This window comes from Oryctolagus cuniculus, chromosome 3 (genome assembly GCF_964237555.1).
Source record: "Oryctolagus cuniculus chromosome 3, mOryCun1.1, whole genome shotgun sequence".
In the NCBI taxonomy this organism is placed as follows: domain Eukaryota; kingdom Metazoa; phylum Chordata; class Mammalia; order Lagomorpha; family Leporidae; genus Oryctolagus; species Oryctolagus cuniculus.
In genome coordinates, this window is record NC_091434.1 from 121,857,025 (window position 1) to 122,142,786 (window position 285,762).

The 285,762-nt window shown below is 42.3% G+C and overlaps 3 protein-coding genes, 4 long non-coding RNA genes and 2 pseudogenes across 15 annotated transcripts; 4 read left to right on the forward strand and 5 right to left on the reverse strand.

The window, feature by feature from the left end:
- Positions 1 to 1,824: 1,824 nt before the first annotated feature.
- On the forward strand, positions 1,825 to 2,468 carry LOC100342544 (coiled-coil-helix-coiled-coil-helix domain-containing protein 2). The gene is given in 2 exon segments (XM_002713302.5): positions 1,825 to 2,056; positions 2,059 to 2,468. Coding segments are annotated over 2 exon segments (459 nt in total). The 5' UTR covers positions 1,825 to 1,986; the 3' UTR covers positions 2,448 to 2,468.
- A 20,229-nt stretch (positions 2,469 to 22,697) lies between these two features.
- On the reverse strand, positions 22,698 to 111,915 carry LOC103348734 (uncharacterized). Of its 4 annotated transcripts, none has more exons than XR_011387338.1 (4): positions 111,582 to 111,915; positions 111,223 to 111,285; positions 108,216 to 108,378; positions 22,698 to 47,435 (listed from the first exon to the last, which is right to left on the reverse strand). It is a non-coding gene; the product is annotated as an uncharacterized lncRNA (long non-coding RNA). The 4 variants fall into 4 exon arrangements; XR_007920706.2 differs by lacking the exon at positions 22,698 to 47,435 and adding an exon at positions 83,254 to 83,658 and having other exon boundaries at positions 111,582 to 111,914; XR_517022.4 differs by lacking the exon at positions 22,698 to 47,435 and adding an exon at positions 96,791 to 103,773.
- On the reverse strand, positions 87,216 to 92,539 carry LOC138849186 (uncharacterized). Its single transcript, XR_011387618.1, has 2 exons — positions 88,710 to 92,539; positions 87,216 to 88,165 (listed from the first exon to the last, which is right to left on the reverse strand). It is a non-coding gene; the product is annotated as an uncharacterized lncRNA (long non-coding RNA).
- A 76-nt stretch (positions 111,916 to 111,991) lies between the features above and the next one.
- On the forward strand, positions 111,992 to 135,510 carry LOC138849017 (uncharacterized). Its single transcript, XR_011387340.1, has 3 exons — positions 111,992 to 112,139; positions 114,947 to 115,010; positions 135,384 to 135,510. It is a non-coding gene; the product is annotated as an uncharacterized lncRNA (long non-coding RNA).
- On the reverse strand, positions 116,643 to 129,406 carry LOC103348819 (coiled-coil domain-containing protein 71L-like; annotated as a pseudogene).
- A 1,808-nt stretch (positions 135,511 to 137,318) lies between the features above and the next one.
- Positions 137,319 to 202,808, forward strand: LOC138848879 (uncharacterized). The gene is made up of 5 exons (XM_070069886.1): positions 137,319 to 137,363; positions 139,280 to 139,649; positions 139,756 to 141,138; positions 165,303 to 165,526; positions 198,184 to 202,808. The coding sequence occupies exons 1-3, from the start codon at positions 137,319 to 137,321 to the stop codon at positions 140,643 to 140,645; spliced, it is 1,305 nt and encodes a 434-aa protein (XP_069925987.1). The 3' UTR covers positions 140,646 to 141,138; positions 165,303 to 165,526; positions 198,184 to 202,808.
- Positions 202,809 to 205,646: 2,838 nt separating this feature from the next.
- LOC100356443 (serine/threonine-protein kinase MARK2) lies at positions 205,647 to 220,896 on the reverse strand. 6 transcript variants are annotated; one of them, XM_070071053.1, is made up of 5 exons: positions 215,782 to 220,896; positions 215,330 to 215,545; positions 213,416 to 215,099; positions 212,992 to 213,182; positions 210,075 to 212,750 (listed from the first exon to the last, which is right to left on the reverse strand). In XM_070071053.1, the coding sequence occupies exon 1, from the start codon at positions 219,232 to 219,234 to the stop codon at positions 217,378 to 217,380; it is 1,857 nt and encodes a 618-aa protein (XP_069927154.1). In that variant the 5' UTR covers positions 219,235 to 220,896; the 3' UTR covers positions 210,075 to 212,750; positions 212,992 to 213,182; positions 213,416 to 215,099; positions 215,330 to 215,545; positions 215,782 to 217,377. The 6 variants fall into 6 exon arrangements, with proteins under 6 accessions (XP_069927155.1, XP_069927157.1, XP_069927154.1 ...); XM_070071055.1 differs by having other exon boundaries at positions 210,077 to 212,232; positions 212,674 to 213,182; XM_070071052.1 differs by having other exon boundaries at positions 210,078 to 212,304; positions 212,556 to 213,182.
- Positions 220,897 to 239,425: 18,529 nt separating this feature from the next.
- LOC138849018 (uncharacterized) lies at positions 239,426 to 261,987 on the reverse strand. Its single transcript, XR_011387341.1, has 2 exons — positions 260,557 to 261,987; positions 239,426 to 247,934 (listed from the first exon to the last, which is right to left on the reverse strand). It is a non-coding gene; the product is annotated as an uncharacterized lncRNA (long non-coding RNA).
- Positions 261,988 to 277,285: 15,298 nt separating this feature from the next.
- Positions 277,286 to 278,193, forward strand: LOC100345416 (coiled-coil-helix-coiled-coil-helix domain-containing protein 2 pseudogene; annotated as a pseudogene).
- Positions 278,194 to 285,762: the final 7,569 nt, after the last annotated feature.

A 285,762-nucleotide genomic window follows, 5' to 3' on the forward strand; every position in this document is an offset into this window, starting at 1 on the left:
GACTCCGACCTCCTTGAAAAATATATTTCAAAATGTTCAAACTTTAAAATTTTCAGAAGTTGAAAAAGACATTTTACAGGGTTTTCTGTTAAAAAGAAAACCTTGCTTCTCCAAATAGAAGACTAGTGACATTATATAGATATCACTGAATAGCCTATATATACTTTTTTTTTTTTTTGACAGGTAGAGTTAGACAGTGGGAGAGAGAAAGTTCTTCCTTCCATTGGTTCACTCCTCAAATGGCCGCTACGGCTGAAACTATGCCGATCTGAAGCCAAGAGCCAGGTGCTTCTTCCTGGCCTCCCATGCGGGTGCAGGTGCCCAAGCACTTGGGCCATCCTCCACTGCCTTCCCGGGCCACAGCAGATAACTGGACTGGAAGAGGAGCAACAGGGACTAGAACCTGGCACCTTTATGGAACGCCGGCCCCACAGTCGGAGGATTAGCCAAGTGAGCCACAGCGCCAGCCCCGCCTATATATACTTTATAAATGATTATATTTTTAGAATTTTTTTCTGCCATCCAACTATTTTGGCTTCACCTTATGCCTAGTAGAAAATTGAGAGGTAGAAATACATTTCATGTAGCATATCTTACTTATAAAGAACTCAAGGGCTGGGCAGGCTGAGCTGAGGCTGCGTGGGAGGCCTCGGGCGCGTCTCCTTTTGTGGCCTTCGGCTGGCCGGGAGCGGACGCCCCTGTGGAGCTGCCCGGGCCTGGGCGCGAAGTTTCACCAGTGCCAGTGAAGACGCTGAACCAGCAGTCTTCATTTCCAGTGCACAGATGTGGACGGTTACCCAGAGAGGTGAACTGATTGCTCACCCTCACACGGTAGCTCATTCTTGGTTGAGGCCGCTCCTTCACGGTTTCTACGACTGTAGTGAGACAAAAAGGGTGATGAACAACCAAGACCTTGCTTCACACCAGATTGGCAGCTAAACAAGGACCTCTTCTGACCAGTGGCATTCGTATGCTCTAAAAAGGTCAGCAGAGGTCACGGGTCCTCCAGGATGTCAGGCTCAGCTCCTGGGTTCTGCAGCGGAGGTTGGTGCTTCCAGCCAGTCATCCAGTGGGCACAGGCGGTTCTGCCCTCCCACCCCTTTAATGAGAATACTTTCCTTCCCCTTCAAACACTGGGTTTTCACATTTTGATAACTTCTGCCCACCTTCACTCCTATCAATCAGACTTTATGTAACAGCTCTGCATGGGGCTCCCAAAAATGAATCTGACCTTGAAAACAGCTCTAAGTGGAACAGGCTCAGAGTGAAAGCAGATATCAAACACTGTGTGTCACATTCTGGTAAAAACTAGGCTTTCATAAGTCACACATGACCCAGGTATAGCTGGGGCCAAGCCAAAGCATTAGATGGAAGAGGTTTAACATATAAGGAGAAATCTACCTTATGAAATGAGTATCCTACAGTATCCCAGAAGAGTAGATCCAATTCTACGTAAATCCCTCTTAAATTATACCAAGCTCTTTGTGATCGCAGTAATTGAACCTATCGAGTAGGATTGGAGCTAGGAGAATTCTCATCATTAACTCAATAAGGTTTGAAACTCGGGCACTTGAAAATGTGTAGGATTATTCTCTAGTTTAATTTGGAACTGGAACTCTTTCCACCCCTCACCCCAGCCCTCTATGCAGTCCTATTTAAGATGCATATTAATGAGAGTTGCATATCATGTGATGGACTTATTAATTTGGCGCCATTATCATTCCACCCATGTGCATTTGCTTTTTCTGTGCTGTGTTCACAAGTAGTGTCTGGTTCCTTCCGTCAACGCCTGGTTCTATAGGTGACACTCTGTCCTGAACACTAGGTGGCAGCAAACTGCTGATATAACCAATCAGTCAAGGGACAAAAATGTTCTAAGGCACTCAGGCACACTCAATAGAGAGATGGTACAAAGATTGTGTGGATAAAACCCAATAGGATGAAGAGTTTCGTCCTTGGAGACGCCGGAGTAGCTTGGCCGTGAAGATGCCGCGTGGAAGCCGCAGCCGTACCTCCCGCATGGCCCCTCCGGCCAGCCGGGCTCCTCAGATGAGAGCCGCCCGAGGCCAGCGCCAGTAGCTCAGCCGCCAGCAGCAGCCCCACCATCTGCAGTCGGCTCACCCGCCGCGGCACCCCGACAGCCAGGCCTCATGGCCCAGATGGCCACCACTGCAGCTGGCGTGGCCGTGGGCTCTGCTGTTGGGCACACGCTGGGCCACGCCATCACTGGGGGCTTCAGTGGAGGAAGCAGTGCTGAGCCCTCGAGGCCGGACATCACTTACCAGGAGCCCCAGGGAGCCCAGTTAGCACAGCAGCAGCAGTTTGGCCCTTGCTCCTACGAGATAAAGCAGTTTCTGGAGTGTGCCCAGAACCAGAGTGACGTTAAGCTCTGTGAGGGTTTCAATGAAGTCCTGAGACAGTGCAGAATTGCAAACGGGTTAGTCTAATCAAGAAGCTCGGGATGAAGCGGAAAATGGGGTCTCATGACCAAGTTACTTTGGCATACAGATGTAATCGGTAGTGTAAAGCCGCCTGGTCAGCCTGTCATCTGCTTTGAAGAGCTTCCTTAGTCCAGAAAGGCCATCTTTGCTGTGTGGAAATTCATTGAGATGATACTGAATTTGGGGCTGGACAGATGTTTGGTCTCCTTGAACAAGCTGTTGTAATGTTATTGTTTATGAGTAGAATAAAGTGATTTTCTTCCAAAAAAAAAACACAAAAACCAATAGGATGAAAGAACTCAATTGTAAAGGTTTGGTGGCATAATTATATCTGTTGTAGCTCCCCCAACTTTTTGGAAGCCCCTTAAGACTAAATCGACTTACCTAAAACTCCACAGAGCAGCGTTAGACACATAATAGGCCCCAACACTTTGCCTGATGAAGATCACAACTACTTTCATTACTTTCCAGGAGTTGAAAATAGACTTTCAGGTATCATAACTTCCCCCAGTCATCACGGAAGGTTATCTTTATGTCTATGTTGTCAACCTACTCTTTCTTATTTGGGATATGCTTATAATTGTTTTAAGTGGAAATACTTAAAGGAAGATCATTAAAAACCAACATGTTTACTAAAAAAAAAAAACCAAAAAACCAAAAAAACAAAACAAAACAAAAAAACCTCCAGATACTTTTAATGGAGTGATTAGGTTATCTTTATGCTACTTACATAGATATCTTACAGCTCCTTTTTAAGCAGCATAATTTAAATAGGTATATTATTGATAAGTAAACATGTTTAGATTGAATAATTTCTCAAGGGCCATCCAATCATACTTTAGACTTAACTCCTTGATATAGTTCTAATGTCTGAATGGAAAACGAAGGATTGGGTCTCAATTAATTCCCATTAATTACAAAACACCCTTTGTGTTACTAATGTAGAACCTGGTTGTCGCCGTACACCTCTTCCAATTGGTCATCCTATGATGCATAATATTGGCCAGTTCCTTCCAAGTGGGCTTCCTGTAGTTACTGCACAGTCTTCAAACAGGTACATTTAGAAACTATGCTTACAGTTCACCAGGTATGATCAGACCATTGGTTAACATTGGGGGGTACGTAGCTTTTTAATTGATATCTACTTTCTAGGACATTTGCTTTTTAATTAAAAATCAAAGAACCTGGGAAAGAAAGCTAGCATAACAAAGTGGTTGGAAGAGAATGCACACAGAAAATGTTTATTATTGGTAGCAGGAGGCATTTTATACAAGAAGTTCCTTAAAATTTTTCTTTGTTTTCTTCTTTGTTTTTATGTTGATATTGGCTATATTTGATGATTTCTGATTTTTTACAGATCAAGTAGAACTGTGGTTTAGATTTCACGATTTATATAGATGATTTTATAAACTATTATGTTTCTGAAACTATGCAATTCAGGGTGTTTGGAATTTATATTGAAACATTGGACTACATGTGGGCTTGCTTGCCTAACTTGCACTGGTTTCAAAATTTTTTTAAAATGAAATACTCTTACCTTAAATATACTTTTCCAGTGATTAATATTTCCTCCCTCACTCTGTACCCCCTTGTCCCTGTCTCTTTCAATCTCCTCTCTCTCACTCATGGGTAAGTGTTTAGAAATGTCAATTTCCTTTTAATAAACTTGACCTTTTATTTCCTTTTTTGCATTGTGCCTTCATCTTTATTTATTTCAACATATTTTCCTATTAGATTATAACCCACAAATCACAATTTACACTATGCTATCTATTTTGACCACTGAGATATCTATGAATCCTACAGAAGAAAGTTGCTTCTAGGAAACCTGACTCTAAATAACTAATCTTCTCCATAATACATGAATTTTGTTAAATTCAGTCTGAAGAGAAGATATTTATGGTCTTTTTCCTTCGAGTAGGTAGTTCGTCTTAATTAGTGGACTCTTAACTTTTTACTTATTGTACATAAGTATAATGAAAGAAGGAAAGAACCAAAAAATCAGTAACATATAGGGTATTTGTCCCAATATTATGAAACTTGAGTTTTCCTAACCTTCATTTTGATGTATGAGTGGCAATAATAGTATGAGAGTACTTCAAAAAGTTTATGAAAACAGAATTAAAATCCAATTTTATTTTGGTGTGAAAACTTTTAAGGGACCAGCGCTGTGGCATAGTAGGTTGGGCTCCCATCTTCAGCGCCAGCTTGCCATATGGCCACTAGAGTCACGGCTGCTCCACTTCCAATCCAGCTCCCTGCTGATACCCTGGGAAGGCAGTGAAGGATGGCCCAAGAGCTTGGACACCTGCACCTGCATGGAAAACTCAGAAGAAGCTCCTGGCTCCTGGCTCCTGGCTTCGGATTGGTCCAGCTCAGGGCTCTGTGGCCATTTGGGTAGTGAACCAGCAGATGGAGGACCTCTCTCTCTGTCTCTCCCTCTCTCTCTGTAAATCTGCCTCCCAAATAAATAAATCTTTTTAGAAAAAGAGAGAAAAAACTTTTGAAAGCCATGCATATGAGAGGACTTCACAAAGTTTATGAAAAGGTATATTATGGAGAAATTGTTCATGGCTTCAAATTTTTTGTAACAAAGTAAATTTGTGTTTCAACATTTTAAAAATTTGTTTTTTGCTTATTTGAAAGGCTGAGACACACACACACACACACACACACACACACACATCTTCCACCTATTGTTTCACTCCCCAAATGTCTACAACAGCCTGTGCTGGGTCAGGCCATAACCAAGAGGCCAGAAGCTCAATCCGAGTCCTTCATATGAGTGTCAGGAACCCAAGTACTTGAACCATCACCTGTTGCCTTCCAGCTGTGCACTGGCATGAATCTGAAATTAGAAGTGGAGCCAAGACGCGTACCTAGACACTCTCTGATATGGGATGCAGGTATCCTTGGTGGCATCTTAAGTGTTGCAAATGTCTGCCCCCCAAATTTATCTTTTAATTCCATTTTACCATCATGACATTAGGAAATACTGGAATAATTATTTCAGGGTCCAGTGACTATATTTACTTCATTTTAAATTTCATAATTGAATTTCTCTCAGTTGCATAGTTTTTTTGGCTAACATTCTAATGTGACAATTATGGCTTTAGTAGCTTCTCAAATCTCATCTGTTTCTCTGTTGCCTATTAATGATATTTAGAATCATACTGTCATTTAGATTCACTGGTGATCCTAAAAATATCCAGTCTATATCCCTTTTTTAACAGCTGATTTTTTTAAATATTTTAATGAGATTCTGTGAGATTAGCTGACTTTTCTACTTGCACATACCTAGTTAAGTCAACCAAAGTTAGAGAATACATGTGTTTTATTTAATCTCCCTCTGCCAATTTCTCACTGAACTTTGATGCTTCTAGATCGTCAGTGGTATTTGAAATCATTTTTTGTACCAAAATTGAATCTTTTTAAAAAAGATTTATTTATTTATTTGAAAGTCAGAGTTACACAGAGAGAGAAGGAGAGGCAGAGAGAGAGAGAGAGAGAGAGAGAGAGAAGACTTCCATCTAATGGTTCACTCCCCAGTTGGACACAATGGCCAGAGCTGTGCCAATCTGGAGCCAGCAGCCAGGAGCTTCTCCTGGGTCTCCCACATGGGCGCAAGGGGCCAAGGACTTGGACCATCTTGTACTGCTTTTCCAGGCCATAGCAGAGAGCTGGATCAGAAGTGGAGCAGACGAGTCTTGAACCAGCGCCCATATTGGATACCGGCACTTCAGGCCAGGACATTAACCTGCTGTGCCACAGCACCAGCATAGTCTTTTTTTTTAACTTTTTTTTTTTTATAGAAAGCTTCTTTTGTATTGATGACCATGTTTCCGTGTTTCTGTGTGTAACACGTCTTTAAGCATCATTTGCAGGGCTGGATGAGTGGTGACAAATTCTTTCAATTTCTGTTTGTTATTAAAGGTCTTTATTTCACCTTCATTCACAAATGAGAGCTGTGGGGAGCAAACCGGACTAGACTGAGTTACTGGAATTAAGACTTATTCTATGCATCTGCTCTCCCACAATGTGGCGTTGGGAGAGAAGTAAACAGCTTCCGCACAGCTGCCTCCAGTTCAACTAATAAACTGTAGGACTTGCTATTGATTGGAGGAGAGCAGCGTACTCGGCGTGTGGGCAGCCGAGTTAGGATTGGCGGAGGAGGACTATAAAGGAGGAGAGAGACGGCATGCACCAGGAACATCTAGGGGGAACATCTAAGGGGAACACCTGTGCAGCCCCCCAGAGAGCCGGCCGGCGGTGTGCCGCTCCCCTGCGGAAGTGGGGAATGTGGCCAGGGGGAACTGCCCTTCCACGGAGGTGGAAGGGATAGTAGCCAACCCGGGAAGAACCAGCAGCAAACCCGGGGAAGGCCGAGCAGACGAAAGAACAGCGCAGGGTCCTGTGTCATTCCTCCACGAAGAGGGGGAGCGACATAATGGTGCCGAAACCCGGGAAGAACCAGCAGCAAACCCGGGGAGGGCCGAGCAGACGAAAGAACAGCGCAGGGTTCAGTGTCGTTCCTCCACGAAGAGGGGGAGCGACAGAGAGCTTTGCAGGGTATAATATTCTGGGATGACAGTTTTTTTATCTTAAGATTTGGGCTATATCTTGCCATTCTCTGCTAGCCTGCAGAGTTTCTGATGAGAAATCAGCTGTGAGTCTAACTGGAGATCCTCTGAAAGTAATCTGGCATTTCTCTCTTGCACATTTTAGAATCTGATCTTTATATTTCACTGTGGTGAGTTTGATTACAATGTGTCTTGGCCAGGATCTTTTCTGGTCATGTGTATTGGGAGTTCTGTGTGCTTCCTGTACTTGGGCATCTCTGTCTTTCTCCAAAGCCAGGAAGTTTTCTGCTAGTATTTCACTAAAAAGGCCTTCTAATCTTTTCTTTCTCTCCATGCCTTCAAGAATTCCTAGAACTTGAATGTTGGGTTTTTTTTTTTTATAGTATCATGTAGATTCCCAACAGTGTTTTTTAGATTTCTAATTTCCTCTTCTTCTCTTTGGTTTGACTCTATACTTTCCTGTGCTCTGTCTTCTAAGTCCAATATTCTCTCTTCTGCCTCACTGATTCTGTTTTTATGGTTCTCAACTGCATTTTTTATTTATTCTATTGAATTCTTCATTTCATTTTGAGTTCTCTTCAATATCTCAAAATTTGAGTCTTTTTATGATAAGTTAATTGTTTTAATATTTTGTGGCTTTATGAAACCAAGTCAGTAAAAAGTATTGCTGAATTTCTTACTAAATCTTTGGACTTTGAACAAAGTTTATAAAATAGAATGTAAAATAATTAAGGCAAGTTAAGGATAGTTGCACAGAGCAACAGAAGTTATATTTTTAAAATGCAGAGTGAAAGTGATGTAATATTCCTTGAATCCATGTTTGTCTGATATAAGAAATCACTTGCAGCCTTCTGAACCTGGATTCCTAGGCCCTACCCCTGGTGATTGCAGTTTATAAGGTCTTGTGTAGTGCTCTGGAAATATCTTTTCAGAACATCACAAGATCTCACAAAAACTCAGAGTAACAATCATAGTTTCTAACTCTGTCATATTGAAAATAATGACATGCTCCCAGCACAAAAATATACAGAAGAAAAAAGAGTAATATATTATTTTAACACTAGATGGAAGCCCAAATAGGCAAATGGTATCTACTTTTCAAAGCTATTTCTTGTTTTAAGCTTAATTTATCCAAAAAATAACAAAGAAAGACAAAAAAAATTAGAGTAAAATAATTTTAGGTTTTTCAGAACTCTGCATTAGATTCTCACGGGTTTCATCTCTTAACCAAAATGAGCATTTCATAAAAATTCCATTTTCAAACAGGTCATCAAAGAAAGAGGTACCTTTCTCTGAAGGGAGGAGAGAACTTCCACTTTGTCTATGACCTTGTCTAAATAAGATCGAAGTCAGCGAACTCAAAAGGCTTCCATAGCCTTGGCAACTCATGACAAGAGCCTAGGGTGATTACTGATGCCATAAACAAGAGTGTCAATTTGTTAAGTCAACAACAGGAGTCACTGTGCACTTACTCCTCATGTAGGATCTCTGTCCTTAATGTGCTGTACATTGTGAGTTAATGCTATAACTAGTACTCAAACAGTATTTTTCACTTTGTGTTTCTGTGTGGGTGCAAACTGTTGAAATCTTTACTGAATATATACTAAACTGATCTTCTGTATATAAAGAGAATTGAAAATGAATCTTGATGTGAATGGAAGGGGAGAGGGAGAGGGAGTGGGAGTGGGAGATGGGAGTGTTGTGGGTGGGAGGGAAGTTATGGGGGGGGAAGCCATTGTAATCCATAAGCTGTACTTTGGAAATTTATATTCATTAAATAAAAAAAGAAAAAAATTCCATTTTCCTTTACAAGTTAGCTGAGAAGAGATCATGTCAAAATACATCTCTTTTGCTAAATGATTAAAGGTAATTCTGAAATGAATTCCTTCTGCCATATCTGCTTAGCTCACATTTAGATATTTTTGTACTTTCTTTCAAGAATTGTTTGTTGCAACTAATATTTGAAATTGAACTCAGTGATCCTTACAAGATAATTTTTAAGAGTACACAGTTGAATGGAAGGGGAGAGGGAGTGGGAAAGGGGAGGGTTGTGGGTGGGAGGGACGGTATGGGGGGGGGGAAGCCATTGTAACCCATGAGTCGTACTTTGGAAATTTATATTCATTAAATAAAAGATAAAAAAAAAGAAAAAAGAGTACACAGTTGTTTTTGTAGAAGATCTGGATTTAGGAAATCTTTAGCTTGTTTGTTTTAATGCTTGCTTATTAGCATAACATTTGCATACTTTTAAAACAGGGATTTAGGGTGGTGTAGTGGGTAAAACCTCCTCCTGCGATGCTGGCACCCGTGTATGGGTACCAGTTTGAGTCCCGGCTTCTCCACTTCTAATCCAGTTCCCTGTTGTGGCCTGGGATAGCAGTAGAAGATGGCCCAAGTCCTTGAGCTCCTGCACCCACATGGGAGACTCAGAGGAAGCTCCTGGCTCCTGACTTCAGATCGGCTCAGCTCTGGCTTTTGCAGCCAGTTGGGGAGTGATCCAGTGGATAGAAGACCTCTCTCTCTCTCTCTCTCTCACTGTAACTCTGATTTTCGAAATAAATAAATAAACCTTTTTTTTTAAAAAAATGGGGATTTAGGAAACTTCCCTAATTTTGAAATCCTAAAAAGTTGTATTGTGTCAGAAACAAGCCAGTGACCTCACTTGGGTCTTCCTTTGCTTTCAGTTAGTTCTCAGAAAGCTTTATTCTTCAACTTTTGGATAATATAGTGAAATCTTTCTTCAACCATTGTGTTACATGATTTATGATTGCTGAAGCCTGTATCCGCAAAAGCAACTAGGGGATAATAAGCAAGCTCTATTCTCTCTGCCCAGAAAGGAGAAATCTGGTTCCTTCAGGTGCCAAGGAGAGAGAAGTGTTCATGAGGATCATGCACTACAATTATTAATGTGAGAAAGTAGGTTATTATCTTGAAACCACTTCAAACTCATAGCAAAAATGCAAGCAAAACACAGATACCTTACTTTTCCAGAACTATTTGAGGGTAAATTTTTGGCATGATACCCTATCGACTTCCTCCTATTTTAGAGTGAATTTCCTACAATGACAATCTCCTACATAAATAAAATGTCATTGTTATGACCTTATCATGTCATCAAGTTTTAGGAAATATATGATTTAGTGTTCACAAGCCATTGTATTTATAAGCCTGTAGTCTAGTTAATGACTTTTGTCAAGGCAATAGAAAAATACTTTGAAAATTGCCCCGCATGCTAAAAATAAGGCTGAAAATTGTAGTCATTTCAGTCAGTTCCTATTTAGTATCTATAGACGTGTGAGCCAGTTCATATACTTTTTATGTTCTTCAATGATTGGACAATTTGATATTACCACTTTAAAGCTAAAATCAAATGAATTAATTTTTTAAAAAAATATTTATTTATTTGAGAGGCGGAGTCAGAGAGAGGGAGAGACAGAGAGAGATCTTCCATCCACTGGTTCACTCTCCAAATGGCTGCAATGGAGCTGGGCTGATCCGAAGACAGGAGCCAGGAGCTTCTTCCAGGTCCCCCATAAGGGTGCAGGAGCCCAAGCACTTAGGCCATCTTCTACTGCTTTCCTAGGCAATTGCAGAGAGCTGGATCAGAGGTGGAGCAGTCAAGGGCTCGAACTAGCACCCATGTGGGATGCCAGGGTTGCAGGCGGAGGCCTAACCTACTATGCCACAGTGCTGGCCCCAGAATGAACTAATTTTTAGAAGCATAGCATACATTTGAGTTTTGTAGTGATTTCTAAAATATCCTTAGGAAATGAATCTTTAATGACAACATTTCTCTACATTTTTTAAATGAAAATGATCCTTCTTTGAGCATAAAAAGAATCAATGACTGTAGATACTGACCATTTTTTCCTGTAGCTATACAGTTATTTTGCATTAAAGAATAAAAGAACATTAAAAACACACAGTAGACATATTCAATTACTTCACGATTTGCAATTAACCAAGTTCTCACCAAGACTTGGTGCTTTTTTTTTAAGATTCATTTTTTATTTATTTGAAAGACATAGTTACAGAGAGAGGTAGAGACACACAGAGAGAAAGAGAGGTCTTCCATCTGCTAGTTCACTCCCCAGATGGCTGCAATGGCCAGAGCTGAGCCGATCCGAAGCCAGGAGCCAGGAGTTTCTTCTGTGTCTGGGTCTCTCAGATGGGTGGCAGGGGCCCAAGCGCTTGGGCCATCTTCCGCTGCTTTCCCAGGTACATTAGCAGGGAGCTGGATGAGAAGTGGAGCAGCTGGCACTTGAACTGGCACCCCTATGGGATGCCGGTCCCACAGGTGGTGGCTTTACCTGCTATATCACAATGCCAGCCCTAGAGGGGAGTATTCTTCACAGAGATATTGCAGTTGGTCCACAATCAGCTTAACAGCGAATGGTCCCATATTTCATCAAAACTAGGAGGCCATTAACCTTAGGTCACACCTGTTTTATGTGCTACTGTAGAAGAAAAAAAAGACTCTGACATTTATGTAACCACAGCTGTGTGCTCGATAGCACCGTAGCTTCCATGGCTCAAATCCCCACCCGATACACACGCAGCCATTACTGGATCTTCTCCCTTCCGGATGAAGATGTGGTCATCCTGTGTTACTCACCCAGGTTCACCGAGCTGGCGGGGAGCCAATCCAGGTGAGAGGTCAGGTCTTCCTGGTCCCACTCGGCCACTTCTGTGCACAAGGGAGAGAAAAAGGAGCAGGACCCCAGGAAGGCTGCTGTGATTGACAGCTGGGATGCTGGGAGGGAGAACGGCAGTGATCAGGGCTCCAGCTCAGTGCCTCTGCCTGTGCCCCACTGTCGGCTTAATTTGATTGTGTTTCTTGGGGCCTGTGCTGTGGCACAGTACACTAAACCACCTGTGGTGCCGGCGTTCCATATGTGCGCCAGTTGGAGTCCCGGCTGCTCCTCTTCCAATCTACCTTTCTGCTGTGGCCTGGGAAAGCAGTAGAAGATGACACAAATCTTGGGCCCCTGCACCCTCATGGGAGATCCAGAAGCAGCTCCTGGCTCCTGGCTTCAGATTGGCACAGCTCCAGCTGTTGTGGCCATTTGGGGAGTGAACCAGTGAATGGAAGGACCTCTCTCTCTCTCTCTCTCTCTCTCTCTCTCTCTACCTGTCCCGCTCTCTGTCTGTAACTATGCCTCTCAAATAAATAAACAAATAAATCTTTTTTTAAGTGTGTTTCTTCCCAGGACCTGGCTGTCCTGGAAATGCCCCCATTTCACCCCTGCCCTACCCTCTCCTTCTCTAAGTTTGCACCCTGGAGTGGAGCCTGGGCCCTGCACACTGCACAGGAAAGTCCCCTGCCCCAGGGCACCGTGCAGGTGTTCTCTCCAACCCCCAGAAGCAGGGCCTCACACCCCATTGCATGTGGGCCCCGGAGTCTGAAGCTAGGGCCTTCACAGATGGGTCGGGTCTAATCAGGGAAAGCAGGTAAGAGGGAGGATGCACACACACAGAAAAGCCCAGGGCACAAGGCCATGGAAAGCCGGGGTTCCCAGGGAGCAGCGGGGGGTAGCTCCTGCCTCCTGGTGATTAGTGGTAGATTCCTGCTTTGGAATCATAAGGGCACTAAGACACCCCCTTTCCCCTTAAGTTTCCTAAAATTGACTGGAGCAGTGTTTCTGGCAAACAGCTGCTTCCTATGAAGACAAAGCCTCCTCTGGAGTATAGGGGGTGCAAAGCCCTTGTAGAGGAACAAGGCAGATCCACAGCGTGGGGGGCAGGTGGTAGCAATAGGGAGGGAAGTCAGCATAGGCTGAGGTGGCCAGGGGAGGCTGCCTGGAGGAGGTGGCAAGCAGACGAGATGGATGCAAAACAGGAAGGATGTCTCAGATGGAGAGGGAATGAGGCAAGCGCAGATATGCAGTAGGGGAGGGGAGGGCTTAGACTTGAGCCAGTGGGAGCCAGCACTGTGGCGTAGCGAGTGAGGCTGCCACCTGCAGTGCCGGCATCCCATATGGGCGCCGGTTCAAGTCCTGACTGCTCCACTTCTGATCCAGTTCTCTGCTATAGACTAGGAAAGCAGCACAAGATGGCCCATGTCCTTGAGCCCCTGCACCTGTGTGGGAGACTCGGAAGAAGCTCCTGGCTCCTAGCTTCAGATCTGCACAGTTCCGGCCATTGTGGCCATTTGGGAATCAGTGGATGGGGGACCTCTCTCTCTCTCTCTCTTTCTCTCTCTGTCTGTGCCAGTCTGTGGTTCTGCCTTTCAAATAAATTTTAAGAAAAGGAGAGGAGAGGAGGGGAGGGGAGGGGAGGGGAGGGGAGGGGAGGGGAGAGGAGAGGAGAGGAGAGGAGAGGAGAGGAGAGGAGAGGAGAGGGAATTGTGCCAGTGGGAAATGGGGAGCGCCTGGGTACCCCCCAGCACGCCACTCCCTCCGGGCAGAGCACAGGCGGTGACTTCCGTGTCAAGTCCACAGAGTCCACACATGGATCTGCAGCTGCACGGCGGACTCTGCCCGATGTTCTCGGGTTCACCGGAGCACAAGCAGGAGCCTGGGCACTACTGCGCACCCAAGGGATCAGCCGCCCTGAGGAGGTGGGGACGGCTCCTCTGCAGCCGCCGGGGTGGTGTCGGTGGCCTGCTCTGGGGCCAACAGCAGGGGAGACCCCGGCGTTCCCGAGTCTGGGTCTCGCCTGGAGGCGGCTGCGTGTCGCGCACTTGCGACAGGTTTCCAGCAGGGGGCGCCGCACGGGTCATAGGTGCAGCCTCACGTGCTAGGGCGCGGGTCCGCCTGGTCTGTGGGATTACCTTTGCCTGACAGGAGTCTCCAGGGCTCAAGGGGCGGAGGGGGAGAGGAGGGGTGTGTGTGGGCATCCGCGGTGCCAGGTGCGAATGAGAACCCAGGCCGAGGACTTGGAGATACACATGTGGGCAAAGCCGCAGGCAGCGAGCTGCGGGGTGGAGGTGGGATATCGAGCTACCGTGTATTTAAGTGTACATGTGGCTTCCCAACTGGGTTATTTACAGTTCCCTGAGCCTCATTTTCCACATTTGTCAAATGGGGTCAGTAATAGCATCCCTCTCAGGTGGCAGTTGTGAGGGTTAAATGTTGTATTAACGACTGGCGCCGTGGCTCATTTGGTTAATCCTCTGCCTGTGGCGCCGGCACCGCGGGTTCTAGTCCCGGTTGCTCCTCTTCCAGTCCAGCTCTCTGTTGTGGCCCAGGAGCGCAGTGGAGGATGGTCCAAGTGCTTGAGCCCTGCACCCACATGGGAGGCCGAGAGGAAGCACCTGGCTCCTGGCTCCTGGCTTCGGATCGGTGCAGCACCGGCCACTGTAGTGGCCATTTGGGGAGTGAACCAACAGAAGGAAGACCTTTCTCTCTGTCTCTCTCTTTCACTGTCTATAACTCTACCTGTCAAATGAAATAAATAAATAAAAACTACTGGCTCCTAGCTTTGACCTGGCCCCTCCCTCTTTAAAAAAATGTTGTATTAAACTGTTGAAATCTTTACTTAATATATACTAAATTGATCTTCTGTATATAAAGATAATGGAAAATGAATCTTGATGTGAATGGAATGGGAGAGGGAGCAGGAAATGGGAGGGTTGTGGGTGGGAGGGAAGTTATGGGGGTGGGGAAAGCCACTGTAATCCAAAAGCTGTACTTTGGAAATTTATATTTATTAAATAAAAGTTTTTTAAAATGTCATATCAAACATACACACACACGCATACCCTAAGTATTTTCTGGGTCTAGTTAGCCTAGTGGTTAAGACACTTATGTCCCGGGGCTGGGGCGCAGTGGGTTGAGCATGCGCCTGTGGGGCCAGCATCCCATATGAGCACTGGTTCAAATCTCAGCTGCTCAACTTCTGATCCAGCTCTCTGCTATGGCTTAGGAAAGCAGTAGAAGATGGCCCAGGTTCTTGGGCCCCTGCACCCGCAAAGGAGACCAGGAAGAAGCACCTGGCTCCTGGTTTCAGATCAGTGCAGCTCCAGCCATTGAGGCCATCTGGGGAGTGAACCAGCGGATGGAAGACCTCTCTCTCTCCCTCTCTCTCTCTTCCTCTCTCTCTCTCTGCCTCTCCTCTCTCTGTGTAACTCTGACTTTCAAATAAATAAATAAATCTTAAAAAAAAAAAAAAAACTTTAAGGCAGGCGTTTGGTGCTCCCCTCAGCCTCTGGCGAGCACAGATCTGAATTCTGTCCCTGGAGCTTGCCTTCCTAGGATGGCAGATAAATAGCCTTCTACAATAGACAGCATTCGAAGACTGGTTTCTGGGGCTGGCACTGTGGTGCTGCAGGGTGGGTCCACGCCTTGGCTGTCAGCATCCCATATAGCCATATGGTTCCAGCCCGTACTCTTCCATGTCCCATCCAGCTCCCTGCTAATGTGCCTGGGAAGGCAGCAGGAGATGGCCAGAACACCTGGACCCCTGGCACCCATGTGGGAGACCCGGGTGGAGTTCCAGGCTCCTGGCTTTAGCCTGGCCCAGTCCAGACCATCGTGGCCATTTGGAGAGTGAACCAGCAGAGGGGAGATTTCTCTCTTTCTCTCTGTCTCTGTAACTGCTTTTCAAATACTACTACTGCTAGTAAAAAGGTTTCTTTGGCTCAGCATAAAGATTTTGAGATGCAGCCACGTTGCTGTGTATATATCAGTAGTTTATCAATACTGCTGAGCAGGTATGGTTATGTGGATGGACCGCAGTTTGTCACCCACGCACCAGTTCTTGACTATTCTTAAGTAAAGCAGTGGGAGCACTCCTGTACAGGTCTTTGTGTAGGCATATGTTTTCATTTCTCTTGGGTGAATATCAGGAAACTAAATTGCTGAGTCATATGGTGAATATGTGTTTACTTTTATAAAAAGAAAAAAAAAAAGAAGCCAAACTATTTTCCAGAGTGGCTGGAATTGCTTCTTGGCCTTTTGGCTAAGATCAAGTGCAGAGTGGCTGGACCACTTTGCATTCCCCCCAAATAAATTTGCATTTGTTTGTTTGTTTGTTTATTTGAAAGGCAGAACGACACAAAGAGAGGGAGAGGCAGAGAGGCAGAGAGGGAAAAGAGGGATCTTGCATCTGCTGGCTCACTCCTCAAATGGCCACAAGCCAAGATCCAGGAGCTCCATCCTGCTCCCCTACCATACCCACGCCAACCTGTGCCCCAACCATGGGTGGCAGGGGCCCAGGTACTTGAGCCATCATCTGCTGCCTTCCCAGGCACGTTAGCAGGGAGCTGGATCAGAAGTGAGCAACACGGGATGCTGGTGTTGTCAGCAGAGGCATAACCCCCTGTGCCATAACACTGGCCCCTGCTTAAGGGTTCAAGTTGCTTTGCGTCCACCAACTTTTGGTGTTGTCATTTATTTTTATGTTTAGCCATTTTAGTAGGTATGTAGCTTTAATTTTCATCTCCCTCATCACTAATGATGCCAAGCCTCTTTTTGTGTGCTAATATGGCATTCATGAATCTTCTTTGGTGGAGTGTCTGTTTAACTTTTTTTAATTCAAGTTTTTAAAATTTACTGAGTTTTGAGGCTTTCTATATATATTTTCTGGTTACAAACCCTTTGTCAGACAAATAATTTGCAAATTTTTTTCTCCCAGTCTACAGTTTATCCTTAAACAGTTTCTTTTGGTGAGCAAATGCTTTATGCTTCAATGAAGTCCAATTGGCAACATTTTCTTTTACAGTTTATGTTTCTGTGTCCTGTCAAACCTCTGCCTACTCCAAGGTCATCACAAGGAATCTTTTCTTGTGTTTTCTTATGGATGCTTTATGGTTTTAGCTCCTAAATTGAGATCTTTGCCTCATCTTGAATTTATTGATGTTGTATATGGTGTGAGGTAGGAGTCAAGATTCACTGAAGAAAACCATGCAGGTGTCAAGCTGTCCCAGCACTTCACTTTCCCCCTCTGACGGGCCTTGGTACTTGGTGGAAAATTAATTGACTGTGTCTGCATGAAACTAACCGGGGAGCTTTTTGGTTCTGGTAACCTCGGCAGGTCCTTATGCCAATATGATCGTCTTTTCATCTCTAGCTGTAATCAGGAGACTCAAGTAAGTCGTGAAATAGGCCTCCAACTTTGTTCTGCTTGTGCAAAATTCTTGGGGTTATTCTACATCCCTTCCACATCTATATACATTTTAAAATCAGACTAACCATCTCTACAAAAAAAAAAAAAAAACTTGCTGAGATGCTGATTAGGACTGAGTGGAGTCCTGTTAATTTGGGGAGCAGAGACACACTGAGCCTTCCCCACCATACCAGGGTCTGGCTCTCCATCTATTTAGGTGTCTTTGTTCACTGCTCCCAACCATGTTTGGTAGTTTTCAGTGCAGAGGTCTTGAACATGTTTTGATAACATTTTCCCTACTTCTTTTATATTTTAAATGACTTTACAAATCTTTTAAAGATTTGAGTTTATAATCATGTGCTACTAACATATAGAAATACAACGGACTTCTTTTTTTTAAGGGTTTATTTATTTATTTGAAAAGCAGAGATATATAGAGAGGAGAGAGAGAGCTTCTATCTGCTGGCTCACTCTCCACATGGCCACAATGGCCAGTGCTTGGCCAGGCCAAAGGCAAGAGCCAGGAGCTTTTCCTGGGTCTGCCATACAGGTACAGGGGCCCAAACACATGGGCCATCTTCCACTGCCTTCCCAAGTGCATTAGCAGAGAGCTGGATCAGAAGAGGAACAGCCGGGACACTAACCAGCACTCATAAGGGATGCCGGCACCACAGCTGGAGGCTCAGCCTTCTCCGCCACAGTGCTGGCCCTGAGACATTATTTATTGATTTTGCAAATGTGCTAGGATGATCAAGCATCCCAGTTTGTCTTGAACTGTCCCATTTTTAGCACCAAAGGTCCGACGTCTGTTAAACTCCTCAGTTTGAGACAAATCTTGGTTTTCAGTGGTGGCTACAGAAGGTTAGAGGAACGGTACCAAGCCTATAAGGCAGTCCCTAAAATAGGGGCTGAAAGCAAGTCTGGTTTCGGTGCCAAATGGACAGAGCATCTTCCTCAGTCTGTTACTGATGATGGTGACCTTGACTTGCCATAATAGTGGGTCATCTATTCTGCCATCCCATCCTAGTGATGTGGCTTAAATGTATTGTAGTCTTTAGCATGAACACCCACTCTACCTATAATGTAGCAGGTGTGCCTCGCTTTGAGAGCACTAGTTTAATTTGAATATGGTGAATGAATACTGGGGCTATTTTTTAAAATGATTTATTTATTTGGAAGGCAGAGCAACAGAGAAACAGAGGTCTTCCATCACTGGTTCACTCCTCAAATAGGTGCCACTGCCAGTTCTGGGCCAGACTGAAACCAGGAGCCAGAAATTCTATCCTAGTCTCCTCCATGGGTAGCAGGAACCCAAGTCCTTCATTGCCTTCTGAGGCACACTCACAGGAAGCTGAGTTGGAAGCAGAGCAGGTAAGACTTGAACCAGCACTTGAACTTGTATTTGGATATTGGATGTAGGCACTGCAAACCATGACTTCACCTGCTGCACCACAACGCTGGCCTCGGGCCCCCCCTTTTTTTTAACAGTCCAGAAGATGAAAATGAGAACAATTACAGTCTCAATGCCAGCATGATCCAGACCTCGTGGTCATGTAGAAGGTTAAACAACTGTGCAATTGTGATGACAGCTGCAATAACACAAACGGCTGGGTTAGGGAAGTAAAGAATCAAAATAACACACACATGTATGCAGGGAAGTATGGATCGGGCATGCTGGCAGAAGCACCCGTACAGACTGAGTCTCATGGGTCCCCAGGGGGACAGGCAAGCACCTCTAGGTGAGTCAAAGGGCCTTTTTGTCTCCCCAGAAGGCATCACAAATTCTCAGTTGCAAAGAGTAGCCACTGACTTAGCTTGGGCATACCCCACACGTGAACTTGCACCATTGTGCCCATTTCTTCTTCCATTGATTGTTCTGTGAACGTGAGCTGTGGCTGACATGTCTGTGGGCGAACAAAAGGAGACATTCTGATGACAGCTGTGTAGGTTCACAAGGTGGAGCCAGCAGCCAGGCTTTCCCACCCCAACCCATAGAAAGTGCTGCGTCAGATCACGTTCCCCTGCCTCTGATGTCCTGTGAAACGTGGCCTTTCGGATTCTCAATTCCTATGAAAATTTTAAAGAAGCTTCAGGAAACACACACACACACACACAAACAAAATAATGACGATGATGTCTTGTCCAAATATAGATGAGACTTTGCTCGGCCATCTGCATATTCGGTGGAGTGTGCAAAGGAAATTTTTTGCAAATTCCATCCAGTTTGTGAACTCCTTCTCAAAGAAAATGAAGAGATGCTAATGGCTGAATACCCTGCACACCTTGTACCCAACGCTGCTCAAGGGGATATGATTACTTCCCTGTGACACAGAGGCTTGGAGAATTAAAACTTCAATAAAAAAATTTCTTATTTGTTTGAAAAGCAGAGTGACAGAGAGAGAGCGCGCGCGCGCACTTCTATCCACTGAGTGACTTCCCAAATGACTGCAATAGCCAGGGCTGAGTCATGCAGAAGCCAGGAACCCAGAACTCCACCCGGGTCTCCCATGTGGGTGCAGGGCACAAGGACTTGGGCACAAGGACTCTTCTGCTGCTTTCCCAGGTGCATTAGCAGGGAGCTGGATTGGGAGTGGAGCAGCCGGGACTGGAACTGGGCTCCAATGTGGGATGTTACTGTTGCAAGGGACGAGCCACAATGCCTGCCCCAGAACTAAAGCTTTTGGTCACTTTTCCATTTCCTCAAAACCCACAAAAGCACTCAATGAGATTTCTGATATTCCAGAAACGGAAGAGAAGACTTCCTTTACACAAAGGCCTACAAGGTGGCTGCCCATGTTGCCACTGGGGAAAGTTAGCTTGCCAATAAATCATATTTTCAACGTGTGAGACACAAATGTCCTCTATTAGAGAAAGGTGTTGAGAATGAAAATGGAGGAAAGAGGCCCAAATCTGCCATGGTTTGAATGCTTGGCCCTGGAATTTGTGGGGCCGGGGTTGTGGCACAGCAGGCTAGGCGGCTGCATGTGACCCTGCCTGTGATGCTGGCTTCCCATATGAGTGAGGATTCAAGTCCCTGATGCTTCATTCCTTTTTTTTTTTAAAGATTTATTTATTTATTTGAATGCAGAGTTACAGAGACAAAGAGAAAGCAAGATCTTCCATCCGCTGGTTCATTCCTCCATTGGCCGCAATGGCTAGAGCTGTACCAATTTGAATCCAGGAGCCAGGAGCTTCTTTGAGGTTTCCCACATGGATGCAGAGCCCCAAGGACTTGGGCCATCTTCTACTGCTTTCCCAGGCCATAGCAGAGAGGTGGATTGGAAGTGGAGCCGCTGGGACTCGAACCGGCATGCATATGGGATGCTGGCACTGGAGGCGGCGGCTTTACCTGCTATACCACAGCACTGGCCCCGATGCTCCATTTCTGATCCAGCCCCTGCTAATGAGCCTGGGAAAGTGGTAGAAGATGCCCCAAGTGCTCGGGACTGCTGCATCCACATGGGAGAGCTGGAAGAAGTTTCCGGCTCTTGGCTTCAACCTGGCCCAGCCCCAGCCATTATGGCCATTTGGGGAGTGAACCAGTGGATGGAAGATCTCCCTGAAACTCTTCCTTTCCAATCAATCAATCTTAAAAAAAAAAAAAAAAAAAAGAATTCATGTGCTGGAAACTTAAACACCAAAGTCATATGTTAATGACATTTGGAAACAGAACTTTGAGGAGGTCAAGAGGTCATGGGGGCTGTGCTCTCCTGGGTGGGTTAACAGTTACAGAGGCAGCAGGAGCTTTGCTGCAAAACCAAGCTCTCTAGCACTCTCGCTCAGTCCCAGTGCTGACTCCCTGAGGCATGTTAAGGCATGTTAAGATGCAGCTAGACCCCTGTTCGAGACCCAGCTGCTCCACTTCCCATCCAGCTCTCTGCTATGGCCTCGGAAAGCAGTAGAAGATGGCCCAAGTCCTTGGGACCCTGCACCCTTGTGGGAGACCTGGAAGAAGCTCCTGGCTGCTGGCTTTGGATTGGCTCAACTCCGGCCATTGCAGCCATTTGGGGAGTGAATCTCTCTCTCTCTCTCTCTTTCTCTCTCTCTCTATCTCTGCTTCTGTAACTCTGCCTTTCAAAAAAAAAAAAAAAATAGACCTGGTACCGCAGCTCACTTGGCTAATCCTTAGCCTGCGGCACCGGCACCCCAGGTTGGGGAGCCAGATTCTGTCCCGGTTGCTCCTCTTCCAGTCCAGCTCTCTGCTGTGGCCCAGGAGTGCAGTGGAGGATGGCCCAAGTGCTTGGGCCCTGCACCCGCATGGGAGACCAGGAAAGGCACCTGGCTCCTGGCTTCAGATCAGCTCAACTCTGGCCATTGCGGCCATTTGGGGAGCAAACCAGCGATGGAAGACCTCTCTCTCTCTCTCTCTCTCTCTCTCTCTCTTCTCCCTTTCTCTCCACTTCTGTAACTGCCCTTCAAAATAATAAATAAATTTTTAAAAAGTTTTACCTTTGAGCACTTTTAGTTTGATCATTACATTCGAAATTTCCCAAAGGCTGCAGACAGTGACTTAGAGTAAAAATATCCTCCTTTATCAAGTGTCATTGTGATTTTTATCAAATTTAATTTTTTTAAAAAAATTTGTTATTTGAAAGAGTTACAGAGAGAGAGAGAGAGAGAGGAGAGAGAGAGAGAGACATCTTCCATCCACTGATTCACTCCTCAGACGGCCAAAACGGCAGGGACTGGGCCAGGCCGAAGCCAGGAGCTTCTTTCGGGTCTTCCACATGGGTGCAGGGGCCCAAGCACTTGAGCCATCTTCTGCTGCTTTCCCAAGTGCATTAGCAGGGAGCTGGGCCAGAAGTGGAGCAGCTGGGACTCCAAGTGGCACCCATACGGGATGCCAGAGCTTTCTGCTACACTACAACACCAGTCCCATCATTGTGACTTCTTTAAAGTAAATACCAGTAATATCTGTTCAATTAGTCCTACTATATTTACAGTCTCCTTTCAAAAGTCTTACATTTATGGACCTTTTTAAAAACTTTATTTATTGGAAAAGCAGAGACACAAAGAGAGGAACAGACGGGGAGGGGGAGAGAGAGAAAGAGAGCGAGTCAGTGAGAGCGCCCGGGGCCCAGGGCTCTCCCATCCCCTAGACCACTCCCCAGTTTCCTGCAACAGCCCAGGATGGGCCAGGCTGAGGCCAGGAGCCAGGAACTCCATCTGGGTCTCCCATGTGGGTGGCAGGAACTCAAATACTTGGGCCATCACCTGCTGCCTCCCAGGGTGCACATTAGCTGGGTCCCAACTATCCCAAGTGACAGCTTATCCCGCTGCACCTAACTAGATTTTTCTTCTGTTAATACAGGTACTCAGAACATATATGATTTCAACTAAACTTTCATATTTCCACATTAAAATAATAAAAGGGGCAGGCATTTGGTAGGGCAAGGCGCCAGCACCTTACATCAGAGCACCTGGGTTCTCAGTCAGCTCCTGTTCCTGACTTGAGCTTCCTGCTAATGTGGACCCTGGGAGGCAGCAGGTGATGGCTCCAGTGATGGGGCTGTGCTAAGTTCCCTCCTGCGGTGCTGGCATTTGGGGCATGACTCAGCCAATGGGAGCTCTCTCTGTCTCTCACATAAAACAAACAAACAAACAAACTTTAAAGTAACAAAAACACGTGTGCAGGAATTTTTCACATATTGTATTTTCCCCCTATCTGGTATGGCTGTGTCCTGGGTTGGATCTTCCAAGCTGACCACACTGTGATACAAGTCCTACTTCTTCCAGAACCTTCTCTTCGCCCAGGGGCTTTGGCAGAGCCAGGGAGGACCCTGTCGCTGCCCTCCAACAGGCGCAGTCCGGGGATGAAGACGGACCGGAAACGAGCAGGGAGCGAAGTTCAAGGTGTCCCTGGGACAGGCCAGGGAGAGGCCCTCCTGGAAGGCTTCCTGAAGGAGGTGGCCAAGCAGCAGCGGGAGGTGGGGGCTGGAGTTTGGGGACTGGAGTGTGTGGGGAAGAGCCGAGCCCAGCTCCTGGCCTGCCCCAAGCCGGTGCCTGGTCCTCGATGGTGTCCGCGCGTCACCCGCCAGGGGTGCGGGGAGGAAGAGCCAGTCGGGGGATCCTGGCCGTCTGGGTGGCCGGGGGCAGCACGGCTTCCGGGCCCGTCCCCCCGGGCCCCGGCCCTGTAGCGAGGCCTCGGTGTTTCCCGGCGCCGCGGAGGGCCACGATCCGCCAGGATCCGCCAGGGCCGCCCCGCCGCCCCGCCCCTGCGGCCGCCGGCGCCCCGCCGCTCTCCGGCCGCCGCGTCTGCTGGCAGCGCGCCCCGCGCTGAGTCAGCGGGTGAGTCAGCGCCCCCTGACCGCGCCGCGGCGGGGCGCGGCCGGCAGTGGCAGGGGGTGCGGGGAGAAACCTGCGAGCCCGCCGCCCGCGCACAGTTCTGCGGAAGCTTCCGGCCCCCGGAGCAGGGCCCTCACCTGCAGCCTGGGTCCGTCCTCACGGAGCGCTTACGCCGCGGCGCGCAAGGCCGTCTTTTCCCAACTTTTAAAAATCTTGAACAGACCCCAGCCCTCAGAAAAACGTACATTTTACATCACATCCAAGTTCCACCAAGCCATGTACATCCCTGTCAGGTGTTGCCATCTAACACTGTCCTGTTTGGATTTTTTTTTTTTAATCGTGAAACGTTGAACTGATTTTTATGACCTACTAATAGGTTGTAACCTGCGGCTTGAGAAGCCCGGGTTTGAGGTCTGCAGCCATAGGTCTTTCCTCCTTTTAAATACTTAGCCCACCGGTAAGGAAGCCCCAGGAGCCATAAACACCTGTGAGTTGTTTATCCCGGATGTGCACTGCAGCCAGGTAACTGATTCCTTGCAGAGGGAGGGGACAAGGGGATGGGAGTGCTAGGTGGGAAGATAGAAATTAACCTCTGTGTGTGCAAGCAGCCTTAGGAAAACACAGCCCCTGCAGCCTGGGAAGCAGCCCATTGTTTTACACTACAAAGTCCTGCGCACAGGCCCCAGTGACTTTATAGATGGTCCCAGGCTCCCTCCCCTCCGCCAGGAGAAGCACCCAAAGGTGCCTCTTTGCCAGGTGCCTAGCAGGCTGCCCAGTGTGATAACGCTGGCTAACAAAACCTTGGGAAGAATTGCACTCCCCAGGGGAAGGGGAAATGGCAGGAAGACCTGGACCCCATTGCATTAGAAGCCCCAGTCTGAGTACAAGCTGGGCTCTCAGTGCTTACAATGCCAGCATCCCATATTGGAGCGTCAGTTTGAGTCTGGCTGCTTTGCTTCTCATCCAGCTGTCTGCTAATGCACCTGGGAAAGCAGCAATGGTGGAGCCAATGCTTGGGACTCTGCCACGAAAATGGGAGACCCAGATGGAGTTCCAGGCTCCTGACTTTGACCTGGCCCAGTCCCAGGCATTGTGGCCATTTGGGGAGTGAACCAGTGGTAGAAGATGGATCTCTCTCTCCCCCCTTCAAATAAAATAAATCTTAAAAAATATATAACAAAAATACATATTGTTATAACAAAACAAAATATAACATGACACATATTCGATTTAAAATTTCAGGGCGAGGGGCCGGAGCTGCAACGTAGCTGGTGGGGCCGCTACCTTGCAGTGCCGGCATCCCATATGGATGCTGGTTCCAGTCCCGGCTGCTCTACTTCTGATCCAGCTCTCTGCTATAGCCTGGGAAAGCAGCAGAAGATGGCCCAAGTCTTTGGGGCCCTGCACCCACATGGGAGACCCGGAAGAAGCTCCTGGCTCCGGCTTTGGATTGGCACAGCTTCAGCCATTGTGGCCAATTGGGGAGTGAACCAGCAGATGGAAGACTCTCTTTCCCCCTCTCTGCTGCTCCTTCTCTCTGTGTAACTCTGACTTTCAAGTAAATAAACAAACCTTAAAATTTTTTTTCAGGGGCTGGTGGTGTGGCACAGCGGGTTAAGCCCCCACCTGCAATGTCCTTCCAGTCCTGCCCCATCCATTTCTGATCCAGCTTCCTGCTATTGCACCTGGGAAGGCAGTAGATGATGGTCCAAATGCTTGGGCCTCATATGGGAGAACTGGATGGGGTTCTACGCTCCTGGCTTCAGCCTGGCGCAGTCTTGACTGTTGTGGCCATTTGGGGAGTGAACCAGCAGATGGGAGATCTCTGTCCCCTCTTCTATAACTCTGCCTTTACAAATTAAAAAAAAAAAATAAATGAAAACCTCACAACACTGTATTCTCTCTTGTTACGTGTGACCCAAGCTGTCTTCTATTCCATGCAGGTCACTTGCCTTTCACAACCTGCTAATGAAGGGATCAGGACTGCCAGTCTGAAAAGCACCCCTCCAGGTCGACCTCCTACTGTGCAAATGGGAAAACCCAGGCCCTAAGAAGAGGAGAGAGTGCCCTTATGCTGCAGGTTTTCAGGAAGTTTGTGATACATTTCTACAGCTTTTGGGAACAATGTGTCTGAATAATAAGCATTGCATTTTAAAACCATCAAGAGCTAGAGGAAGCTAGCTTGGGCGGGGGGTGTTAAACCAGAGATTTCCTAGTCTTATTTAGTAGCCCCGAATGTCCTATATTGGAGGCCTGCAGCTCTGGGAAATAGAACCATTGTCTTGTCCTTCACCTGTGCACTCCCTCCAGATAACCTCAGGCAGTGGTAGGTAGAGCAGGCACTGGAGCTGAAGATGGGACAGCTTTGCCTTAAAGGTACAGAGAGTCGGGCAGTCTCATCACGGGGAGACAGGTGTACAAGAGTAGTTGCAAAAGTCTGTGGAAAATGAAATTTGAAGTTTATTTTGGTTCAAAACAATTTGAAACACATGCAGCTTTTTTATAATTCACATTTTGCATGAATTTCTGAAGATTCCTCATATGCATGAATTTCAATTTTTTTTTTTGCACCAAGTACTCTTTTAATTCCGTATTCCATGAACTTATGCAAAAACCTCCTTAAACAGCCACACTCTGGTGAGAAGATTGCAACAACGGAGATGTGCACAGGGAAGGTGGGAGGTACTGGAGGTAGAAGGGAGGTTGTGTGACATTAGAAAAGTCACCTTCCTGGGGTCAGTGCTGTGGTGTAGCGGGTTAAGCTGTGGCTGGCAATGCAGGCATCCCATATGGGCTCCAGTTTGAGTCCTGGATGCTCCACTTTGATCTAGCTTCTTGCTAATGCACCTTGGAAAGCAGAGGAAGATGGCCCAAGTGCTTGGGCCCCTGCACCCCCATGGGAGACTTGGATGGAGTTCCAGGCTCCTGACTTTGAGCTGGCCCAGCCCCTGCCATTGGGCCACTGGGGAAGTGAACCAGCGGATGGAAGATCTCTCTTCTCTGTGTCTCTCTCCCTCCTCCCCACCCCATAACTCTGCCTTTCAAATAAGTAAATATTCTTAAAAAAAAAAGTCACCTTCCAGAGCCTCAGTTTCCTCCCCTGTGAAATGGGTGTGGTGAGACCTGCCTCCTTGAGTTGTAGCTGAAGGAAGCCCCCGGCACTGCTGGAGGAGAAGCGAGGCCCAAGCCAGCCTGGGGAGGCCAGGAGGCACTCGAAGCTGAGCCTGGGAGAGCTGAGGATGGCCGTGAACTCCAGGGAGGAGAGGCGCTGACTCACAATATGCAGCCCCAGTCTCAGAGTCAGCCACCCAGAAAAGAACTTTGCCTTCCGGTTGTGTCTGATGCTCTCCGAATTTTTTCCCTTATTTTCTTTAAATTTTGCTTTCTTTTTAAAAAGCTTTGGTTTGTTTTGATTTGAAAGCAGAGGGACCAACAGATACAGAGATAAAAGAATCTTTTGATCTGCTGGTTCGCTCCCCAAATGCCTGCCAACAGTTGGGTCTGGGCTAGGCTGAAGCCATGAGCCTGGAACTCAGTCCGGGTCTCCCATGTGGGTGGCAGGGACCCCAGTACTTGAGCCATTACCACTGCTTGCCCAGTTGTATGTTAGCAGAAAGCTGGAATTGAGAGCAAAGCTGGTACTTGAACTCAGACACCCCAAGTGGTCACTGTGCTAAACACCTGCTCCCCTTCCATTTTTAAAGCCTTCTGACTCTGGGGTCTACAAGGATGTAGGGAGCACGGAGCCTCCTGTGTGCTGCTGGTGGTCACAAGTGTTACCCGTCTCTCACTGTTCACCTGTCTGACCCCTCAGGCCTCCATCGGGGTCCTGGGAGCAAGGGGCCTTTCTTCTTCAGAGGCTCAGCGACCCAGGGCAAGGTCACACAGAAGTCTCTGCAGACTCCAGCATTCTCCGCAGTCCAGTCTGCAGCCAGAGACACCGAGGAGGTGGCCGGGCAGACGCTGGGGGAGGCTGCAGGGAGCTCTGCCCTCAGATTTACCTGAATTGCCCTGGTTGTCTGAAGGCGTCAGGGGTGGAGGGGGGTGATGGCACTGCTGCCTCTCGGGACGCGGGCTCTACATCCTGCTGGGTTTCAGGCAGACTGGCCCATGCTGCAGAACCAATGTCAACCCCGTGTCTTGACTTGTGGGCACCAGCTGCAGGAGAAGCTTCATGAAGCTGGCTTGAGGGGTTCCATGGGCCCTAGGATGAATGCGACTCGTGCTTTTCTGGTTTCTGCTGATGTGAGCCCCTCGATGGTGGCAGAGAGGGCTGAGGTCCCGCAGAGCAAGGCTGAGAGGGGCTGAGAGGGCTTGGTGTGAAGGAAGCCAATGGTTTCAAGGGAGGCAAGGCTGCTCGGAGGGGCTGCTGGTGTTGGTGGCACAGGGAGTGGTACTACGGGGCACTGGGCAATCAGGGAGGGACCTGGGGCCCAGGAAGGGAGGGAGGGCCTGCCAAATGGGCTTTGAGGTTCCTGCTGGCTGCTCCCCTAGGTGTCCCTCCCCCAACCCCGGGCCTGGTGACAGTTATCTAGCCGCTCTGTTCTGCCTCTTTATCCTCAGATGTAAACTCAGAAAAATAATTCTGCTGAGCTGCTTCTCAGGATACGTGTGAAAAGTAACTAATAAAATATGGTGCATTAAATAGGGTGGGGAGAGGTATATGAAAGAGGCAGAGAAAGAAGGAAAAAGGGGAACAGGAAGAAATGATCACAATGTAAACAGAGAAAGGGAAGGAACAGAGACTCCTCACTTTGCTGTGAAGGCGCGGAGTGGGAAGTGGGGAGTGGACCATTAGGCCCTCGGGGGATGCTGCAGTGGCGACCACCAGGGGACCCCAGCCAAACAGCCAAGATCCAAAAATCCCTCATTGAGATGGGAGTTGGGGTGTAGATGCTTAAGTCCCTGCTTGGGACATCTGTGTCCCCTATCAGAGTAGGGGAGAGCCTGTTGGAGTCCTGGTTACTCTGTTTCTGAGCCAGCTTCCTGCTAATGCATCCTGGGAAGCAGCCAGCGATGGGGCAAGTGCTCACGCCCCTGCCACTCACATGGGAGACCCAGATGGAATTTCTGGTTCCTGGCTTCAACTTGGCTCAGCCCGTGCTGTTGCAGGGATTTGGGGAGTGAGTGAACCAGCAGATGGAATATCTCTCGTGTGTGCTTTCTGTCTTGTAAGTAAATTAAAAATAACTAGTTTTTTTTTTAAAAATTAAAATATCTTATTTTTAAGATTTATTTTATTATTTATATGAAAGTCAGAGTTAGACAGAGAGAGGAGAGGCAGAGAGATAGAGAGAGAGGTCTTCCATTCGCTGGTTCACTCCCCAATTAGCCGCAATGCCCGGAGCTGCACCAATCTGAAGCCAGGAGCCAGGAGCTTCCTCCAATTCTCCTATGCAGGTGCAGGGGTCCAAGGACTTGGGCCATCTTCTACTGCTTTCCCAGGCCATAGCAGAGAACTGGATTGTAAGTGGAGCAGCTGGGACTTGAACTGGTGCCAATATGGGGTGCTGGCACTTCAGGTGGTAGCTTTACCTACTACACCACAGCGCCTGTCCCAAAATGTCTTCTCATTCTTAACAGTGGGCTGTTTTAAAAACTTTCTTAAAAAAATTGTACAGGCTTAGTATGCACCAACCTGAGGAACTCAAATGATTGTAGGAGCTTTAGGTCTTTTCCAAAATAGAAGTTCTCCTTCAATGCTAGTCATAAAATTTGCTGACCTTGTATCATGAAAGTGAGCAATGGCAGGTTGACCAGGGTGCATGAACTGTGAAAGACAGGCATTCTGAGGCAAGCGTGAGTTTCTCTTCTTAGGTTCACATTAGCATTGTATTCATGCAGTCTCTTCTCATTCTGCCTGAAACACAACACAGTCTGCTACTGTTGCATTCATCAGTAGCTAAAATATTGTCTATTACATGAACATCATTCTTGTAAAATATTTAGAATAAAGTTAAAAATTTTCAATTCACAGTCCAGCTAATCAGAACCGTGTTTGCAAGTATAAAGGAAAATAAGTGAAACTACTCATTCTGTGTTAAATGAAAAAAGGAGGATTTGAAATTGCATATGCTGGAGCCAGCACTGTGGCACAGCAGGTTAAACCACCACGTGCAGCACTGACATTTCATGTGGGCAGTGGTTCGATTCCTGGCTGCTCCACTTGAGATCCAACTCCCTGCTGATGTGCCTAGGAAAGCAGCAGAAGATGTCCCAATTGCTTGGGCCCCTGCACCCATGTGGGAGACTTAGAAGAAGTTCCTGGCTCCTAGATTCTGCCTGGCCCCAGTTGTTGTGGGGGCCAGTTGTGGGGAGTGATCCAGCAGTTGGAAGACCTTCCTTCCTCTTTCGGTCTCTCCTCTCTCTGTAACTCTGCCTTTCAAATAGATGAAAAATACATCTTTTTTTTTTTTTTAAATTACACATATAGAATAGATCACAAATATCAAGCATCTCTTAAAATTTTTGAAGGTTCTTCAAAAGCTCATGGAAAATGAATATTATAAAAAAACTAGGCCGGTGCCGCGGCTCACTAGGCTAATCCTCCGCCTTGTGGCGCTGGCACACCGGGTTCTAGTCCCGGTCGGGGTGCCAGATTCTGTCCTGGTTGCCCCTCTTCCAGGCCAGGGAATGCAGTGGAGGATGGCCCAAGTGTTTGGGCCCTGCACCCCATGGGAGACCAGGATAAGTACCTGGCTCCTGCCATCAGATCAGCGTGGTGCGCCGGCTGCAGCGGCCATTGGAGGGTGAACCAACGGCAAAGGAAGACCTTTCTCTCTTTCTCTCTCACTGTCCACGTCCACTTTGCCTGTGCAAAAACAAACAAACAAACAAACAAACAAAAACCAAAAACTATGCATGGATTTCAAGTTTTGGCACCAAAAAACTTTTAATTCCATTTCCTATGAACTTATTTATTTTGATTGGAAAAGCATAGAGACAGAGAGATGGAAGAAATGTTTTTTCATGTACTGGTTCACTCCCTGAAAGCTCCCAGCAGCTGGGGGCTAGGTCAGACTTAAACAAGAAACTTGGAACTCAAACTGGGTCTCCCATGTGAATGGCAGGAACCCAACCACTTGAGCCAGCCTTGCTGCCTCCCAGCAGCAAGGCTAGGCTCAGGACAATTGACAATCTTTACATGGCTCTAGAACATGGTGAGCTCAAAATAGTCTGCTTCCATGGCGTCACGTCTCCCCCAAGAGGGAGTGTCTCAACATGCCCAGGCAGAAGAAGCAAAACTTTCTATGATCTAAACTTGGAAGCCCCAGAACATCACTTAAGTCACTAAATCAGGTCCAGATTGAAGAGGTGAGGGATAGGTACTGTCCTCTGTCTTGATGGAATGAAGCATGCTTGCCCATGGAGGGAAGTAACCGATGGTGGTCCTCTACTGTTGTGTTTACCATCATGACTGTGCCACAGTCATTCTGACCAGCCACTGATGCCAAGCAGTCCATCACTAAATGACTACTTCCCAAAAGAAAAGAAGTCTTTAAAGTACTGCAATATGTAGCAGCTGTGATCCACAATTTTTCATATCTGGGTATCTCCAGGTGTTTTTTTAATGACTGAACTAAACTGTTCCAGCCAAGAGTCTAAGACCTATATGACCTGGATTTTCCTTAGTGCTGTTTTTCACCCCAGTGATGGTTTTGGCCATTTGTCAAAATTTTGTGAGATATTTTAGGTAAACACACACACGGGAAAGCAAAGTATATTCTGTGTTAGAAGGTAATAGCAAATCTTGAGTCAAGAGTGATACAAGTCACCATTGGGGCCTTTTTCCCCCCCTGTGAAGGGGGTAAAGATGATACCTAACTCAGGGATTGATCATAAACAGGAATAATAGCTATCATTAAAGATCCCACAGGCATCAAAAAGACAATAAAAATGTTATGAACAACTATGTGCCAATAAACCTGACAAGTGGGATGTAATGGAAAGTCTGAAAAATACAGCATACCAAAGCAATACAAAACCAAAAAGAAAAGCCCAATAGTCTCATTTCTATTAAAGAAACTGAGTTTGTTTTAAAAAACTTCTCCATAAAAGTAATCCAAACCCAGAGGATTTTTTGCTGGTGAAATCTAACAAATGGAGGAAAATGAGATAATCCATTATTCAAACTATCAACCCTTTAAATAAAGAAGGGCACTGACAGAATAGGTTAAAAGGGGGGTAGGGGATTAGAAGTGCTTATGAACAAACTCTGAACAGATTCTATTTAAATCCCACGTTTGAGTGAGTGTTCAGCCTAGTAGTTAAGGTGCCTGTGTCCCAAGTCAGAGTACCCGGGTTTGAGTCCCAGCTTCAGGTCCTGACTCCAGCATCCTGCTAATGCAGACCCTAGGAGGCAGCAGCATTGGGTCAAGTAGTTGGGTCTCTACCACCTATGCGGGAGACCTGGACTGAGTTCTTGGCACCTGGTCTAACTCCAGCCAAAGGGGAGTGAAGCACCAGATGATACTGCTAACTCTGCCTCTCAAAAATGTTTTTAAAAAATTATTTACTTGAAAGGCAGAGTTACAGAGATGGAGAGGCAGAGAGAGAGAGAGAGAGAGAGAGAGAGAGAGAATCTTCCATCCATTGGTTCACTCCCTAAATGGCTGTAATGGCTAGAGCTGGGCCAGGTGGAAGCCAGGAGCCAGGAGCTTTTTCCAGGTCTCCCATGTAGGTGAAAGGACCCAAGGAATTGGGCTATCTTTCACTGCTTTCCCAGGAACATTAGCAAGGAGCTGCTAGTAGAGCAGCCAGGACTTGAACAGTGCCCACCTGGGATGCCAACACTGCAGGAGGTGGCTTAATCTGCTATGCAATAGCACCAGCACCTTCCAAATATTTTTAAAAGGTTTTGTTGCTAGTATTATTCTTCAGAAATACATTTCTGTGGTAATATTCAATGATGTGCTTCTACTTACAAAGACCAGATTATATTACCAAAGCAAATGAGAAACCAGATGCCTCCTATATTATACAATATTATTTTTCCTTTACATTTTATCATTTCCAAATTAAGGAAACCAAACAGGTAGACAAGAAGTCGATGTGTTGAAGGGTGTTCCAGACCCCCAAAGCATAGAGTTTTGGCAAAACAAACATCTCTTTAATAGATTATTTAATGTTCCAAAGAGAAACATACATTTTTATTGTGACTTTCTGAGGATTATTTGAATAGTCTCAATAGCAACCTTTGCTTATTCCTCCTCACTATCTCAAAAACACTTTATCATATTTTAATACCACACAACTGAATCGACTGACTTCCTTTTTATCTGTTTTTCAGGTGCAGTCTAATCTTATGCCAGTGAATTCATTTGCACTTAGGCTAACCAAAGTTTCAAGCTCAAAACAAAATTCACTTCACATTTATGATATTCCAATCCATTGTGCCTAAACACCACACATTTTTATTAATGGAATATCTGACCCATGCACTGAGCAAACTAGAGATTAGGCACCTCTGTAATTGGCTCCTGCTCCATTGCTCCTGATTTTGAATTATGTTTCAGTAATCAAAAGGCAGGAATGGAACTCACGGAATTATTTTTTTAAAGATTTACTTATTTTAAAGTCCAAGTTACACACAGAGAATAGGAGAGGCAGAAAGAGAGAGAAAGAGAGAGAGAGAGAGAGAGAGAGAGAGAGAGAGAGAGGTCTTCCATCTGCTGGTTCACTCCCCCAGATGGCTGCAATGGCTGGAGCTGCGCTGATCCAAAGCCAGGAGCCAGGAGATTCTTCGGGTTCTCTCACATGGGTGCAGGGGCCCAAGCACTTGGGCCATCTTCTACTGCTTTCCCAGGCCATAGCAGAGAGCTGGATTGGAAGTGGAACAGCCAGGACTTGAACTGGCACTCATATGAGATGCCAGCACTGGAGGTGGCGGCTTTACTAGCTGCGCCACAGTGCTGGCCCCACAATTATTTTATAATGATCTCAAAACATACATACTTAAACCAAAATTTATTTTTACATTCTGTATAGTAATTTGAATGCTAAAACTTATTTTCCATAAAATTAACAAACAGTATTTCTCTAATATTCATAAGGGTTCTGTATATAATGTATCTAACCTGCTTTTGGATATGGCCCAACTCTTCTTTCAGTCTTTGTTCTACTCCTGATCAATAAAAATTACATAATTGAACTGGCATTTCTGAATTCAAAATTAGAATAGTAGCTTTCCCGTTTCTGTATGTTTCAAGGATTTTAGAGAATAAAATATGTAAAGAGCTCTATGCTTCTCTAAAGAATGGCATGAGACAAAATGTAAAGTAGTATTGCCCTGAGAAATTGTGTTTAAATTGCAGGGGAGTTACTTATCTGTTTCCCAATCTAACAGAAGTTAGGAGGTCTCTTTCCAGAATAATATCCATAAACACAGAATTTTTGATTAAATTTTAGGGGGTCCAATGACCTTTCTGGAGGCCTCCTATGGTCTAGACCCCCAAGCTATAAATCCTGGTCTGGAGGGACACCACTTTACCTTTACTAGGTCCTTTTTATAACAGGCCAGGAGAGATCTCAGTAGCATTGTTTACACTATAATTGAAGTTAATATTTTAACAGTCCGCCTGAATAATGGAGCAATAATATACTCAAAAAGCTGCAAATTGGTTAATTTATTTGCTGTCTCAGTGTGGAGCTAGAATTAGACCCAGCAAAATAGTTCCTGAAATATGGGTTAATAGGTGCTATTCACTTGAATAATATTTATGGCACTCTGACTTTGTACTAGGAATTGTTTGCTTGCTTGAGTACCTGTACACTCACACACACACACACACTCACAAAACCTCCCCAAAAACATCCATCATTCCAATACAATTATATCATGTAAGTGGTTATATATTGTATTTATATTATTTTGACTGAGAAATGCAATTATGTACTAAGATACAATGGTTTCACCTTTCCTGTACATTTTGTGTCAATATTTGTCAGGTTTCTTTGCATAGTTTTCTGTGTACTTATTATTTCAACATGAAATTTATTTTTTTCAACAAATTTATTTATATTTCAACATGAATTTATATGTGTGAGTTTTCTCTTAAGATCTTCAATATATTGGTTATTTTTATTTTTTATTAATTTCATTGTCTTAAAGAACTCTATTCCTGACTTAGACTGGTGGCTCTCAAGGCCAGTAGTCCAAATATTATTCAAGGTCCTCCCTTCACCATCACCTTGTGATTCTTTTGATTCTTTCTTTCTTGATTTGAATGATTTTGTTCCTATTTATATCTCTAGATAAATTCTATGATAAACACTCAACCAGAAATTCATCCCAGAAGATAAACCATTCTTTTTTTAAAAGATTTATTTATTTTTAAAGTCAGAGTTACAGAGAGGACAGCCAGATAGAGATCTTCCATCAGCTGGTTTACTCCTCTGATGTCCATAATGGCCAGCACTGGGCCAGGCCAAAGCCAGAAGCCAAGAACTTCATCAAGGTTTCCCACATGGGTGGCAGGAGCCCAAGTACTTGAGCCATGTTTTGCTGCTTTTCCCAGGCCATTAGCAGGGAGATGGATTGGAAGTGGAGCAGCCAGAACATGAACTGGTGCCCATATGGGATGCTGGCATTACAGGCAGCTGCTTGACCTGCTATGCCACACGGCTGTTTCCACGCTTGGTTTTCTTTTATTTTACTGGAGCAGGTATGTTTTTGTTTTTGATTTTTGTATATTCTTTAAAAAGAATCCAGAGGAAGCAATATTTTGAGAACTTGGTATATAGAGTTCTACAATGGAAACATTTCTCACTTGGAATTTTAAATAATTCATCTCTTGCCTTCCTTCTTCTAGTGTAGGCATTAAGAAGTTGGAAGCCATTCTATTCAAGACCCCTTATGTGTGATTTTTTCCCCTTTGTGATGAAAGTATGTAAGATTTTTTATGTATCTCACATTCTGATTTTTGAAAATAACATGTCAGGACTGGCGCTGTGGTGTCGTGGGTAAAGCCACTGCCTGTAGTGCCAGCATCCCATATGGGAACCAGTTCGAATCATGACTGCTTCACTTCCAATCCAGCTCTCTGCTATGGTCTGGGAAAGCAGTGGATGGCCCAAGTGCTTGAGCCCCTGTATCCATGTGGGAGACCCGGAGGAAGAGCCTGTCTCTTGGCTTCAGATAGGTGAAACTCCAGCCATTGAGGCCATTTGGAGAGTGAACCAGCAGACGGAAGACTCACTCTCTCTCTCTCTACCACTCCTCTCTCTCTGTGTAACTCTGACTTTCAAATAAATAGACCTTTAAAAAAATAACATGTCTGGGTGAGTACATATTTTCACTAACTGTTTTTTGGCACAAATGGGTTATTCTATTTGAAAACAAATTGAATTCTAGACAATTTTATTACATTATTTCTTTTACTTTTTAAAAACACTTTTGTTTAATAAATATAAATTTTGAAAGTACAACTTTTGGATTATAGTGGCTTTTCCCCCCATAACCTCCCTCCCACCTGCAACCATCCCATCTCCCACTCCCTCTCCCATCCCATTCTTTATCAAGATTCATTTTCAATTATCTTTATATAAAGAAGATCAACTTGGTATATACTAAGTAAAGATTTCAACAGTTTGCATCCACACAGATACACAAAGTATAAAGTACTGTTTGAGTAATAGTTTTACTGTTAATTTGCATAGTACAACACATTAAGGCAGAGATCCTACATGGGGAGCAAGTATACAGTGAATCCCATTGTTTATTTAACAATTGACACTATTATTTATGATGTCAGTAATGACCCGAGGCTCTTGTCATGAGCTGCCAGGGCTATGGAAGCCTCTTGAGTTCACAAACTCTGACCTTATTTAGACAAGGCCCTAGTCAAAGTGGATGTTCTCTCCTAACTACAGAGAAAGGTACCTCCTTCTTTGATGGCTCGTTCTTTCTGCTGGGATCTCACTCACAGAGATGTTTCATTTGGGTCATTTTTTTTTTTTTTTTGCCACAGTGTCTTGGCTTTCAATGCATGAGAGGCTCTCATGGTATTTTTAGCCAGATCTGAATGACTTACGGGCTGATTCTGAGTCTGCTGTGTATCATGCTTCCCATGTTGGATCCTTCCCTCCTTTTTAATTCTATCAGTTCTTATTAGCAGACACCAGACTTATTTATGTGATCCCTTTGACACTTAATCCTATCATTGTGATCAATTATGAACTGAAACTGATCACTTTGAATAGTAAGATGGCATTGGTACATGCCACCTTAATGGGATTGATTTGGAATCCCCTGGCACATTTCTAGCTCTACCATTAGAGGTAACTCCAAGTGAGCATGTGCCAAACTGTACATCTCCTCCCTATCTTATTCCCACTTTTGTATTTAACGGGGATCACTTTTCAGTTAATTTTAAATGCCTAAGAATAATTGTGTGTTAGTTACAGGGTTCAACCAGAGGTATTAAGTAGAATAAAAATTATTAAAGGAATAAAATGGTAAGTTGTCTCTCAACAGTCAGGACAAGGACTGATCAAGTAATTGTTTCTCATAGTGTCCATTTCACTACTACAGGTTTCCTTTTAGGTGCTCAGTTAGTTGTCAAAGATCAGGGAGAACATATGGTATTTATCCCTTTGGGACTGGCTTATTTCACTCACCATGATGTTTTCTAAATTCCTCCATTTGGTGCAAATGACCGGATTTCATTTTTTTTACTGCAGTATAGTATTCTATAGACTACATATCTCATAATTTCTTTATCCAGTCTTTTGTTGATAGGTATTTACATTGATTCCATGTCTTAGCAATTGTGAAATGAGCAGCAATAAACATTGAGGTGCAGACAGCTCTTTTATTTGCCAATTTAATTTCCTTTGGGTAAATTCCAAGGAGTGGGATGGCTGGCTCATGTGGTAGGGCTATATTCAGGTTTCTGAGGAATCTCTAGTTTAGAGTCTTCCATAGTGGCTTTACCAGTTTGCATTCCTACCAACAGTGGCTTAGTGTGCCCTTTTCCCATATCATTGCCAGTTTCTGTTATTAGTTGATTTCTGTATGTAAGCCATTCTAACAGGTGAGGTGAAACCTCATTGTGGTTTTGATTTGCATTTCCCTGATGGCTAGTGATCCTGAACATTTTTTCACATGTCTGTTGGCCGTTTGGATTTTTCCTCTTTTGAAATATGTCCATTAAGGTCCTTGGCCCATATCTTAAGTGGGTTGTTTGTATTGTGGTTGTGGAGTTTCTTGATCTCTTTGTAGATTCTGGTTATTGATCCTTTATCAGTTGCATAATTTGCAAATATTTTTCCCATTCTGTTGGTTGCCTCTTCACTTTCCTGTTTCTTTTGTAGTACAGAAACTTCTCAGTTTGATGTAATCACAATTGTTAATTCTGGCTTTGACTACCTATGCCTCTGGGGTCTTTTCCAAGAAATATTTCCTTGTGCCTATATCTTGCAGGGTTTCTCCGATGTTCTCTAATAATTTGATGGTTTCGGGTTGTAGATTTAAATCTTCAATCCATGTTGTGTAGATTTTTGTGTAAGGTGTAAGGTAGGGGTCTTGCTTCATGCTTCTGCATGTGGAAATCCAGTTTTCCCAGTACCATTTGTTGAATAGACTGTCCTTGCTCCAGGAATTGGTTTTAGATCCTTGATCAAATATAAGTTGGCTCTCGATGTTTGGATTGATTTCTGGTGTTTCTATTCTGTTCCAATGGTCTATCCATCTTTTTCTGTAGCATTACCATGCTGTTTTGATTATAAATGCCCTGTAATATGTCTTGAAATCTGGTATTGTGATGCCTCAATTTTTGATTGTGTTGTACTGTATTGCTTTAGCTATTTGAGGTCTCCTGTGCCGCCATATGAATTTCAGCATAATTTTTTCCAGATCTGAGAAGAATGTCTTTGGTATTTAGAAGGTATTGCATTGAATCTATAAATTGCTTTTGGGAGAATGGACATTTTGATGATATTCATTCTTCCAATCCATGAGCATAGATTTTTCCATTAAAAAAATTTTTTTTTGACAGGCAGAGTGGACAGTGAGAGAGACAGAGAGAAAGGTCTTCCTTTGCCATTGGTTCACCCTCCAATGGCCACCACGGCTGGCATGCTGTGGCCGGTGCACCGCACTGATCTTAAGGCAGGATCCAGGTGCTTCTCCTGGTCTCCCATGGGGTGCAGGGCCCAAGCACTTGGGCCATCCTCCACTGCACACCTGGGCCACAGCACAGAGCTGGCCTAGAAGAGGGGCAACCGGGGCAGAATCCGGCGCCCCGGCTGGGACTAGAACCCGGTGTGCTGGCACCGCAAGGCGGAGGATTAGCCTATTGAGCCACAGAACCGGCCTGATTTTTCGATTTTTTGGTATCTTCTTCTATTTCTTTCCTTTAGGTTTGGTAATTCTCATCATAGAGATCTTTAACATCCTTGGTTAAATTTATTCCAAGGCATTTGATTGTTTGTAGGTATTGTGAATGGGATTGATCTTAGAAGTACTTTATCACCCATGACATTGTTGGCTATACAAAAGCTGTTGATTTTTGTGCATTGATTTATATCTTGCTACTTTGCCAAACTCTTCTATGAGTTCCAGTAGTCTCTTAGTAGAGTTCTTTGGATTCCCTAAATAAAGAATCATATCATCTACAAAGAGGGATAGTTTGACTTCTTCCATCCCAATTTGTATCCCTTTAATTTCTTTTTCTTGCCTAACAGCTCTGGCTAAAATTTCCAGTACCATATTGAACAGCAATGGTGAGAATGGGCATCCCTGTCTGGTACCAGATCTCAGTGGAAATATTTCCAAATTTTCCCCAGTCAATATGATGCTGGCCATGGTTTTTCATCAATTGCCTTAATTGTATTGAGGAATGTTCCTTCTATACCCAGTTTGCTTAGAGTTTTCATCATGAAAGGATGTTGTATTTTATCAAATGCTTTCTCTGCATCTATTGAGATAATCATATGGTTTTTCTTCTGCAGTTTGTTAATGTGGTGTATCACATTGATTGATTTGTGAACATTGAACCATCCCTGCATACCAGGGATAAATCCCACTTATTCTGGGTGGATGATCTTTCTGATGTGTTGTTGCATTCTATTGGCCAGAATTTTGTTGAGAATTTTTGCAGCTATGTTCATCAGGGAAATTGGTTTGTAATTCTTTTTCTCTGCTGCATCTTTATCTCATTTAGGAATTAAGGTGATGCTGGTTTCATAGAAAGAATTTGGGAGGATTCCCTCTCTTTCAATTGTTTTGTATAGTTTGAGAAGTATTGGAGTTAGTTCTTTAAATGTCTGTTAGAATTCAGCAGTGAATGCATGCGGTCCTGGGCTTTTCTTTGTTGGGAGGGCCTTTATTACTGATTTAATTTCTGACTTGGTTATGGGTCTGTTTAGGTTTTCTATGTCTTCATGGTTCAATTTAGGTAGGTTTTATGTGTCCAGGAATCTATCCATATCTGATAGATTTCCCAGTTTGCTGGCATACAACTCTTTGTAGTAACTAATGATGATTTTTTTTTATTTCTTTGGTGTATGTTATTACATTCACTTTTTTATCTCTGATTTATTGATTTGCATCTTCTCTCTCCTTTTTTTAATTAGTTGGGCCAATGGTGTGCCAATTTTATTTTTTCAAAAAAACCAGCTATTTTGCTGATCTTTTGTAATTTTTTTGGATTCGATTGTGTTGATTTCTTCTCTAATTTTAATTATTTTTCTTCTCCTACTAGTTTTGAGTTTGGTTTGCTGTAGTTTTTCTAGATCCTTGAGATGATTTGATAGCTCATTTTTGGGTGCCTTTCCAATTTCTTGATGTAGGCATCTATTGCTACAAACTTTCCTCTTAACAATGCTTTTGCTGTATCCCATAAGTTTTGATATGTTGTGCTGTTACCTTCATTTGCTTTCAGAAAGTTTTTGATTTATATTCTGATTTCTTCTATATCCCACCGTTCATTTGGGAGCATGTTGTTTAGTCTCCATGTGTTTGCATATGCTCTAGGGATTCCTGAGTTGCTAATTTCCAGCTTCATTCCCAAATGGTAGATTTTTAATAGTACTTTACAAACTAATATTAAAATATGCTAAGAAATAAAAGGGCCTAGAACAAGCAAAATAAGTTGAAGGACTCATACTGTGAGTTATGGGCATCTCTAAATTATGTACAAGACTGTGATATTTATATAAGAATGGATACGTAGATTAATGGAATAAAGTTTCCCAAACACATATAACTATAGTTAATTACCTTTTCTTTTAAAGAAAATTCACAAATACAGTCAAATAGACTTCAAAGCAAATCCCTTTCAACAAATGTTCTAGTAATGAATAGATATATTATGGAAAAAATAAATATGGAGTGTATTTCATTCCATTCATAAGCAGAAATTCGAGATGCAATGTGACCATGAAGTGATATATTTGTATCCTAGGGAAAAGTAAAACTCATACAGAAAGCAAAAGGCATTAAGCATAAAAGAAAACACTGAGAAACTAAACAAATCTAATCTAATTAAAGTCAGAATCTTCTACCTGATGAAAATATATCATTAAGAAACTAATATGCAAATCTTACAGAAGGAGAATTTCTGCACTGGATATACCTGACAAGAGATTCATATCCCAAAAATGTGTTTTTTAAAAACACAATTTAAAATTGAGAAAATATCTTGGACAGATACTTGATAGAAAGTGGCCAATACATAAATGCAAAATTGCATCAATATTCACCAGGGAGACACAAATTTAAACAAAAGGAAATACCATTTTCTATTCATTAAAGTTAGCAAATCTAAAAATATTAGCCATACTAAATGTAGTGATGTATACTGATTAACTAGAATCCTCATATATTTTCTTATATTGCTGATCGATTTTTTTAATTTTTAATTTTTTAATTTTAATTTTATTTTTTGACAGGCAGAGTTAGACAGTGAGAGAGAGAGAGGGAGAGACAGAGAGGAAGGTCTTCCTTTTCCGTTGGTTCATCTCCCAAGTGTCCACTACGGCCGGCATGTTGCGGCCGGCGCCCTGCACTGCTCTGAAGCCAGGAGCCAGGTGCTTCCCTCTGTTGATCAATTTTAAAAAGCGTATAATAGCTTAGAAAACTGCTTCGCAGCTCCTTATAAAGTTAAATAAACACCTGTTCCATGATTTCAAACTTCTACTTTAATGTATTTAATAAAAAGTAATATAGAAATATGTCAGGATCAGGAGTTTGGCAAAGTGGTTAAGTCAGCACTTGGGACACCTACATCACTTATAGGAGTGCCTGGCTAGAGTCCCAGATATTTGGTTTAACTACAGCTTCCTGCTGGTGCACACTCAGCAGATGATGGCTCAAAGACATAATCCTCTGCCACCCATGAGGAAGGCTCAGGAATTTCTGGACTTCTAGCTTTACTGTTGCCCATTCTTGCCTATTGCAGGAATGTGGAAGGTGAACCAGCAGATGGAGATATTTTCCTTTCCTTTCTGTTTCTTTTTCCTTCCCTTTCCCCTTCCCACCCCATCCCACTCTTCCCCTCCCCTCCTCTTCTCTCTCTCTTTCCTCTCACCTCTCTCTTCCCTTTTCTCTTTTGTCTCCCTCTCTCTGTGTCTTTCAAATAAAATATGCATTTACATTTTAAAAAGGTGTCACACTGAAAGCCTGTTATATAAATAACTCTGAAGACTTCTTCACCATACCAGAATACTAAAGCAAGCCATTTCATGAGAAACAAATTTTGTTAGTTTTCTAGAGTGACATGATGCTTACAATAAAAAATTGAGTAACACATGCTCATGGACTAATTTCAAAAGCATTGCAATTTCAAAAGTCAAACACAACATGTACATATTATATGATTCAACTATTATGAATATCATGAACAGGTAAACTGGAAATCCTACTAGTATTTGCCTTTAGAATTAAGGGTTGGTATCTAACAAGGTTTTTTTTTTTATTTTTTTTAACTTTTATTTAATGAATATAAATTTCCAAAGTATGGCTTATGGATTACAATGGCTTCCCCCCCATAACGTCCCTCCCACCCGCAACCCTCCCCTTTCCCACTCCCTCTCCCTTCCATTCACATCAAGATTCATTTTCGATTCTCTTTATATACAGAAGATCAGTTTAGCATACATTAAGTAAAGATTTCAACAGTTTGCTCCCACACAGAAACATAAAGTGAAAAATAATAGATTTTAAATGACGATGAAATCAGATCAGTCCTATTGTCATGTTTAATCCCAGTGAGAGTCAAGTTGGGAATTGATAATTTCTTCTTCTTCTTCTTCTTCTTCTTCTTTTTTTTTTTTAACAGAAGATCAGTTTAGTATACATTAAGTAAAGATTTCAACAGTTTGCACCCCCATAGAAACACAAAGTGAAATATACTGTTTGAGTACTCGTTATAGCATTAAATCTCAATGTACAGCACATTAAGGACAGAGATCCTACATGAGGAGTAAGTGCACAGTGACTCCTGTTGTTGACTTTACAAATTGACACTCCTGTTTATGGCATCAGTAATCTCCCTATGCTCCAGTCATGAGTTTCCAAGGCTATGGAAGCCCTCTGAGTTCTCCGACTCTTATCTTGTGTGTGCAAGCAGCCTTAGGAAAACACAGCACCTGCAGCATTATTATTCCAATTTCAGAAGTGAAAAAAACTATAGGATGGGAAGGATAGCCAATTTTCAGGAGTCATACAAAGCTGGGGTTTATATCACAGGAATTTGAGACCAACAACATGGCCTGAAACTTAAGCTACCACAACATCGTGTAATGGAGTACTGGTTTGAGCACCAGCTACTCTGCTTCCAATCAAGCCTCCTTCTAAAGTGCACAGGAAGGCAGTTGTAGATGGCCCAAGCCACATAAATGGGAGACCAAGATGGAGTTCCTAGCTCCTGGCTTCAGCCTGGCTCAGACCTCTTTGTTCCAGCCATCTGGGGAAAAGATTCAACAGATAGAAGGGTTCCCTCTCTCTTACTCTGCCTTTCCAATAAATAAATAAATAAATAAATGTATTTTTAAAATCATAGAAATTTGTTTGCAAAGTCCAATTTGACACAAACATAGCACAATCATCCTCATCTTTTACTGAGTAGCCTTTGACAATGAACTTCGATACTGTAAAAATCACTTCTTTTAAATGTGTACAAAAACTTGATAATACAACATTCATGATCAGAACCAATTATCACTTCCTAGTTATTGCCCTAACTCAAATTTCATTACTATCTATTCACAAAGAATTTAAAGGGGTATTTCTAATTAAGGCCCACAAAAGTGTCATTTCCCATCTTATTTTCAATGACATCTCATTTGAAAATTACTGTTTTTCCCCTCACTGTTCCTGACTGTAAATGTTGTCTTCTGATATTCTCTATTTCTGTGAAACTCCGTATTATGTATCTTATTATGTAAGACAGAAATATGGCTACAATTGAACTGTCTTAAGTATTACTGAGCTCCGGCTTCACATATAGACTTTAGTTTTCCCCATGGAAACATCAGTAAATGAAGTAAACCAGGAGTCTCTTCCAATGGAGCTATGTTAGTGGAGATGAGAGAAAATGACCATGAAACCAAACCAAACCAAATAGTGACAAAGATATACTCCAAATAAAATTACATCTTGTCACTATGGAAGAATCATTGAAAAGAGACAAGGAGTCAGGAAAACTAGTTGCTCCTGATACTGATGCTGCAAAATGCCTGTGCTAAAAGGGACATAATTATCCTTCCCCTTCTAGCAGCACTAGGTGTTCTTATGGGGGTGGGGACAGGAGTAGCTAGCCTGGCATATGGTACTACCCAGATACAGCAACTGGCAAACACTTTGAATACGGAGCTACAAAATGTTGCAGCCTTGCAGCCTCCATGATAAAACTACAAGACCAGATTGACGTCTTGGCTGATGTGGCCCTTCAAAACAGATAGTCATTAGACCTCTTACCAGCAGAAAAAGGGGGAACATGCGTATTTCTGGGGGAACATTCCTGCTTTTTTACTAACAAATCTGGAGTGGTTAGAAACATGGCACAACAACTTAAGGAACGTATTGCCAAATGACAACAGGAGTGCCAGGGTCAACAAGGATGGGATCTATTATCCTCTTTTCTCCCTTGGCTACTCCCAACCCTGGGACCCATAATAACTATAGGGATAATCGTAATGATCATTCCTTGTGCTCTCATGCTCATAAAAGATCGAATCCAGGAAGCCACCAGAGTAGCAGTCAACCAGATGCTTCTCCATCCATACATTCCTGTCCCTGTGGAGCCCCAAGAAACTCCCAGCGGGCCCCTGAAGATGACATCCCCAATCAGCAGGAAGTAGCCAGAGAGACTCATCATCACCCCCTTTTCTATCATCAAAAGTTTGGGATTGGCAGGAGAGAAGGATCCCACTTCCGGGAATGGAGAGTCCCTACCCGCACTTCCAGGAACGAAAAGTCCTTGCCAAGGTCCCCATGGGTGCCTAAAGGTCAACCAGTGAGGATCAGACCTGCCTCAACATTTAACCCCCATACCCTGTATCTACATAAGGAGCCCTTTCAACCTCTGACACGCGACTTCCCTAGAGAGGCAGTGGAGGATGGACCAAGTGCTTAGGCCCCTGCCACCCACATGGGAGACCCAAATCAAGTTCCTGACTTCCAGCTCTGGCCTGAACAAGCCCCAACTGTTGCTGCCACTGGGAAGTGAACCAGTAGATGGAAGATTTTTAAAAATCCTTTTTTTTTTTAAAATGAGGAGAGCTTTGGTAGGGCAGGATTTTTTAAAGGTTTTCATTTCATGCCTTAAATTTCTGTTCTAAGATGCAAATCACACCTTCAGCAGAACTCTGAGACTCACTCCAGGAAAATAGTGGAAATGTGTCATCTAGATTCAGCCCAACAAACTCTGTTAGACCAGATCATATGTTCAAAAAGGGGAACAATATATCCTAGTGACAAAACAGAAATATTCCTAAACTCTTTTTTTAAGATTTATTTATTTATTTATTTGAAAGAGTTACAGAGAGAGATCTTCCATCTGCTAGCTCACACCCCAGATGGCTGCAGTGGCCAAGGCTGGGCCAGGCCAAAGCCAGGAGCCAGGATCCAGGATCCAGGATACAGGAGCTTCTTCTGGGTCTCTCACGTGGGTACAGTGGTCCAAGAACTTGGGCCATATTTCACTGCTTTCCCAGGCCATTAACAGGGAGCTGGATTAGAAGTGAAGCCGGGACTCGAAATGGCTCCCATATGGGGTACTGGCACCATAGGCCATGGTTTAACCCACTGCAACACAGCACTGGCCGCTGGACTCCCTCTTAAGTATGGATGGACTCAGGCTTTAAACAGACTCCAAAAGTCACCCATTCTGTTTCTATAATGCAAAAATAGACTATATGGTTGCCAGTATATAATATTTCTATAAACAATGAGAAATGGGCAGTAATAGAGCCTCCACAGTGACTCCACTCACCCCCAGAATAACATCTTGAATTCTCTTATGGCTAGAAGAAAATATCACAGGTCCTCTCATGCCTTGGCAGCTTTGTGTGTCAGCTTGACTTTCAAGGGTAAACTAGTTTCATGGCTTGAATCTGTTAGCCCCAGGATGGAATCACTGCATGCAAACATGTATTTTTGTGTTAGGCAACAAGTGTAACCATCCCTGTGCTACCAGCAGATTGGCAACATCAACAAGGAATTTGTGCTGGACGATGAAAACACTCTCCTTTTTTGTCACTTGAACAGTTCATTCCTTCCCTTAACAGAAGATAATGAAAAAAAGGCAAATAAGAAAGGTACCCAGGGCAAGCACGTCCTATCCAAGGGGATGTGACCGTATTAAGAACACATCAGCCCCTTGAGTGATTCAGAACCACTTTCTAAGCAGACACAGTTCACAGATGCAAATGTAAAACCTCTTTTCCAATGGCTGCAAGCTGCATATCAACAATATGAAAATGCAAGTACTCTGTCTAAAAGGAGTGCTGATGGCTCAGCAGGAGCTATCACTGCTCCTGGAAAGTGGATTACAGGTGTGCCTCATCATCGGTGCCAAAATAGAAAGGGAGTGCACTGGGCAGCATTCTTAACCTCTGCATATTCACACCTCCGACATCTATATGCCCAGAACATTTCCCCAAAGTAAGTATCCGTCACTCCTAGGCATGGCTGACATTGTTGATGTTAGTCAAATGACTAACTCACTCCCCACCCCCATCCACAACTGCAGATTCAAGAAGAATTTCATTTTGCTTTTGATTTGAATGAAAAAAACAAACTCCTCTTTCAGTAGCCAGAACACTGGTCCCCTTTGGGTCTCAAGAGTCATCATTAAAACTGACACTAATTGGTGTTACTGCTGCCAGCAGTGACAGGCAGGCTCTCCAGAGGAAGCACCATTCTCCCTGGGAGTGCATGCAGCTCAGCTCGCTTAGGGATGGGGAAATTCAGGGACACCCCCCCCCCCACACTGAGCCTGCCCTTGTCCCTCACACTGGATGAAGACAAAGCCCTGACAGGACTTCTGATTCAGCACTTCCTCCAAACACTGTTTACTGTCTTTGCCTCCGTGTGCATCACTTCCCTTCCTGAGCTGAACTGATAGGTGGGAATTCAAAGGCAATGAAAGCTTGGTTCAGATCAATGATCCATGCCTGGCAGGTGCTGAGAGGCCCATGGCAGCACTCAGAGTTGCATTCGGGCTTCATGACAGGTGCTCAAGACCGTGATGCTAATGAGCACGTACAACAGAAGGCATTTTCCAGCCCAAAGAAATACTGCACTCCTGAGTGATAGGAATCTTCCTGAGTTCCATTGATGCTCGCTCCTGGAGTACACAAGAGAACTCAAGCTGTTGCTAATCCTGTTTATTCACATACTTACTGCCTGCTTCTGAAATAACACTCTGCTTTTCTCTACTGTGGTTCTCACATTCTCTATCTAGTGACCGCTGTTGAATTGGAAATAGTGCATCAAAACCTTTGCAGGTACATTTAAGGGAATGTATGCAAACTGACGGGGCTTTTACCGCACCTACTCACAGGAAGAGCAGATTTCTTTTCTTCTAAGCACACACTCAATACAATTTCTCCACAAATTCACGTGTAAAGACAGCCACTAAGTGAAATGAAGATAGAAAAATAGTTGTTAAGGGAATGCTCATGGACAAAACAGATTTTTAAAGGAAAGGAGAATAATTTTTTCTTTCAGACCTATTGTCATGTTTAATCCCAGTGAGAGTCAAGTTGGGAATTGCTAATTTCTTCTTCTTTTTTTTTTTTAACAGAAGATCAGTTTAGTATACATTAAGTAAAGATTTCAACAGTTTGCACCCCCATAGAAACACAAAGTGAAATATACTGTTTGAGTACTCGTTGTAGCATTAAGCCTCAATGTACAGCACATTAAGGACAGAGATCCTACATGAGGAGTAAGTGCACAGTGACTCCTGTTGTTGACTTTACAAATTGACACTCCTGTTTATGGCATCAGTAATCTCCCTATGCACCAGTCATGAGTTTCCAAGGCTATGGAAGCCCCTTGAGTTCTGAAAGGAGAATAATTTTGAAATCAAGTATTGAGTGGCAGTGAAGACAGAGGTGCATGAAAAGATTCATAATAAATGCATGAATATAAAACAGTGCCTTGAAAAGAAAGATGTAGTGTGTATCTGTATGTACGCAGTTTCTGCTGTTTTTGTTTGGTTTGAACCATCCTAGATTCCTAGAATAGCATAGATTCAGGGGCCATTCCATTGTATACATCCCACTGCCTCCATTTGTAAAACAGTGATGGAGAGGAATGGCATGCTGCCAACAATACTGGATTTTATCAACTTTCCTGTTTGTAATGGGTTCTGAGAAAGTGGAGGAAATGTCCTTATTAGCAAAATCTTCTCATTTAATGGGAGGAAAATAAACAAAGTAAGTTCCATTTCTCCAAAAATATCAGCTAACTAATCAAATCTAAAAGAATATCTTGCTTTCTGATAATTGTCAAGTGTAGGACCATTCTAAATTCAGAGGTGGAGAAATATATTTCTTGGACTAATTCACTTAAAACCTGTGGATGAGGTAAAAGTTGGGCCAACATAGAAGACCACCATTCAAATAAAATAAAACACCAACTGTAACTAGTTTTAAGTTTACTTGAGAGATATTTTCTGCACCTATCATCATAAGGGATGCGAGCAGTATAACTACAAAGACCAGTTCAAGTGAGATGAAAAGAGCAGAAAAAAGTAACATCAGAGACGAGAAAGTTTCACCTTTCTCCCTAATCTGGGATTTATGACACAATTGAAGTTCATGTCTTAGAAACACCAAATAGCAGTGGTATTAATTAGATATAAAATATTGATGTTATCAGAAAATGCCAGAACCATGCCTGAAAAAATCACTACATTACCTGCAAATTGTTGACAACTCAATTTGATGTTAAGGTGTTTTCACCAAACAATGGTTTAATCACTCCATTACAGCCAAAATTGCTATATGAACTGATAAGGCTTATAGCCTCCTATCCTTTTTCCATAGTAGAGGCATATATGTCAACGCATCAGAGGGTGACTCCCAAGAATGTATATCATAAATCCATGCTTAGAAAAACTTTTAGCCTTAGCAGTTTCTGCATTTCTCAGAAACAGCACTCATTTGGAGATTGGGAGTCACAACACTGATATTTTATGTAAGAGTTGAGGTGAATGTGTAAGCCAGTACTGCCACTACTGCACCATCTTCCAGAATGCACAACTTATGGAACTGCCTATAAATGAAACCTTTTTTGAGAATGCCAATAAATGACCACATTAAATCAAAGAAAACTGGCTAACCTAGCAGACTGCTTCTGCTTGGTAAGAATTTGCTTCATATTTAATCATCTGAAAAATCACATAACTTGGTTGCCATTCCTTATTTCTTCATTCACTCACTTATTTGTTCATTTATTAGAATTATGGAAACTAAGGCCCAGAATGGTTAAGAACTTGCCTTAGGCCAAACACATCCTAAGAAACAAAACCAGAATAAAGAGAGATCTTCCGATTCCAAGTCCAGTGCTCGGTCCCCTGCACCACATTCACACAATAGGGCTGTTGTACTTATTGCTACCAATGTTTGGAAAGCCTTTTCCCCAAATCCCAATGTGACTTGCTCTTGTTCACCATTCAGATGTCAAGTCCAAATTCACCTCTTCCTTGATCTCTTCATCAAAAGATGTTTCTCACTCTATCATGAAAAACTCCAGCCCATTACCTGTTTTTATCTTCTTTATGATACACAATACTCTTGCAGATCTGACTATCAGGCACTTTATTTGCAGAGGTAGATTGGATTGTTTACAGATGGAGACTTGTTTTTCCACAATACTCTGAGAGATATGTATTTTCCCAGTCCACTGACTTGAGACTTGATCATGTGACTTGCTTTGGCTGCTAAAATGTGGTTGGTAGTGACAATGAACTTGAAGGGGCATAGAAAACCTCAACAGCTCCTGTATTCCTGACATTCTCACCTGACTATAAGAAGAACTTGTTGAAGGCCATCACTGCCATTGCAACTGACACCCTGAAATGACAAATACATGGCACAGACAAGAACCCATCCACAGCATGAACAGGCTCTCCACAGTCAACCTCATATCTGACAGCAAGAAATAATTGTTGTGGGGCTGGCACTGCGGTGTAGCAGGTAAAGCCGCTGCCTGCAGTACCAGCATTCCATATGGGTGCCAATATGGGTCTCAGCTGTTTCACCTCTGATCCAGCTCTGCTATGGCCTGGGAAATCAGTAGAAGAAGGCCCAAGTGCTTGGGCCCCTGCACCTGCATAGGAGATCCAGAAGAGGCTCCTGGCTCCTGGCTTCGGATCAGCTCAGCTCTGGCCATTGCGGTCATTTGGGGAGTGAACCAATGGATAGAAGACCTCTCTCTCTCTCTCTCTCTCTCTCTCTCTCTCTCTGCCTCTGCTTCTCTGTAACTCTGCCTTTCAAATAAATAAATCTTTAAAAAAAGAGTAATAATTGTCACTGTTTTATGCCTCTGAAAATTTGCAAATTGTTCTTGCAACGGCAAAAGCATAGACCATTTATCAATCTATGAATAATTTACTTATTTGTTTACTTATTTAATGTCTGTCTCTCTAAAATATCAGAGACTATCACCCTCAGTAATGATTTATTAAAACTTATTAGCAGGGACTGGCATTGTGGCACAATGAGCTGAGCTACCGCTAACAATGCCAACATCCCATATGAGTACCTGTTCGAGTCCCAGCTGCTCTGCTTCCTATTCAGCTCTCTGTTAATGTGCCTGAGAAAGCACTGGGGCCTCTGCCACCCACATGGGAGACCTGGATGGAACTCCAGGCTTCTGGCATTGGCCTGGACTAACCCCAGGCTAAGGCCATTGTGGAATGAACCAGCAGATGGAAGGTCAATCTCTCTCTATGTCTCTCTCTCTCCTTTCCAGATAAATAAATCTTTAAAAAATGTACTACCAATGTCCAGTACAATCTAAAACTATAGGAAGTGTTAAACTTATTGGACAACATAAAGCTTTAAGGTGAAATATTAAAATGTGAGGCAATTTGATAAATGTTTCTTTTCATTGATAACAAGAGGGTTTTTATATGCTGTACAATAGGCCAGTTGAAAAGGAAAGTGGCTTAATTATAAAGATGTTAAGCAGCAAAAAAGAGCAGGTTGAATTCTTTTGTTAAGGAGAACAAAGGTTGTGCATGTGCGGAGAGTGTTTCTCAGTCAGAACCACCGGCAGTGGTCTTGGCCCTGGCCTCTCTCTCTACCCTGCAACCCGCCAGCCATACCCTGCTGCATACACTCTTCTCTGCCTTTGCTTCTGGCACACATTCCTCCCTTGCCTGAAATGCCTTTGCCCAGCAACTCTACCTTCTGCAACCATGGCTATTCTTCAGGTGCCACCTTCTGGAAAGTCTTTTCAGTATTCGCCATGTAGAATTAATCTTCCCTTGGAGCTTAGGAAGGCTGTTTGCACCTCTGATACATTTATCACATTCTGCCTTCTATCTGGGCATGAGAGACTCTAATAGGCTATGTGAGGACAGGAATCATGACTTACTCATTGAACACAGCCCTGAGAATATTTTATTTCCAACAAACACTTGTTACTTTGAAGGATGCACTAAAATTTTCAGACATCCATTCCCACCATGGTATACATTAAGACTGGAGAAAAGAGAATAACTCACATTGCTTAACCAAGCTTTCTCACAGTAGGAAATGGGTGGAGAAGTAGAAAGGTAGGTCAAAAACATCCTGTTTCTGGGAAGTTGAACAAGGCATAGAGGGGCTGGGATTTTGCTTTGCTGGCTGTCATCCACAGATAAGATTCAGCCAAGTTGATTTCAGAACTCTTTGTAAGTATGTTTAATTTTACCACTACATAATATTTCTAAAACTTATCACTTTTTTTTACAAAAGGATCAACCTGAGCATTTAGACATTCAAGGTAGGCTGATGCGTGGGTAAAGGAATGAGCATATGCATTACTTGGTGTGATTAGAACATATTACCATGCACAAGCTACCACATGCAGTCCATCATCCAAGCTCCATTCCTGTGGGGAAATCAGTATCCTCTTAAAATTTAGATACCCATGAGATAGTCCATAAAGCAAGTTAAACAACAGTTATTCCTATACTAATTGAATTCATTTAATGAGATTTCTTCTTTCCTGATATCCAGTAATAAATGGTGACCCTGGAGGGAGGGCAGATTTAAAGGTACAGAGTGTAGAGAGGAATCTAACAAGTGAAATCTAACAAGTCAAACTCCCTGTGAGCACAGAGCTGCTAGCATCCCCAGAGAACCCCCAACAGCAGCTATAGGGTGCTAGGAATCTGGGTGGTTGTTGACAAGGAGGGAGCTAAAGATAAAAAGGCAACACATGATAAACACATGGGTGCTAAGGAAACTTCTAAGCCCTTCCTCAAGTGTGCCCTGAGGACCAGCATCATGGCACAGGTTAACCTGATGCTGTCAATATCTAAATTCTACACTGAAGCACCTGTTCACCTCTCATCTTCCCTGCCTCTAATCCAGCTCACTGAGGGAGCAGTGGAAGATGGCCCAAGCTTTTGGGCCTTGCCAACCACGTGGGAGATCCAGATGAAGTTCCTGATTCCTTGCTTCATTCTGGCCCAGCCCTGACTGTTGTGGCCATTTGGGGAGTGAATCAGTGGATGAAAGATCTCTCTCAATCTCTCTCTCTCTGTCTTTCTCTCTCTCTCTCACACACACACACTCTCCCTCTCCCTCTCTTTCTGCCTTTCAAATAAATAAATGAATCCTAAAAAAATAGAAGAGTGCCCTTGTACAATGCCATATGTAAACTGAGTTTCCGTGGTGTCAACCAAATCCTTTGGGCTCAATCATTTAATTATGTTGGAATAGGGGTAGGGGGAACAACACAAATTTTTGAGTGCTTTAGTTCAGTTCAGGTCATAAGAAGGAACTTCCCCCAAGGTAACCCAGAGGCTGTGTTTACATCATGACAAAATAATTAGTAAATATATATTAACAGGCCACCAAAGTGAGTGATGGCCCAGAAGATCAGTTGAATTTGAAATAAAAATTTAGAATGGTTTGGAATCAGCCAAAAAGGCATTAAGATAAACTTCCTTCCTTCACCATGGCAATTCAATCTTTTGAAACACTGCTATGCTGCTGTCTTCAAAGAACTAGCAGTCTAGGAAGGGAGGCAGACATGGAGAAAGAAACCCAGTCAATTATGAAAGGATTGGCTTGGCAAGACACTGAGGCCGTGTCTCTAGCAGAGCACATAGCAAGTGAGCTGTTTAGGGAAATACGAAATAGCAGAGGATTGGGCTGGGCAAATCATGGGGGTGAGAACTACACAGACTTCTCCATCACACTGAGCAGTAAGAAGCTTTTCTCCAAGGTATGGAAATCTACAGAAGGGTTTAAATCAGAGAGTTAAAGGATTATACTCTTGGTGACAGTGTTCATGAATTGATGATTGAGATGGGCATACAGGGATCTGAAATCTAAGTAGGAGGCTACAGCAATAAATAAATGAGGATCCAATGAGGACATAAACTAGAGGATCAGGCAAAATACTACTAGTGTCCTGGTTCTGCCCCCAATTCCAGTTTACTGCCAATGCACACCTGGGGAGGCAGCTCATGATGGCTCAAGTGACTAAGTCCTTGCCATCCTTGTGGGAGACCTGAACTGACTTCCTGCCTCCCAGTTTTAGCCTGACCAAACCCTGGCTGTTGCAGCACTTGGAGAGCAAACCAGCTAACAACAGATTTCGATTTCTCTCCCCTGACCCTTTTCCCTTTCAAATATACAAAATCAGTAAGAATTCCATATTTTTTACAGAAAGCTATTATTAATAGATATAAATTTCACAGGTATAACTTTTTGGATTATAGCAGTTCTCCCCCCCCCCCATACCCACCCTCCCACCCCAAACCACCTCTTATTCCCTTTCCCATCCCATTATTCATTAAGATTCATTTTAAATTATCTTTATATACAGAGCATCAACTCTGCACTATGTAAAGATTTCAACAGTTTGCACCCACACAGACACATAAAGTATAAAGAACTGCTTGAGGACTAGTTTTACGATGAATTCTCACTTGCTCCTCGTGTAGGACCATTATCCTTAAAAATTCAATTTTTTAAAAAAAGATGTTAATAATGGGAAGTGAGATACACAGCAGACCCATAGAATGGCAGATGTACTAAACAGCACTCTGGCCTCAGAATCAGCCCTTAAGGCATGCAGATCCGGCTGAAAAGCCCATGAGAGTATTTCAGGCATGGAAAGCCAAGACACTCTGGGGAAAAAAAAAACCTAAATGAAAGATCTCCGCGAGTGAGATCCCAGTGGAAAGAATGGGTCATCAAAGAAGGAGGTACCTTCCTCTGAAGGGAGGAGAGAACTTCCACTTTGACCATGGCCTTGTCTAAATATGGTCAGAGTCGGCGAACTCAGGAGGTTTCCATAGCCTTGGCAGCTCATGACAAGAGCCTAGGGTGATTACTGAGGCCATAAAGAAGAGTGTCAATTTGTTAAGTCAACAACAGGAGTCACTGTGCACTTACTCCTCATGTAGGATCTCTGTCCTTAGTGTGCTGTACATTGAGATTTAATGCTATAACTAGTACTCAAACAGTATTTTTCACTTTACGTTTCTGTGTGGGAGCAAACTGTTGAAATCTTTACTTAATGTATGCTAAACTGATCTTCTGTATATAAAGAGAATCAAAAATGAATCTTGATGTGAATGGAAGGGGAGAGGGAGTGGGAAAGGGGAGGGTTGCGGGTGGGAGGGACGTTATGGGGGGGAAGCCATTGTAATACATAAGCTATACTTTGGAAATTTATATTCATTAAATAAAAGTTAAAAAAATATGAAAAAGTTTAAAAAAAAGATGTTAATAATGTGCTGGCTCTGGGGGAGGTTCATGGCTCACTGATGTGGGCTGTGTGATCACAGCAAGCACACATACACACCATGTACACCTTCTCTATATTAACTATTTAATGTAAAAAAAAAAATGAAGCCAAGAAGAAAATGGAGTTGCAGGTTACAGGATATCTGTGCGTTGCAAACTGATCATATGTAAAAAAGTAGAAGAATCTAGAATGAGATAGTCCCATGTGGGTATGTGTGTCATGCCCTGGACAAGGACAACCAGTTGAGGGGCAAGGCAGAGACAATAATGCAACCTGAGCTTCTGCTTACCATGTTGGATCTGTGTGGACCCAGGAGGAAGGCCAACCCTCTAGTAGTCCCCACCTAGGGCAACTCCCAGTCTTCTGTCTTATGCAAGTCAGTGAGTGGTGATGTCATTATCAGTAACCAGAATTCCAGGAGAGGAGCTGTTTTGGGGTGGCATTAGGGATAAGGAGGGTGAGTAGAATACTATTTTCAGGTCATGTAGGACATCCACGTGAAGATGCCCACCAGTTGTTACCTGTGATTCTCAAGGTCAGAGGAAAGGTCAAGGCTAGATACAGAGGTCAGCAGCACACATGCCAATTAAAGCAGAGAAGTAGTGGAGGGTAGTGGGTTCATGTCCAAATGAACATCATTGAATGTGGCAAAGGTGAGCACAAGAAAATGATCTTTATGCCTATGGCTCTACCCAGAGCTTTAACATTCCGTAATATTTCATTTCAGCGACATCAGACTACCTTTACCATTTCCTGAAAATTTAAACCTCTTTTCCTACAAACCACCCTTTCCACCCCCTAAAGCCCCTGAAGGCCCATTTCTCATCAACATGAAGGCTTTCAAGTATGTCCCTATCTCTTCTTGAAAAGCAACTGATTGTCTGTCGCCAGCTTATACTTTTCAAGATGGATTCTGTAAAAGGTATTTTATCTTACACATTGCCCCAGTCAACCAAGGATATATTGCCTCATGTCTCAAGATGCATTCAATTCAAAATTGAATGTGTAAGACTCTGACTTTAGTGCTCTGTCCTTTTACTCCCATAGAAAATGGAATTTTTATATAATATGTTGGCATCATTCTTTCCATTCAAATGGCCCAAACGTTTTTTAAAGCATCATTGCTCTATTATATTTTATTAGACAAAAAGAACAAGTCTGAGGTAGGTTTCTGAATAAGTCTGGAGTGCTTGCACTCAAAGTACTCCAGAGGTCACTACAGGTAAGTTTTTACACAAATGCAACTGTTTTATCTGATTAACATAGCTTTTCCTATGATTAGCTACTCTTTACTGTATAGAGTGAGACCAGAATTCAAGTTAAGTGTTGGGAATCCAGACAAAGAATGGGACATTATGCCTCTACTTTAGAAAATCAAGCCAGTAGACTACCAAGAGCAAAATATCCCAAATTATCAATTTCTCAGATGCTAATTAGAGAAGAAAATATGAAAATATGAAGATATTACTATCATCATTAACACTGTATTTTATTCTTACTAAAATATATTACTTCATAATCCAATTTATTCTATTATTGCATCTATTTCTAGCCAAGCTTTTCTTTTTAAAATTCCAAAATGAAGCAGGCTTATCTGACTTATTATTTACAATATTTTAACATACTGATCACTATTCAAGGTAAATACCATATGAAATGAAATATATTATGTGTCCAGGAAGGCTGCGGTTCATAATTCTTGCTCTTTAAAGTCAGTGGGCTCTGGACAGGTTTTCAGGGACAAGCTTGCAGTTAATGTAGATTATGTAGATTCACTCTTAACCATCATTTTATGACCCACAAACTCCAAGATTTCTAGGCCTGAAGTAGGAATCAATTATTTTTATTTACCTGATCGTACTCTGCAAAATGAAAAGTCCATCCAAAAAACTATTTCACATCATTAACTGTTTTTGAAACTAAGAGGATATCTACCTTATTTATTCACCAACAATTGAGCACATATACTACGCCAAGCATTGCATTACATAGGAAGATGCCTATGGAGGGGTAGAGAAGAAAGGGAATCTGAAAGGCAGAGATATTTCCAAAGATGTAAATTATCAGAAGCATATTTTAGTAGAGTTATAACATATGACCTAACATAAACAATCAAAGAAGGTTACACAGAAGAACTCTATCTACAGTTCCATTCAAAATGAATTTGCTGTATATTTTCATAGTTATTATTCTGTGGCTCAAGGACTAGAGCACTTTGTTCGAAATACACAAATCTGTCAAGTACTAGGAGCTTGAGTAGTAATAGAATGGTAGAAAAAGTGCAGGGGTCTTCAAAATTTCATGGAAATATATATTATGAAAATACCATGCATTGATTTAAAAACCATTTTTCATCAAAATAAACTTATCTTTTAAATCCACTGCTCCACCAACTTTGTGAAGTTCTTCACAAAGAAAACAAGAACTTATCTTAAATCATTGCAATTCTTTCCATTTCAATCCACTATTCACCACTCTCCCCACTCCCTTGTCAGGTGCAAAGAGGGTGATCCATCCCAGTCTCCTCCCTGCTGAAACCACATCTACAGGTGTTATTATTGGATTCTCCACAATGCTTCTCTAGGAACTGTTGATCTTAAAAGAGCTTTTATATATACTATATATTTTTGTCTTTTCCAAGAAATCTGTATTCTCCAGCTGTCTCCAGAGAATCTAGCCTTTTAATCCTCAGACGTATTTCCCTTAATTCTTCAAAACAATTTTCTTTCCTCTCCCACACATGTGTGGCAAACACACACGCACGTGCATATACAGAGTTCCATTTATGTATCATCTTTTCCTCTACCCAGTTTTCAAAACAACCTGAATTACAACGTATGACAATGATAGCAAAAAATAAACCAAGAAATATAACCTACAGACACTTAGTTGAATAAAACATATGCAACAGGCTCTATTGGAAGCAATTTTAATAGTATTCATGATGGACTGACCCATTTGTTAAATCTACCTTTAAGCCAGCTTCAGGTTGGCAACCATAATCTGCCAAGAGTCAGACTTTAAAAGGTCATTTTTTTTGGATTTTATATTTGACACACACTGGCTAGAACAAAGCATTAAACCACATTTAGTGACTCATTCATACTGACCTTGGTAAGGAAATAACGGCCACTTTAATCCATGAATAGAAAGTTGATAGGACAGGGAGTCTTTTAGGCCTTATTTCTGCTTAATTATAGGGCATATAAGCTATGTCATTACTTTGTTTTAGAGGACCAAGTTGGTGTGTGCCTCCCAAATCTCACGGTAATTCATTGCTTAGTGAAGATATAAACACACACACACACACACACACACACACACACACACCCCATCTTGGAACCTCCTTGGCTTCGCATTTTTTAACAGACCCTATTTCTTCTACTCAAATCATCTTTGATAAAAATTCTTATCTCAGAGGCAGTGCTGTGGCGTACTGTGTAAAGCCACCTGTGACATCAGCATCCCATGCAGGTGCTGGTTTGAGTCTCAGCTACTCCACTGCCTATCCAGATCTCTGCTAATACACCTGGGAAAACAGCAGAAGATGGCCTAAGTGCTTGGGCCCCTGTACCCACATGAGAGACCCAAAAGCAGTTTTTGGCTCCTGGCTTCAGCCTGGTCCAGCCCTGGCTGCTGTGACCATTTGGGGCGTGAATTAGCGGATGGAAGATCTTTCTCTCTCTGTCTTTCCCTCTCTCTCTGTAATGCTGCCTTTCAAATAAATAAAAATAAATCTTTAAAAAGAAAAGACATTGATCTCTTTTAAGGGTTCAGAGGGAAAAGCAGGGAACCAGACATTGTCAGAAAGCCTGACTCTGGTCTTGTATTAAAATTACTATCTATAGAGCATATGCAATTGTTCACAAGAGCTGTTTGATCTTAGAAAAGTCACATTATCAACTCTCAGTTTGTGTTTCCTTATCCAGACCAGGCTGTTGGAACCATTTGGAGTGAAACTAGGCCACAGAGGATCTTTCTCCTATCCCCCTGTCTTTCAAATAAATAAATCTTTTTTTAAATAAAAATGTGACAATATTATTTTTAAAAGATACAGTTAATGATGCTTTTGAATAAAATGTGAGATACTTTTTAGTTTATTTTTAAATGATTCACTGAGCTAAAACATAAGTAATGAAGGCATTAAACTTCAAAAGTAAAGTAACCTGGGGCTGCCATTGGGGCGTAGCTGGTAAAGGCTCCACTTGCTATGCCTACATCCCATATGGGTGCCCGTTCCAGCTCCCTGCTAGTGGCCTGGGAAAAGCAGTGGAAAATGGCCCAAGTTCCTGGGCCCCTGCACCAGGACCCCTGCACATGGAAGACCAGATGAAGCTCCTGGCTCCTGGCTTCAGTTTGGCCCAGCCCTGGCCATTGTAGACATCTGGGGAGTAAACCAGAAGATGAAAGATCTCTCTCTCTCTCCTTCTCCCTCTCTCCCTCCCTCCGCCCCCTCTCTCTCTCCCTTCATAACTCTTTCAAACAAATAAATGAATCTAAAAAAAAAAGTACTGTAACCTGGAAACTCTAGTGGATAAGAGTGCCAAGGCCAATTTTGACCTGAAGATCATTCCTGAAGTTCTGAGACCTTGACTGTCTACTTGCATGCCTGTTCAAGGAGTAGGAAACATGTGATAAATTCTGGGATGAGTAATGTAGTAAGTGGTTTCTGCTACAACCACTGGGGAAGGGTGAATCTGATATACACCCTATTGCACAAACCCACCCCATCTACTCTCTTTTAGAAGGGAACACATATATTTTTACTGTGGTAACTCAAAACCCTTAGCCATCCCCTAAATCATGTTTGCAATCTGAATTCACAAGGTTTGTGTGATCTGAAAAAAAACTCAAGGGGAAATTTCAATTTATGGTGTCTCAAAGTTTGTAGCAGCCCCGGAGAGCTGGCAGGGTAAATATAAATCTTAATTTGAGGTGTATTGACAAAGAATTAACCAGATAGGAAATTAAATGCAGTACTCATTTACAAATACAAAACTGGCCATGTCACCCCAGTACTTAGAAAATTTCATTGCCCTTTAAAAGTTAAGCTTAGTCAACTTCCTCCCCAGTACACAGAATTGACCCTACTACAAAGCATCATTGTTTCCCAGCATCATATATCTGAGTTCTTAGGGATTTTTTTATAGATGGAAGCAAATTCCTATCTAAAGAGGGAATGCCTACAACAAGGAATCCAACAGCACACCACTGAAATAGAAGACAAGACACACCCTGGGAAAATCAGACAAGGAGGTGATACAGGCTTGACAAAGACTCTGAGGCTGCTGCTGTTAGATGGGATCAGGGATGATGGCAGGCATCCAGGTGATTCCCTGGGACACCTGGAATACCACCAGAGCTTCAAATATTTAAAGGATGAATATTTGGAGCACATCATTCATTAGTCACGCAACCCCTATAAAAGGCAAAGCAAACTGGAACAGGTAGTGCAGAAAACCTCATAAATGCAAGAAATGAAAGCACTAACCCTTACTCAATTTCTCTTCATTGTTGAGTTTTTTTTTTAATTAATTTCCCTTCTCTTTTTCAGTGACCCTCCATCAATACTATGAGTGATGTTTAGTGGTAGTTGTTAACCTGCTTGGTCTATAATATGGGTTACAACTGGAAAGAAATGATTATAAGGAATAACCATCACTCAGAAATTCCATCCATGGATGCAAGAATTGATCACAACTTCAAGCTATCTCCCTTTGGAAAGGGGTGAGTACAGTTTGGGTGAGTTGTAAGTCATGTAAGAGGTAGGAAGATTTTTAAAATTCTATCAGTGTTTCTTAACCTTTTATTATCTCACCCAAGGAGAAAAATTAAGCTCAAATTCTCCCCAATGAGAATTTTGTCTAGAGGGTCAATCTTTGTAGAACTGCAAGCCACTGGAACATTCTATTGGTTTCCTATTCCTGCTATGGAAGAGTAACAGCTTAATGCACAATTTTGACTCTTAGCATTCTGGAGGTCAGAAGTCCAAAAATCAGATTCACTGGGTCTAGTCAAGGCATCATCAGATCTTTTCAGTATATCCCATATTTGCTTGAGTTGACCAGATCTTTCTTTGGCACACATTCAAATGACTCTCATTCAAAATAAGATATTTTAATTTCTGATGCGAACATAACACTTTGGGGGTCTATAATTGAGGGAAATATGAATATCTCCAAAAGTCATTTTATTTTTACTTTGACCCGAAACAAAGGGAAAAAAGTAGGCATTTACCAAATATATATTTAGAACAGCTCTAACATAAGTTTCTGCTATGATGGGAATGTTCTTTATCTCTGCAGCCCAAGAGAACAGTCACTAGCCACCTAGTGAATGCTGAGGAAAAATATACATAATTTTAACTGATTTTAACTGAAGTGGCCACATGGGGCTATTTGGCATCATGCTACAACAGAGAATAATTTTTTTTTGACAGGCAGAGTGGACAGTGAGAGAGAGACAGAGAGAAAGGTCTTCCTTTGCCGTTGGTTCACCCTCCAATGGCCACTGCGGCCAGCCCGCTGTGGCCGGCACACCGTGCTGATCTGATGGCAGGAGCCAGGTACTTATCCTGGTCTCCCATGGGGCGCAGGGCCCAAGTACTTGGGCCATCCTCCACTGTACTCCCTGGCCACAGCAGAGAGCTGGCCCGGGAGAGGGGCAACCGGGACAGAATCTGGTGGCCCCGACCAGGACTAGAACCCGGTGTGCCGGCGCCGCAAAGTGGAGGATTAGCCTAGTGAGCCGTGGCGCCAGCCTAACAGAGAATAATTTGAGTGCTTATATTTTCAAGGTCAGGAACAGTCTTAAGAAATGATTAGATCTTTAACCATGAGTAGCAATTACTCATATTTTTTACAAATACTGTTGAGTGTCATAACTGAGACCATGGTTAATAGGCATCATATTTTGTCTGCCTGTCTAGGTGAAGCCTGTCTTTTCTTCACTACTCAAGGGTTTTAGGCTGACATGTAGGGGTTATGTAAATAAAATCCCTTACTCTCTGGCATCCATTTTGGGATTAGTTATCGAAACTTTCCTAGCAAAAAAGGCAGCGAAAGAGTGAAGCTGAGTTACTTCTTCCTTTGTTCGCTTCCTAGAAGGTCGTAGTTAGCAGTGTCCCTCAACCACAAGCCTCAGCTCTTTCAGAGAGGCTTCTCCGGGTTCTGGTAACTACTTAACTACTCCCACCTATTGCCTCTCCAGGCCTGCTGAGATGGACAGCCACCCTGGGTGCCAGTCCCCAGGTCCTAACTGTGCCATGCCTTTCTGCACATATGCTATCCTTACTTATTACTCAGTTCACTTATTAATCTGTGTATCTCATCTGCTTCACTGATAAAATCATTGAACATTTTCCTTTACTAATGCTTAAAAATAAGGCTTAAGACCATAACCTAGCAAATGAAGATATTTTACTGTAGCATTAAGAGAAGACTCTAATCAAATGCTCTATTAATCATTGCTGGGATATCTATCATTGCACACATACTCACATACCAGAGTTAGGAAGAAATTTAACTCAAAACTAAAAGGGACAGTAGTAGTATTTCTATCATTAAAAGCAGTTATCAAGGGTTCTTCTACAAAAGTAATTATAAATGTGTTGACACAGGTGCTAGATTGCAATTTGGTCTGATTCCTGGGAACTTGGTGTTTTCAAGCACAGGTCCCTTGAAAAGCAGATAAAATATCACTGGATCCCATCAGTGCAGTCTAGATGGGTTACTATTAATCCAAAAGGAAAGTGGAAGAATTTGTCAACCACACACAGTTGGAAACAGTGGGAAAACTTGTTCTGACACTTGGAGCATGTTCCCTCCAAAAGAAACTTTGAGTTTATTACATTCAAGATGCTCCAGCCCAGGTTGAGTAGACCTGGGGACCATGATCCTTCCTTAATCTAAAGATTCAGTCCCCCACTCACCACTCTCATTTCCAAAGAAGCAATTTTGAAGCTAATATCCCAAATGCTTTTAATTTAAGAAGACCACATTGTTGCTAGAGAAAACAAAAGCATGAAGACCTCTTCTGAATCAAAGCCCTCATTTAAATTTCCATTAAGTAATGGGAGCCTATCTAAGATAAATAAGGAATCTCCTAATCATTAGACATTTTGCACTTCAATTCAGGTTCCTGGAGTAACTTTCCATTGCTAACACTGATATATTCCAGACATTCAAACAATGGCATCATCAATAGTTTCCTTTTACACACATCCACAATGTACACTCTTTAACTTTTACTCAATAAATATAAATTTCTAAAGTACAGCTTTTGGATTACACTGGCTTTTTCCTCCCATAACCTCCCTGGCACCTGCAACCATCCCATCTCCCACTCCCTCTCCCATGCCATTCACATCAAGATTCATTTTCAATTATCTTTATATACAGATCAATTTAGTATATACTAGGTAAAGATTTCAACAGTTTGCACCCACACAAAGAAACACAAAGTGTAAATTATTGTTTGAGTACTAGTTATACCATTAATTCAATTGTACAACACATTAAGGACAGAGATCCTGCATGGGGGGTAAGTGCACAGTGACTCCTGTTGTTGATTTAACAAATTGACACTCTTGTTTATGGCATCAGTAATCACCCTAGGCTCTTGTCATGAGTTGCCAAGGCTATGGAAGCCCCCTGAGTTCACCGACTCTGACCATATTTAGACAAGGCCATGGTCAAAGTGGAAGTTCTCTCCTCCCTTCAGAGAAAGGTACCTCCTTTGATGGCCTGTTCTTTCTGCTGGGATCTCACTCACAGACATAAACATTTTAGGTCTTTTTTTTTTTTTGCCAGAGTGTCTTGGTTTTCCATGCCTGAAATACTCTCATGGGCTTTTTAGCCAGATCTGCATGCTGTAAGGGCTGATTTTGAGACTAGAGTGCTGTTTAGGGCATCTGCCATTCTATGAGTCTGCTGTGTATCCCACTTCCAATGTTGGATCGTTCTCTTCTTTTTAATTCTTTCAGTTAGTATTAGCAGACACTAGTCTTGTTTATGTGATCCTTTTGACACTTAATCTTATCATTATGATCAATTATGAACTGAAACTGATCACTTTCACTAGTGAGATGGCATTGGTACATGCCACCTTGATGGGACTGAATTGGAATCCCCTGGCATGTTTCTAACTCTACCGTTTGGGGCAAGTCAGATTGAGCATGTCCCAAATTGTACATCTCCTCCCTCTCTTATTCCCACTCTTATATTTAACGGGTATCACTTTTCAGTTAAATTTATTTATTTATTTTTTGGGAGGTGGTTAAATAATTTTAGTTTATTTGTATTTAAATAAACAGTCTAAACTCAGTGTCCTAAAGATTTATGCACATTTCACATAACAAATACATAAATTTATTCCAAGATCTCAAAAATCTCAACCAAAAGTCTCCAAAGCATCAATTCAATTCCAAAACAACATATAAGTATCAAAGATTCAGAAGTACCAATATTTCATCATCTAATCAAGATTCTGGGTGTAAATCTATTCTGGGACAAAATTTCTTTCCATATTTGGATATGGTAAAACAGAAATCAGATTGTCTCTCTATATAATATTGTGGCATTATATGCATGATAACAATTATATACATTCCCATTCAAAACTGAGAAAATTGAAGGAAGAGAGGGATCACTGGTTACACACAAATTTATAATCCAGTAGGGAAAATTTTATTATGTTGCAAGGCCAGAAAAGAATTCTCTGGTTTGAGGCATATCCTCTTGGCTTGTGGGTTTACACTTGGGTCAGTAGTTCTACTCTCTTTACCAACAGCTTAGCTTCTTTTTTTAACTTTTATTTAATGAATATAAATTTCCAAAGTACAGCTTATGGATTACAATGGCCCCCCCCATAACTTCCCTCCCACCCGCAACCCTTCCCTCTCCTACTCTCTCTCCCCTTCCATTCACATCAAGATTCATTTTCAATTCTCTTTATATACAGAAGATCAATTTAGTATATATTAAGTAAAGATTTCAACAGTTTGCACCCACACAGAAACACAAAGTGAAAAATACTGTTTGAGTACTAGTTATTGCATTAAATCACAATGTACAGCACATTAAGGACAGAGATCCTACATGAGGAGTAAGTGCACAGTGACTCCTGTTGTTGACTTAACAAATTGACACTCTTGTTTATGGCATCAGTAATCTCCCAAGGCTCTTGTCATGAGTTGCTAAGGCTATAGAAACCTTTTGAGTTCACCGACTCTTATCTTATTTAGACAAGGTCATAGTCAAAGTGAAGTTCTCTCCTCCCTTCAGAGAAAGGTACCTCCTTCTTTGATGACCTGTTCTTTCCACTGGGATCCCTCTTGCAGAGATATTTCATTTAGGTCTTTTTTTTTTTTCCCCAGAGTGTCTTGGCTTTCCATGCCTGAAATACTCTCAAGGGCTTTTCAGCCAGATCCGAATGCCTTAAGGGTTGATCTGAGGCCAGAGTGCTGTTTAGGGCATCTGCCATTCTATGAGTCACTTTTCAGTTAAATTTAAACACCTAAGAATAATTGTGTGTTAATTAAAGAGTTCAGAGGGGCAGAGCTGAGATGGTGGAATAGTGAGGGTGTACACTGATAGTCTGGGACAAGATAGTTTAATAAAAATGGAGTTACTGTAGACTCAGGGAAAGGGTCAGGAAAAAAACTGCAAAGGAAACTCTTCTGGATCTAGTGGATTTGACATGCAGGACCTATGGGAGAGCATGGATACCCACAGCTCAGAAGCCCAGCAGAGTCTGCACACCAGCGCTGGAAGGGGAGGTCTGACAAAAACCTCGGTAACCTGAGACATTGGTGAGGAAACAGCAGAAAGAGCCTAGAGGGAACGAGGCTTGAAGCCCCACTGGGGAAAGTTCACCAGGCTGACTGGAGGAGAGGAAAAAATGAATAAATAAGGGGAACCAGCATAGACGCGAGCCTCTCTCTCCACTCACCTTACAAAGCTGAGCAAGACAAAGAGCAGACACCATTTTGGACATAGGTAATGCAGCACCTGCTATCAGCCAAGCAGAAAAACCTGACTCTGGTAGGGAGAAATAACAGGAGGTTAGGACCTAGTGAAGGTGTGGAGCTAATGAACTAAGACTGTGAAAATGTGAGGGGGGGTGAGAGAACTCACTGAGTACACAAACTCGGCAACCTTGTAACCTGGTGGGAGACTGCAGAGAAATTTGAGACCACAGTGAGTGCTGCATAGACCCTTTATGTGGTCCTTAGGGGTAGAGCAGACTAATACCCACAGGGGCCAGATTTCATACATCAACTACCCTCAATTCCACTCAGCTGTGCAGAATTACTTCCATTTTGAGTCAAAAAAAAAAAGAGCGAGTGGGTGAGAGAGAACAACCTGGGTAAGTCACCTTTGGCACACCCTTAACCCTGAAGAACCAAACAGAACTCTCTGGCCACACCCATCACAGACTCTAAGGATCCATCAAAACCAGACAGTCCACTTAATCCAGAGTCATAGTATAATAAGAAAAACCACTACAGCAAAGAAACCAAAGAATATCTCCACAGTGCCAAACAACAAATGCAGAAACCAAGGAAACAAGAACAAGGAAGACACTATGATGCCCCCAAATGAACAAGACACCCCAATTCAAGATTATGAAGATGATTAGATAGAAGAAATGCAAGAAACAGATCTCAAAAAAATGATAAGAACATTAAGAAGTTCTTAAAAACAAATTCTTGAACCACAGAAATCCTTACTGGACAGGATAGAAAATCTCTCTCACAAAAATGAAATATTAAGGAGGAATCAAAATGAAATGAAGCAACTAGTAGAACATGAAACTGTGATAGTGAAGAGAAATCACAATGAAATGAAGAATTCAATAGATCAAATGACAAACACATTGGAGAGCCTTAAAAACAGAATGAGTGAAGCAGAAGAGAGAATATCAGACTTAGAAGACAGAGAACAGGAAAGTATACAGTCAAACCAAAGAAAAGAAGAGGAAACTAGAAATCTAAAAAATATTGTTGGGAATCTATAGGATACTATTAAAAAACCCAACATTTGGGTTCTAGGAGTTCCTGAAGGCATGGGGAGGTAGAAAGGATTAGAAGGCCTGTCAAAAATAAAAAAAATTAAAAAATTTTAAAAAAGAAGGCCTTTTTAGTGAGATACTAGCAGAGAACTTCCCGGGTTTGGAGAAGGACAGAGACATCCTTGTACAGGAAGCTCATAGAACCCCTAATAAACATGACCAGAAGAGATCCTTACCACGACATGTTGTAATTAAACTCACCACAGTGAAACATAAAGAAAAGATCCTAAAATGTGCAAGAGAGAAGCATCAGATTACTCTCAGAGGATCTCCAATCAGACTCACCACTGACTTCTCATCAGAAACCCTACAGGCAAGGAGGGAATGGCAAGATATAGCCCAGGTACTAAGAGAGAAAAACTGCCAGCCCAGAATATTATATCCTGCCAAGCTCTCATTTGTGAATGAAGGTGAAATAAAGACCTTTCATAACAAACAGAAATTGAAAGAATTTTGTCACCTCTCGTCCAGCCCTGCAAAAATGCTTAAAGATGTGCTACACACAACATCAAGAGTGAATGCTGATGTAAGCTGTGAATTTGGGGTGAGGCTGCTGTCGGTGTAGGGTCATCAAGGAAAGCAGAAGTACCTCTCCGGTGAAGGGTGCTGGTTGTGGGGTTCGCCATGCATGGCAGGAGAGGTATTGGAGATTTCTGTAACTCTAGTTACAGAAACACAGAAACACAGTCATCAATATGAAAGAAGGTAAAGGAAGAAAACCTACCAGTAAAAGATCATAGGAAGCTCAAAGCGTATACCTGAAAATATTTTGGGAAAACAGCAGGGCAAACTTACTACTTATCAATAGTCACATTGAACGGCAATGGACTCAACTCTCCAGTTAAAAGGCACAGACTGGCTGAATGGATTAAGGAACAAACCCATCTATTTGCTGCTTACAAGAAACACATCTTTCCAACAAAGATGCATGCAGACTGAAAGTGAAAGGTTGGAAAAAGATATTCCATGCCAACAGAAATGAAGAAAAAAGCAGGTGTTGCCATATTAACATCAGACAGAAACAGATGGATAGACCAATGGAACAGAATAGAAACACCAGAAATCAATCCAAACATAAACAGCCGACTTATATTTGATCAAGGATCTAAAACCAATTCCTGGAGCAAGGACAGTTTATTCAATAAATGGTGCTGGGAAAACTGGATTTCCACGTGCAGGAGCATGAAGCAAGACCCTTACCTTCTACCTTACACAAAAATCCACTCAACATGGATTAAAGACCTAAATCTACGACCCGACATGATCAATTATTAGAGAACATTGGAGAAACCCTGCAAGATATTGGCACCGGCAAAAACTTCTTGGAAAAGACCCTGGAGGCACATGCAGTCAAAGCCAAAATTAACTATTGGGATTACAGCAAACTGAGAAGTTTCTGTACTGCAAAACTAACAGTCAAGAAAGTGAAGAGGCAACCGACAGAATGGGAAAAATATTTGCAAATTATGCTACAGATAAAGGATTAATAACCAGAATCTACAAAGAGATCAAGAAACTCCACAACAACAAAACAAACAACCCATTTAAGATATGGGCCAAGGACCTCAATAGACATTTTTCAAAAGAGGAAATCCAAATGGCCAACAGGCACATGAAAAAATGTTCAAGATCACTAGCAATCAGGGAAATACAAATCAAAACCACAATGAGGTTTCACCTCACCCCAGTTAGAGTGACTCACATACAGAAATCTACCAACAACAGATGCTGGCGAGGATGTGGGGAAAAGGGGACACTAACTCATTGTTGGTGGCAATGCAAACTGGTTGAGCCACTATGGAAGTCAGTCTGGAGATTCCTCAGAAACCTGAATATAACCCTACCATACAACCCAGCCATCCCACTCCTTGGAATTTACCCAATGGAAATTAAATACGCAAACGAAAAAGCTGTCTGCACCTTAATGTTTATTGCAGCTCAATTCACAATAGCTAAGACCTGGAATCAACCCAAATGCCCATCAACAGTAGACTGGATAAAGAAATTATGGGACATGTACTCTATAGAATACTATACAGCAGTCAAAAACAATGAAATCTGGTCATTTGCAACAAAATGGAAGAATCTGGAACATTCATGCTGAGTGAAATAAGCCAGTCCCAAAGGGACTAATATCATATGTCCTCTGTGATCAGTGACAACTGACCGAGCACCAAAAAGGAAACCTGTTAAAATGAAAGGGCACTATGAGAAATGGTGACTTGATCAGCGCTTGCCCTGACTTTTGATGTACAACTTAATACTTTATCCCTTTTAGTATTTTTTTGGTTGTTCTACTTAATACTATTGGATGAGTTCTGCAATTAATACACAGTTATTCTTAAGTGTTGAAACTTAACTGAAAAGTGATCCCTGTTAAATATGAGTGAGAATAAGAGAGGGAGGAGATGTACAATTTGGGACATGCTCAAGCTGACTTGCCCCAAATGGTAGAGTTAGAAACATACCAGGGGATTCCAATTCAATCCCATCAAGGTGGCATGTACCAATGCCATCTCACTAGTCCAAGTGATCAATTTCTGTTCACAATTGATGCTAATGATAGGACTAAGAGTCAAAGGGATCCCATAAACAAGACAAGTGTATGAAAATACTAACCGATAGAATAAAAAAAGGGAGAGAATGATCCAACATGGGACGCAGGACACACAGCAGACTCATAGAATGGCAGATGTCCTAAACAGCACTCTGGCCTCAGAATCAGCCCTTAAGGCATTTGGATCTGGCTGAAAAGCCCGTGAGAGTATTTCAGGCATGGAAAGCCAAGACATTCTTGAAAAAAAAAAAAAAAGACCTAAATGAAATATCTCTGCGAGAGGGATCCCAGTGGAAAGAACAGGTCATCAAAGAAGGAGGTACCTTTCTCTGAAGGGAGGAGAGAACTTCACTTTGACTATGACCTTGTCTAAATAAGATAAGAGTCGGTGAACTCAAAAGGTTTCCATAGCCTTAGCAACTCATGACAAGAGCCTTGGGAGATTACTGATGCCATAAACAAGAGTGTCAATTTGTTAAGTCAACAACAGGAGTCACTGTGCACTTACTCCTCATGTAGGATCTCTGTCCTTAATGTACTGTACATTGTGATTTAATGCAATAACTAGTACTCAAACAGTATTTTTCACTTTGTGTTTCTGTGTGGGTGCAAACTGTTGAAATCTTTACTTAATATATACTAAATTGATCTTCTGTATATAAAGAGAATTGAAAATGAATCTTGATGTGAATGGAAGGGGAGAGAGAGTAGGAGAGGGGAGGGTTGCAGGTGGGAGGGAAGTTATGGGGGGGGAGCCATTGTAATCCATAAGCTGTACTTTGGAAATTTATATTCATTAAATAAATGTTAAAACAAAGAGTTCAACCAGTAGTATTAAGTAGAACAAAAAAAATTCTAAAAGAGATAAAGTATTAAGTTGTTCCTCAACATCAGGTAAAGGGTGATCATGTCATTGTTTCTCATAGTGTCCATTTCACTTCAACACATTTCCTTTTTGGTGCTTGGTTAGTTGTCACCAATCAGGGGAGAACATATGATATTTGTCCCTTTGGGACTGGCTTAATTCACTCAGGATGATGTTTTCCAGATTCCTCCATTTTGTTGCAAATGACAGGATTTCAATTTTTTTTTATTGCTCTATCGTATTCTATAAAGTACATATCCCATAATTTCTATATCCAGTCTACCGTTGATGGGCATTTAGGTTGATTCCAGGTCTTAGCTACACAATGTACATTCTAAAAGCATTATATGTGTATGGAAAGATCTTATTTGTATAATATGTATCAATTATATATACATAAATATTCATTAATTTATAAAAGCTTTAAGGGTTTTAGGAGGGGTGTGTTGTCCAAAATTAATTGCTTGCTATATTGATTAGAATAAGATTAGTTTCAATAACAAATAGACCCCAAAATGTAGACTGCATCAAATTCAATAAGACTATTTCTTGCTGAGCAGGTAATCAGACAAATGAACTGCCCTCCTTGCAGTCATTCAGGAACCCAAAGTGACAGAGGTTTTGCCACCCTCCATATGCAGGGACCAAGGCCATGATGTCACCTTCCTCCCAACCAGCCAAAAGGGGAAAACAAAGCAGAAGGCCACACTTGAGTGATTTTTCAAGACCAGAAATATGTGGTATGGATATCACTTCTACTCACCCTACATGAGCTGGAACTCGTCCACAGAGCTCCATGGAAGTGCAAGATTGGCTAGGGGATGATAGCTGTGTGTTTGTGGAGGGAGGAGATCAGGAACCTGGAAACATCTACCTGTCTACACCACAGTGGCATTGGGCCTTTCTTTCAACCTGCAAAACATACGCTTGGGAAACAAAATGAAGGAGACACTCAAATTGTTGAAACTGGAAAGCCAAAGCACATTGCACTAAAAATAGAAGTGGAAGAGACCCCTCCCCTGTTTTCCCAGAGTGAGACACGCTAGGTTGAAGCCACGGCCTGTCCTAGGGAGAGGAAGGAAGAGAAATGAGTGCCTGGCCTCATTAAGAGCCCTACAGTGCAATGGGAAAGGCACACATTTTTTAAAGAAGAGCCATCGCTTTCTCCATCATAACCCACTAGGATGCAATGGGAATAATTCCTTTATTGTGGTAGTTATTACCCATGCCACCAAGGGCTCTGTTTCATGAATAATCACTTAGAGTGGGTTTTCTTTATCCTGGAGGGGCTAAGCTTCAGAAGTAAGAGAACACTTTGAAATGTTTTGGCAACTTTCATGAGTAGGTATACACTGTGTTTTTGAAAAGTGTCCATAGCTTTTATATCAGATTTTCAGGGGACTTGAAGACCTTTCAAATATTTCTTAAATCACCACCAGAAGAGAGAGTTTTTTTTTTTACATAGCCCTGTCCTGTTTAGGCCTCCTAACCTAAGCCCGTGGTTCCTGGACTGTCATCAAACCCATGAAGCATTATGTTGAGTGGGCAGATTCCAAAACCCTACCCCAGCCCTACTGGTCAACAAGTGAGTCTGTGGGGACGGTATTAAGGCAGAAGGCATTAAGCAGCCTGGGAATGTGCATATTTTTAAAAACACTCCAAGGAGCCCTTGTCCTTACTCCCTGTATTAGTCCATTTTTCACTGCTATAACAGAATACGTGTGGCAAGCTACTTGGATAGAAAATAGCTTATTGCTTTGGAAGCTGGAAGTCTAAATAGCACAGCACTGGTTCTAGCAAGAGGCCCATGGCAAATGATGAGGTGTGTGTAGGAAGAATCATCACATCTTGAAATAGAAAGCCAGAGGTCTGGGCAGGGCCATGTAAAGGGTTTTATAACAACCCTTACAGGAGAACTACTAAGGAGTAACAGGAGAACTATTTAAAGCCCTTCCAAGGGCAGTGTCCTGAATTGACCCAAGAATCTCCCACTGTGCCCCACCTCTTACAGATTCTGCATCCCCTCCTAATCCCAGTACCCTAGAAACCAATTCTCCAGCACACGAACCTTTGGAAGAATAGATAGCATAAAAACTATAGCAACATCCAAACTGTAACACTCCCTGAGCTAACACAGTTACACCACTAGTTAGAGAGGGAAGGTCACTCACTCCCCACTAATATGGGCAGCTATTAGCTGCCCCAAACAGAGAATTTATGTGTTTCCCACAATCAATTCTACCCAGGGGCTGGCTCTGTGGCATGGTGGGTAAAGCCACCACCTGCAGAGCCGGCATCTCATATGGGCGCTGGTTCAAGACCTGGCTGCTCCACTTCCGATCCAGTTCTCTGCTATGTCCTGGGATAGCAGTAGAAAATGGCCTAAGCCCTTGGGCCCCTACACACTCATGCGAGACTTAGAAGAAGCTCCTGGCTCCTGGCTTCGGACTGGCACAGCTGAATCCCCGGAATTTGAGCACAAAGGGAAATGAAATAGAAAAGCTCCCGCCACTGTGACTCAAGTGTGGCCTTGAATCCAAAACCAACTCATCAGTGAGGCCGAGACCTCGTTTTACTCCTGCTCTTGAAGGGGAATTCACTTGTTCTCTGGAATTAAGATGTGTCTCTGTTTCTTGCATTGCAAATAATCCTAATCAGGGCTGGCCTTGTGGTACAGTGGGTTAAACTGTTGCTTGCTATACCCATATCCCATATTGGGGTGCCGAAGATCAAGTCCCACCTGTACTTCTGACCCAGCTTCCAGCTAATGTGCCCGGTAGGGGCAGGTGATGACCCAAATACTTGAGTTCCTGCCATCTATGTGGGAAAACTAGATAAAGTTCCTGGCTCATGGCTTTGGCCTGGACCAGTCCTAATTGTTGCAAGCATTTGGGTAGTGAACCAGCAGATGGAAGATCTCTGCTTGAATAATGAAATCATGTATTTCCCCTACTATCTAATATGCTATTTTGGAAATTCACCAGAATCCAAATTACAGATGGTCCTCGATTTGTACATGAAGAAGTGGAAAACAGGGAGTCAAAAATGCATTTGAGGGCCAGTGCTGTGGCACAGTAGGTTAAGTCTCCTCCTGTGGCGTTGGCAGGCCATATTGGTGCCAGTTCTTGTCCCAGCTCTCCACTTCCAATCTAGCTCCCTGCTGATGGCCTGGGAAAGCAGTGAAAGATGGCCCAGGTGCTTGGGCTCCATGTGGAGAGACACAGAAGAAGTTCTTGGCTCCTGGCTGCAGACTGGCCCAGCTCCAGCCGTTGCAGCCATTAGGGGAATGAACCAGCGGATGGAAGATCCCCTCCCCACTCTCTCTAACTCTGCCTCTCAAATAAGTATTTTTTTTAAATGCACTTGAGGGAGAAGAAAGATAGTAGTTGAGTAATATGCCCCCAACGTCATCTTTTCCACAGAGACAGCAATTTAGACAACCATTCACACACCAAGCCAGGAACCCAGGTGAGAGACCATGGTGCTTTGTTTTAGTATAGTAATAAATTATACCAAGAGAAGCATTGATGGTGGCACAAAGGAAAGAGTTGGCCATACCAAACCTCCTCCAACTCCAAGTAGCACATCATGGAGTGAATCCTCCTGCTTGGAAAAGAGAGGAGGAATTAAGCCTAGACCTTAGACATGAAACCCAGTTATCAGTCCTACCACAGGGTAATCCAATACCATACAAGCCCCCACAGCTCCTGTGCTTAGGCCAGGAGCCATACACATTGCCTCTGGATACCGTATATCCAGGCAGCCTAGGGACTGCCTCCACCATGTCTCCTCCAATCCCAAACAGAGAGCAAAGAGCAAGACTCCAGATGCTGGGGAGCACAGCAGTAAACTGAGCAGAGGACTGTATTTTGGAATCCAATGCTAGGCTTTCAAAACCTAACACTGGAGGGCCAGAGTTGTGCTGTAGTTGGTTAAGCCACTGTCTTTAGTACCAGCATTCCATATGAGCTTTTGTTCATGTCCCAGCTGCCCCATTTCCAATCCAGCTCCCTGGTGATGCCTCTGAGAAAGGAGTGGAAGAAGCCCCAAGTGCTTGGGCCCCTGAGACCCACATGGGAGATCTGCATGGAGTTCCAGGCTCCTAGCTTTAGTCTTGCCCAGCCCTGGCCATTTCAGCTCTTTGGGGAGCAAACCAACAGATGGAAGATCTCTCTCTCTCTCTCTCTCTCTCTCTCTCTCTCTGTGTGTGTGTGTGTGCAATTCTGCCTTTCAAACAAATTTAAAAAATCTTTTTAAAAAGTTAACACTAGGCAGATCCTAACAGGCCCTGTGCCCAGTGCCCACAGACAGAGCCTCTGGACCCACTCCCATACCAGGCGGAGATCCCCTGGCCTCAGTCTATCAGGGTTATATCTTAGCCAGTTCCACCTGTGGCTGGTTGCTGAGGTCTCAGGCTGCAAGTTCACCTCAGTAGCAAGCATTCCTTAGTAGTATGGTCCTTGGTCCTATACCCTTATGCTGCAGTGGTCACACTGGGCTGTGGGTTCCAGGCATGAACTGACATTGTGGGTAGTGGTTTTGCTGGCCATGATACTGCATACCCTATATATGCCCCTACCCTAGGCAGCACAAAATGGATAGAGATTGCCCACTTTGGGGGGAGAAAAAGAAAGGAGATGCCAAGTCAGTACATAGGAGCTTAGGGCTGGCCCTACTACAATGAGGCCCAGATTCAGGCAGAATCTTTCAGTGACTCACCACAGGTTGGTGACTGTGGACAAGGAATCTGGGTCCACCACAGTGTCAGATAGAGGTTGGCAGAGACAGCTTACTCTTTTTAGATACCCCCTACCTCAAGTCATTCTGAATCACACATCAACTGTGGATTTGGAACGAGCCTTTGCTTAGGACACTCTCTAGGACTGAAACAGTGACTTTACACCTGCAGCAAATTCAGGGGGAAACACAGACTGATGGCACAATCTAGAGCTGAATGATATTGGATTCAGATGGTAGAGTAGGGAAGGAGCTTACTGCTCTAGTCTAGGAGAAGAAGAAAGTGGACAGAGTGCAGTCTCAGGGAAGAGCTAGGGAGAAAATGGCAGAGGAAATTCCATGCAAAGTAGAGGGACACAGTGGACCTACATGGAGGGTGCAGACATGCACAAATCAGGACCCCAGCAGCCGAGAGCCTCCACACCAATTTGGAGAATGAGGTGAGACCAGACTGCAGCAGCCCAAGCCACTGACGTTAAAGCTGCAGGAAAAGCCTGGAGGGACTTTGGCTTGGAGCCCTGTGGGGTACAGTGTACCTGCCAAACTAGAGGAGGAAAAAAAGAGGGGGACATGTTTCTCTCTCCTTGATCACCTCACAACCAGCAATCAGCCAAGTGGAGACCCCTGCGTCTGGCAGGGAGAACTGATGGAAGGCTTGGTGTTCGTGACTGTGGTAGGCTTGTGTGCCAGGACTGAAAACACTGAGATTTCAGGGCCTTGAAAACACTGGGACTGTGTGGGAAGGCTCAGGATGTGGCTGGGCCATTGGGCAGTCACTGTGGGAGACTCCACACGTTCAGGGCTCCCTGGTTCTCTGGTGAGGGATACTGCTGGGGAACCTGCTTACATCAGATCTGCACCTTGTGGAAGTATGGATGAATATCACACCCACTGGGCTAGTGCCCAGGCACTTGTGTCTTTTGAGGAGAGTAAATGAGTTGAGGCTACACCAGCAGAGTAGAACAAATCTCCCCCCTGATTAAAAGAAGATTTACCATGCCAAACCTGGGTGTCACCTTAACACTCCCTTCATCCTAGAGCACTGAACAGAGCTCCCTGGCCACATCTACCACATACCTCTAGGTATTCTCTGAAAGTAGACACTCCACTAATCTACACACAGTCCAAAAATAAAAGCCCCCACAGCAATAAAACAAAGAAGAAACCAATGAGTATCTCCACAAATGCTGAATAATAAACACACCAATTCGAGAAACAAGAATAAGGAACACATGACACCCCAAAAGAATACAACATTTCAATACTAAACTGTGAAGATGTAGAGACTGAAGAAATGCCAGAAATGGAATTCAAAAAATTGATCATAGAATTACTTAGATGTAATCAGAAACAAATGCACAAACTAATGAAATCTACACATGACATGAAAGAAAATTTCTCCCACGAAACTGAGATCTTAAAGAGAAAGCAAAATGAAATCTTGGAAATGAAGAGTTCAATAGAACAAATAAAAAACACAGTGGAAAGCCTTAACAACAGAATAGATGAGCAGAAGAAAGAATATCAGACTTAGAAGACAATCACAGGCCAGTGCCGCAGCTCACTAGGCTAATCCTCTGCCTGCGGCGCCAGCACCCCGGGTTCTAGTCCCAGTTGGGGTGCTGGCTCTGTCCCGGTTGCTCTTCTTCCAGTCCAGCCCTCTGCTGTGGCCCAGGAGGGCAGTGGAGGATGGCCCAAGTGCTTGGGCCCTGCACCCGCATGGGAGACCAGGAGGAGGCAACAGTCTCCTGGCTTCGGATCATCGCAGCGCACCGGCCGTAAAGTGGCCATTTGGGGGGTGAACCAACAGAAGGAAGACCTTTCGCTCTGTCTCTCTCTCCCTCACTGTCTAACTGCCTGTCAAAGAAAAAAAAAGACAATCATAGGAAATTATACAGTCAGACAAAAAACAAGAAGAAATTAGAAAACTGAAAAACACTGTTTGAAATGTATAGGATACTATCAAATGACCCAACATATGGGTTCTAGGAATTCCTGAAGGCACGGGAAGAGAGAAAGGATTAGAAGGCCTTTTCAGTGAAATAATAACAGAAACTTCCCTAATTTGAAGAAAGGGACAGTCACACAGGAAGCACATAGAATTCCTAATAGACATGACCAGAAAAGATTTTCATGACACACTGTAATCAAACTCACCACAGTAAAACATTAAGAATCTAAAATGTGCACAAGAGAAACAGCGGATTAATTTCAGAGGGTCTCCAATTAGACTCAAAGCTGACTTCTCATCAGAAACCCTACAGGCTAGGAGAGAACAGAGAGATATATTGAAAATAGCTGTTTTCTTTAAATTTATTTGACAGGTCTTCCTTCAGCTGGTTCACTCCCCCAAATGGCTGCTATGGCCAGAGCTATGCCGATCCGAAGCCAGGAGCTAGGTGCTTCCTCCTGGTCTCCCATGTGGGTGCAGGAGCCCAAACACTTGGGCCATCCTCCACTGCCCTCCCGGGCCACAGCAGAGAGCTGGACTGGAAGAGGAGCAACCAGGACTAGAACCTGCTGCCCATATGGGATGCCGGTGCCGCAGGCGGAGGATTAACCAAGTGAGCCATGGCACCAGTCTCCATAATAGCTGTTTTAAGGAAACTCCATGAGCTTCAAGGAAAGACAGAGGAACAATGCAATACTCTAACAATGAAACATAACAAAACTGAAATTTTTTTAAAACTCAAGCAGAAATACTCGAGATTAAAAACACACTAAGTGAAAATAAAAATGCAACAGAAGAGTGTGGGTGCTGTGGTACATCAGTTTAAGCTACCACCTGGTATTCTTGTATTCCATATTGGTGTGCTCATTTGAATTCCAGCTACTCTGCTTCCAATCCAGCTCCCTGTTATAGTACCTAGAAAAGTAGCAGATAATGGCTCAAGTATTTGAGTGACTGCCACTTATGCAGGAGGTCTGGCTAGAGTTCTTGGTTCTTGGCTTCAAGGTGGCCCAGACCCAGCTGTTGTGGCCATTTGGGGACAGAACCAGCAGATGGAAGATCTCCCTCTCCTCTCTCCTCTCTCCACTCCTCCTCCTCCTCCCCCTCCCCCTCCCCCCTCTTCCTCTGTGTGAGTCACTCTGCTGTTCAAATAAATAATTTTAGAAAAATAAAAGTGCAAAAGAAATCATCAATAGCAGTTTTTTATGCCTTGTTTTGTTTTGTTTTTTTTTTTATTGGAAAGACAGAGTTACAGAGAGAGGAGGAGAGACATAGAAGAGAGATCTTCTACCCGCTGGTTTATTCCTCAAATATCCACAAGGGCTGGGACTGGGCTAGGCTGAAGCAGGAGCCAGGAGCTTCTTCCAGGTCTCCCACATGGGTGCATGGGCCCAAGGACTTGGGCCATCTTCTGCTCTCCCTGACACATTAGCAGAGAGCTGGATTGGAAGTGGAGCAGCCAGGTGTCAAACCAGCACCCATATGGGATGCCAGCATTGCAGGCAGAGGCGTAACCTGCTGTGCCACAGCATTGGCCCCAATAGCAGTTTATATCAAACAGAAAAAGGCAAACTGTTCAAAAACACACCATTGGATGGGGAAAAAAGAGCCAAAAGAAATAAAGAAAATTTATAGAAACTTTAGGACAGTATTAAAATAGTAAACATCCAAGTTATTGGGGCTCAAAAGGGACTTGAGAATGACAGGTTGAGAGCTTATTGAAAGAGCTAATAATGGAAAATGTCCCAAACCTTGAGAAAAATATAACTATCCAGTTTCAGGAAAGTCAGAGGTCAGCAGTCAGATTCCACTCAAACAAGTCTACACCAAGACACATTGTAACCAAGCTCTCTACCTTTAAAGATAAAGATGCAATGTCCAAAGTTTCAAGAGAAAAGCAACAAATAGCACACAAGGATATCCCAATTTACCCACCTACATACACCTCAGAGAAGGTTTACAGACCAAAAAAGAACGGGATGAGTGTCTAACAATATTGAAGGAAAAAAATAAACAGCAACTAAAAATATTATAGCCAGTAAAGTTATCCTTTAGATATAAAGGATGGATTAAGATATACCATTGAAAACATATGAAATCATTTCTCACCAGCAGACTTTTCCTACAAGAAATTCTAGATAGAAATTATCAAACTGAAAAAAAGAGATTCAAATGAGTAAGAAGAAAATATTGGAAAGTAGAAAACTCACTGGTAATAGTAACTATACAGACAAGTTCAGAATGCTCTAATATTGTAAGCATAGTGCATAAACTATTTATATCTTTAGTGTGAGGATTGCAGTCATTTTCAAAACAAGATAATTAAAAAAATAGCTAGCTGCATTAATATGTTAAGATATGGGTAATATAGAAAGATATAAAATGGAACACCAAAATTTTTAACATGCAGAGAGGAATAAAGTGTAAATAGACTCAATTATTAGTCTTTTTTATTTTTCTTGTTTCTTTTTCTATCAATGGTAAGCTGCTAACATTTCAAAAATAATGTGTTATAAACCAAGAGATGTTTTTGTAAGCCTCGTGGTAAACACAAAGCAAAATCTATCATACACAGACAAAAAATAGTAAGAGTCAAAACACACTACCAGAGAAAATCACTTAACCATGAAAGAAGACTGAAAGAGGGAGAAAGAATGGTAAGAAGGACAGAAAATAAAACTGAAAAACAAGTATCAATAGTATATCGTAAGATCTTACTAATAAATTACCTTAAATGCAAGTGCATTATTCTTCAATTAAAAGGCATGGAGTGACTGAATGGATAAAAATGGAACACCCACCTATATGCTTTTTACCACTAAGGACAAATAGAATGAAAGTTAAAAGGTAGAATACCTTATTCCAAGCCATGTGGGAAGCACCAAGAAAGCAGGAGTAGCCACATTTATATAAAATAGAAAAAAGATTTATTGGGAAAGTTGGGTGCAGTGTTGAGGTATAGCAGTTGAACCGCCAAAACCTTTGATGAACCTAGTTGTGAAAGTTTCAGTATCACATCAAAAGTGTTGATTCACCATGATCAATCAAGTGAGATTCATCTCAGGGTTGCAAGGAGGGTTCAACATACACCAACCCATAAATGTGAGATCACATCTGAAGAATGAAGGACAAAAACCAGATGATCACGTCAAGAGATGCAAGAAAAAGCCATCTCAGAGAATCCAGCATCCTTTCCTGACAAAAACTCTGAACAGAGTAGGAATGGAAGGAACTGTCTCAACAAAGAAGAGTAGAGTGGTGGTTCCCAGAGGCTGGAGAGAGTATGAGTAGCAGGGATTGGAAAATGCTGAGTAAGGTATAAGTTACAATAAAACAAGAGAAGGAAATACTAGCATTCTGTTGTACAATAAGGTGACTAGAGACCACAATAATGTATTGTATTGTTTTTGGTTAGAAGAGAGGATTTTGAATATTTTCACCATAAAGCAATGCTAGAGGGACCAAAGCTGTGGCGTAGCAAGTAAAGTTGATGCCTGCAGTGCCAGCATTCCATATGGGTGCTGGTTTGAGTCCCAGCTGCTGCACTTCTGATCTAGCTCTATGCTATGGCCTGGGAAAGCAGAAGATGATGGACTTGGGCCCCTGCACCCACGTGGGAGACCTGGAAAAAGCTCCTGGCTCCTGGCTTCAGATTGGCGCAGCTCTGGCAGTTGCAGTCATCTGGGGAGTGAACCAGCAGATGGAAGAACTCTCTCTCACTCACTCTCTCTCTCTGCCTCTGCCTCTCTGAAAATCTGCCCTTCAAATAAATGAATAAATTTTTAAAAAAAGAAGTTTTAGGAGATACATACTTTTATTTTGCTTGAACAATGCATGATTGTGTTGAGACATTGTACAACACCCCATAAATAAGTGCAATTTTTATTTTTTATATGCCAGTCAAAAATATTAAATAACAATAAAATGTATTTCTTATACCTAACTTGCCATACACCATAACTTAACAATGCATTATATTGCCCAACACTAGCTATTTACCCTCATGATTGTGTGGCTGGCTGGGAGCTGCAGTTCACCCCTGCCTACAATCACAAGAGAATATCTTACCATACATCACTAGCTGGGGGGAAAAATCAAAATTCCAAGATTGGGGACTGGTGCTGCAGCATAGCAGGTAAAGTTGTGGCCTGCAGTGCCAACATCCCATACGGGTACCAATTTGAGTCCTGGATGCTCCACTTCATATCCAGCTCACTGCTAATGGCCTGGGAAAGCAATGGAAGATGGTCCAAGTGCTTTGGCCTCTGCACCCATGTGGGAGATCGAGAAGAAGCTCCTGGCTTCTGGCCAGGCCATTTGGGGAGTGAACCAGCGGATGGAAGATATCTGTGTCTCTCCTTCTCTCTCTCTGTAACTCTACCCCTCAAATAAATAAATTTTTAGAAAAAAATTGAAGTACAGTTTCTGATGAATGCAAATTGTTTGATCACTACTAGTAGAGTAAAAAAATGATAATTTGAACAGCTGTTAAGTCAGGGACATCATTATACTTACATATATTTACATATACACACATATATGTACACATTCTCCTATACAACGTGCAACAAAAGTAAATATTAGGATTACCCAATTCCACAGAATATGGTTTATATTTTATCAATGTTCAAATATGTTTATGCAATTCCAGAGAAATATGGTTAATTTTAAGTATGGTAGGCTATAATTTATTCAAGCTATTGATGTATATGACAGTTAATTTAATAAATCATACATAACCCATGCTCATATGCAGTGCATTTTCTGTTTATAAAGACAAAAAAACAGGGGCCAGCATCATGGCAATGCTGTCATCCCATGTAGCCATCAGTTTGTGTCCCAGCAGCTCTACTTCTAATCCAGCTCTCTGCCAATGGTCTGGGAAAAGCAGCCAAAGATTGACCAAGAACTTGGCCCTGCCATCAATGTGGGAGACCCAGAAGAAGCTCCTAGCTCCTGGCATTGGCCTGGCCCAGTCACCACCATTGTGGTCATTTGGGGAGTGAGCCAATGGATGAAAGATATCTCTGTCTCTGTCTCTCTGTCTCTCCCTGCCCAAACTTTCAAAAAATATTAATCTTTCTCTAAAAAGGCAAAAATGCAAAAATGTGATGAGTGTAAAAGGAATCTGGAAAAGGAAGAATTCAAATGGGCTAAATAAATCAAGAGAGTCTACCTAAAACAGCGGTTCCCAACCTTGGCTATTAATCAGAATTACCTTGGGTTCCATCCATTATCCAGTTACATTCTGATTTACTTGCTCTAAGAGGTAGACTTGGTATTGGGAGTATTTAAATGCTCAAAACAATTCTAATGTGCACACAAATCTGGGAGCCACAGCTATAAGCTGTGAACTGTCTCATCAGACAGGAATGGAATGGAAAAGTTAGAAGAAAAGACATCAGGCAAGAGGAAATGGGACAGCCAAACCAGACACTGTCATTCAAAAAGCCAGGTGATTTGAGGAGGAAATACTATTAGCAAAAACACCAGCCACCTAGCATCTCAGTAAATGATGGCGTTAAATCAGGGAAAGCCCCACAACTCAGTGTACACACAGAAAATATCAACTAGCAGATGACTGCTGTCTCAGAAATCTGTCTCACAACTGAACTCCCACAATGTTGATTCATAAGTAAGAATGCCAAAGAATGCATAGACGATGAGACACACAGCAGCCCAGTGGATCAGATATCATGTGGACATTGGGACAAAGATCCATGGGAAGCCACATAATAATCAGAGGAAGCATAAAGAATCAGAACGAAGACAACTAACCATGTAATTTCAGTGGCTAAGTCAGCAGGAATGGAGAACTAGATGGCTCCATCACCTCTACATCTACACAGTTGATTCATGGGCCAGATACTGATGCATTTTCAGTGCAATTTTTCCCAAGATGATGCTGTTTTTAATCGACAGAAATGAAAGGCCTTGTAACAAAGCTACTTGCTTCATTTCCAGGAGCTCCTGGCTCCTGGCTTCAGATTGGCTCAGCTCCAGCTGTTACGGCCATGTAGGGGGTAAGACACTCTCTCTCACTCTCTCTGCCTTTGCCTCTCTGTAACTCTGCCTTTCAATTACATAAATAAATCTTTAAATAAAATAAAAACCAAAAGTGCAACTTTATTGGGACTGTATTCCTTTAAGATTTATTTATTTATTTGAAAGGCAGAGCAAGGGAGAGGGAGAGGGAGAGGGAGAGGGAGAGGGAGAGGGAGAGGGAGAGGGAGAGGGAGAGGGAGAGGGAGAGGGAGAGGGAGAGGGAGAGGGAGAGGGAGAGGGAGAGGGAGAGGGAGAGGGAGAGGGAGAGGGAGAAGAGTCTATCCACTGGTAAGAGCTGGGTCTGGGCCAAGTGGAAGCCAAGAGTACTCCATCTGGGTTTCCCATATGGGTGTTGGGGGTCCAAGTACTTTGGGCCATCTTCTACAGCTTCCCTGAATGTTTTAGCAGAGAGATGAATTGGAAACAGATTCAAACCAGTGCTCTGATATGGCATTGGAAGACATGGTTTAACCTGCTGCGCCATGGGGAGGGCCTAGGGACTGTACCCTTAATTAGAAGGGAGATTGACTTGCCTTGACTACAGGAATGATGGGACTGTCCACATGCCTGCTCTCCTGCTGACTCTGAAGCCTCAGGAAAATGCCCCCCATGGGAGATCCCTTCTGGGTGAAGGCATGCTTCTCTACTGTAACATAAGCAAAGAGATTTTGTGAAGCAAAAGTGGCAAAGAGAACTTCTACCTCGGATGACTGCCCAGGAAGTCAGTTCTAGGAAACAGTACTTATGAAGGTGATTATTACCTTGAATATGGTTTCCCTTAAAACAATCTTGGAAAGTGTAAGGCTTACTAGATGGCTGCACCCTTGGTGAGCACATCTGACCCTTGCCACCTCTCCTGAGCAGCCCTCCCAGGGGTCTCACTCCCCCTCCTCAGCTGCACGCAGAGCTCCTCTCCTGCCTTCCAGCCCAGCATGTCCAACTCGGGGCATGACAGTCTTATATGCACATGTGTCTGGAAACTCATACTGTGTATGCCCTAATATCAAATCATCCTTGCCTTGAAGTGATATGGGAATAAGTTTCCCTGGTTTTATTTCAAGTCCTTGTGATGTAGACAGGCATACAGGAAAAACTGATTAGGTTTGTGAGCTGGAAGACCATGCCTTCACCACGCCCCTGTGTGACCTCATGCCCCACTCTGACCACACCTGTGTCCACTGGCCAATCAAGTTAATTAACCACTCTCCTTTGAAAGTGGATTAAAAGCCTGGGACATGGTATGCCCAGCCCTTTTTCATTTTCTGGCCTTTTGCCAGCATGGGCCCATGCAGCTCTGAGCCTCTAGGGTGCGTGGCCTTCGGGCCACCAACCTCATGCTTCCTGGCCTGCATGCTCCTCCATGTGGCTGGCTCCTGGTGCTCAGTATGAATCCAGATTTCTCTCTCTTTTAGATAGGGCCCTCACTCTCCTCTGCATTTCTCCCACTGAATAAAAGCTTAAAATGTATCATGCTGCCTCATTCATTTGTGCCGGTATTCAGAATTCTTCTCTGATCATTAGGCAAGAACCCACACAGGCTTATTTATATTGGGAATTTATTAATAAGCACACAGTGATATCATATGGTACCCCAAATTCCAACATCACTTGCCCCAGCATGAGATAAGAATTCAAAGCAGAGTCATGATAAGGAACACAAATGGCAGCCGAATTTACTGAAAGCTAGAGTGTGAATATGTTCATGATTGCAGGCAACCCCATGATGGGGGACACCTGCCATGTGAGGGCCAGAAACATGTGTTAGAAGACAGAGTGTGGGAGAAGGGGAGAGGGGAGCCAGCAGCAAGGGTATGAAGCCAAAAGGGCTACTTCCACATGCCGCAGTTCCCTTTACAGGGTAGGAGATGGTACCCTGATTAAATATTCAAAAGGGGTGGAGTTTAGTGTGCATAAGGTTTTGGGGAGTTCCACGGCACCTCTGCACAGAGTTTAAATTCCACTCATTCATCATGGCATTTCCTCCTTCCCAGCTGTGGATGAGATGCAGGTGCATCTTGAGAAAGTGGGCATACTGGACTGACATGTTAGGGGTAGAGTTACAGTGCAGGGCTGCAGCAACAGAAACAGTGGGGAAAACTCCCAGCTCATTTTTCCCTAGCAAACTCCCTGACTAGTTCTCCCATATCTGAGTGGGTGTTTATCCCAGCAGTTAAAATTTCTATTAAGACGTTCTTGTCCCACATCAATACCCAGCTCCAGCTCCTGACTTTAACTTTCTACTAATACAAATCCTAGGAGGCAGCAGTGATAACCCAAATAACTGGGCTTCTGCCACCCACTTGGGAGAACTGAATTTAGTTCCTGAATCCTGGCTTCAGCCCAGTCCTGTCCCAGCCACTGAGTATCTGAGCAGTGAACTTGCGGATAGGAGATCTCTCTCTCTCTCTCTCTCTCTCTCTCCTCCTCCTCCTCCTCCTCCTCCTCCTCCTCCCCTCCCCTTTTCTTAATAAATAAATTTTTAAAATTACCCCTATCCCAACTCTCCAAATAAGCTACCCCACCTCCTACATTTTATATTTCACACAAAATCTTCTAGAAACCCTGGCTAAAAACTTCAGTTTACTCCAACTTATTCACATTACATTCTCCTTCCCAACTCATAACTGGGTCCTGTTGTCTTCTAAAATGAAGCAATCCCTTCCTCAACATTTCCACCATTGCTTCCTCAGAATCTCTTGCCTGAGTCAACTGCTCTCCATGCCCCAGAGAGAATTCAAGCTCCATAACCCCATAGCATTTGAGCCTTGGTAGATGCAGTGTCTCAGCTTCAAATTTCCTCCCTATTCACGTGGGCAGAATAAATCCTCACATCTTCAAGGCACAGCTCAATTCTTCTTCCCTGTGACTATTCCTTCATATCCTCAAGTATAACCTGTGACTCCTAGAAACCTTTGCTAGTGTCTTACATAATGTAAATGTACGTTGAATGCAAGAATATCCTTGCCTCTCCCACATCCTGATCTCTAAAGAAGATCTGGTTTTCTCTCTGCTTCTTTCATAGCCCTAGCATTCTAAGAAATCACAGACCACTTTGGGAGTTGGAGTGGGGAGGCACCAGACCAAGAAGAGCGAGTTTGAGCAATATTAACACAGAGAATTCCCAAAGGACCTATGAAATGTGAGAAAGAAGATTGGAAATAGAGTGGTGGCATTTTATTTATAACATTTTTCACATTTTAATTATGTTGTGGAACATGCTATTTCTTTTTTTTTTTTTTTTGACAGGCAGAGTGGACAGTGAGAGAGAGAGACAGAGAGAGAAAGGTCTTCCTTTGCCGTTGGTTCACCCTCCAATGGCCGCCGCTGCAGCCGGCGCACCGCGCTGATCCTGGCAGGAGCCAGGAGCCAGGTGCTTTTCCTGGTCTCCCATGGGGTGCAGGGCCCAAGCACCTGGGCCATCCTCCACTGCACTCCCTGGCCATAGCAGAGAGCTGGCCTGGAAGAGGGGCAACCGGGACAGAATCCGGCGCCCCAACCGGGACTAGAACCCGGTGTGCCGGCGCCGCAAGGTGGAGGATTAGCCTATTGAGCCACGGCGCCGGCCGGAACATGCTATTTCTAATCAACACATTAAGGATAGGCTTAAGGACTATGAACAAGAAAGCACTCCCATTCATATAGAAGTTATGCCTTTGTTCATACAGAATTTAATGTATTTACTACCTAAGCTGTGCTAGGCTCTGTATTGAACATATGAGATTTAGACACAAATCTCTCCCTCCTACATGGATGATGAGACTTCTCCCTTGTGCCCTCAAGTCACATGAGAACAACATTTTCTGTATGGCGGAGAGAAGCCACAGGCTAGCACGGTGAGGCAAGCAGGAGTAGTGCATCAGAAACTCTTGCATCTGTCTAGAAAGTTTGAGGAGAAAGCTCAGAGAAAATATGAAGGAGATAGTGGAGACTTGGAGTATAGATGACCTCCACAAAGACAGTCTCCAGGGGCAGGATTAGAATGCTAGTTCAAGTCCTGAAGTTTCCAATCCAGCTCTTGCTAATGCACCTGGGAAGGAAGTAAAAGATGGCTCAATTTCATGGGCCCCTGCCACTCCTACGGAAGACTCAGATGGGGTCCAGGTTTCAGCCTGGACCAGGTCTAGCTGTTGTGGGCATTGGGGCATTAACCACTAGAAGATAGATTGATCTCTCTTTCCTCCTCCACCCTCACCCCATCTCTCCCTCTCTAAGTCACTCTGCATTTCAAACAGATAAGTATTTTTAAAACAAAAAGACAGTCTCTAGGGGAAAGAGAATAGTAAAATCAGCCAATACTGAAAGTATGTTTCCTATATCTAAGCCACTCCCCCCTCCCCTTTTCTAAAGATTTATTTATTTGAAAGTCAGAGTTACAGAAAGAAAGAGGGGGAGAGAAAGAGAGTTATCTTCTACCTGCTGCTTCACTCCCCAGATGGCTGCAACAGCCAGGCTGGGCCAGGCCAAAGTCAGGAGCCAGGAACTTCACCTGGGTCTCACTCTGGGTGGCAGGGGCCAAAACACTTATAAGCCCCTTATAAATACAGGTTGAGTGCCCCTAATCCAAAATGCCCAGGCACTTCCAAACCAGGGATGCTCAAATGCTAAAATCTTTGAAAATATCCCAAAATTTGAAAAAGGCTGGAATGTGAAACAAGCCTGGTGCTAAGCACTTCAGGTGGGGATATTTCTCCCATATGAACTCATCTTCACAGCAATCCAGTGAGGTGGGCACTATCACTATCCCCGCTATGCAACATGTGAGACTAAGGCACAGAGAGCTTCAGCACCTCACTCTAGATCACATGCAACTGGGACTTGAGCCCTGCTGAAATGTCTCCTGCCTGTACCCTTATAGTATCTTCACAATACAGCCTCCCGAGTAGAGGATGGCCACGGGGGAAGCTGGAGAGGAAGACAAATCACTGGAAGAACATTGTGACTGGGAAGCAAGGGAAGGTGAATGGGAAGACTCATGGAAGTAACAGCTCTGAGAATGGAGCAGAGTTCAGAATGTCAAGCCCTGAAAATATCATTAACCAACAGTATGTGCAAACGTACAGAGATACAAAAGATTTCTGAAAGGAAGCCAAATCAAACTCACACATGCTCTAGTAATAACGTTTTATGTTGAAATTATCAAGATTTCTGTCTCCCTGAGTGTCGCTCCCCCTCTTCGTGGAGGAACGACACTAGACCCTGGCTAGGTTTCCTATCTGAGTCACGGATCCATTATGTCGCTCCCCGTCTTCGTGGAGGAACGACACAGGACCCTGCGCTGTTCTTTTGTCTGCTCGGCCCTCCCCGGGTTTGCTGCTGGTTCTTCCCGGGTTGGCTACCATCCCTTCCACCTCCGTGGAAGGGCGGTTCCCCCTGCCGCTTTCCCCACTTCCGCGGGGGAGCGGCACTCCGCCGGCCGGCTCTCTAGGGGGCTGCACAGGTGTTCCTCTTAGATGTTCCTCTTAGATGTTCCTCTTCCACCAATCCCAACTCTGCTACCCACACGCTGAGTACGCTGCTCTCCTCCAATCAGGAGCAGGATCAGCTCCTGGAGATCATCACTCAAGTTGGCAAGAGGCAGCTGCGTAGAAGCTGTTTCCTCCTCTCCCAGCGCCATATTGTGGGAGAGCAGATGCATAGAATAAGTCTTAATTCCAGTAACTTAGTCTAGTCCAAGTTGCTCCCAGTTGCTCCCCACACCTGAGCACATGAATCTAAGGAGGTGAGGCAGTGAGTATGAATTTCCAAACACAAATACATACTATTTTGCACTCTGCTCCTCATCTGTGGAGTTATCAGAAGTTCAGCTTTGCCTCTTCATAGGTAAAGAAGACAAAAAACCAAACATTCAGTCTTCTGGGACTTCTTGTCCAAAGGAGGAAATGCATCTAAGGAGGGCACTTCCCAGCAAGGATTATCCCAGTTTAGGCAGCATGAACCCTCTCCTACCACTGCCAAGAAAATGAACAGCAGAGACAAAGCAAAGGCAGCTTTGAATTCCAGCCTTGGAAAAGCCACATCAGATCAAAACCAAACAAACAGAATTGCTTTAAAGACGTTTGATATGCTCAGGGAGACCTTTGATGCACCATAAACCTTGACTATTCCATGCCTTTTCCAGGAGCCTGCCAATAACTGAGCATCCCTACATGTAATCCCTCAACTCTGAAGAAAATTGCCGAGACAAACTTTAGAAATCCTCTCCTTTTCTCCTGTTCATCTGGGGAAATGTACTAAAATACATGCTCTGAAAACTTAGGAATCCATATCTCATTAGTGCCACTCTTACTTCAATGGCAATATAGCTCCCTCTAGTGGATTCTAGGAGTATTTCCACCCAGGAGAGTCCTGTTCAACTTAAAGCCTTCTGCTTAAATCACTTAGGTTGCATTTTATAACCACAAACAAAAATGCACGATAGCATAGTCTACTGTATCCTTCCACTAACTGAAACACAGCCTAGTAACCCACCTTCACTCCTGTTCTGGAAATGAAGTAAATGTTGGCAAGATGATCATGCTCCAGATTTTTACTGAGCTATTAATGAAGAGCAGGGACACAGGGCACTTGAAAATGCAGAGTGAGTTTTTGCAACCATTCACAGCCTTCAAGGGAAGACTAAATAGCTTGATGAAAAGTCCATTAGTTGCCCTGGTGGGATAGAGAGACCTAGGCAAGAACAACTGCACAGATGGACATCCTCACCTGTGATCAATGGTGCCAGACACCCAGATACTAGATCATTGTCCTGGGGAGAGCATGATGGAGTCCTCTATGCACACAAGGGAAGTCAGCATAGGAAGTAAGCTCCATCCCTCTTCATGGAGATAACACCATCAGATAGAAAACAGCTGGCTTCCTGTGCTTTGACCTTAAAATTTTGCAGCTTCTAGGCCTACTATCTCTTTGTTTGCTTTTTTTTAAAGATTTATTTTATTTATTTGAAAGATAGAGTTACAGAGAGAGGTAGAGACACAGAGAGAGGTCTTTCATCTGCTAGTTCACCCCCCAGATGGCTGCAATGGCCAGAGCTGCACCGATCTGAAACAAGGAGCCCAGGAGCTTCTTCTGGGTCTACCATGTGGGTGCAGGAGCCCAAGGACTTAAGCCATCTTCCACTGCTATCCCAGACCATAGAAGAGAGCTGGATTGCAAGAGGAGCAGCCAGGACTTGAACTGGCACCCATATGGGATCCCGGTGCTTCAGGCCAGGGCTTTATCCAGCAGTGCCACAGCTCTGGCCCCACCAACCATCTCTTTGTTTTCTCTTGATTCAGAAAAGGAAACTGTCATTTCTCCCCCCCAAGATCAACCCATTCACCATTTTTCACAGCTCCATTTTTGCTTTCCTGGCTCTTGTACCTCCACCTGAAATTTTACTCAAGTCTCTTTCAGCGCCTACTCTGACACTTGTGTGAACTAAGTTCACTGGACTTCTCCCATTAACATTAAGCTCCAGGAAGGCAGGGATTTTTGTTTTAGTCACTAATGAATTTCAAACTGAGCTCCAATGCAGTTGTTCCAATACAGATGCCAAGGTCCACTGTGCCTCAGTCTCCTAGCCTCCATTCCCTCAGCTTGAAATGTTGTTGCCCTGCCTTTTTGATAGCAAATCAATCACTTACTCCACTGAATTTAGGGAATAGTGTAGCCAGCCCTACAAGTTTCCAGTCACTGCAGCAACAAAGTCACTTGTTCCTCCAGTAGATAACATCTTGATGTTTGGCCCTGTCTCAAGGGATTTCTTCTCTAGGAACTCCAGACCTTGAGCAAGGTGTAACTACCACCTATGTGGGGTCCCCTGACTGAATGAACCCCACTTGGCCATCTTAAAAGTTCCCTAAAGAGCACGGCACCACTGACTGCTCAAAGGCAGTGCATAAGCATGGCCAACCAATCAGGAACTTGGACACAAGATAAACCTACACTTCTCAGCCCAAACTCCAGAAGAACCTTCACTCAAACTCTTGGACAGCCTTGGAAGTCCAAGAATTAGGCAACAGCTTCTTGGCTCTTTGCTCTGCACTGTACAATAAATACCTCCTTCTTTCTACCACCCCAAGGTCATCAACTGGCTTTCTACCTATTAGCCAAGAGGCCCCAGCTTGAGAGGTTCTATAGCAATTCTCCCACCAGTTTTGGGATGTGCTAATTATCAAATTACCAACAACAGTACCTGTCACACGGTAAATATTCAATAAATCTTTTTCATGTTTGCCTATAAGTATTTTTTTATTTTATTTTATTTTTTTGACAGGCAGAGTTAGACAGTGAGAGAGAGAGAGAGACAGAGAGAAAGGTCTTCCTTCCATTGGTTCACCCCCCAAATGGCCGGCTTGCTGCGCCAATTCAAAGCCAGGAGCCAGGTGCTGCCTCCTGGTTTCCCATGCAGGTGCAGGGCCCTAGCACTTGGGCCATCCTCCACTGCCTTCCTGGGCCATAGTAGAGAGCTGGACTGGAAGAGGAACAACCGGGACAGAACCAGTGCCCCAACTGGGACTAGAATCTGGGGTGCCTGCACCACAGGTGGAGGATTAGCCTATTGAGCCGCAGCACTGGCCAACCTATAAATATTTTTAATGGAAATGTATTTCACATTTCATACAATTCATTCTTCCCAAGCACACAGTTCAGTGGTTTTTAGTACAGTCACAAATTTGAGTGATGGTGGTGTAATCAGCTAGACTTACCAAACAACCCACAAACACTTCTTTCCCTTGAAAGTTGCCATGCAGCTTGTCCACTCTCCCACCCTGGGACCCCTCTTCTCAATGGTCCACAGTCTCCACAATCTTCTGGTTTGGGGCACATGGATGCCAGGCTGTACCCAGCCTGCCAGTAGCAGCCTATTGTAAGGCAGGGGAACCCCTAACAGGCATTCTCCCAAGGAGGAAACCTGTGACAATGATAGTGGAGGAGAAAGGGGGAAGCAGACTACCAGTGACAGTCGAGTAGGGATGCAGAGCATGGTGGAACATTTTATGTGACAGCATACACGCTGGTAGCTAGGAATCCTCCCTAAATACCAAACTCAGAGCACTTTTGTGCTCTTCTTCCTCCCAGATCTTTCTGCAGGCTTGGGCCCTTTTGTCCATGTCCTTACCTGGAAACTGACATCATGACCGCCCCATCTGACATTCTAAGTAGTTTCTCTGTCCACCACTCTCTTCTTTCAAAGGAATGCCTCTCCCTCAGTAGCCTCTTTTCTCTGCTACTCTCACAGCCAAGCCTCTGTCTGCTTCTGGAGCACAGCTTCAGTTCTAGTCTTGGCACTCCAACTCCCCACCTGACCTCTAACACTACCTGTCTCTCCCACAACTCAAACCCAACACTCGCCTTCCATTCTCCCTCTTGCCTTAAGAAAGCAAAGACAAAGTGGGAGTTTCTGGCCAGTGCCGGCAATCTCTTGTGACCATGACAGCACCAGCCTGCATATACAAACAACAGAGAGAAGAACTACTTGACTTAAGGGACTCTTCTCTCAGCTGCCCATGCTTCTTCAGTCACAGGCCTCCTATCTGCAGCCCCATATTTAGTCCCACCCACCCCCTTCACCCCTGTCACCATCAGCCCCTGTTTCCCCCCCAACACCACCACCTGCATGTTCAACATAGCCTTCCTAGGCTGGTGCCCTTCCTGTGGGGAGCAACTGGGAGCAACTCGGACTAGACTAAGTTACTGGAATTAAGACTTATTCTATGCATCTGCTCTCCCACAATGGCACTGGGAGAGGAGGAAACAGCTTCTACACAGCTGCCTCCAGTTCAACCAATAAACTGTAGGACCTGCTCCTGATTGGAGGAGAGCAGCATACTCGGCGTGTGGGTAGCAGAGTTGGGATTGGTGGAAGAGGACTATAAAGGAGGAGAGAGACAACATGCACCAGGAACATCTATCTGAAGGAACACCTGTGCAGCCCCTGAGAGAGCCGGCCGGCGGTGTGCCACTCCCCCGTGGAAGTGGGGAAAGTGGCAGGGGGAACCACCCTTCCACGGAGGTGGAAGGGACGGTAGCCAACCCGGGAAGAACCAGCAGCAAACCCGGGGAGGGCCGAGCAGACAAAAGAACAGCGCAGGGTCCTGTGTCGTTCCTCCACGAAGACGGGGAGCGACATAATGGTGCCGTGACTCGGATATGAAGCCTAGGCAGGGTTTAGTGTCATTCCTCCATGAAGAGGGGGAGCGACACTTCCCTCCTCACCAGTCCACTGCATTCCTCCAGGATGCTGACTGGGCAGTGGGCACTGCCATTCTGCAGCTTCCTATCCTCAGCCTCCCTGGATGGGCATGGCCAATCCCAGACACCCTTCTTTCTGCCTTGCACTCAAACCACCCACCAACTCTGGTGGCAGCTACCTGACTCTCTGCCTAGATTCTTCATACTTTCACATTTGTCTAAAGACTTTGTTAAAATCAGTTTTTGGTTCCCAGCAAAAACTGACAGCAAAGTACAGAGATATTCCCCATACCCATTGTCCCCATATGTGCACAATGTCCCCCACTATCAGCATCCCCCATCAGAGTGTTCCATGTGTTTCAGCTGATAAATCTATCCTACATCATCATCACCCAGAGCTCACAGCTTATATTCCACTCCCAGTCTTCTACATTCTGAGGGTTTGGACCAACTGACCACGACATGTATCTCTTATACTTGTTTTTATTTGTCTCTTTTTTCCTGTTATATTCATACTTTCAAAAAGTCATTAAGTTTTTTTTTGACAGGCAGAGTGGATAGTGAGAGAGAGAGAGAGAGAGAGACAGAGAGAAAGGTCTTCCTTTGCCGTTAGTTCACCCTCCAATGGCCGCCGCAGCCAGTGCGCTGCAGCCGGCACACCGCGCTGATCTGAAGGCAGGAGCCAGGTGCTTCTCCTGGTCTCCCATGGGGTGCAGGGCCCAAGCACTTGGGCCATCCTCCACTGCACTCCCGGGCCATAGCAGAGAGCTGGCCTGGAAGAGGGGCAACCGGGACAGAATCCGACGCCCCGACCAGGACTAGAACCCGGTGTGCCGGTGCCGCTAGGTGGAGGATAGCCTAGTGAGCTGCGGTGCCGGCCCCATTACGTTTTTTAAAATGAGTTGATGAAAAGGAAAAATATTCAATGAATACTAGCATAAGAATGTGGCAATATCATGAAGGTAGTGTGTAAAGCCTGAGTTTTGTGAAACACCAAAACCCACAATTTCTAGGTACACAAGCTATGAATTATGTTAAGAGGCAATTTAACTATAACTCACATCTTTATCTAAATTTGCACTGACCTATGGTTGGCTCACAAGATCGATGCTGCTCTGAGTAATACATTTTCCTTGTTAACCTCTGTGGGAGACAGAAGAGCTCCCTCAGAATCCTAAACTCTGGGGCCTATGAAATAGCTAAGTTATAGGGTAAGGAGAAGTAAACCTACAGAGGGGTTTAAATTTGCTTATCAGATGACCTTAGCTAGGGAGGCTATCCTGGCTTATGGGCCCCAAGTAATTATAGGAAGTGGAAGAGGGAGATAGGAGAGAGTGAGCCAGGGAAATGACATAATGAGAAGGCCTGGGCCTGATGCTGCTGGCTTTGGAAATGAGATCAGGGGTCACAGGCAATGAAGGCAGACACCCTGTGAAAGCTGAAAAAGGCAAAAAAAAAAAAAAAAAAGCTTCCTTGGAGGCTTCAAAAGAATATAATCAGGTGGGCAGTTAGTGTAGTAGCTTAAGTGACGACTTGGGTCACCAGTGGTATCCCATATCAGATTGCCTGGTTCCAGTCCTGGCTACTCCATTTCAGATCCAACTCCTGCTGATGTGTGCTCTGGAGGCAGCAGGTGTTGGCTCAACTACTTGGGTTCTTGACACTCACCTGGGGGACCAAGACTGAGTTCCTGGCTCCTGGCTTCAGCTTAGCCCAGTCCTGGCCTTTTCAGCTATTTGGGGAGTGAAGCAGTGAATATATATATATATATGTGTATATATATATATATACATATATATATATGAGATATATATATCTCATTCCCTCCCTCCTTTCTCTCTCTCGTAAAGCAAAAATAAATAAATTTCCAAAGGAACATGACCCTGCTGACATATTAATTTTAGTCTACTGAGACTCATTTCAGATTTCATACCTCCAGAACTCAAAGAAAATAAATTTATGGCATTCTAAGCCACTGAGTTTGCAGTCATTTCATGCCAGCAGCATCAGGAAACAATACAAACATTTCTCATTATTTAATAGCATTTCTTAATATGGTCATCCTGAGAATTTGAAATGATCCAGTGGTAAATTTTCAATGATGGATGAGAATCAATTTAAAAGAAAAAAAGGTAAAGAATTTTGATATTATTTTATTTTAAATTGCCCAAAAGTATCTGCACAGCTTTAGCTAAGACTGGATAATGTTTCCAAGAACTTGAAGCCTCACATCTTGTTTAAATAGGAAAGTCTGAAATCACATTACAGACTGCTGTACTCAACTGGAAAATCATACAGATTTGTTAATGTTAAATTTCATTCCCTTAGTCAAGCACACAGAGATAAACAACTTAAGGTGCATTTTCATTTGCTATAAAATTCTAAATATATGTGTGAGTTCTCAGTGACAATTTAATGACTGAGAGGTGTGAACCTGAAGTATATCAAATAAAACTATGATATCATTTTACTGCTGGTTTCATAATAGAAATGACCCTACATACTAACATTTTCACCTGAAAAATGAAATCATGGGCCAGCATTGTGGCATAGCAGGCAAAGCCATTGCCTGCAATGCCAGAATCCCATATGGCTGCTGGTTCGAGTCTTGGCTGCTCCATTTCTGATCCAGCTCCCAGCTAATGGCCTGGGAAATCAAGAGAAGATGGCCCAAGTGCTTGAGTCCTGAACCCATGTAAGAGAACTGGAAGAAGCTCCTGGCTCCTGGCTCCAGCCCAGCCCAGTCCTGGCCACTGTAGCCATCTGGGAAGTGAACCAACAGATCTTCCTTCCTTCCTTTCTCTCTTCCTTCCTTCCTTCCTTCCTTCCTCCCTCCCTCCCTCCCTCACTCCCTCCCTCCCTCCTTCCCTCCCTTCCTTCCTTCCTTCCTTTCTCTCTTCCTTCCTTCCTTCCTTTCTCCCTTTCTGTAACTCTTTCAAATAAACAAAATCTTTAAGGACAAATGGCACAAAAATCACTGTGCATACATCACAGCATACAGCTTGCTATTCTCTTTCCGGTGATCATTTTTTCTCCATCTGATGTTTGGAGTAAATAAAAAGCAGATGTGGTTTTCCTTAGGCAAGGCAAAGGAATGAATGAGCTATTCACAACCCTTATCTCAAGACCCCAAAGTAAAGGATACTCCTGGTGAATGGAAAGGTATTTCACTTTGCAGCGCAGTAGGCAGTGTCTCTCAACCTAGCCAAGCACCATTATTCACGAACCCCATCCTAGGGGAACGTGGCTGCCAAGGAGCTACATGGCTTATTATCTTTCCATGTGTGAACTTTTCTAGAACGTGGGACTCCCAAAGGGATTTATACGACTTCCTGACAGCCCCTAAACATACAGTTATCGTAGAAGGTAAAAGAAAACTGGCCATGGAGATTCAGAGTTGATTAACAGCAGTCTTGCTCATCAGTCACTCTCTGGATGCCAATTAAGCGAAGTACTCAGATGTAACACTTTTTTTTTAACTTTTATTTAATGAATGTAAATTTCCAAAGTACGATTTATGGATTACAATGGCTTCTCCCTCCATACTGTCCCTCCCACTCACAACCCTCCCCTTTCCCACTCCCTCTCCCCTTCCATTCACATCAAGATTCATTTTCAATTATCTTAATATACAGAAGATCAGCTTAGTATACATTAAGTAAGGATTTCAATGGTTTGCTCCCACACAGAAACATAAAGTGAAAAATAATAGATGATTTTTTAAAAATGATGATGAAATCAGATCAGGCCTATTGTCATGTTTAATCCCAGTGAGAGTCAAGTTGGGAGTTGATAATTTTTTTTTCTATTTTTTTTTACAGAAGATCAGTTTAGTATGCATTAAGTAAAAATTTCAACAGTTTGCACCCCCACAGAAACACAAAGTGAAATATATTGTTTGAGTACTCGTTATAGCATTAAATCTCAATACACAGCACATTAAGGACAGAGATCCTACATGAGGAGTAAGTGCACAGTGACTCCTGTTGTTGACTTTACCAATTGACACTCCTGTCTATGGCATCAGTAATCTCCCTATGCTCCAGTCATGAGTTTCCAAGGCTATGGAAGCCCTCTGAGTTCTCCGACTCTTATCTTGTTTAGACAAGGTCATAGTCAAAGTGGAGGTTCTCTCCTCCCTTCAGAGAAAGGTACCTCCTTCTTTGAAGACCTGTTCTTTCCACTGGGATCTCACTCACAGAGATCTTTTTGCCAGAGTGTCTTGGCTTTCCATGCCTGAAATACTCTCATGGGCTTTTCAGCCAGATCCGAATGCCTTTAGGGCTGATTCTGAGGCCAGAGTGCTATTTAGGACATCTGCCATTCTATGAGTCTGCTGAGTATCTCACTTCCCATGTTGGATCACTCTCCCCTTTATTTATTCTATCGGTTAGTGTTAGCAGGTACTAGACTTGTTTATGTGCTCCCTTTGACTCTTAGTCCTTTCATTATGATCAATTGTGAACTGAAATTGATCACTTGGAATAGTGAGCTGGCATTGGTACATGCCACCTTGATGGGATTGAATTGGAATCCCCTGGTATGTTTCTAACTCTACCATTTGGGGCAAGTCAGCTTGAGCATGTCCCAAATTATACATCTCTTCCCTCTCTTATTCCCACTCTTATGTTTAACAGGGATCACATTTCAGTTAATTTTCAACACTTAAGAATAACTGTGTGATAATTACAGAATTCAACCAGTCATATTAAGTAGAACAGACAAAAAAAACTACTAAGAGGGATAATGTATTAAGTTGTTCATTAACAGTCAGGGCTATGCTGATCAAGTCACCATTTCTCTTAGTGTCCATTTCACTTCAACAGGTGTCCTTTTTGGTGTTCAGTCAGTTGTCACCGATCAGGGAGAACATATGATATTTGTCCCTTTGGGACTGGCTTATTTCACTCAGCATGATGTGTTCCAGATTCCTCCATTTTGTTGCAAATGACTGGATTTCGTTGTTTCTTACTGTGGTATAGTATTCTAAAGAATACATATCCCATAATTTCTTTATCCAGTCTACCGGTGATGGGCATTTAGGTTGGTTCCAGGTCTTGGCTATTGTGAATTGTGCTGCAATAAACATTAGGGTGCAGACCGCTTTTTTGTTTGCCAGTTTAAACTCCTTTGGGTAAATTCCAAGGAGTGGGATTGCTGGGTCGAACAGTAGGGTTATCTTCAGGTTTCTGAGGAATCTCCAGACTGACTTCCATAGTGGCTTGACCAGTTTGCATTCCCACCAACAGTGGGTTAGTGTCCCTTTTTCCCCACATCCTTGCCAGCATCTGTTGTTGGTAGATTTCTGTATGTGAGCCATTCTTACCGGGGTGAGGTGAAACCTCATTGTGGTTTTGATTTGCATTTCCCTGATTGCTAGCGACCTTGAACATTTTTTCATGTGTCTGTTGGCCATTTGGATTTCCTCTTTTGAAAAATGTCTATTGAGGTCCTTGGCCCATCTCTTAAGTGGGTTGTTGGTTTTGTTGTTGTGGAGTTTCTTGATCTCTTTGTAGATTCTGGTTATTAACCCTTTATCTGTTGCATAGTTTGCAAATATTTTTTCCCATTCTGTTGGTTGTCTCTTCACTCTCCTGTTTCTTTTGCAGTACAGAAACTTCTCAATTTGATGCAATCCCAATAGTTGATTTTGGCTTTGACTGCCTGTGCCTCCCGGGTCTTTTCCAGAAATTCTTTGCCTGTGCCAATATCTTGAAGGGTTTCTCCAATGTTCTCTAATAACTTAATGGTGTCAGGATGTAGATTTAGGTCTTTAATCCACGTTGAGTGGATTTTTGTGTAAGGTGTAAGGTAGGGGTCTTGCTTCATGCTTCTGCATGTGGAAATCCAGTTTTCCCAGCACCATTTATTGAATAGACTGTCCTTGCTTCAGGAATTGGTTTTAGATCCTTGATCAAATATAAGTTGGCTGTAGATGTTTGGGTTGATTTCTGGTGTTTCAATCTGTTCCATTGGTCTATCCATCGGTTTCTGTACCAGTACCATTCTGTTTTGATTACAACTGCCCTGTAGTATGTCCTGAAATCTGGTATTGTGATGCCTCTGGCTTTGTTTTTGTTGTACAAGATTGCTTTAGCTATTCGAGGTCTCTTGTGCCTCCATATGAATTTCAGCATCATTTTTTCTAGATCTGAGAAGAATGTCTTTGGTATCTTGATTGGGATTGCATTGAATCTATAAATTGCTTTTGGGAGAATGGACATTTTGATGATGTTGATTCTTCCAATCCATGAGCATGGAAGATTTTTCCATTTTTTGGTATCCTCTTCTATTTCTTTCTTTAAGATTTTGTAATTCTCATCGTAGAGATCTTTAACGTCCTTGGTTAAGTTTATTCCAAGGTATTTGATTGTTTTTGTAGCTATTGTGAATGGGATTGATCTTAGCAGTTCTTTCTCAGTCATGGAATTGCTTGTGTATACAAAGGCTGTTGATTTTTATGCATTGATTTTATATCCTGCCACTTTGCCAAACTCCTCTATGAGTTCCAATAGTCTCTTAGTAGAGTTCTTTGGATCCTCTAAGTAAAGAATCATATCGTCTGCAAAGAGGGATAGTTTGACTTCTTCCTTCTCAATTTGTATTCCTTTGATTTCTTTTTCTTGTCTGATGGCTCTGGCTAAAACTTTCAGAACTATGTTAAATAGCAGTGGTGAGAGTGGGCATCCCTGTCTGGTGCCAGATTTCAGTGGAAATGCTTCCAACTTTTCCCCATTCAATAGGATGCTGGCTGTGGGTTTTTTATTAATTGCTTTGATTATATTGAGGAATGTTCCTTCTATTCCCAATTTGCTTAGAGTTTTCATCATGAAAGGGTGTTGAATTTTATCAAATGCTTTCTCTGCATCAATTGAGATAATCATATGGTTTTTCTTTTGCAGTCTGTTAATGTGGTGAATCACATTGATTGATTTGCGAATGTTGAACCATCCCTGCATACCAGGGATGAATCCCACTTGGTCTGGGTGGATGATTTTCCTGATGTGTTGTTGTACTCTATTGGCCAGAATTTTATTGAGGATTTTTGCGTCTATGTTCATCAGGGATATTGGTCTGTAATTTTCTTTCAGTGTTGCATCTTTCTCTGGCTTAGGGATTAAGGTGATGCTGGCTTCATAGAAAGAATTTGGGAGGATTCCCTCTTTTTCGATTGTTCTGAATAGTTTGAGAAGAAATGGGATTAGTTATTCTTTAAATGTCTGGTAGAATTCAGCAGTGAATCCATCTGGTCCTGGGCTTTTCTTTGTTGGGAGGGCCTTTATTACTGTTTCAATTTCTGTTTCAGTTATGGGTCTATTTAGGTTTTCTATGTCTTCATGGTTCAATTTTGGTAGATTGCATGTGTCCAGGAATCTATCCATTTCTGATAGATTTTCCTGTTTGCTGGCATACAGGTTCTTGTAGTAATTTCTGATGATTCTTTTTATTTCTATGGTGTCTGTTGTTACGTTTCCTTTTTCATCTCTGATTTTATTGGTTTGGGTCTTTTCTTTTTTTAGTTAGTTGGGCCAATGGGGTGTCAATTTTGTTTATTTTTTCAAAAAACCAGCTTCTCGCTTGGCTGATTTTTTGTAGTGTTTTTTTGGATTCAATCCTGTTAATTTCTTCTCTGGTTTTAATTATTTCTCTTCTTCTACTAGATTTGGGTTTGGTTTGCTGCAGTTTTTCTAGGTCCTTGAGATGCACTGAAAGCTCATTTATTTGGTACCTTTCCAATTTCTTGATATAGGCACCTATTGCTATAAATTTGCCTCTCAATACTGCTTTTGCTGTATCCCATAAGTTTTGATATGTTGTGTTGTTGTCTTCATTTACTTCCAGAAAGTTTTTGATTTCTCTTTTGATTCTTGAATGACCCAGTGTTCATTCAGGAGCATGTTTTCAGTCTCCATGTGTTTGCATACTTTCTGGGGTTTCCTGAGTTGCTAATTTCCAGCTTCATTCCGCTGTGGTCTGAGAAGCTGCATGGTATGATTCTAATTCTTTTAAATTTGCTGAGACTTGCTTTATGGCCTAGTATGTGATCAATCCTAGAGAAGGTTCCATGCACTGCTGAGAAGAATGTGAAGTCTGTAGATGTAGGGTTGAAAGTTCTGTAGATATCTGTTAGATCCATTTGGGCAATAGTGTCAATTAAATCTGCTGTTTCCTTGTTGATCTTCTGTCCGGATGATCTGTCTATTTCTGAGAGTGGAGTATTGAAGTCCCCCAGTACTATTGTATTGGAATCTAAATCTCCCTTTAAGTCCCTTAACATATCTTTTAAATAGACCGGTGCCCTGTAATTAGGTGCATATACATTTATAATAGTTACATCTTCCTGTTGAATTGAACCCTTAATCATTATATAGTGTCCCTCTTTGTCTCTCTTAACAGTTTTTGTATTAAAGTTTATTTTGTCTGATATTAATATGTATACACCTGCTTTTTTTTGGTTTCTGTTGGCATGGAATATCTTTTTCCAACCTTTCACTTTCAGTCTGCATGCCTCTTTGCTAGAGAGATGTGTTTCTTGTAGGCAACAAATAGTTGGGTTGTGTTCTTTGAGCCAGTCAGCCAAACGGTGTCTTTTAACTGCAGAATTCAGACCATTAATGTTCAATGTGACTATTGATACGTAGTGACTTTGCCCTGCCATTTTCCCGGAAATATTTTCTAGTATATGCTTTGAGCTTATCATGCTCTTTTACTGGTAGGTGTTCTTCCTTTCCCTTCTTTATATTGATGGCCGTGTTTCTGTGTTTCTGAGTGTAGCACATCTTTAAGTATTTTTTGCAGGGCTGGACGAGTGGCCACAAAGTCTTTCAATTTCTGTTTGCTATGAAAGGTCTTTATTTCACCTTCATTCACAAATGAGAGCTTGGCAGGATATAATATTCTGGGCTGGCAATTTTTCTCTCTTAGCACCTGTGCTATGTCTCGCCATTCCCTCCTAGCCTGTAGTGTTTCTGATGAGAAGTCTGCTGTGAGTCTGATTGGAGATCCTCTGAGAGTAATCTGACGTTTCTCTCTTGCACATTTTAGGATCTTTTCTTTATGTTTCACTGTGGTAAGTTTAATTACCACGTGTCGTGGTGAGGATCTCTTTTGGTTATGTTTATTGGGGGTTCTATGAGCTTCCTGTACTAGGATGTCTCTGTCCTTGTCCAAACCTGGAAAGTTCTCTGCTAGTATCTCACTAAAAAGGCCTTCTAATCCTTTCTCTCTCTCCATGCCTTCAGGAACTCCTAGAACTCGAATGTTGGTTTTTTTAATAGTATCCTGTAGATTCCCAATAATATTTTTTAGATTTCTAATTTCCTCTTCTTTTCTTTGGTTTGACTCTATGTTTTCCTGTGCTCTATCTTCTAAGTCCGATATTCTCTCTTCTGCTTCACCCATTCTGTTTTTAAGGCTCTCTAATGTGTTTGTCATTTGATCTATTGAGCTCTTCATTTCATTTTGATTTCACTATCACACTTTCCTGTTCTACTAGTTTCTGAGTTTCATTTTGATTCTTCCTTAAAATTTCATTTTCACGAGAGAGATTTTCAATCTTGTCCAATAAGGATTTCTGTAGTTCAAGGATTTGCTTTTGAAAACTTCTAAATGTTCTTATCATAAATTTTTTGAAATCCGTATCTTGCATTTCTTCTATCTCATCATCTTCATAATCTTGGTTTGGGGTGTTTTGTTTATTTGGAGGCATCATAGTGTCATCGTTGATCTTGTTCCCTCGATTTCTGTGTTTGTTACTTGGCATAGTTAATTCTTCTTTCGTCACTGTGCGTTTTTTTTTTTATTTTTTATTTTTTTTATTTTATACTATGTCCGTGTTAAGTGGACTGCCTGCTGTTGGAGGAGCCTTAGAGGCTTGAGATGGGTGCGGCCTGAGAGCTCTGCTTGGTTCTTCCTGGTTAAGGGTGTGCAAAGGTGACACCCTCAGGTTATGCGTGGTAAATCTCTCTCTATTTATTTATTTATTTAATTTATTCAGGGGGTAAGTAACACCGCACGGCACAGCTGTGCAGAATTGATGGTGTTTAGCTTCCAGTCTCTGGCTTCTACCCAGAGTCTGTTTAGGCTCCTCTGGACTCCCACTGGGTTGCCTTGGCTACTGAATTGTAGTGACTCAGTTCCTTAGCTCTCCCCTGTTGATATGTAAATCCAGAGAGCGGGCCTGCTCTTTGTCTCTTGCGAATTCTTAGAGCCTTGCAGCCTTGCAACCTTTGCAAGGTTAGGGGAAAGAGAAACCCCCAAGCTTTTTTTTTTCCTTCTTTCCGGTAGTGAGTTTGCTGCACTTTCCGGCCCCCCTCTAGATTCTGACCCCCGTTTCCCCACCAATGTCTCGGGTTATTGAGCTCACCTCCCCTTCCAGCGCCGATGTGTGGACTCGGAGCCCTGGACGTCCCAACTCTCCCTGCTGTTGTCTGTGTGATATGCACTCCCCTTCCCGCACTGGCGCGCAGACCCTGCGGCTTCTGCGGCACCCGCGGCTCGGTCCGTGGCTCGGCTTCCGCGTGGTGGGCGACCTTGTTCTCCCAGTAGGTCCTCCGATTCACAGCCACTCGATCCAGAAGAGTTTCCTCTGCAATATTTTCCTGGTTGTTTTTTCTGAGGCTACTGTAACTCCCCTTTTATTAAACTAAATTTTCCCAGACTATCAGTGCGCGCCCTCACTATTCCGCCATCTTGGCTCCGCCCAGATGTAACACTTTAACACCAGGAATTAAAATGGGCAAAAAAGTTGAAATTCTGTCATAAAATTCACCATTGTAAGTGAAGTAGCTTTGAAAATGTGCCTTTAAATCTGGCTGAAAAGCCCATGAGAGTATTTTAGGCATGGAAAGCCAAGACACTCTGGCAAAAAAAACCAAAAAACCAAAAACAAACAAACAAACAAAAAAACAAAACAAAACAAAACAAAACACCTAAATGAAAGATCTCTGTGAATGAGATCCCAGTGGAAAAAATGGGCCATCAAAGAAGGAGGTGCCTTTCTCTGAAGGGAGGAGAGAACTTCCACTTTGACTATGACCCTGTCTGAATAAGATCAAAATTGGCAAACTCAAAAGGCTTCCATGTCCTTGGCAACTCATGACAAAAGCCTCAGGTGATCACTGATGCCATAAACAAGAGTGTTAAATTGTTAAGTCAACAACAGGAGTCACTGTGTACTTACTCCTCATGTGGGATCCCTGTCCTTAATGTGTTGTCCAATGTGAAGTAATGCTATAACTAGTACTGAAACAGTATTTTACACTTTGTGTTTCTGTGTGGGTGCAAACTGATGAAATCTTTACTTAATATACACTAAATCAATCTTCTGCATATAAAGATAATTGAAAATGAATCTTGATGTGAATGGAATGGGAGAGGGAGCAGGAGATGGGAGGGGTGTGAGTGGGAGGGAAGTTATGGGGGGAAAAGCCATTGTAATCCATAAACTGTACTTTGGAAACCTATATTTACTAAATAAAAGCTAAAAAAAAGAAAATGTACCTTTTAAAAAAAAGCATATTTATGCCCCCAATTGCTGAGCAAAAATAAAGAGAAAGTTTACTGTGAGACAGCCAAAATGACCTCATCAATCCATTTGGGGAAAAGAGGGTCTTTGCTCTCAAAGGTATGTGAAATCCATCTTCTCCCAGGGTACCACTCAGCAGGATCTAATGAAACACTGCATGCAGAATTCCTTAAAAGTAAACACAGGCAACTCACCACCTTACACCTTCCTCGCTTGTGAAGCCGACTCATGGCACCAACAAGTTCAGAACAGAAGGAAGGGGAAGGGGCTGGATAAAGCTGCCACCTGCAGTGCCAGCATCCCATATGGGCACCAGTTCAAGTCCTGGCTGCTCCAATTCCAATCCAGCTCTCTGCTGTAGCCTGAGAAAGCAGTGAAAGATGGCACAAGTCCTTGGGCCCCTGCACCTACATGGGAGACCTGGAGGAAGTTCCTGGCTTCGGATCAGTGCAGCCATTTCAGCCAACTGGGGAGTGAGCCAGTGGATGGAAGACTCTCTCTCTCTCTCTCTCTGATTCTCCTTCTCTCTCTGTGTAACTCTGACTTTCAAATAAATAAATAAATCTTAAAAAAAAAGAAGGAGGAGGAAGGGGAAAGAATTTAAACTTCTTATGTTAAGTAGTTTGGGCACATGACTTATCCTCTCTGAAATTTTTTTGAGGTCAGAGACAGTGCCCTGACCCCAGCCACACAGCAAAGCTGTGGATATACTGGTAGAAGAGAGAAAGCAGTCCTGTGTGTCTTGCATGAATGCTTTCCATGCGTGTCTTTCTCTTTAGCATCACTGTCATGCACACAGCTGCTGTGCCACGGCTTTTATGACATAATCAGGAGAGAATGGTTATGATGAGAGAGAGTCCCAGGTTCTGAACCTGAAACCCTGAAAATGAAGAGCTCCAGTTCATGCTGATGTCAGGTGATTCTAACACCCACTGTTAAAAATGACCTCAGCCACTCAGGCCACAACATTCTCAGTCCATGCCCTGGGCCCTCTTCAAGCTCCAGATGAAAGCACTCAGCCCCTCTTCCACACTGTCCTTGACATCAAGAGGAGAGTCTCCAAATTTCCATGCTACAGATCAAACACCAGTCTCGCTGCTCACTACGCCAGCTCTCACCACCTATCTGCTTCGAGATGTGGATGCGTGTGCTTCCTTATCTCTAATTTATTCAGCACCTCAAAAAGCTCATCTCCCCAAAGCTCCACCTCGACAGCCTTCATCTCCAGACTCTCTGTACCAGATAGCTGTGTGCCGGCTTTTTGGAACCTCATCTCTGATCCATCCCCAAATCCTGGGACATTTTCAGTGTACTCTCTAGAACCCACAGTAAATTCCCCTGTATCCTTAACATCCCCAACTTGACTTGGCTCTCCCAACAGGGTATGGTTTCCCTTTGGCTCCCCAGACTGTCACACCACTCCTCCTTGTTGCACTTATCTACACACTGGGGTGCTTTCCTTCACTCAGCAAAGAACCAAGCTCCCCCTCACTGTCACTTCTGGCCCTCTACTCACGGTCAGTCTTCATGCCTCCAATATCCACCTGGGTATCCTTTCTAATGCTCTTGAGCTCATCTTCAGTGTCCTCACCTTCCACCTCACCCAGCCACCTTTAATAGCAACCCCGCCTTAAGCTAAGGAGCAAGCATCCTGCTCCCCCACCATCACCTTGTGTCTTTCCAGCTCTTTCCCTGTAATACCCTAATCCCAACCAGGACCTGGCACTTTCCCCACATCCTTCTAATGTATGTTTTACTCTCCCTTCCTAAGTTTAAAATCCACAGACCATTGTCTCCCTTTTATATAAAACCTCAACTCTCTTACCCTCTTATGTGATGCTTCTAACTCGCCAAAATCCTAATCATGGTTAAATGCAACTCTCTACCTGCTCTGTCCTGTCATGCATGATACTGAATGTGACTAGAGAAAAAACAATCTTGCTCTATAAATTGTAATCACCATCTCAAACTTCTCATTCTCCTGAAAGTCCTTTCTCAAGTCTTTCTTCAATTCTCAAATATCCAGAACCTGGAGCTGGTGTTGTGGTGTAGCAGGTTGGGCCACCACCTGCTGCAGGCAATCCATATGGGCACTGGTTCAAGTCCTGGCTGCTCCACTTCTGATCCATTTCCCTGCTAATGTGCCTGGGAGGTCAGCGGAGGATGGCCCAAGTGATTGGGACCCTGCCACCAATGTAATATGACCAGGAAGATGCTCCTGGCTCCTCCCTTTAGCTAGGCCCAGCCCTGACCTTGTGGCCATCTGGGAGGTGAAATGGAAGAAGGAACATTCTCTCTCTCTCTCTCTCTCTCACCACCTTTCAAATAATACATAAACCTTTTTTAAAAAAACCCAGAACCTCATTTTCACTGTTAAGTAATAACTTTTCCCTGTATCTCTAAAGAAAGAATAGTTCTAGAAGCTATTGCCAACAGTTGTACCCACCCAGTCACACATATTCCACCTTTTCCTCTGTTACTACAAGTAAATCCTCCCTGCTTTCATTTAGAGCCAACTCTTCTTCCTGGGCACCGAGTCCCACGCTGGCAAGCACACAGTGCACGGCTGCATGGCTCAGTCCCTGGATCTCTTCTCTACGTTCACTGCCTTAGTGAGCTAGCAATCTATGGGCTGACGACCCCCAACTTCACATTTTGAGGCCAGACCCGTCCCATCAACTCCAATCTCAAGTGCCTAACTGTAGTAGGCATGCTTCTGCTTTAATAAAATATATAACAAACAATTCAAAAACACACTGGCTTATGATAACAAGTAGTCGTTTCCTGTTGAATTTTCCACAGGTTTGCCAAAGCACCTCTGCCTCGGGCTGCAGACTCAGTTCAGATCGGCTCCACAAAGCTCCCTTTCTGGTACCAGCACCTCCTCAAGGGTATGCTCCTCTCCTGGTGAAGCACAGTCTTCAAAGTGACTGTTGTATTTCTGCCATACTGTCTAGGGTCTCAGCCCAGTTGGCACAAAGTCACTTCCACCCACGTTTAATTCTCCAAAGCAATTTACACAGCCATGCCCAGCACCAGGGAGGCAGAAATGCATACTCTACTCAAGAAGCTGAACTGAGCATGAGAGCAGAGGGGAGGAAGAACTGTGAGCAAGTAACAGATTCATTCTCTCTGAGTCTCTATTCAGTGTCTGCAATTAGATGTCAAATAATCACAAAACCTGTCATGAACAAAACTTATTTCCAAACTTGCCTCTCCTGCAGTCTTCCAGATACCTTAAAAAAATCAATTGTTGCAGATGTTTCATAAGGTCAAAGTCATCACTGACCTTCTCTCTAACATACCCGTCCAATCTCTACCTTTAACATTATGCCTGGAAACTGATTCCTTTCCATCGCTTCTGTTTATACCACCAGAGAGTATAATAATAGCCTGCAAGCCAGTCTCCACATTCATTTTTGTAAGATTTATTTATTTATTTGAAAGGCAGAGTGATGGGGGTAGAGATGGATAGATACATACATACAGAAATGCATACATACCTGGCATCCTCTGGTTTAATCTCCAAGTGGCTGCAATGCCCGGTACTGGTGTAGACTGAACCAGGAGGCAGGAACTCCACCTGGGCCCCCCTCCCACATGGGTTGGAGGTGCTGAAGCGCTCGGGTCATCTTCCACTGCCTTCTCGGATGTATTGCTAGGATGCTGAATTGGAAATGGAGTAGACAAGATTCAAATCAGCACTCAGTTATGGGATGCTGGTGGCTTAGCGCATGGTCCACAATGTTGACCGCAGTTTCCATGTTTCTACCCTCAACCCCCTAGTGTGTATTCTCAATATGACAGCCAGAATGATCCTTTTTTATAAATAAATGTTATTTTAATTTTATTTGAAAGGCAAAGAGAAAGAGATAGATCTCCCATCCATTGGTCCACTACCCTAAATGCCCACAACAGCCGTGATTGGGCCAGTCTGAAGCCAGAACCTGGGAACTCAGAGCTGGCACTGTGTAGTAGGTTAAGCCTCCACCTGTGTTCATCAGCATCCCATATAGGCGTCAGTTCATGTGCCAGCTGCTCTTCTGATCTAGCTAATTATGGCCTGCGAAAGCAGTGGAAGATGGCCCAAGTGCTTGAGCCTGTGTACCCACTTGGGAGACCTGGAGGAAGCTCCTGACTCCTGGCTTTGGATCTGTTCAACTTCAGCCTTTGCAGCCATTTGGGGAGTTAACCAGCGGATGGAAGATCGATCTCTCTCTCTCTCTCTCTCTCTCCCTCACTCCCTCCCTCCCTCCTTCCTTCTGTAACTCCCTCTTAAATAAATAAACACATCTTTTAAAAAGAAAAGAAAGAAAGAAAGAAAAGAAACTGAAAACTCAATCTAGACCTCTGACATGAGTGAAGTGGCTCACATACCGGAGATGTCATTTGATGCTTCTGACAGTGTGCCTTAAGAGGAAGCTAGAAATGGAAGTAGGGCTGGGACTCAAACCGAGGTACTATTACATGGGATGTAAGCACCCCAAATGGCATCTTAACTAGTGTGCCACATGCTTACTACAGAATTATCCTTTCACGTTAGATTATCTCACTCTTCTGCCTAATCTATCATCAAATCCCTTTACAACCCTGACCTCATCCTCTACCATCCTCCCTCTCACTCTATTGCTACCACCCCCTACCTGCAAATCTTCAGCACAACCTCCCTTCTCCAGATCCTGTGTATGTGTTCTGACCTCTGCCTAGAATATCCTTCCCCCAGATGTTTGTATGGTTCTTTCCCTTTCCTCATTAGGGATCTTATTCAAGTGTCACCTCTCAGTGAAGACTCCCTGAATGTCAAATTGCATGGTACAATAATAAGTGCTGTGATGAAGGAAACACACACAGCTGTGGGAGCCCAGAAGAGCATCCACCCCGGACTATGAGTCACTATGCAAATCATTGTCTATTAGGAAGGTGACAACGAGGGCAGTGGATCATTATGCCTTGCCATAGGTAACCTGAAATTCATTACAAAGAGGTAGATGACCTCTCCCTGATGCTTTTCTGACCCACTGAAGTTGGACTACACCATGTGGCTTTCTTGGGCCAGTGGATTGTGTGAGGGGCACCTCCGTAAGCAGAGGCTTCAAATGTGCCATAGTGGTTTGGCTTGATCACTTCTCTTTCTATCATCTTCCTTTGAAGAAAGCACACCTAGGATTGCTTTTGATCCCCGAGACTCATGCAGATAAAACCTAAACCCAAACCCAGCCAAGCAGAGAGCATTCTAGCCCAGCTAAGTCATGTACAGTACAATACAGTAGGCTAGATCTGATCTACAAGTCCATTGGAAAAAAATTTGTTGTTGGAAGGCATTAGTAATTTGAAGCTGTTTGTTAGGCAACGTTCTCGCCTTCAGGTTTTTGCTGCAGTAATACTATTCCATCTAGAAATATGTCTCTGTCATTTTCTCAATGTTTTCTTCATGCCCCATAAAGATTTTCATCCTTTCTCTATTACCCAGCTATCACCATCACTCTTGCCTCTTCAGTGATAATTTCTTAAAGCAATAGTCATATTATTCCTCTCTTCTTCCTCATTTCCCAACTTGACTTTAACCCCTCCAACAGCTTTATGTCCTGACATCCTAGAGAACATTTTCTTAAATGACACTAATTCCTATACCAAAGGATGAATAACGATGGACGTGACACAGAGTTAGACACGTAGCAGTCAGGAGAACTGAATCCATCAACAAATGACAAGATTTGGATCACAGCAGAGTAGAAAATGTAAAGAAACCTGAAAAGCACATTTAGCACAATCTATCGGAGTTTCTTTCTAACTCCTCCCCCTTTTAATTTCTATATTAAAATAATTCACCCTATGAATAAGGAGTCAGTCTCAGTTTTCTCAAGAACTACTTTTGTTATTTTACATAATATGATTTAACTTCTCTGGACCCTGACATTTTCATTCATAAATTTAGAAAAGTAAACTGCATAGATTTTGAGCAGGGACTTCTGGAAATTTTTCAGAAATCACATAACCAGTGAACTTCTTATACTTCCATTCAATTTTGATGCAACCCCTTTGGTGTAAGGAAGGGTTTGGCAATCAGAAGATGCTTGACCTGATCAATTATTCTTTGTAATTGATCACATGCAAGATAGCATTCAAAACCAGTGAGGCAGACATTGTTTAGCATCCCCTTCAATGCTTAGAATGTGTGCTTGACTCCTCGGGATTGTGGTCTGAACTCCAGTTTACTGAAATCAAGTTTTGTATCTCCAATGCAGTGTGTCTGTATCATCTAATGAATAGATGCTTTTTTCCTTTCACAATCTTCATCAAAACATTGGATGCTAACAAATATACTTTATATGAATTTACCTTCCCACACCCTCAGAATACCATGAATGCAAGAGCTTTTATGTCAAGCATCAGCTTGGCAGTGGCATATATTAATTTCTTCATATGACCCATAACATGGGAGGGCATAAAGAACTTGAAATCTAGTGTGAGTTAAGGACCTGTGTATTTTAGATAGAAACTTTTTCATACCATATAAACATTTGAAAGAATTGCGGTCATTGGATGCTTTCTTCTGTTCATTATATCCTTATTCTGAAAACAAGATTGGATATTTTCAATTAAATATGATTTTTTATGAAACACATTTGCTTTCTCCATACTAATCTTCAGCTATTTCAATACGAATTCACATACACTCAGTTTCTAAATGTCTAATACCCCTGCTACATAGAAAAACATCAAGCAGTTTCCCAGGGAACACTGCTTCAAAACAATGATCATATAAAAAAGACTCTTCTGAGCAAAAATGTCCATCCCATCCCCCAGCACTAGGAAGCATCAAGCTGGAGCGACTCCTCTCCAAGTGAAGAGAACAAGCCCTCACTTACCCATCACAGAGTACTGGAGAATTTTCTCCCTAAAAGCATAATTATTCTGTCAGGTGGCAGTAATGGAATGGACTGCGGCTGTGACCGTGGAAAGCTTCCAATTCCTCTACAGCTGAAAAGCAGCGGACGGGGCAGTCCAGGCTCCCCTACCTCCCGGGCGGCCAGCTGCCATCTCCGGGAGGCCTCACGACCCACTCACGCCAAAGTCCACAAGCTCAAGGATTTGGAGGACCCGAGCGGAGAAACCAGCGAGGCTCTAACAAAGCGCAGCCGCAAGTTTTTACCCTCAAAGGCCGGGTAAGTCGGGGGCCGTTAGCGACACCACGTCCGTTCTGTGTAACCGTTATCTACCCACCTGTCAATCAGATGACCCCACCCTCAGGAAGTACTTCCCCTTACCCGGGACTTGGGGGCAGTGCCATGTAAATACTTCCGGTTTTGTAAGAAGCTGGCTCCCTCTTCTCGCGGACTCAGAGCAAGCAGGGGCTGGAAGTCTGTCTTTACCTTTCCTGACCCACTTTCCCTGAAGAAAACCCACAAGTGTATTTTCCGCACTTTGTAAGTAAATATTGTAGCATTGCACACGTCAAGCTTGGGCCTGTACTTAGAAATCTCATAAAAGGCAAGCGTCTGGAATAGAAATTTAGGCCCAAGGTAGCCCACAACAAGACCACAATTTTTAGACAGCCGAGTTCTCCACTGATCCCTCTACCCTTCTGCCAAATGCCAGTGGCCCCGTTCCTGCTCTGCACTGCACTTGTTGAGACATGGTCCAGGCTTTCCCACGTTTTCCATGATTTTCCCCAGTGGTATCCTAATTGCCTTGTTCTCTGTGCGCCACCCTCCCCAGCTGTGAACAATTCTCGAGGAGGTTGGAGGCTAGTGTTAGCCATGTAGCCCCAGCTCCAAATACTGCCTGGCCTACAAATGTTTAGGAAGTCTGTGTAGTAAATCTGTGCTTTTCTTTCTGTTAAGAATGGGTAGGGGTGGGTGTGCCGGGGCTGGTGTTGCCGCTTACCGCACTGAGCTGCAGCCTGCAGCACCAGCATCCCTCTGGACGTCTGTTCGAATTCCCGCTGCTCCTCTTCTGATCCAGCTCCCTGTTAATGCACCTGGGAAAGCAGTGGAGGATGGCCTAAGTGCTTGGGCCCCGCCCCCTGCACTCTTGTGGGAGACCTGGAAGAAGCTCCTGGCTTCGTGCTGGCTCAGTCCTAGCTGTTGCAGCCTTCTGGGGAGTGAACCAGCATGGCTTTCAAAATTTTTTTTCTCTCTTTATCTAAAAGGATTTATTTATTTATTTGGGAGGCAGATTGAAAGAGAGAGAGAGGTCCTCCATCTGCTGGTTCACTACCCAAATGGCCACAGAGCCCTGAGCTGGACCAATCTGAAGCCAGGAGCCAGGAGCCAGGAGCTTCTTCTGAGTTTTCCATGCAGGTGCAGGGGTCCAAGCTCTTGGGCCATCCTTCACTGCCTTCCCAGGGTATCAGCAGGGAGCTGGATTGGAAGTGGAGCAGCCGTGACTCTAGTGGCCATATGGCAAGCTGGCACTGAAGATGGGAGCCCAACCTACTATGCCACAGCGCTGGTCCCTTAAAAGTTTTCACACCAAAATAAAATTGGATTTTAATTCTGTTTTCATAAACTTTTTGAAGTACTCTCATACTATTATTGCCACTCATACATCAAAATGAAGGTTAGGAAAACTCAAGTTTCATAATATTGGGACAAATACCCTATATGTTACTGATTTTTTGGTTCTTTCCTTCTTTCATTATAATTATGTACAATAAGTAAAAAGTTAAGAGTCCACTAATTAAGATGAACTACCTACTCAAAGGATAAAGACCATAAATATCTTCTCTTCAGACTGAATTTAACAAAATTCATGTATTATGGAGAAGATTAGTTATTTAGAGTCAGGTTTCCTAGAAGCAACTTTCTTCTGTAGGATTCATAGATATCTCAGTGGTCAAAATAGATAGCATAGTGTAAATTGTGATTTGTGGGTTATAATCTAATAGGAAAATATGTTGAAATAAATAAAGATGAAGGCACAAAGCAAAAAAGGAAATAAAAGGTGAAGTTTATTAAAAACAAAGTGGCATTTTTAAACACTTACCCATGAGTGAGAGAGAGGAGATTGAAAGAGACAGGGACAAGAAGGGGTACAGAGTGAGGGAGGAAATATTAATCACTGGAAAAGTATATTTAAGGTAAGAGTATTTCATTTAAAAAATTTTGAAACCACTGCAAGTTAGGCAAGCAAGCCCACATGTAGTCCAGTGTTTCAATATAAGTTCCAAACACCCTGAATTGCATAGTTTCAGAAACATAATAGTTTATAAAATCATCTATATAAATCATGAAATCTAAACCACAGTTCTACTTGATCTGTAAGAAATCAGAGATCATCAAATATTGCCAATATCAACATAAAAACAAAGAAAAAAAACAAAGAAAAATTTTAAGGAACTTCTTGTATAAAATGCCTCCTGTGTGCATTCTCTTCCAACCACTTTGTTATGCTAGCTTTCTTTCCCAGGTTCTTTGATTTTTAATTAAAAAGTAAATGTCCTAGAAAGTAGATATCAATTAAAAAGCTACGTACCTCCCAATGTTAACCAATGGTCTGATCATACCTGGTAAACTGTAAGCATAGTTTCTAAATGTACCTGTTTGAAGACTGTGCAGTAACTACAGGAAGCCCACTTGGAAGGAACTGGCCAATATTATGCATCATAGGATGACCAATTGAAAGAGGTGTATGGGGACAACCAGGTTCTACATTAGTTATACAAAGGGTGTTTTGTAATTAATGGGAATTAATTGAGACCCAAACCTTCATTTTTCATTCAGACATTAGAACTATATCAAGGAGTTAAGTCTAAAGTATGATTGGATGGCCCTTGAGAAATTATTCAATCTAAACATGTTTACTTATCAATAATACACCTATTTAAATTATGCTGCTTAAAAAGAAGCTTTAAGATATCTATGTAAGTAGCATAAAGATAACCTAATCACTCCATTAAAAGTACCTTGAGTTCTTTATAATTAAGATATGTTACATGAAATGTATTTGTATCTCTCAATTTTCTACTGGGCATAAAGTGAAGCCAAAATAGTTTGATGGAAGTAAAAAAATTCTATAAATATAATCATCTATAAAGTATACATAGGCTATTCAGTCACAACTATATAATGTCACTAGTCTTCTATTTGGAGAAGCAAAGTTTTCTTTTCAACAGAAAACATTGTAAAGTGTCTTTTACAACTTCTGAAAATTTTAAAGTTTGAACATTTGAGATATATTTTTCAAGGAGGTTGGAGTCATGTTTTACTTTTTTATTTCCTTGCATAAACAGCAGATAAATTGTGAAGCAAAAACTGCTTCTGCAATGTCAAAGAACGAGGAAGAGGAGGAGGAAGGTAATACCCATCTATTTTTTTTAAAGATTTATGTATTTATTTGAAAGGAAGAGTTAGAGAGAGGCAGAGTCAGAGAGAGAGAGGGGTCTTCCATCCACTGGTTCACTCCCCAGATGGCTGCAAGGCCAGAACTGAGCCAATCCGAATATAGCTTCTTCTGATTCTCCCAAGGGAGTGGGGGTGCAACGCCCAAGGATTGGGCCATCTTCTACTGCTTTCCCAGGCCATAGCAGAGAATGGGATAGGAAGTGGAGCAGCTGAGACTTGAACCAGTGACCATGTGGGATGCCAGCACTGCAGGCGACAGCTTTACTTGCTATGCCACAGCACTGGCCCCACCCGTCCAATAATATATGCTTTTCTTTGAGTAATTAGTGTTATGGCACATTGTTGAGCTAGCATGATCCATCTTTTTGCCCTTGTCTCACATCACATTGTGACACTATTTTACTTTGAAACCATTCATTTGAGTTGTAGTGGTCAGCATACAAGCTAGCAAAGTATGATGTTCCCAAATTCCTGGCATTTTCAGCTAAAACATAGGGAAGATTTCCTACCTGGGCTTCCTTGACAAGATGAGATGCTCTCTTGAGTCCCATTCTTTTTTTTTTTTTTTTTTTTTTTTTTTTTTTTTTTTTGACAGGCAGAGTGGACAGTGAGAGAGAGAGACAGAGAGAAAGGTCTTCCTTTTGCCGTTGGTTCACTCTCCAATGGCCGCCGCGGCCGGCGCGCTGCGGCCGGCGCACCGCGCTGATCCGATGGCAGGAGCCAGGAGCCAGGTGCTTCTCCTGGTCTCCCATGGGGTGCAGGGCCCAAGGACCTGGGCCATCCTCCACTGCACTCCCTGGCCACAGCAGAGAGCTGGCCTGGAAGAGGGGCAACCGGGACAGAATCCGGTGCCCCGACCGGGACTCGAACCTGGTGTGCCAGTGCTGCTAGGCGGAGGATTAGCCTAGTGAGCCGCGGCGCCGGCCTTGAGTCCCATTCTATGATTCACTAGAATGGTTTCACTTCTTGCTCTTAGGTAATTTGTAAGGTGCAACCAGAGCTTCTGAATGTTTCAGTTGCCTTTTGGCCTGTTATGTCCACTCTGAAAACTGTGACTCACATTCCTAGGCATCAACTAATTTTCCTAGAGGGAAGTTATTTTCTACTCCTTTTAGATAAATCTTTTTTAATATAAAAGTTTTATTTTATTGTTTCAAAAAGCAGAGGAGGTAGGGAGGGGATGAGAAAAGAGATCTTCAACCTGCTGGTTTAGTCCCCAAATGGCTGCAGCAGCCAGGGCTGGGCCAAGCTAAAGGTGGAGCCAGGAGCTTCCTCCTAGTTTCTCAGATGGGTGACAGGGGCCCAAAGTACTTGGGCAATCCACTCCAGGGAGCTAGATTGGAAACTGGTGCTCTAACTAGCACTCTGATATGAGATGATTGCACGGTAAGTGGTGGCTTAACCACAATGCTGACCCCTCAATTGTTCTTATAAAAAATGTCTTTATCTAAAACTACTTTAATTTGCATACCTTCTTCCATTTGGAAATAATTAAGTTCCATGGCTTGCCAGCAGCTCTGCTTATGTATAGTGGCCTGATAAAATACAAGATAGCAGTTACATTTTGGTTTCAGATAAACAAAGAATTACTTAGTATAAATGGGTCCCATTCAATATTTTTTGTGTATGCTCTAAAATTTATTTATAGTTGGTAAGTTAAAAAGGAAAGCACAGCCAGATTGTAACTTTTAACCATACGCACATCAAACTGTCCAGGGAAACACTTCAGCTCCATTATAAACAATTGCTTTCTAATGCACTTAAGATATTAACAATCTATCATAAAAAATTTAAGCACACCAATAAAGTAAATATTAGGCATTTATGTTCATTAAAAACCACCAATTAAAAGAGTGCTGTGGCAACCCATTGAAAACCAACAACGACAACAAAAAACTTTCGAGTTCAAAATTTCTTAAAATTTTTAGATTCAACTATTTTTTGGAGTTTTTTTTTTCTACTCAAGTGTTTCCTGAATAATAGTACTATTATTTGCACATAGTAAATCAATAGGTGTCAGCCACCAGCTTAACATTTGTCCAGTAAAGTACTCAAACTCAAACAAAATAAATACACCCCACTACCGTGACACTTTGCATTATCAACATGAAGCCTGCCCCAACAATCATGTCACTGGTTTTAGTAATGTAAGAATAAGTTGCTGGTTTACAAGGAGGAGAAGGAGGAGTTAAATGATGTGAAGAATCTTATTTGAGGTGCCAGTCACATGAGGCACTCAAGAGTTAAACAATAATTAAAAACACAAGCACAGTGATAAATTTCATCCTAGCTCCCTTCTACTTGCGCCATGATAGAAGAGAGAGAATAAAGGTCTCAGGATTTCTTTAGCAAACTACATCCAAGCTGAGCTACAGACTCACGGGAGAGGACAGGAAATGGATGCCTCACTGCAAAGGCCTCTGTGCCGTTTCTGTTCACATTCTGCTCAGAAGTTCCCATAAAATACTCTTCCTTTCCTGGTAAAATACTGGTCAACTACATCAGATGTTTCTTCACATTTTTGAAGCTGTCACACAGGTCTTGCTAAAACAAACTCAGCAAAAACAAAGATTTCTTCTTATTTAAAAACCAGAAATGGCAAGCTTTTTATACCCAGATGAACCATACTGAATTCACGATGAATAATCAGATCCCAACTGAAATCAAACAGCCCAAATAATCAAAAAATGCACTTATGAGAGCTCAAGCACACAAACTAACAAGGCATAAGTGGAAAGTATGTCGAGGCTCTGAGTTAAAATAAATGCATGGTGTCACTGGTTATGTTTCAGTTGTGTGCTGAGCAAAGTCAACCTCTCAGCTGAGCCTGATTTCAAAATGCTCTGGGAAACTACCTGGACAAACTACATGTTAAAATTACATTCTAATATGGCCACTGGATTTTTAAAATTATTATAAACCTATGTACAATAGTGAAGTGGTACAAACACTTTTTTTGTTCCAGCTGCTAGTTAGCTGTAAAAATTAACAATATGTTTTTGGGAAGAAAGTTCTATGTATCTGAAGTACAACTGGCAATGGAAACTAACAAACCAAAAGTCTAAGCTCTCTATCACACAAATATAATTTAACACTCTCCATTTTCTAAGTAATTATTCACTGTTTATCTACTCATGTGACAGTGTCTGTAGTAATGTGTCAAGTAGCAAGTAAGACTGAGGCTTACTGGGCAACTGGCATAAAGTCTAATATATATTCAGAGATACATTTTTTAAACAAAAGAACACTGAAATAAAGTCACTACACTCCTATTATAGACTATTAAACTACAAGGAAAAAACTGATTTCAGAAAGCTATGCCATGTGAATTCTAGGAACTCAAGAGTCAAAAATGTCCTCCTAAAAAGTTGCCAAACAGAGCTAAACCTTCGCGTTGAGGATTTCACATGCAAATTTCACCCTGGGATAGATCATTCTGCAGCAGAACACTTACATTTGAAATAACAGTGGCACAGGCACACTACTTGACCCTTTAGTATTGCAGTTAAAAGCTGGTTGAGGCACCATTAGCTGAGAACCATTAAGTCTTGCTGCCACCAATGACCAAAGGCACTTGGATAATCAAAAAGTCCACACTGGGCCACATGGTATCCACACTACTGTAACAGCATAAAGAAGGGTCAGTACTCTGTGGGGCTCAGCCTGCTTGATTCTGGTATCTTCAGCTGTCAAAGACCTAACAACTGCAAACACAATTACCAATGGGAAGACAAAAAAGGCAAATCCATAGGACAAAAATGTCAACTTTCACGATGTATATAAAAGCAGTTAGTCTGGGCATTTCTTGTTATCCGACAACAAGGAAACAAAGATTTCTCTTGCCCAAAGTTCACTTCAACCAGTGACTTGATACCAAGAAATGCGCCCCCCCCGCCCCTCCTGTAGATCATTAACAGCTGTGAGACTTATAATGGGTATTCTCTTGATGGTTTTCATCACAATATTTACACATATTCACCCCTCTTATGCAGCTCCCGCTTTAAATTAAGTGTCCCAGAATTATTATTCTTGGATTTATATGTTGGACCAAGACATGAGGTCAAATCACATCCAGTCGGATGCCAGTCAGTCCTGTAACCAGCTCAGGTTCATCAAAATTTATTCACTTTTCTTTATCACAAGCCATGTGGTGTTTCAATTCATTTTTTTTATTCTTCAATTAAAAGAAATTTTAACAAGTCAACTTTTCTTAAACCTTTTAGCATTCTACCATTCTCTTTAGGAGCTCAGTAAGTAAAAACATTAGCTTTCCGTATAAAATCTTAAGAAACACTTTATAAATGTTTACACAGTTGTACTTTGCATCTCTTTGTAATCACTGAGCCCAGGAAATTTAAAGTCACACAAATCCTTGCACTACTCAGAGTCATAAGCTTGAACCTTTTAAGAACATCCTTGGTCAACACTTTGCAAGCCAGTAAAAATTAAATTAACGAATGAGGATTCAGAACACCCTGAGCACAAACTGGTGCAACATCACAAGGCATGTTCCATCCAGAAAGATGGGTGACAACCAAAAAAAAAGGGGGGGGGGGCGATGAAGAGCAAGTAAATTCTAGCTTTAAAAAAAAAAAAGCCACGAAATCAAATTTCTTGGAGGAAAAAAAAAAAAAAAAAAAAAAGAGAGTGACTTCTTCGTAGGACTTCAGACCAGTGAGGTAGAGTCCTTAAGGGAGAAAACGGATCAGCCCCTACAGTCCTGGAGACGTCTCAGTCTGGGGTTAGGAAGCAGAGGGGCCTCCCTGCGGGTCCAGCTGTCGCCCCCTCCGCAGGCCCGGTGCCCCAGGGAGTCCCAGACGGCGGCGACGCGTGCAGGGGGCGCAGGGCAGAGAACACCATCCGGTGACGACTTCTTAGCGTGTAACGCGCATTAGGGACAGGGTCCTGGCCGGATTTCTAAACACTCCACTGCCACCTGTCCACTCGTCCAGACGGAAGCTCCGCGCCGGGGTCCGGGGCCGGCAGGCGGCGCCCTCGGCACCGCTCCTCACGCCCGGGGCACCAGGCAGCGGCGGAGCCTCCCCACGGGTTCCAGGTTCCCTCGCAGGCCTTGGCGCGCCCGGTGCTGCGCCGCCGCCAGGCTTAGGTCGCCCCACACGTGGCCGCCGACGCGGATGGTGGGGAAGGTGGTCAGCGTCGGCGTGGCCGCCCTCCAGATCTCCCCCGGCGTGCGGCCCCCGAAGCAGGGCCCGGGCGCCGCCGCGGGCTTGGCAGGCGAGGTCTCCTCAGCAGCGGCTGCGGCGGCTTCCTCCTCCGGCGGTGGCCGCCCGGGATCCGCGGCGCCTCCTCCTGGCCGCTGCGCGCGGAGCCGGGCGGCACTGGCGGGTCGGGCACCGGGGCCCGGCAGGGAGTAGCCCTGGACATCCTTGCTGCGCAGATGTGCCGGGACAACTGGTGCTTGGGGCTGCAGAGGAAACTCCAGAGCTCCGTGCTGCGGGGCATGGACACCTTGAAGGCGTCGCCCAGCGACAGTTGCGATCGCAAGTACAACCACCCGCGCCTCCAGCGCCACCCTCTTCCCGCCCTCAGGCCGCCACACAGGGCCGGCGCCGCCCCCCTGCAATAACTGTTTTTGCTAAACCCTATCCCTAATGTCTGTATAGACTGGATCGCTGCCTCCTTCAACTCTCACAGACTCTGCTAGTTCTGTTGTTATTGAACACATTTATTTCTCCTTGTGTTGTAGTGCGTGTGAACACCTGCCTCTTCTGTGAGTCTACAATCCCTTCGAAGGACGGACTTCCAAGCTCACACTGTTGCGTACAGTGTCTATCAATGCCATGTGTTTATAGGAAATTCATTCTCATATTTTTCAATTTTTGTGCTCACCATTGCTTTCTGTATTCCACTCCTTTCTTAAAGGTTCAAGTTCCTTCTTCCTGAAGAAAATTCAGTATTTTTTTCAGCATGAGGGTCTTTGAGAAGTAAGTCTTCCCAGTCTTTGAGTATAAATGCCTTTCTTTGACCCGCAGTCCTGAGAGAATTTATCTGGGTGTGAAATTCTAGACTGACAGTTGCTAATCGTTGGATTTTTTTTTTCCCCCTCAGCACCTCACTTCTTTAGCATCTTCTCATATTGATGGTTGTTATCTGTCACAAATCAGCTCCCTGTCCTTCCCTGTATATGTGTGACTGTTTTCCTCTGGTGTCCTTTTGGTTTTTCTGGTTTTATTCCCCCCCCCCCCCGTATTGCCACAGGTACAGCTTGAAGTACCGAAGTGTGGAATTATCTTTATTCTGCTTGGTTAGCTGACCCACACTTGGAGGGACTGGTACTTCCTTCAGTTATTTTCAGTACACTTTCTATTCTCCATTTTGTTCCACAGAAAACCTGTTAGAAAGATGTTAGAATTTCTCAATCTATGACTTTTAACTGCTCCTTCACTTTTCTCTTTAAAAATGTTGCAAAATACACAAGTTCTCCTCCTGTTTTCAAGTCTTCCATCTTTTTCCTTGATTTTCCTAATTTAGAACTTTATTTAAAAAAAATTTTTTTTTGACAGGCAGAGTGGACAAGTAGAGAGAGACAGAGAGAAAGGTCTTCCTTTTCCATTGGTTTACCCCCCCAGTGGCCGCTGTGGCCGTCGTGCTGTGGCCGGTGCACCTCGCTGATCCGAAACCAGGAGCCAGGTGCTTCTCCTGGTCTCCCATGTGGGTGCAGGGCCCAAGGACCTGGGCCATCCTCCACTGCACTCCCGGGCCACAGCAGAGAGCTGGACTGGAAGAGGGGCAACCAGGACAGAATCCGGCACCCCGATTGGGACTAGAACCTGGGGTGCTGGTGCCGCAGGCGGAGGATTAGCCTATTGAGCCACGGTGGCGGCGGCATCTAATTTAGAACTTTTAAAAACTGTTCAAACTCCCTTCAGAATACTTAAGACAGGTTTTCCATGAAATCGTCTCCTACACTGTTGGCAGGAGTGCCGGCAGGAGGAGCGTGTGGTTCCAATTGCTGAGGTGTTCCCAGTTCTTTTGCCTGATCCTTTAGAAATAGCCCAGCTCCCATGTTGCAGTTCCTTGTGTGGCAGCTCTGTGTGTTACAACCTCTCCTCTCCTGTTGGGTCACAGCTTCTCCTCTCTGCCGGGTTGGTCGAGATGCATGGCAGCTCCTCTTCCCTGCTAGGTTCTCTGTTTCATGACCATGGAGTAGGAGGCACATGGACAAGGAAGGCTGAGCAAAACAAAGGAAGTTCATTGAAATAGGCAGAGAGAGCTCCCAGCAAAACAGCAACTATCCCAGAAGTGTGCCAGCCAGGAATGCCTGACTTAGAATTTTTATGTCTCCAAATGAGGAAGTTTGCCCGGTTGGTTAAGGTATATGCTAATGAGGACTTATATGTGAATCAATCAGTGAGTCAGCAGAGCCTGAATGTGATTGGTTTGGCCAGGAACCTATCAGCAGTGGCCTAACTTGGAGTTCATGTCATGGAGGGAAGTTAGAAGTGTGCTCAACCTGGAGTGGGCAGAATGTCCTAAAGATACGTTTGAAGGTTACCTTATATAGGCTTCTCCTGTCTGTCTGGGCTCCTGGGTGGTTATACCATCCATGCTTCTTCCTTTACTTTCCAGGAGTTCCTGGAATCCCAGTCAGCATTGCACGGGGTTTCTGAAGTGACTGGAATTTTTGAGAAAGGTTGTAATATTTGGAATGGAGCAAGTTGTCGGAGCTTCATCATCTCATTTCCCCTTCTTCTACATCCATTCCTTTTTCTCTGTCCTCCACGGACTTCTGACCCAAGGTGCTTTCCTGCTCATTGGTATTGAAAACAGTGACATTGGCCCGTGCTGCGGCTCACTAGGCTAATCATCCACCTGCGGCGTCGGCACACCAGGTTCTAGTCCCGGTTGGGGCACTGGATTCTATCCCGGTTGCTCCTCTTCCAGTCCAGCTCTCTGTTGTGGCCCGGGAGTGCAGTGGAGGATGGCCCAAGTGCTTGGGCCCTGCATCTGCATGGGAGACCAGGAGGAGGCAAAAGGCACCTGGTTCCTGGCTTCGGATTGGCACAGCGCCAGCCATGGCTGCCATTTGGGGCATGAACCAATGGAATGAAGACCTTTCTCTCTGTCTCTCCATCTCTCTCTCACTGTCGAACTCTGCTTGTCAAAAAAAAAAAAAAAAAAAACCCACAAACAAAAACCAAGTGACACTGTCCAGGTTAAGCTGACTCTGCGAGACCTGGTTTCTCAGGTAAAGGGAAAAGCCTGCCCTAAAGAGTTGCATTCGCCCACAGAAGACTGTATTCTGGGATTTAGATAATCTTCTTAGCCGCTCATCATACATACACAGTAGATAATTTTTCCCAGAATAGAATGCTTTTAATTTTCAAGTAGCAACATTTATTTTTCACAAAAGGGAATACTGTGTCACAGTGATCCAAAGAAAGACAATACAAAACATCTCCCAACAATGCAAAAGGTATAGATGTGATGCCAATACCTTCAGTTTTGCCCCAATAACGAAAATAATAGCTGAAGCATTTTCACATGATGACTGCTCTTATAATTTCTTCTTCTAGAACAACTCAGAAAGCTTCATCAAGGATGTGGGTTTTGTTTTTGTTTTTGCTGCCAAGTATCTGCTCAACAATGGCTTGATAGTTTTGCTGTGCGAGGTCTTGCTGATAAATTTCAAAAACCATGTCTGTGCTTGGAGCAAACTGAAGAGGGGCGGCGTCAGAGACCTCTTCATGGCTGTGCATGTCCACCACAGTGCTGTGGCACCTGCCAATCATTTTTGCCAATTTTGTTTAAAAAAACTAAATTTAGCATTCTATATTGGTTCAGACTAGCCTCTTACTTAAAATACTGTCACTGAAAATTCTGTGAAGTTCTTTTCAGCTCTATTAATTTGATTTCAGTAGCATTAACCAAATTGAAATGATTTATTTGTATTCAATTGATGTAACATAGAACCTTAGAGTCCTTGGGGCTGGCATTGTGGTGGAGGAGATGAAGCTGGCACCTGCAACACTGCATCCCATGAATGCGGGTTCAAGTCCCAGCTGCTCCAGTTCCAATCCAGCTCCCTGGTAATGCTCCTGGAAAAGCATCAGGGGATGGGTCAAGTGTTTGGGCCCCTGCCATCTACATGGGAGACTTGGATGGAGTTCCAGGCTCCTGGCTTTGGCCTGACCCAACCCTGGCCATTGCAGCCATTTGAGGGATGAACCAGAGGATGGAAGATCTCTCTCTCTCTCTCTCTCTTTCTCTCTATCTCTATCTCTCTCTCTGTAGCTCTGCCTTTAAAATAAATAAATAAATCTTTTTTTAAAGGAATCTTACACTCCTTACCTGTCAGGAAGTCCGTCTAGCATACTTGCTAGGGCTTTGAAACCCCTTAGTCTCATCTAATGTAAATTCCTAGTTTAGTGTTGATAATGTTGGTGCAAATAGAAGGAAAAATCTGATAACTTAACAAATGATGGTGTGTTAACATTTATGAAGGTGGCTAGGACTACATATGTTTTATTGACTGATATATATTCAAAGACTACCATGATGATCAGGTTTTTAAATGTGTACTTTTAGTAAGTAGTGGGGTTTTTTATTTAAAGATTTTATTTATTTGAGAGGCAGAGTTACAGACAGTGAGAGGGAGAGACAGAAAGGTCTTCCTTCTGGTGGTTCACTCTCCAGATGGCTGCAATGGCCTGAGCTGTGCCAATCCAAAGCCAGGAGCCAGGTGCTTCTTCCTGGTCTTCCATGAGGCTGCAGGGACCCAAGGACTTGGACCATCTTCTACTGTTTCCCAGGCCATAGCAGAGAGCTGGATTGGAAGAGGAGCAGCTGGGACTAGAACCGGTGCCAATATGGGATGCCAGCACCACAGGCACCTACTGCACCATGGCACCGGCCCTAAGTAGTGGGTATTTTGTATATACTATTTCATTTAAACCTCCATAAAACCTTTTAATTTGCGTAGCATTGTGCCCAATAGGAGGAATGAGAAAATTAAGACTCAGGGAGGTAACAATTTTTTTCACTATTGTTGGGAGTGACAAAATAATAACTCTGTTTCATATGGCTCCAAGGTCTGTACTTTAATGATTTTACAATGCGGTGCAGGCAAGTATTGCTGCTGCCTTTAAAAAATAGATGCCTTAGCTCAACCTGGATCCACATGTCCTTGTAAAGGTCCTTGTAAAACAAAATACATTTTTCAACTGTTGGGTGGAGACTTAAGCGTTGGGTGATCTGCTAAAGTGTGTGTCAAAGCCAGAATGGAAGCTAAGTGTACCGTGCTTCCCCAACACTGTGGTCCTTGACAAGCCTCTAAGCTCTCAGAAACTGTACTAAGCATTAAAGGAACAGGGTTGCTCGCCCTGCTGCATCTAGGCACCGGTTTATTCTCGCTTTCACCAAGTGTTCATCTGCCTGCTGTGTTGCCCGACCTGCATTTCTCACCTTCTTCTGGGAAAATACTTTTCTCTCAAGACAAATCCTCTGGTTCTGTGGACCCTGTTGTTTTCTCGAAAGACTCAACACCCTAGGGTGCTGCTGAACGGGTTGGGGTCTCCTGATCATGCTGTCTAATCACAGTATCTCATTCTGTGGCCATGGATTATTAAACTGGGATGACTGAAGCGGGAATCTGTTAACTACTGAAAAAAGGGGGGCTTGCAGAAGTTCATTTGCCCACAGCATCACAAGCTGGAAGTTGTGAGGCTAGGAACTGACAATAAAATAGAATATTGAGACCTTTTTAGTTTTTTTTTTTTTAATGAATTTTCAACTGAATGAAATGTACTGTTAATAAGTAAGGCAAGGAATAACTAATAAAGGTAAAATGTAACTCAGATTACAAAGCAAGTTTAAAAGAAAAACCTAACTATATGTGATATAGTTAGGGCTACTCATTTGCTTTAAAATCTGACAGTGGGGGCCAGCATCATGGCTCACTTGGTTAATCCTCTGCCTGCGGCGCCGGCATCCCATATGGGCGCCGGGTTCTAGTCCCAGTTGCTCCTCCCGTCCAGCTCTCTGCTGTGGCCCAGGAAGGCAGTGGAGGATGGCCCAAATGCTTGGGTCCCTGTACCCGCATGGGAGACCAGGAGGAAGCTTCTGGCTTCAGATCGTTGCAGCACGCTGGCCGCAGCAGCCATTTATTTGGGTGGTTAACCAATGGAAGGAAGACCTTTCTCTCTGTCTCACTTTCTCACTAACTCTGTCAAAAAAAAAAAAATCTGACAGTGACTGATCACCTAGAAGGACAACTCCAAGTCCAGCTTCAGCTATGACTCCCCCCAGGTATCCAATGTCCAGTACTAGCAATGTGGAATGATAGTTTCTTTTATGCATCATGTTGGGTACACAGTCCTCTGCTTCAAATCTCACACAACTAAAATCAAGGTGTCAGCTGGCCTGGGTTTTTATCTGGTTACCCAGGGAAAGGATGTGCTTTCAAGGTCATCTAGGTGTTGTCACAACTGAGTTTCTTGGGGCTGTAGGACTGAAGTCTTTTTTTCCTTGAGGCCAACAGCATTACTTGACAAAATGCTCTCCCTGCACACTCCATCTCAAACATCTCTGACTTCCCGCTGTTGCATTGATACAGGTGTTAAGGACACATGTGATTAGATTGGGCCCACATGGATAATCCAAGGTAATTTCCTTTTCCTAAAATCTGCAGCTTCAATTATAGCCACAGAAGTCCCTTTTGCAGTGTCACATACAGGTCCAAGGATTAGGCAAGGCATTTTTTAGGTGGCCATTATTCTGCCTACCACAGTGACTATTTCACTAGAATTATTTTCTAGCATGTTCCTCACTGAGATGATTTAGATAATTATCTTACACCAACATGATTATATTTATTTTTCATATAGCATCAAGGTTTTTGTTTTAACAATAAAGAGACTGGAAGTTCTTAGACATTATGAACCAGGTCATAAGAGTTCCTAGAATGAGAGATTAACTGTGGATACAGAAGAAGGAAAGATCTAAAATAGATAAGGAAATCAGTAAACCCTTTAAGAGTAATAAAAATGTAAATGATACAGGAGCAATGCAGATGCCTATTTTACCTAGCTACAGAAGAATATAGTGTCAAACATTGACTGTAAAAAAACATTCAAATATAGATATTTTCCTGAAGACATTGTCTATTTATACTCAAGATAATCTATTTTGCAAACTCTTGGTTTCATTTTGTTTTAAATTAAATAAAATTATTTTCCAACATGAAAAGAATCACAAAGGAATTTTAATTTCCCATTTTATCCATCTAGTCATTGGAATAAAATTAACTGAATAACACAGACTTTTAGAGAATCTACTGTTTTAGGTATTATGCTAGACCCTAAAGATACACGTATAGTCCCATTACATTCTGTGCCTGCAGGAAACTGGCAGCCATATAAACAAATAAATTATAATATCGTGCAGTAAGAGCAAAAGGCGAGGTGAGCACAGGTGGAAGGAATAATGTACGCTGTGAAGTAGCACGGAAGATTTTCCTGGTGGAAGGATAGATAAATCTCCATGGGGGTAGGGTGGAAGGAAAGCTAAGCCAGCAGCATGAACTAAAGAAACAAGTGTGAAAAGCACAGGGTACTTGGGGAAGAGCAAGTCTGAGTGGAAGGTGAAGAATGAGGGGCAAGGACCCAGGAGGTCAGCAGGGTCAGAGCCTGTCAGGCCATATTGCTGATTCTATGGGGAGGAAGCAACAGCAAAAGCTTTTTGATCAGGGAAAACACATGAATGACTTGTAATTTCCAAAGATTATGTTGGCTGCACAGAGGAAACTAACCAGGTGGGAGGTTAGCTACAGGCTAGAAAACCAGCCTAAACTACAACAGTGGCAATGACAAAGTAGAGCAAAGACGTGAGAGATTCTGCAGTAAGGCACACTACACAGACTTCACGCGTAATTCAATGTGTGGTGGTGGGGAGGGGAGGGGAAGAAAGGGGAAGGGGAAGCTAAGGAAACATTGAGAGTTACTTGAAAATCTTTGACATCAGAGGAAAATCTGGATAAATTAGGGAATGAAGGAAACCAAGGGGTAATGCTATGATTTGGCCTCTTCTTGCCCAAACTTTGGTTATGCTCCTCTGAGAGTCTTCTTTCCCACTTTGGCCCAGTATTATATGAATGAAATGCATGGTTTGTGTTTCTTAAATAAAAGGTTTCTGGGAAAAAAGTAAAATCAAAGTAAACCTTCCTAAAGTCCAGTTTTTGTGAGAATCCTGCCAAGTCATTTTAGAAAGAATCTCCCACCCTTGATAAGAAAGCACCGGCATATGCTTTCAGCAAGAATTGTTTTGCGTTGGTATATCAAGAATGTCCCACACCACGGATGTCACGTTAGTAGTTTTCTACCTACTGAGCACTTGCTGTGCTGATGGACTGTGAATCCCAGCTTGTCTTTGTCATATTGGATCTGAGGCTGATCGCCATCCCCTGTGGTGGTAGTCTTGCCATCTGTTCCAACACTTCCGAATTGGGTTCCTTTGCCATTTTAACTGGGGTCAGAAGCACTTTTTTCTTTATGGGGAGAAATCTCTCTCTCAAGACCTAGAGTTACTTCCACACTCCTCTAAGGTGTAATTTGGCCATACATCTTTCATTTGGCTGGCTTAGACACTGAGGGGGTTTGCCAGGCATTATGATGTATGCAATTCAGCCACTTGTGCCACAAGACTCTAGCAAGCTGGCTCCCCCAGCCTCAATTTCAAAAAACTTGTACTGACAGTCTAGCACCCACGATGTTTGGAAACTCATACATTTCCCTGCCTTGAGGACTTCACAGAAATCTCACGGGGGTGGGGAGGGCCTGATGTTTTGACACTCAGGAGAAGGTGCTGGATTGGAAGTAGAGCAGCCGGGACTTCAAGTGGCACCCATATGGGATGCAGGCTTCACAGGCAAAGGCTTAACTTAGTACACCACAGTGCTGCCCCTGTAGCGTCATTTCTTATAAAATGTTTTTATTTAAAAAAATGTTAACACACACAGAAAAATTATAAATGTTTATAGACCAGTGTCTGCTAATAATAACTGTTAGAATTAAAAAGGAGAGAATGATTCAACATGGGAAGTGGGATACACATCAGACTCATAGAATGGCAGATGCCCTAAACAACACTCTGGGCTCAGAACCAGTCCTTAAGGCATTCGGATCCAGCTAAAAAGCCCATGACAGTTTCTCAGGGATGGAAAGCCAAGACACTGTGGCAAACAAACAAATGACCTAAATGAAAAATCTCTGTGAGTGAGATCCCAGTTCGTAATCTTTTAACCTTTTGATAATAGCCAGCCTAACACACATAAGGAAGTTTTGATTTACATTTCCTTCATGATTCAATAACATGTTCTTACCATAAGCCATCGTCTGAGGCGAAGATAGCTTTAATCAGCCAATCGTATAATACTTAAGCCTAATTCAGATCTGGCTAAAAATCCCATGAGAGTTTCTCAGTCCTGGAAAACCAAGACACTGTGGCAAAAAAAAAATGACCTAAATGAATTATCTCTGTGAGTGAGATCCCAATGGAAAGAACTGGCCATCAAAGAAAGAGGTACCCTTCTCTGAAGGGAGGAGTGAACTTCAACTTTAATTATGGCTTTGTCTAAATAAGGTCAGAGTTTGTGAATTCAAGAGGCTTCCATAGCCTTGGCAGCTCATGACAAGAGCCTCAGGTGATTACTGACATCATAAATAAGAGTGGAAATTGTTAAATCAACAACAGGAGTCACTGTGTACTTATTCCCCATGTAGGATCTCTATCCTTAATGTGTTTTACTAGCTAAGTAATGGTAAAACTAGTGTTCAAACAGTACTTTACACTTTGTGTATTTGTGTGGGTGCAATCTTTTGAAATCTTTGCTTAGTATACACTAAGTGGATCTTCTGTATATAAAGATAATTAAAAATGAATCTTAATGAAGAATGAGATGGGAGAGGGAGTAGGAGATGGGATGGTTTGTGGGTGGGAGGGTGGTTAGGGGGGAAAAACCCGCTACAATCCAAAAGTTGTACTTTCAAAATTTATATTTATTAAATAAAAGTTTTAAAAAAATAAGTTAGGGGTCATGTTTCATCCTTTGCACACAGAGATTGATTTTCCCAGCAGTTGTTATTGAGACTGTCCTTATCTCATGGGTTGATTTAGCTCCTTTGTCAAAATTAAGTTGGTTGTAGATACATGATTGATTTTTGGAGTTTCTATTCTGTTCCATAGGCCTATACTTCTGCTACTACTGCCCTGTAGTATGTCTTGAAATCTTTAATTTTGATGCCTCTTGCTTTGTTTTTGTTATATAAGATTGGTTTAACTATTCAGGATCTCTTCTGTTTCTGTATGAATTTTAGCATAATTTTTTCTAGATCTGAGAAGAACGTCATTGGTGTTTTGAATGGAATCACATAGAATCTGTAAATTGCTTATGGTAAATATGGACATTTTGATGATATTGATCCTTTGATGAACATGGAAGATTTTTACCATTCAAACTTTTCTCTGTTCATTCTCCATGCTGGCTGTGGGTTGTCATAAATTGAGGAATGTTCCTTTCATACTCAATTTGCTTAACATTTTAATCATGAAAGGATGTTGTACTTTACCAAGTGCTTTCTCTGCATCTATTGAGATGATCATATGGGTTTTGTTCTTCAGTTCATTAATGTGATGTATCACATTTATTGATTTGCAAATTTTGAACTATCCCTACATACAAGGTATAAATAACCACTTGGTCCTAGTGAATGATCTTTATGATATGATGTTGGATTCGATTAGCTAATATTTTGTTGAAGATTTGTACATCTATATTCATCAGAGATATTGGTCTATAGTTCTCTTTCTCTGACATATATTTTCTGGTTTAGGAATTAAGGCGGTGCTCACTTTATAGAAGGAGTTTGGGAAGATTATCTCCCTTTCAGTTGTTTTGAATAGATTGAGATGAATTGGAATTAGTTCCTCTTTAAATATATGGTAGAATTCAGAGTTGAAGTCATCCAGTCCTGGGCTTTTCTTTGTTGGGAGGTTATTTATTGCTGATTCAATATCCATCCTGACTATTGGACTGTTTAAGTTTTCTGTGTCTTCATGACTCAGTTTTGGTAGATTGTGTGTATCTAGGAATCTATCCATTTCTTCTAGGGTTCCCGAGTTATTGGCATACAGCTCTTTGTAGTAATTCCTAATGACTCTTTTTATTTCTGCGGTTTCCATTGTACAATTTACTTTTTTACCTCTTATTTTATTGATTTGGGTCTCCCTCTTTTTTTGGTTAGTTGGGCCAATGGTGTGTCAATTTTGTTTATTTTTTTAATTCCAGCTCTTAATTTTGCTGATATTTTATATTGGTTTTTCATTTCAATTTTGTTTATTTCTTTTCTAATTCTAATGATTTCTTTCCTCCTACTAATTTGTGGTTTGCTTTTGTTTTTCTAGATTCTTGAGATGCATTGATAGCTCATTTATTTGGTTGACTTTCCTGTTTCTTGATGTAGGCACCAATTGCTATCAACTTCCCTCTTAACACTGCTTTTGCTGTATCCCATAAATTTTGATGTTATGTATTGTCATCTTCATTCATTTCCAGAATTTGTTTTTACTTGTCTTATGATTTCTTTGATGATGCAGTGTTCATTCAGGAGCATGTTGTTCAGTCTCCATGTATTTGCATACATTCTAGAAATTCCTGAGTTGTTGATTTCCAACTTCAATATATTGTGGTCAGAGAAGATGCATGGTATGATTGTGATTTTTTGAATTTGCTAAGACTTGCTTTATGTCCTAGCATATGGTCTATCCTAGAGAAAGTTCCATGCACTGAGGAGAAGAATGTTTTCTGCATTTGTGGGATGAAAGGTTCTATCGATAAAAGTTAGGTCCATTTGGTCCATAGTGTAGATTAGCTTTGTTGTTTTTTTGTTGATTTTCTGTCTAGTTGATTCATCCATTAATGAAAGTGTGGTACTGAAGTCACCCATTGCTATTTTATGGGAGTCTATATCTCCCTTTAGGTCCATTAACATTTCTTTAAAATAGCCATGTGCCCTTTAGTTGGGTGCCTATACATTTATTATAGTCACATCTTCCTGTTGAATTGATACATTAATTATTACATAGTATTCTTCTTTGTCACTTTTAACAGTTTTTATGTTAAAGTCTATTTTGTCTATTATTAGAATGACTAAATCAGCCCTTTTTTTCTTTCCATTAGCATGGAATATCTTTTTCTATCCATTCACTTTCATCCTGTCAGTATCTTTGTTGGTGTTTCTTGTAGGCAGCAAATAGATGGGTCTTGTTTTTTATCCATTCAGCCAGTCTGTAAATTTTAACCGGAGAGTTGAGGCCATTTACTTTCGAGGTTATTATTGCTAAGCAATGGCTTGGCCCTGCCATGTTTCCATAAATATCTCTATTGTTTACTTTGGATTTCTTTTGTACCTTTACTGGGAAATTTATGCCTTCACATTCATTCATAATGATGACACTCTTTCTGTCTTAACTGTGTGTAGCACATCCTTAAGCATCTTTTATAAGGCTGGACAAGTGGTGACAAATTCTTTTCATCTCTGCTTGTTATGGGAGGTTGTTATTTCACCTTCTTTCATAAATGAGAGCTTTACAGGATACAGTGTTCTGGATTGACAGGTTTTTTTTCTCTTAAGGCTTGGATATATCTTGCCATTTTCTCCTAGCCTTTAGGGATTCTGATGAGAAGTCTGTTGTGAGTCTAATTGGAGATCCTCTGAAAGTAATCTGGCATTTTTCTTGTGCACATTTTAGAATTTTTTTTCTTTCTGTTTTACTGTGGAAAGTTTGACTACAATTTGTTGTGGTGAAGATCTTTTCTGATCATGTTTATTAGGAGTTCTATGTGCTTCCTGTACTTGGAAGTCCCTATGTTTCTACATATTGGGAAAGTTTTCTTTAATAATTTCACTGAATAGGCTTATAATCCATTCTATCTTTCCATCCCTTCAGGAACTCCTCTAAGACCCATATATTTGATCATTCAATACTATCCCATTAATCTGAACACTGTTTTTAACCAGCTTCGTGTTGGTCCTCTGCCTAGGCAGTTTGAGCAATAGATTCTGTGTTATGTTGGGAGGCTGGAGGCCCCTCCCATTCCTACGTGGGTACCAATTCCCTTTCAATCCCTCTAAATCCTTTTAAAAATAAAGAAAATCCTTCTGAATGAAGAGACACCCAAAGGGTAAGTTAGCCTTGAGAGAGGACTCACAGGCTTCATGAAGAAGAACACCACATGCCAGGCCTTTAATAAAATAAGCTATTCAAAGAACTGTAGATTTCTATATTTCAGTACCTTTAATCTAAAGTGAACATAATAATACTTATATGGTGAAAATTAAATGAGGTGGTATATGTCTAAATGTTTGATCAAAATCAATTAAGCAATGTATCTGTAATTTAGAATATGAGAGAAGACAAATTCAACGTAATCAGATGCCAGACAATAGAAGAATGATCTGGTAGAAATTATACTACTTAGAAGTACGAAAAGGGCAATGGGAGAGAAAGGTATCAGTACATTTAATAAGTATTCAACACATGTAGTAAGATTTGGCAATAGAATGTTTGCATAGAGTGAGGGATACAGGGAAAAGAGAATGATACACATATTTTGACTGGCACAATATACAAAAAAGTGGTAATCAGAAACCCCCTAAAACAATCTCCTATTCCCTTCTCCACATTTTTTTCTGGGCTATGTTCTTCTGGCTCTCTTCGTATTAATTAAATTTAACTTATGTGTTTTCTCATAGAAGCCAATGTTTCTTCCCTTCTATGAGCTCCCACATAACTTGTTTGCCATTCATACAGATTCTTTCCTCCATTTTCTACCCAACTTCATCTCAGCTTCTCTATCATCTTTCTTGGTCTTGCAAATTATCTATCACTTCTTCAGATCTTGTGGGTTCACTATCTCTTCCAGCTATAGCCTCTACTACAGGACACTGGAGAATTTTCATCATTTATGTGATTTACTTATGGTTGCCTTTCTTTCTAAATTATAAACTATGGAAGTGCAGGGGGCATGTACTTGTTAAAATGCTGTCACTACAACATCACTATTGCCTGCACAGTATTTAACAATAACATGTCCTAATGAACATCTGTAGAATGACTGATTACCATGATAAAGTATGCATCTGTTCAGTTAAGACAGCACCATGGAAAGCTAGGTCTATAGTTAATACTAATACCATGCACAGATACAACTAAGATTGCTAAAGGACAAGGTGTATAGTGGAATCTATCTGCCCACAATTTATACAATAAGAAACCTAAAGGGAGAAGAATAAGCAAGGTAAGAAAAAAGGAGAAGCAGAAAAGGTAGAAAGAGACTCAGATTTTTTTTCCTCATGAAAGTCAAAGGAAATGTGTTTTGTGGTTATGTCACTATGGACAGAATCAAGATATATGTGAGTAGATGTTAGATTTCAAGTAGTTAGTGGGAAATAAACTGAAAAAGAGAAAACTGGAGAGTGACTGCAAACAATGCAAGGAGTTGAGTTATTCAGTAAAGGGAAAGGGGATGACCTCTGAAAAGAAGAAAGGCTTTGTAGGGACATTTCATTTGGGGATTTGTTGGTTGCTTTAGTGATTGATGCGATTTGACAGTACTTAAATAAAGGACTGTGTACTTTAGAAAGAAGTGAGACAGTGAAAATAAAGAGGATAGCACTAAAAATAAGCTATCAAGCCATGAATAAAACATGGAAGAACTTTAACTATTACTAAATGAAAGAAGCCATTCTGGAATGGACTCCTATTTATGACTCCAACCATGGGACTTTCTGAAAAAGAAAAAAAGTGCTGTCACAGGGAGAAGATCACTGGTTGATGGGGGGCAGTGTTGGGGGGCAGTGAATAGATGGAGCACAGAGCACTTTCACGTCAGTTCATCTATACTGGATTTTACTATAATGGTGGCTACATATGTCGAAACCCATAAAATGTACAATATCAACAGTGAACCCCAATGCAGACTGTGGACTTTGGGTGATAATGATGGGTCAATATAGGTTCATCAGTTATGACACATGTACCACATAGGTAGGGGATGCTGATATTGTGGGGGTGGTTACTCTTGTATGGAGACATGGACATCTCTGTACATTTTGTTTAATTTTGCTGTTTATATCAAACTGCTATTTAAAATAGGTTATATTTAAAATCTAAAGATGATGAACATATACAATGGAAGACATCATTTTCAGACTCAGGTTACTGAGCGAGCAGGCAAGAGGGGACTGTAAGCGCAGGCTGTTTTTGACAAGAATGAATTCATCTTTCTCTCTATTCTACATTTTTTAGATGCTACAAAGCTTCAAGAGCCAGTGGAGACTGCAGCTTGTGTCCAGGAGGAAAAAGGACCAGCTCTATGCAGGGAAGTTGGCTAGTCAGCCGAGGCTTGGCTGGGGGAGCTCCGTGTGAGGCTGGGGTCCATACCCCAGCATAGCTAGGAGCTCCTGAGGTTTTATCAGACACACCATACTGATGTCTTATCTGTTCCACAATTGTATCTTTATCCAGCACCATATCTGCATCTTATTACAGTGAGAGCTGATCATTTGGCCCCCTTTCTATCCAGAAAATATACCTTATTTGTGTGGTTGGGTTGAGTGGAAATTCACAGTCCTGAAATGCACATTAGCAACTGTCAGGTGATAAATTTAGCAGCTTACCACAAAAAACATTTATTATCTTCCAGTTTCTGGGTCCCAGGAACATTGTCCTCTGGCGCAGTGTCTCGCACATGACTGCAGTGAAGGAGCCAAGTCGGGTTGGAGTCATCTCAGGGGGGTGATCTGCTCCCGGGCTCCTGCATGTGTCTGTGGGACTGAGAGCCTCAGTTCCTCATGTGCTGTTGAGCAAAGCCCTTGCTCAGTTCTTTGCCTCATAAGCCTTTCCATAGGGAGGCTCACAGCATGGCAGCTGCCTTTCCTTTGAGCAAGCCAAAGAGGAAAAACAAGACAGAAGCCAGAGCCTTTGCAACCCAGGATCACGGGTGACATCCATGATTTCTGTCATATTCTGTCCATTAGAAGTGTGTCACTAGATTCAGTCCATCTTCACAAGGAGAAGGTGATATAGGAGCATCAACACCAAGAGGCTGGAAACTTTCTTAGGAGCTGTCATCATAACAACTAGGCTTTTTTGAGAATGTCGGATTAGCTATACTACCCTTTCAAGTGGAAGAGCTTTTGCAATTACTACCTTCACCACACCCTTATCAGAAATCTAATGCATGTTGCCCAGCCATAGAACTTTATCTTGAGAAAAGTGAGGACACCAGTACAAGCCATTCCTGTACACCTGGTAATGCTACTTCAGGAACTTGTTTTTACTTCACCAATCTTCCTTACCTAGAATTCAGCCAACCTTCAACTGAATTTTACTGGAGGAGTCAAAGAAAGCTCTTGCTTAGCACTGGAGTCATAGAATGACATGGCTCAGAGAACTCTGCATCACCTAGCCCAATCTTTCCTTACTTAGCATGGAGAGCCTCTGAGAGGGGAAGTAACTTGCTCATGGGCACCTGGCTCATTACTTGCATAGCAGGTCCATGTTGAGCTTTGGAGAATACCAGGAATTTTCAGACAGGGAAGGCTTGCAGCAAGAATATGGGATAAGAAAATTGGGGTGGGGGCTGGTGCTGTGCCGTAGTGGCACTGTGATGAAGCCTACAGTGCTGGCTTCCCATATGGGCAACCGGTTCGAGTCCTGGCTGCTCCACTTCTGAGTCAGCTCCCTGCTAATGTGCCCGGAGAAAGCAGTGGAAGATGGCCTAAGTCCTTGGGCTCCCACATCCATGTAGGAGACCTGGAAGAAGCTCCTGGCTATTGGCTTCAGATTGGCCCAGATCCACAATTTGGCCATCTGGGAAGTGAACCAGTGGATGGAAGAGCTCTCACTCTCTGTCTCTCCCTCTGTAACTTTGCCTTTCAAATAAATCTTTCTAAAAAAGAAAATTAGGTTGGAAAACTAGGTGAGAGAAGAAACAAGTGGACGTGTAGAGAAAGAGAGGGAGACTTCTGAGGAAAAAAAGAGACATGGTTGCAAAAGAGGAAAGGAGCAAAGCTGAGGCATATTCACTGTGGGTACCACTGGGGGGCTCCATGACTTCCTGACATAGCTGTTTCAATGCACTGGCATTCTGCTGTGGCTGTCAAAACTGGCAAACTTTCCTTGTGCTGTTCCTGCCCAGCAGTGTGGCACAGCACCACGACTGCTGCCTCCAGAGCCATCATGTCCGAGCCTCATCTCTGTTGCCAGCACTGTGACCTCTGTGAAGTACTGAACCTCTCTTGCCTCCTTTTCTGAACCAGGAGCAATAAAAGCACACACCACTTGGGATAGCCATAGATTAAGTGAGATAATCAGTGCAAAGTCCTTATAGCAGCACCAGGCACAAGGAACATTCTATTAACATCAAGCAATGAAGGCAACCGATGTACCTTATTACGCAGTCCTTACCTGGGTTAGAAGATGGAGCGAAGCCTGGGATGTAGGGGCCATGGGGATAGAATAGGCTTAGGGATGGGCAGGGGAGAGCATTTGGGGCCAGGAGGTTGTGGGTATCACTGGCCACGTGCAGCCAAATCAGAATGCCTCGTGCATCGCCAAGCAAATCCAATCATCGGCAGTAGAAAGTCCTTTTGCCCAATCAGGCATCTTTCTAATCCTTTTCCAGCTCATTCTTCTGGCCCCTCCTCCCATGCTGCCTTCAATTCAGCTCGTCCTGCAGCAGCTGTTGGGTTCTCCCTGCAGCTCACCCTCTCCACAGACTAATCCCCAGCTATGCGGGGCTGCAATGCAATTGAAATAATAAGCTGGAAATTAAAATGATACAATAATTTGCTATTACTACAACTACTGTGCAATATCAAATCTTTGATGCTATCACTGTCATTACCACTTTCTCCAGAGTTTTCCCCTCTTCTGGCTTTGTGCTTTCTATTCAAGCATGCACGTGTTTGACAAGCATGTTAACAAACAATTCCTTTTCAAACTAGAATTTGTTGAGTACTGACTATGTCCTTGATGCAGTCTGGTGCTTTAAATTGACCTTGACAATAACCCTGTATGTTGCTATTCTACCTTGAGAGATGGAGAAAACCATACCCAAGGTTCAATCCACGTGCTCATTCCTTCAACACCCCCTGACCCCACCGGAACCAGATGCTGTCCATTCTATTTGGCCTTCAAGGTCCAGGGCTAGGGCCAGAAGACAAAACACAACTGCAAGAAGAGGTTATAATTTAATAAGAGCGTTTAGGAGACTCACACAGGTGGATTCCACGGTGCTGCTTCAGTGCCCAGGGCACAAGTTGCTACATGGAACCCTGGCAAGAACTGAGCAGAAAAGGGTGTCCCTTCCCCACCTCGCAGCTTTGTCCTGTGGCATTCACTGGAAACGAAGATGAACAGAAAACTCCTGCCTCGAATCAGTGGCTGAGGTGGAGGGGCAGCCAGAGGACAGGAGAAGGACATTCAGGGAGACCCCAGTGGGTGGAGGTGGTGTGTGTGTGTGTGGGGGGGGGGTTGTCAGGGCCTTCGAGGATGAATGCCAGCCGCTCCTGCTCCTCCTGAATCCCACCCCAAGCACCCACCTCGAGGCAGAGGGTGAAGCAGTTGTGGACGGTGGTGAGGGGACTACAAAGATTTTCTTGCATTAAACTAGAGAAGGAGGGACAGGAAGCAGGGCTGCAGGGTGCCCAGTGAGAGCCAGGACCTGCACTCAATAGTCAAGTGGGGCAGGAGCTGGCAGGTGAGTGATTGGGGTCGCTGGCGCCAGGAGAATATGAGGCCTCTGATGTCAGGCTAAAGGTATGGAACACTGTGGAGAGGGGGGCTCCGGGGCCCGAACCATGCAGCGTGCATTGTTCACTCAAACTCTGCACGTCTAGAAAAATCTCCATTCTGAATTACATTGCAACACATTCTCCATAACGCTCCTAAAGCTGCAATAAGCAAATGTGACCTGACCCTATTCGCGGGGAACAAGTCAGACCCCTTACCTGCCGCGAAGAGACATTGGCTGAAGGCTCCCCTTGCTGAGGGCGGTCTGCAAAGCACGCGTGCAAAATCAACAACAGAACACCCACTCCAACTCAACTGCGGAAGAGTTTCGCAGAAAGGAAACGTTTGAAGAGAAAAGGGGGAAAACGTCAGAGACTTCCCTCAGAAACCTAAACTCACGAGAGTAGCAAGAACGTCTACAGAGGCTAGATTCTAGGCGCCCCGGTCCCGGAACGCTCCCGCCTCTTCCCCACTCTCACCACCACATCACTCCCTGGAGGAGGAAGGTGGGCGGCTGCGCGCCCGGCCGGTCAGGTGAGGGCCCCCAGTCCCGAGGCGCAGGCGGCTGCAGCCCATTCGCTGGCACCGCCGCCGAGCGGGAGGGGCTGCCCCGGAGGCGCCGGGGAGGAAGGCGAGGCCGGAGACTGAGGACGCGGAGGAGAGGCCGCAGCTCGACGCGGGGCGTGCGCCGGCGCGGGGCCGGCCTCCCTTCGCCGGGGTCGCGGGCGGACGCACGCCGCAGTCCGAGCGTCAGACGCGCGGGCCCGGGCCACCAGCGCAGGGGCGGCCTGGCTGGGCTACCAGAAGCGACAGCTTCCTCCGGCACTGACATTGGCACTCCAGCGTCCTGACCGGCGGTGGGCTCCGGGTCGCTGAGCGGTAGGCGCGGCGCGAGAACGTGAGTGGCTCGGTGCGCGTCTGGCGGTGACACCTGGTCCTGCTCGGGGGCGGCGACGGCAGCGGCAGGAGCAGAAGCGGGCGCGGGGAGCTGCTGGGTTCCCTAGAACAGCGGCCGAGGGATCTGCCGGGCGCTCTCCGCGCTGGCGAAGCTGGTCGCCAAGCCCCTTCTCCCTCACGGGTCTCCGACACACCCGCGGGTGCCGGCTCCAGGAAGGGGACGAGCGCCCGGCCGAGGGCACAGCCGAAAAACAGCGCCGGTGGCGCGGGCGAGCACCCGCTGCCTCCTCCGGTCCGTGGCCAACTTCGGCGTCCGTGCCCACGTCCCACGCGTTCCGGGAAGCTCTACTCGGAGAGCTCCCTGTGGCAGTCGGGTGTGGAGAGGTCGCTGCGGCCCAGCGCAGCGCCTTCCGGGGCAGCGAGCGACCCGGAGGGCGCCAGGTGTGTTGCCCTGGTGCTGGTGGGGCAAGGAGCTCAGGGGCCGGGCTGGGCGCGCGCAGGAGTGTGCGCGTTCCACTCCCCACGGACAGATCTGGGCGTGGGCTTTTTCGGATGTGCGACACCTGCGCGCATCGCCCGGTTCAGGGCGGGGGGAGGCCGACGCCTAGCTCCAGTCTCGCTGCCCTAAAGAGGATTCAGGGAACCAAAAGCCGAACGGGAGAGACACAAGACAGCGGGGTGGGAGCGTGTGCGGGGGGCTTTGTTGGCCTGCAGGGGTGGTCTCTGGGGGTCCCAGCCAGCCGCGCTGTCTTCCGAGGTTTGAGAATTGTCGGGGACGGCGCGCTGGCATGGAGGTTGACTGGAGAGACCCCCGCCTCCCGTCCCTGCCCTGCCCGGGCTCCCCGCGGGGGCCTCTGGCCACAGTTCGCCCAATGATGCTGGTTAGAGCCAGGAGTGACTGCCCAAGCTGGAGCACCCAAGTCGCTGCCAGCGCCATCTGCGCCGGGCGCCGCTCCCAGACCACCGGCGCGCGGCACGGGTGGGGGCCCCGGTGTTCGCTGGCTCAGCCACCCTGGCCCGCATTTGCCAGAGCTCAGAGAGGCCCAGTGTAGTTTTAGGATGAGCCGGGGAGTCCTCCTTTCTTCCGGAGCGGTGGGAAGGTTCCCTGGGACCCAGGGCTGAAGAGCTGGCCCTTTCCTTCCCCAGGTCCCCTCACCGGCCCGTGGCCACCGCTGCATCTTCCACGACCCTGCGCGCTTGTGGGCACGGAGGGAGGCGCCGAGCCGCGGTCACTGTGGCTCACCGCGTCTCCCTCCCGCCCTTTTCCCATCAGCAGCTCCAGCCTGAGACACTACCTGGCAGTGAGTGGTCTTAAGAGGGAGGAGTTTGTTCCTTCCTGGTCCCAGATGGTTAATGCTCAGAAGTGCTGGTATGTTCTCCTTGATCGGTGACAACTAACCCAGCACCAAAAAGGAAACCTGTTAAAGTGAAATGGACATTATGCAAAATGTTGACTTGATCAGTCCTTGCCCTGACTGTTGATGAGCAACTTAATACTTTATCCGTTTTAGTATTTTTTTGTTTGTTCTACTTAATACTATTGGATGAATTCTGTAATTAATACAGTTATTCTTACGTGTTGAAACTTAACTGAAAAGTGATCCTTGTTAAATATAAGATTGGGAATAAAAGAGGGAGGAGATGTACAGTTTGGCACTTGCTCAATCGGACTTACCCCAAATTGTAGAGTCAGAAACATACCAGGGGATTCCAATTCAATCCCATCAAGGTGGCATGTACCAATGCCATCTTACTAGTCCCAGTGATCAATTTCTGTTCATAATTCATCATAATGATAGGACTAAGAGTCAAAGGGGTCACATAAACAAGAGTAGTGTGAAAATACTAACCGATAGAATAAAAAAAGGGAGAGAATGATCCAACATGGGAAGCAAGATACACAGCAGACTCATAGAATGGCAGATGTCCTAAGCAGCACTCTGGCCTCAGAATCAGTCCTTAAGGCATTTCAGATCCGGCTAAAAAGCCCGTGAGAGTATTTCAGGCATGGAAAGCCAAGACACTCTGGCAAACAAACAAACAAACAAACAAAACCTAAATGAAATATCAAATATCTCTGTGAGAGAGATCCCAGTGGAAAGAACAGGTCATCAGAGAAGGAGGTACCTTTCTCTGAAGGGAGGAGAGAACTGCCACTTCTTCCACTTTGACTATGACCTTGTCTAAATATGATCAGAGTTGGCAAACTCAGAAGGTTTCCATAGCCTTGGCAACTCATGACAAGAGCCTCGGGAGATTACTGACGCCATAAACAAAGAGTGTCAATTTGTTAATCAACAACAGGAGTCACTATGCACTTACTCCTCATGTAGGATCTCTGTCCTTAATGTGCTGTACATTGTGATTAAATGCTGTAACTAATACTCAAACAGCATTTTTCACTTTGTGTTTCTGTGTGGGTGCAAACTGATGAAATTTTTACTTAATATATACTAAACTGATCTTCTGTATATAAAGAGAATTGAAAATGAATCTTGATGTGAATGGAAGGGGATAGGAAGCGGGAGAGGGGAGGGTTGCGGTGGGAGGGAAGTTATAGGGGAGAAAAAGTCTCGGGTGATTGCTGATGTCATAAATAAGAGTGCCAATTGTTAAATCAACAACGGGAGTCACGGAGTACAGACTCCCCATGTAGGATCTCTGTCCTTAATGTGTTTTACTATGAAACTTAAAAACAACACTACTAGTCGAACAATGCCCTATACCTTGTGCAGTTGTGTGAGTGCAGCCTGTTGAAATCCTTTCTAAGGTGATCTTCTGTATATGAAGGTGATTGAAAATGAAACTTGATGAAGGGCGGGATGGGAGAGGGAATGGGAGAGGGGAGAGCCGCGGGAGGGAGGGAGGTTGGCGGGGGGGAGCCACAACAATACAAAAGTTGCACTTTGTAAATTCACATTTATTAAATAAAAAAAAGAAGAACTTATGGGGGGGGAAAACCATTGTAATCCATAAGCTGTACTTTGGAAATTTATATTCATTAAATAAAAGTTAAAAAAAACTGGGAAATGAACAGCATAAAATAAATTCCCTCAATGTACATAAAGGTATTTATAAAATGCTGCCATTTTTTAAAGATCTATTTTATTTTTTTGAAAGACAGAGTTAGAGGGGGGTGGGGAGGGAGTTAAGGAGGGAGGGAGAGAGGTCTTCCATCTGTTGAGCCACTTCCCAAATGACCACAAGGGCCAAAGCTGGCCTAGGCTGAAGCCAGGAGCCAGGAACTTCTTCTGGATCTCCCACATAGGTACAGGGACCCAAACACTTGTGCCATCCCCTGCTGCTTTCCCAAGTACATTAAGAGGGAGCTAGATTGGAAGTGGGACAGCTGGAACTTGAAGCGCTGCCCATGTGGGATGGCATGCTGCAGGCAGTGGCTTAACCCTTTGTGCCACGATGCTGGCCCCTATACCTTACTATTTTACTAAACCAAAAATTTTTGAGCTGATAATGTTGGGAAGATGACTCTATAAATAGAGGAAAAATGAGTTAAATAATCACAATAAATTACATGTAATTAATCTTTGGTGGCTATATGAAAATCTATATAAGAAAAACTCAGAAAGGTCTCAAAGACAGTTACAGGTTAACAGTTAAATGACCTCTGATATACAATATCAGAAGAAGAAATTATGTGTTAATATTAAAATATTTCAATTATATTACACTATAATGTAACATCTTAACAACTAAATGGATAAATGATAAGTATATATGCAAGAAGTATGACATTCTATTACTTTTATGTACTATTAAAAGCCTTTATTTTTATTTATTTTTATTTACTTGACAGATAGAATTACACACAGAGAGAGAGACAGAGAGAAAGGTCCTCCTTCCATTGGTTCACTCCCCAAATGTCCGCTATAGCCAGAGCTGCTCCGATCTGAAGCCTGGAGCCAGGTGCTTCTTCTTGGTCTCCCATGCGGGTGCAGGGCCCAAGCCCTTGGACCATCCTCTACTTCTTTCCCAGGCCACAGCAGAGAGCTGGACTGGAAGAGGAGCAATCGGGTCTAAAACCGGTGCCCATTTGGGATTTCGGTACCACAGGCGGAGGCGGAGGATTAACCAAGTGAGCCACAGTGCCGGCTCTATTATCAGCTTTTAAAGAATAATCAGGCAAATACAAAAATCAAGTGTCAATAACATGAAAAATAATTCACATAAAAATAGACTGTAACAACAGAAATACGCAATATTATTGGTAATTGAAAAAAGGAAAATTAAAAGAACTGAAAAATGGCTTTTGTTTTGTCATATGAAGATTTAAGAATTTCATGTTGCAATCAGTAATTTCACTTGTAGCAATTTTCTTTAACAAAATAAACTAGTGTTCAAAAAATAATACAACACTATTTAAAATAGAGGAAATTTCAATACACTTAATACATCCAAGATGAGAATAATAAGGTGGAAAATTGTAGAACAAACCCAGAAAGGAATTCATTTATTAAAAATTGTAATTGTTGGGAGGGGATCAGCATTGTGGTATCATGAGCTAACCTGCTGTCCATATGGCTGGCATCCCATACTGGAGCATGGGTAGAAGATTCCCCCCCCCCCACACCTTTCAAACAAATAAGTGGAAACACATGAACCTGAGTTCCTCATATCCTGTCTGTTCGCTAACATCCCACAGAGCTCATCTGCGAGTCTCCCCCAGGAGCAGTACATCTGCCTTTCTCTGCCATACTAATGATTTTCAGATCAATGGCTGAAGAGGAAGATTCACAATTATAATTTTAAACATTTCTACTTATTTATGTTCTAGCTGTGAAGAATTGCAAAAGCTGACATTTCATTGATAGAGAAAGAATCCACAATTAGGAAAGGAAGGAAACAAGCAAAAACTATTTGGTATTGGATTATAACTTGAGGTATTGGTATGAACTCAATTATATATATGTGTGATTTTCAAAAGATCATGTATATGATGGGTTTCGAAAGTCTATGCATATGATGGAAAAACTGAATGGATTTCAAAATTTTTCCACCAAAATACTTGTATTTTTAATTCATTTTTTGCACATTTTGAAAGACTCGCATGTTTGTATTTGTGTGTGTGCATAAAGTAAAGTAAGGGAGAAAGGGGAAAAGATAGAAATTAGCCCATTGCATTTATGTGGAAGAATTTTTTTTTTTTTTTTTTTTTTTTTAGTAGGAAGCACATTAGGAAAATAGGAAGTAGTATGGTGTCAAGTCAGCAACATTTTTACAAAATTTTATAATCTCAAATTGATTTAAAATTTTAAAAGTTTAATTTGTTGTAATATTTAATATTATTTGTAAGATACTATATATGTGTACCTTAGTTCATTTTCTGTTACCAAATCAAAGTGCCTGAGTAGATAATTTATAAAGAAAAGAGATTTACTTAGTTCATAGTTTGGGAGGTTGAAGATTCAATATTGGGCAGTCTCATTGATGGAATCAGTGCCTGTTCAGGACCTTCTTAACTGGGTCACATCACAGTACCTGTGGGAGCACATGTGGGAAGGAGAGATCACATCAGCAGATACAAAGCCAAATAAAGAATGAGGAGAGGTGGTAATGACCTCCCATTGGGCTCCAGCTCTTAAGAGTCATCCTACCTCTTACTAGCACCACACTAAAGACCAACTCCCCAGCATAAGAACCCTTAGGGCACACACTCAAACTCTCTCCAAATCATAGTGACTTGCAAACACATCCATATGCATATATGTGAGAAGATTATATGTTAAAATGGTGGAAGTTGTTTGCCATGTAATGAACAAAGCTTGGAACAATGATTACAATGATGGATAATAACCAGCAATGCCATATGCATTATTAATAAAAGCTATGTGTTAGTTTTATGAAGATGCTTCCTATTTCCCTTTACCTACGTTGTGGTATAAGTGATTACTGACCAAATCTTAGAGAATTTTCGATACTCATTTGTGGTGGAATGAGGTGAAAAGTTCATGCCAAGATGGCCGCTGTGGTGAAAAGTTCATGCCATGATGGCCACTGACAACAGAAACTGCCTGGCAACAGGCTGTGATTGGATGGCTTCAGAAACCACATGACAACAGAGAAAACCACATGACAACAGAGCCTGACTGACGGCAGGCCGTGATTGGATGGTTTCAGAAACTGCCTGGTAACAAGAGCCTGACTGGCAACAGGCTGTGAATGGTTGGGGCATAGACCGGCCCTTGAATGGATTGGCTGATCTTGACTATATAAGCTGAAATAAATGAGTCTATGGGCTGCTTGCCTCAAGCCTGCTACAAGTTTTTTTTCAATCTTATCTTTTAATAGTCTGAAGTCTAGTAAAAATTGAACTTTTTTCTGTGAATATTCTATTTTAGTTTGGTTTATCCCAAGTAAGGCTGTAGATTAAAAATATTTGATTTCAAAGAACTTGAGAGATCAAGGAAAAATCTCATGAGGGTGGTGAGGAAGGAGAGTTGGAAGGAGTATAGCCAGAAAATGATACATTATCAGTCTGTCTACCACTCTGAATTACTAAACACAACCATGTGAAAATAGGGGAAATGCTATAGAGCCTCAGCCTCAGATGTGCAGATTTCCCCACTTCCATGACAGGCAAGGATGCTGGGATTACTCACACATCCATTCTCAGCAGTCCTTGCTTGAATACTGCTTCCTATGAGACATTAATTTTACTGGCATTTATGGAGGTAAGGGGAAGTAGAGGGAGGTAAGGTCTTGCTAAATATCCCTAGTTCATTCCTTCACATTTCTCTTGAGTATTTGTACAAGTATTACTGCTCTTGTCCCTTTCTTGTACTTTTAAAAGAAATACTGACAATAACAAATAATGTGATAATTATGTTTTATTTTTCAAAATGTTCCATCAGAAATAAAAACTTAATTATTAGGCCTTTAGCCATAACTTATCTACCAAATTATGGCTGGTAACATTTATTTTTTTATTTTTATTTTTTTAAACTTTTATTTAATGAATATAAATTTCCAAAGTACAGAATATGGATTACAATGGCTTCCCCCCCATAACGTCCCTCCCACCCGCAACCCTCCCCTTTCCCACTCCCTCTCCCCTTCCATTCACATCAAGATTCACTTTTGATTCTCTTTATATACAGAAGATTAGTTTAGCATACATTAAGTGAAGATTTCAACAGTTTGCTCCCACACAGAAACAAAAAGTGAAAAATGCTGTTTGAGTACTAGTTATAGCATTAAATCTCAATGTACAGCACACTAAGGACAAAGATCCTACATGAGGAGTAAGTGCACAGTGACTCCTGTTGTTGATTAACAAATTGACACTCTTGTTTATGGCCTCAGTAATCACCCTAGGCTCTTGTCATGAGCTGCCAAGGCTATGGAAGCCCCCTGAGTTCACCGACTCTGATCACATTTAGACAAGGCCATGGTCAAAGTGGAAGTTCTCTCCTCCCTTCAGAGAAAGGTACCTCCTTCTTTGATGACCCATTCTTTCTACTGGGATCTCACTCGTGGAGATCTTTCATTTAGGTTTTTTTTCCCCCCGGAGTGTCTTGGCTTTCCATGCCTGAAATACTCTCATGGGCATTTCAGCTGGATCTGCATGCCTTAAGGGATGATTATGAGGCCAGAGTGCTGTTTAGGACATTTGCCATTCTATTCATCTGCTGTGTATCTCACTTCCCATGTTGGATCATTCTCTCCCTTTTTGATTCTATCAGCTAGTATTTGCAGACACTAGTCTTGTTTATGTGATCCCTTTGACTCTTAGACTTGCCATTGTGGTCTATTGTGACCTGAAATTGATCACTGGGACTAGTGAGATGGCATTGGTACATGCCACCTCGATGGGATTGAATTCGAATCCCCTGGTATGTTTCTAACTCTACCGTTTGAGGTAAGTCAGCTTGAGCATGTCCCGAATTGCACATCTGTTCCCTCTCTTATTCCCACTCTTATATTTAACAGCGATCACTTTTCAGTTAAGTTTCAGCACTTAAGAAGAATTGTGTATTGATTACAGTATTCAACCAAAAGTATTAAGTAGAACAAACAAAAAAATACTAAGAGGGATAACATATTAAGCTACTTATCAACAGTCAGGGTGAGGGCTGATCAAGTCACCGTTTCTCATAGTGTTCATTTCACTTTAACAGGTTTCCTTTTTGGTGCTCAGTTAGTTGTCACCTATCAAGGAGAACAAGTGGTATTTGTCCCTTTGGGATTGGCTTATTTCACTCAACATAATGTTTTCCAAATTCCTAACAGGGATCACTTTTCAGTTAAAATTTAAACACCTAAGCATAATTGTGTGTTAATTACAGAGTTCAACCAATGGTACTAGAACAAAAAAGAAAATACTAAAATGGATAAAGTATTACATTGTACATCAACCGTCAGGACAAGAGCTGATCAAGTCACTGTTTCTCATACTGTTCATTTCACTTTAACAGGTTTCCCCTTTGGTGCTCAGTTAGTTGTCGCCGATCAGGGAGAACATATGATATTTGTCCCTTTGGGACTGGCTTAATTCACTCAGCATGATGTTTTCCAAATTCCTCCATCTTGTTGCAAATGACTGGGTTGCGTTGTTTTTGACTGCTGTATAGTATTCAATAGAGTACATGTCCCATAATTTCTTTATCCAGTCTACTGTTGATGGGCATTTAGGTTGGTTCCAGGTCTTAGCTATTGTGAATTGAGCTGCAATAAACATTAAGGTGCAGACAGCTTTTTTGTTTGCCAATTTAAATTCCTTTGGGTAAATTCCAAGGAGTGGGATGGCTGAGTTGAATGGTTGGGTTATATTCAGGTTTCTGAGGAATCTCCAGACTGACTTCCATAGAGGCTTAACCAGTTTGCATTCCCACCAACAGTGGGTTAGTGTCCCTTTTTCCCCACATCCTCTCCAGCATCTGTTGTTGGTAGAATTCTGAATGTGAGCCACTCTAACCCGGGTGAGGTGGAACCTCATTGTGGTTTTGATTTGCATTTCCCTGATTGCTAGTGATCTTGAACATTTTTTCATGTGTCTGTTGGCCATTTGGATTTCCTCTTTTGAAAAATGTCTATTGAGGTCCTTGGCCCATCTCTTAAGTGGGTTGTTTGTTTTGATCTTGTGGAGTTCCTTGATTTCTTTGTAGATTCTGGTTATCAACCCTTTATCAGTTGCATAGTTTGCAAATATATTTTCCCATTCTGTCGGTTGCCTCTTCACTTTCCTGACTGTTTCTTTTGCAGTACAGAAACTTCTCAATTTGCTGTAATCCCAAATGTTAATGTTGGCTTTGACTGCCTGTGCTTCTGGGGTGTTTTCCAAGAAGTCATTGCCGGTACCTATATCTTGCAGGGTTTTTCCAATGCTCTCTAATAATTTGATGGTGCCAGGTCATAGATTTAAGTCTTTAATCCATGTTGAGTCAATTTTTGTGTAAGGTGAAAGGTAGGGGTCTTGCTTCATGATTCTGCACGTGGAAATCCAATTTTCCTAGCACCATTTATTGAATAGACTGTCCTTACTCCAGGGATTGGTTTTGGATCCTTGATCAAATATGAGTTGGCTGTAGATGTTTGAATTGATTTCTGGTGTTTCAATTCTGTTCCATTGGTCTATCCATCTGTTTCTGTACCAGTACCATGCTGTTTTGATTACAACTGTATGGCTGGTAACATTTAAACAGACGCCATCGTACCGCATAAAAAAGAGGGTGGAAAAGTCAGTAGTAAAATGAGTTTGGAAAGGCAGTACCTCAAAAAGAAAATCTGAATGCTCAACAAAGAAAAAATTAGCAAATTCATTAGAATTCAAGAAAATGCAAATTCAACTGAAAAGCTATTATGTGTCACAATGCCCTATTGATAAGAACTTGGGTTTTTATACACAGTGGTTGTGAGTGAGGATAAGAACATGGAGAGAGCCGGTGCCATGGCTCAATAGGCTAATCCTCCACCTGCAGCGCCGGCACACTGGGTTCTAGTCCCGGTCGGGGTGCCTGATTCTGTGCTGGTTGCCCCTCTTCCAGGCCAGCTCTCTGCTGTGGCCCGGGAGTGCAGTGGAGGATGGCCCAAGTTCTTGGGCCCTGCACCCGCATGGGAGACCAGGAGAAGCACCTGGCTCCTGGCTTCGGGTCAGCGTGGTGCACCAGCTGTAACGGCCATTGGAGAGTAAACCAATGGTAAAGGAAGACCTTTCTCCCTGTCAAAAAGAGCCAAAAAAAAAAAAAAAAAAAACCCAAAAACATAAAGAAAGGCAATTGCACATAAAGACTTAAGGAAAGTAAGTTAAAAAAAAAAACACTTTGGAAAGTAATTTGACTTCTGAATTACTGTTGAAGATGCATACCTAATAACTTAGTAGTTTTACTCCCTACATATATACCCTTGTGAAACTCTTACCACTGTGCAATAAAAAGACACCATTATTTATTACTATTGATTAACCAAGGAAAGAAAATCCATATTGTTCTGTCAATAGATGCAGAAACATCTATTGAAAATAGTCTTTACCCATAATAAGATAAAAGTTTGTTGTGAACTTTAATCAAAAAGATTGTTTCTAAAACTGTTAAAGTGATTGATTAACATCCTCCAGCAAGCATCATACTTGAATACTGAAAGATTGAAAAAATTTTTCTTTTTTTTTTCAAGTTTAATTATTTCTGCTTTATTATTGGTCACCAGCATATTAAAGACTTCTTTTAAAAGGAGTTACAAAGAGACTTTATCACTAAAATATAATCAGGAACCAAGTTGCTCTGAAATTAACTCGAAAGTGACAAATGAGCCCACAATATGATAACTTCACCCTTCAATTAGAGGCAACAAACAAGGTTAAAATTGTTAACATCAAGAAAAAAGTTGTGCAGAAACCCTAATGCCTCCAAAAAAACTGTCAGAATGTGCTTAATATATTCATCCACACATGCTAAAGTTAAAAATCCAAGTTTCACAGTAAAAAGTTCTGTTCGTGTTCCAGTATCTAAATCTGGGAGCATAAAATCGGGCAGATGAAATAAGAAAGTCACTACAATAAAATAAAAAGTCAAAACTTAGTGAAGTTTAAAAAGTGGAGAAATTAATAATTCCACCATACAGTAATTACTCCCAGAAGACAAAAAATACAATCCAGATAACAGAAATCTTTATTATAGTAGTCACTTTTACCCGATCCTAAGGAAATATCTCACGCGAGATGATGGGCTATAAGTCAATTCTCATGTCACACACACAAAAAATGCGCGCACCACTGTCACAAACAGCCATTCGGACGCCTGGGAAACTCGCGAAGTTAGCCAGAGGCGTGGGTTCAAACCCGGCGGCAGGGACGGGGCAGCCAGGGAGGCCGCTGCGTCCGCGCTCCCATGGAACCGGGCGGGACAGAACCCTCCCGGGCCTCTGTGGAACTCTGAAGGAACTTCCCTTTGCACAAAACTTGGAATGAAGAAAGGGAAGCGACAACTGTTCGACCATTTCCAAACTAACCCTGCGAGCCGCCGGGCACGCAACCCCCGCCCCCCCCCCACCCCGGCGAATGGCACATTCCACACGCCGGCCCCCAGGCGGGCGGAGGGCGAGTCCACCGGCCGCGGGGGGAGCGCCAACTTGTCCCAGTGCCCAGAGTCCGAGGGTTAACCCCACGTAGCCCCTTCACCATTCCCGCCGCTCGGGGGAAGGAGAGGGTTACGAAAATATCCCGCGACGTGTACACGGGAGCGAGGGGAACGAGAACTTCACGGGATCTGGGTCGCGCTGTTAACCCGCACCTCGCTGAGCTCCGACAATTCCCCGAGCAAGGACACTGCCAGTCGGGGCGAAAGGGTCAACTCCGGGCTTCCGCCTCCTCGAGCTCCGAGGTGGGAGCGAGGCCGCGGCCCGTCCTGTTTTCGGGGTCCCGTCCCGAACTCCCACTTTGGAGAACAGCGCGGGGCCCGCCCACGCCCGGCCCGAGCCCGGGGGCGGGGCCGGCCCGCCCGCGGCGTGGGGGACCACCTCCGGCCCGCGACCCGGGGCACCCGGCGCCCCCACCCCCGCGCCGGCCTCCGGGGGAAGGGCGAGCCCGCCGCCGCCGCCCCTCCCCGCCGAGCTCCCGGCCGCGAGGGGCCGGCCCGGGAGGTGGGGCCTGCCTGCGGGCGCTGCGTCCACACCCTCCCCCCGGCCGCTGGCGGCTCGGGAACACCCCGCCCGCTCCAGTGCGGAGGGTGGGGGAGGCAGCCGGGCGGACCGGAGCCCGGCAGGGCGGAGGCCGCGCGTGGCACCGGCGAGGGCCGACTCCAGGCTTCTGTCCCCCACTCCACACCAGGCACCCCAGCCCCCTCCAGCCCGCTCCAGGCCTCGGACTCCGCACTGACCTGACAGGCCTAGACAGGTTCGCTGTCCAAACAGGACCGAGTCGAGAAGCCAAAGACCAGGACCCCCCCCCCCCCCAACCCCGCGCGCTCGGCGCCCCCCCCCCCCCAGCTTTGGCCATGGGACCGCTGCCGCCGAGCCCCCAACTGCTGGCTTCTCAAACTCCGCCGCTCCTAGATTCAGGGCCCCTGGATCAGACGAACCCCCCTCTCCCCCGTCTCTTCAAAATGGATCTGAAAAAATTTTTCTTTAAAATCACATTTAAGAGCTACTTAAATAAATGAAGTTGCTACATAAAATTGAATTTAGGTAAATTAATATGTATTTTATAAGGAAAACAAAAACACATTGGTTTAATCTAACAATATGAATTCATAGATAAAATAATATATACAATACAATCATAAAAATTTTATTGAAAAGTGACAAAATACACATTTTCCCAGCATTAATCTATGTATTCCTTCTTGCTCCAATCAAAATCCAATGTGAGGTAACTCCTAAATTTATAAAGTTTGAGAATTTATTATTCAGAAGATAGATTTGCCCTAGAGGAAACTATTGTAAAATTATGATAACAAGTCTAATATTGTTGTATGTACAAGCAAATCAATGAGGCACCATTAAGAGCCTTGACCCAGACCTCCCAGTTTTGCTATTCTTAATGTGAATACACATTTTATCTATAAACCAATTGGTGAAGAATGGGTTGATGAATTAAGGCAGTTGGACAATTAGAGATGCATTTGGAAAAATTAAGTTTGTAGTACCTCTTAATACTGTCTACGAGAGTCAAACAAAGAAAACAGAAAAGTGAAAATGTCAAAAGAATTTTTATTTTTTTTCAGAAGGTGTATGATCTTTTTCGCAAATCAATCAATGTGATACACCACATTAACAGACTGCAGAAGAAAAACCATATGATTATCTCAATAAATGCACAGAAAGCATGTGATAAAATACAACACCCTTTCATGATGAAAACTCTAAGCAAACTGGGTATAGAAGGAACATTCCTCAATATATTCAAAGCAATTTATGAAAAACCCACAGCCAGCATCCTATTGAATGGGGAAAAGTTGGAAGCATTTCCACTGAGATCTGGTACCAGACAGGGATGCCCACTCTCACCACTGCTATTCAATATAGTTCTGGAAGTTTTAGCCAGAGCCATCAGGCAAGAAAAACAAATTAAAGGGATACAAATTGGGAAGGAAGAAGTCAAACTATCCCTCTTTGCAGATGATATGATTCTTTATTTAAACAGAGGACCCAAAGAACTCTACTAAGAGACTATTGGAACTCATAGAAGAGTTTGGCAAAGTAGCAGGATATAAAATCAATGCACAAAAATCAACAGCCTTTGTATACACAGATAATGCCACAGCTGAGAAAGAACTGCCAAGATCAATCCCATTCACAAAAGCTGCAAAAACAATCAAATACCTTGGAATAAACTTAACCAAGGACGTTAAAGAACTCTACGATGAGAATTACAAAATCTTAAAGAAAGAAATAGAAGAGGATACAAACAAATGGAAAAATCTTCCATGCTCATGGATTGGAAGAATCAATATCATCAAAATGTCCGTTCTCCCAAAAGCAATTTTTAGATTCAATGCAATCCCAATCAAGATACCAAAGACATTCTTCACAGATCTAGAAAAAATGATGCAAAATTCATATGGAGACACAAGAGACCTCGAATTGCTAAAGCAATCTTGTACAACAAAAAGAAAGCCGGAGGCATCACAATACCAGATTTCAGGAATGCTACAGGGCAGTTGTAATCAAACAGCATGGTACTGGTACAGAAACAGATGGATAGACCAATGGGAACAGAATAGAAACACCAGAAATCAACCCAAACATGGACAGCCAACTTATATTTGATCAAGGATCTAAAACCAATTCCTGGAGCAAGGATAATCTATTCAATGAATGGTGCTGGGAAAACTGGATCTCCACGTGCAGAAATATGAAGCAAGACCCCTATCTTACACATTTCACAAAAATCCACTCAACATGGATTAAAGACCTAAATCGATGATCCGACAGCATCAAATTATTAGAGATCATTGGAGAAACCCTGGAGAAACCCTGCAAGATATCAGCACCGGCAAAGACTTCTTGGAAAAGACCCTGGAGGCACATGCAGTCAAAGCCAAAATTAACTATTGGGATTACAGCAAATTGAGAAGTTTCTGTACTGCAAAACTAACAGTCAAGAAAGTGAAGAGGCAACCGACAGAATGGGAAAAAATATTTGCAAACTATGCAACAGATAAAGGGTTAATAGCCAGAATCTACAAAGAGATCAAGAAACTCCACAAGATCAAAACAAACAACCCACTTAAGAGATGGGCCAAGGACCTCAATAGACATTTTTTTTTTTTTTTTTTTGACAGGCAGAGTGGACAGTGAGAGAGAGAGACAGAGAGAAAGGTCTTCCTTTGCCGTTGGTTCACCCTCCAATGGCCGCCGCTGCAGCCGGCGCACCGCGCTGATCCTGGCAGGAGCCAGGAGCCAGGTGCTTTTTCCTGGTCTCCCATGGGGTGCAGGGCCCAAGCACCTGGGCCATCCTCCACTGCACTCCCTGGCCATAGCAGAGAGCTGGCCTGGAAGAGGGGCAACCGGGACAGAATCCGGCGCCCCAACCGGGACTAGAACCCGGTGTGCCGGCGCCGCAAGGTGGAGGATTAGCCTATTGAGCCACGGCGCCGGCTCTCAATAGACATTTTTCAAAAGAGGAAATCCAAATGGCCAACAGACACATGAAAAAATGTTCAAGGTCATTAGCAATCAGGGAAATGCAAATCAAAACCACAATGAGGTTCCACCTCACCCGGGTTAGAATGGCTCACATTCAGAATTCTACCAACAACAGATGCTGGAGAGGATGTGGGGAAAAAGGGACACTAACCCACTGTTGGTGGGAATGCAAACTGGTCAAGCCACTATGGAAGTCAGTCTGGAGATTCCTCAGAAACCTGAAGATAACCCTACTGTTCGACCCAGCCATCCCACTCCTTGGAATTTACCCAAAGGAATTTAAATTGGCAAACAAAAAAGCGGTCTGCAGCCTAATGTTTATTGCAGCTCAATTCACAATAGCTAAGACCTGGAACCGACATAAATGCCCATCAACGATAGACTGGATAAAGAAATTATGGGATATGTACTCTTTAGAATACTATACCGCAGTAAGAAACAACGAAATCCAGTCATTTGCAACAAAATGGAGGAATCTGGAACACATCATGCTGAGTGAAATAAGCCAGTCCCAAAGGGACAAATACCATATGTTCTCCCTGATCGGTGACAACTGACTGAACACCAAAAAGGAAACCTCCTGAAGTGAAATTGACACTATGGGAAACGGTGACTTGATCAGCATAGCCCTGACTGTTAATGAACAACTTAATACATTATCCCTCTTAGTAGTTTTTTTGTCTGTTCTACTTAATATGACTGGTTTAATTCTGTAATTAATACACAGTTATTCTTAAGTGTTGAAAATTAACTGAAATGTGATCCCTGTTAAACATAAGAGTGGGAATAAGAGAGGGAAGAGATGTATAATTTGGGACATGCTCAAGCTGACTTGCCCCAAATGGTAGAGTTAGAAAAATACCAGGGGATTCCAATTCAATCCCATCGAGGTGGCATGTACCAATGCCAGCTCACTATTCCAAGTGATCAATTTCAGTTCACAATTGATCATAATGAAAGGACTAAGAGTCAAAGGGAGCACATAAACAAGTCTAGTACCTGCTAACACTAACTGATAGAATAAATAAGGGGGAGAGTGATCCAACATGGGAAGTGAGATACTCAGCAGACTCATAGAAGGGCAGATGTCCTAAATAGCACTCTGGCCTCAGAATCAGCCCTAAAGGCATTCGGATCTGGCTGAAAAGCCCATGAGAGTATTTCAGGCATGGAAAGCCAAGACACTCTGGCAAAAGATCTCTGCGAGTGAGATCCCAGTGGAAAGAACAGGTCTTCAAAGAAGGAGGTACCTTTCTCTGAAGGGAGGAGAAAACCTCCACTTTGACTATGACCTTGTCTAAACAAGATAAGAATCGGAGAACTCAGAGGGCTTCCATAGCCTTGGAAACTCATGACTGGAGCATAGGGAGATTACTGATGCCATAGACAGGAGTGTCAATTGGTAAAGTCAACAACAGGAGTCACTGTGCACTTACCCTTCATGTAGGATCACTGTCCTTAATGTGCTGTGCATTGAGATTTAATGCTATAATGAATACTCAAACAATATATTTCACTTTGTGTTTCTATGGGGGTGCAAACTGTTGAAATCTCTACTTAATGTATACTAAACTGATCCTCTGTAAAAAAAAAAAAAAAGAAAAAAAAGAAATTATCAACTCCCAACTTGACTCTCACTGGGATTAAACATGGCAATAGGTCTGATCTGATTTCATCATCATTTGAAAAAAATCATCTGTTATTTCTCACTTTATGTTTCTGTGTGGGAGCAAACTGTTGAAATCCTTACTTAATGTATACTAAGCTGATCTTCTGTATATTAAGATAATCAAAAATGAATCTTGATGTGAATGGAAGGGGAGAGGGAGTGGGAAAGGGGAGGGTTGTGGGTGGGAGGGACGGTATGGGGGGGAAGCCATTGTAATCCATAAATTGTACTTTGGAAATTTATATTCATTAAATAAAAGTTAAAAAAAAATTAAATGAAAAAAAAAAAAAGACAAGACCCTGGAGGCACATGCAGTCAAAGCCAAAATTAACTATTGGGATTACAGCAAATTGAGAAGTTTCTGTACTGCAAAACTAACAGTCAGGAAAGTGAAGAGGCAACCGACAGAGTGGGAAAAAATATTTGCAAACCATGCGACAGATAAAGGATTAGTAACCGGAATCTATAATGAGATCAAGAAATTCCACAACAAAACAACAACCCACTTGAGAGATGGACCGATGACCTTAGTAGACATTTTTCAAAAGAGGAAATCCAAATGGCCAACAAACACATGAAAAAATGTTCAAGATCACTAGCAATCAGGGAAATGCAAATCAAAACCACAATGAGGTTTCACCTCACCCGGGTTAGAATGGCTCACATTCAGAATTCTACCAACAACAGATGCTGGAGAGGATGTGGGGAAAAAGGGACACTAACCCACTGTTGGTGGGAATGCAAACTGGTTAAGCCTCTATGGAAGTCAGTCTGGAGATTCCTCAGAAACCTGAATATAACCCAACCATACAACCCAGCCATCCCACTCCTTGGAATTTACCCAAAGGAAATGAAATTGGCAAACAAAAAAGCTGTCTGCACCTTAATGTTTATTACAGCTCAATTCACAATAGCTAAGACCTGGAATCAACCCAAATGCCCATCAACAGTAGACTGGATAAAGAAATTATGGGACATGTACTCTATAGAATACTATACAGCAGTCAAAAACAGTAAAACCCGGTCATTTGCAACAAAATGGAGGAATCTGGAAAACATGCTGAATGAAATAAGCCAGTCCCAAAGGGACAAATATCATATGTTCTCCCTGATCAGTGACAACTAACCAACCACAAAAAAGGAAACCTGTTGAAGTGAAAGGGACACTACGAGAAACAGTGAGTTGATCAGCCCTTGTCCTGACTTTTGATTTACAATTTTATACTTTATCCCTTTGAGTATTTTTTTGTTCTACTTAATACTATTGGTTGAACTCTGTAATTAACTCACAATTATTCTGAGGTGTTGAAATTTAACTGAAAAGTGATCCCTGTTAAATATAAGAGTGGGAATAAGGGGGGGGGGATGTACAATTTGGGACATGCCTAAAATGGTGCAGTTAGAAATGTGTCTGGGGATTCCAATACAATCCCATCAAGGTTGCATGTACCAATGCCGTCTCACTAGTCCAAGTGATCAATTTCAGGTCACAATAGACCGCAATGGTAGGTCTAAGAGTCAAAGGGATCACATAAACAAGACTAGTGTCTGCTAATACTGATGGAATAAAAAAGGGATAGAACAATCCAACATGGGAAGCAAGACACACAGCAGACTCATAGAATGGCAGATGTCCTAAACATCACTCTGGCCTCAGAATCAGCCCTTAAGACATTTGGATCTGGCTGAAGAGCCCATGAGAGTAGTTTAGGCATGGAAAGCCAAAACACTCTGGCAAAAAAAGAGGACCTAAATGAAAGATCTCCACGAGTGAGATCCCAGTAGAAAGAATGGGCCATCAAAGAAGGAGGTACCTTTCTCTGAAGGGAGGAGAGAACTTCCACTTTGACCATGGCCTTGTCTAAATAAGATCGAAGTCATCAAACTCAAGAGGCTTCCATAGCCTTGGAAACTCATGACTAGAGCCTAGGGAGATTTCTGATGCCATAAACAAGAGTGTCAAATTGTTAAGTCAACAACAGGAGTCAATGTGTACTTACTCCTCATGTGGGGATCTCTGTCCTTAATGTGTTGTCCAATGTGAATTAATGCTATAACTAGTACTGAAACAGTATTTTACACTTTATGTTCTGTGTGGGTGCAAACTGATGAAATCTTTACTTAATATATACTAAATCGATCTTCTGTATATGAAGATAATTGAAAATGAATCTTGATGTGAATGGAATGGGAGAAGGAGCAGAGATGGGAGGGTTGCGGGTGAGAGGGAAGTTATGGGGGGGGAAGCCATTGTAATCCATAAACTGTACTTTGGAAACTTATATTTACTAAATAAAAGTTTAAAAAAAAAAGTTTATGAGGAGTGGAGCAACAGTAAGCCAGTGAAAAGGAATGAACTGGGGCCCGCACTGTGTCTTAGCGGGTAAAGCTGCCACCTGCTGTGCCAGCATCCTTGTGGGTTCCAGTTCAGTCCCAGATGCTCCACTTCTGATCCAGCTCCCTGCTAACACGACTGGCAATGCAGCGGATGCTGGCCTAAGTTCTTGGGCCCCTGCACCCACATGGGAAACCCAGGAAGCTCCTGGCTTCAGCCTGGCTCAACCCCAGCTGTTGCGGCCATCTGGGGAGTGAACCAGCAGATGGAAGGTCTGTCTGTCTGTCTCTGTCTCTCTCCCTCTTTGTAACTCTACCTTAAGAATAAGTTTTTAAAAAATAAAGGGAGTGAGCTGGAAACTGCATTTGTGCCCCCCCCCCCCCATAGCATTCCAGGTGAGACAAATGGATGGCAGCCATTTCAGCATCCACCAAGAAACATCCAATGCTTATTGTGGCTGCCTGGATCCCAGGAGAAATGGAGGCATACACACAGCTGGCATCTCTGACTGACAACCACAGTGCACCAAGTCATCACTAGTAGAAAGGCATGTCACCTGCCAGGCAGGAAAACACCGAAGCGTGGGAGAAGAAAGGGACCCTGCACACAGTGTAAAACACATCATTTTCAATGTTCACAGCTTATATCTCTGGGGTTTACAGTATTGTTCCTGATTTTAAAAACTGAATGTAAGTAATATTATCTATAGCTTGTACGCATGGTTCTCCAAGGTGCCTGGTAAATAGTGGGCTCAGTGGAACCAAACAAGATTCATTCCAACAAGAAAGTATCAGGGGAAAGAACATACCAGAAACAGATTATTGAGAAAATTTTAATTGCTATGTGTTTCATTTTCTTTGAAAGATCAGAGAGACAGAGATCCCCCATCTTATGGCTTACTCCCCAAATGCCCACAACAGTCATTGCAGGGTCAGGCTAAAACTAGGAGCCTAGAACTCAATTTGGGTCTCCCATGTGGGTGACAGGGACTTAAGTGTTTGTGCCATCCCCTGCTGCCTCCAATAGTGTACATTAGTGCGAAGCTGCAATCAGAAGTGGAGCCAGGACTCCAACCCAGGCACTCTGATATGGGATATGGCTGTGCCAACCAGTGCCCTAACTGCTGCACCAAATGCTTGCCCTTAAACACATACAATTATTAGAACTCAAATTTGTATATTATTTTTGAGCAGCAATGACTTTAAACTTAGCATACATACCCCCTTCATATATATTATGAATCTATATTAAGTATGCATTAGCAAGTGTATATAAATTACTTATTCATACAAATAATATATATGAATTATATACCATATATACATTTACATTGTGACTAGCACATATACTATATTCATATACATATACAGCCTTTTCCCACCAAGATTTCACTTAATGCTGAAAGAATTCAGCTGCAGGGGCCAGCATGTGGTACAGCAGCTTAAGCCTGTGCCTGCAACATTGGCACCCCACATACACACCAGTTTGAGACCTGGCTGCTCCACTTCCCACCCAGGTTCCAGCTAATGTGCCTGGGAAAGCAGTAAAAGATGGCCCAAGTACTTGGGCCCTTGCACCTACATGAGAGAGCCGGAGGAAGTTCCTGGCTCTTGGCTTCAGCATGGCCCAGCCCCTGTCATTGTGGCCATCTGGGGAGTGAACCAGTAGATGGCAGTGTTCTCTCTCTCTCTCCCTACCTCTCTCTTTCTCTCTTACACCTCCTCCTCTCTATAACTCTTTCAAATACATAAATCTTTAAAAAATAAATAAAAGATTAAAAAAGCATTAAGCTGAGAGAAAATAATTTCCATGACTACTTTTTCAGTTCTCTCAAAGGTGACACATAGCCAGTGCATATATGATAAGTTAATTCATTACATTTAATGAATGCCTTAGGATATTAATGTTTGGCAAAGTTCATAAACCATCCCACACCTTCCACCAATGTCACAGAAATATTTTGCAAGTGTGTGCACTCAAGAAGTTGTCTAGGGTGAGGCACTATAGCTTTTATAATATCCTATAAACAATCATCCAAAAGGTTAAAACCACTATGCCAGAATATTAAAATGATAAGGAAATATGATGTTTATGAAAAAGAAGAACAGAAGTGAAATATTAAAAGATAAAGTTTTGGCTGGGCATGGTGGTTAGGCCACAGCTTAGGATGCTCATCCTCTATTGGACGATCTGGGTTTGAGTCCTGCCTCTTTTTCTGATCCAGCTTCCTGCTAATGTGCACCCTGGGAGGCAGCAGATAGTGGCTCAAGTGTTCATGTCCCTGCCACCCACATGGGAGACTCAGAAGGAATTCCTGGATTCCAGCTTCTGTCTGGCCCAGCCCAAGTTGTTGCAGGCATCTGGGTAGTGAACCAGTGGATGAAAGATCTGTCTGTCTCTTTGACCCTCTCTCTCCAACTGTTGCTACCTTTCACAAAAGCTGTTTTAAGTCTTATTTTACCAATGTTTATTTTGTATATATTTCCAAACACTTGTTTTCTCCATCTACATATGGAGATTTAAGGGCTCTATGCAATTCTAACCCCCCAAATTCCTCCTCCACAACTATGAGATCTGGGAATCTGACCCCCAAAGAGGTGACACACCAATCAGTGAGTTTTACTTGTGGTGGGTCAGATGGGCTTCCTAGTTTAAATCTGTGGTATGTCCGTTATCTTCACATTGTACAGCATGAGGCTGTCAAGATCCAGACAGACATCCAGACAACTCTGCTGCTTCAATTGACTGCCTCTGCCATTACAGTTCTTACATATACTCAAGACATATACTCTCCCCCTAATGGATCCAAATTCAAGGTTACACAGTAAGACACAAATGGCAGTTACACCAGGACACAGAATCGTCCCATTGGCCTGTCTGGTTCCACCAAACTTACTGAGAAATCGTGAGTGGGTCTCCATACTGAGACAGTTCAGTAAACTGTGGATGGTGTGCATGATCTGCAAGCACTCTGAACAGAGAAGTTCAGATGTCAGGGAGAAGTGCAACTACTAAGGAAGTCCCAACATCCCCTTTCCAGGACTGGGGAGAGCAAAGCACAGTGCTCTCTTGCTCGCTCGCTCTCTCTCTGCCTTGATCGTGCATGCCTGGTTTGCTTTAGGGCAACTGAGTTGAACTGCTATTGTCTTCGTTTTTGAGGAAGGCGTTTTTCAGTTGTCTACTGTACAAGGATGACACTGATGCACTTAACATTTTAAAACCTGAATTCAAATTTTCAAGAGGGTGCAGTGGCTAAGAAGACAGGTACGTCCAGAACTAAACAGCAAGCAGCACATGGCTAACATTGTGATCACTGAACACTCGAAGCACATAACTCCTTTCCATCTTTTGTTTTTAAACTTATTTGAAAGTCAGAGTTACACAGAGAGAAGAGGCAGAGAGAGAGAGAGAGGCCCTCCATCCAATGGTTCACTCCCGAAGTGGCCACAATGGCAGGGCCTGGGCCAGGCTGAAGCCAGGAGCCAGGAACTCCATCCATGTCTCTCACATAGGTGCAGAAGCCCAAGCACTTGACTCATCTGCTGCTGCTTTCCCGGATGCATCAGTAGAGAGCTGGATCAGGAACCCAACACCCAAGACTCCAACCTAACTGTGATATGGGATGCAGGCATTGCAAGTGGCAGCTTAACCCACTGTGCCACAGTGTGGGCCCCAGAAGCCTAAATTCCTATTAATGGGAGACAGTTGAAAAGCAGTCAGTAGGATAGGGGGAAAAACTACAATAAGCTAAAGAGAATCAGGAGTAGGAAGTGGGAAGCTGCAATTTAAATCGGGTGAGCTGGATAGGTAACATTAAGAGGAAAGACACGAAAGAGTTGACAGAAGAAGGCACAAGTAGATCTAGGAAAATGAGGTCACAGGCAAAGAGGATGCCACAGAGTTGAGCGAGATGAACAATGAAAGATGAGGCCTGAGAGGTGGAGGGGCCATAGAGTGGAGTGGAGTGTCTCGTGGCATTTTTTTTTTTTTCTGATGAAAATCTTGCTTTTACTCTAAAAGGAACAGAGGTTACTGAGAGTGATGTGATCCAGTTTTCATTTCCAAGGGATCTTCTGTTCGCTAGGATGAGAGTAAGACATATTAATAAGGCTAGAAGTGGAGAGAACAGCAGCTGGCAATAGAGGACGATGGTCTGACCCAGGAGAGAACTGTCAGGGGTGGGGGTGAGAAGCGGTCAGACCCTGGATATGATGCGAAGGCAGGCACCAGGGATTTCCTGACAGACTAAACATCGAAGAACAGGACTTGGCCCCAAGGCGAAGCTGACGCCCGCTGCTCCCAGGACAACCAACGGGTAAAAACTCAGCTTCTGGTCTTTATCGTTCTGACCTCAGCGATTCTGGCAGCAAACCGCAGTGCAGTAGCGCGGCATCGGCTGATCGAGAACCCGGGAGGCCAGGCGGATGGCCGAGGGGGCAGGCCCAGGACTCCCAGACTAAGGCGAGGGAGCCCCTGCAGGCCAGGCCTGCGGAGCCACTGCACCTGCGCGGAGACGCTGTCAGGTGAAAGTCGCTGCTAAGGTCGACTCACTTCCCTGAGGGTTCAGCACCGCCCCTTGTCGCACAACCTGATGAGCAACAACAGTTTTCCACGTGCGGTAGCGCGCACGGGTCAGGTGGGTAGGCAGAAGCCAATGAGGAAGCGTTTCGCGCAGGTCCTCTCAAGAGGTGGTGGCACCAGTAACGGCTGCCCGCGGAGAGGAGCGGGTGGAGAGGACGCCCCGCGCCTGCTGAGGGAGCGCGAGGCCCGGGTGCCCGCGGCATGGGGAGTGTGCCAGCCCCGGGAGGCCGCGGTGAGGGCCTGGGCCCCAAAGGCGAAGGGAGCTGGTCCTCAGCTTCGCCTGCGCCTCCGCTCTGTGGAAGAGCAGCAGCCATCGGAAGGTGCGGCTGAGGGACGAGGCCGGGTCGCGTTGGAAGGGGGGATTGGAGCGTCCCCGGGATCCTGGCCTGTTTTTTGGTGAGGAGACTGGGCCTTTGGTGGCTGCCCAGGGCTTCGGCTTGCGTGTTCTTGACAGGAGGCAGAGAAAGGAGATGGCCGAAGCACAGAATAGTACGTTTTGTGTTGGGGCTCTGCGCCGCTGGCCAGCTTTCTAGGGCATCGGGGCAGCCCCGGCGCCAGCGCCTGGACGGACTGGGCGGGTGTCGGTCCCCTTGGGGTGAATGTGGGGTCGCCGAGCCAGGCCCGGGCCGCTTGGCTGGACGATCTGTCCCAGGGGGAGACATCCGGTGTAAGGCGCCTTGGGCTCCCCGCCGCAAAAGGCGGAACACCGCTTCCCAAACCATCAAGGTGCCCCTGTGTGTTGGTGTTATTCCGCCCATCCGGCCGTCCGCCGGCCAAGCTCCATTTGTGTTCTTTACACCCGGGGTTGTACTCCGTCCCCGTGACCATGAGTAACTCTGGTGAAAAGGAATCCACCTGCTAATCGAGCTCCGAAGAGTCCCCAGGAGAGGCAGACAGGCAGTTTCCCACTAACCAGAGTGCCTTTTCTTCAGCCTTGTTATGCCGTCATAGGTTATTAGGGAAGGGCTCTGGTGGCACAATCGTCGTTCAAAAAACAGCCACTTCGCTTTGACTTGTAAGTCGTTGGGTAGATATAGGACCCTGAGATGTAAGGTAAAACGCCTTGAATGGCTTCAAGGTAAGGGCAGTATTTTAACCTCTGAGAAGTTTGAAAATAAAACACAAAACAAAACAAAAACTTATCCTAAAATACTCGAGTTTCAAATTTTTTTTTTCCTGACAGCCTTAGCAGAAATCTTAAATTTTATTCATTACAACGTTTGAACGGAACTTGCTTAACCCTGCATCTTTGTTAAACATTTGGAGGAAACGTGTTGCAGCGTATTGTCAGTATCTGTATTAGGCTGTTTAGATTCTCTGCTTGTAGTGCTTAGTTTCCCTGCTAGAGTGAAGACTGGAGTGTTGCTCTTTGGGGTGGGGGGAGTAAAGATTACTCATTTAGACATTTTGGGTTATTTACCTTGATAATTAAATATATTATTACCCCCTCAGAAAGTGACATCTTGAAGACTGAAACCCTTTAAAATGTTTAGGTCTTTTACCTTTTTATCAATAATTTTTGCATATGATGCATCTTCAATATTCACTGATAAAAATTTGATAAATTAGATATCAAAATGCCATGCCTTCTTCACGTATGGCCAGAGTGTTAGTGACAAGGCAAAGCCACGAGAGTTTGCTCAACTTGGCTAAATTCAGATTGCTCCAAGATTAGGTGGATTTCAGAGTTGCAAAGCCTATATAACTGAAGTAACAGGAATGGGTACAAGATACTAAGCTTAATTTTTTAATACTACATTATTTTACTATGTATTCTGAAGATTCTTTTTTTTAAAGGAACAAGTATTAAGATAAGCTCTGTGGGAAACCAATTTTTTCTTTTCTTTTTTAGGATAGTAGAGATGGCTACTCCCCAGTCAGTTTTCATCTTTGCAGTCTGTATTTTGATGATAACAGAACTAACTCTGGCCTCAGAAAAGCTACTATGATATATTAGGTGTGCCAGAGTCAGCATCAGAGCGCCAGATCAAGAAGGCCTTTTACAAAATGGCCATGAAGTTCCACCCTGACAAAAGTGTCCTGATGCTGAAGCAAAATTCAGAGAGATTGCAGAAGGTAAGTAAATGACTCGGAGGTCTCATAGGCATTAGGTAGTAATAAGAATGATAGCTAAGAAGTGCCTGTATTTGAAGGTTTTGTGGAGATGGAGAGCACGTGGTATTTACATATAATGAGATTCTCTGGACTTTCTTTTTAATATAACATAAATTAGATGCCTGAGTGAATGCATGATAGTTAATAGTTTTATTGACATACAGATCTAAAATTGTTGAAAATGTGTTATTTTGTTCTATTATTTTAAAAATTGCTTTTTGTATGTGAAAGGAATTTTACATACCCCAAATCCTTGTCAAATAATAGATGAAACACAATATTACACTAAGTATGTAGATTAAATATAAAATGATTAAAATAGGCTCAAATACCTTGTTACTTTTTATTCATTTGAGCTGCATTTCACAGCTGCATTTGTCTGTGAAGGAAAAGTATGCAACAGATTTTCACTTGAAACGAGTTCTAAAGCCAACTGCTTGTCAGAGCATTCAGTAATTGATGGGTGTAGGTAACTGAGTAAGGAGCTGGAATTAAATACTTACTTTAGCTAGTAAGGAAATAAAACATCTGAAATTCTAGTAATTGTTTATATTTGATGATTTAGTTTTTCAAGAGAAGTAATGATTTTATACAAATGATACAAAGATTGAAGAATTCTAATTGTTGCCCACATACATAGCAATATATACAGCAACGCTAGCATTTATTTAGCAAAATATTTGTTGGGTATTTAACTACAGGTGGCATTGAGTTAACTGTTTTTTTTTTAACTGTTGATAATACAGCAGACAACAAGACAAAGTCCCCAACTTATAACTTACATTTTAATATCCTTATGTATGTAGAGTTTTGCTTTTATTTATGATGTGAAATCCTTCCTGATGGACTTGAATTCACTTATCTGAAGAGGTTTGAATATATGTAATTTTGAATATTTTTGGTACTAAAGCATTTTTTTCTTTTTTAGCAGATGCTAATAGGCAAAAAGAGTGTGATACAGTTGGACACACTGTAAAGGACAGAGAGGTAGTGGAAGCCCTTTTGAGCAATCATTTAACTTCAGTTTTGATTACTTATTTAAATACTGTAGTTTTGTTTCTTGGTCAAAACCAAAGCACTCAGTCCAAGAAGCATTTTGAAAATCACTTCCAGACACGCCAGATGGTTCCAACAGACAAAGGCATCGTTTCCAGGAGTTTTCTTTCAGAGGTGGAGTTTGATGACATGTTTGAAGATATGGAGAAAATGTTTTCTTTTAGTGGCTTTGACACCGCAAATCAGCACACAGTACAGACTGCAAATAGATTCCAAGGATCTAGGAAGCACTGCAGGACTGTCACTCAATGAAGAGGAAATATGGTTACCACATACACTGACTGTTCAGGACAGCAGTTTGTTCTTTTTCTGTTTTCATTAAATTCAACTAGTTGACTCCTCCTCAGTATCTTTGAGGCAAAGCAGTTTTCTTTGAACTATTTGACAAGTGCATGATTTCACTTAATTTAAGCAATTTGATATGGCGGTTAAATATAAATTGTTTTTGACAAATTCAACATTCAGCAGTAGACAAAATCTAATTCTTAATTTCACTAATTAGCAAAGTTTCTTTCTAAAAAGATAGAATTCTTCTGGTCCTTTTATTCTGCATACTCTTGGGCTCACTAATGTGGCTAGTTTTATTACCAAAAAAAGAATGAATTGAGTTTGCCTAATAACATTAGACTAAACCTTGAGAGTTACTGAACATTTAAATTGTGTGAACTTGTGGCCGGCGCCGCGGCTCACTAGGCTAATCCTCCGCCTAGCGGCGCTGGCACACCGGGTTCTAGTCCCGGTAGGGGCTCCGGATTCTGTCCCGGTTGCCCCTCTTCCAGGCCAGCCCTCTGCTGTGGCCAGGGAGTGCAGTGGAGGATGGCCCAGGTGCTTGGGCCCTGCACCCCATGGGAGACCAGGAAAAGCACCTGGCTCCTGGCTCCTGCCATCGGATCAGCGCGGTGCGCTGGCCGCAGCGCGCCAACCGCGGCGGCCATTGGAGGGTGAACCAACGGCAAAGGAAGACCTTTCTCTCTGTCTCTCTCTCTCTCACTGTCCACTCTGCCTGTCAAAAAAAAAATAAAATAAATAAATAAATAAATAAATTGTGTGAACTTGAATGATTTTTGCCGTGAAACCTTTGATAATTTTAAATTGCATGCTCTGTAGCATCTGTGACGTGAGTTGCTAAGTGTACATGGAACTGTATAATTGAGTCAGCAAAGGAAAACAATATCTTGGTTAATTGCCAATGAAAGCTTTAGAAAGGGAAGGTTTGTTGTTTACCACAGAATCATGCCTTTCTATAGTAGAACTGAGGGAAGTAAGTGATTGTATAGCTCATTGTCATTTGGACAGAAAAAAGTTGCAAACTTAGGTAATATTGCCAAGAGACAATTATGTGTTTGGTCCCTGTCTAATGATTTTATATTGTTGAAATCATGGCTACTTAGACACCTTTCCACATTTCTTTCTTAGTTGTTGGCATTCTAGGTGTAATATTTTTAAATCCTAAAAAATGTGTGCTTTTGCTTTCAGATAGACTTATTTCTTTAGTTCTGCACTTTCCACATTATACTCCATTTGAGTATTAATCCTGTGGATACATATTAAAACTAGTAAATGGCCCATACAGTATTGCATGTGAGAGAAATATAAACATTTACAAGCTGATAGTTACTGTTGTCATTTTATTGTTAACAGTTTATAATGCAGTTCTGGAGGAATGGATGGTATATAAGCCATGGGGAATATGCTGATCGTGGGCAGTATTCCCAAACTTGTGACTTTCCTGAAAATGCTGATAGAACAGAATTGATGGCATTTGATACTAAAAATACTGGAAGCTAAAGTTAAATAGAAAGTTCTCGAAACTAGAGCTCAAGTCAGTGTTTGGGTGCCAAAATCTTACTTTATTGATACTTACTGAAAATTGCTGGGATATTGACAGTTATTTTCCAGTGCTTGATATGTAACAAGATGGCCTGTGATACCTGACCTTTTGATCAATATTAAATGTTTCTTCTTTCATACTTTATCATTAATCACTGGTTTCCATTTATAATAATAATAATTTATAATAATAAATGATTTATAATTATTTAATTTATAATTACTATACGATATATTAATATAATATATAATAATATAATTTAATTATTTACTTATAATTTTAAATAATTTATAATAAAAATTATTTCTCCCATATTGCGTTTGGAATTTCTAATTGTATTTGTATTCTTTCATTAGCATTATTTTAAATTCAACTATGAATATTAAATACTACTATTTCTAGATTTGGCCAGTGACTGAATGATTGAAAATTTCATCCTTTATTGACTACACACACACACACACACACTCTCTCTCTCTCTCTCTCTCTTCCTAATAATGGAATTAATATCTGGTAGTTTAGCTCTTTTAAATTTAAGCCATGAAATTGGTCTCTTTTAGTGTAATGACTTAAGATTCCCATCACCAATGAGTAATATATATCCAATCTGGTATTTGCTTTGCTTTTTCCACCCAGTGTTGCAACAGAGCTACTCAGGTTTCTATGTTAGTTCCATTTAATATGAGAAGAACTCTTTCTTATAACCCTGTATTTTATTATGTTGAGGCCCTTAACTGTGCTGCCCAATACCATACTATCCGTGTGTGTCCTCTGAATTTAAATTAATATGAATTCTTTTAAAAATTTTTATGTATTTGAAAGATGAGAGAGAGAGAACACACAGAAATCGATCTTGTTCACTCCCCAAATACAGTACCAAGGACTGGGCCAGACCAAAGTCAGGAACCCAGAATTCAACACAGGTCTATTATATAGGTGGCAGGGACCAAGCTGCTAGAGCCACTACCTGCCATAGATCAGCAGGAAGCTGGAGTCCAGAGTGGAACAGGGGATTGAAACTAGGCACATCCAAGTGACATCTTAACTACCACATCAAATGCCTGATCCAAATTAAATAAAAATTAAACTTTTAAGTCCAAAGTCACATCAGGCATATTTCAAATGCTCGATGGGCTCATGTCACTAGTGACCAGTATTTGGAAGTGAATAGATCAAGAACATCTACATAAAGTCCTCTTGGGCATTATTGCTGGAAGGTCTTGGTTCCCTTACCTCCCATTATCAAACATTTTTTGCTTTTGTCTCAGGTGGCCCCTTCATTAGTGCTTTAATAATTATTAAGATTATTAATTTGGCTGGCGCCATGGCTCAATAGGCTAATCCTCTGCCTTGCGGCGCTGGCACACCAGGTTCTAGTCCTGGGCGGGGTGCCGGATTCTGTCCCGGTTGCTCCCCTTCCAGGCCAGCTCTCTGCTATGGCCCAAGTGCTTGGGCCCTGCACCCCATGGGAGACCAGGAGAAGCACCTGGCTCCTGCCTTCAGATCAGCGTGGTGCGCCGGCCGCGACGGCATTGGAGGGTGAACCAATGGCAAATGGAAGACCTTTCTCTCTGTCTGTCTCTCTCACTATCCACTCTGCCTGTCCAAAAAAAAAAAAAAGTATGACAGAGTAACTACATTTTTTCATGATGTTGCATGAAGTTTTCTAACACCATTGAACAACCATCAATTCTACTGCTTAAAGGAAGTGATTTGTGTCTTATGCTAAAATCTGTACCCATGTTGACCTACTTTAAATCCCTATTTTCCCCTCTTCTATGATTATTCTGTCTAATCTTGTACCAGTATCTAACTGGTAGAATTTTTAAGAATTTGCTCATCTTTCCTCTCTTCCTTCTCCTTTTCCTCCTGTTCTCCTCCTCTTCCATTTCTTTCTTTGATTTTTTTAATTTTTTTAAAAGTCTAGTTGTAAAGCTGTATAGTTCTGCATACATTCCTACAGACTTACTTCTAAGGGTACAGTTTAAAAACTTGTCAAGGGGCTATAAATCTCATTAAGTTTGGTGGTAAAATTGCCATCTTAATTGTTAAAGTGATCATATTAAGTGTTAAAGTGCACATATAGATAGGATTAAGTGTTAAAGTGATCATATAAATAGGATCAAGTGTGGGATGATTATAGTAGATAGAATTACAAAGCAGAGAATGTTCCAACATGGGAAGCAGTGAACACACTGCAGACTCATAGGATAACAATTGCTTTAAGTAACACTCTGGCATCAGAATCAGCCATTAAGGCTTACTGGTCTAACTGAAAAGCCTATGAGAGCATTTCAGGTGTGGAAAGCCAAGTCACTGTGGCAAAAAAAAGTTCTACAAGAAGGATCTCTGTGAGTGAGATCCTAGTGAAAATAAGTGTCCCTCAAAGAAGGATGTACTTTTCTTCAAAGGGAGGAGAGAACTTCTACTTTGCTTATGGCCTTGTCCAGATACTGACAGAGTTTGTGAACTCAGAAGGCTTCCATGGCCTAGACAGCTCATGTCAAGAGCCTCAGGTGGTCACAGATGTCATACAAAAGAGTGTTATTAAATTGACAACAGGAGTCACTGTGCACTAACTCCCCACGCAGGACCTCTGTCCTCAATGAGTTGTATTATGAGAGTTAACTATAAAACTAGTTCTCAAACAGATTGTGTGTTTGTGTGTGTACAAATTTTTGAAATCTGTACTTAGAATAGGGTTGGTCTTCTGTGTACAGAGTTAATTAAAAATGAATGTCAATGGAGAATGAGACTGGGAATGGGAGAGGAGACTGGGGTGGGAGTGTGGATGGGAGAGCAGGTATGGTGGGAAGAATAACTGTATTCCTAAAGTTGTACTTGTGAAATTTGTATTCCTTAAAAATAAATTTTAAACAATAAATAAAAAGTAAAGTCTATGAGCATTGTAAATCATAACATTTTAAACAACAATTTTAAAGCTTATATTTCAAGTTAATTGATACAAGATTACATTTCAAATAGTAATTGAGGGAAATTTAGAATTTTATCTTTTGGGGACTTTCTTAACAGGAACAACACACTGCCCTTTTTTTGAAAAAATTATTTTATTATTTGAAAGAGTTAGAGATGGAGAGACAGAAAATAAGACAGATCTTGGATCTGCTGCTTCACTCCCCAAATGGCTGCAATGGCCAGGGCTGGGCCAAGCTGAAGCCAGGAGCCAGGTACCTCTTCCAGGTATCCCATCTGTGTGCAGGGGCCCAAGGATTGGGCTATCCTCTGCTGCTTTCTCAGGCAAATGGGCACGTAGCTGTATTGGAAGTGGAGCAGCTGGCATTTGAACCAGTACCCCATGAGCTGCCAGTGTCACAGATGGTGGCCTTGTTTGTTACACCACAATGCTGGTCCTAGTATGTTGCCTTTTAAATTATTCACATTTTATATTCCACAAGACAGTTTTAAAATGTAGTTCTATGAATTTTGTGCATTTCTTGTTCAAAATATATTTTTATTCCTAATCTTTCCCTAGTGCTACTGTAAATGCAGTTTTCAAACTCATTTAATTTTTGGTAGAGGATGACAATATAAATTGCAACCTCCAAGAGACTGCACTTTTGTAAAAAGAAGTGTTCAGTTAATACAGTTTAGTTTTCTCGTCACATGCTATTTGATAAGCAATGATAATTTTACCCATTATCCCAGTTATCTCTAATTGGGTCTTACTTACAAAGCAGTGTTAAACAAGAGTGGTGATAGAAAATATCATTGCAGCATTTCTAAATCTGCAATCCATATCTGTATCTAAACTATGTGTCAATTTATATTTATATAGCATAGTGTCAAGAATAAATGACTTAATTGATTGCCTATTTAAGTCAAACTTGAATGTCCAATTTTTATCAAATACTTCTATAATGTTGAAGAAGTATCGTAAGCATTTTGAATTGAAGTTATTGTGACAAATTATATTAAAAACTTCTGAAATACTGCATTTTTTCAAATCTAATCAGAATATAATTAATTATGCATTATTATTGGATTAATCTCCTGTACTACATTTGTAACTATTTGGAGTTTATGTCCAAAAAGAGAAACTGCCTTATAATTTTACAAACTAGCCAGTACTGACCTTTCCATTTTCATTCATATTAACACAGAACTCTACTGCATTCCTCTTTTTTTTCTGGCCAATAAATAATATTTATTTATGATTGTTTTTGTCCTTTTGATTTTTATTATGCAAAGTTTCTAACACAGAAGAAGGAAGAATGTTATAATGAACCTCCATGTCTTATCATGCAGTCTTGAATACATACCACTTTTTTGCTAACCTGGTTCTGTATAATCTTTCTTGTTTTTCCTTTTTTTTTCTCTTTTTTAAACTTTTATTTCATAAACAAAAATTTCCAAAGTACAGCTTTTGGATTACAGTGGCTTTTTCCCCCACATAACCTCCCTCCCACCCGGAACCATCCCATCTCCCGCTTTCTCTCCCATCCCATTCACATCAAGATTCATTTTCAATTATCTTTATATGCAGAAGATCAATTTAGTATATGCAAAGTAAAGATTTCAACAGTTTGCAGCCACAAAGAAACACAAAGTATAAAGTACCTTTTGAGTACTAGTTATACTGTTAATTCACATAGTACAACACATTAAGGACAGAGATCCTACATGAGGAGTAAGTACACAGAAATTCCTGTTGTTGATTTAACAATTGATGCTCTTATTTATGGCGACAGTAATCACCCTAGTCTCTTGTCATGAGTGGCCAAGGCTATGGAAGCCTTTTGCGTTTTCCAATTCTGATCTTATTTAGACAAAGTCATAGTCAAAGTGAAAGTTCTCTCCTCCCTTCAGAGAAATGTACCTCCTTCTTTGATGGCCCATTCTATCTGCTGGGATTTCACTCACAGAGATCTTTCATTTAGGTCATTTTATTTTTTTTTTTTTTTTGCCAGTGTCTTGGCTTTCCATACCTGAAATACTCTCATGGGCTTTTTAGCCAGATCCAAAGGCCTGAAGGGCTGATTCTGAGGCCATAACGCTCTTTAAGACATCTGCCATTCTATGAGTCTGCTGTGTATCCCACTTCTCATGTTGGATTGTTCTTTCTTTTTAATTCTATCAGTTAGTATTAGCAGACACTAGTCTTGTTTATGTGATCCATTTGACTCTCAGTCCTATCATTAGGATCAATTATGAACTGAAACTGATCACTTTGACTAGTGAGATGGCATTGGTACATGCCACCTTGATGGGATTGAATTGGAATCCCCTGGCACATATCTAACTCTACCATTTGGGGCAAGTCTGATTGAGCAAGTGCCGAACTGTACATCTCCTCCCTCTTTTATTCCCAATCTTATATTTAACAAGGATCACTTTTCAGTTAAATTTAAACTTAATTAAAACTTAAATTAAATTAAATAAAACTTAAATTTAAACTTAAATTTTAATTTAAATAATTGTGTGTTCATTACAGAGTTCAATCAATAGTATTAAGTAGAACCACAGAAAATACGAAAAGGGATAAAGTATTAAGTTATTCCTCCACAGTCAGAACAAGGGCTGATCAAGTCATTGTTTCTCATAGTGTCATTTCACTTCAATAGGTTTCCTTTTTGGTGCTCAGTTACTTGTCACCTATCAGGGAGAACATATGATATTTGTTATTTGGGACTGGCTTAATTCAATCAGCATGGTGTTTTCCAGATTCCTCCATTTTGTTGCAAATGACAAGATTTCATTGCCTTTTTTGCTGCTGTATAGTATTCTATAGAGTACATATCCCATAATTTCTTTTTCCAGTCTACTGTTGCTGGGCATTTAGGTTGATTCCAGGTCTTAGCTATTGTGAATTGAGCTGCAATAAACATTGATGTGCAGAAAGTTCTTTCATTTGCAAATTTAATTTCCATTGGGTAAATTCCAAGGAGTGGGATGGCTGGGTTGTATGGTAGGGCTATATTCAGGTTTCTGAGCAATCTGCAAACTGATTTCCTAGCGGTTTTATAAGTTCGCATTCTCAGCAACAGTGGGTTAGTGTCCCTTTCCCCCCACATCCTCACCAGCATCTGTTGTTGGTAGATTTCTGTATGTGAGCCATTGTAACCTGGGTAAGGTGAAACCTCATTGTGGTTTTGATTTGCATTTCCCTGATTGCTAGCGACCTTGAACATTTTTTCATGTGCCTGTTGGTCATTTGTATTTCCTCTTTTGAAAAATGTCTATTGAGGTCCTTGACCCATCTCTTAAGTGGGTTGTTGTTTTGTTGTTGTGGAATTTCTTGATCTCTTTGTAGATTCAGGTTACTAATCCTTTATTTGTTGCATGGTTTGCAAATATTTTTTCCCATTCTGTTGGTTGCCTCTTCACTTTCCTGACTGTTTCTTTGGCAGTGTAGAGTCTTCTCAATTTGGTGTAATCCCAATTGTTAATTTTGGCTTTGACTGCATGTGCCTCCAGGGTCTTTTCCAAGAAGTCTTTGCCTGTGCCTATATCTTGCAGGATTTCTCCAATGTTCTCTAATAATTTGATGCAGTCAGGTCACAGATTTAGATCTTTAATCCATGTTGAGTGGATTTTTGTGAAAGCTGTAAGATAGGGGTCTTGCTTCATGTTTCTGCACATGGAAATCCAGTTTTCCCAGCACCATTTATTGAATAGACTATCCTTGCTCCAGGAATTGGTTTTAGATCCTTGATCAAATATAAGTTGGCTGTCCATGTTTGGGTTGATTTCTGGTGTTTCTATTCTGTTCCATTGGTCTATCCATCTGTTTCTGTACCAGTACCATGCTGTTTTGATTACAACTGCCCTGTAGTATTGCTGAAATCTGGTATTGTTATGCCTCCGGCTTTCTTTTTGTTGTACAAGATTGCTTTTGCTATTCCAGATCTCCTATATCTCCATATAAATTTTGCATCATTTTTTCCATATCTGAGAAGTCTTTGGTATTTTGATTGGTATTGCATTGAATGTATAAATTGCTTTTGGAAGAATGGACATTTTGATGATATTGATTCTTCCAATCCATGAGCATGGAAGATTTTTCCATTTGTTGGTATCCTCTTCTATTTCTTTCTTTAAGATTTTGTAATTCTCATTATAGAGATCTTTAACGTCCTTGGTTAAGTTTATTCCAATGTATTTGATTGTTTTTGTGGCTATTGTGAATGGGATTGATCTTGCTAGTTCTTTCTCAGCCATGGCATTGCCTGTGTATACAAAGGCTGTTGAGTTTTGTGCATTAGTTTTATATCCTGCTACTTTGCCAAAGTCTTCTATGAGTTCTAATAGTCTCTTAGTAGAGTTCTTTGGGTCCTCTAAATAAAGAATCATATCATCCTCAAAGAAGGATAGTTTGACTTCTTCCTTCCCAATTTGTATCCCTTTAATTTGTTTTTCTTGCCTGATGGCTCTGGCTAAAACTTCCAGAACTATATTGAACAGCAGTGGTAAGAGTGGGCATCCCTGTCTGGTACCAGATCTCAGTGGAAATGCTTCCAACTTTTCCCCATTCAATAGGATGCTGGCCGTGGGTTTTTCATAAATTGCTTTGAATATATTGAGGAATGTTCCTTCTATACCCAGTTTGCTTAGAGTTTTCATCATGAAAGGGTGTTGTATTTTATCACATGCTTTCTGTGCATCTATTGAGATAATCATATGGTTTTTCTTCTGCAGTCTGTTAATGTGGTGTATCACAGTGATTCCTTTGTGAACACGGAAACATCCCTGCATACCAGGGATAAATCCCACTTGCTCTGGTTGGATGATCTTTCTGATGTGTTGTTGCATTCTATTGGCCACAATTTTATTGAGGGTTTCTGTGTCAATGTTCATCAGGGAAATTGGTCTATAATTTTCTTTCAATGCTGCATCTTTTTTAGGCTTAGAGATTAAGGTGATTCTGGCTTCATAGAAAGAATTTGGGAGGATTCCCTCTGTTTCGATTGTTCTGAATAGTTTGAGAAGAAATGGAGCTAGTTCTTCTTTAAGTGCCTTGTAGAATTCAGCAGTGAATCCATCTGGTCCTGGGCTTTCCTTTGTTGGGAGGGCCTTTATTACTGATTCAATTTCTGTCTCAGTTATGGGTCTGTTAAGGTTTTCTTTGTCTTCATGGTACAATTTAGGTAGGTTGCATGTGTTCAGGAATCTATCCATTGATAGTAGATTTCCCAGTTTGCTGGCATGTAACTCTTTGTAGTAAATTCTGATGACTCTTTTTATTTCTGTGGTGTCTTGTTACATTCCCTTTTTCATCTCTGATTTTATTGATTTGTGTCTTTTCTTTGTTTAGTTATTTGGGCCAATGGGGTGTCAATTTTGTTTATTTTTTCCAAAAAACAGCTTTTCATTTGGCTGATCTTTTGTAATGTTTTTTGGATTCAATTCTGTTGATTTCTTCTCTAGTTATTTCTCTTCTACTAGTTTTGGGTCTGGTTTGCTGCAGTTTTTCCTAGATCCTTGAGATGCATTGAAAGCTCATTTATTTGGTGCCTTTCCAATTTCTTGATGTAGGCACCTATTGCTATAAACTTTCCTGTTAACACTGCTTTTGCTGTATCCCATAAGTTTTGATATGTTGTGCTGTTATCCTCATTTGCTTCCAGAAAGTTTTTTGAATTCTCTTTTGATTTCTTCTATGACCGAGTGTTCATTCAGGAGCATGTTGCTCAGTCTCCATGTGTTTGCATGTGCTCTAGGGATTCCTGAGTTGCTAATGTCCAACTTCATTTCACTGTGGTCTGAGAAGCTCCATGGTATGATTCCAATTCTTTTGAATTTGCTGACCTGCTTTATGGCCTAGTATGTGGTCAGTCCTCGAGTAGGTTCCATGTACTGCTGAAAAGAATGTAAATTCTTTAAGTGTAGGATTGAAAGTTCTGTAGATATCTGTTAGATCCATTTGGGCTATAGTGTGGATTAAATCTGCTGTTTCCTTGTTGATCTTCTGTCTAGTTGATCTGTCTATTTCTGAAAGTGGAGTATTGAAGTCCCCCAGTAATATTGTATTGGAGTCTAAGTCTCCCTTTAAGTCCCTTAACATATCTTTTAAATAAACCAGTGCCCTGTAATTAGGTGCATATACATTGATAATCGTTATATCTTCCTGTTGAATTGATCCCTTACTCATTATATAGTGCCCCTCTTTGTCTCTCTTAATAATTTTTGTGTTAAAGTTTACTTTGTCTGATATTAAGATAGCTACGCCAGCTTTTTTGGTTTCTGTTGGCATGGAATATCTTTTTCCAGCCTTTCACTTTCAGTCTGTATGCATCTTTGTTGGAATGATGTGTTTCTTGTAAGGAGCAAATAGATGGGTTTTGGTTTTTAATCCATTCAGCCAATCTGTGTCTTTTAACTGGAGAGTTGAGGCCGTTAACATTCAATGTGATTATTGATAAGTGGTGACTTTGCCCTGCCATTTTCCCAAAGATATTTCTAATATATGCTTGGAACTTCCTGTCATCTTTTACTGGGAGGTTTTCTTCCTTTACATTCTTTGATATTGATGACCGTCTTTTTATGTTTCTGTCTGTAACACATCTTTAAGCATCTTTTGCAGGGCTGGATGAGTGGTGACAAATTCTTTCAATTTCTGCTTGCTATGGAAGGTCTTTATTTCACCTTCATTCACAAATGAGAGCTTTGCACGATATAATATTTTGGGATGGCAGTTTTTTTCTCTTAGTACCTGGGCTATGTCTTGCCATTCCCTCCTAGCTTGTAGGATTTCTGATGAGAAGTCTGCTGTGAATCTAATTGGAGATCCTCTGAGAGTAATCTGACATTTCTCTCTTCACATTTTAGAATCTTTTCTTTGTGTTTCACTGTGGTGAGTTTGATTGCAACGTGTTGTTGTGAGGTTCTCTTTTGGTCATGTTTATTGGGGTTTTTATGTGCTTCCTGTACTTGGATGTCTCTGTCCCTCTGTCCTTCTCCAAACCCGGGAAGTTTTCTGCTAGTATCTCATTAAATAGGCCTTCTAATCCTTTCTCTCTCTCCATGCCTTCAGGAACTCCTAGAACTCGAATGTTGGGTTTTTTAATAGTATTCTGTAGATTCCCAACAATATTTTTTAGATTTCTAATTTCCTCTTCTTTTCTTTGGTTTGACTGTATACTTTCCTGTGCTCTGTCTTCTAAGTCTGCTATTCCATTCTGTCTTCTGTCTCACTGAATCTGTTTTTAAGGCTCTCAAATGCATTTGTCATTTGTTCTATTGAATTCTTCATTTCATTTTGATTTCAATATCACAATTTCATGTTCTACTAAATTTCTAATTTCATTTTGATTCCTCCTTAAGATTTCATTTTCACAAGAGAGATTTTTCTGTCCTGTCCAGTATGGATTTCTGTAGTTCATTAATTTGTTTTCGATAACTTCTAAATGTTCTTACAATTTTTTTTGAAATCTGTGTCTTGCATTTCTTCTATCGTATCATCTTCATAATCTTGTATTGGAGTGTCATGTTCATTTGGGGGCATCATAATGTCTTTCTTGTTCTTGTTTCCTTGGTTTCTGCATTTGTTCTTTGGCTTCGTTGAGATATTCTTTGGTTGTTCTTTTTTTCCCCTCGCTGTGGTGGCTTTTGTCATTATACTATGACTCTACATTGAGTGCACTGTCTGCTTTTGGTGAATCTCTAGAGGCTTGTGGTGGGTGTGGCCAGAGAGCTCTGTTTAGTTCTTCAGAGTTAAGGGTGTGCCAGAGGTGACACACCCAGGTTTGGTGTGGTAAATCTTCTCTCTCTCTCTCTCTCTCTCTCTTTTCAGAAGGGAAGTAATTCTGCTCAGCTGAGCTCTTTTCCTTGATGGCAGTCAGTGCCTGAGTGCTAGCCCCAGTGGGTGTAATATTCGTCTGCTCGTCCCAAGGACCACACAAAGGATCTGTGCAGTCCTCAGTGTAAGCTCAGAATACCCTGCAGTGTCTACCACCAGGTTGCTAATGTTACCCAGTTTGTGGCATCTCCCACTGAGACTACTCACATCTCAGCCACAACATGAGTTCTCCCACACACCCTGTTTTTTTTCCACAGTCCCAGTTCATAAGCTCCACACATTCACTAGGTCTTAACCTCCTGTTATTTCTCTCCACCAGAGTCAGGTTTTTCTGCTTGGCTAAGGGCAGGCACAACCCTGAGCTGGCGCAGCTGCTTTGTATGTCCAAAATGGCACCTGCCGTATTGCTTTCCCTGCCTTTGTAAGATGAGTGGAGAGAGAGAATCGTGTCCATACTGGTCCCTTTTATTTTTTTTCCTCTCCTCTAGTTAGGCTGGTGAACATTCTCCCATGGGGCTTCAAGCCTCATTCCCTCTAGACTCTTCCTGCTGCTTTTCTGCCAGTGTCTCGAGTTATTGTGGTTTCACCTCACCTCCCTTTCCAGCACTGGTGCATATACTCGGTGGCTGGGGTCCCGAGCCATGGGCACCTGTGCCTTCCACCTAAATCCACCATGTCCCACTAGTTCCAGAAGAGTTTCCTCTGCAGTTTTTTCCCTAACTCTTCCCTGAAACTACAGTATCTCCACTTTTATTAAACTATCTTTTCCCTGACTGTCAGTGTGCTCCCTCCATATTCTGCCATCTTGGAGCTTCTCCTACATTGCCTTTTTTAAAAAATGTTTATTTGAAAGCCAGAGAGAGAGATGGAGAAAGAAATCTTTGATCCGGTGGTTCACTCCGCAATGGCCACAATAGCCGGAGCTGGACCAATCCAAAGCCAGGAGCCAGAAGATTTTTCTAGGTCTCCCACATGAGTGCAGGAACCCAAATACTTGGGCCATCCTCTGCTACTTTCTCAGATATATTAGCAGGGAGCTGGATCAGAAGTGGAGCATCTGGGACTCAAAATGGCACCCATGTGGGATGGCAGCATTGCAGGCGGAGGTTTATCCTTCTATGCCAAAATGCTGGCATTGCTTTTTAAACAATGTAAAGGACCCTGGCCTAAGAATGAGAAATTATATTTGAAACTTTCAGCAATACTGATAACCTGCATCATAAATTGCTCTACAAAATAAGTCCACTTCAGCAGAACATCCCAGGGATAACAACACAAATTGTGCCAAGAGAACTGTTCTAGTGATTTCATTTTGTTTAAGTAAACAAATGACTTGTGTTATTTAAGATGTATTTATTTGAAAGGCAAAGTGAAAGAGGTTGGTGTAGGGGGGCATGGAAAAAAACAAAGGTTTTCTATGCATTGATTTACTCCCAAATGGCCTCAACAGCTAGGGTTGGGTCAGGCAAAAATCAGAAGCCAGGACCTCTGTTAGGTCTCCCAGGTGTGTGGCAGAAACTCAAGTACTTCAGTCATCATGCACTGCTTCCCAGGGATGTTAGTAGGGAGCCGGATCAGAAGCAGTGTTGCCAGGACTTAAAGTAGCATTCTAATATGGTATGCAGGCATCCAAAGGGGCAGCTTAACCCAATATGCTATGGCACAACACCCGCCCCTGACTTGTCTTCTAAATTGCCACCAGCCAAGAGTTAATGTGTCCTACTTGTAAAGATTTCATTGACAGAATTATCAGTATTTATGATTCCCTTATTTTACATACACATGAGAAAGATGGAAACACTCTTTACATGGGAAAATAGAAACTGCTCCATTGAAAGCAGAGAAAGAACGTTTGGTTAGGGTTTTTTTTAAGATTTTATTTATTCATTTGAGAGGCAGAGTCTGTAACAGTGAGAGGGAGAGACAGAGAGAGAGGTCTTCCATCCGCTGGTTCACTCCCCAGTGGCTGCAATGGCCAGAGCTGTGCCGATCCCAAGCCAGGAGCCAGGTGCCTCTTCCTGGTCTCCCGTGTGGGTTCAAGGGTCCAAGGACTTGGGCCATCTTCTACTGCTTTCCTAGGCCACAGCAGAGAGCTGGATCAGAAGAGGAACAACTGGGACTAGAACCAGTGCCCATTTGGGATGCTGGCACCGCAGGTGGAGGATTAACCTACTGCACGCTGGCACCAGCCTCAGAATGTTTGATTTTTATAGTGGGTTTGTCTTCACAAGGCAGAAAAATTACTCAGGTTGTTTCCACCACAACATAAAAATGTCAAATCTTTTCAGTGAAATTCCTAAATAAGTAATTTAATTATCACATCTATGCTCATAAAGGCACAATGCACATTTGGGGAGATGAGGCTTACCTTGGATTACACTACTGTGAAGTGAAGAACATATATGGGATATATAATATTGTGTGGTTGTAATGTTGATATTCAGTTATTTGATAATTGTTAGCATATTTGTGAAGGAATTACACATGCTGACCATTCTCTAACAGCTTAATGTTATGTGTCATCCTCTGAGAAGTATGAGTTTCTTAGTATAAAATGCTAACAGAAATTTAGCCAGTAAAGACGTTGTCAGAGGCATAGGGATGGACATTGGCTTATTACTCTACAATCATTTGAATTTCAGTGATGAGTGATAAATTTCTACTGTGACCATTCCTGTCTGTTCATAACTTGCAAAAAAAAATGGATAGCTCCTATATATTTGTTCTTTGATGTTGGTAAAAGAAAATATATCTAATGTGTATTAAGAATTTACCAGTACTTATAGAAATGTCTCAATGTTTTCTTCTTTCAAAATGTCACAAGAGGTTTCCTAAGATGCTTTAAGTTACTGATGTTATATGATTCTGTGAAATGGATCGAATCACTCATCTATTATAGAACAATAGCATAAGACGTGGAGAGGAAACTAAGTGAATCTAAGCTTTAAATTTTCCTAATAGAAGAATATTTATATAGAGAACCATGACCCTCTAGCCATCAGAGTAGTAACTGTTTGCAAATACGAGTCAAATAGCCCAAGTACAAAGGCACTGCCTATACTACTCTCTTGTTGAAAAATTCTGATTCTCAACCTAACAATTCCCATGCCCTATAGTTTAGATCCCACACTAGAAATCTGATAGTCATCCTGAACACCTCCCTGCCCTGCATTTTCTCATGTGTCATCTCTTCACAGTGATGTTGACTTCATTTTCTGGGCATTTTCAGATTCCATGATTTCGATCTAACACTGTTCTACTCCTCTTGTGAGAAGACATCTCAGACCTCTGTATCTTTTAATGGAAAAGTTGAGTTCCTCTTCCAAGGTCAATCATGTCCACTTGTTCCCCTGCAATTTCACTCCATATCACAACCATGTAGCTTCTCTGATTTCACTCCCCAGTCACATTATGAATCTCATGTGAAGGCCTCTGAATCTGCATGGTCTCATCTATCCCTGAAGTCCCAACCTTGATCCTGCACTGTGCTTTTTTCTCTTCTAGCCTTCTTTCAACCCATTGTTTCTGTCATGTTTTTCCCACCACTGGGCTTTTGTACATTCTCACTTTCTGGAGCATGATTTCCTCTGTCCTCACCTAGTTATTATCTTAAGAAGGAGTCTGGGACAGGCTTGAGGCCTTAGATCAAGGGGTATACATTTTCTTTTTTTTTTTAAGTTTTGCATTCTCTCTTTTTTTTTTATCCTTTTCCATCCTTTTATTTAATGAATATAAATTTCCAAAGTACAGCTTATGGATTACAATGGCTTCCCCCCCATAACGTCCCTCCCACCCACAACCCTCCCCTTTCCCACTCCCTCTCCCCTTCCATTCACATCAAGATTCATTTTCGATTCTCTTTATATACAGAAGATCAGTTTAGCATACATTAAGTGAAGATTTCAACAGTTTGCTCCCACACAGAAACATAAAGTGAAAAATACTGTTTGAGTACTAGTTATAGCATTAAATCACAATGTACAGCACACTAAGGACAGAGATCCTACCTGAGGAGTAAGTGCACAGTGACTCCTATTGTTGACTTAACAAATTGACACTCTTGTTTATGGCCTCAGTAATCACCCTAGGCTCTTGTCATGAGCTGCCAAGGCTATGGAAGCCCCCAGAGTTCATTTTCATGACAAATATCCACTTTTGTAATTTTCTTTTCCAGCTCAAATAATTTCACATTGGGGTGATTATTTGGTTAATAGCAATCTTGATCACTAAACCTTGGTTCTACATGACCAGGTTTGTGTTACTTTGCTCATTATGTTATCCTTGTTTATAAAGTGTCTGCCACCAACTGAACATTTGAATAAATTAACTATATGGATAAGTCAAGGAGGAAATGACAGTTCAGCTGAAGAGATTTCAAAGTCTGAGAATAAGATGATTTCACAGGTAGGGCACCTTGGGAAGTAGGTAAACAGAGCTGGATTTAAAGTTGGGTTGCATTCCCTTGGTGGCATATCCTACTCAAAATACTTGCAAAGCCAGTTTTAAAATCATAATAAAGCAGAATGTCTTTCATTTATTGAGCACTTTTTATGTCTCCAGAACAATGCTATGGACTTCACATGATGTTTTTTTAAAGCTCTAGACAATTTTAAGAGCACCTACAATATAAGTAGATGTTAACATTCCCCAATTCTATGACATCTTTTTTCTCTGGAAGGCAAAAATATTGGCAGGAAAGGCTATCTTTGCTTCAACAGATAAGACTTCAATTTGAATAATTATGTGAGGATAATATTTTGAGATGTAGACAAATGGAAACTTCTTTTTTTGTATTTCTGACAATTCCATATGGCAGAAGGATGGGAGTTTTTTGGGTTTTTGGATTTTTATTTTTTTGAGCCTTAGGTTAAAATTCCTGTCCTGCCTGGGATGAAAGAGAGGAGAATTAAAAGGAAATGCAAGGATTCAAAGCTACTGGGACTTGGAGTTTTCAAGAGAGAAATAGCTGAACTCCTGTGGTAGCTGGATCAGAAGAGGATTCCTGCCACAGTTCCGTAACAGGGCCAAGAATGTTGCCTGATCCCAGTGCTTCCTTCATTTTTCCTGCATTGTGTGGAAACAGAAACCATGCCTGTGCCAGCCATGTACTCCTGTAACTTTCAGAAAAGTATAGTCAGTAGACTATTCATTGTATACCTTCTCACAGTTGAGGTATTTGAAAATTTCACTTATTCCCTTGGCCATTATTCTTCTGCAAATAGATGACTTTGTAAGTAACTTCCTTCTTGGAAGTGAGTAGCTTATTTTTTGTAATCACTCTGTGATCCTGTTTAGTAGCAGAGTAAGTTGTACTTGGGGAGAAAGTGATGGATCAGTTTAGTTGTGAAGACTAGTGGTTGCAAAATTAACTATGATGCCACTAAGTAAAAATTTTAGGCACTTTCACTTTCACAATCACTTTCAAGGGAAATAAAATTTTAAAACAGCCACTTTAGTAGATTACTGAATTCATGTTTATAAATTATATTGAATATGGAGAGCCGTATTTCAATGTTAGGGTATCCTCTAATGGGCCTCAAATAATTTAATTTATGTGTAAAATGACAATTACCATATTCTAATTAAATAGTAAGAGAAAGTAATGGTCTCATGCTTTAATGACAGGCTTCCTTAATAAGTGGCACTTAGTTCTAAATTGGTTATTACTAGGAAAACTCTTGTTTTTCTCCTCATTATTAGACTGTAACTTTCTTTCCATGTAAATGGAAAATTTCTTTTAAGATATAGTTGCTTTTCATGTAAATGAAAATTTTGTTTTCAAATATTTCAAATAATACAAAAAAGTATAAGATGAGTTCAAAGTCCAACCCTCTCCTGAGAACTATCTAAAAGGGCAAGCACCCAGTGATCCAAAGGCTTCTTACCAGCCCCTCTCTGACATACCATAATTGCATAAAGTCCTCACCCTTAATCCATTAACACTGATCCATTAACCATTAATACAAAACCTTAAGGACCAGGCCTTCAATGTATTCACCTTTGGAGGACTCTAAAACTATTATGCAACCACAATAGTTAAACATTCTTGTGTTGCTCAGCTTTTTAGGCATAAGAGCTCTCGCTCTCTCTCTCTCTCTCTCTCTCTCACACACACACACACACACACACACACACACACATATGAATAATGACTATTTAATCCTCATAGTAAAATTATTGTAATAATGCACCTTTATACACATACATGTATATACTTAGGTGCACATGGATATAAATAGGCAAAACTATGACTTAAAATAGTTGTAAAAAGCTGTGCATGGCATAAATTCTTATTAGTGGAGACATAAAAACTGTGCATGAATTTCAAGGACTCACTTAGCTGTGGCAGTGATATAGTATATTATGAACCTCTAAGCTACTAATTACCTACATTACTGCCTTATTTAAGGATAAACTTAGATTGAAATAGATCTGTATTTAAACTGAAGCCTTAATGTTTTTTTTCTTTTATTTAACAATATTTTCTCTTTCTTAGCTCATTTCCTTTAAACTGCAGAGGTCAGCCAGGGTCTTTGCCACTAATTCATTCATTCTACACATTCTTACAGAAACTTTCCTCTGTGTTCCGGATAATCTGCTAACTTTAGAGAATATAAATCAATAATGTTTCATCTTCTGTCTAAGAAGTTCCTCTCCAGGGAATGGAATACAAAACTAGGATAAGTGAATCAGTACATGAAGTTATCAATATAGCCTAAGCACTGGGCTTTAAGGGTGAATGGATTAAATGTACCTTTCCAAGACTGGGAAACAACAGAGAAGTCTCCCTGGATTGTGTTCATTGAATACAGAATTAAAGCCTAAGCAGTTATTGGCCAGGTGAGATAAGAAAGGTTTATAGTGCTAATATTCTAATGAGACGGGGCAGTTTCTGGTGAAGATAAATGGAAAACAGAACATTATGTTCAGAGTTGCTGTAGTGGAGCATTCTTAAATAGAAATTCCTGGGGATGAGGATAGGGAGGAAATAGGGGTTACATCAAGATGGACCTTGCAGGTTGAGCTAAGTTGTGACCATATAAGTTAAGAGAAACCAAGCTTTTTATTTTCTTCTCTTCTTTTTTCTGCTTTAGGAACATTTTGCCCCATTTTTTCCCTGTATAAGACCATTTAATTCTCTGCAATGACTCACATGCATTTTTTCCTATGACTGTGAAGACTGGAAAATGTGTAGATTGTGACTCAACTTGGTGTCTACAACCCAGTTAGGGTGATGGACATAACGCTACTTCTCATTTTTGCTGAAATTAAGGTTCATTATCATGGGGTATATTGTACTTATAAGAATGTCTGGGGGCTGGTGCTGTGGCACAGTGGGTTAAAGCCCTGGCCTGAAGTACCAGCATCCCATATGGGCGCTGGTCCTAGTCCGAGCTGCTCCTTTTCTGATCCTGCTTTCTGCTATGTGCTGGGAAAGCAGTAGAAAATGGCCCAAGTCCTTGGCTCCTGCACCTACGTGGGAGAACCAGAAGAAGCTCCTGGCTCCTGCCTTAAGATGGGTGCGGCTCCTGCTTTTGCAGCCATCTGGGGAGTGAACCAGCAGATGGAAGACCTCTCTTTCTCTGTCTCTACTTCTCTGTAACTCTCAAATAAATAAAATCTTTTTTTTTTTTTTTGGACAGGCAGAGTGGACAGTGAGAGAGAGAGACAGAGAGAAAGGTCTTCCTTTGCCATTGGTTCACCCTCCAATGGCTGCCGCGGCCGGCGCACCGCGCTGATCCGATGGCAGGAGCCAGGTACTTATCCTGGTCTCCCATGGGGGGTAGGGCCCAAGGACTTGGGCCATCCTCCACTGCACTGCCGGGCCACAGCAGAGAGCTGACCTGGAAGAGGAGCAACTAGGACAGAATCCGGTGCCCCGAACGGGACTAGAACCTGGTGTGCCGGCGCCACAAGGCAGAGGATCAGCCTAGTGAGCCGCGGCGCAGGCCCTATAAATAAAATATTTTTTAAAAAGACTTCTTAACTCTTTTTTTATTGAGATCTGGAGGAGGGGTTTGTAACTGTAAAGCTGTATTGTTCTACATACATTCCTATGGACTTACTTTCAAGGGCACAGTTTAAAAACTTGCCATGGGACTCCAAATTCCATTAAACTAGGTAGTAAAAATACCATCTTATGTGTTAAAGCGGTCATATTAAGTGTTAAAGGGAGCATAGAGACAGAATTAAGTGTTAAAGGGAATCATATAAATAAGGTCATATAAATAAGATCAAGTTTCTAGATTGAATTAAAACGGAGAGAATGTTCCAACTTGGGAAACAGTCCACACAGCAGACTCATAGAGTGACAATCACATTAAATATCACTGTGATCTCAGAATCAGCCCTTAAGGCATTCTGGTCTGGATGAAAAGCCTCTGAGAGTGTTTCAGTCATAGAAAGCCAAGGCACTATGGCAAAAAAAAAAAGTCCTACCTGAAAGATCTCTTTGAGTGAGACCCCAGTGGAAAGAAGTGGCCATCAAAGAAGGAAGTACTCTCTGAAGGGAGGAGAGAACTTCCACTTTGATCATGGCCTTTTCTAAATACTGATGGAGACTGTGAATTCACGAGGCTTCCATAGCCTAAGCAGCTCATGTCAAGAGCCTCCAGTAATCACTGATGTCATACATAGAACTGTTAATTGTTAAATTAACAATGGGAGTCACTCTGAACTTACTTCTCATGCAGGACCTCTGTCCTGAACGAGTTGTATTATGAGAATTAACTGTAAAACTAGTTCTCAGTTTTGTTTGTGTGTGTGTATGTGTACAAATTGTTGAAATGTTTATTTAGTATAGAGTTAGTCTTCTATTTATAAAGTTAATTGAAAATTAATCTTAATGGAGAATGGGACTGGGAATGGGAGAGGGAGGAGCAGGTGGAGTGGGAGAAGGATGGGAGGGTGGGTATGGTGAGAAGAATCACTATGTTCCTAAGCTTATACTTATGAAATTTGTACTCATTAGATAAAAGGTTTCTTTAGGAAGAAAAAAGAAGAATGTCTTCAAGTTGTCAATTGATATCCTGACATTTTAACTGTTTCATGTACTATAACATAATACATGCATATGTGTAATGAGAGAGCCATCAAACTCATTGGTGTTTAACTTCAGTGGTAGAATATAGATTAAATTATAATAACTAGGGTAATGAGGCTTTACATTGATGAATGAGCATCTACGTATTATAGGAATACCTTTTTAGGACCCAGAAGCAACTTTTAATTATGCTTTTTCTTTGGTCACTCCCAAGAGTCAAAAAACTGTGGTTAATTTCTAGAATAATTTACTTTAAAAGTCCTTAGGGTAAGAGGAAAATCCCAATAGTAATTAATAGTAATTAGTATACTAATTATCTAGGATGTCTATACATTAAGTTCAGAATATGGAATTATAAGAAGAACCTAAAAGGAAACAGAAGCATACTCCAAATTTCTGTCGTAACCTGAGTTTTCTCGCTCTTAATTGTAAAAACCATTGCCTTCTGTGCCACATGAAATTCCAATTACTCTCTTTTTCATACGTTAAGCAATGTGCCTGTTTGATCTATTTATAGCAAAAGAAAGGTCTGGAAATGAAGCAAGTAGCTTTGTTACATGGCCTTTTCATTTTTGTCAATTAAAAATAGCCTACAGGGAATAAATTCATTTCCATAATCTAGAAAATGCAGAGTATATGGACCAGTTAATTTTTGTGGTAGGGCAATGTACTGGGATGTAAAATTGTGGGTGGGTGAGAGTTTCAAAGAACTCCTTCCTTTCCAGTTTCAGGAAATCTTTGCTGCTTCTTGTCTCAGGAGCTCTTTGAAGCCCAAAGCATTGGTTTCTATTGTTAACACTACTTCACATCTCAATTTCCTTAAGACATCCTAGTGTAATAACTGTGACTATGATAAAACTGAAAATGTAAACTAGCATGTGAGTGGGAGGATGTGTACTCAGAATGGGCACCAAAGAATTTTGTGTTAGTTTGAAACTTGTGAAGTGAATCTAAAACCTGGACTTAAAATCTAAATAATAGACTCAATCACTTTGGTATTAGCTTCCAGTGATCTCAAAATACTATCCATTAGAGGGAGCCAAATATTTCAGGGCAGAAATGTACAGACAGCATGTGACTGGATTTTGCCATATTTCAAATGAAGTTTTATTGTTACAGTCACCATGTTATCAAGTATTCATAAATCAAGAAATCACATATAAAGCTAAAGCCAAACATCAGATTTGTCTTTATTTAATGGAAATGCAAGTTATGTGAACAGGGTGATACTTAACATATAGAACCAGAGAGCATATTTTCTATTGCTTTAAAAAATGACCTGTGTTGAAGAATTTCCTTGGTTAAATTTGCATAACGTGACTCCAGCATTTAAATGCGCTTAAGTTTCTATCTTCAGTACTTCCCAGATGAGGGAACAACATTGAAAAATTAGAAGACATGATGAATAGTCCTTATTCTAAGGTCAGACATAAGACACTCAAAGCTAATGGAAACCATCATTCGAAGCCGTAAAAACAAGATCTACCCATTTAACAGCCCGCTGATACCAGCCTGGAAACCATCTTGAATGTCAAGGGATATGCTCTTCATTTGCAGTGTTTGATTGTTCATATAAATATTTAATGAAAATATTATTAGACTTCAGCTGAGTGAAATAAACTGATGGCACAAGGAGCTAAAGAAGCTTACTTAATATTCACTAAATGAAGTGGCATAATAATTTATTTTGCATACTAAATAAGCCTTTTGAGAAGTTTTGTACTTTAAACTTTTTAGCACTATTTGAAAGGCATCATTACTGACACCATGATGAGATTTTAATGCATTTTTATGGATAATGAAAGTATAGCACACATTTTATAGGGAGAAAGAAGACCATCATCCTCATTATACATGATGGAAATAAGGTACCTCTGATTCTGAAGGTTGACTTACCTTTAATTTAGCTTCACTGAATCTTACCATAAATGTTAACGTTATACTACATCAGATTACACAGTGGGACTCTCAAGAGTAGAACATAAATGATTAAACAGATAAAGTAGAAAGCTTTTTAAAGTATCAGGTAAGCTTTGAATTTTCAGAAAGTTGGAGTCACCTGTTATGAATCATGTGTGCATTTAAACTGTATTTTAGCAATAGTGTTTAATCTGAAAGAACATTTGGAAGCACAGGTTTTAGAGAACTGTTACAGGTTTATATATTTATGTAGAGAATTTCTTTAAATACTATATATGTTGTTTTGGAAAAAAGGTATTATTTAAGGTTCATGCCCATGTAAACAGGATAAATAATCCCACAAAAAAAGGAAAAATATGTTAAAAAAGCCCAAATCTTTGGAGAGTCAGGAGCACAGAATTGGTGGCAACTTAAAAAAAATAGAAAAATAAGGTAAGACTGTAGAATTTGTGTGTGTGTGTGTGTGTGTGTGCTTATGTTGAAGCCATTATCAATGCAGTGAAAGAACCATGGGGTGAAAAATCTGTGTGCCTGTATGTGTTTGTGGACATTCACGTGCTTATAGTGTCTTCAACTTACCCCCAAATTAATAAATGAATAAATGTCACATTATTTATTTTTGGTGAAGCATAACAAGCATTTGCCCACACTTTCTTCCTTTCTTGGAATTTATAAGAAAAGAAAGTTCAGGAACACAGCTGAATCTACAGAAAATGGTGAAAAAAAAGTAATATTTGTTTCTCAGATATCATCAGTTTTACAATATATCATTCACATTGTTGAGTGTGGACATTCAGGGGCACATTAAAAAGAGTCTACTGAATGTATCAGTTGGAATATTTCCAGGAGGAACAGACAGTAAATCTGACAAATGCACTAAGTAGATATGGATTTTGTAAACTCCAATATTAACTTCTTGTGCTGTGAAGAGATCATTGCATAATGCAAATTGGGAAACATAGCTCTAGAAAGTTACTGCAATTAGCAAATTTTAAGGTTATTTTTTAGGATAAGAACACACTGAGAAAGTGCTTTGGTTCAGAGGAAAATCAGTCATACCATAAGGAAAATTATATCCTACTTTTTAGGGGTATGATCTTATGAATATCTTCATTGTTCTTTTGCCTTTTTTTTTTTTACCCACCTTTCTTAATTTTACCTAAGTGAAAAAATATGCAACCTTAGTGTAATGGCAATCAGATCAATTAACCCAAAACATTCAGACTTAGTGAAAAATTTTATTAAAACTCAGCTTGATATAGAACTGTCAAGGCAGTGAAGGATCATGGGGCCAAAATCAGACAATACAGAAATATGTGGCCTCATAGCGGGCCATATTGATTTCTATAGCTAAATCTCAAAAGCTGAGAACATGAGCAGAGTTTGATAACCTTGTAAGATTTGGAGGCAAAAATTGGTGTACAGGGAACATCAAGGGAGACTGGTAATTCCCATATCTTTTGGGTAATGGTAAATGTGGAAGACTGACATCTGAAGTATTTCAGCTTTATTTCCAAAGTTAGAACAAGGTCATTTGAATTACTTGTGCCTCACCCCATGCACTAATATCAAGCTTAGCCCCACTTTGTAAGACTATAATGGCATGTCCTCAGCTTCAGCATATCTATTTGTGAAATCAAGAAAGCAGGCATATAAGTAGCTAAAATTTGAAAAGTAAAAATTAGTATAGAAAAATACAGATTGGACATAGAAAGAGATCCATGGGGTGTTTATTTAATGAAGTTGCCAGACACAAAATATACAATCACTACTAATAAATTCAAGAAAATAAAGCAGAAAGTTAGCACTGTAGGATATGAAAATTATATATATTGTTACTTCAAAAAGTTCATTAAACATTAAGTTAAAAGATAAGTAGGTTTTTGTCCAAAACTTGAAATTCATGCCCATGCAGGGTTTTAGAAAAGTTCATAGAAATGTGTATTTTAAAATACATGAATTAGCACCAAATTAAATTTATTTTTAAATGTGTATGTGTGTTGGACAAGCAGAGAGACAGGCAGACAGAGATAGCATCCACTGGTTCATTCCCCAAATTTTCAAACCAGCTTTGACTGGGCCAGCCTGAAGCCAGGAAATGGGAACTCAAACCAGGCTTCCATATGGGTGACATGGACCCAAGTATGTGAGGATCATCTGCTGCCTCCCAGGGTGTGTGTCCAATCAGGAAACTGGAAAGGGAAACAGAGCCAGGACTCAAATCCAGACACTGCAAGATGGGATGCAGTTGTCCAAACAGCAACTTAACGATTAGGCCAAATGCCTACTCCTGATCATACCTTTGAATTTTGTATTTCCATGAATATTGAAGTAGCCTCATGGGTGCATGTGCATGTGCGTGTGTGTGTGTGTGTGTGTGTGTTAAAAAGAGTATTTTAAGGTAAACAAACTACAGAACTAAAAATTAAAACAACAAAACTTAAACTACATGCATTTGATATAATTTTATATTAGATACAATTAAAGTGAGGATGAAGTTAAACTGGAAGATGAATCAGAAGCATATGGTAAGAAGAAAACCCAGAAAGGGGGGTAAGGAATGATGGACTACAGACAACAGAAAGTGATAAACTTACGAGCAGTAGCGGAGTATTGTACAACATATGCAAATAGAAACGCAAAAAGAGAGGAGAGGGGTAGAATTTTTCAGAAGCAGTTAAGATGCCACTTGGGCCATGCACATTGTTGTACCTAGGAAAGCCCAGCTCTGCTCTTGATTCCAGATTCCTGCTAATGTGCAATCTGGGAGCAGCAGGTGATGGCTCAAATTCCTGGGTCCCTGTCACTTCAGCAAGAGACTGAAATTGAGTTCCAGCTCCTGGCTTCTACCTAGCCCCAGATGTTCTGGGCATTTGGGGAATGAACCAGCAGAGGGAGATCTCTCTCTATCTGAATGTGTCATTTTTCAAGTGGAAAAAAAATAAATAAAAAAGGAGGAGCAATTTATTACAGTACGTATAAACCTGACATTAGGAGAAAAAGTAATTGTATATAATTTAATGTTTTGAAATGATTAAATATATAACTTTCAACTTGTAAAGCAGTAGTTCCTAGCTAGTTTACCCATTGCCTTTAAAGATTAAGAAAGAAATAACACTCCCATGATACAGATAGAGAAATTTCTTATATCATTATATGAAGTCTGGGTATACTTTGAGCATAAACTCAATAATGATGTTTAAATAAGTGTACACTACAGACCAATTTTACTTCAAACATAAATGAAAAAAATTCTAAGCAAATCAAAAACATGTACAATTTAGCAGTAAATGAAAACATGATGTATTATGATCAAGTTGAGTTTATTCCAGGAATGCAAAGTTGAAATTGCTTTCATTAATCAAATTAAATCTCCATATTAACTACATAAGCTAAATGTCATGCGATCTACTAAATTAATATAGAAAAAGCATTTGGTAAAATTCAACATCGATTCATAATCTTTAAAAGGTAAACTCTAGCAAATTATGGATAAAAGAACTTTTATTTGATAATGAGTAGCAGCATAAAACAAAGATTCTTGAATTTTATAGTGAAAGCATTGAGCACTTTCTCCCAGAAATCAAAAGACAATCAAGGATGCCCTCAATTTACACTTGTATAATAAGCATAATAAAAATCTTAGTTGTGGCAAAGAAAAAGAAGATTAAACAATGAAGAATGATTGTAATACTCACATGTTATTAGTATTTATGTGAATTTGAAGTTACTGGAACAGTGTCAAAATGTATGAAGGGAGGGGCTGGTGCTTTGGCCCAGTGGGTTAACACCCTGGCCTGAAGCACCGGCATCCCATATGGGCGCCAGTTCAAATCCCGGCTGCTCCACTTCCTATCCAGCTCTCTGCTATGGCCTGGGAAAGCAGTAGAAGATGGCCCAAGCCCTAGGGCCCCTGCACCCACGTGGTAGACCAGGAAGAGGCTCCTGGCTCCTGGCTTTGGATTGGCACAGCTCTGGCCATTGTGGCCATCTGGAGAGTGAACCATCAGATGGAAGAGCGCTCTCTCTCTCTCTCTCTCTCTGCCTCTACTCTCTCTGTGTAACTCTGACTTTCAAATAAATAAATAAATCTTTAAAAAATGTATGAAGGGAATTGTATGCATGCATATATAACCTTAGCAACAACATCTAGATATTTCAAAGGCACTGGAATATATCCTATGAAAGACTGCCACATAAGGCATTAGAAAATATGAAGACAGGTTAAAGAAGATCCAAATAAGTGGAAGTATGTACCCCTTAAGAATTTAATAAACAATTATCTAAAATGCTATTGCTCTCTAAATTGACTTTTGTATTCAGTATAATGCCAATGAAAATACCAGCAGATTTGTAAAAAAAGTTAGGTGAACTGATACAGTTTTGAAAATGCAAAGAGTATATTTCCAAGCCAATATAGCCTTAAGGAATGTAATAAGGTGATAGACTTTATATTAATCAATAATAATTACGAGAATATTTTGACTAAGAAAAACAAATACATTAATAGAATAACCAAAACACATCACAAATATATAAAATATAGACATGATAAAGGTGACACTGTAATTTAGTGGGGAAAGATTGTTTCAAAGAGGGGCAGTGCCAACAGGTTGCTCATGTGGAAAAAAGAGCTTGACCCATTGTAATATCATATACAAAGTCACAATCACCAGTGCATTGCAGCTCTAAATGTATAAGGAAAATCATGAAAAATTTTAGAGAATATGGAGTAACCTTTAATGCGTGGCATGAAGAAGCATTTAAAAAAAACTCTCAAAGTACTAAAAATAAAAATATTGATGATTCCAACTACATAATCATGAATCAAAAGTCATCATTCAAAGAGAGAAGATGATATGTGGGAAAATATTTGCAACCTATTTAATCTAAAAAAGGTTCATACTCAGGCTATAGAAAAAAAAACACAAATCAATAGGAACAAGACAGAATCCAAAAAAAAAAAAATGCAAGAAGCTTGAACAGGCACCTCAAGAAACACAATTTTGCGGTTGGTATATTGACCTTGCAAGTTAACACAAATTCCATGTGAGTGCTGGCTGCTCCATTTCCACTTCAGCTCCTTGCTAACGTGTCTGGGAAATCAGAGGAAGATGGCCCAAGTATGTGGAACCCCTCCATCTTATGTAAAGTCCAGATTGAACTTCATGTTCCTGGCTTTGGCCTGGTCCAGCTCCAGGTGATACAATCATTTGGGGAGTAAAAACAGCAGATGGAAGATATCTCTTGTCTCTCTCCCTCTAACTGTGCTTTTCAAATGCAAAATTATTTTTTAAAGACACAGAATTTCAAATTAACCAACAAAAACATGGAAAGATGTACCTCCTCATTAATCTTTGGGAGAAAATCAAATCAATGCAGCAATATATGACACTGTACAGAATAACCACATAGAGTGACAATTCCAACTTGCCATAAGAATCTGAAACAATAGGATCTCTCATACAATGCTGGTCAAACTAAAATTTAGTACACTGGAAAAACTATTTGTTATTGATTTTGGAAAGTAAATATTTTTGTGATTTTGAAGTTCCATTTCAGTTGTAACATATATGATGTTCATATGCAGTAAGGCATGCCCAAAATGTTTACAGTGTAGCTCAAATCTGAGTGTAATGCAAACAACCATCTAGATTAGAATGGATAAACTTTTGTGATATAATTATTCAGTGCAACTGTTGGAACAAAAAGCATGAACTAGAGATACACGTAGATATTTTCTGGAAGCATATGCTGATTAAAAGATCCAAACACAAAATAAATATGTTTAAAGAATGCATTAATTCAAAGGAACAAATGCACGTATATGTTTCAGGTAAAACTGTTTTCCAATATGGGTATATGTGGGTTAATAGAACAGAATTTGCTGGGGCTGGTGTTGTGGTATAGCAGATAAAGACATAGGCAGCAATGTCAGCATCCCATATGGGTGCCAGTTTGTACCCTAGCTGCTCCACTTCTGATCCAGCTCCCTACTAATGGCCTGAGAAAAGTAGTGGAAGTGTTTGGCCCCTGCCACCCATGTTGTAGACCCAGATGAAGCTCCTGGCTCCTGGCTGTGTCCTGGCCCGGTGCTGGCCATTGTGGCCTTGTGGGGAGTGAAACGGGAGATAGAAGATATCCATCTCTCCATCTCTCTCTGTAACTCTGACTTTCAAAATAAATCTTCAAAAATTTTATCTGTAAAGTTGTTATACTTATCAAAATGCCCTACATATAACATGCTATAGAAAACCTTGTTATTGATCGGACAAATGTTTTAGGGAGTGATTTCTATTAAGCTAGTTGGTCCAGATTTGCTATATGTACCTAAGCATTTTTGCATTTGGAGTAGATAAAGTCAAATAAAAAGGAATAGAAGGGGAGAGAATAAAAAGCAGTACCCTGCTACAAAGTGTGTGGCATTATTGCTATTGAGAAAAAGGATTGTCATTTGGAAAGAGTTTCTGTATGCTAGCCAACTCAGAAACCATGATGTGGTTAGGAAAACTGCATTGTTTTCTTAGAAATGAAATCATTAGGTTATAAAAAAAAAAACTACAAAAAGCTTGTGTGAACACAGAAATCAGAGAGAATGGCTGAATAAACCTGGGAACTATTGTTCCAAATTCTTTTTTTTTTTGTTATACCAAAATGTATCTTTATTTATTGACAAATAATAATTGTACATATTTATGGGGTACAATGTAATATTTTGATACATGCATACATTTTAATGATCATAGTAAAATAATTAGCAACCATTGCTTCATATATTCAAGGTTTCTTTGAGTATGAACATTCAGAATTCCTTTCTTCTAGCTGTTTAGAAAATTACAGTATGTTATTATTAACTATTATTATCCTACTGTGCAATAGAATACCAACAGGATTTTTTTTTAACTTTTATTTAATGAATATAAATTTCCAAAGTACAATTTATGGATTACAATGGCTTCCCCCACATACCGTCCCTCCCACCCACTACCCTCCCCTTTCCCACTCCCTCTCCCCTTCCATTCACATCAAGATTCATTTTCGATTATCTTAATATACAGAAGATCAGCTTAGTATACATTAAGTAAGGATTTCAACAGTTTGCTCCCACACAGAAACATAAAGTGAAAAATAATAGATGATTTTTTTTAAGTGATGATGAAATCAGATCAGACCTATTGCCATGTTTAATCCCAGTGAGAGTCAAGTTGGGAGTTGATAATTTCTTTTTTTTTTTTTTTTTTACAGAGGATCAGTTTAGTATACATTAAGTAAAGATTTCAACAGTTTGCACCCCCATAGAAACACAAAGTGAAATATATTGTTTGAGTACTCGTTATAGCATTAAATCTCAATGTACAGCACATTAAGGACAGAGATCCTACATGAGGAGTAAGTGCACAGTGACTCCTGTTGTTGACTTTACCAATTGACACTCCTGTCTATGGCATCAGTAGTCTCCCTATGCTCCAGTCATGAGTTTCCAAGGCTATGGAAGCCCTCTGAGTTCTCCGATTCTTATCTTGTTTAGACAAGGTCATAGTCAAAGTGGAGGTTCTCTCCTCCCTTCAGAGAAAGGTACCTCCTTCTTTGAAGACCTGTTCTTTCCACTGGGATCTCACTCGCAGAGATCTTTTGCCAGAGAGTCTTGGCTTTCCATGCCTGAAATACTCTCATGGGCTTTTTATTGTTCCAAATTCTGATGATGATTCACTTCCGTTGAAGCATGTCATTAAGCTCAACACTCCCGAATAAAACATAGGCATTACTCTGAAATATCAGATCCATATGGCTGGTTGGTACTCCATATCACTGAGAAATACTTGAAAGATGTTGTCACTTCCTTTCTTTACGACTTTACACAAGTTGAGTAGAACTTTTAGAAAAACATCCCAGCCTTTTCTCTCCTGGTCAAACTTTTTTAGGATATTACTCTCTGGAGTGTTTTGCTATAACACTAACCAACATGTGGGCAAATCTACCCAGGTAATGATTGTACTATTCTCTTGCTACAGAGAAAACTGAATTCAAAATGCTAAAGAAAATCAATATACTGAAATCCAGGTAAAGAACTCATAATTTGTTCCTTGGAATATGAAAGTTGAAACAACACCAAAACTCTGCTTAAACTTGAAACCAAGCTGAATTCTGCAATACAGAATAGGATCAATCTGGATAAGTGAACAAGTTTATTCTTTTTAAGAAAAAAACTGTAACACACACACATACAGTGTGAACTAATATTTGAACATTAATTTTAACACCACAGGGACTTTTAGAGTGAATTCTTGTGATTAGTTATCATGGAACTAATAGGTAAAATCCTAAATGTACAGTCTCATGTTGTACTCTCTTCCCCCTGAGGAGACAAATTTATGATATAGCAGCATAAACTCAGCCACATATATTAAAGACTGTTTTGATGGCAAAGGTCAACAAATTCAAAAATTGACTTATTCAGAAAAGAATGTGTGGAGTCTGCTTCTGTGTAGGTATTGAATAATAAGACTCACCTCTCTGGTATCTCTTTTATGCGTTTCCAGCTGAAACCAACAGGATAAATCAGCTACATTTTGAAGGATCTTTGCCGTCATATAATCCTTTAAGATTGATTCAATATATTTTAGGAAACATCATTCAAAGTTCAGAAGGCAGAAGCATAGGGAGCATTGCCATGAATACAGATCACTTCTGCAATATTTACAGATGTGGGTAGATGGAGGATATTGAGATCTTGCTTTCTTAACATTGGTTAGTCTCTGATGAAGAAGAACATAAAATCCCAAATATATTAAACTCTCTGATGATTATATTATATGAAACAAAGTCTAGCATAATAATGAAATAATTTTGGTACATCTAATTTGGTACCAGTGTAACTTTGTAAAAACAAAAATCCCACTTCTTTTATCTTTTATAGACAAAGGCATATCATTGTTGGTATCCCCAAAATATCATTTAATTTGATTTCTTTAATTTCCAGATACTCAAGTTCTTATCAGGAGAGAATTTGATGAAAGGAGAAACCTCTAAAAAGATTTTTTGTGGTTGAGATTAAATTATAGCTCACATTTTTCTAGGTTTAACATTCTCATCCTGAAGGTTACCCACAAACATTTTTGGTTTTATCTCTATATTGTCCTAGGTCTAAATTGTTAATGACACAGTGACAGGAATTTTGAAGCCTACATTGTGATATGTTTTCCATGATTTTCAATTATCTGTTCTTTATCTTAAATCATACTTTTTATGATACGTAGCATTTTTATTTTTATTTCACTTATGTAAACATCATGAAAAGCATGATGAATGTATATAACATCAGAATATTAATATTTCAAATGAACCATGAATTTGGGAAGTGCTGATAATTTTACATATGGAATAAATTCAAACTGGCTTTGCTTTTGTTAATGAAAGCTTAGAGAACCTTGATGTGTCAAAAATAAAATATTTAGAACAATCAGGTGCTGAGGTATTGATTGCACCAGCAGAATCACATCAGACACATTGGATGAAGAAATTCACACAGGCTGTTTGTACTCATTTGGAAATGAAAGCAGCTATCACACTGTGCTTATTTTTACCAGTTTTGTTCACCAGATGTTTCAGCATTATGTCATTGTACACAGCACTGAATTCTTTTAGCAGTATCCTCTGTAGTCTGGGTATGCTTGTAATTTGTAGTGTCCTATAGGTGGTGAAATAATTACCCCTCTCCCCAAAACGGATAGCCCCATCTTCAAATCTGACTACTAGGATAATAGATATTGTGGAAGACTATGGGAAGCAGCATTCATTTAGCAAATATTAAAGAATACTGTTTGTTGTTAAACTTTTAAAAATGCACCTCTCAACAAGCAAAAGAAGACTGACATATAATGAAAAGTTTAGCAAATAAGAATGTTAACATTAACAGATGCTCTGAAATCTATTTATGTAGTAGGAACAACAAAAATTTTAATGTCTTACTAGGCTGCTTAATGTGTCATAGTTGAAGATTTGTTTGATTATATAATCTCTAGATTTCACACTTGCCTTTTACCTGTGTATATCAACTTCATACCTTCAATCCAATGTGACCCTTTGCAACTTGATGCCTGTCTCAGCTGCCAAGAAGTCAAGGCAGTCCAACCACACTGGCAGGAGCTTCCCATCCATCTCACTACCCTTCTCCCATTGCAGGGATCCCCTCTCCACATTGCCTGCATTTTACTGACCTTTGGATTTACTCTGATTTTGTTTTTTTCTAGACTTGAAACAAGTATTCTCGGGATGGAGATTGAGTGGCATCCCTGTTTCTTCTCTCCTAGCTCTTTGGGTGAGATACTCAGTTCTAGCTCATTGTTTTGACCTGACACTGGCTCCATGTCAGGATCTGTCTGCATGATGATCTACCTGCATGATGACAAAGTCCTCAGTTGTTAGATGCTTAAACATTACAGCTAGCAAATAGTGCCTTTTCAAATTTCTGCCAGAATTCTTAGAAAGACCCTCTAGCTTCTTAATTAAATGGTAGAGTAAGCAATTAGGAACACTCTCAAAGTTAAATGACCCTCCATATTTCAAAGGGCTGGGGGAATTTGCCAAGGGATTGACCCTACCACTTTAACATTTCTGATTTTAAATTCAGGGAAGTAACTGCAGACTAGAAACCTGGGAAAAGAGATAGCTTTGTTTTTCCAATGAAGCATTTCTTTTCAAGCTTTAATTAAAACAGATGCCTTGTGTGAAGATTCTTTTATTTACATGGAACACATCGTGAAAATGAAGGCTTTAGCTCCCTGAAAAGCCTTTCCTGACCAGGAAAATGAGGCCAGGCTAACCCAACTTCACTTAAGTCCTTTGAAATTTTCAAACATTTCAAGTGCTCTTCAGAATGCCTTTCATGCCAAGCTCTAGGTACAGGTCTGCACAAAGCCAAATGAGCTGCAGGGGAAGTCTAGCCGATGATCACTGACCAATCCTTGATTTTCATTCTTGAGTCTGTCCAGATTCTTCTTTGGGAAGTGGATTAATGTTTGCAGAAGCCACTCAAGATAAGTCTCAGAAGCCATGGAGCTGACTTGTGAGTGTTCATCTCGTAGATCCTCTTAGAGGGTTTGTTGCATTGTGCCCCATGCAATGTTTAACTCTGAAAACTCGTACAGTTCCATTTTCAAGACAAGCTAGGGTGTGTGAAGATTTACTTGAAATGGATTTTAAGGCTTGTATTGTCTCTTACAAGTTGATAGATGGATGAGTTTTTTACTCTAGGAAGTATCTCTTCAATCTTAAGTAGATGATAGGAAAGGCACCTGTTTTCCTTTCTAAGCTTTCTTTTACTCCAGTTCTCTCCAGTTTCACTTTCTGTCAAGCCTATTTCTTCTGACTCAAGTCTCCAAATGAAGCATTGTTATTTTTCTTGTTGACTCCAATCATGTTAGCATACCACCAGTTACAATGCAAGAGCTTTGAAAAGTAGGTTCTCTCTTTTACTTTACACATACAGTATAAAGTTTTACATAGAATGAATACCAGCGTTTTTGCTCAAAGATTTATAGATCTACCTTTTCAATCTGAAGTGATATAGCAGTCTCAGGAAATGTTAGTGCTTGTTTCCCATATTGCTTTTCTGACAGAACATGCATTAAACAGGGTGTTCTCTGCACTTTAATTGAAAGCGGGTATTACAGATCACCCTCAGAAGACTCTAAGTATGCGTAAGTGCATACACAGTTGGTAAGAATTCTCCCTTTCCTATTGAACTTCAAAGAATGATTTCAGTTTCTTTTGGTTGGAAAAAAAAAAAAAACAGACAATATCCCTGAATGCAGCATGGTGAATGCTCCATAAATGGTAAATATCAGTCATAATCTGCTTGATTTTAAAAATATTTTTGATCTTTATGATATTAAACATAAAAATGCCCTTGGGGTTTTCCAAAATATTCAGTGTCAAATTGTGTTTAAAAAGAAGACTGACAGTCATAAGCATTTTAAATACATGAAAAATAAGTAGTTTGATGATGGCAACTATCACCAACACTGTGGCAAGTTATAATGCTAGGTAAGAAGGGAGTTACCTACAACTTGTAGGAAGACAGCGACTCAAGAATTCTCTGGAAATCATTTATTTATGGAGGCAGTGTATGCTGATAGATAAGGAAAATTGATGGTTCTGCTATCCTTGTAAAAATCTGAATTGTTAATTTTAAGTTGTGGATGTTATCCGGTTTCTGAGACATTTTTACTTCTGAATTGGAAATTATTAAATTCTGAATTGGAAATTATTAAAATTCAAAACTTTATTCAATTGAAACAGAAATATAAAACTTTCCCTGGTATTTAACAAAGATAACTGACATTCTGTATTAGGTACTTCAGATATTCCAAGATAAAATATTCAGGTTTGACTTGAATAATTTAGAAGCACTCTGACTAACTAGAAATGTAGTTTATAGGGACATCTATAAAAATATTTGTACAAGATATATATGATAACATTGTACTGTTCCCATAAACTCATAGAATAATGAACTGCAATGACTGCTTCTTACATTAAAAAAAGCCTAATACTAAGTCCCAGTACCCTAGTACTGCCTTTAATTAGAATCCATTTATACCTACTACACTCCAAATTTTCCTTATTTGACTTCCAAGTCAGCGCCTTTTGGTTTTGTTCCTACTCAAGATCCTGTTATTTGCAAGATGAAGATTGGCCACAAAAAGCAAGCAAGTCCCTCCTTTTCATCAAGCAAACCTGCCCGGGAGGCTTTTCACACCCAAAACTCCCACTTTTGTTGCCCAGGACAACCATCAGCCAATGACTTACTGACAGGAGAGTACCTCATCATTATGCTCTTTTCTCCAGCCAGAGAACAGCTGGGTTCTTCGTTTGGTTCAGTCTGCATTCCAGGATGAAGCCAATCTCCAGCTGGAACCACATCCACCCCTGCTTGTCTCGATTCCTTCCCTGTCACAGCTTCATTCATGCTCTTCTGCATGGGAACTTTCCCTTGATATGTTACTCTCACAGACTTCTCACATCAGGCTCTCCTTCTAGAGCATCATGTCTGTGAAAAAGTATCATGACTGTAAAATAGTTCAGAATTAGAAAATTAGCATTTTATGGGTTGTTAGATAAAGTTAAAATTCAAAGCAAAACCATAGCTTGGAAACAAACAATTCCAAACAATATTCAGTTGTTCACTCTCAGTGTCAGTGGGATAACTGATATTTGACTTTGGTCCTTTGACCACAGACAGTGGAGCACAGTGATGCTTGAGGGAAGGGAAACCTGCAAATTACCTCTCATGTTTCTCCTGGCTTTTTCCGTGGGGATCCCTCTGACAGTACAGCGTGGAGGTAAAACCTGAAAGGAAAGTGATAGTTCTACTGAGCAGAGGAGACACAGACCCAAATGTGAAGCCAGTGAAGAGACTGTGGCTCAGGGTAGGAGAGGAAAGGCCACTGAGCAGAGGAGGGCATTGGCTGTCTGTGAGAGGTTTCCCTTCAGGTGTTGGGCCATGGGCTGGCCCGTGAACACACAGAGAACAACTCAGTAAGAACAAGTAGAGCTTGCCTGCTGTGGATGGAGGCAGCTTGGAGATACAAGAAGCTCTGCAGTGCAAGATCTGGTCAAGCTCCAATGCAGCCATAGGGAAAAGAATTGCTAAGGACCTAAACCATCCAGCTGAGAAACCATAACAATCAGACCTTGGGAATCAGGATTATGCCATAATGGTATGATCTAAGACTAAGGATAAGACAAAATCCAACCCACCAACCAGCAAAAAGCTAAGCCTTTGACAAAATCAAGAGGAGCCATCAATAATCAAATAGCTTCCTGTAACTAAACATGGCGACCTTTGAAGAAAGTGTGATTCAGACTGTACAATACGCACCATCCACATTATCCAGCATACCACTAGAAACTACTAGACAGAAAAACAGGAGAAATGTGATCTATAGAAAACAGAGTGAGTAAAAGCCAACCACAAATTATCCAGATTACAGAATTAGCACAAAGACTTTAAAACGACCATTCTAAATCTTTAACGTACATGAAGGAGATATAGAAATGACATGCAAAAAGCTGAGGGGCCTCAGTAGAGGGAAGGAAATTACAACTCAGATAAAACATGGAAGTTATAAAGCTAAATATGTCTTCCTATAACTGAAAAAAAGATGAACAGTAAATTGAGCATGCCATAGAAATAGTGAACTTGAAGACACGTCTATAGAAATAATCCAAGGTGAAGCACAAAGATGGGAGGGAAAAGGAATGTATCATCAGCTCCCTTTGAGACCAGAGCAAACAGTCTAAAGCTAGAAATGTAGAAAAGAGATGATAGGTCAGAAAATCATGAAAACAATAACAGTGAAAAGATTCCCACATTTGATTAAAAATATTAACCTTCAGAATGAGGAGGCTTAGAAAAATACGTACGAGGTAGAAACATCCTGAAAAACAAAGGTAGACAACAAGAGCAGTTAGCAGAGGAAGGCTACATTAATTATACATTTCTATAAAACAAAATAAATGCTCAGTCTCTGAAGAAATGCTGAATGTCATATTTAAAATACTGAAAGAAACCCCAAAAACTTAGTTCAGAATTCTGTATCCAGTAAAACTCCATTACAGATTATATATAAAATAAATTGAATAATAAGCTTAAGCTGAAAGAATTTCCTGTGAGAACTGCACAGCATGAAATGTTAAATGAGGTTGATTAAGTTGTAGGGAAATCATAGCAGGTGGAAATTCAAATTTGCAGGTAAAAATAAAAAGAGATAATATAAATATACTAGCAAACAGCAGAGACTCACTTTTACTCCTCTTAAGTTATTCAAATAGCCATTGACTAATTGAATGGAAACAGAGCTGGATTGCATTGTTGCTGTAGGCTGAATTGTGTTCCTTCTTCTACCTTCATGTCTCAATTTGTGTGTTGACTCTGTACCCCCAATATGATGGTATGCAAAGATGGGATCTTTGTGATGTAATTTGGGTTAGATGAGATCCTGAGGGCAGGGTCTTCATGTTGGAATTAGGATCCTTATAACAGGAAGAAGCCTCAGAGAGCCTGCTCCCTCCTCCCACCTCCCTCCTCCCTTTCCCCCAGAGCAATCTGGCCCAAATGTGAGGGGAAGCAAGAAGGTAGCCTTCTGTGAGCTGGGAAGACAGCCCTCACCAAAATGCAGCCATGATGACACTCATATACCCTCCAGAACTGGGAGAACCAATTTCTGTTGTTCTAGCTACTCAATCTATGGTAGTCATGGCAACCTGAGCAGATGAACACATTGTATAATTAATATACATATATAACTTTATATATAATATATCTAATTATATATAATAAATATATAATTACATATTATACTTTATGTGTAATATGTTATAAACATATATAATTATATACATACATAAATATATAAATATAATGATAATTATTAATAATTATACAATTGATATGTAAAGATAGTCTGATGATTTTATCACAAAATGTGAGCCTTAAAGAGGATAAGAGTATGGAGGTTTTTATGTTTTATGTAAAATACTGTGTGAGAATTATACTGTGACAGGCAATTATTAAAGCTAGCACTAACAGTAACAATGGAAAAATAGAAAAAAAAATCAAACAACAACAACAACAACAAAACCGGAAACCAAAGACCAAGGCAGAGGTTGGACAAATAGAAAAGAGTAGGATAGTAGATTACAACCACATAGTGTCAATTCCTACATTAAGTGTAGATAAATTAATACTTGAAAAGATTGAAGCAACATTTCAATTTACAAGTATATTAAAATGGACTTGGAAAGCCATAGCTTTAGACGTGTCAAGTAAAAAACATAAAAAACATGGAATAGCTCTTCTGGGAGATGTCAGTTTATTGTTATCAATAACTGAATCAAACAAATAGAAAATATTAATGGGTGCATCTAGGAACACAACTAAGAAAGGTACGTAGTTGCTATGCAGAAAACTATCCAACAACCTCAGCATGCTAGCTACTTTATTTTCTTCCTAACCTGATTGAACATAGGAAGCACATTACTTTAAATCTGAAGAGACAAGAAAAGGGACCTGTTTAGATTACAGATTAGATCAGGTTAGATTAGATTAAATTAGAGAAACTGATCCTTTGTCTGACAGTGTTATGGCCACTTGAGTTTATAGTAGCTCAATAATATCAGATATCAATTAGTTTAATGCTAGTGTTTGAGCATATCTAAAGATGTCATCAGGATTTAGAGAGAAGAATATATCCTATTTTGCAGAATTTAGGATGAATCAATTGATGTGCCCTTAAAGAAAGAAAAATGTGCTAATTCATGCTTTTTTTTAATTGAAGAAGTTCAGTATGAGGAAATCTAAAAAAATCAACAATATGGATAGGGACATCTTATTTAGGACACTGGTGACAAGAAGCAATAATCAGAAAAGAGACATTACAGGAAAGTAATCAGTTAATATTAGAGTTAGACTGAGTTAGTTTCATCAATGATGAATGTTCATCAGTTTCCAGTTTGAGAGTAGGGGTAGATTTTAAAGAGACTTAGATGCCAAAGTTTAGACTTTGGATCTGTAAAGCTTGAGTTCTACCATTTGTTAGCTATGTGACTTTGAACAAGCCATTTCATTCTGTGTTTCCATTTTCTCTTCTATGGAACTTGGAGTTAGAAACACATACTTAGGCTTCTCATGAGGACAAGGAGAATCTATGGTTCTTCTGTCACACATCAAAACTTTGTGTCTAGGAAATCATCAGTAAAAGCAGTGGAGACTGCTGTTTCTCCAGTAAGTAGGAGAGGGTAGACAAGAAGGACCTGTTGGGTGACTATTGCAGAAAAACACATATCCTATCCTAATAACTTTGTTGTTTTCCAGGATGTCTCATTTCCTCAAATCATTCCACTGTCATCCAACACTGAGGTAGAAGTCTGAGAACTCCCTTTGGTACCTCTACCTCAAACTTCTATATGAACAAGAGCCTCATGTATTTTCCTTCATAAGCAACTCACCTTTATCTCCTGAATTGAAACTTTACTTTCTAAACCCCAGACAGAGCTGCTACTATTATAATCTCTCATCTAACTCACTCAAAGGCTTCAGTTTTGTTTCCATGCTAGTAGTTCTTGCCCCTTAACCCAAGGACAGCCTCAAAATCCTCAACTCTGACCATAGTGCCAAAGATAAAATATTATTATGCCTTCAAGATTCTGAGCAATCTGGCCCAAATTAACGTTTTGGTGCAAGAATTAGTTTAGGAAGGAGAAAAAAGAAAGTTAATTGGATCAAAGGGTAGTGCCCCTGTTTAGACCAATTCTCTGTTATCAGACCAGCACATGAAGATCGGTTGTGTTTTGCGGAGGCGAGTGTCACATGGGAAGGAGATGAACTGTGCATGTAAAGCACAGAGAAAGTTTGGGGGGGAGGCAGATTCAAATCTAGCCAAGGTGTGCAGGCACCCAGCAATGAACAAGCTGTGTGACTGGAGGAATAGTATGGGGTTATAATAAACTGGGTTAAGGGACATTTTGAATATCAAATCTGGGAATTAGACATGTGTGGAGCAGCATAATCAGAACTCTAATTTCAGTTGTTTTTATTTAAACAAAAAAAACTAATTTTATTTGAAAGGCAAAGAGACAGGCAGATGAAGAGAGATCCTTTATCTGCTTTTTTACTTCCTAAATGCCCGCAATAGCCAGGGCTTGGCCAGGTCAAAGTGAGAAGTCCAGAACTCACTCTGGGTCTTTTATTTCGGTGAGAGGAACCCAAGTACTGAAGCCTTCAGGGTGTGCATTAATAGGGAGATGTATTGGAAATGGAATAAGTGGGACTTGAACCAGGTACTTTGATACCAAGCTAACTTAACCACAGTGCCACACACCCACACCAGGATTGTAATTTTCAATGTTTGGGTTTATTATGGTTCTCCAGAGAGACAGAACTAGTAGATTATGTACAGGTGCATAAAAGGGGCTTTATTGGGGAACTGGCTTGCAAACCATGGCAGCTATGATGTCCCATCACAGATTGTTTGCAGCCTGGAGAGCTTGGGATGTGAGAAGCATGGTTTCAAGGGGTATGTGGTGTAATTCCTGGAGTCCACAGGCTGGCAAGCCTGGAATGGTGATGTCTAAGGAAGCAAAAAAAAATGTCTCTGTTCTATTGGGTATGGGAATACTAATTTTCCAGTCACATTTGTTCTCTGGGCCCTGAGCCAATGAGATGTTGCCTGTCCACATTGAGGACAGGTCTGATCCACTCAGTCCACTTAGATTTCACAGCTTCATATTTTTTGGAAACACCCTCACATATACATACAAAATAATGCTCCTCCAAATTTACAAATATCCTTTAACCTGTCAAGTTGACATCGAAAATTAGCCATCAGATCACAGCAGGTATCTCCCTACTGCCCTATCTCTGTTTCCACCTCTATTCTTACCATGGCCTGATCACAAATTAATGAACTCATACATCTTTTATCTCTCTGGCTGCAGGCTAAATTCAGTCTTTCTTCACTTTTGTGTGCATCAGGATTGCTAGAGAAACTTCCAAAATTTCAGTTTGTAGGCATGGATTAGTAATTCACCTAAACGTCCTTTGGGGAGAGTATACAGTGTTTAATAAGATGCTATCTAATTCATGACAGTCTTGTTCATTAAAAACCCTTTTGCTTTGCATACATTAGGATATGCAGGTCTACAGGAACAAAACTGGGGCTGAAATTAATCTCTCAGCATGAAAACGGGATGAAGAATGAAAAGATTTTGGGAATAAATTAAGAGAGACCAGGAAACACTGACGCAGATACAGGAAAAGAAGCCAAAATAAATCTCTAGTAGTGGTATTCATAAGTTGGATTTTAGGAAAATAACAAGGTATAAGGGATGTTTAAGTTGTTAGCTATGGGTATGTGAGAGAATAAGTGGTCAAGTATGCTTCTAGGGGCTGGCACTGTGTTGTAGCAGGTAAAGCCACTGGTTTCAGCGCTGGTATCCCATAAGGGCACTGCTTTAAGTCCAGGCTACTCCACTTCCAATGCAGCTCCCTGCTAATGGCCTGGGAGAGCAGCAGCAGATGTCGCAAGTGCTTGGGTCCCTGAATACATGTGAGAGACCCAGAAGAAGCTTCTGGCTCCTGGCTTCAGATTGACTCAGCTCCAGTTGTTGTGGCCATTTGGGGAGTGAATCAGCAGGTGGAAGACCTTTCTATCTGCCTCTACCTCTCTGTAACTCTGACTTTTAAATGAATAAATATATCTTTTTAAATAAATGCTTCTGGCCAACAGAGTCCTTCGCTGCCCAATGGAGAACAAGACTGCATGGCCACAGGAACCAGAGTATGTGAGGGAGCTCAAACCTAGCCACAGTAGTCCTGAAAATATGATTCAAATACCAATTGTAAAATTCAAGTTTAGATTCAAGATGGAATCATTTTTCTCTGTCGTGTTAAAACTTGTGATGGAGTTTTATGAAACAAACACTTCAAAGCTGATAGCTAATCGGAAAGTAGAACAGTGCATCTCAACAGCTCTGGAGACAATCAGGTAAGAATAAACATTCTTTCAGATGATGAAAAACAAGTTCCAGTTAATCTGATATCCGATATTGCCAGAGACACAATAAAATCAGGTCATGATAGCTAAAAACACTCCCTGTTCATAATCATGAATTCCCACATCTATTCATCTTTAGTAACCTAACTGGTTAATTAGGTGAGGAAGAAGAGAAATAGTATAAAAAAAGCAAACAATGCAGAAATCTTTGTTTTCAAAAATGAAATCTTGTCTACTTTTCTCCTAATCAAAGTATGTGTTTTAAGGAAAAATTGAAAATTATACATCACAAAATAAAAATCAGCTACAATCTTAACTGGTACAGATATTAGGGGATATTTATCTACATCTATTCTCTTTTTTTTTTTTTTTTTTTTTTTGACAGGCAGAGTGGACAGTGAGAGAGAGACAGAGAGAAAGGTCTTCCTTTGCCGTTGGTTCACCCTCCAATGGCCGCTGCGGCCAACACACCGCGCTGATCTGAAGGCAGGAGCCAGGTGCTTCTCCTGGTCTCCCATGGGGTGCAGGGCCCAAGTACTTGGGCCATCCTCCACTGAACTCCTGGGCCATAGCAGAGAGCTGGCCTGGAAGAGGGGCAAGCAGAACAGAATCCGGCGCCCCGACCGGGACTAGAACCCGGTGTGCCGGCGCTGCAAGGTGGAGGATTAGCCTGTTGAGCCACGGCGCCGGCCTACATCTATTCTTATAAATTCACCATATTTAAACATTTGTCTATCTTTAACACTGTGTTCATATCTCATTTTTTTTACATTTGTGGTTTAGATACTTCTATTTAAGCAGTACATTTCTGAAGTTTATTGTTTCTGTGCAAGTCAGATAGTTATTTCTTTTCTTTTTTTTTTTTTTTTTTTTTTTTGACAGGCAGAGTGGACAGTGAGAGAGAGAGAGACAGAGAGAAAGGTCTTCCTTTTTGCCGTTGGTTCACCCTCCAATGGCTGCCGCAACCAGCGTGCAACGGCCGGCACACCGCACTGATCCAAAGCCAGGAGCCAGGTGCTTCTCCTGGTCTCCCGTGGGGTGCAGGGCCCAAGCACTTGGGCCATCCTCCACTGCACTCCCGGGCCATAGCAGAGAGCTGGCCTGGAAGAGAGGCAACCGAGACAGAATCCGGCGCCCCGACTGGGACTAGAACCCAGTGTTCCGGCGCCACAAGGCGGAGGATTAGCCTAGTGAGCCATGGCACCGGCCCGTTATTGCTTCTTAATGGAGATTTAATTCTTTTTATATGTTGGTATGAATTTTTTAATGTACTGGTGTTTATACAATATAACATTTTTGTTATGGCATTATAAGAGTATTATTTGATTTCACATTTGTTTCAGATTATTTATATTTTATACAATAGAAGAATAACACATGTGATTTATTTGCAAAATAATTCTGTTCAGGATCAATTTTATGTCTATGCCCCCAATAATAAAGAATTAAACATAATATTCTCTTACTCCTGCATTTCTCCCAGTGCAGTCCAAACTGAGTATTTACACCCAAATGAACAGAATTAATTTTTGTCATCACCATTTATTTTGGAGGGGGGAACATGATGAGAATAGTACATTTTATTTATTTTTTTACATACAGTTATGGTTTTTATTTATGAGAAGATGCAGAAAGTCTCTAGAAAATGGAAACACTCAGGCATCTCAGATGGACATGCCCCAGTGTAGGGTCCTGGGGGACAACTTTTCAGATGCAGGGGCTGGGGCATTTGGCTGGAACCTGCAGGCAGCAGGCACACAGTAGGCATCTGAGAAGCTTCCTGCCAAGCCCTTTCCAGCCCTTGCTCTGGACAGAGGCAGCTGCTCAGGCTCAGGCTCAGGCTCAGGCTCAGGCTCAGGCTCAGGTGCTGGGACCTCTGGGATGACCAGGCCCCACTGCTCCTGGGGCAAGGGGTGGAGGACACAGGCACAGAGACCGCCTGTGGGGCTGGGTTGGAACCTGGGCTCCTCTCCTCTTGCACCTGTCCAAGGAGGGGAGATGCAAGCAGAGTGGCAGCAGCGGTAGAATCAGGCTCTGCTCCTGCTCGGGCTCAGGCTCCAGTTCAGGCATCTCAGGTGGTAGACCTCTTTTCTGGATGTGCCAAGATGTAGGCTACTGGGAGACCACTTTTTGGCAGCAGGGGCCGGGAGTTTGGCTGGGGCCTATAGGCAGCAGGCACACAGTAGGAATCTGAGAAGCCTCCTACCAAACCCTTTCCGGCCCTTGCTCTGGATAGAGGCAGCTGCTGAGGCCTCATCCTCCTTTGGCTCAGGTGCTGGGGCCTCTGCACCACTGGGTCCCCACTGCTCCTGGGGCAGGGGGTGCAGGAGGAGGCCACAGGTATGGGCTTGGGGGCTGGGCTGGCACCAGGGCTCTTTTTGTCTTGCAGCAGGGCAAGGAGGAGAGACACAAGCAGAGGGTCAGTAGTGGCGGAATCAGGCTCAGGCTCCTGCTCTGGATCAGGCTCAGGCTCAGGCTGCAGTTCCGGCATCTCAGATGGTAGAGCTCTTTTGTAGACGTGCCCCGATGTAGGGTCCTGGGGCACCACTTTTCAGCTGCAGAGTCTGGAGAGTTTGGCTGGGGCCAGGTTGGAGCAGGCACACAGTAGGAATCTTAGAATCCTGCTGCCAATCCTGCCAAACCCTTTCCAGCTTTGCTCTGGACAGAGGCAGCTGCTGAGGCCTTGGCCTGCTCAGGCTCAGGCTCAGGCTCAGGCTCAGGTGCTGGGACCTCTGGCCCCACCAGGTCCCCATTGCTCCTGGGGCAGGGGTTGGATGAGGTGGCCCCAGGGATGGGCTCGGGGGCTGGGCTGGACCAGGGCTCCTTACCGCTTGCTGCCATCCCAGGAGCAGAGATGCAAGCAGAGTTCAGCAGTGGTGGAATCAGGCTCTGGCTCCTGCTCGGGCTTAGACTCAGGCTCCAGTTCAGGCATCTCAGATGGTAGACCTCTTTTCTAGAAGTCTCTGACATAGGCTACTGGGGCACCAATTTTCAGCTTTGGGGCTATGGCTTTTGGCTGGGACCTGCAGGCAGCAGGCACACAGTAAGCATCTGAGAAGCCTCCTGCCAAACCTCCAGCCAAACCCGTTCAGGCCCTTGTTCTGCACAGAGGCAGCTGGGGCCTCAGCCTCCTCAGGCCCAGGCTTGGGCTCAGGTGCTAGGGACTCTGGCCCCACCGGGTCCCCACTGCTCCAGGGAAGGGGGTGGAGGATGTGGCTACAGGGATGGGCTCGGGAGTGGCCTGCACCAGGGCCCCTCTCCTACTGTAGTAGTGCAAGGAGGAGAGACACAAGCAGAGTGTCAGCAGTGGTGGAATCGGGCTCCGGCTCCTGCTTGGGCTCAGGCTCAGGCTCCATAAGGGATCTCAGGTGGTAGAGCTCCTTTCTGGATGTGCCCCGACGTAGGCTCCTGGAGGATCACTTTTCGGCTGCGGGTGCCAGGGCATTTGGCTGGACCTGCAGGTGGCAGGCACACAGTAGGCATCTCAGAGGCTGCCTGCCAATCCTCCTGCCAAACCCTTACTGGCCCTTGTTCTGGACAGAGGCAACTGCTGAGGCCTCAGCCTCAGGCTCAGGCTCAGGTGCTGGGACCCTGGTCCCACCTTGTCCCCACTGCTCCTGGGGCAGGGCATGGAGGAGGCAGCCACAAGGAAGGGCTCGGGGGCTGGCCTGGCACCAGGTGTCCTCACCTTTCGCAGCAGTGCAAGGAGGAGAGATGCAATCAGAGGGGCAGCAGTGGTAGAATGAGGTTTCAGCTCCTGCTTCCCATAAGACTCAGGCTCCAGTTAGGGATCTCAGGTGGTAGAGCTCTTTTCTGGATGTGCCCTGACATAGGCTCCTGGGGGACCACTTTTTGGCTGCGGGGACTGGGGCATTTGGCTGGGACCTGCAGGCAGCAGGCACACAGCAGGCATCTGAGAATCCTCCTGCCAAACCCTTACTGGCCCTTGCTCTGGACAGAGGCAGCTGCTGAGGCCTCAGCCTCCTCAGACTCAGGCTCAGCCTCTGGGACCTCTGCACCACCGGGTCCCCACTGCTCCTGGGGCAGTGGGTGGAGGAGGCAGCCACAGGGACAGGCTCAAGCTGGGCTGGCACCAGGGCTCCTTTTGTCTTGCAGCAGTGCAAGGAGGAGAGATGCAAGCGGAGGGTCAGTGGAGTCAGAATCAGGCTCAGGTTCCTGCTCTGGCTCAGGTTCAGGTGCTGGGACCACTGGCACCACCGGGTCCCCACTGCTCCTAGGGCAGGAGGTGGGGGAGTTGGCCACAGGGATGGGCTCGGGGACTGGGCTCGCAATGGGTTCCTCTTCACTTGCAGTAGTTCAAGGTGGAGAGATGCAAGCAGAGGGGAAGTGGAGGCGGATTCAGGCTCTGGCTCTGGCTCCTTCTCAGGCTCAGGCTCAGGTTCCATTTCAGGCATCTCAGATAGTTGCCCTCTTTACTGGACGTGCTGTGACATAGGCTTCTGGAGTATCACTTCTTGGCTGCGGGGGCTGGAGAGTTTGGCTGGGGTCAGTTTGCAGAAAGCACACCATAGGCATCTGAGAATCCTGTTGCCAATCCGCCTGCCAAACCCTTTCCAGCCCTTGCTCTGGACAGAGGCAGCTGCTGAAACCTCAGCCTCCTCTGGCTCAGGCTCAGGCTCAGGCTAGTTTCAGGCTCAGGTGCTGGGACCTCTGCACCACCGGGTCCCCACTGCTCCTGGTACAAGGGCTGGAGGAGGCAGCCACAGGGACGGGCTCAGGAGCTGGGCTGGCACCAGGGCTCCTTTTGTCTTGCAGCAGTGCAAGGAGGAGACGCAAGCAGAGGGTCAGCGGTGGCAGAATCAGGCTCAGGCTCCTATTTGGGCTCAGGCTCAGGCTCAGCTGCTGTGACCTCTGGTACTACCTGGTCCCCATTGCTTCTGGGGCAGGAGTTGGAGGAGGTGGCCACAGGGATGGGCTCAGTGGCTGGGTTTGCACCCAGGGATCCTCTTCAATTTCAGCAGTGCAAGGAGGAGAGATGCAAGCAGAGGGTCATCGGTGGTGGAATCAGGCTCAGGCTCCTATTTGTCTTGGGCTCAGGCTCAGGTGCTGGAAGCTCTGGCACCACTGGGTCCCCACTGCTCCTGGGGTAGGGGGTGGAAGAGGTGGCCACAGGGACAGGCTCAGGGGCTGGGTTTGCACCCAGGATTCTTCTTCTCTTGTAGCAGTGCAATGAAGAGAGATGCTAGCAGAGGGTCAGCGCTAGTGGAATCAGGCTCAGGCTCCTACTTGGGCTCAGGCTCAGGCTCAAGATCAGGCAGCTCAGGTGGTAGAGCTCTTTTCTGGACATGCCCCAAAGTAGGCTACTGGGGCACCACTTGTCAGCTGCAGGAGCCTGGGTGTTTGGCTGGGACCTGCAAGCAGTAGACACACAGTAGGCATCTGTGAATGCTCCTGCCAATCCTCCTGCCAAACCCTTTCCAGCCCCCGCTCTTTACAGAGGCTCCTGCTGAGGCCTCAGCCTCCTCAGGCTTAGTTGCAGGGATCTCTGGCACCACCAGGTCCCCACTGCTCCTGGGGCAAGGGGTGAGTAGGCGGCCACGGGGATGGGCTACAGAAATGGGCTGACATCAGGGCTCCTAACCTCTTGCAGCAGTGCAAGGAGAAGAGACAGAAGTTGAGGGTCAGCAGTGGTGGAATCAGGATCCGACTCCTGCTAGGGCTTTGGCTCAGGCTCAGGCTCAGGCTGAGGCTCCAGTTCCGGCATCTCTGATGGTAGAACTCTTTTCTGGATGTGTCCCGACATAGGATCCTGGGGCACCACTTGTCGGCTGCAGGAGCCTGGGTGTTTGGCTGGGACCTGCAGGCAGCAGGCACACAGTAGGCATCTGTGATTGCTCCTGCCAATCCTCCTGCCAAACCCTTTCCAGCCCCTGCTCTGGACAGAGGCAGCTGCTGAGGCCTCAGCCTCCTCAGGCTCAGGCTCAGCCTCTGGGACATCTGGCCCCACCAGGTCCCCATTGCTCCTGGGGCAGGGGTTGGATGAGGTGGCCCCAGGGACGGGCTCGGGGGCTGGGCTGGACCAGGGCTCCTTACCTCTTACTGCCATCCCAGGAGCAGAGATGCAAGCAGAGTTCAGCAGTGGTGGAATCAGGCTCCGGCTCTTGCTCGGGCTTAGACTCAGGCTCCAGTTCAGGCATCTCAGAGGGTAGACCTCTTTTCTAGAAGTCTCCAACATAGGCTACTGGGACACCAATTTTCACCTTCGGGGGCTGTGGCATTTGGTTTTGTCCTGCAGGCAGCAGGCACACAGTAGGCATCTGTGTAGCCTCCTGCCAATCCTCGTACCAAATCCTTTCCAGCCCTTGATCTGGACAGAGGCAACTGAGGCCTTGGCTTGACTCAGGCTCAGGCTCAGGTGCTGGGACCTCTGGCACCACCAGGTTCCCACTGCTCCAGGGAAGGCGGTGGAGGAGGTGGCTACAGGGACGGGCTCGGGAGTGGCCTGCACCAGGGCCCCTCTCCTACTGTAGTAGTGCCAGGAGGAGAGACACAAGCTGAGGGGCACCAGTGAAAATGTTAGGCTCTGGCTCCTGCTCGGGCTCAGGCTCAGGTTCCTTTTCAAGCATCTCAGTTGTTACACATCTTTTTGGGATGTGCCCAAATGTAGGCTCCTGGGGCACCACTTTTCAGCGGTGGAGGCTGGGGCTTTTGCCTGTGTCCGGCAGGCAGCAGGCACACAGTAGGGATCTGAGAATTCTGCCAATCCTCCCGTCAAACCCTTTCCAGAGCCAGAAAGGACAGAGGCAGCTGCTGAGCCCTCAGCCTCCTCAGGCTCTGGCTCGGGCTCAGGCTCAGGTGCTGGGACCTCTGGCACCACCGGGTCCTGGGGCAGGGAGTAGAGGAGGTGGCCACAGGGATAGGTTCGGGGGCTGCACTGGACCAGGGCTCCTGTAGTTGTGCAGCAGTGCAAGGTGGAGAGACGCAAGCGGAGGGTCAGCAGTGGTGGAATCAGGCTCAGGTTCAGGCTCAGTCTCAGGCTCAGGTTCAGGTGCTGGGACCTCTGGCCCCACCAGGTCCCCACTACTCCTGGTACAGGGGGTGGAGGAGGCAGGCACAGGGATGGGCTCAGGAGCTGGGCTGGCACCAGGGCTCCTGTAGTCTTGCAGCAGTGCAAGGTGGAGACACGCAAGCAGAGGGTCAGCGGTAGCAGAATCGGGCTCAGGCTCAGAATCAGGCTTGGAAAGTCTGGCACCACCGGGTCCCCTCTACTCCTGGGGCAGGGCGTCAAGGAGGCGGCCACAGGGACGGGCTCGGGGGCTGGGTTTGCATCCTGGGGTTCCTCTTGTCTTGCAGCAGTGCAAGGAGGAGAGATGCAAGCAGAGTGGCAGTGGTGGCGGAATCAGGATCTGGCTCTTGCTAGGGCTCAGGCTCAGGTGCTGGGACCTCTGGTACCATCTGGGCCCCACTGCCCCTGGGGCAGGAGGTGGAGGAGGCAGCCACAGGGACGGGCTCGGGGGCTGGGTTTGCACCCAGAGTTCCTCTTGTCTTGCAGCAGTGCAAGGAGGAGAGATGCAAGCAGAGTGGCAGCGGTGGTGGAATCAGGATCCGGCTCCTGCTAAGGCTGAGGTTCAGGATCCATTTCAAGCCCCTGAGGTAGTTCCTCTTTTTACTGGAAGTGCCATGACAGTTCTACTGGGGCATCACTTTTCGGCTGCGGAGACCGGGGCGTTTGGCTGGGGTCGGCTTGCAGCAGGCACACCATAGGCGTTGGAGAAGCCTCCTGCCAACCCCTTGCCGGCCCTTGCTCCGGACAGAGGTTGCTGCTGAGGCCTCAACCTCCTCAGGCTCTGGTTCAGGCTCAGGTGCTGGGACCTCTTGCACCACTGGGTCCCCTCTGCCTCTGGGGCAGGGGGTGGAGGAGGTGGCCACAGGGATGGGCTCAGGGGCTGCACTGGCACCAGGGCTCCTCTTGTCTTTCAGCAGTGCAAGGTGGAGAGATGCAACCAGAGTGTCAGTGGTGGGGGATTCACGCTTCGGCTCCTGTTCAGGCCTGGGCTCAGGCTCCATGTCATGCACCTCAGAAGTTATACTTCCCCCCAGGGTAGGCTCCTGGGGGACCACTTTTTGGCGGCGGGGGCCAGGGGGTTTGGCTTGGTCTGGCAGGCAGCAGGCACACAGCAGGATTCTGAGAATCCTGCCAAACCCTTTCCGGACAGAGGCTGCTGCTGAGGTCTCAGCCTCCTCATGCTCTGGCTCAAGTTCAGGCTCAGGCTCAGGTCCTAGGTCCTCTGGCTCCACTGGGTCCCCACTGCTCCTTGAGGAGGGTGTGGAGGAGGCAGCCACAGGGGTGGACCCGGGGGCCGGGCTGGCACCAGGGCTCCTCTCCTCAGGATGTTCTTCCGACTTGGGCTTGGGCTCCCGGCAGCCCTGGGGTGACATGGGCTCACAGTTGAGGAGGGCAGGTGCACTCCACACCTCCCTGAAGTTGGCATGTAGAGGTGCACCCTGTAGAACCAGGAAGTTGTGCTGCGTAGGCACGCCCACAGGGGCACTCTGCCTGTAGGGCCTCATCTGCTCCAGGCTCTGTGAATGTGTTTCCAGGGACAGGAACCTGGGCTGCCCAGAGCTAGATGTTGTTGAGGCTCCAGAGCTTGGGTAATTCTGGTCCTCTGGGTCCTTGGCAACCCCCAGGGACCACACCTGGGTCAACGCCTCATGCTCAAGTTCTTCCCCAATGGTGTTGAACCAGGGATGGTGTTTTGCTTCTTCTGCCGAAGGCCTCTCCCGTGGGTCCAAGCTCAGGAGGGAGCTCAGGAGCTCCTCCAGGGCGGGGCTGGCTGGGCAGGGCAGTTCATAGTAGCCCCTCCTGATATTTTGTGTAAGTTCCGCCTCATCCTCCCCGCTGAAGGGAACCGCCCCCGCCATCATAGTGAACAGGATGACACCAAGACTCCAGACATCTGCTGGAAAGGGGTCATAGCCCCCAGGTTGAAAAACCTCGGGGGCAGTATATAGAGGCATGCCGCAGGAGTCGTGCACCAACCCGCCCTCGGCCAGGTGGCAGCTGAACCCGAAGTCCGACAGTTTTATTCTGTGGTCGGAGTTCAGCAGCAAGTTGTCTAACTTGAGGTCCCTGTGGGCTACACGCTGGGCGTGACAGTGGCTCACGGCCGCGAGGATTTGCTTGAATAGGGCCATGGCCTTGGGCTCTGGCAGGCCGCCCCGGCCCATGACAAGATCATAGAGGGTGCCTCTGTCCGCCAGCTCTAAGACGAGGCACCGGTGACCCTGGACATGACAGACCTCTAGCAGCTGCAGGATGTTCTCGTGGTTGAGCAGCTGCATGATGCCAGCTTCCTTCTGCGTCTGCTTGATGTTAAAGGGGTCGCAGACATCTTGCCGGAACACTTTGACAGCTACATTCTGCTGTCTGGACTCCTGGCGGGCCAGAAACACAACGCTGAAGCTGCCGTAGCCCAGGACGGACAGCAGCTGGAGCTCAGGCCGAGGTCTGTCTGCAGCCTCCTTGCTGTCACGGCTTTCCATTGTGATGGCACTCACTACACTCGCTCTCTACACTCTCTAACTTATATGTACACAAATACTAACTAATGACTTATCCTTACTATGATATCTAAAAAGGAAAAAGGGACAACAAGGGGACTCTCTATGAAAATGACTATATCAAACTATCTACACTAACTACTCTAATGAAATGCAACGGCAAGAATAAATACTCTCTAAACAAAACAGAACACAACAACCAGAAAAATTTTCAAAAAACGAACTCTAAATAACTATTCTAACACTATGAAATCTACCAACACTGCTTAACTAAAGGTGGGGGAAGCCAAAAATGACATAAAACTACAAACAAAGACAAAATGGGCAAAACAACAAATGGGTGGGAAAAAAAAACAAACTAACACAGCATGGGGAAAAGGATAAACAGAACAAAAGACAAACAAATAAGCAAAATCGCACCACCACCACCACCAATCGCAAAAGCGGGTCCAAATCACTCAGGTCACTGCACTAGCTCCCTGGCAAAATGGACAAAAACCTGGGCTGGGCAGCCACTTATATAGGAGTGTGGAATTCCGTAACCATAGAGCTGCTTATGAAGTCAGAGCAAGAAATGGTCCAGTGGCAAAGCATGAATTTGTACTTGATGGCAGTTGGTCCTTGTGAAGTCAGTGCAGGCCAAGGACCAATCACAGCTACAACTAATCCTCGGGGCTTTTCTCAAGAACCTTCCACTTGACCCTGTTCACTATCTCTGTCAGTACTAGCATTGTAGTATGCTATTGTGGTCCCTACATATTGGTGCTCAGAAACATCTATTGAGTGATTTTAAATGTGTGGAGTAGCCATCACAGAGACAATGATACAAAATATATCAAATTAGGGTGTATGCTCTCTTATCAACACAACTTCTCTATTTCAGATCTCATATTTTCAGGTAGTACACCCTGAGTCAGGTAGAGCATTTTTTATAATCTGTTCTGACTTTGTCTAACCATAAATGTCTTTTTATTTTCTTTACACATTAATAGGAGCCTGAATAATAAAGCAGGAGTATATCAATTTACCCTGAAAACAGTCACATTTTTAATATTTTATTTTAAAATTTACTTAATTTTTAAAGTGAAAAATTTCATATTTGTCATATATACGTATTTAGGCACAGAGTGATCCTTCCCACCCTACTCATGCTAACACCATCCCTCCTCCATCCTTTCTTATTCTTTATTTTAATTTTTACAATGATCTACTTTGTTTTAAGGATTTATTTTTTTATTTGAAATTTATTTATTTATACAGAGAGGTAGAGGCAGAGAGAGACAGAGGTGTTCCATCTGCTGGTTCACTCTCCAAATGGCCACAATGGCCAGAGCTATGCCGAGCTAAAGCCAGTAGCTTCTTCTGGGTCTCCCATGCGGGTGCAGGGCTGAAGGACTTGGGCCATCCTCCACTGCCTTCCCAGGCCATAGCAGAGAGCTGGATCAGAAGTGAAGCAGCTAGGACTCCAACTGGCACTCATATGGGATGGCACTGCAGGCAGCAGCTTTATCTGCTACACCACCGTGCATGCCCCAATGATGTACTTTCAGTTTATTTTATACTTATAAAATTAGTCTTACACTAAGTACATAATAGAATAAATAGTAAGCATAAAATAACATTCACATTTTATGTATACATGTTTATGACATATTCTTTATCATCAAAACTCAAAACTTAAGAATATGTCATACTTGAAATTATTTTTGCATTATTTAGTGATGAAATAAAGTTTGTAGTCAACAGGTTACTTTTTAAAAATCTTGGGAATATTTTTAATACTATGACATTATTTTTGCTTTATTTGCTTAAATGAAGATCATCTGTGATTTAGAGCTATCTATGCATTCTTTGCTCTTGATATACACCATTTCATCTTTCAGTGCTGTCATATTTTAAGGGCATTTTCACTCCATTTCGAGGTTTTTTGTTTGTTTGTTTTTTGTTTTTTTTTTTTTTTTTTTCTTGCTGGAACTCTTGACGGGGACATAAGGCAAGGAGATCAACCCTGAGGTGGGTGTGGCCTCAGCCCCCAACCCCAACCTCAGGGCAGGGCCAGGGCCGCAGCAGCTAAGTGGCACCCCTACCAGGCCCTGGCATCCGCTCAGGCCTTCGGGATTCTGCCAAAGCCCCGCACTTGGCCGCGGCTCTGATTCTAGACTGAGGCACCCCTTGCTTTCTTTTAAATAGTTACTTAAAACGCCCCCCAAAACAAAGCACAAACGTGAAGTAGGGGGCTGGTGGGAACAGGCAATCGCATGTGTCTGAGCTGGGGATGGCAGCAGCCTGGGCAGGGGACCGAGAGGCCGCCCAGGGCTTCGACCTGGCCGGGTTCCGCCAGCATCTTCCGGCCCTGGCGGCCCCAGCTCCATCCTCTTCCCGCAAAAGGCAGAGCCCCGAGTGTGCTGGCCACCGCGAAGCAGCAAGCAGAACTGCTCAAAGCCGTCGGGCAGCGAAGGCGGCGGCTCCTCCCGGCGGGCACAGGGCTGGCTGGCGCCCTGCTCCTCCTCGCCGGGTCCCTGGGGGTGGCAGAGGCGCGCGGCCGCATATTAACTGATTTTTCAATGTAAAGCAAATGTGCGTTCCTAGGATCAATTCCACTTGGATAGGATGCATTTTTCTTTTACTATTTCACTAAATTATTTCCTAAGATTTTGTTAAGGAATTTTTATATTTTTGTTCAAAAGGGACACTCACTAGTATTTTCCACTTCTTGTAATGCCCTTTCCAGATTTTTGTATAGGATGTTTTACTCTCTTAAAACGATGTAGTATGTTTTCAGTCTTCTTTTTCAGAAAGATTTTGTGTAAGATTGGTATTAATTACTTCTTAAAGACTTGATAGAGAGGGGGTGTCTGGTTCAGCAGTTAAGATGCCAGATGTAATGACGCCATCCCATATCAGAATGACTGGGTTTGTGGGCCAGCGCCGCGGCTCACTAGGCTAATCCTCCGCCTTGCGGCGCCGGCACACCAGGTTCTAGTCCCGGTCAGGGCGCCGGATTCTGTCCCGGTTGCCCCTCTTCCAGGCCAGCTCTCTGCTGTGGCCAGGGAAGTGCAGTGGAGGATGGCCCAAGTGCTTGGGCCCTGCACCCCATAGGAGACCAGGATAAGTACCTGGCTCCTGCCTTCGGATCAGCGCGGTGCGCCGGCCGCGGCAGCCATTGGAGGGTGAACCAACGGCAAAGGAAGACCTTTCTCTCTGTCTCTCTCTCTCTCTCTCACTGTCCACTCTGCCTGTCAAAAATGAAAATTAAAAAAAAAAAAAAAAAAAAAAAGAATGACTGGGTTTGTGTCCCAGCTCTGCTCCCTGGTCTACCTTTCTGTTAATTGCATCCTTGAAGGTAGCAGGTGATTGCTCCAATGGCCGGGTCCCTGCAACCCACCAGGGAGAACCGGATTGAGATCCAGGCCCCTGAGTTTGACTTGGTCCACACCTGGCTCTTGAAGCTTTCAGGAAGTGATTGGGGGGTAGAAGATCTCCTTTTGTGTCTGCCTTTCAAATAAAATTCAAACAAAAATATTTTTAAAGGAAAGATTTAATAGAATTTACCTGGGAAGGTGCTGTATTAAAGTGTTTTATTTGTGGGAGTTTGATATTATAAATTCATGTCATTACAATGTAAGCTTCCCTCAATCATTTTAAACCTTTCTTCTTTCCGATTTAGAAATTTGAAGCTATGAATTTCCCAACTGATACAGTTTAACTGCACTTTACAAATTTTGGTCTATCATATTTTCATTCCTTATCAGTTCAATTTATTTTCTCACTTTTATCTTGAATTTTCCTTGACCTCTGCAATATCTAAAATGCATTGTTAATTTACAAATATTTGTGAATTCTTAATATATTGGTTTTGTCATTGATTCCTAGGAAGGAAAAATTTAGCAATAGATGATTGCATACTATTGTTTTCTAGGAAAAAAAAAATGGAAGGTGACCAGGTCAAATCCCTTGTAAACACAGTAAGGAATGATATTGCTGGTTGGAGAATGAGTATTTATGGAAAGCTCTTTAGTAGTCTACTTATGATTTGTTAGGATAAACGTATCTTAAAATCTGTGGCTGTCCAGCACATATTTTCTCCAAAATGTTGCATAAGCTATGCAAATAGAGGATAAACAATGCTATTTTACTTCTATTCCTTCATTTTGCAATGATCTTTTCTTTACACATTGGTGACTTTCTGACATGTATCGTTTTTATGCACTTTAATGAGCTGCTTTTGACATTTCTTAGAATGCAGAAATGCTGCTGATGAGTTCACTTGATTATTATTTGTTTGCGAAATACTTCTATTTCCCTTTGTTTTTTATGCATTTCATTGGGTATATATTTAAAGGTTGGCAGGGTTTTTTGCTTACGTGGATTCTGATGACAACTTCTCTTTAATTCTTATCTTTGTTCCTCAAAAAGATCAGACTCTAGGGAGAGGGAGAACTCTAAAGATTTTCTCATTGCCCTTGATTTTTGTAGCTTGAATATCATATGCCTATATGTAGATTTTGAATGAATATACAGTAGCAAAGATATGCAACTTCTTGGTGTGGGAAATTATAAGACTTTCTTGAAGACATTAATAACTGGAGAGATGGAGACCAACATCATGGCACAGTGGGTTAAGACACCACCTGTGACCCTGGCATCCATATGAGCACCAGTCTGAGTGCCAGCTGCTCCAATTTCCAATCAGACTCCCTGGTAATGCACTTGGGAAAGCAGCAGAAGGTGGCCCAAGTACATGGGTCACTGCCACCTAGATGGGAGGCCTGGATGGAGTTCCTGGCTCTTGGCATCAGCCTGTCACAGCCCTGGTTGTTGCGGCCATTGGGTGACTGAACCAGCAAATGGAAGATCTCTCCCCCCCCACTATGCCTTGCAAATAAATAAATCTTTACAAAAGTAAATATCTAAAATGCATTGTTTTGTTTCAAATAAATTTTACAGAAAATACTGGAGAGCTAGATATGCTATGCTCTTAGAAAACAAGATTAAATATTTTTTAAAAAATTATTTATTTAAGAGGCAGAGTTACAGAGAGAGAGGGAGGGAGAAAGACACAGAAAGAGCTATTCCATCCGGTGGTTCACTTTCCAAGTGACTACAATGGCCAGAGCAGAGCTGATGCAAAGCCAGAGCCATCAGCTTCTTCCAGGTCTCCCACATGGGTAGAGTGGCCCAAGAACTTGGGCCATCTTCTGCTGCTTTTACCGGCCCCAAGACTAAAAGTTTTTTTCCAAAGGAATGTTTTATTTAATGAGCACAGATTTTGAAGTTACCAGTTCTTCTCAGATCTATAGACTTTGCTTACATCTTGAAAAACTAGTTCTAAAACTACACAGAAAAGCAAATACGTAAGAATAGTTCACATATAACTGAAGAGGAAAAAAAGTCTCTTTTTCTCCTTAGTAGACATTATGACTATAAAAAGGAGAGTAATTAAGATAATTAAGATATATGTAGATATATTACTGAGATATTCAATTTCTACCTTTGTTTCAAGTATGTTCATGATTATTTGTTATGTTATGTATGTATATATATCATGTATATGCATATATATGTATATATACATATAATACATATGCAACTAGACATATATAAACATATTACTGAGATATTCAATTTTTACCTTTGTTTCAAGTATGTTCACGATTATTTGTTAAAGCATAATAAATAAAATAAAAAGCATAAATAAAGCATAATAAATAAATAAAGTATATTTTTCAGATAATTCTAATATCCGTGTCCTTCGACATCTATCAATTTGCATTTTTTTTCCTTTTGTTAAAAGTCTTCCTGCTTCTTAGATGTTGGTGAATTTTCAAAAATTGAAACCTGGACATGTTAGGGTTCTAACATGAATCGCTGAATCATACTTAAATGTTTAACTTAAATGTTTAATATCCTGTTTTAACTGATCTAACATCACTCTCACAGGTGAAGCAGGAAGGTGGCACACCATTACAGCCATGACATGGTGGAAGTTCAGGTTCTCCCTTTGGCTTCCGTTTGTACTGATACTTCCCTGGCTGGGAGAGGGTAGAGTGATTTATTGCTGCTCCCACACAGACTACACATGGGAGGGGTGGGTGGGTGAAGCATGAACTTCCTATGGTAGGGGATGGTGAAAGTCATGATGTTTTGCTAGGCTTCCCATCCCAGCAGAGACGGGGAGAGGTTTACCCCTGGGTGGGGACTGAGATCCAGGGTGCAGCATAATCTCCTAGACACAGAGGAGGATGGCTCATTGTGGTCTGGCAGAGATGAAACTGTTCTCCTTACTTGCCTTCCTCTAACACAACCCTGGCCTGGCACAGGGGCTATGTTGTACCATAGCCAGTATGGAAGTCTGCGATTTCCAAGTGACAACTGTTATTAGGTCACAGTGGAACCAAGGTGTTTCTGGAGTGTTTAGCTGAAGAAGACTAGCTATTATCTGAGAGCATTGTGCCTTCCTAGGCCATCTCTTTTCTTCCTCTTTTGCAAAAAGATAAACTTTTGTTGGGGACTTTGCCTATACCTATACTATACTTGTTAATGTTTCCCAGTTATCATCATCTTTAGAAATTCAAATCTGGTTCATATCCAAAATGGCATGTTTAATAAAGAGAAGACCAAAGGAGCTTATCACCATGTCGCTTCTTAATTTCACCATGTTTTCCAGTCCTATAATTTCATTTATGTATAATTTTCAGGGTCTTTAGTTGCAGTTAACAGGAGGAATAAGGGAAAAGAAACTACATTTTTAAAAAATCTATTGTTTTTTCTTTTTTCCCCACTGGAATTTCATAAAAACCTATATAGTAGCTACTTTCTACTCGTTGATTTATTTTCTAGATCAAAGGATCAATCTTTCTGTTCCTTGCCTTTTGAAATGTTTCATTTTACATTGGGCTTTGTGTATACAAGAGAGGCCTTTCAAGTGTAATGCTGTTTGGTTTTTCCCAGACAACATGACCTCTTTCTGATATCTGGCAGCTAAGGGAAGAAGTTGATCATTCAGATTTCATCAAGATTCATGTTAAGGTGGCTCTGGCCTCTGCTTCAGTAAGAATGAGCTCACTTCATAACCTCACCAACAATACCCTGTGCCTCAGCAGCCATGTCTTTGATCTTCTCTGGGCTTGAGGCTGACATGCTCTTGGGCTATGTTTTAACATTGAACTCAATGCTAACAGATTCCCTAGTTCCAAATACTAGGAGGATGTGCAGCACTACACAAATTCTTATTTTTTTCAGGAAAATCTGAGACATATGGAGGAATTCTCATGATAAGCGAGTTTTTGCTGTGTTTGGTGGTTATTCAGATTCCAGTCCAGGCTCTCAGTTTACAGCACTGGTGATAGGTTTGCAGGCCCCTTTTTGTTCTTGCAAGATCTTCCTTGGGGATTCCTTCAGGGACCTATATTAAGTTGCTGTTCTACCATAAAGGGCTCCTCTCTTTAGACAGCAACTGATCTAGGCTGCCTATGTGTCCCTTGCTTTTTTTCTGGTCCAAAAGATAGGGTTTTTATTTGATTCATGTAATTTCCTGATCTAATTACATATATAACTATATTGTATTTTTTATACTTCAATGAAACCAAGATGCTCAGTAACAATAAATTTAATGTTCAGCTCTCATCATCAAATAAATATAAATCATTGTTGTGGAGAATCTTTTTCTAACAAATATTTTTGGAAAGAGCATAGTTTCATGTTAAACCATTTTAACTTAACATCACAAGTATTTAAGTATATTTAATGTAAGAAAATAAAAAGTTCTGTATATTGAACTCACATGTGCTCACCTCCTTTGAGAAGTATGTACATGTAATATAAAAAGTTATAGAAAATGAAATTAAAAGGTGGGTTTATTTGGTACAGAAGGTTTAAAGTCCATACATAGTACTCGTATAAAACATTTTCCACAAACATTTTGAAGACCCCTGTGTATCAATATCAACATATTAAATTATTGAATTATACCACAAATCCCTTTGATAGAGAAATTATGTATTACCCATATTTTGTAGATAAGAAACTGAGGCACAAGATAGAGTTTGATTTAAACCTAGCCCACTTATCCCAAATTTTAGCATAGATGAATCTACATTACAATTGTGATTTAATAGATTATTAACAAAATATTATCATATTTAAGGACTCACAGGATAAAAAGTTCAAGATGGTAATCTTAATTTATTTCTCCATATTTCATCTGGGTTTCACTTGAAAAATATGTGGCCTCAGTGATCTGAAGAAGTATAAAATTATTAACATTTCATGATAAAAAAATATGTTGATGTTATGTAGTTAACCCTATGAAATGTTATTCAAGAAGACTCTAAGGCCAAGAAAACTGAACTGCCTGTCCCAAATTTCCATAGATAAGTCCAGAAACATTAAGACATTCAACATGAGTAAGTCAGAATAAATAAATAAAATACTTCATCTTACTGGAGAGAAAAATGTAGCAGTTCATCATAAACATTTGATTTTGTTTTAACCTGAAAATTTCTAGGATGAAGCTGGTTTACTCGAGTGATGTTTATTGAATCAGAATCTCCTGGATGGAAGAAATCAATCTTTCCTATCTGAACTTACCAAAGTGTCCAGCATTAAAACTGATTCACTAGATGTTTGGAGGGCAGAGGGGAAGAGAGGGAGTTTGGCTAATGGTACCGGACCAGAGTGACATAGAAGCAGTAACTTGCTAGTGTTACACAGCATGGTGGGTGACTCTAGTTCACACTAATCTGGTATATGTATTTAATGAACTAATGGAAGGAAGTCACTCTAAATCTCCCATCATGTGGTAATGTCAATGAAGGAGAAATTTTGATTGCCTTAATTTGATCAATATACATTGTATGCGTGTATTGAAATGCGGCACTATAGCCACTAAATATGTACAATTATATTTTTTTTGATAGGCAGAGTGGACAGTGAGAGAGAGAGACAGAGAGAAAGGTCTTCCTTTGCTGCTGGTTCACCCTCCAATGGCCGCCGCGGCCAGCACGCTGCGGCCGGTGCACCATGCTGATCTAAAGCCAGGAGCCAGGTGCTTCTGAACCTGGTCTCCCATGGGGTGCAGGGCCCAAGCACTTGGTCCATCGTCCACTGCACTCCCGGGCCATAGCAGAGAGCTGGCCTGGAAGAGGGGCAACCGGGACAGAATCCGGCGCCCTGACCGGGACTAGAACCCGGTGTGCTGGCGCCGCAAGGCGAATATGTACAATTATTGATCATAAAATTTTTGGAAGAAAACTAATACTCATAGACAGTTTTCTCATGAGTGTGTCATATTTATAACAGAAAATATGAAGGAAAAACTTGTGGAAAAAGTTCAGTACACATAGAAAACCATTGTAGAATTAACATTACAACAAAAAAATCATCATGTGTGAGTGAAGAAGGAAAACTATGAAGCTTTCCTGCAAGTCATAAAAAAGGACCTCAGTGAACTTAGAGAGACCATATTCCTGTAAGGGAGAATTCACTATTGCAAAAATGTCTTTTCTCCTTCCATTACGCTATAAATCCCTACCAGACTTTTATGAAACTTCCCAGGCAGAATTACATGTATCTGAAAGTGCAATGCACAATAATAGCTGAGTAACTTAGGAACAGTGAGCAGAGTGTTCTGTATCACAAACCAAAGCATATGATCTAGAGCTCTCTTTTTAGGTTTATTTATTTTGAAAGGCAGTGAAGAAGCTGGAGAGAGAGAGAGAGAGAGAGAACATTTCCATCAACTGGTTCACCACCCCCCCAACAAATAATACCCACGGCAAGTGCTGTGCCAGGCCAAAGCAGAATCTGGAAGTCCATCTGGTCTCCCACACAGTCCCATTGGGCCATCTTGTGCTTCCTGGATGCTTAGCAGGGAGCTAGAAAAGGAGCAGAGCAACCAGGACTCCAATCAGTGCTCTGATATAGAATGCTGGTGTTGCAGGTGGCGGCTCAACCTGCTGTGCCACAATGCCAGCCCCCATATCTACAATATCTTCTTTTAAAGATTTATTTATTTGTTTGAAAGTCTGAGTGACATAGAGAGAGGAGAGGCAGAGAGAGAGAGAGAGAGAGAGAGAGAGGTCTTCCATCCATTGGTTCGCTCCTCAGTTGGCTGCAACAACCAGAGCTGTGCCGATCCGAAGCCAGGAGCCAGGAGCTTCTTCTGGGTCTCCCATGCAGGTGCTTTCCCAGGCCATAGCAGAGAGCTAGATTGGAAGTGGAGCAGCCAGGACTCGAACCAGTGCCCATATGGGATGCTGGCACTGAAGGCAGCAGTTTTACCTGCTATACCACAGTGCCAGCCCCCACATCTACAATATCTATTACAGAGTAATACTATCAAAGGTATATCCACTTCATCATCCCATACCCAAATGAACCACACATCAAGCAAACATTGTTTAAAATGTTAGCTTCCACAGTTATGTCTTAAGGACTCTGCTGTCTTGTCAATAGAGTGAATAGTTACTTTGATCAGATGCAGACTTTACAAATCCCTGCCTATGCCAACTGAGAAATAAGCATTGTTTATTTACTATTTGTCTGCTCCGGTCCCTGTTCATTGAGTCCTTTCCATCCCAGAGCTCTCCATTAGGAACTAGCTCTCTTCATTTTGTGGAGCTCTTCCCCAGCTGCCTGTTATGACAACCCTAAGAGAGCTTCTTCACTGATGTGGGAGTTCAATGGTGCAATGGAATTCTGACAAAAGCAAACTTTTTTTTTAACTTTTATTTAATGAATATAAATTTCCAAAGTACGACTCATGGATTACAATGGCTTCCCCCCCACACCGTCCCTCCCACCCACAACCCTCCCCTCTCCCACTCCCTCTCCCCTTCCATTCACATCAAGATTCATTTTCGATTCTCTTTATATACAGAAGATCAGCTTAGTATACATTAAGTAAGGATTTCAACAGTTTGCTCCCACACAGAAACATAAAGTGAAAAATAATAGATGATTTTTTTTAAATGATGATGAAATCAGATCAGACCTATTGTCATGTTTAATCCCAGTGAGAGTCAAGTTGGGAGTTGATAATTTCTTTTTTTTTTTTTTTTACAGAAGATCAGTTTAGTATGCATTAAGTAAAGATTTCAACAGTTTGCACCCCCATAGAAACACAAAGTGAAATATATTGTTTGAGTACTCGTTATAGCATTAAATCTCAATGTACAGCACATTAAGGACAGAGATCCTACATGAGGAGTAAGTGCACAGTGACTCCTGTTGTTGACTTTACCAATTGACACTCCTGTCTATGGCATCAGTAATCTCCCTATGCTCCAGTCATGAGTTTCCAAGGCTATGGAAGCCCTCTGAGTTCTCCGATTCTTATCTTGTTTAGACAAGGTCATAGTCAAAGTGGAGGTTCTCTCCTCCCTTCAGAGAAAGGTACCTCCTTCTTTGAAGACCTGTTCTTTCCACTGGGATCTCACTCACAGAGATCTTTTTGCCAGAGTGTGTTGGCTTTCCATGCCTGAAATACTCTCATGGGCTTTTCAGCCAGATCCGAATGCCTTTAGGGCTGATTGTGAGGCCAGAGTGAAAAGCAAACTTTCAAGTCCTCGAACCTTACGAACTTCTAGTTCTGATTTGCTGCCAAGACTCTGATAATGTAGCAGAAATGGCCTCCCTTCAAACAAACTCTGGTCAGGAAGGCCATCACCAGGTCAGCACATCTTAATTTTATCCAAAGCTTCTATGAAAACTATAACTGAATGATTGACATAGCTATATTAAATTTAAAAGTTTCATATTGCCAAAAGCAAAATTAGGTGTATGACATGGCTAGGGTAAACGTTTATAATAAATAAGAGTATTGACATCTTTAAAATGTAAGAAATTCCCATAAATTAATCAGGAAAAAATAAACTACCAATAAAAATGCTCCAGTATAAAGAAGTAATATATAAAAGAAATTTAAATTGCTAATACATAAAAAATTGCTAAAATCAATCCAGTTTTGATATTTGAAGGAATCTGGGCAAAAACAATTTTAAAAATAAGGTGCAACTTTCAACTAGCCATTCTAAACCTAAACATAAACAATCACAAACAATGCTGAAAAAGACATTTGGTATTTCATAAAGTTGAATGAAAGAATGACTTGATGCATTTATTGGGGAGGTCATTTTGGCAGAATCTATCAAAATTTAATACAGTTTCTAAAGTAGTCCTTTTCAGGACTTCCAAGCAAAAGTATGTGTGCAATGATGTTTACTAACCCACAATTTGCACTAACAAAATATTCCAAACCACGCCAAAGTCCATCCATGCAGGAATTCCTAAATAAATCAAACGATTGCAGCACTGTGGCTTTTCTGTAAGGCAGTGTGCCAGGCTGTATTAAAATCCTTTTAGCACTGCTCTCTAACACTTGTGCAGTCCAAACACACATATATTGGATTTTCAGCAGAAAGAAGAGACCATATAGTTAAAGTAAATAAAGCACAGTTTTAATGTACATTTCACACATGTACCAAACTTTTCAATTCATTTAAATCTAATGCCTCCCAAAGAAGCCATTTCATCTGTCTACTTCTTTAATTCTGTTTAAAAATGAGAAATTAGGGCAGAAATTTGGCTTGGCAGTTAAAATACCAGTTGAAATGCCCACATCCCATATCAAGTACCAGGGCTTGAATCTGGCTATGGCTTCTGACTCCAGCTTCATGCTAATGCAGACCCTGAGAAGCAGTGGTGATGTCTCAAGTACCTGGGTTCCTGCCACCCACCTAGGGAATCTGAATTGACTTTACCCTTCTGGCTTTGACTCAGCTCAGTCCTGGACATTGCAGGCTTTTGGGGCAGTCAAACAGTGGTTAGGGACCCTTCTTTTTCTCTTTCTCTTTCTCTTTCTCTTTCTCTTTCTCTTTTTCCTCTACCTCAAGCTCTCTGTTTCTCTGCCTATCAAATAAATAAGCATTAAATATTTTAAAATGAGAAATTAAGATTCTTGAATTTTCAGTTTTATTGTTTTTATGTACAATTTCACATTTTAAATCTGTACACCAATATTACTAGGGCAGTAGAGCTGCCTTTTAATTCCAGCTTGTCAATTTTTAAATTATCTCATACTGAACTTTAATTGTTAATATAGTTCATTATATTAATGGAGTTCCCATTTTTGATAAATTTATTTTTGGACTCACATGGGTATCCTGTTGAAAATGGCAGTTTACCAATATTTCAAAACTTGAACCTTTCTGTGACCTTGAATGTCTTTATGACATGGCAGCTGGCTTCCTCTAGATTATGTGGGCCATGAGAGCAACTAGAAAACACAATGTCCTCTTATCTAGATCTAGAAACTATACGTTGTCCACTCGCTAAAAGCAAGTCACAAAGCATTTCCACACCCACTGTCAGAGAATGTGTGGGGATGTAATAAAGTCGGTATAACATATCCCAACAAAGTATATATTTTTATATAAACTGTTATGAATGATAGCATAGCTTGTTTCCTCATCTGCTACTTAAATTCAGTCTTTTAGGATGTCTCTGTACTGGTATGTAGAGAGAGTTTTAGTATTTTTATAGTAAGATGATGCTAATTTTATGAGTTAGTATCTTTCTGTTGATGAAGTTTAGTTCAGGAATTTTGTTCTTCACTGCAATTAATGGTGCTATAAATACCTGGGAATGTCTTCATACAGAGCTGTCTGAGTTTTGCTTGGCCATATGTGTAAAGGAGAAATTTCTGAATATTTGGTACTTGATATCGTCTTCATAGACATAATGAAATTTCTTTCTACAAGTAGAATTCTTGGATTTTCATTGCTTTACATTATCAGTGCATTTGATATCCTTTTTTAAAAAAATGTGCAATGTTAGTGAAAAAGTATCTCTGGTTCTTATTTCAAATGAAATGAATTTGGATTTTTATCCTCTGAAAATAGTTTTTGTTTTATTTTTAAAACTTATTAGAGAAAAATTAGGTTTACTTGGTACATGTACTTTTTTATGGAATCAAAAATGGTATTTTTAGTTCTTTGATTCATGTCCAAAAGAAACTAATAAACAAAAGAGCACATTTCCCTCAATATTAAAGATTAGAACAGGGCAAAAAATGTATCAACCCATGTATATTTAGTCTCAAATAAGCAATACCATTAAAATTTCTCCTAACAACACCTTTCTGATGAAATCTGATTTATTCTTCACTCTCACAATGTTCCTATTTCAAGATGTGTCACAGTCCATGTGATTAGGATAACTATGTGAAAAACATTCTTTTTGTTGCTTTTGCTTACAGCATCCTTGCTGACTTCACATAAATATTTTTAAAAGTTTTACTTATGTATTTTATTTAAGAGACAGATGGGGAGGCAGACAGAAAGAGAGAGAGAAAAGTGGGGAGGGATCTACCTTATATTAGTTCATTCCCCAAATGCCCACTGCAATCAGAATTGGCCCACGTCAATGCCAGGGGCTGGGAACATAGTCCATGTATCCCACAAGTGGCAAGAATCTGACTATTGAGCCATTAGAGCACCTCCCAGGATTTGTATTACCAGGAAGCTGAGTCAGGAACCAAAGTTGGGCATTAAACTCAGTCATTATCAGTTTGCAGTGCAGGTCTCTCACTTGCGGTTTTAAACTTCACAGATTATCTGTAGTGCTTTAGACATTGTATTTATATAATACTGTCATCCATGAATCATCTTCATACATCCATTGTATCTTGCTTTATTTTCCCTGACTTCTATTTTTTATTTTTATTTTTATTTTTTTGACAGGCAGAGTGGACAGTGAGAGAGAGAGAGACAGAGAGAAAGGTCTTCCTTTTGCCGTTGGTTCACCCTCCAATGGCCACTGCAGCTGGCGCACTGCGGCCGGCACACTGCGCTGATTCGATGGCAGGAGCCAGGTACTTATCCTGGTCTCCCATGGGGTGCAGGGCCCAAGAACTTGGGCCATCCTCCACTGTACTTCCTGGCCACAGCAGAGAGCTGGCCTGGAAGAGGGGCAACCGGGACAGAATCTGGCGCCCTAACCGGGACTAGAACCCGGTGTGCCAGCACCGCAAGGTGGAGGATTAACCTAGTGAGCTGCAGCGCCGGCCTCCATGACTTCTAATATATTGTTAAATTGTGGTGGAAGTGAATATAGCTACCTTATTCCTGATTTTTGGAAGAAGACTTTTCACATCTAACTGTGTTTGTTGGTTTTAGTGAGTTTAAAACTTTTTGGGGGGCCCAGCACTGTGGTACAGTAGGTTAATCCACCACCTGTAGTGCCCATTCAAGTCCCGGCTGCACCCCTTCTGATCCAGCTGTCTGCCAAGGCCTGGGAAAGCAATAGAAGATGGCACAAGAGCTTGGGCCCCCACACCCACGTGGAAGACCAGGAAGTAGCTCCTGGCTCTTGGCTTTGGATCGGTGCAGCTCCAGTGGTTGTGGCCATTTGGGGAGTGAGCCAGTAGATAGAAGACCTTTCTCTCTGTCTCTCCCTCTCACTGTCTGTAATTATACTTCTCAAATAAATAAAAAATTTTTAAGAAAACAACTATTTTTGGTACATATAATTTAATCACTTAAAGGATTGTAATTGTAATTCTAGCCAGTTAAGAAATGTTCAACATAAGTATATTTTTGGCATTTATATGTGATCAAATGATATTCTCATATATTCTATTCACATTCTAATTTATGTTGTTTCATTTCTTTCATTGGTATTTTGTTATCTTTCCCATTTAGATTTTGTATATATTTTATATATATATATATATATATACTAAGAATTATATTCATTTTGGGTGCTAATTTGAATGGTTTTATGTTTATTGTATTCTTAAGTAAACTTAAAATATTACGGAGATAGTACATAAGTTTCCATATACCTCCTACTCAGTGTTTTCCACCGTAATTCCCCTAAATTTAGAATGGTAAATTTACTATAATGAATGAAACAATATTTATACATTGTTAACTAAATTCATATTAAATTCAGTATTTCCTACTGTGTACTTTTTTGTTATAATCATTGTGTCTCTAAGATTTGTCTTTAGAGTGACAGTTTTTCAGAATGTACATTTTTGATGACCTATATTTAACATTCTGATAATTGCCAGTCAGGTATTTTGTAGAATGTCCCTCAGGTGCAATACTTCCATATAACTGGACTGGGGCTATGCATTTTGGAAGAAAGACAAGAGAAGAAACGTACCATTCTCACTGCAGCATATCAAAGACATATATGACTAATATGGCTTATCACAGATTAGATATCTACCTTAAAGAAGCATGAATTAATACTACACATCCAACTCTTAGCCATGACCACATGAACCATTCCTTTTCTCTCTGTCACAGCATGTCCGACCATTGAGAATCTGGCTGCCTGCTGCTACCCATTGACTTAATTGTTCAATTTCAGGATGAATTTATAGGAGTTTTCTACTTGTTCATCCGTGCCCTACTTGGGAACAAATTTATCAGCGTACAGTGAACATCACAGAGTGCAGTGCAGAGCAGATGACAGAAGTATAGAGAACAGTGTTTCTGCAAAGTCTCTGTGATTTTAGTCCTACAAACATCACTAATTTCCAAAGTTAGGTTAGTGTCTTTATTCCCAGTCCTTCAGTGATTGCCTCACGCACTTGTAACAGATCTATGCAATTTTTGTGTATATATTTCTGTTTCTGTACCCAAAGTCTCCATTTTGTGTTTTACAATCTTGGCTATGGAACGTTTCAAAAAGTTCACAGAAAATGGAATTCAAAGATAAGTTTATTTTGTTACAAAAGATTTTTGAAATCCACACATAGGTTTTTCATAATATACATTTCCATGGAATATTTCAAGTCTCCTAAAATCAATCATCGTTCTTTGTTTTGTGTGTATTGTGTGTGTGTGTGTGTCTGTGTGTGTTGTATGGCTCTTTTATTTTCTATGTTGCTGTTTTCCTTAAAAGTTGGTTACACCTAGTGGTTCGTGTTTGTAAGTTAAATATTGCTTGTGAAATTTTTAGACATATCTTGAACTAGATAATGTTAAAATTTCTCCAGAGAGGAATTGTTTCCATCTGGGAGGCAGATGACAAATCTAATTAGTACAATCAGCATTTGAAATTATCACAACTGGCCTTGACTCTGGTTTATCTTCAGTTCAATCTTAATTATATGTTGTGAACTTTTAGGTCCCCAAGCCTTTGCTCTTTACCAGAATCTTGACTCATGGGCAGATGTGATTCCCAATTGTTGTCTATGCACACCCAATCCCATGAAAGGAAAGGACTTCTACTTAGGTTTTCATCTTCTCAGTAACAGCTTTGAGTGAGCAGTCAGCATGTTGGGAAAAACAACATCTAACATCATACTTCCCTTTTGGACTTCAAATTTCTTCAAGATACTGACTTAAGCTTTCTTGTTGGGGGTCAGCATTGTGGCTCAGTAGGCTAAGCTACCACCTGAAATGCAGGCATCTGGTCCTGGAAAGAAACACAATGTGGCCCAAGTGGTTAGGACTCTGCTACTCACTTGGGAGTCCTAGACTGAGTGCCAGGCTCCTGGCTTCAGTCTGACCCAACCCTGGCTGTTGCAGCCATTTGGGGAGTGAACCAGTGGGTGGCATATCCTTCTCCCTCTTTCTCTCTCTCTCCCTCACTTTGCCTTCCAGATATATAATGAATCTCTTTTAAAAATTGTTTGAGAAACTCTTAGATAACTTGAATGAGATGGTTTAAAAATTCCAACCAGTTTTTCTCATCACTTCAGCACATGACTGCCTATGACCTGCAAATTGTTGCTTTGAGAAAACTTACCTCCAGCCCTTGTTGAACACCCACCTACACATCTGGGATGACTTATTTTCTTCCAGAGCTACGTTCTTCTTTATCAATATTTATTTATATGAAATGCACATAAAGAGAGACAGAAAATCTTTAATCCATTAGTTCACTCGCCAAATGCCCACTACAGTTTGCACTGGAACACCCTGAATTTGGGAGCTGGAAACTCAGTCTAGTTTCCCACTTTCATATCAGGGACCTAACCACTATAATCATTACTTGCTGCCTGCCTCCTAGGGTACATATAGCATCCTAGGAAAGTTAGAAAGAGGAGCAGAGTTGATTCAAGCATGTAAATTCATTGATAAGAGTTTGTGGACATCTTATTCAGTCTCTTAACCTTTGTACCAAATTCCTGCCCAAGAGTTACACTCTGATAAGGAGTATATAATTCTTTGTGGATCTGGATTTGAGTCCATGAATCTAATATTGCATTTTTCTACTTAGATATGCCAAGGTTGGCGTTTGCCCCTTAAATATAGGAAAAAAAAGAGATCCATTTCACCAGGATTAGCAAATGCCAAAGAATTTGGATAAATTTTTTTCCTTGTTTCTCTTGGCTCAAGGTTTTGTGAAATTTTGGCCAAACTCTCACTATCTTACAATTTCTTCAATGACTTACGGATTTTTTTCTTCCTATACCTGTAGCCATATTCACATTAATAGAAACAGATTTCTATTAAAGCTCTTCTTAATTTTTTATTTAAAGTTTTCCCTTTTCATTAAGTAAAAATCTTCAGGGTTATTTCACAGAATCTTTTTATTTTTAAATTTCAAATTGCTATTCTCTGCTTCCTTTTTAATTTAACTTATTTGTTGACTTCCACTAAGGTGTTTTTTTTTTTTTAATTTTACGGTATTCCTAATCAAGACTTCTTTTAAATTCTACAGATGCAGTTTCTTCTTAACCACAATGAAAAAATGACATGTTCTACAATGTTTCTTATCCAATTAATTCAATTTTATAAGAAGTTTCAGAGATTTTTTTTAAAAAGTCTATTTCTATTTAGAGTATATTTTTGTATGTTTAGTGAGGCCTTTTAGATGATGATTATTTTGTAGGTCGGCAGGCCCCAAATGGTGGAGTTAGAAATGTGCCAGGGGATTCCAATACAATCCCATCAAGGTGGAATGTACCAATGCCATCTCACTAGTCCAAGTGATCAATTTCAGTTCACAATTGATCATACTGATAGGTCAAAGAGTCAAAGGGATCACACAAACAAGACTAGCGTTTGCTAATACCAACTGATAGAATAAAAAATGGCAGATGTCCTAAACAGTACTCGGGCCTCAGAATCAGCCCTTAAGGCATTCGGATATGGCTGAATAGCCCATGAGAATATTTTAGGCATGGAAAGCCAAAACACTCTCTCTGGCGAAAAAAACCAAAAAAACAAAAAAAAAACAAAAAAAAAAACAAAAAAAAAAAAAAACAAAAAAAACACAACCAAACCAAACCCTAAATGAAAGATCTCTGCGAGTGAGATCCCAGTAGAAAGAACGGGCCACCAAAGAAGGAGGTACCTTTCTCTGAAGGGAGGAGAGAACTTCCACTTTGACTATGACCCTGTCTGAATAAGATCGATATCAGCGAACTCAAAAGGCTTCCATAGCCTTGGCAACTCATGCCTAGAGCCTAGGGAGATTACTGACACCATAAACAAGAGTGTCAAATTGTTAAGTCAACAACAGGAATCACTGTGTGCTTACTCCTCATGTGGGATCTCTGTCCTTAATGTGTTGTCCAATGTGAAGTAATGCTATAGCTAGTACTGAAACAGTATTTTACACTTTATGTTCTGTGTGGGTGCGAACTGATGAAATCTTTACTTAATATATACTAAATCAATCTTCTGTATATAAAGATAATTGAAAATGAATCTTGATGTGAATGGAATGGGAGAGGGAGTGGGAGATGGGAGGGTTGCAGGTGGGAGGGAAGTTATGGGGGGGGGAAGCCATTGTAATCCATAAACTGTACTTTGGAAATTTATATTTACTAAATAAATTTTTTTAAAAAAGATGATTACTTTTTTTTTTGACAGGCAGAGTGGACAGTGAGAGAGAGAGATAGAGAGAAAGGTCTTCCTTTTCCGTTGGTTCAACCCTCAATGGCTGCTGTGGCTGGCGCGCTGTGGCCAGTGCACTGTGCTGATCCGAATCCAGGAGCCAGGTGCTTCTCCTGGTCTCCCATGTGGGTGCAGGGCCCAAGCACTTGGGCCATCCTCCACTGCCCTCCCGGGCCATAATAGAGAGCTGGACAGGAAGAGGAGCGATCAGGAAAGAATCCAGCACACCGACCAGGACTAGAACCCGGGGTGCCGGCGCCACAGGCAGAGGATTCACCTATTGAGCAAGGACGCCAGCCGATGATTACTTTTTTTTAAAGAATTATATATTTATTTATTTATTTAGAAGTCAGAATTACATAGAAAGAGAGGGAGAGGCAGAGAGAGAGAGGAAAATCTTCCATCCACCTGTTTACTCCCCAGTCGGCCGCAATGGTTGGAGCTGTGCCGATCCAAAGCCAGGAGCCAGGAGCTCTTCCAGGACCCCAATATGGGTGCAGGGGCCCAAGGACTTAAACCATCTTCTACTGCTTTCCCAGGCCATATCACAGAGCTGGAATGGAAGTGGAGCAGTTGGGATTTGAACTGGTGCCCATATGGGATGCTGGCACTGCAGGCGGCGGCTTTACCTGCTACACCACAGCACCAAACCCTAAGATGATGATTACTTAATGAGCATTTCCTTCTTGAGAAAACTGCAATAATTTCTGTCCAATTGCTTATACTCCTGCTGTAGTATACTCAAATAGTTCATTCCAATGAATCTAAGGGAAAATTCTTAAAGGTTTTCACATGGCAAATATGGAACATGGAGATTGGTTGGGCTAGAGCAGAGGCTGTTATTAGCTTGGTACTTGTGTCAAATAATTTTGCATTTTGTTCGGTAGCAAGAAATCCTTGCTATCAAATATAAGCTGATAAAAGTTTTAGTACAGAATCTAAAGTCACTGTGATGTCCTTTGTCTGGTGTACTTCCTCAAGGTGCTGGATTTAGTTGTACATGCCCCATAATTGGGCTTCCATTCCAGTTTTGTTAATTGAGGTTTCTAAGTAAAACACTTTCATATTTTCCTCCTGTTCACTTTAATGTTGGATATTTCTTTGTATTACCAGGTGGGCATCTCTTTTCTCTTATCACTCTATGTCCATTTTTTTTTAACAGGGATTCATCAACATTCTGACTCTGTGACTATTACTTTACTAATCTTATGTATTTTAAAAATGTGTAATTTTAATGACTTTTTAAAGGGACACGAGCAGTGAAATTAGATGAATGTACCTGAATGCTGTCTTACCTGAAAGTATTTAATTGTTAAAGTACTGTTTTCATTTACTATGAAGACAACAGAATCAAAATAATGTAGGTTTTTTTAAGGAAATTAGATGATTTTCAATTATTGGACATTTAATCCTCAGTGAGGATAAAAGTTCTATAAACACAATCCATAAACTGTACTTTGGAAATTTATATTTACTAAATAAAAAATAAAAAAAGTTCTATAAACACAAAAAGTGTATATAGTCATATAATCTTAAAGCATTATTTGCATACATAGGAAGAAAATATAAACAAGACAATTTGATCAACATCCCCTGTGTTCCCATCACCTAAAATTAATCAGTGATTTTGAACTTTTTTAAATATTCTGAGACTTATTCTTAACATCTTTGTGGGTTGGATGCACAGTGAATTGGTAAAATCATTGATAGCATCTACTGACACTCGCTAGAAGTGTCATACACTTGTCTATCTACTTTTAAATTTCCTAACCTCTGCAGCTAGTGTCCTTCACTTTTATCTATAAAATTTTTATGTGTACCTGGAATTTTTGCTTGTACCTTTACTATTTTTCCCCAGATTCTAGTAAGTATCTTGTTTTTGCAAAAAGAACTTAGAGAACAAGACTCTAGTTTGTTTTGCTGTTGTATATTGTTGATCATGTACCAGGACGATGTTCTTTTTATCATCATCTGATTTAGAAGAGAGTAGCGAAGTTTACAGACATCCTGCTGCAAAATGTTCATTGCCAATACATATTCCAGAGTGTGAACTACACCTGTTAAAGCAGAATAGCATGGAGAATAGTTCCTAACTCTAAATATTTAGCAAGCTTACTAGGTGATGATTTATACCTATAAGTGTAAGATATGCAGGCACTGTAATTAGGAATAACTGCCTTAAAATCAGAGAGATGTGGGTTCTAATACAACTCTGTTTCTTTCTAGATATGGAAGAATGGAATTGACAGCACGTTCAGTTCATTATTTTATTTTTTATTTTGATTTTTGATTTTAACATTCAACGTGATTTATAGATACAATGTTAAGAACACAATGATATTCCCTTCCTCCCTTCATCCTCCTCTCCCCCCACCTCATTCCCTCCTAATCTCCTTCCTTCTTCTCTGGCTGTTTACTATTTAGTTGCTGAGATAACATATTTTAAGCTTAATATTTCACCAAATAAAAGTAAAAATCAAAAAGACTAGTTTAGTGGAATGTAGACAATGGCTATAAACATTAGGAAAAATGACCATTTAACCTATCCATAGTAAATTTTAAGGTAATCAAGAGATCCTCCAGTTGCATCTATTTTACTGCAAATGCTAGAATTTCATTCTTTGTTATAGCTGAATAATAGTCCATTGTGCATATATACCACATTTTCTGTATTCATCTGATGATGGATACCTCGGTTAGTTCCAAAATTGGCTATTGTGAACAGTGCTGTTCTGAACATGGTGGTGCAGCTAACACTGATACTTTGTGTTCATATCTTTTGGGTATATCATATGACAAGTCTCCTTCTAGGTTTTTAAGAAATCTCCACACTGTTTTCCACAATTGCTGCACTAATTTCCATTCCACCAATAGTGTATAATGTTCCCCATTGTCCACATCCTCACCAGCATTTGTTACACTCTGATTTTGGATTTTAGCCATTCTGACAGGAGTGAAGTGATATCTCACTGTGGTTTTGATTTACATTTCCCTGATAGCTAGTTTTGCTGAACATTTTTTATATACTGTTTGGCCATTTGTATTTCTTCTTTTGAGAACCGTCTATTAAAGTGCTTTGACTATATCTCAACTGGATTGGTTGTTTTTGTTGAGTTTTTATGTTGCTGATATATTTGGGATGTTAATCCTTTGTCAGATAAGTGTTTTGGAATTATATTTTCCCATTCTGTTGGATGCCTCTCCACTCTGTTAATTGTTTCCTTTGCTGTGCAAAAGTCTCAGAGTTCATATTTCCCATTTATTTAAGTTTTGCTTTTGTTACCTGTGTGGGTAGGGGTCTAATCCAAGAAGCCATACCATACACCAATGTCTTGCAGTGTTTCCCTTACATTTTCGTCTAGCAACTTCATAGTTTCAGGTCTTGAGTTTAGGCCTTTTATCCATCTTTAGTTGATTTTTGTGAATGGTGAGAGGTATAGATCTGATTTCATTTTTCTCCATATATAAATCCAGTTTTGCCAGAACTATTTGTAGAAGATACTATTCTTACCCCACTGTATGGTCTGAGCATTTTTGTCAAAAATGAGTTGGCTGTATACATGTGGATTAATTTCTGGGCTCTCTATTCTGTTCCTTTGATCTATGTATTGCTTTTTGTTTCAGTACCATGCTGTTTTAATTACTGTAACTTTGTAGTATGCTTTGAAGTCAGATATTGTGATACCTCCAGCTTATTGTTGTGTTTCAAGATCACTTAGGCTAATCTGAATCTTTGTTGATTCCATATGGATTTTAGGATTGCTTTTTCTAGTTCTGTAAAGAATGCCATTGGTATTTTGATAGGAATTGCATTGAATTTGTAGATTGCTTTAGGTAGCATAGACATTTTAATGATATTGATTCTTCCGATCCATGAGCAAGGAATACCTTTACATTTTGGTGTGTCCTGATGATGTATTTCATCAGTGTTTGATAATTTTCATTAGAGAGATCTTTCACTTCTTTGGATAAATTTAACAAGAATAGTGTCTGCTAATAATAACTGATAGAATTAAAAAAGATAGAACAATCCAACATGGGAAGCGGGATACATAGCAGATTCATAGAATGGCACATGTCCTAAACAGTACTCTGGCCTCAGAATCAGCCCTTAAGGCATTCAGATCCAGCTAAAAAGCCCACGAGAATTTCTCAGGCATGGAAAGCCAAGACACTGTGGCAAAAAAATGGTCTAAATGAAAGATCTCTGTGAGTGAGATCCCAGCGGAAAGAACGGGCCATCAAAGGAGTTACCTTTCTCTGAAGGGAAGAGAGAACTACTTTGACTATGGCCTTGTCTAAATAAGATCAGAGTTTTTGAACTCAAGAGGCTTCCATAGCCTTGGCAGCTCATGACAAGAGCCTCAGGTGATTACTGATGGCATAAACAAGAGTGTCAATTGTTTAAATCAACAATGGAAGTCAGTGTGCACTTACTCCCCATGTAGGATCTCTGTCCTTAATGTGTTGTACTATGTCAATTAAAGTAAAACTACTACTCAAACAATATTCTATACTTTGTGTGTCTGTGTAGGTGAAGTCTGTTGAAATCTTTACTTAGTATATACTAAGCTGATATTCTGTATATAAAGATAATTGAAAATGAATCTTTTTTTTATCTTTTATTTAATGAATATAAATTTCCAAAGTACGACTCATGGGTTACAATGGCTTCCCCCCCATACCGTCCCTCCCACCCACAACCCTCCCCTTTCCCACTCCCTCTCCCCTTTCATTCACATCAAGATTCATTTTCGATTATCTTAATATACAGAAGATCAGCTTAGTATACCTTAAGTAAGTATTTCAACAGTTTGCTCCCACACAGAAACATAAAGTGAAAAATAATAGATGATTTTTTTAAATGATGATGAAATCAGATCAGACCTATTGTCATGTTTAATCCCAGTGAGAGTCAAGTTGGGAATTGATAATTTCTTTTTTTTTTTTTTTTTTACAGAAGATCAGTTTAGTGTACATTAAGTAAAGATTTCAATCGTTTGCACCCCCATAGAAACATAAAGTGAAATATACTGTTTGAGTACTCGTTATAGCATTAAGCCTCAGTGTACAGCACGTTAAGGACAGAGATCCTACATGAGGAGTAAGTGCACAGTGACTCCTGCTGTTGACTTTACAAATTGACACTCCTGTTTATGGCATCAGTAATCTCCCCATGCACCAGTTATGAGTTTCCAAGGCTATGGAAGCCCCTTGAGTTCTCCGACTCTTATCTTGTTTAGACACGGTCATAGTCAAAGTGGAGGTTCTCTCCTCCCTTCAGAGAAAGGCACCTCCCTCTTTGAAGACCTGTTCTTTCCACTGGGATCCCACTCACAGAGATCTTTTTGCCAGAGTGTCTTGGCTTTCCATGCCTGAAATACTCTCATGGGCTTTTCAGCCAGATCCGAGTGCCTTTAGGGCTGATTCTGAGGCCAGAGTGCTATTTAGGACATCAGCCATTCTATGAGTCTGCTGAGTGTCTCACTTCCCATGTTGGATCACTCTCCCCTTTATTTATTCTATCGGTTGGTGTTAGCAGATACTAGACTTGAAAATGAATCTTGATGAAGAATGGATGGGAGAAGGAGTGAGAAATGGGATGGTTGTGGGTGGGAGGGAGGTTATGGGGGAAAAGCCACTATAATCCAAAAATTGTACTTTGGAAATTTATATTTATTAAATAAAAGTTGAAAGAAAAGTCTGCTTTATCTGATATCAGGATAGCAATGCCTCCTCAATTTTGGTTTCTATTTCCCTGGTATGTGTTTTTCCAACCCTTCCCTTCACATTCAGTCTGTGTCTATCTTTTTTTTTTTGTGAAACGAGTTTCTTGTAGGCAGCATATAGTGGGGTCACAGGGTTTTGTTTTGTTTTGTTTATAGAATGGATTTCAGCCAACCTAAGTCTTGGTTGGTAATTTAACCTACTCATATTTGAGGTTAGTATTGTTAGATAAGAACTAAGACCTGCCATTTTGTTGATTGGATGATTCTACCTGCTTTGGAAATGAATTTGGTGGTAACATGTGTCTCTTGTTTACTGCTTTTTTTGTTTGTTTAAAAATATTTATTTACTTATTTTAAAGTAAAGAGTTACAGAGAGGCAGAGGTAGTATAGATATTTTAGGTCTACACTAAAGAGAGAGAGAGAAGTCTTCCACTGGTTCACTCCCCCAAATGACTGCAACAGCTGGAGCTGCGCTGATCTGAAGCCAGGAGACAGGAACTTCTTCCAGTTCTCCCACACAGGTGCTAGAGCCCAAGGATTTGGGCCATCTTCTACTGCTTTCCCAGGCCATAGCAGAGAGCCAGATCAGAAGTGGAACAGCCAGGTCTTGAACTGGCACCCATATGGGAGTAGCATATGATGTAGCAGCTGGTGGCTTTACCTGCTACACCACAGCACTGGCCCCTCCTGTTTACTTCTAATGCAGGTCACCCTTCAGAATTTCTTGTAAGACTGGTCTAGTTGTGAATTCTCTCAGCTTCTGCTTATCTGGAAAACACTATTTCTCCTTCATCTTTACATAATAGCTTTTCTGGATATTATATTCTTGGTTGAAAGTTATTTTTTCTTTTAAGGCTTTGAATATGCCATCCCACTCTTTTCTGGCATGTGAGTTTTACACTGAGAAGTTTGGTGTTAATCTAATTGGTTTTTCCTTTATATGTAACTTGAAGCTTTTCTCTTACTGTTGTTAGGATTCTTTCCTTGTCTTTAACTTTTGATGTTTTGACAACATGCTTTGGAGAAGACCTTTTTCGGTTGCCTTGTTCTTTTTGCTTCTTGTATCTGGATATTCATGTCTCTCTCAAAACCTGGGAAATTTTCAACTATTATTTCATTTAGTGATTTCTCCATATCTTTTTCCTTTTTGTCTCTTCAGGACTACCTATAAAATGCATATTCGGTCATTTAATGGTATCCCATATTTCTCATAGCCTTTCTTCTTTCTTTGTAGTTCTTTTCTCTTTGTTTTGTCTGATTGGATTATTTCAAAATCCTTCTACTTGAGGTCAGAAATTCTTTCTTCCATTTGGTCTATTCTGATGTCAATGCTTTCAATTATATTTTTTATTTCACTGATTGAAGATTTCATCTCCAAACTTTCTATTTGGTTCTTCTTAATGGGTTCTTTCTATCTCCTTAGTAATATTTGCATTCATGTCACTCATTGATTTCCTCATTTCTTTAACCTATCTGTATTATTTTGCATCTCATTGAGTTTCCTTACAATCATTATTTTGAATTCTATATTTGTCATTTCACAGATCTCCTTCAATTCAGGATCTAATTCTAGAGGAGTATTGTGTTCTTTTGAAGACATCATACTGCTTTGCTTCTTCATGTCTCCTGTGTCCCTGGGTTGATTTCTGCACATCTGGAGTGTTCATCTCTTCTTTATGGAGTAGGCTTTATTGGAAAAGAGCTTGTAGTTTAGCCGGAGTACAGGGTATCACTTGGCTTGTTGCTTTGGCTTTGGTTCTAGGTGGGCCCAGGAGTGTAGTTTCTGAGTAATTTCTTTTGTCTTACTCAATGTCACTGCATCTATAAGTGACACAGTGGACTAGTCTGCTGTGTGTTGGGACAGAAGTATGGCTTTCAGATAAATAAGGGTTTCCTTGGGTGTGTATCTTTGGCCCACAGAGAATTTGGTATTGTTCTCTTTGGTGAATGTCATAACCAGAGCCTTGTTCATGTTGCTGAGGGGACCAAGGGTGGCTGCACTCTTGTCCTATTGACAAGCCTGAGTGATGCCAGGACTTGTGGTACCAGATGTTGTGGCTCTAGGACTATGTCATACAGATGCACCCTTCCTCAAGTCCTGCTTGGAGAATCCAGCTGATGCTGTGGCTTATGATATCAACAGCTCTAGTCCTAGGACTAGAGGATGTGAAAGGAATCCTGTTCCAGAACTATAGAGTGACTACAAGATATACATTAGATTTTACCAGGGAGGGTATGAGTCCAGAGAGGTGGAATACAGATAGGTTCCTCCCTATGTCCAATGGTTCGATCCCAGTGGCATCCAGAAATTTAGAATTTGAATTATTACAGTGCTGATTTTGCAGGGTATAATGGGGTCATTACACAGATCTCCCAGGGTGGGAGCAGATTTTTTTATGGGCTGTTCCTGATGATAGCCCCCAGCAGCTTAAAGTGAATCCTCATTGCTCACGTATAGTCCACGAGTGTGGCTCTGGGGCTAATGCCCAAACACTCTTACAGATGCGGGATGGAGGGGATCTGACCTTTGTTCCACACGTTGCCCAGACTCTGACTAGGATGCTGGTAGGAGCAGAAAAGAGGGGCACTGTGCAGGGGTGGGGAGGGGAGAAGAGGAAAGCAAGGTCACTTCCTGCTCCAAGCTTGGCAGTTGCTCAGACCCCAGTCAGCTCTCCAGGCTGAAGTAATAGTCAGTGGGTGACTGTGGAATTCCACCTTGGCTAATACTGCGAGCAGTGGGGTGCATGGCAATTTCTTCTTGCTTTGAGCTGGCAGCTGGCTGTGTGGTGGCAGCTGGTTGCAAGTGTGTCTCTGTCTTCTCTCCTTTTGCCCCACAGATTCTTGGTTACTTTTTTTCCGCTTCCTTGCCAAAAGTTTTCATCAGACCCCATATTCACTTGACTCTCAAGATATTTCATGAAGCAACCATAACTTGCTATCAATTTTCTACATTTCCAACAATGAAGAATGCTCATTTCCCCTTGATCATGAAGTTTACCTCTCAGTTCTTCTGTTCATCTGTGTCTGGGTCCTGGTGCACCCTGTCACAGGCTACCTGGCTCTGGTCTGTTCAGTTCATTTTGCACACTGGAAAAATATTAGTGTAAACATAGACTAAATATGAGTATATAACAAAAACACTTAAAATCTCAGTGTAATTTTTGAATATATGATACTTAATCAAATCTAAGGCATTCTTGATTATGATACAGAAGTGATTAATATATATAGAAAAGAGCTTATTTTTTAAATTCTATTTAAGTTATGCAAATTTCATATATACAGATCTAAGCACATAGTGACATTTTCCCCCTACCCTTCCTCCCACCCACACTACAATTCTTCCTCTTCCTCCTGCTCACATTCCCGCTCTTAATTTTACAGATATATTTTCAGTTTAGTTAATGATCATATAGTTAACCCTACACTAAGTAAAAGATTTCAACAAATAGTATGAAGAAAAATCAAAAGAAAAAAATAAAAATGAATGATAATTATGAAAAAAACACTGTTCCTCAAAGGAAGAGACAAGGGCTATATACAATCATATAATCTCATAGTGTCTATTTCACTGCAATATATTACATTTTAGGTACTCTATTAGTTACCTCAGATCAGGGAAAACATATGGTATCTGTCTTTTTAGAACTGGCTTATTCCACTAAGTATAATGGTTTCTAGTTTAGACCATCTTGTTGCAAAAGACAGAGTTTCATTTTTTCTTTACAGCTGAGTAGTACTCCATAGTGTATATATACCATAATTTATTATTCCAGTCAACAGCTGATGGACATCTGAGTTGACTTCGTATCTTACCTATTGTGAATTGTGCTGCAATGAATGGGGGTGGAGGGTGTACAGATAACTCTTTCAGAAGCTGATTTCTTTTGGTTTGGGTAAATTCCCAGGAGTGGGATGGCTGGATCATATAGTAGGTCTATATTCAGATTACTGAGGTACCTCCACACTGTATTCCACAGTGGCTGTATCAGTATACATTCCCACCAACAGTGGACCAAGGTACCTTTTTCCTCACATGCTTGTCAGCATTTGTTTGTTGATTTCTGTATGAGAGCCATTCTAACTGGAGTGAGGTGAAACCTCATTGTGGTATTGGTTTGCATTTCTCTAATGGCTAGTGGTCCTGAGCATTTTTCCAACTGTTGGCCATTTGAATTTTCTCTCTTGAAAAATTGTTCAATTCCTTTGACTATTTCTTAACTGGATTGTTTATACTGTTCTTGAATTTCTTGAGCTCTTTATAGATTCTGGATGTTAACCCTTTATAAATTACATAGTTTGTAAAAATTTTTTCCCATTCTGTTGGTTGCCTCTTCATTTTGCTGAGTTTTTGTTTTGCAGTTTAGAAGCTTCTCAGCTTCATGTAATCCCATTTGTCAATTTTTGCTTTGATTGCCTGTGCTTCTGGGGTCTTTTCCAAGAAGTATTTACCTATGCCAATGTCCTGCAGAGTCTCCCCGATGTGTGAAAGAGAGATTCTTGAAGTTATACTATGAGATGATACTTTCTGATCACTCATTTTATTTTATGCTCATTTATGTTTTTAATGTTTACTTATTTTTATCTATTTGAAAGCTCTCTCTCTCTATCTAATATCTTCTATTTATACTTTAATTCACTCCATAAAAATATTCACAACATCTGAGGCTATGCCAGACTGAAGCCAGAAGCTCAGAACTCCATTCTGGATCCCCACATGGGTGGCAGGGGCCCAAGCACATAAGCTGTCTTCTGGTCTCTCTCAGGGTACATTAGCAGGAACCTGGGTTGGAATAAAAGTAGCTTGGCTCAAACCAGCATTCCAATATGTGTTGTAGGTGTCCCAAGTACCACAATGCCTGCCCCATTTTATATAAAAAACTTTTTAAACTTCTATACTTTATCATATAACATTGTTGGTGTATTGTAAAAAAATATAAGCAACAAAGAATCATGTAGACATGTCTAAAACTAAACCTTCTGAGATTGACCCCTAAAGTGTTCATAACTCAGAATTTCATCTTCGATACTACATACATGATGCTGAAAGCTTTATTGAAAAGAGTGGTTATAGGTCATTATTTTTCAAGTCTTGTTTTCCTCTTCAGTTTTACTAGAAATAAAAGGATATTACCAGAAAGTATCAGGATAAGATATTTTAATTATTACTAGGATGAACAATCCTTCTCCAAACTGGCCATTAAAAGTTCTTCTACTCAACTGTTAAGCAATTGCCCTTTTTAATCGCACTTCCATGATCAACAACCACTTTCACTCATATACAATTAACAAATGTATTATAAACTAATGTGTGGCTGAAAAAGAATTGAAATATTTTAAGACTTAAATACAGGCTGGCGCCGCAGCTCATTAGGCTAATCCTCTGCCTTGCGGTGCCGGCACACCGGGTTCTAGTCCCGGTCGGGGCACCTGATTCTGTCCCAGTTGCTCCTCTTCCAGGCCAGCTCTCTGCTGTGGCCCTGGAGTACAGCGAAGGATGGCCCAAGTGCTTGGGCCCTGCACCCACATGGGAGACCAGAAGAAGCACCTGGCTCCTGCCATCGGATCAGCGTGGTGCGCCGGCCTCGGTGGTCATTGGAGGGTGAACCAATGGCAAAATGAAGACCTTTCTCCCTGTCTCTCTCTCACTGTCCACTCTGCTTGTCAAAAAAAAAAAAAAAAAAAAAAAAAAAGACACATCGTGCACTCATTTCCAACAGGTTTCCTGGAGCATGCTGCCTTAGGATTTATACTACATGGGAAAATACATGTGTGAACAAAGCAAAAGAACTCAACTGAAAGCTTATGCTAATACTAATGCAATCAGCATTGAATGGGGTCAATTACCTGGAAAATCAAAGATGTTAGATTTCTTAGTCACTTAGAGAATTTTTAATCAATTGTCCTTTTAAAAAATTTTTATTTACTTCTTTGAAAGGCAGAAAGAGACAGGGACACACACACACACACACATGCACACACACAGAGAGAGAGAGATCTTCCATCTGCTTGTTCACTCCCCAAATGGCCACAAGGGATGGAGCTGGGCTGTCTCAAGGCCAGGAGCTTCTTCCAGGTCTCCCATGTGGATACAGAGGTCCAAGTACTTGGACCATCTTCCACTGCTTTCCCAGGCCATCAGCAGGGAGCTGGATCAGAGGTGGAGAAGCCAGGACTTGAACTGGCAATCATTTGGGATGCCAACACCTCAGGCAGTGACTTTACCCACTTTACCCACTGCTTTTCCCAGGCAACCAGCAGGGAGAAGACTCAGATGTGGAGCTGCTGGGACACAAACCGGCACCCATATAGGATGCCAGTGTGACAGACACTGAGATGCTGGCCTCATCAGCTATGCCACGATGCTGGCCCTACATGTCCTATTTTTCTTTTCCTCCCTATTCTACTTTTCATGGTCTTCTTTTATTATCAGTTTAGGCTCACAGGTTTTTGGCACTATATTTCAGCCCATTTTTCAGTAATTCTATGGGTAAATGAGCATCTTGCTAACTGGCTCATTAATACTAACCCTGTTACCATGGAGACTATAAAGAAAGGAGAGGCTGAACTAAAAGCAAACTGACAGAGGCTGAGCTAGAGGTGGCTTCCATATATATAGAAGGCACATAGTGTTGTGCTGCAGTCCTTTTAAATTGATGTTCTCAATGGTTCATGCTCAGCACCCTTTGTTTTCAATGGTGCCAATGTAAACAATGACAATGTTGGGGCAGGCATTTGATGCCAGGGTTAAGTTACCACTTGAGATGCCCACATCCCAAGTCACAATGCCTGGCTTTGGTTTCCAGCTCTGCCCCTGATTTCAGGATTCTTCTTGTACAGACCCTGGGAGGCAGAATATCATGTCTTGAGCAGTTGAGTCACTGCTTCCCCCATGAGACACCTGGATTGAGTGTCCAACTCCTGGCTTCAGCCTGGCCTTCAACTTTGGCTGTTGCAGGCTTTGGGGTATAAATCATCAGATGGGGCATCTCTTTCTCTCTCTTTCTCTCTCTCTCTCTGCCTTTTTCAAATAAATTAAGTAAATAAATAAAATTCCATTAGGGAATGACAGTATTTATCAATGGTAAAAATAGAGGTGAAATAATCCCATATAGCTTAGCATGATGAACAACTAATTGGGGGATTGACTTGATTAATTCTGTATGAGAAATTAAATATCTCGCTGCTAGGAGCTGAATGTTTGTGTTACCCAAAAACTCAAAATCTTGAAGCCTCAGTTTGGTACCCAGGCTATTAGAAGTGGGGCCATTGGGAGTGAGTAGGTCATTAGAGGGAACCCTCATGAATAGGATCACAACATAATGCCTTGTAAAATAGACCCTGGAAACTCACCTCTGCTCTGTGAGGAGACCCTGAGCAGGCACGGTCTGTAAATCAGGAAGTGGGACTTCACAGACCACAGGATCCAATGGCTTCTTAATCTTGGGATTCCCAGCCCCAATTCTGGGAATAAATTTCTGTTGTTTATAAATGACTTGAATGATGTTAACTTGTTGGAGTAAACCAAAAATCCCTCTACTCCTGTTCATTCATTACTATTTTGAAAATGTTAACTTTAAGGCAGGCATTTGGTTGAGCAATGAAGAAGCTGCTTGGGACACCTGCGTACCATATCCCAGTGCCTTGGCTCCAGTCCTGGCTTTGCTCTTCTAACAGCTTCCTGCTGCCATGCAACCTGGGGGACAGCAGGTCATAGGTCAAGTAGTTGGGTCCTCACAACCTATGTGAGAGACCTGGATTGGATTCCTAGCTTCTGCTTTGGCCTGACCTAGCCCTGGCTGTTGAGCAGTTGTAATGAGCAGATGGTGAATTCTTCTTTGTCTCTGTCTCCCTTTGCAGCTCCCTGTCCTTCAAATAAATAAACCCTAAGGAAAGTTTAAAAATTAAATATGACTATTTTTTCTGGATAAATATTGCACATATCTACCTCAGTTTATTTATGATAACAATGTGATGCTTCACACACTTGTGCCTCACTATTTGTAAGTTAATATAACCTATTTTGAATAAGCATTCCCCACCTGGAAAAAGGAAGATGTTAACCTGTTCCCCCCATGCCCCTCTATTCCCTTCTGAACCTTCCTTTCCCTTTCTGGCTTTGCCAGTGCTTCCCATTCCTTTCTTATTTTTATTATTTGAAGGATGTATGTGCTTTACTCTAACAGATGATATCTAAGGACATACATAGGTTTCATGTAATTTAATCATGTTGATGTATTTTGTGTAAGCTGAAAAGTATCTGTGTGCCATCTCTTCAATGCTACTATTTGAGACAGATGAATATGTGCTATAGTTTGAATGCTGAATGTTCCCCAAAGGCCCAAGTGAAAAAGGCTTGGTCTCTAGGGTAGTTTTGTTAGGAGCTGGTGAAATGTTTAGGAAGTGGTACCTGGTGCAAGGTCCTAGGGATGTTGGGGGCCATCCCTAGGAAAATTGTTGCCAATGTCTGAGTCTCTCTTTGTCTTATTAATTAATTAATTAATTAATGTCACTGCTGAATTAATCCCAACAATCATGAATAAAAAGTAACAATTTTTTTATTTATTTGACAGGTAGAGTTACAGACAGTGAGAGAGAAAGGTCTTCCTTCCGCTGGTTCACTCACCAAACAGCCGACACTATGCTGATCTGAAGCCAGGAGCCAGGTGCTTCTTCCTGGTCTCCCATGCAGGTACAGGGACCCAAGCACTTGGGCCATCCTCCACTGCACTCCCGGGCCACAACAGAGAGCTGGACTGGAAGAGGGCAGCCAGGACTAGAACCTGGCGCCCATATGGGATGCCAGCATTGCAGGCGGAGGATTAACCAAGTGAGCCACGGTGCCAGCCAAAAGTAACAATTTAAAAAAAGTGCCAAACTTACAGATTGCAAAAAGACACTTTAAGGCATTAACTTTCTTTTATAGGACTATGCATTATACTGTGCGTATTTTCATATTCTAGTTTACTATTTAAACTTCTACCTCTTTTATTCTTATCAATTAAGAAAATCTATTGTTTACATTTTACTGGTCTATTTGTCAAAAGAAACAGCTTGATACTGGCATAAAAACCATGCATAAATCAATGGAGCAGAACAGAAAAAGCCCAGAAATGAATCCACATGCATATAACCAACTGATTTTTTACAAAAATGCTCAAACCATCTATTGCAGTAAGGATAGTCTCTTCAACAAATGTTGCTGGCAGATCAATGGATAAAGCAAATGTGGTATATATAAACAATTGAATATTATTCAACTATAAAAATGAACAAAATTCTACCATTTACAGTAAAATAGATGCAACTAGAGGACATCTTATTGAGTGAAGTGGCATAGGAGGTAAAGCCACCGCCAGCAGTACCAGCATCCTGTATGGGTGCCAGTTCAGGTCCCAGTTGCTCCACTTCTGATCCAGCTCTTTGCTACGGCCTGGAAAAGCAGTAGAAGATGACCCAAATCCTTGGGCCTCTGCACCCACGTGGGAGACCCAGAGGAAGCTCCTGGCTCCTGGCTTCAGACCTGCACATTTCCGGCCTTTGCAGCCACCTGGGGAGTGAGCCAGTGGATGGAAAACCTCTCTCTCTCTTCCTCTCTCTCTCTCTCTCTCTCTCTCTCTCTCTCTGCCTCTCCTTCTCTCTGTGTGTAACTCTGACTTTCAAATAAATAAATATTTAAGCAAAAATAAAAATATGTGGTTCCCAGAAAAATACTGCATGTTCTCCCATATATGTGGGAGCTAAAATTAAAAAAAAAAAAAACCAGAAATGTCTGTGTGTATCTGTATTGCTGAAATTTAGGCTTTTTTAAAGGTTTGTATTTACTTGAGAGGTAGAGTTAAAGAAAGTGAGAGGGAGAGACAGAGAGAAATGTCTTCCATCTACTGGTTCACTCCCCAGGTGGCTGCAACATCTGGAACTGAGCTGATCCAACACCAGGGGCCAGGAGCTTCTGGGTTTCCCACATGGGTGCAGGGGTCCAAGCACTTGGACCATTTTCTACTGCTTTCCCAGGCCACAGCAGAGCTGGATCAGAAGAGAAGCAGCTGGGACGTGAACTGGCACCCATATGGGATGCCGGCACTGCAGGCGCACCAGCCCTGCAGATTAGTTTTGTTTTTTTTTTTTTTTTTTTTTGACAGGCAGAGTGGACAGTGAGAGAGAGAGACAGAGAGAAAGGTCTTCCTTTTGCCATTGGTTCACCCTCCAATGGCCGCCACGGCTGGCGCGCTGCGGCCGGCGCACCACGCTGATACGATGGCAGGAGCCAGGAGCCAGGAGCCAGGTGCTTTTCCTGGTCTCCCATGGGGTGCAGGGCCCAAGCACCTGGGCCATCCTCCACTGCACTCCCTGGCCACAGCAGAGAGCTGGCCTGGAAGAGGGGCAACTGGGACAGAATCCGGCACCCCGACCGGGACTAGAACCAGGTGTGCCGGCGCCGCTAGGCGGAGGATTAGCCTAGTGAGCCACGGCGCCGGCCTGCAGATTAGTTTTGTAACTTTGTTTTATACCTTTGTCAAACCAATAGTTAAGAATTTTATACTACTGTAGTTTTCATGATCTGTGATTACTTTGTAACTTACTATATATGGATAAAATGGTCATTTTTCTATTCAATTAATGTATATTGCCATTGTCTATATTCACACTAAACAAGGGTCTGTTTGCTTTTTATTTGTTAAACTTATTCTGTGAAGTAGTAAGCCTTTTTTCTGTAATGAAATTTCAAAATATGTTATCTCAAAAACTAAAATGGAGAAAGGAAGAGGGTGGGAGAGAAATAGGAGGAGAGAGGAAGGGAATATTATTATGTTCTTAGTACAGTATCTACAAATTACATTGAATACTTGGACAGTGTATCCTTCTCTGAGTTTAGGAAGTTTTCCATCATTACCTCTGAATATTCTTTCAAGTCCTTGGACTTTCTTTTTTTATTTTTTATTTTTTGTGTTTTTTAAGAAAGCTTTTATTTAATGAATACGAATGTCATAGGTACAGCTTTAGGAATCTAGTGGTTCTCCTCTCCCTCCCATATTAAGGACCTCTTAACCCCCAATAACTCAGGTATTGGTCATTTACTGTCTCTACATTCCCATAAGCTTTATTCATTCCTCAACTCTTTTTTCCTCCTCCAACTGCTTATTTTAATGTCCTCTATTTTCAAGTTCACTAATTCTTTCCTCTATTTTATCTCCATACAACCCTACACACAGAAATACTTGATAAAAATACAAAGTACTCATGGATAAAAAGTCATGCTCAAAACCAGCAGGGGGAAATGCATAGGTTCAAGAGAAACCACAGGCCTGGATCTGTAGTCACAACATTCTCTGGTTCAAAGACCCATGGGCCTCCTTACAGAATCAACTGAAAGGACCATGCAAAGAAGCTTCCAAAGCCCAGGGAAGCAAGACTCCCACACTAAGCAATCATCACTGAAGATTAACTCATAATGGTTACAAAACACCCAAGGAAATGAACCATCACCTAGAGAGAGGAGCAGCAAACACCCTTGCAGGAAAATGTGTAACCAAGATATACTGCTAGAAAAAAATTAAGTAAGTCCAAATGTTCACAGACATAACAGAAGGAACAAAATAAAGGAGACAAAAAGAAAACTGTACCAATAGTAAACAGGGACAGAAAAATTTTAGAAATGAAAATTTGAGCCACATGCTAGTTCTTAGACACAGCAAAATTATAATGACAAGAACTGTTGAAGATAAATGGGAAAAATGGCATACTAGGCCTATATAGTCAACCAAAAGTAAAAAGCTCTTTAATGTAAATGTAAGGGAAAGGCATTAATATAAAAATAAAAAGAACAGGGGGCTAGTGCTGTGGCATAGCGGGTAAAGCTGCTGCAAGCAGTACCAGCATCCCATATGGGCACCAGTTTAAGTCCTCAATACTCCATTTCCAATCCAGCTCTCTGCTATGGCCTGCGAACACAGTAGAAGATGGTCCAAGTCCTTGGGCCCATGCACTCGAGTGGGAGACCCAGAAGAAGCTCCTGGCTCCTGGCTTCGGCCAGAACTCATGCAGACTAAAGTTGAGAGACAAGAACTCAATTCAGGTCTCCCTTGTGGGTGGCAGGGACACAAAGAACTTGGGTCATCACCTTTTGCTTCCCAGGCGTGCATTAACAGGAAGGTGGAATTGGAAATAGAGCTGAGACTAACATAGACACCTATGGTATGGGATGCAACCTTCCCAAGGGTCAGTTTAACTGCTATGCCAGCTGCCTGCACCCAGAGTGCTTTTTAGATCGTGTGGTCAGAGGAAGAAATCAGTTGACATTTTGGTGGAGACTTGAATGAACCAAGGAGGGAAATTATTAAAAGAATCTGAGGGGAAAATAAAAGGCATTCTAGACAGAGAAAAAAAGCAATCAACACTTCAGAGCAAGAAATGAGCTTTCTATACTCAGGAAGAGCAAGAATGAAAAGGTGGATGAAGGGAAGTAAGGGAGGGAAGAATCAGAGAAATGGGTGCAAGGCTCAGGCAGAAGACAGCACAATGTCAGCCTTGACTGTGGTAAAATGTTTACATTGCTTCCTTCCAATGAGATGCAACCATCATGACTGATGATGAATGTACCATTGATCTGAAATACAGTGTGAAATACACTGAAATACAGTGTATGCGGCCAAAATGGAAACTATTACAGGGAGATTAGAGAATTTCTTGGTGATGATGAGAGACTTCAGTATTCCTCTCTCAGAAACTACAACTATTGAGCAAAAGTTTTCAAACATAGAGAGGATCAACAAAATCAATGAGATTAACTGCTCCCAAATCACAACACAAGTAAATGGAAGGTAAGTGTTTTGAGAGTAAAGTCAGCCACAACCAAAGTTAGACTGTAAACAGATACGGGGAAGAATGAATAGTTAAGAGGTACCACCAAGGACTGAGAGGAAGAGCAAGACAGACAGAACTGTCAAAAATGCAAGGGAGGAATATACAGAATGCAGAGGTTGGCCCAAACAGCAGGGAAAGGAATGGAATTTTAGCCTGAGAGATTAAGGGGATTGCCAGTGGAGACCCAGTTGAGGATGGAAAGAATGAATTCCCAGAAGATGCCACTTAATGACTTCACAGGACAGAAGTGACAAGCACCTGAATTAACAGGCCAGTTGGAGAGGAGGGCCACACTGAGGCACATTTTGAAAGCAGGCAACCAAGGATGCTGTAAGGAAAGAGAGGGCACATGAGAACTGTGAGGTTTCATCTGTTTTTTTTTTTTTTTTAAGATTCATTTATTTCAAAGTTAGAGTTACACAGAGAGAGAAGGGGAGGGAGGGAGAGAGAGAGAGAGCCAGAGGGAGAAAAAGAGAGAGAGAATCTATCCTCCATCCACTGGCCACAAAGGCTGGAGCTGTGCCGATCTGATCTAAAGCCAGGAGACAGGAGCTTCCTCCGGGTCTTCCCACATGGGTACAGGTGCCCGAGGACTTGGGCCATCTTCTACTGCTTTCCCAGGGCATAGCAGAGAGCTTGATCAGAAGTGGAGCAGCCAGGACAGGAACCAGCACCCATAAGGGATGCCAGCACTGCAGGCGGCGGCTTTACCCTCTATGCCACAGCACGGGCCCACTGGGAGGATTTGAATCAGACATGGGGAGAATGTCACCTGTGACTATAAAGAATCCAGGAAGGAGTTAATTGGAGAGGCAAAGTAGATTTTCTTTTGGATTTCCAGGAAGAAGTAAGGGTGGGACACTTAAATGGCAATGTAACAGAATGTGGATTTACATGTTAAGTTAGCAACACAGTGAGGAAGGCTGCCTGGACTTAAGGAAGGACAGTTTGCAGTAATAACACTTGAGTATTTGGGGATCATGGCATCTGATAAAAGCACCTCTTCGGTGAAAAATGATTATTTGGAAAAAAAAAACCACTGTATTTTCCATGACATTTTAGGATATTCACAGACGTTGGGTTTCCTGTGTTAAGATGCTGACTAATAGAGGACACGGATAGAGCTTTGAGTACGATCCAGAGTTAGGCAAAAGGAGAAAAGCCTTCCAAGAAAACTACAGCACAGGAGAGAAGATATGCCAGAAGGTCGGCACGCTGGAAACCAAATCAGGACGGTGCTGCTTCCCAGAATAATGCATAACGAACACAATAAGACCCATGAGACAGGAGAGGCAGTTAGAGCTAAGAAATCTCTGGACAGAGAGGTCTCAAAGGCCAGGTGTTCTAACTCTGACCTTTTTACAAATATACATCCCACCCAAGTGAAGCAATGCCCAGCCTCTGCACAATCCCTGTCTTCACTGGAGAGAAACTACCCGAAGTACAGACTGTTCTTGCACCAACTCTGCGTGGGAAACAAGTGAACTTGGAAACTAAGAGGCACTGTTCCTTTCATTCCACCTCACTCACCAAAGGATGGTGTTTCTAAGATTTTAACTTAGATCTCAGACAGAAATAGAAGAACAGGATCAACATTAAGAAGACATTTTGGGGCTTGCGCTGTGGCGCAGCGAGTTAACGCCCTGGCCTGAAGTGCCGGCATCCCATATGGGTGCCGGTTCTAGTCCCGGCTGCTCCTCTTCTGATCCAGCTCTCTGCTATGGCCTGGGAAAGCAGAAGATGGCCCAAGTGCTTGGGCACCTGCACCTGCAGTGGAGACCCAGAGGAAGCTCCTGGCTCCTGATCAGCACAGCTCCGGCCATTACGGCCAACTGGGGAGTGAAACAGAGGATAGAAGACCTCTCTCTATCTCTCTGCCTCTCCTCTCTCTGTAACTCTTTCAAAGAAATAAATAAATCTTTTTAAAAAAAGACATTTCATTAATAAAAATTATGAAGTAGGATAACCTTCTATTGAAAGGACAACTAGTCTGCATAAGCGATTTTACAAAACGACAACAGTGGGCTTGATCTGACATCCTTCCAAGGCATAAGCTGTCAGTTCCGTGCTGAGTATATATTTTTTAAAATCCCCAGGTATAAAAATTCTTCATATGATACTGCGTTACTAGTACAATGTTAATATGGCATAACGTTATTTTCTTGATCCATTGCAAAAACACTTGAGTCCTTGTAAAAGTTTCAAAAGTTAGGACTACAGAACCTGGATACAAACGTCAACGGAAACTGCATGGGATTCTGCGGCAGTCCCCACGCCACACCTAAGCTTTTCAAGCTCTCCTTGTCCCAGGGTCCTCCCAGCACGCAGGCAGAACCGACCCAGGACTGGAAGCACGGCGACTCCCTGATTCCTGCAGCTTCGCCTTTGAAAGCGCTCACACTTCAACCCACCTAAATCGCTTAAGGCAGGGACAGAGTCGATTGTGGGCGGAGCCAAAAAGAAATCGCTGATGAATAAAAACACCAAGCAGCAGAAGCACAGGCGCACACAGACGCGGCTGAGAGTGATGGAGAACAGGGAAACCGCTCTGACGGCGACTCCAGGAGGGACTGGGCTGGGAGGGCCAGCGCTGGCGCAGGAGCCACGGGGCGCAGCATGAGGAACCCGGACAGCCTGCGCGTCTCGGGCAGCGACAGCCCCCGAGAAGAGAGCCGACGGACTGCGCACCCATCCGCCCCAGACTCGCAAGCTCGGTCCCGGGACCTCCCCCACGCCAGACACTTCTCCACCCCACCGTCTTATTCTGGAAGTGGCCCCAGACAGGCGCCCAGAACAACCAGCTGGCCTCCCATCATCCCGCTCCTGTCCTCTCACGGTCACTAACCGCGATGCAGGCCGCGGTCACTGGTGGCAGCGGCGGTCGACTCTTCCAGGCACTGACGTCCTCCCCAGCTGGCCCGCATCAGCTGAGCTTCCCACACAAACCTGGGCGCTGGAGCCAGGGCACCATCCACTCGGCCCCGCCCCGCCCGCAGCGGAAGTGACGCACGGCCCTCCGGGAGGTGGACAGCAGGGTCCCCCACGCTGCTGTCCCGGTTCCTAGCGACACCTCGCCCAGCCTCTCCTGGGCATGGCCATCCGGACCAAATGTGGCACGAAAGCCCTCTCACACCTTTTAGCGTGTCGGAAGTTAGCACAGACTGTCACAAGTGGCTTCACACTTAATACTCTTTGCTTAAATTACTTCCGACGTTTTATGTGGACCAGATCAGCCAGCCCCGCGTGTTTCTGAAAAGCTCTGAGCTAAGACTGATTGTTCACATTTTTCAGTGGTTAAAAAAGGGGAGGGGGGGAGTATGTTTGGGGATACGTGGCGATGACATGACATTCAGACTTCAGTATGGCCAAGAAAAGGTTTTATTACAACACAGCCATGCCATTCCTTTGCATGTTGTTAAGGGCAGCTTTTCAGCTACAGCGGTGAATTTAGAGAGTTGCAACAGCTTCTCTATTTAAGTGACCTTGCAATTATGTTGAAGTGAGGAAAGTAGAAAAGTAATTTTAGCTAGTCTTCATCTTCAAGATTATACCAGCATTCCACAACTTCTCCTGAGTGTCAAAACATCAGACACCCCCCACCACCACGCGCACGCGCACCCGTGCGATTTCTGTGAAGTCCTCAAGGCAGGGAAATGTATGAGTTTCCAAACATCGTGGGTGCTAGACTGTCAGTACAAGTTTTTTGAAATCGAGGCTGGGGAGCCAGCTTGCTAGGGTCTTGTGGCACAAGTGGCTGAATTGTGTACATCATAATGCCTGGCAAACCCCCTCAGTGTCTAAGCCGGCCAAATGAAAGATGTGTGGCCAAATTACACCTTAAAGGAGATCTTGAGAGAGAGATTTCTCTCCGTAAAGAAAAAAGTGCTTCTGACCCCTGTTAAAATGGCAAAGGAACCCAATTCGGAAGTGTTGGAACAGATGGCAAGACTACCACCACAGGGGATGGCGATCAGCCTCAGATCCAATACAACAAAGACAAGCTGGGATTCACAGTCCATCAGCACAGCAAGTGCTCAGTAGGTAGAAAGCTACTAACGTGACATCCGTGGTGCGGGACATTCTTGATAAACCAACGCAAAACGATTCTTGCTGAAAGCATATGCATGCGATTTCTTATCAAGGGTGGGAGATTCTTTCTAAAATGACTTGGCAGGATTCCTGCAAAAACTGGACTTTAAGAAGGTTTACTTTGATTTTACTTTTTTTCTAGAAACCTTTTATTTAAGAAACACAAACTATGCATTTCATTCATATAATACTGGGCCAAAGTGGGTAAGAAGACTCTCAGAGGAGCATAACCAAAGTTTGGGCAAGAAGAGGCCAAATCATAGCATTACCCCTTGGTTTCCTTCATTCTCTAATTTATCCAGATTTTCCTCCGATGTCAAAGATTTTCAAGTAACTCTCAATGTTTCCTTAGCTTCCCCTTCCCCTTTCTTCCCCACAACCACACATTGAATTACGTGTGAAGTCCCTGTGATGTGCCTTACTGCAGAATCTCTCTCATCTTTGCACTACTTTGTCATTGCCACTGCTGTAGTTTAGGCTGGTTTTCCAGCCTGTAGCTAACCTCCCACCTGGTTAGTCTCCCCTGTGCGGCCAACATAATCTTTGGAAATTACAAGTCATTCATGTGTTTTCCCTGATCAAAAAGCTTTTGCTGTTGCTTCCTCCCCATAGAATCAGCAATATGGCCTGACAGGCTCTGACCCTGCTGACCTCCTGGGTCCTTGCCCCTCATTCTTCACCTTCCACTCAGACTTGCTCTTCCCCAACTACCCTGTGCTTTTCACACTTGTTTCTTTAGTTCATGCTGCTGGCTTAGCTTTCCTTCCACCCTACCCCCATGGAGATTTATCTATCCTTCCACCAGGAAAATCTTCCTTGCTACTTCACAGCGTACATTATTCCTTCCACCTGTGCTCACCTCGCCTTTTGCCCTTGCTGCACAATATTATAATTTATTTGCTTATATGTCTCCCAGTTTCCTGCAGGCATGGAATGTAATGGGACTATATGTGTATCTTTAGGGTCTAGCATAATACCCAAAAAACAGTAGACTCTCTGAAAGTCTGTACTATTCATTAATTTTATTCTGATTAATAGTTGGGTAAAATGGGAAATTAAACTCCTTTGTGGTTCTTTTCATGTTGGAAAATAATTTTATTTAATTTCAAACAAAATGAATCCAATAGTGTGCAGAATAGATTATCTTGCATATAAATAGACAATGCCTTCAGGAAAATATCTATATTTGAATGGCTTTTTACAGTCGATGTTTGACACTATATTCTTCGGTAACTAGGTAAAATAGGCATCTGCATTGCTCCTGTATCATTTATAATTGTTTACATTTATATTACATTTATAGGGTTTACTGGTTTCCTTATCTATTTTAGATCTTTCCTTCTTCTATATCCATAGTTAATCCCTCATTCTAGGAACCTTTATGACCTGATTCATAATGTCTAAGAATTTCCAGTCTCTTTATTTTTAAAACAAAAACCTTGATGCTATATGCAAAATAAATATAATCATGTTAGTGTAAGCTAATTCTCTAAAATTCTAGAGAAATAGTCACTGTGGTGGGCAGAATAATGGTCACCTAAAAAATGCCTTGCCTAATCCTTGGACGTGTGAGTGTGGTAAGTGACACTGCCACTGCAATGCGCTGGCAGAGGTCACTTGGGGGTGAACCAACAGAAAAAAGAAGACCTTTCTCTCTCTCTCTCTCTCTCTCTCTCTCTCTCTCTCTCTCACTGTCTAACTCTGCTTATCAATAAATAAATAAATAAATAAATAATTTTTAAAAAAGGTTTTATGGAGGTTTAAATGAAATAGTTGTGGGGAGCAACTGGGAGCAACTCGGACTAGACTAAGTTACTAGAATTAAGACTTATTCTATGCATCTGCTTTCCCACAATATGGCTTTGAGAAGGGAAACAGCTTCTACACAGCTGCCTCCAGTTCAACCAATAAACTGTGGGACCTGCTCCTGATTGGAGGAGAGCAGCATACTCGGCGTGTGGGTAGCAGAGTTGGGATTGGCGGAAGAGGACTATAAAGGAGGAGAGAGAGGGCATGCACCAGGAACATCTAAGGGGAACACCTGTGCAGCCCCCGAGAGAGCCGGCCGGCGGTGTGCCGCTCCCCCGCGGAAGTGGGGAATGTGGCAGGGGGAACTGCCCTTCCACGGAGGTGGAAGGGACAGTAGCCAACCCGGGAAGAACCAGCAGCAAACCCGGGGAGGGCCGAGCAGACGAAAGAACAGCGCAGGGTCCTGTGTCGTTCCTCCACGAAGACGGGGAGCGACAATAGTATATGCAAAACGCCCACTACTTGGGGCTGGAGCCACGGTGCATGAGGTTAATCCTCTTCCTGTGGTGCTGGCATCCCATATGGGCGCCGGTTCTAGTCCCGGCTGCTCCTCTTCTAATCCAGCTCTCTGCTATGGCCTGGGAAAGCAGTAGAAGATGGCCCAAGTCCTTGGGCCCCTGCAGCCTCATGGAAGACCAAGAAGAAGCACCTGACTTCTGGCTTCAGATTGGCACAACTCCGGCCGTTTCGGGCATCTGGGGAGTGAACCACCAGAAGGAAGACCTTTCTCTCTGTCTCTCCCTCTCACTCTCTGTAACTCTACCTCTCAAATAAAGATAGGATAGAGACAAATCTTAAAAAAAAAAAAAAAAACAACTGCCCACTACTACTATTAAAAGTACACATTTAACAACCTGATCATCATGGTATGAATATACATCAGTCAATAAAACATATGTAGTCCTAGCCAGCTACATAAATGTAAACACACCATCATTTGTTATCAGATTTTTCCTTCTATTTGCACCAACATTATCAACACTAAATTAGGAATTTACATTAGATGAGACTAAGGGGTTTCAAAGCCCTAGCAAGTATGCTAGACGGACTTCCTGACAAATAAGGACTATAAGATTCCTTTAAAAAAAGATTTATTTATTTATTTTAAAGGCAGAGCTAGAGAGAGAGAGAGAGATCTTCCATCCTCTGGTTCATCCCTCAAATGGCTGCAATGGCCAGGGTTGGGTCAGGCCAAAGCCAGGAGCCTGGAACTCCATCCAAGTCTCCCATGTAGATGGCAGGGGCCCAAACACTCGGGCCATCCCCTGATGCTTTTCCAGGAGCATTACCAGGGAGCTGGATTGGAACTGGAGCAGCTGGGACTTGAACCTGCATTCATGGCATGCAGTATTGCAGGTGTCAGCTTCATTTCCTCCACCACAATGCCAGCTCAAGGACTCTAAGATTCTATGTTACATCAACTGAATACAAATAAATCATTTCAATTTGGTTAATGCTACTGAAATCAAATTAATAGAGCTGAAAAGAAGTTCACAGAATTTTCAGTGACAGTATTTTAAGTAAGAGGCTAGTCTGAACCAATATAGAATGCTAAGTTTAGTTTTTTTTTTTTTAAATTCACACTTATGATTGGCAGGTGCCACAGCACTGTGGTGGACATGCACAGCCATGAAGAGGTCTCTGACGCCACCCCTCTTCAGTTTGCTCCAAGCACAGACATGGTTTTTTGAAACTTATCAGCAAGGCCTTGCACAGCAAAAATATCAAGCCATTGTTGAGCAGCTACTTGGCAGCAAAAGCAGAAACAAAAACAAAAACAAAACCCACATCCTTGACGAAGCTTTCCGAGTTGTTCTAGAAGAAGAAATTATAAAAGCAGTCATCATGTGAAAATGTTTCAGCTAACATTTTCATTATTGGGGGAGAAACTGAAGGTATTGGCATCACATCTATACCTTTTGCATTGTTGGGAGATGTTTTGTATTGCCATTCTTTGGATCACTGTGACACAATATTCCCTTTTGTGAAAAATAAATGTTGCTACTTGAAAATTAAAAGCATTCTATTCTGGGAAAAATTATCTACTGTGCATGTGTGATGAGCGCCTAAGAAGATGATCTAAATCCCAGAATACAGTCTTCTGTGGGCGAATGCAACTGTTTAAGACAAGCTTTTCCCTTTACCTGAGAAACCAGGTCTCGCAGAGTCAGCTTAACCTGGACAGTGTCACTGTTTTCAGTACCAATGAGCAGGAAAGCACCTTGGGTCAGAAGTCCGTGGAGGACAGAGAAAAAGGAATGGATGTAGAAGAAGGGGAAATGAGATGATGAAGCTCCGACAACTTGCTCCATTCCAAATATTACAACCTTTCTCAAAAATTCCAGTCACTTCAGAAACCCCGTGCAATGCTGACTGGGACTCCAGGAACTCCTGGAAAGGAAAGGAAGAAGCATGGATGGTATAACCACCCAGGAGCCCAGACAGACAGGAGAAACATATATTACATAACCTTCAAACGTTGTATGTTTAGGACATTCTGCCCACTCCAGGTTGAGCACACTTCTAACTTCCCTCCATGACATGAACTCCAAGTTAGGCCACTGCTGATAGGTTCCTGGCCAAACCAATCACATTCAGGCTCTGCTGACTCACTGATTGATTCACACAGAAATCCTCATTAGCATATACCTTAACCAACTGGGTAAACTTCCTCATTTGGAGACATAAACATCCTAAGTCAGGCATTCCTGGCTGGCACACTTCTGGGATAGTTGCTGTTTCGCTGGGAGCTCTCACTGCCTATTTCAATGAACTTCCTTTGTTTTGCTCAGTCTTCCTTGTCCATGTGCCTCCTACTCCATGGTTATGAAACAGAGAACCTAGCAGGGAAGAGGAGCTGCCATGCACCTCGACTAACCTGGCAGAGAGGAGAAGCTGTGAACCAAAGGAAGAGGAGAGGTTATAACACACAGAGCTGCCACACAAGGAACTGCAACATGGGAGCTGGGCTATTTCTAAAGGATCGGGCAAAAGAAGAACTGGGAAGACCTCAGCAATTGGAACCACACACTCCTCCTGCCGGCACTCCTGCCAACAGTGTAGGAGACGATTTCATGGAAAACTTGTCTTAAGTATTCTGAAGGGAGTTAGAACAATTTTTAAAAGTTCTAAATCAGGTGATATTCAGACCTCAAGGAAAAAGATGGAAGCCTTAAAACAGGAGGAGAACATGTGTATTTTGCAAAATTTTTAAAGTAAAAGTGAAGGAACAGTTAAAAGTCATAGACTGAGAAATTCTAACATCTTTCTAACAGGTTTTCCGTGGAACAAAATGGAGAATAGAAAGTGTACTGAAAATAACTGAAGGAAGTACCCGTCCCTCAAAGTGTGGGTCAGCTAACCAAGCAGAATAAAGAAAGATAAATCCACACTTTGGTACTTCAAGCTGTGCCTGTGGTGATACAGAGGGGGAAAAAATAAAAAATAATAAATAAATAAAACCAGAAAAACCTAAAAAGACACCAGAGGAAAACAGTCACACATATACAGGGAAGGAACAGCTATATGACAGGTAGCAGATTTGTGACAATTAACAACCATCAATATGAGAAGATGCTAAAGAAGTGAGGTGCTGAGGGGGAAAAAAATCCAACGATTAGCAACTGTCAGTCTAGAATTTCACACCCAGATAAATTCTCTCAGGACTCTGGGTCAAAGAAAGGCATTTATACTCAAAGACTGGGAAGACTTATTTCTCAAAGACCCTCATGTTGAAAAAAATACTGAATTTTCTTCAGGAAGAAGGAACTTGAACCTTTAAGAAAGGAGTGGAATACAGAAAGCAATGGTGAGCACAAAAATTGAAGAATATGAGAATGAATTTCCTATAAACACACGGCATTGACAAACACTGACTGTACGCCACAGTGAGCTAGGAAGTCCGTCCTTCGAAGGGATTGTAGACTCACAGAAGAGGCAGGTGTTCACACTCACTACAACACAAGGAGAAATAAATGTGTTCAATAACAACAGAACTAGCAGAGTCTGTGAGAGTTGAAGGAGGCAGCGATCCAGTCTATACAGACATTAGGGATAGGGTTTAGCAAAAACAGTTATTGCAGAGGGGCGGCGCCGGCCCTGTGTGGCGGCCTGAGGGCGGGAGGAGGGTGGCGCTGGAGGCGGGGGAGGCGCTGGAGGGGTTGGTGGTTGTACTTGCAATCGCAACTGTCGCTGGGCGACGCCTTCAAGGTGTCCACGCCCCGCAGCACGGAGCTCTGGAGTTTCCTCTGCAGCCCCAAGCACCAGTTGTCCCTGCACATCCTGCGCAGCAAGGAAGACCACAGCTACTCTCTGCCGGTCCCGGTGCCCGAACCGCCAGTGCCGCCCGGCTCCGCGCGCAGCGGCCAGGAGGAGGCGCCGCGGAGCCCGGGCGGCCGCCGCCGGAGGAGGAAGCCGCCGCAGCGGCTGCTGAGGAGACCTCGCCTGCCAAGCCCGCGGCGGCGCCCGCCCGGGCCCTGCTTCGGGGGCCGCACGCCGGGGGAGATCTGGAGGGCGGCCACCCCGACGCTGACCACCTTCCCCAGCAACCGCGTCGGCGGCCACGTGTGGGGCGACCTCAGACTGGTGGCGGCGGCGCAGCACCGGGCGCGCCAAGGCCTGCGAGGGAACCTGGAACCCGTGGGGAGGCTCCGCCGCTGCCTGGTGCCCCGGGCGTGAGGAGCGGTGCCGAGGGCGCCGCCTGCCGGCCCCGGACCCGGGCGCGGAGCTTCCGTCTGGACGAGTGGACAGGTGGCAGTGGAGTGTTTAGAAATCCGGCCAGGACCCTGTCCCTAGTGCGCGTTACACGCTAAGAAGTCGTCACCGGATGGTGTTCTCTGCCCTGCGCCGCAGGCACGGGTCGCCGCCGTCTGGGAGGGACTCCCTGGGGCACCGGGCCTGCGGAGGGGGCGACAGCTGGACCAGCAGGGAGGCCCCTCTGCTTCCTAACCCCAGACTGAGACGTCTCCAGGACTGTAGGGGCTGATCTGTTCGCTCCCTTATGGATTCTTCCTTACTGGTCTGGAAGTCCTACAAAGAAGTCACTCTTTTTTTTTTTTTTTTCCCCTCCAAAGGAATTTGATTTCATGCTTTCTTTTTTTAAGCTAGAATTTACTTGCTCATCATCACCTTCCTCACACACACCCCCTTATTTTTATTTATTTATTTATTTATTTGACTGACTGTCAACCCTCTTTCTGGATGAAACATGCTTTGTGATGTTGCACCAGTTTGTGCTCATGGTGTTCTGAATCCTCATTCGTTTCTGAATTTTTACCGGCTTCCAAAGCTTTGACCAAGGATGTTTTTAAAAGGTTCAAGCTTAGCCCATCTCTTAAGTGGGTTGTTTGTATTGATGTTGTGGAGTTTCTTGATCTCTTTGTAGAGTCTGGTTATTAACCCTTTATCTGTTGCATAGTTTGCAAATATTTTTTCCCATTCTGTCGGTTGTCTTCACTTTCCTGACTGTTTCTTTTGCAGTACAGAAACTTCTCAATTTGATGCAATCCCAAATGTTAATTTTGGCTTTGACTGCCTGTGTTTCCGGGGTCTTTACCAAGAAGTCTTTGCCTGTGCCTATATCTTGCAGGGTTTCTCCAATGTTCTCTAATAATTTGATAGTGTCGGTTCGTAGATTTAGGTCTTTAATCCATGTTGAGTGGATTTTTGTGTAAGGTGTAAGGTAGGGGTCTTGCTTCATGCTTCTGCACGTGGAGATCCAGTTTTCCCAGCACCATTTATTGAATAGACTGTCCTTACTCCAAGGATTGGTTTTGGATCCTTGATCAAATATAAGTTGGTTGTAGATGTTTGGATTGATTTCTGGTGTTTATATTCTGTTCCAAATGGCCAACAGACACATGAAAAAATGTTCAGGATGACTAGCAATCAGGGAAATGCAAACCAAAACCAAAATGAGGTTTCACCTCATCCCAGTTAGAATGGCTCACAATCAGAAATCTACCAACAGATGCTGGTGAGGATGTGGGGAAAAAGGGACACTAACCCACTGTTGGTGGGAATGCAAACTGGTCAAGCCACTATGGAAGTCAGTCTGGAGATTCCTCAGAAACCTGAATATAACCCTACCATACAACCCAGCCATCCCACTCCTTGGAATTTACCAAAAGGAGCTTAAATTGGCAAACAAAAAAGCGGTCTGCACCTTAATGTTTATTGAAGCTCAATTCACAATAGCTAAGACCTGGAATCAACCTAAATGCCCAGCAACAGTAGACTGAATAAAGAAATTATGGGACATGTACTCTATTGAATACTATACAGCAGTCAAAAACAATGAAATCCGATCATTTGCAACAAAATGAAGGAATCTGGAACACATCATGCTGAGTGAAATAAGCCAGTTCCAAAGGGACAAATGTCATATGTTCTCCCTGATCAGTGACAACTAACCGAGCACCAAAAAGGAAACCTGTTGAAGTGAAATGGACACTATGAGAAACAGTGACTTGATCAGCCCTTGTCCTGACTGTCGAGGAACAACTTAATACTTTATCCCTTTTAGTATTTTTTGTTCTACTTAATACTATTGGTTGAACTCTTTAATTAACACACAGTTATTCTTAGGTGTTTAAATTTAACTGAAAAGTGATCCCTGTTAAATATAAGAGTGGGAATAAGAGAGGAAGGAGTTGTACAATTTGGCACATGCTCAAGCTGAGTTGCCCCAAGTGATGGAGTTAGAAATGGGCCAGGGGATTCCAATACAATCCCATCAAGGTGGCATGTACCAATGCCATCTCACTAGTCCAAGTGATCAATTTCAGTTCACAATTGATCATAATGATAGGTCTAAGAGTCAAAGGGATCACATAAATAAGACTAGTGTCTGCTAATACTAACTGATAGAATCAAAAAGGGAGAGAACAATCCAACATGGGAAGCAGGATACACAGCAGACTCATAGAATGGGAGATGTCCTAAACAGCACTGTGGCCTCAGAATCAGCCCTTAAGGCATTCAGATCTGGCTGAAGAGCCCATGAGAGTATTTTAGGCATGGAAAGCCAAAACACTCCCTCTGGCAAAAAAAAACAAAAAACAAAAAACAAAAAACAAAAAAAAAAAAAAACAAAAAAAAAAAAACCACCCTAAATGAAAGATCTCTCCCAGTGAGATCCCAGTAGAAAGAACAGGCCATCAAAGAAGGAGGTACCTTTCTCTGAAGGGAGGATAGAACTTCCACTTTGTCTATGACCTTCTCTAAATAAGATCGAAGTTGGCGAACTCAAAAGGCTTCCATAGCCTTGGCAACTCATGACTAGAGCCTAGGGAGATTACTGACGCCTTAAACAAGAGTGTCAAATTGTTAAGTCAACAACAGGAGTCACTGTGTACTTACTCCTCGTGTAGGATCTCTGTCCTTAATGTGTTGTTCAATGTGAATTAATGCTATAACTAGTACCCAAACAGTATTTTACACTTTATGTTCTGTGGGGGTGCCTACTGATGAAATCTTTACTGAATATATACTAAATTGATCTTCTGTATGTAAAGATAATTGAAAATGAATCTTGATGTGCATGGAATGGGAGAGGGAGCGGGAGAGGGGAGGGTTGCATGGGAGGGAAGTTATGGGGGGGGGGGAAAGCCATTGTAATCCATAAACTGTACTTTGGAAATTTATATTTACTAAATAAAAGTTTTTTTAAAAAGGTTCAAGCTTATGACTCTGAATATTGCGAGGATTTGTGTGACTTTAAATTTCCTGGGTTCAGTGATTACAAAGAGATGCAAAGTACAACTGTGTAAACATTTATAAAGGGTTTCTTAAATATTTTATGTGAAAAGCTAATGTTTATATTTACTGAGCTCTTAAAGAGAATGGTAGAATGCTAAAATGTTTGTTTAAGAAAAGTTGACTTGTTAAAATTCCTTTTAATTGAAGAATAAAAAAAAGAATTGAAACCCCACATGGCTTGTGATAAAGAAAAGTGAATAAATTGTGATGAACCAGAGCTGGTTACAGGATTGACTGGCATCCGACTGGATGTGATTTGACCTCATGTCTTGGTCCAACATATAAATCCAAGAATCTTAATTCTGGGACACTTAATTGAAAGCAGGAGCTGTGTAAGAGGGGTGAATATGTGTAAAGATTGTGACGAAAACCATCAAGAGAATACGCATTACAAGTCTCACAGCTGTTAACGATCTACAGGAGGGGCTGGGGGACATTTCTTGGTATCAAGTCACTGGTTGAAGTGAACTTTGGGCAAGAGAGATCTTTGTTTCCTTGTTGTCAGATAACAAGAAATGCCCAGACTAACATCACTTTTATATACATCGCGAAAGTTGACATTTTTGTCCTGTGGGTTTGCCTTTTTTGTCTTCCCATTGGTAATTGTGTTTGCAGTTGTTAGGTCTTTGACAGCTGAAGATACCAGAATCAAGCCCGCTGAGCCCCACAGAGTACTGACCCTTCTTTATGCTGTTACAGTAGTGTGGATACCATGTGGCCCAGTGTGGACTTTTTGATTATCCAAGTGCCTTTGGTCATTGGTGGCAGCAAGACTTAATGGTTCTTAGCTAGTGGTTCCACAACCAGCTTTTAACTGCAATACCTAAAGGGTCAAGTAGTGTGCCTGTGCCACTGTTATTTCAAATGTAAGTGTTCTGCTTTAGAATGATCTATCCCAGGCTGGAATTTGACATGTGAAATCCTCAACGCGAAGGTTTAGCTCTGCTTGGCAACTTTTTAGGAGGATACGCAGAGTTGGAATTTTGGCTCTTGGGTTCCTAGAATTCACATGGCATAGCTTTCTGAAATCAGTTTTTTCCCTTGTAGTTTAATAGTCCATAATAAGAGTGTAGTGACATTAATTTCAGAGTTCTTTTGTTTAAAAATGTATCTATAAATATATATGAGACTTTATGCCAGTTGCCCAGTAAGCCTCAGTCTTACTTGCTACTTGACACATTACTACAGACACTGTCACATGAGTAGATAAACAGTGAGTAATTACTTAGAAGATGGAGAGTGTTAAATTATACTTGTGTGATAGAGAGCTTAGACTCTTTTGGTTTGTTAGTTTCCATTGCCAGTTGTACTTCAGATACATAGGACTTTCTTCCCAAAAACATATTGTTAATTTTTATAGCTAACTAGCAGCTGGAACAAAAAAAGTGTTTGTACCACTTCACTATTGTACATAGGTTTATAATAATTTTAAAAATCCAATGGCCATATTAGAATGTAATTTTAACATGTAGTTTGTCCAGATAGTTTCCCAGAGCATTTTGAAATCAGGCTCAGCTGAGAGGTTGACTTTGCTCAGCACACAACTGAAACATAACCAGTGACACCATGCATTTATTTTAACTCAGCCTCGACGTGCTTTCCACTTATGCCTTGTTACTTTGTGTGCTTGAGCTCTCATAAGTGCGTTTTTGGATAATTTGGGCTGTTTGATTTCAGTTGGAACCTGATTACTCATTGTGAATTCAATATGGTTCATCTGGGCTATAAAAAACTTGCCATTTCTGGTTTTTAAAATAAGATAGAAGAAATCTTTGTTTTTGCCAGGTTTGCTTTAGCAAGACCTGTGTGACAGCTTCAAAAATGTGAAGAAACATCTGATGTAGTTGACTAGTATTTTACCTGGAAAGGAAAGAGTATTTTATGGGAACTTCTGAGCAGAATGTGAACAGAAACTTGGCACAGTGGCCTTTGCAGTGAGGCATCCATTTCCTGTCCTCTCCCGTGAGTCTGTAGCTCAGCTTGGACATAGTTTGCTAAAGAAATCCTGAGACCTTTATTCTCTCTTAAATCATGGCACAAGTAGAAGGGAGCTAGGATGGAATTTATTGCCATGATTGTATTTTTATTTAATGTTAACTCTTGAGTGCCTGTATGTGACTGGCACCTCAAATAAGATTCTTTACGTCATTTAACTCCTCCTTCTCCTCCTTGTCAACCAGCAACTTATTTTTACATTACTAAAACCAGTGACATGATTGTTGGGGCAGGCTTCATGTTAATAGTGCAAAGTGTCACGGTAGTGGGGTGTATTTATTTCCTTTGAGTCTGAGTACTTTACTGGACAAATGTTAAGCTGGTGGCTGACACCTATTGATTTACTGTGTGCAAATAATAGTACTATTTTTCAGGAAACACTTGAGTAAAAAAAAAAACAAACTCCAAAAAATAGTTGAATCTAAAAATTTTAAGCAATTTTGAACTCAAAAGTTTTTTGTTGTTGTTGTTGGTTTTTAATGGATTGCCACGGCACTCTTTTAATTGGTGGTTTTTAATGAACATAAATGCCTTATATTTACTTTTTTGCTGTGCTTTTGATAGATTGTTAATGTCTTAAGTGCATTAGAAAGCAATTGTTTATAATGGAACTGAAGTGTTTCCCTGGACAGTTTGATGTGCGCATGATTAAAAGTTACAATCTGGCTGTGCTTTCCTTTTTAACTTATCAACTATAAATAAATTTTAGAGAATACACAAAACAAATATTGCATGGGACCCATTCACACTAAGTAATTCTTTGTTTATCTGAAACCGAAATGTAACTGCTATCTTGTATTTTATCAGGCCACTGTACATAAGCAGAGCTGCTGGCAAGCCATAGAACTTAATTATTTCCAAATGGAAGAAGGTATGCAAATTAAAGTAGTTTTAGATAAGACATTTTTTATAAGAACAATTGGGGGGTCAGCATTGTGGTTAAGCCACCACTTACCGTGCAATCATCTCATATCAGAGTGCTAGTTAGAGCACCAGTTTCCAATCTAGCTCCCTGGAGTGGATTGCCCAAGTACTTTGGGCCCCTGTCACCCATCTGAGAAACTAGGAGGAAGCTCCTGGCTCCACCTTTAGCTTGGCCCAGCCCTGGCTGCTGCAGCCATTTGGGGACTAAACCAGCAGGTTGAAGATCTCTCTTCTCATCCTCTCCCTACCTCCTCTGTTTTTTTTTTTTTAAACAATAAAATAAAACTTTTATATTAAAAAAGATTTATCTAAAAGGAGTAGAAAATAACTTCACTCTAGGAAAACTAGCTGATGCCTAGGAATGTGAGTCACAGTTTTCATAGTGGACATAACAGGCCAAAAGGCAACTGAAACATTCAGAAGCTCTGGTTGCACCTTACAAATTACCAAAGAGCAAGAAGTGAAACCATAAAATGGGACTCAAGAGAGCATCTCATCTCATCAAGGAAGCCCAGGCAGGAAACTTCCCTATGTTTTAGCCAAAAATGCCAGGGATTTGGGAACCTCATACTTTGCCAGCTGGTATGCTGACCACTACAACTCAAATGGATGGCTTCAAATTAATTCTTCAAAGTAAAATAGTGTCACAAATGTGATGTGAGGCAAGGGAAAAAATGGATCACGCTAGCTCAACAATGTGCCATAACACTAATTACTCAAAGAGAAGCATATATTATTGGATGGGTGGGGCCAGTGCTGTGGCATAGCAAGTAAAGCCATCACCTGCAGTGCTGGCATGCCACATGGGCACCGGTTCGAGTCCTGGCTGCTGCACTTCCTATCCCGCTCTCTGCTATGGCCTGGGAAAGCAGTAGAAGATGGCCCAAGTCCTTGGGCTCCTGCACCCCCACCCCCTGTGGGAGAATCAGAAGAAGCTGTCTTCAGATTGGCTCAGTTCCAGCCATTGCAGCCATCTGGGGAGTGAACCAGTGGATGGAAGACCCCTCTCGCTCTCTGACTCTGCCTCTCTGTAACTCTCCCTTTCAAATAAATACATAAATCTTTTTTTAAAAAATATATGGGTATTACCTTCCTCCTCCTCTTCCTTGTTCTTTGACATTGCAGGAGCAATTTTTGCTTCACATTTATCTGATGTTTATGCAAGAAAATAAAAAATAAAACATGACTCCGACCTCCTTGAAAAATATATTTCAAAATGTTCAAACTTTAAAATTTTCAGAAGTTGAAAAAGACATTTTACAGGGTTTTCTGTTAAAAAGAAAACCTTGCTTCTCCAAATAGAAGACTAGTGACATTATATAGATATCACTGAATAGCCTATATATACTTTTTTTTTTTTTTTGACAGGTAGAGTTAGACAGTGGGAGAGAGAAAGTTCTTCCTTCCATTGGTTCACTCCTCAAATGGCCGCTACGGCTGAAACTATGCCGATCTGAAGCCAAGAGCCAGGTGCTTCTTCCTGGCCTCCCATGCGGGTGCAGGTGCCCAAGCACTTGGGCCATCCTCCACTGCCTTCCCGGGCCACAGCAGATAACTGGACTGGAAGAGGAGCAACAGGGACTAGAACCTGGCACCTTTATGGAATGCCGGCCCCACAGTCGGAGGATTAGCCAAGTGAGCCACAGCGCCAGCCCCGCCTATATATACTTTATAAATGATTATATTTTTAGAATTTTTTTCTGCCATCCAACTATTTTGGCTTCACCTTATGCCTAGTAGAAAATTGAGAGGTAGAAATACATTTCATGTAGCATATCTTACTTATAAAGAACTCAAGGGCTGGGCAGGCTGAGCTGAGGCTGCGTGGGAGGCCTCGGGCGCGTCTCCTTTTGTGGCCTTCGGCTGGCCGGGAGCGGACGCCCCTGTGGAGCTGCCCGGGCCTGGGCGCGAAGTTTCACCAGTGCCAGTGAAGACGCTGAACCAGCAGTCTTCATTTCCAGTGCACAGATGTGGACGGTTACCCAGAGAGGTGAACTGATTGCTCACCCTCACACGGTAGCTCATTCTTGGTTGAGGCCGCTCCTTCACGGTTTCTACGACTGTAGTGAGACAAAAAGGGTGACGAACAACCAAGACCTTGCTTCACACCAGATTGGCAGCTAAACAAGGACCTCTTCTGACCAGTGGCATTCGTATGCTCTAAAAAGGTCAGCAGAGGTCACGGGTCCTCCAGGATGTCAGGCTCAGCTCCTGGGTTCTGCAGCGGAGGTTGGTGCTTCCAGCCAGTCATCCAGTGGGCACAGGCGGTTCTGCCCTCCCACCCCTTTAATGAGAATACTTTCCTTCCCCTTCAAACACTGGGTTTTCACATTTTGATAACTTCTGCCCACCTTCACTCCTATCAATCAGACTTTATGTAACAGCTCTGCATGGGGCTCCCAAAAATGAATCTGACCTTGAAAACAGCTCTAAGTGGAACAGGCTCAGAGTGAAAGCAGATATCAAACACTGTGTGTCACATTCTGGTAAAAACTAGGCTTTCATAAGTCACACATGACCCATGTATAGCTGGGGCCAAGCCAAAGCATTAGATGGAAGAGGTTTAACATATAAGGAGAAATCTACCTTATGAAATGAGTATCCTACAGTATCCCAGAAGAGTAGATCCAATTCTACGTAAATCCCTCTTAAATTATACCAAGCTCTTTGTGATCGCAGTAATTGAACCTATCGAGTAGGATTGGAGCTAGGAGAATTCTCATCATTAACTCAATAAGGTTTGAAACTCGGGCACTTGAAAATGTGTAGGATTATTCTCTAGTTTAATTTGGAACTGGAACTCTTTCCACCCCTCACCCCAGCCCTCTATGCAGTCCTATTTAAGATGCATATTAATGAGAGTTGCATATCATGTGATGGACTTATTAATTTGGCGCCATTATCATTCCACCCATGTGCATTTGCTTTTTCTGTGCTGTGTTCACAAGTAGTGTCTGGTTCCTTCCGTCAACGCCTGGTTCTATAGGTGACACTCTGTCCTGAACACTAGGTGGCAGCAAACTGCTGATATAACCAATCAGTCAAGGGACAAAAATGTTCTAAGGCACTCAGGCACACTCAATAGAGAGATGGTACAAAGATTGTGTGGATAAAACCCAATAGGATGAAGAGTTTCGTCCTTGGAGACGCCGGAGTAGCTTGGCCGTGAAGATGCCGCGTGGAAGCCGCAGCCGTACCTCCCGCATGGCCCCTCCGGCCAGCCGGGCTCCTCAGATGAGAGCCGCCCGAGGCCAGCGCCAGTAGCTCAGCCGCCAGCAGCAGCCCCACCATCTGCAGTCGGCTCACCCGCCGCGGCACCCCGACAGCCAGGCCTCATGGCCCAGATGGCCACCACTGCAGCTGGCGTGGCCGTGGGCTCTGCTGTTGGGCACACGCTGGGCCACGCCATCACTGGGGGCTTCAGTGGAGGAAGCAGTGCTGAGCCCTCGAGGCCGGACATCACTTACCAGGAGCCCCAGGGAGCCCAGTTAGCACAGCAGCAGCAGTTTGGCCCTTGCTCCTACGAGATAAAGCAGTTTCTGGAGTGTGCCCAGAACCAGAGTGACGTTAAGCTCTGTGAGGGTTTCAATGAAGTCCTGAGACAGTGCAGAATTGCAAACGGGTTAGTCTAATCAAGAAGCTCGGGATGAAGCGGAAAATGGGGTCTCATGACCAAGTTACTTTGGCATACAGATGTAATCGGTAGTGTAAAGCCGCCTGGTCAGCCTGTCATCTGCTTTGAAGAGCTTCCTTAGTCCAGAAAGGCCATCTTTGCTGTGTGGAAATTCATTGAGATGATACTGAATTTGGGGCTGGACAGATGTTTGGTCTCCTTGAACAAGCTGTTGTAATGTTATTGTTTATGAGTAGAATAAAGTGATTTTCTTCCAAAAAAAAAAAACAAAAACCAATAGGATGAAAGAACTCAATTGTAAAGGTTTGGTGGCATAATTATATCTGTTGTAGCTCCCCCAACTTTTTGGAAGCCCCTTAAGACTAAATCGACTTACCTAAAACTCCACAGAGCAGCGTTAGACACATAATAGGCCCCAACACTTTGCCTGATGAAGATCACAACTACTTTCATTACTTTCCAGGAGTTGAAAATAGACTTTCAGGTATCATAACTTCCCCCAGTCATCACGGAAGGTTATCTTTATGTCTATGTTGTCAACCTACTCTTTCTTATTTGGGATATGCTTATAATTGTTTTAAGTGGAAATACTTAAAGGAAGATCATTAAAAACCAACATGTTTACTAAAAAAAAAAACCAAAAAAAACAAAAAAACAAAACAAAACAAAAAAACCTCCAGATACTTTTAATGGAGTGATTAGGTTATCTTTATGCTACTTACATAGATATCTTACAGCTCCTTTTTAAGCAGCATAATTTAAATAGGTATATTATTGATAAGTAAACATGTTTAGATTGAATAATTTCTCAAGGGCCATCCAATCATACTTTAGACTTAACTCCTTGATATAGTTCTAATGTCTGAATGGAAAACGAAGGATTGGGTCTCAATTAATTCCCATTAATTACAAAACACCCTTTGTGTTACTAATGTAGAACCTGGTTGTCGCCGTACACCTCTTCCAATTGGTCATCCTATGATGCATAATATTGGCCAGTTCCTTCCAAGTGGGCTTCCTGTAGTTACTGCACAGTCTTCAAACAGGTACATTTAGAAACTATGCTTACAGTTCACCAGGTATGATCAGACCATTGGTTAACATTGGGGGGTACGTAGCTTTTTAATTGATATCTACTTTCTAGGACATTTGCTTTTTAATTAAAAATCAAAGAACCTGGGAAAGAAAGCTAGCATAACAAAGTGGTTGGAAGAGAATGCACACAGAAAATGTTTATTATTGGTAGCAGGAGGCATTTTATACAAGAAGTTCCTTAAAATTTTTCTCTGTTTTCTTCTTTGTTTTTATGTTGATATTGGCTATATTTGATGATTTCTGATTTTTTACAGATCAAGTAGAACTGTGGTTTAGATTTCACGATTTATATAGATGATTTTATAAACTATTATGTTTCTGAAACTATGCAATTCAGGGTGTTTGGAATTTATATTGAAACATTGGACTACATGTGGGCTTGCTTGCCTAACTTGCACTGGTTTCAAAATTTTTTTAAAATGAAATACTCTTACCTTAAATATACTTTTCCAGTGATTAATATTTCCTCCCTCACTCTGTACCCCCTTGTCCCTGTCTCTTTCAATCTCCTCTCTCTCACTCATGGGTAAGTGTTTAGAAATGTCAATTTCCTTTTAATAAACTTGACCTTTTATTTCCTTTTTTGCATTGTGCCTTCATCTTTATTTATTTCAACATATTTTCCTATTAGATTATAACCCACAAATCACAATTTACACTATGCTATCTATTTTGACCACTGAGATATCTATGAATCCTACAGAAGAAAGTTGCTTCTAGGAAACCTGACTCTAAATAACTAATCTTCTCCATAATACATGAATTTTGTTAAATTCAGTCTGAAGAGAAGATATTTATGGTCTTTTTCCTTCGAGTAGGTAGTTCGTCTTAATTAGTGGACTCTTAACTTTTTACTTATTGTACATAAGTATAATGAAAGAAGGAAAGAACCAAAAAATCAGTAACATATAGGGTATTTGTCCCAATATTATGAAACTTGAGTTTTCCTAACCTTCATTTTGATGTATGAGTGGCAATAATAGTATGAGAGTACTTCAAAAAGTTTATGAAAACAGAATTAAAATCCAATTTTATTTTGGTGTGAAAACTTTTAAGGGACCAGCGCTGTGGCATAGTAGGTTGGGCTCCCATCTTCAGCGCCAGCTTGCCATATGGCCACTAGAGTCACGGCTGCTCCACTTCCAATCCAGCTCCCTGCTGATACCCTGGGAAGGCAGTGAAGGATGGCCCAAGAGCTTGGACACCTGCACCTGCATGGAAAACTCAGAAGAAGCTCCTGGCTCCTGGCTCCTGGCTTCGGATTGGTCCAGCTCAGGGCTCTGTGGCCATTTGGGTAGTGAACCAGCAGATGGAGGACCTCTCTCTCTGTCTCTCCCTCTCTCTCTGTAAATCTGCCTCCCAAATAAATAAATCTTTTTAGAAAAAGAGAGAAAAAACTTTTGAAAGCCATGCATATGAGAGGACTTCACAAAGTTTATGAAAAGGTATATTATGGAGAAATTGTTCATGGCTTCAAATTTTTTGTAACAAAGTAAATTTGTGTTTCAACATTTTAAAAATTTGTTTTTTGCTTATTTGAAAGGCTGAGACACACACACACACACACACACACACACACATCTTCCACCTATTGTTTCACTCCCCAAATGTCTACAACAGCCTGTGCTGGGTCAGGCCATAACCAAGAGGCCAGAAGCTCAATCCGAGTCCTTCATATGAGTGTCAGGAACCCAAGTACTTGAACCATCACCTGTTGCCTTCCAGCTGTGCACTGGCATGAATCTGAAATTAGAAGTGGAGCCAAGACGCGTACCTAGACACTCTCTGATATGGGATGCAGGTATCCTTGGTGGCATCTTAAGTGTTGCAAATGTCTGCCCCCCAAATTTATCTTTTAATTCCATTTTACCATCATGACATTAGGAAATACTGGAATAATTATTTCAGGGTCCAGTGACTATATTTACTTCATTTTAAATTTCATAATTGAATTTCTCTCAGTTGCATAGTTTTTTTGGCTAACATTCTAATGTGACAATTATGGCTTTAGTAGCTTCTCAAATCTCATCTGTTTCTCTGTTGCCTATTAATGATATTTAGAATCATACTGTCATTTAGATTCACTGGTGATCCTAAAAATATCCAGTCTATATCCCTTTTTTAACAGCTGATTTTTTTTAATATTTTAATGAGATTCTGTGAGATTAGCTGACTTTTCTACTTGCACATACCTAGTTAAGTCAACCAAAGTAAGAGAATACATGTGTTTTATTTAATCTCCCTCTGCCAATTTCTCACTGAACTTTGATGCTTCTAGATCGTCAGTGGTATTTGAAATCATTTTTTGTACCAAAATTGAATCTTTTTAAAAAAGATTTATTTATTTATTTGAAAGTCAGAGTTACACAGAGAGAGAAGGAGAGGCAGAGAGAGAGAGAGAGAGAGAGAGAGAGAAGACTTCCATCTGATGGTTCACTCCCCAGTTGGACACAATGGCCAGAGCTGTGCCAATCTGGAGCCAGCAGCCAGGAGCTTCTCCTGGGTCTCCCACATGGGCGCAAGGGGCCAAGGACTTGGACCATCTTGTACTGCTTTTCCAGGCCATAGCAGAGAGCTGGATCAGAAGTGGAGCAGACGAGTCTCGAACCAGCGCCCATATTGGATACCGGCACTTCAGGCCAGGACATTAACCTGCTGTGCCACAGCGCCAGCATAGTCTTTTTTTTTAACTTTTTTTTTTTTATAGAAAGCTTCTTTTGTATTGATGACCATGTTTCCGTGTTTCTGTGTGTAACACGTCTTTAAGCATCATTTGCAGGGCTGGATGAGTGGTGACAAATTCTTTCAATTTCTGTTTGTTATTAAAGGTCTTTATTTCACCTTCATTCACAAATGAGAGCTGTGGGGAGCAAACCGGACTAGACTGAGTTACTGGAATTAAGACTTATTCTATGCATCTGCTCTCCCACAATGTGGCGTTGGGAGAGAAGTAAACAGCTTCCGCACAGCTGCCTCCAGTTCAACTAATAAACTGTAGGACTTGCTATTGATTGGAGGAGAGCAGCGTACTCGGCGTGTGGGCAGCCGAGTTAGGATTGGCGGAGGAGGACTATAAAGGAGGAGAGAGACGGCATGCACCAGGAACATCTAGGGGGAACATCTAAGGGGAACACCTGTGCAGCCCCCCAGAGAGCCGGCCGGCGGTGTGCCGCTCCCCTGCAGAAGTGGGGAATGTGGCCAGGGGGAACTGCCCTTCCACGGAGGTGGAAGGGATAGTAGCCAACCCGGGAAGAACCAGCAGCAAACCCGGGGAAGGCTGAGCAGACGAAAGAACAGCGCAGGGTCCTGTGTCGTTCCTCCACGAATAGGGGGAGCGACATAATGGTGCCGAAACCCGGGAAGAACCAGCAGCAAACCCGGGGAGGGCCGAGCAGACGAAAGAACAGCGCAGGGTTCAGTGTCGTTCCTCCACGAAGAGGGGGAGCGACATAATGGTGCCGTGACTCGGATAGGAAACCTAGGACGGATAGCAAACTTAGGAGGGAAGAAACGGGAAGAAGCAGGAAAATACCAGAGAGAGAGACTAGCAAACAGCCTAGGGAAAAGCCGGACGAAAAGAGGTGCCGGAGGAAGCTGTTGAAAGCCTAGGCATAGACTCAGATACGGACTACGGGGGGAAGCTGGGAGAAATCTCTAAGGTCAAAAGCGAAAGTGAAAGCTAGAACAAACAGACTCGGATGCGGACTGTGGGGAGAGGCCAGGAGAAATGAGGGAGGAGTATTGTTGGAGGAAAGCTTGGGGAAACATACCGGGTAGAGAAAAATGTTAGGGAAATTGAAGCCGCGGGGGGCAGGCCAAGGCGGACACGAAAGCCACTTTGGGATTCTCAAGTTAGCCCGGGAATGGGGGGCGAAAAGTTGAAACCAGAAGCTGAAACGTAAGCCAGATTGGGATCCGTCTGATTAGCCCGGGGAGCAAAGGACGGGAAGCCAGATCGTGGGGCGGAGATGTAAGCTGGGTTGAATTCGCCAGGCTAGCCCGGGGAACTTAGATTGAATGCTAGTGGCGGACACGTAAGCTACGCTGTGTTACTCGCGGAAGCCGCCGCGTGCAGAGAGAGCACGGGGCGTGAATAGATAGGGAACGGGGCTGGCGCGAGGCCATGGTGCAGACGCGAAGGGCGTGGAGACCGCGGAGCGCGCGAAGCCAAGCCTCGCAGAGCCGGGAAGCAGCCTCGGGGCGGGCACCGGAAAGCCGCGCAGATGAGAGAGGCGCGGGCTGAAGCGGCGCAGCCGGAAAGCCGCAGGGATAAGAGAAACAAAAGTTTAGAAGTAAAATGAGAGAAATGGGAATGTTGGCAGACAGAAGTAAAATGGGAGAAATAGGAATGCCCGGAGATAGAGAAATAGAGAAATAGAAAGGCCTCCCTACAACACTGCAATGTGAGAGCTTGGATTCGGTCTGCCTGATTAAGTGAGGCGATGAGCACCTGGGCGGCTAGCAGCTTATGCGCCGCAGGTCACCGAAGACAGGCACGAATTAACATCAGTAAGGCTTCCCCACAATGCAACAATTAGGAGGCTTGGATTCGGTCTGCCTGATTTAAGGCGGTAAGCACCAGCAAGCAGCTCGACCAAAGCATGAGCTGCAGGTCACCGAAGATAGGCACAAACCAACACTAATAAGTCTCCCCCACAATACGGCAATGAGAAGGCTTGGATTCGGTTTGCCTGATAGGTTTTGTAAGCACCTGCAGGCAGTTCTAGCAGAGCAGAGCATGCGCTGCAGGGCACCGAACACAGGCACGCATCAGCGCCTAAAAACCTCCTCACAACATGGCGAAGAGAGGACCCGGATTCGGTTTGCCTGAGAGGACTTGTAAGAGCCTGTGGCAACTCTAGCAAGTAGAGCAGAGTGTGTGCCGCGGGACACCGAAGACAGGCGCGTATCAACGCCAAAAATAAAAAGAAAGGGGGATCTGTGGGGAGCAAACCGGACTAGACTGAGTTACTGGAATTAAGACTTATTCTATGCATCTGCTCTCCCACAATGTGGCGTTGGGAGAGAAGTAAACAGCTTCCGCACAGCTGCCTCCAGTTCAACTAATAAACTGTAGGACTTGCTATTGATTGGAGGAGAGCAGCGTACTCGGCGTGTGGGCAGCCGAGTTAGGATTGGCGGAGGAGGACTATAAAGGAGGAGAGAGACGGCATGCACCAGGAACATCTAGGGGGAACATCTAAGGGGAACACCTGTGCAGCCCCCCAGAGAGCCGGCCGGCGGTGTGCCGCTCCCCTGCAGAAGTGGGGAATGTGGCCAGGGGGAACTGCCCTTCCACGGAGGTGGAAGGGATAGTAGCCAACCCGGGAAGAACCAGCAGCAAACCCGGGGAAGGCCGAGCAGACGAAAGAACAGCGCAGGGTCCTGTGTCATTCCTCCACGAAGAGGGGGAGCGACATAATGGTGCCGAAACCCGGGAAGAACCAGCAGCAAACCCGGGGAGGGCCGAGCAGACGAAAGAACAGCGCAGGGTTCAGTGTCGTTCCTCCACGAAGAGGGGGAGCGACAGAGAGCTTTGCAGGGTATAATATTCTGGGATGACAGTTTTTTTATCTTAAGATTTGGGCTATATCTTGCCATTCTCTGCTAGCCTGCAGAGTTTCTGATGAGAAGTCAGCTGTGAGTCTAACTGGAGATCCTCTGAAAGTAATCTGGCATTTCTCTCTTGCACATTTTAGAATCTGATCTTTATATTTCACTGTGGTGAGTTTGATTACAATGTGTCTTGGCCAGGATCTTTTCTGGTCATGTGTATTGGGAGTTCTGTGTGCTTCCTGTACTTGGGCATCTCTGTCTTTCTCCAAAGCCAGGAAGTTTTCTGCTAGTATTTCACTAAAAAGGCCTTCTAATCTTTTCTTTCTCTCCATGCCTTCAAGAATTCCTAGAACTTGAATGTTGGGTTTTTTTTTTTATAGTATCATGTAGATTCCCAACAGTGTTTTTTAGATTTCTAATTTCCTCTTCTTCTCTTTGGTTTGACTCTATACTTTCCTGTGCTCTGTCTTCTAAGTCCAATATTCTCTCTTCTGCCTCACTGATTCTGTTTTTATGGTTCTCAACTGCATTTTTTATTTATTCTATTGAATTCTTCATTTCATTTTGAGTTCTCTTCAATATCTCAAAATTTGAGTCTTTTTATGATAAGTTAATTGTTTTAATATTTTGTGGCTTTATGAAACCAAGTCAGTAAAAAGTATTGCTGAATTTCTTACTAAATCTTTGGACTTTGAACAAAGTTTATAAAATAGAATGTAAAATAATTAAGGCAAGTTAAGGATAGTTGCACAGAGCAACAGAAGTTGTATTTTTAAAATGCAGAGTGAAAGTGATGTAATATTCCTTGAATCCATGTTTGTCTGATATAAGAAATCACTTGCAGCCTTCTGAACCTGGATTCCTAGGCCCTACCCCTGGTGATTGCAGTTTATAAGGTCTTGTGTAGTGCTCTGGAAATATCTTTTCAGAACATCACAAGATCTCACAAAAACTCAGAGTAACAATCATAGTTTCTAACTCTGTCATATTGAAAATAATGACATGCTCCCAGCACAAAAATATACAGAAGAAAAAAGAGTAATATATTATTTTAACACTAGATGGAAGCCCAAATAGGCAAATGGTATCTACTTTTCAAAGCTATTTCTTGTTTTAAGCTTAATTTATCCAAAAAATAACAAAGAAAGACAAAAAAAATTAGAGTAAAATAATTTTAGGTTTTTCAGAACT

Excerpts from the sequence above, each read along its gene's own strand:
- LOC138848879 (XM_070069886.1), top strand. The coding sequence starts at position 137,319 with ATGTCCGAGCCTCATCTCTGTTGCCAGCACTGTGACCTCTGTGAA. Across the intron at positions 137,364-139,279 it reads AGCACTGTGACCTCTGTGAA|CAAGAACGTCTACAGAGGCT; the intron begins GTACTGAACCTC and ends TCACGAGAGTAG. Across the intron at positions 139,650-139,755 it reads CGCGGGCCCGGGCCACCAGC|GCGCGGCGCGAGAACGTGAG; the intron begins GCAGGGGCGGCC and ends GCTGAGCGGTAG.
- LOC100356443 (XM_070071054.1), bottom strand. The coding sequence starts at position 219,234 with ATGGAAAGCCGTGACAGCAAGGAGGCTGCAGACAGACCTCGGCCTGAG.